Source organism: Pipistrellus hanaki (assembly GCF_964339955.1).
Source record: "Pipistrellus hanaki genome assembly, chromosome: 13".
Classification (NCBI taxonomy): domain Eukaryota; kingdom Metazoa; phylum Chordata; class Mammalia; order Chiroptera; family Vespertilionidae; genus Pipistrellus; species Pipistrellus hanaki.
The window spans coordinates 51,187,306-51,452,468 of record NC_140515.1 but is presented as its reverse complement, the minus strand read 5'-3'; the positions used below and the strand labels follow the sequence as shown (position 1 = coordinate 51,452,468).

Here is a 265,163-nt window from a genome sequence, read left to right as displayed (position 1 = left end):
TATGATTGTTTACATGACAAGCCTAGGGCTGTTTACACAGCTGATGACAACAGTTTAATGAGAAAAATCATTTGATGGGAAAACCCAACACTGGGCCGAGAAAAAAAAAACAATCTTATTTTAAGAATGAGGCTTCTTGGAAATTAGAGGGTTGATGAAATGGAGGGAGAAGGTGTCAAATTCCTTGCTCCTTACTAAGTAAGGACTTGATAATCAGATTCCTGTGTAAACAAACACTTGAATAGAGTGTTTGTGTTGTTAAGAAATAAAACAAAACAGCACTTGCCTCATAGTCCGATGTGTGGGTGGGTTCCCCCAAAGTGGAGAGGCTGTGTAGGGGAATGAATAACCACATAGACATTAAACTCAACGGGCTGGGTTCAAATCCCAGTTTTGCCATTTATTAGTTCTGAGATGGGGAAAATTACCTAGCTTCAGCATATTTCAGTTTCTTTATCTGCAAAAAGAAGACATGTCATTGTATCCATCGTAAACTTCCTGTGAGGACTAAATGAGCATTTGGTTAGTAAGTTAGTATCATGAAAAAATAAAGTTGAATTAATTTCTTGCCTAAAAATGTAAAGCACTAGAAGAAAACATGGGAGGATTTACTTTATAATCTTAGGTGCTCAAGGCCCTTCTACGTATAATACAAAGTCCAGAAACCATTACAAAGAACATAGTTCAACCCATTATCTATCTAAATGTTTTTTCAATTATGCATATCAAAAATGCTATAAATATAATGAAGTATTGTGCAATTCATTGTTTTATTGTAATTACATGACAACAGGAATAAATGTGGGAGCAAAAGATGGCAAGCAAAAGAAAGTATACTACATGATTTCATGTAGGCAAAATTAATGGAAGTGTTAGAAGTCAAGGAAAATATTGTCTTGAGGTGTAGGGAAGGCATAAAAATAGGGATGGGGATTGAGGATACCTGCCAGTAGATAGTATTGTGTTTTACTGCCAATAGTATTCTGTCTTTGTCATTGGTGGTGATTACAAAGATACATTCGGAATATTTGTTTCCCGATTGTGGTAGTAGGTATATAGATCCAAACATGTGTTAAAACTCAGAGATCTGTACCTAGGAAGTAAGATTCATTTTTACTGTATCTATACTAATAAAAGGGTAATATGGTAATTAGACTGGGAGACCTTCCAGGAGACCTTCCAGACATTCTTCTGGACCAAGCCATAGTGGCGGGGCCAAGGTAGAGGCGGTTAGGGGCCAAGAGGGAAGGGCAGTTGTGGGAGATCAGGCCAGTGGGGGAGGGCTGTTGGGGGTTATCAGGCCAGCACAGGGGGAGAGGGGCAGTAGGGGGTGAGCAGGCCAGCAGGGAGGGCCAGTTGGGGCAAGCAGGCCATAAGTGGGGGTCAGTTGGGGGCAAGCAGGGGGGGCAGTTGGGGGCCAGCAGGCCTGTAGGCAGAGTGGTTAGGGACAATCAAGCATGCAGGCAGGTGAGCGATTAGGAGCCAGCCGTCCCAGATTGCGAGAGGGATGTCCCCCAACTGCCTGTTTAGGCCTGAGCCCACAGGGATCAAACCTAAACTGGCAGTCAGACATCCCCTGAGGGGTCCCAGATTGGAGAGGGTGCAGGCAGGGCTGAGGGACCCCTCCCCCTCCCCCCCCCCTGCAAAAATTTCGTGCACTGGGCCACTGGTATAAATTGTAAAATAATAGTTTACCATGAAAACAAATAAATAGGCACAAAATACAAAAAAGGAGATAGCTCCATGCATAAAAATATAGGAAAATCTCGAGATTTTTTGTTAAGAGAGAAATCAACTGCAGTGTATGTAGCATGCTACCATTAATGTGATTAAAAATGAAAATGCTGATTTTTTTAAACTTTAAAAATGGCAATTTCACATGGTTCAATAAATGTACCTATAAAATGCTTTCAACAATAAAGATTTAAAAAAATAAAAAAATGTATGTATGTAGATTTGTAAACACACAGATATTACAGAATATATCTAGAAAAAAACACATAAGAAACCAGTGAATTGGTTGCATCAGTGAAGGACACTAGGCCACTTGAAGTATCAGCATTGAGGTTTACTTTTATGTCCCTTTTATCCTTTTAATTTGTTGAGGAGAAGCATTCCCCCCTCTCTACCCTGCTTTAGTTCTTACAGCTGGACTAATAATAAAACAATAAGACTGACACAAGACTACATTAATAGGGGAAACAAAACAATTCAATCTGTGTGCATGGGAGAATCACAATAGGTAGCTCAAATCCTAAGATGAGGCTCAATGATCGAACCGGGCATCTTTTTATACTTCTTTTGGCAAAGAAACAATAAATTTGTGAAGAATTGACTGGACAAAGCAGGATCGGGGGGAGTTAGTGCTCATTAGAAAGGACTGTGACAAGGTTTGGGTATTTGTTAATGAGGAATTTAAACAAAGTAGTAAATTAGAGAAGAGGCAACAAGTCTTGTTTATACAGACTGTTGGCTCCGAGTTGTTTACCTCTAGCAATAAGAGTTGTCCTCCAGGTGCAGGGAGGACACCTGCCACATGAAAGATTTATTTCCTGCACTCAGAGAGACAAGGGAGGGTCAAGGTGTCCTTCTCGCACCAGCTGCTTGTCAGGTAACTTGAATCCAAAGTCATCAATATGCCATTGTGGGCTATTCCAGGTGGCCTGTCGTGGGCCCCAACCAAGTCCTATTCCACGCATGTATTAACTATCCTAAAAATGTTAACATGTTGAAGAAGAAAGAGGCAATGGAGCATTACATTCAAAATGTTATAGAAAAATTGTTTTCCACCTCAAATTCTTTTTGAGCCAAAAAAAATCAATCTTGTATATGTCCATAAGTACTTGGGAAATTTTCAAAGGAGACACCCCAAACAATTAGTTGTAGATAGGTCAACCTTGAATAGTTTAAATAAACTGAGGGCGTACAAATTTCACTTTTCATTTTGTGTGTTTCTTTCTTTTTTTTTTTTTAATATATTTTATTGATTTTTTACAGAGAGGAAGGGAGAGAGATAGAGAGCTAGAAACGTCAATGAGAGAGAAACATCAACCAGCTGCCTCTTGCACACCCCCTACCGGGGATGTGCCCGCAACCAACGTACATGCCCTTGACTGGAATCGAACCTGGGACCTTTCAGTCTGCAGACCGACACTCTACTGCTGAGCCAAACCAGTTTCGGCTGTGTGTTTCTTTATGTTTTGAATATTTTAAATACTATATAATAAAAGTCTAATATGCAAATTGACAGAGTTGGACCATTCACTATGATGTGCTCTGACCACCAAGGGGCGGCATGGAACACTCAGTGCTGGCAGTGGGTAGCAGTAGAGGCACTGCTGGCCCCGATGGGCCCCAATGAGAGTGGGACTGTGGCGGGATGGTGGAGCAGGTGAGCAGGCAGCACCAGGCCAAGACCAATCAATCCGCCAATCACCCCACAGACAGCAACCAACAGCAGCAGTGTGGGGGCAGGGCTGCTGCCCGGCTCCCAGGTGCTGAGGGTGCTGGGCTAGGAAGGGGGGGCCCTCCCTGATGGATTGCCCTGCAGGCAGGACGGTGGAGGGGGTGAGGGGACAGTGCCAGGCCACTGCAGGGTGCCAGGCAGGGCAGCTAGGGTTGTGAGGCTGGGGGTGTGAGCTGAGGTTGCAAGCCTGGGGGTGCCAACTGAAGTCCAATCCCCACAGGCCACCCTGAGGGACCCTACTCATGCACAAATTCATGCACTGTGCCTCTAGTCTGTATATAACACTTCTATAACCAAGATGTGGCCGAACCCCAGAGGTAGGTGTTCCCCACACCCATCTCAGGACAGGATAGTACTTTGACTTTCCAAAGGAAAACAGACTCCCTTGTGCAGTCGAGAAATGTGGATATTTTACTCCAGAGTCTGGAATTTCTAGAGTCTAGATTTTTTAGGGGGAACAAAAGTCATGATTTACATTGTCTAGTGCGCAGTACTTTACTCCAGCTCGTCTTACTAAACCTACCTTTCCTACCAAACCACCTACTCACTGTCTTAGGGTCACCATCAGTCTCCCCATGCAGATATCAGCCTTGCCTGGCTCAGCCTTTTCCACCTGGTCCAGGGTGGTCCAGGGCCTCTGGCATCTGTGTCTCCTCCCCTGAAGCACAGCCTCCACCGCACACCTCTCCAATCTTGCTGCCTCATATCTATCTCTTCACTCCGTCCTATCGGGCAGGAAAGGCCATTGTTACGAGGAAGCTGTATTTGCACTCAGCAAACCAAGGATCCTCTGATTACTAGGCACTGCCTCCTTAGGAGGAAGGAAAGGAATTGTAAACAATAAGTCTTTTTCTAGCATCAGTCATTATTTAAAGAATCCCACTTGTAATTTTTAAAAAATTAGAGCTAAAAATTAAAGCCTTTTCCTGACCTTTTCCTAACCATAGAAATTTGTTTTTAACACATGAGCTAAGAATCTTTACAGAACAAGGGTTTCCAGGCACTAGTTCCTAAAGGAAGAGATGAAGACAATAAAAGTGGATGAGGCATACTAAAAGAATCAGGCTTCACTTTTCAACCCAGGGACAAGAGGACAAGTGTTCCACATTTGTAAGGGTCTGGGATGCTTATGGCTGCACCTTGTAGACCCTCAGAGAATGAGCGTGTGTGCCCACCTTGTGCTAGGAGCAATTACCCACCAGTTGCCCTCCTTGGTTGCCATGACAGCCAGAAGAATGTTGGGTCACTCTCTCCTCACTCCAGACAGACAAATGGGGCCTCTAGTCTCAGCCAAACGCCCCACCCACCCCGCCTCCAGCAGCTTGTGAAAGATGGAGAAGCATTCCTTTCTGGAGAGTGCCTTCACCTTGGACAACTCCCCAACACCAGTTCCACTGCTCCCCGCCTGGCACACCCCACTTCCAGATCCAGCCTCCAGAGAAACCGGAGACACCTGCCCTGCACTCAGCCTCAGGATTGTCTACAGGGGAGGCCAAGTACAATTCTCATCTCCTGATCATCGGACAGCTGAAAGGTGATGGATTTTAACAAGCACTCATGCGATTTTCTGAAAAAGTACATTTTCTTTATTTTGGATGTTAAGGCTTATATCTCATTACAGGACCAGCCCGCAAAAATCACACTTGGTAAAGCGTCCCAGAAGTGTGATTCTCGCTCCATTTGAAAGGGAATTATTCAGAGTGCACTGGCCCGCTTCGTGAACAGTCTTTGAGGGGAAAAGACAGTCTCTCTTGTCTTTTCCCATTGTGTATGAAAGGATTGCCTGTCCTCCGGGGCCAAGGGACAGATGCCAGGGCAAGCTATAGCTCAACAGTGTGGGATGACTGTGAAAATATTGACATTTGACAATAGGCCCCAACCACCCACTGTGACAATTCAGTAACTGCCCCACCCCAGACAGGTGATGGATGCAGCCAAAATAAACTCTTCCCCCAAAAAAAGGTTTTTGTTGTGAGACAACTCCTCTGACCTCCATCGTAGGCAACTGCACAATAACACTGACTTGTTGGTGACCTACTGACAACAACCAGACAGAATCACACGTTGTGGTGCAGGGAGCTGGATTGTGCTCAGTAACCTGCCCTTTTCTCTATTTATACAACTTTCCCACCCCCAGGGTGGAGGACATTAGCTTTCCAAGGAAAGTGCTGTTGGATGCCTCCTGGTCTCCATTACCTTCCCTGGTGTACCTTGACTTCAAGGTAGTCTATCAAGTTAAGTAGTGTAGGCCTAGTTCTCAAATGTTCTCTCTCCTCCAATTCCCATTTTCTGATATCTCCGTGTAACAGACAAGATCCACTCAGGAAAACATACCATGTATGGGGACCTCGTTAGATATTAGAAAAACCAAAAGCCAAACAAAGGTCAGTGAGGCAACCTAGAGCTGAGTAAGAGCAGGGAGCTGCTCCCATCCCTAGGGCAGGAGGGGGTGTTAACAGAGTCCAGGACAGGACCAGAACCACAGAGGTGGAGCCACCTCAATATAGACACTCCGGCTCCTCCCACCCTCAGTCTTCCTGGAGTTTTCCACTGGCAGCACCCAGTTGGCAAAGGAGCCTGGGAACTGGAGTTGTAGGGTCAGCCCGTTTCAATTCCAGGAGTGTAGAGAAAAGACCGGCGAACAGAAAATGACTGTCACTCTCTGAAAATGTCATTTCTACCACAGATAAAAGCTCAAAATCTTCTACAAGTGGATTCTGTAATCTTAGATTAGTGCAAAATTCATAGAGCAGCCCGGCTGGAGTGGTTCGGTGGTTGAGTATTGACTTCAAACCAGGAGGTCACAGTTCGATTCATAGTCAGGGCAGATACTAGGGTGGAAAGCTCAATCCCCTGTAGGAAGTGTTCAGGAGGCGGCAGATCAGTGATTCTCATCAGTGATGTTTCTATCTTTCCCTTTCCCTTCCTCTCTGAAATAAAAATTATATAATAATAATATGTATATGTATATGTATATGTGTATGTGTGTGTGTATATATATATATATTGTAGTTTAATTCACTGAGCAAGGGAGTCGGGCACTAAGGTGGAAACTATGACTTGCCCCATTGTTAACCAAACCAAGGAGATTCTTGGAAAACTAGTTTGGGGAAGTGTTAGCAGTTGCAAGAGGAGGGAGAAAGGGAAAGAATCTGAGAAAACTGGGAGTTTTTAGCAGAGATTAGATAAGACCTGATTTTCATTTTTACAAAAGAAACCTGGTTGTGATTTATTATAGATCGTCTTCTAAAGCTTTAAAGTGCATGCATCACCTGGGATCGCGTTAAATTGCAGGTAACAAACAGCAGGTGGAGCTGGAGCCTGAGGTTCTGCATCTCTATCAGGCTCCTAGGTGAAGTCAATACTGCTGGTCCATTGACCACACTGAAAGCAAGGATTTAGAGAGACTCCTGAGTTTGTGTAAATGCTGATTGGAAAGGTCCAGGAGGGAGAAAGTGTTGATGCATAAAGAGATAAGGATGAAAGATTCCTGAGAATGGGGGAGGGAATATGATACTGGATGAGGGGACTGGCCTTGGGTGGAAAGAAACAGATCATCTATGAAAACAGGAGGGAACAGAGATGTGTGGAAGTGCACTGACCACCAGAGGGCAGCTCCTGTGTTGAAAATCTGCCCCCTGGTGGTCAGTGTGCATCATAGAGACCGATTGTTCCACCATTAGGGTCAATTTGCATATTATCCTTTTATTATAGAGGATTACTTCATAACAATGTTGAGAAGGTAAGTTTGAAACATATCAATTTCATAGTTAAGGTCTCAGTTTAGAGATTCAAGTAGAGAAGACATAGTTCATCAATGGTATGTTCCAGGTGATCATCTGCGGAAGCAGGGCTGGCTGTGGCCCAAGAGAGCATTAATTACCTTGCTGAATTCACTAGAGCTCTCCATCTTGCAGGCTCAGAGACTGTTTTTTCAACACACTGAAAGGAGACAGCTCTCAGAAGCTAGTACACATGAGCACTATAGTATCTCAAGATAGAGACGTAGTGTATTAATCTACAATGAGGGCTATCTCTGTCACATGGGCCTTTATAACCTTATTCATTCAATCATTCATTCATTCATTTATTCAAGAGTATTTTTATTGATTTCAGAGAAAGGAAGGGAGAGGGAGAGAAAGATAGAAACATCATTGATGAGAGATAATTGTTGATCAGCTGCCTCTTGCATGCCCCCTACAACCTGGTCATGTGCCCTGGCCAAGAATTGAACCAGTGAACTCCTGGTTCATGAGGGTACACTCAATCACTGAGCCACACTGGCTAGGCAAGAGTATTTATTAATTGCCTGTTATATGCTGGGCTATGAAATGGCATAAGATCTCAGCAGCATAAATCAGTGTCCTTCATGGGAAGTGACAGACAGATCTCTTTCCAGTGACATGAGAAGCTTGAGAGGCCGTGGTCTTGGGTTGCCGGGGAATTAAAGGTGTTGTGAAGGCCTGCCTGCAGAGAGAATGAGATGAGCATGCAATGAGAAGTGAGGGCAAACTACATTGAGAACTAGATGGAGAGAGGGTGCTGTTGACAGTGAGGCCATAGTTCTGGTCCCTGAGACTCCTGATTCTTTCGTTTTCCTCCCACCTTCTAAGTTCACCCTCGAACTGATAAATTCTCTCTGGGTAGGCTGGTTTCAGTCAGGTCTCTCTAACGGACAGAATCCTGATCTGTACACAGGGAATGTAATGTGACTGGATCGGCTACGTTTGAAGTCATTTGGAGCAGCTGGTGTTCCCTCATGATTCATGAACCTGAACAGAGAATATGAAAGACACAAGCCAGGCAGGAGGGCTTTTAAGGTTAACATCTGCAAGATCTGAGGAAGGAGACCACAGAATGGCATTTTCCTCTCTGTGGCTTGACAAAGGATAGTGTTGCCTCTTTACAAACAAGAAGGGTAGAATTGAGCTAGTATTTTATTTATTTTTTAAATAATTTTTTTATTTTCAAGAAAAACTATTTAAAATATAATAATGTTGCATGCAATAAACATTAATATTTCAAGAAAACGATTTTAAATGTAAAATATTATATGCAATAAACATTAGTATTTCAATTGAGCTAGTCTTTTAAATATTTGGTCACAGAATCCATCAGTACTAGCCTGCTGCCTTAGTTATTGGTTCTCTCTTGTCCACAGCTGCAGCCCAAGTTCACTCATAGTCTGTGAAAGGAGGCATCTGACTAGCTCCACCCCGAGGCTATGTATCTCCTCAGATGGTGTTACCTCATTCTGGCTGCAATGACCCAGGTCTGATAACTGAGCTCTGGTCTCATCAACAGGATCACATCCCCAATGTTCTGATTATTCATTTGGCTTTTGCTTTAGTCCGTTCCTGAATTCTTATTCTAGTATGTCACCTAGCATCTCCTTCTCCCTCCTCCTCCTCTATGGACCATAGACTCGCTCCTTTCCTAAGGCCAGTGACCAGAATTTTGCCACCCCCTGGCCCGTCTCCCTGGATTTAGCTCACTCTGAGTTCCTATCTTCCTACCATACTCACTGTAATGATCTCAGGAGGCTCGGTTAATAACCTGCTACTCTCCTTTCGGGTTCTGAGCCAACTGGGAGATAAACACAGGAGTCAGGCAGATGGAGGACAAAGTATCAGCTTTATAACTGATGAGAGTGATCAGGAGTAAGAGGCCTCATGTAGTATGCCTCATGCCCTTGTTAATAAGCTTCACTCCGGAACTAAACGAACTCTTCAGCAGAGGAGGAGGCATGGCATTCTACTCCAGTCTCTGTGTCCCGATGATGGTGCTAGGGCTTGGGCTGGGCAGCTGCCAGTACTATGTCCATATCACCCAGTTCCCAGTGACAACTGCCCTGGTGGGCTTTACCTGGTGTCTTCATTGGGTTCCCCCAGAAGCCGGTGCTGAGACAATGACTCAATGCAAGTCATTCATTTGGGAACTAATAAAACACCAGGAGGAGGGGAAGTGAAGGGAAAGGCAGACATTATCCAGACAGTATGGGGACATTATCCAGCCTACCACGGGGATGACTGGAGCTCTGTTGTGATTCTGGGAGCCAGTGTAGACTCACACTCAGGTATCCCACCCAAGGGAGAGGAGCTTTGGTATTTATACACTAACTTCCATTCGTCATTGGTTGAAGGCTAGTGGGGAGTGGGGATGAAGCAAGGGGAGGGACAGTAATTCTTGGACACCTGCAGCCTACCACACAGGTGAGCCAAGTGGGCTTCCGTGGTCACAGAACCGCCCTCAGACAGAGGAGCTGGCAGGAGCTGGCAGCTGAAAGTTGGGCTGCTGTGCACTGAGGGAAAATGGATAAAACACCCCTTCTGTCTTTGGCCTCTGGATTCTCTCTCTGACCCCAAGGAGAAGAATCTGAATAAGAAACTCCTGTGTTGGCCTGCGGACTGAAAGGTCCCGGGTTCGATTCCGGTCAAGGGCATATACCTTGGTTGCGGGCACATCCTCAGTGGGAGGTGTGCTAGAGGCAGCTGATCAATGTCTCTCTCTCATAGATGTTTCTAACTCTCTCTTCCTCTCTCTTCCTCTCTGAAAACAATCAATAAAATATATTTAAAAGAAAAAGAAAAAGAAACTCCTCTGCTTCCTGTTCAGGCATGACTGTGACTCAGGCTCATGCCACCTCCTCCTGTACCACCAGCACTGGCAGCACCTCCCCCGGGGCAGTGAGCACCTGACTGGAGCAGGACCAGCCCCTTTGGCAGCAGCTATTGGAAGGCCAATGAGAGTGCAATCACATGGCTGATAACAGAGAACTTTCCCCCAGATGAGAAGAAACCCATAATTGAGAAGCTGAGGAGGAAGCTAGAGATGTGTCATTTCCCATACAAGCTCTGAAGCAAAAAGAAATGTTTCTAAAGTAGCAATAATTAAAACACACACACACACACACACACACACACACACACACACACTGATTTTGATCAACCATGCAAGAGGAAAGACTGAATTACTTCTATTCTCTTTATAGAAGACTAGAGGCCTGGTGCATGGATTTGTGCGACAGTGGGATCCTTCAGCCTGACCTTCGGGGATCAAGCTGAAACCAGCTCTCCAATATCCTCCAAGGAGTCCCGGATTGCAAGAAGGCAGTTCTTGAATAACGCACCCCAGAATCAGGCTCCCTCCTCTCTGGTTCCAGGTACATCACCTGACAACCACAGCTGCCAAGTCACCGCGGCTCAATAGCTCCTGTGTTGAGCGTCTGCCCCCTGATGGTCAGTGTCCATCATAGCGACTAGTAAGAGTAGTACTGTGACCTCCTGTGCTCTGCCCTGGGGAATGGCCCTTGACTGATAGGACCGGTTATTCTCACTCCCTATAGGGCAGCCAGTGATTGACCATCACTGGAATGCAAACGCATCAGGGCAGGGCATCTCTGTGTTATGATTTACACTTTACAATGCTGTCCAATATACTTTTCTGTGCTGATGGAAACGCTTATGTCTGCATGTTCAATATGGTAGCCACTGGCTCTATGTGGCTATCAAGTACTTGACATGATACTAAAAAAATGAAATCTAAATTTTTATTCATCTTAATTTTATTTTTTTTCAAATATATTTTATTGTTTTTTTTACAGAGAGGAAGGGAGAGGAGTAGAGAGTTAGAAACATTGATAAGAGAGAAACATCGATCAGCTGCCTCTTGCACACCCCCTTCTGGAGATGTACCTGCAACCAAGGTACATGCTCTTGACCGGAATTGAACCTGGGACCCTTCAGTCTGCAAACCAATGCTCTATCCACTGAGCCAAACCGGTTAGGGCTATTCATCTTAATTTTCATTTAAATAGCTACATGTGGTTCGTGGCTACCATATTAGACAATGCAGATCGGGAACTTCCCATGTGTCAGGCTAAGGACAGATTTTGCCTGAGATCACTTCCTTATTCATCTCTTCACCTTTTCCTATCCTATTTCACCGCCTTTACTGGCTTCTCATGAGAACACATCCTCAACCAATCATGTGCACTTAAATCCCTATTTCAGTATCTCCTTCTAGGGAATCCACCTGAGATGTTATGTTACATTTTTTAATAGCAAATCACAGAAAGCTAAAACCCTGAATCTAATGTGCACACATGGCTCTGGCTGGTGTGGCTCAGTTGGTTGGAGCATCGTCCCGTAAGGTTTGATACCCGATCAGTGCACACACCTTGGTTGCAGGTTTGGTCCCCAGTTGGGCTGCATACGAGAGGCAACTGATGATGTTTCTCTCCATTATCAATGTTTCTCTCTCTCTCTCTCTCTCTCTCTCTCTCTCTCTCTCTCTCTCTCTCTCTCTCCACATTGGGTGAGGATTTAAATATACATATTTTTAAGTGCACATACAAATTCAGTACCAGTCAGAATATTTTAGCAGAAAGTATAAAACAATCTCGTTTATTGGGTTAAACAACAAGGAAATGGATTATCCCACACCTGAAAGTTCAAGGGCTCAGAAGGGTGAACACCTAAATACAACACAGCATCTGCGTGTATGGGTTAGGAGCTGGACAAAATGGATGTTACAGGACCACTGTCTTCATTACCAGTTTCCTGAAGCCAGCTCCTCCTACAAAGTGTTCTGTGAACCAACTACATGAAAAGCACTTAGAGGGCTTGTTAATATGCAGATTACTGGGCCCAAAGCACTGTCTGATACAAGGCAGGCGCTTAAGAAACATTTGTTGGAAGGAAGGGAGGGAAGGAGAGAGGGGAGAGGGAGAGAGGAAGAGAGAGAGGCCGATTGCGAAAGAATCATCCTCAGGTGGCTTTTCTTTTCTTTTTTTTAAAAAATATATTTTATTGATTTTTCACAGAGAGGAAGAGAGAGGGATAGAGAGCTAGAAACATCGATGAGAGAGAATCATCGATCAGCTGCCTCCTGCACACCCCCCACTGGGGATGTGCCCGCAACCAAGGTACATGCCCTTGCCCGGAATCGAACCCGGGACCCTTCAGTCCGCAGGCCGACGCTCTATCCACTGAGCCAAACCGGTCCCGGCCCTTAGGTGGCTTTTCTGCCCACTAACCCTGGAGACACACTACCCTAAACTGAAAACGAAAGCTTCACCTCTGGTCCCTTCTTCACTACCGATCTCCCGGCAGAAGGGAGGCAGATTGCGAACCATGTTGCCACCTGGTGCCTCTTTGCTCTAACACGTTCAGTGATGTTGCGATGACAAGAGTGCCTATCAGTTGTACTGAACATGCATTATTAATACGGCTTTCAGCTTCGCTCGCTGAATCCACGATTCCTGTTACACTTCATGAAACATAAATGAGTGTGATAACGGCTTCCACTTGCCTGGGTTGGGGGCTCAATCCCCAGTGTGGGGCGTGCAGGAGGCAGCCCATCAATGATGCTCATCATTGAGGTTTCTCTCTCTGAAATCAATACAAAGATAAGTTTTTTTGTTTTTTTTTAAAAAGAGCTCATGGGTGATTTTGGTACCTGGAAAGCAGCTGCCCCACTAATAAATTATTTATCTCCTGGATGATTCTAAATCAAGCACGTCAAACTCAAAGACTAACCAGGGCCAAATAAACAAGGTTTACGTTTATGTGGGCCACAAAAAACACACAAAAGCTTCAATTTTCATAGGAACATAGGTTTATTTCTATAGAGACATGCTGAATGCAAAGGGCTAAAATAAATGACTAATCGTTAACATAAAATAATAGAACATTTTTTAAATTTATTTTTAAAATATATTTTATTGATTTTTTACAGAGAGGAAGGGAGAGGGATAGAGAGCTAGAAACATCAATCAGCTGCCTCATGCAGCTGGGTATGTGCCCGCAACCAAGGTACATGCCCTTGACTGGAATTGAACCTGGGACCCTTCAGTCTGCAGGCTGACACTCTATTCACTGAGCCAAACCAGTTAGGGCAATAATAGAACATTTTAATAAAAATTAATATTTTTCCTTGAACATTGACTTACCAGACACACATTAATAAGCGTAACACAAATAAACCTATTTTTCTTGTTCTCTGAAAGTGAAATATTTCTTGTTGTGCACACCAAACAAGTCAGTCCAAGACTAATGACACGGCATTCGGCTGCTAAAATATTCGCTGCTAGTATAAGTGGAGAGAAATGGTGCGCCTGTGCATAAGGCATGTAAGGAAATGAATGCAACACGGTCATAGCTGCATTAGCAAATGTTGCAGCTCATTATTAATAATTATGTATGACAGGATATTGTAAAAATTAAGTTACAAAATTTTTATTAAAACGTTTCTTACATACTATTATATTTGGCTGGGCCACAAAAATATTCGGTGTGGGCCATGAGTTTGACATGCTTGCTCTAACTGGAGTCCAATACAATGCTCAGTCTCCAGTTAACCATAACCCATCGCAAGGGTCAAGAAAGCCTGCTCTGCCGAAACCAGTTTGAGCTAAGGAGTCTGAGATGTAATGGTCCCCTTGAATTCTGCACATCAGAGCACATCTGAGATATGTGGGTCCCGGGCTGGGTGTAACGACCTAGCTGAGATCTTACCGGAAGGCACACAGATCCCCTTTCCTGAGCAGCCATTCTGCACACACTGACTGTTGGCTGCTGAAAACTCGCAGCTGTACCCTGCTCCTAGAAGTCCCTTGCCCAGCCCAGCCAGTGGGGCTCAGTGGTCAACCTATGAATGAGGAGGGCACATACCAAAATTTCAGGCTCTATTGATCCCCAGTATGGGGCATGCAGGAGGCAGCCAATCAATGATTCTCTCTCATCATTTATTTTCCTATCTCTCTCCCTCTCCCTTTCTCCCTTCCTCTCTGAAATCAATTTATATATATATATATATATATATATATATATATATATATATATATATATATATATATATATTAGAAGCCTCTTGCCCAAATGGGAAGTACTTTGCTCAGGGAAGTTACCCCGACCCCCGAACTCTCAGAGCCAATGGCTGAGTGACACACACTACGAAAGGCTGAGCCACTCGTCTCAAGGTGGGATTAGCTCTGGGTACCCTGCAGGCTTCAGAGCTGACCCAGGGATCAACGTGAGGCTCATCAACAGCTGAAATCACATCTTTGCTCTGCTCTGTTCCCTGCCCCATCCTGCACCCCTTATGCCCCTACAGGTGTCCGCTGAGGGCATACACACACACACACACACACACACACTTCTGGAAATCACTTGCACTAGAATCCTGATCTCAGACTCTGCTTCTAGGGACTCTGACCTGAGAGAGAAGCACAGAATGAGGGCTCTGAAAATCATCTCATGTAAAGAGAGGGAAATATTTAGTCAAGGAAAAAAATGTGGAAATATGATACTAGTAAACAGCTGCCATACATATACAGTATGTATATGTATGTATGTGTATATATGTATATATACAGCCCTAGCTTGTTTGGCTAGGGCTGTATATGTACATATGTATATATACATATGTGTATATCAACCTTCAGACTAAAGGCTCCCAGGTTCAAATCCAGCCAAGGACACATGCCTGGGTTGTGGGTTCGATTCCCAGTAGGAGGCATACAGGAGGCAGCCAATCAATGATTCTCTCTCATCATTGATGTTTCTATCTCTCTCTCTCCCTCTTCCTTCCTCTCTGAAATCAATAAAAATATATTTAAAAAATAAAAATCAGACAATAGAAAAAGGACAGGTTGGATAGAAATTAGACCAAGGCAGAATTTGGCTCAGTATCAGAAAGAACTCCCTAAGAATCAAAGCTTTACAACATAGGTATAGACTGCCTTACAGACTGGCAACTTGCATGGGAAGTAGTCACCCAGAATCCAGACGACCAATGGTTAGTTACAGGACTATAGGGCAGTATGATCCTTAATGGCCATTTGTAAGCTTTCTGTCACAGGAGGACAAAGACCAGGAAAAAAGTGCTGGACACCAGGAATCAGACCTTATAAGGAACTGAAACTGTCCTGCAGACACCTGATCGCACACCGCATTCCATCCGCATTCCAAGCCCCAGTCCCAGTGAAGATAAGCGTTTCCCGCCAGTGACTGCGTATAAGGATGAAACTTCAGCTCCTGGGTGCTCTGCAGGCCTTTCCTTTGGATATTCCATCAGCCATCCCCTTTCCTTAAATAAATTCAATTTTTCATTCTCCACCATCTGTGATGGCTATTTAGCCTATGTGCGCACCACCACGTTAACCTTTCAGGATGGTGCAGGAGGAGGAACTGTGGGATTGCCTAGTGGAGGATTTCTTTGGACAGAAGGCATCACTCTAGTTGTCATTACTCTAAGTGACCACGAGATGGCAGCAACAGAACTCGCCGAGGGGTGATTACATAGAAAACCAGTTGCACAGATTTGACTCACATCTTCTTCAGATGTTATAGGCGGTGTCGTGTATACTATCACATTTATGACACACAAACCTGCAAAGTAATAACTTTCCCCCCAAATCTTCTATTTTACTTATTGGAAAAAATGGAATCGTAAAGGCAGAAAGAGGCAAACCCTGATCATTCAAGGCTACCCTGAATCAGGGTAAATACACTTCTTTTATTCTAATAATGATGCTACTTCTGTCTTGTTACACAGGTTTCTAGGTCCAGCCATTATGTACTTTCCAAGGCGTCTTATATATATATATATATATATATATATATATATATATATATATATATATATATATATATATAATTTATTAAATAATAAATTATCTATTATATATAAATATATATAAATATTATATATTAAATATATATATTTTTGACATATTTTATTGATTTTTTTACAGAGAGGAAGAGAGAGGAATAGAGACTTAGAAACATTGATGAGAGCAATCATCAATTAGCTGCCTCTTGCACACCCCATACTGGGGATGTGCCCGCAACCAAGATACATCCCCTTTACCGGAATTGAATCCGCAGGCTGACGCTCTATCCACTGAGCCAAACCGGTTTCGGCACCAAGGAGTCTTTTGAAATATGCTCCACAATCGGGCTCCATGTTAGACCTCAACCTGTGCTGGTCTATGTGCCTCAGAAAAACATCTCTGTGTGACTCAATGTCTACAGGAGGGCGTACTGGCACAGAGGGCTGGCTAACAACTCTGTGGGGAGCCCAAATATACCTGGAATTTCATGAAGCATATCAGAGTCCTGTTTTGCAATCCTGAGGCCAATTAACCCCACCAAGCCTACAACTCTGCCATCTCTGGTCCCAATTGTGGTTGCCAGCCTCCAGAATGCACCCACCTTCCCTCGAGTGATCCTTTTCTCCTGGCTTCTATGCGCTGCCATCCACACTGAATCATAGCTGGTCTGTGTGAGTAACAGGACGCTGTGGAAGTGATGGTGTATGTCTTCTGAGACCAGGTCATAAAAGACATTGCATCTCCTGTTGTACTCTTACTGGATCATTGGAGGAAACCAGCTGGCCTATTGTTAGAGTCTTCTAGAATATTTGTGGTGAGCTCCTCATGGAGCGGGCTTTGGCCTCCTGCCAACAGCCAGCAATGACATGAGCGAGCTACCTTGCTCGATAGGTTGTATAGCCTTAGTTGATGCCACAGATGCCCAGAGCCCGGCCAACATCTTCACTGCACACCTCGTAAGAGACTCCCAATCTGGATCTGAACAACCCAGCTGGGCTGCTCCTGAATTCTTGGCCCGCAGAAGCTCGGAGATAATAATGTTGTTGTTGTTGTTTTAATGACTGTTTACTGTTGTTTTAAGCTACTAGTTTTGCAGTAATTAGTTATGTAGATAACGAATAGCACTCCCCAAATGCCAGCTTCCTCTTTATACTCTGGCTGCTGTCCTCCCCCCTCAGGCTAAGTAACAATAACCTGCTACCTTGGAAATGCAGCAGACACTTTCCCAAGCTTGCGTCACTGAAACTCTGCTTTATTTTGGCAAGGAGGATCTTCCCGAGATTTCCTACTCCCTGGTTTCCAGGACACCATAGCGTAGGACTTGGTGCTACTGGTTTTCTCTTTGGAGTCTTCTGTCCCCTTCAAAGAGGCTTCTTTCTCATGTGACATGCACCAATAAATGCTGGTGTTGCCTTAGAGTCTATCCCTTGTGCTCTTCCTTTGACCCTGAACCAACTCTGTGAGTCATCTTGCCGCTCCCTGGCACCAATGACCAGCACTCTGAAGAGGACCATCAAATCCATTTCTCCAGCCCACATCCCACCGTGAGCTTAATACCCTCCCACCCAGCGGCCTGCTGGCAGAGGTGCGCCGGAGCCATTCATACCGACTCTCAAGAGCCAACTGTACCACATCTCGTCTCAACTCCATATTTAGCAATGTCATGTTGGTAGGCTGAAATCAGCCAGGGTGGTAGGACTATTTACACCGTGGCATTCAATAAATGCTACCCATCAGGGCTCTGTCAAAGGTCAGCTAAATGCTGCAGAAGACCACAGCCTTTTATTAGCACATAGCTGTTCAACCAGATGCTTCTGCCACTGTCCTCCTTCCCTTTCCTTGCACACATTAGGAATACTTCTGCCTCAGGGCCTTTGCTCTGGCTCCTCTGTCTGCCAAGAATCCTCTTTGCCCACATAACCCATGTGTCAGTTGCTGATCTTTGAGTCTTTGCCCACATGTCACTGTCTTAGTAAGACTTCCCTGACACATCTCCATTTAAAATTGCAACTCTTGCCCAGCTGGTGTGGCTCAATGGTTGAGCTTCAACCCATGAACCAGATGTCAAGGTTCAATTTTCATTCAGGGCATATGTCCACATTGCCCGCTTTATCCCCAGTAGGGGGCATGCAGGAGGCAGCCAATTCATGATTCTCTCCCATCATGGATGTTTCTATCTCTCTCTCCCTTGACCTTCCTCTTTGAAATCAATAAAAATATATTTAAAAAGTAACTGAGAAGTCCTGGGAACATCTGGATGAGATGGGAAGGAGTGAGATTAGGGTGATTCCGACAGAGTGGTCTGTATTCACTTTTCATATGTCCCAATAAGACCCTCTGTGGACTCCAGTTCTTCTAACTCCCAGATTAGCTCTTTCTCCATCACTCCACATGCTTGACGGAGTGACCCATTTTCAGATCTGGTTCTTTGAAGGCACCAAATACTTCATGGACCATCACACTCCTGTTTAAGCAGCATGGGCTGTATCTGTGTCTAGTTTCCAAGAATCCTACCCAAACAGAAAGCAGCCCATGTTATTGTCCCAACTCTACCAGTCACCTGGGTCCCTGTCCATTCTACAGCTTGGTGTTGCAGACCACCACTTCCCTTTCAACATAAAGGGAGAAGTTTATGCCAGTTGGATCTTTCCTTTTATGACATCTCATTGGCTTTGTCTCAGGTATATAACAATTCTGTAATTTCAGGCTTGGCCCTAAGGGTATTTCTGAAGTGGTTTGTGGGTGGGTAGGTGTGCATGCAGAGATGGTCTGTGGCTTTGAATCTGAAATTTAACTGGTAATAATAAAAAAATAATTGTTAATAAACAATTTGGATTAATACCATCACATTTTATTGATAAAAATAATAACACTGAGGTATCATTATTGAGTGCTTGTCTTTTGCAAGCCACAAAATTAAATTGAGGTAAGGAGCATGCAAGGGTAAGGAAACCAATCACACAAAGTTAGTGATGGAGGCAGGATTCAAACACGGGCAGACTATTCTTTACAAACAATCTTGCATCCTCATATTCTCCCCCTTCCATAGCTCTTGCTTCTCTTCAGTAATGGTTCCCAATTCTTCGCTGCTTCCACTCACCAGCGGGATGCTACTTCCAAGCCCAGCTCCAGTTTCTCAAGTGCTGCACACTTCTCTGGTGGCTGGCTCCACGCCCATCTGCAGCTCTGGTTATGGCCCAGAAGTGTGTCCAACAACATCACTCTCAGAGAAAGGCTGTACACCTCCAGACAAGTAAAAAGGGGCTTTCCTATCTTCTATCAGTGTTTCCCAAACTTTTGACATATGTGCACCCCTTCTATAATTTTTGTAATGCTGAGTACCCCTCGTACTCATGAGAACGTATAATTAGGCTCAGCTAAGCACGGTGCAGTGCATATCCCCACCAAACTCTTCCAGTACCCCTGGGGGTATGCATACTACACTTTGGGCAACACTGTAAAATCTACCTGACTTCTCACACTTCTTTGAATTCTCCTCTTGATCAGGCCAAGCAGAGTTCTTGAGAGGATGTGCCAATAATGTTCTTCTCTGCTGTAGCTGGGTTGACTCAGTGGATAGAGCATCGGCCCTCGGACTGAAGGGTCCCGGGTTTGATTTCAGTCGGGGGCACGTGCCTGGGTTGTGGGCTTGATCCCTAGTGGGGGGTGTGCAGGAGGCAGCCGATGGATGATTCCCTCTCATCATTGATGTTTCTATCTCTCTTTCCCTTATCCCTTCCTCTCTGAAATCAATAAAAAAAAAAAATGTTTAAAATAATAATGTCCTTCTCACCTGGAACAAGCTACTCATCCTTCCCAGCTATTCGTGCAAGGCTCACTCACATCTCACATATTCCAGGGACTTTTTGCAAAGGCAGGAATCTCAGGTTGCCAGTAACAGAAGCTGACCTTTAACAGACCTCATTGGAATGATGCGGGAAAGCTCACAGAATTTAGAGAATGTGACCTGTCTGGCCCCTCCGAGAAGAGAAATAAGGGTAGTCTAGGTAGCAGGGGTGAGTAGGCAGTCCCTTCAAGGGGCCTACATAGGGATAGATTTCCTACCTTTATGTACCTGTGCTCAAGATTCAGATTTCTAGAAGAAAGAACGTGAAGGGCTTGGATTGGCTTACTCGGCCATTTCCAGCCTCTTTCTTGAAGGTGAGGGGCCTTCAACAGCTCTCGTGGCTTTTTCAGAGCTAACATTCTAGAAGAATATACGAAGAAACAATAAGGGAGGAAAAATTGTCTATATCTTGTTCAAGGCAAAGGGGTATCAATGTACCTTAAGAGGGAAAGCAGCACTGCCTGACACATGATGAGAACACCCAATACCTGGGAGGATGAATCACAGGGAAAGGGGAAGGAGAGTTAGAGAGTGATTAGGAGTGAGAATTTCCTCACTGGCTTTAGGCCCTCACCTACACCTCTTTCTCTCTCCTAGCTTGGGACTGCTCCTTCAACATAGCCCCTTCTGTAAGTCCCCTACTTTCTCAGGCATTTGGATCCAAGGAGGGTCCAGGTCTGAAAGTCCAGAACAGATATGAGGATCTGCTTCTTCCTGCTCTCCATGATGCTAAGAATAGCCCTGGCTTATTATTGACTCTAACTGGCCTCTCCCTCCCCTGGAGGGAACCTTCCTTCCCCTCTTGTCTTCCTGTTTCTTTCTCAGAGAGGAGACGAACACAACCTTCCGTGATGGGCTTAGGCCTGGTGCACACAGGAGCTTCCAGAAAGAAGCCAGGCAGGTACTGTCAGTTGTGATAGACAATAAGGAGTGCTGGGGACTGTGGGAAACTGGTAAGCTGAGCCCTTATGTGGCCAAAATTATACTTTTAAAATGTAGTGTGTGCCCTAACTGGTTTGGCTCAGTGGATAGAGCGTCGGCCTGTGGACTGGGGGGGAGTGGGGGGGGCACCCAGGTTTGATTCCAGTCGGGGGCATGTACCTTGGTTGCAGGCACATCCCCAGTGGGGGGTGTGCAGGGGCAGCTGATTGATGTTTCTCTCTCATCGATGTTTCTAACTCTCTATCTCTCTCCCTTCCTCTCTGTAAAAAATCAATAAAATATATTAAAAAAAAAAAAGTAGTGTGTGGGCTAATTGAACCTCATTGGTGGGTGTTCTACATTGGACCATCAATTATTAGGAACTTACCGGTTCCTTTGGCGACTACCCGCTATTAGGAACAAGTCAGAAAGACTTGTCAACTTTTTACTCTTCACTCGGTAGCATGTCTGCCCTGAGACTGGCTACTTGAGTGGACGGAGGGGAGAGGAGGACATGCGCACTGGAAATCAGAATGTAGGCTCCTATCTTAAAATGTTATCGGGCTGTAGCTACCTTTGGCTCCGGTTAAAACTTGTCTTGGGCTACACGACACGAAACTGGCGTCGAGGCACAATTCCTGGCTCTGACAAAAGCTGCCTTTGACTATGGAGAGGGCAGAGTCTGGGTCAGAAGGATTTATTTTCTGATGAATCAGTGAATAATTCTGAGCGGAACTCATCAGGCTTGTGTGGCGTCGCCCTTTCTTTACAGCCCACACGTCAGTGATGTGAAACCCGACCACCCTCCTGTGGCTTCCCCACCACCTCCTCCTCCTCCTTCTGCTTCTGGGCCATGTACACAAACTCCCTGCATATGTGTGCACACACATGCTCACAGAGAGAACAAGGTGTAGAAAAAGCAGATTTTAGTGATAAGAAGCCCCAGGGAGATTCTGGAGCCTTCCCTGAACGGGACTGGAAACAGAGAGAGACACCCGAGGATGATGACCAGTGGAAGGAATTCAGCTCTCCTCGCCTCCAGGGAGCCAGAAAGGTCTCGGGGAAACACAACCCTGGGTAACAAATGAGCTCCTCAGCAAGGCGAATTCCTGAAGGATTAAAGGATGGGAAGCATTTCCAGCAACACTTCGAGAGACTTATGCCAAGGAAACAGGAGAGTAATCAATTAACTATTCCCTGAGGATTCTAACTGACGTTATCCCACCGAGCATTGGGTCATATCTCCAAAGCTATGGTAGGTCAGGCCTGGATCACCCATCACGTTAGCGACGGTTATATTGATTGCAGGGAAGAAAAGGGACTTGGGCTGACCTAAACCAAAACAAGAGGATTATTGGAAAGCTCCTGGGGGCTTTTATGAAATCAAAGAAAAGCTGGCAAGGGAGGAGACAGAGCTCCGGGAATCCATGGTTCTGTTGCCATGGACATGATGCTTTCAGCATGTCTAGGCTCTCTGGCTTTTTTTTGGGGGGGAGGTGGGGGGTAAGGATCCTATGGTCCCTTTGACTTTGCATAGGTTCCATAGAAGCAGATCGAGTCTGGCACACGTGATTAAAGGGGGAGTGCTCTCAGTGACGGAAACAGGACGCAGAAATAAGCTAAGCGAGTCTAGCCTCAGCCTGATTCCACGGTGAGCTCTGGAGAGTGAAGGACATTGCAGTCGTCGCATCTTGAAGCAACGAGCCTGTCCTTTGTACCCCCGTGGCCATCAGTTATTGGTGGAGGGCTTAGTCTCTCAAACATATTGGGGCATGGCGATTAAAAAGAAGGGAGCAGCTGTGAGCCATCAGCAGCTGGGAGATGGTGCACTCCCCTTCAAGGTACACTGGACAGAGTACCAACTGTATCATTGGCACTTGACATGGGTAAGGTGTCTATCCAAGAGCATTCAGCCACTGAGGGGGAGAGGCAGAAGCCTGAAGTCTAGAGATGGTGGTAGAACAAGAGTGAAGGGAGGCTGTGCCAAAGAGTGTCCAGTGTATACACTTAGACCACTGCCACTGAAAACGCCCTTCTGGCCAACAATTACTACTACTTGCCTGGTCCCTCTCTCTTTGTGTATTTGAACTTGTGACTCCAGGTGTACACCCGTTGAAGAAAAGTTAGGTGCCTAGGTAAGACCTGGAAGTGGAATCTATAGATTGTAGAGTATGAGTGTATTCAGCTTTAGTAGACATTACCAAAGAGCTTCCCGGAATGGTTGAGTCAATTTTTAATGTCCTCACCTGACTCAGATCTAGTCATTAATTGCATATTAAACCATAACTGTTATTTTCTGTTATTGCATATGCATAAGTTCAGTCCAAATAATCCAGGCTTATTTATCCTAAGAGATAGCTAGCAACCTACTTTTAAAAAAAATTCCTGTCCCTTTGAAACCTCTATTCTAGGGATAGGCAAGCTCTTCTGAGAAGGACCAGAAAGTAAATATTTCAGGCTTTGTGGACCATATGGTTCCTCTCACAACTCCTCAATGGCCGTAGCAGCGGTAGTCGGTATAAACAAAACGGGTGTGGCTGAGTTGCGATAAATAGACACTGAAGTTTAAATTTCATATAATTTCTTGTGTCCTGGAATACTGTTCTTTTGATTTAAAACAAAACTAGTTCAAAATGTCAAAAATAATTCTTAGTTTGCAGGCCATACCAAAGTAGGTGGTGGCCAGATTTGTTCCATGGACAATAGAACAGTTTGGCAACTTGTGCTCTAGAAGTTCCCAATTGAAATAGAGGAAATATTGACTTATGAAATCGAGATTATAAGATAGTAATAGGCATTATTTATGGAATATATAGTAACTTATTTGTCTCCTCAATTGATGAGAATGTATTCAAGGATATAACTGTTAAATATTAACTGGGTAAGATTTTTTTTTTTTATTTGCAGGAATTCCTATGTAACATAGAATTCAGGAAGATCACACTATATGCTAAACTTCTCTGTATTTGCTTCTTACTATCTAATTTTATAATGTACTAATTACACATTCATTGTTAACATAGAATAACAGGAAATAAGGGGATTTTAGATATAAATCACCTAGTCCCTTAGAATAATAAGGATGCCTAACATTTGTATAGTGTGTGATAAGTCACAAAAATTATAGTTCCATATTTTCTCTCTTAAGATCCTCACAACAACCCTGGAGGCAGAAAGGCAAGGTATTTATTAACCTAATTCAGAGAAGACCAACCTGCCCAAGATTACACAAGGGACAAGGGAGTAGGAAGAATACTCTGGGGCACACCTCTGAGTCATAATCCGAGTCAGTAGTTCCCATAAACTGTAATGATACAATTGTGTAATTCAAGGACTGGGTAATAAGTGAATCCTGCTTTACCGACCGACCGAAGAACGCACAACCTCTCACCATAGGGATGTCTCTGGTTTGTCAGCACAAGCCCACAGGTCTAGATCAGTGGGAAATCTAGACCTCTTCTCTCTCTGCTCTACCTCCTTCCCCCACGTGAGGAGCCTGTGATCACAGTCAAGGCTGAATGCTCTGGAAGGTGTTACCCTACCTGCTGTGGGATCTGGGAGCTAGGTGTCATTGCTGACTCTGAAACATCCCAAAAGCTATGCCCTTGGAAAGCAAGGCCCTTGTCAACTTCCACTGCCCATGGGAGTGTCCTTATATCCACTGAAGCCTCAGCTGAGATAATTATCAGACCCAGCCTCCAGCTGACGTGTCTGGGAGAGCTCTAACCACCTTTTCTTTGACCACCTGTTAACTAGTGCACTTCCCTCAGTGGTTCCACAAAACAGAAGAGGTTTACACAGTTAGACCTACTGGTTCAGGGGTCCCAATGTTAGTTCATTTTCATTCACTCAGTTTCTGCCCCAGGGCACAAGACAGGTATAGATATAAGCTGCCCTAAAGCCTTTATGTATCTATGTCTAGATTTATTCATTGATTCAAATTTTTAACTTCCCATACTGGAATATTAAAAACACACACAGAAAGATAGATTATGGCCCGAGCTGGTTTGGCTCAATGGATAGAGTGGCAGCCTTTCGGACTGAAGGGTCCCAGGTTCGATTCTGGCCAAGGCATATGCCTGGGTTGCTGGCTCAATTCCTGGTAGGGGGCGTATAGGAGGCAATCGATCAATGATTCTCTCTCGGCATTGATGTTTCTATATCTCTCCCTCTACCTTCCTGACTAAAACCAATAAAATAAAATCGATTATGCCTATCCTATCATGTGCCTATCACTCAGCTTTAAAACTTATCAGCCCATTTCACCTAATCTTGTTTCATCTGTCCTAACACTTCCTCCATGCCCAATGAAGCATTTTGCAGGAAATTCTGGAGGTCACAGAATTTGATAGTGTATATGTCTAATAGACCAAAGACTTTTAAAAAACACAGCTACAGCCGAAACCGGTTTGGCTCAGTGGATAGAGCATCAGCCTTCGGACTGAAGAGTCTCAGGTTCAATTCCGGTCAAGGGCATGTACCTTGGTTGTGGGCACATCCCCAGTGGGGGGTGTGCAAGAGGTAGCTGATCGCTGTCTCTCTCTCATCGATGTTTCTCTCTGTCCCTCTCTCTTCTTCTCTGTAAAAAACCAATAAAATATATTTTTTAAATTTAAAAAAAAGCTACAGTATGACACAAAATGATTAACCCTTATTTAATAATAATTCCTTTCTATCATTTAATATCCAGTCTATGGTCAAATTTCCCCATTGTCTCAAAAATGGCTGCTTAAAACTGGTTAGTCAAATCAGGATCCATGTGCTATATTTGGTTGTTAGCTCTCTTATGTATATTTAAAATTTATTAAGGTAATTATATGTTAAAGAAATCCTTTTTGTCATTTGTCTTGCAGAACTTTTCATACTATGGGTTTAGTTAATTAATTACATCTTCTTGGTGTTGACATTTTCCTCTATTGTTCATTCTCCTTTCTTCTCAAAAATGGGTATTTACATTTACAGGCTTGATTGGATTCAATCTCAAAGTATTTTGGGGTGGGCAAAAATACTTCATAGGTGATTTGATATATTTTTGATTGTACTACATATGATGCATGTGATGTTCAGCTGTTCGACTTTTAGTGATGTTAAAATTGACCGGTGGGCCAAAACCAGTTTGGCTCAGTGGTAGAGCGTTGGTCTGCGGACTGAAAGGTCCTGGGTTCGATTCCGGTCAAGGGCATGTACCTTGGTTGCGGGCACATTCCCGGTAGGGGGTGTATAAGAGGCAGCTGATCGATGTTTCTCTCTCATCGACGTTTCTAGCTCTCTATCTCTCTCTCTTCCTCTCTGTAAAAAAATCAATAAAATATATTTTATTTATTTATTTTTTTAAATATATTTTATTGATTTTGTATAGAGAGGAAGGGAGAGAGATAGAGAGTTAGAAACATCGATGAAAGAGAGTCATCGACCAGCTGCCTCTTGCACACCCCCTACCGGGGATATGCCCGCAACCAAGGTACACGCCCTTGACCGGAATCGAACCCGGGACCCTTCAGTCCCCAAGCCAATGCTCTATCCATTGAGCCAAACCGGTCTCGGCAATAAAATATATTTTAAAAAAAATAAAATTGATCGGTGGGTCCAGGTATTGCCAACCCCACCCATCCATTATAAATTCTATCCATCAATCTTTCACCTAGCCATTAATGATTGTTATTTAAAAATCTATTATTTTATTAGATGTTTCCAAAATTGCGATTTTAAAATTTTATCATTCCGTTTACATTTGTTAGTTGAAAATGCATGATACAAAAGGATTTTCCTTATTAGCTCTTTGACTACTCTAAAATACAATATGTACAAAAAGGGCAGGTTAAATATCTTATTCTTCCTCGTCGTTTACCAATTACCATATAATAAAAGGCTAATGTGCAAATTGACCAAACACTGGAACGACCAGTTGCTATAATGTGTACTGACCACCAGGGGGCAGATGCTCAACACAAGGGGAGTGCTGCTCAGCTAGAAGCTGGGCTCTTGGCTGGCGAGCACAGTGGCAGTGGCCACTTCTGTGGCAGCTCTAAGAATATTCAATTGCCAGCTTAGGCCCATTCCTCATGAAGAGGCCTAAGCTGTCAGTCGGACATCCCCTGAGGGCTCCTCGACTGTGAGAGGGCGTAGGCCAGGCTGAGGGACCATATCTCCTAGTACACAAATTTTGTGCACCGGGTCTCTAGTTACCATATAATGTAGCAACTTAACCATAGCAACTTTTATAGGTAACCTGTAAATTTTTTCAGTATCACTATAAACTTGTCAATTTTAACATCATTGCTGTGATAACATATTTTGTAGGTAATGTTGAGTCACCACAGGCAGTTTCCAATATTCAAACATAGTATACCTTAAATATATCTAAAAATCAAACAATAAACTTACATGTTTTAGGAGGAATATTTTTCCTTAAGAACTGAAATGATCAAAATCTCTAAACACACCTAAAATTTTAGGTTCATCCTTTAACAGTAAATTTTTTCAGGATTATGCTTTCGTTCTCTGATTTCTTCTTCTCCTTTACATAATTCACTGGCCTCGTTTCATGAATGTCTGGTTATCTGATTGAGGCTAAAGATTTACTGCTTCTGGCACGCCTAATGGTTTCCATCTTTATATCATTCCAATTACATTGATAAGACCTACGTTTCCCATGACTAGCATTTACACTTTTGTTTTTATAAAGTAAGAGCAAATAAATACTCAAATGACTAAAAACTAGTAATTGAACACTATTATGTGAACAAGGATGGGATGTGGCTCAAACTGAAGCGTTAAAAGTGAGCACCACTGTGTGAAAGCTCAATGTTCTTGTCAGGTGATAAACCAAAGCCAGATCTGATGTGTAAAAGGAGGGTTAGGTGTTTTGATGCAGAATGCATAAAACTCTGCTATCAGCTGTGACATGCTGGATTGTTCTTACAAGTCCACTAGACAGTTTTAGGAGGGCAGGAGCCACACCTGTATTGTTCATTTACTCAGCATCCAGGACATAGTTCGGTTGTTTTTCTTTAAATGAAAGAACAAATGATGTATGCAAGGGAAGAAAAAGTCTACAATGACTTTGAGCAGTGAGAATCATAATAGATCTACTTTGTAATTATATTTTTTGTATATTTTGAGTGGGGAATTGGTATTATAAACTACTTTTCTTTAAAAATTAATTTATCTGAGTGCAGATGTAATACATTTCATCTAGGAATATTTTGAAAAGTAAACAATCAAATCAAATCACTGATCATTCCATTTCTTAGGGTTAACATTTGTTTTTTTTCTCCATTATTTGCCTATTTCTGTATAATTTTAAACAATATTGGCATCATCTAGAACATACTGTTTAGTAATATACTTTTTACTTTTAAATGCATAGTTGACACTATCTTATGCTACCTTCTCCTGCAATAGAAATTTTAATGGTTATATGCCATTATATTTACTTATTTTTGTATATTAAAATTCATTGATTGGTTTTTAGAGAGGAAAGCAGAAAGAGGTAGAGAGAAATATTGATTTGTTCAACTTATTTATGCATTCATTGGTTGATTCTTGTATGTGCCCTAATTGAGACTTGAACCCACGAGATCTTGGTGTATCAGGATAATACTCTCACCAACTGAACTACCTGGCCAGGGGTCATTATATTTAAGATAGCCAGACCCAAGTCCCAAACCCCAAATATTGGTAAATAGGACCACAGGACAGTGATTGAGATCAGAATTGTGTTTGTTAACAAAAGCCGGCTATTCCAGGGCATGCACAGCTCCCCGGGGTGAGATTAACTTTAACAACTATCCATGTAGCGTGGCTTGATTGTCTGCCAGTCTCATCACCAACCTGAAGCAGGTTCTACAATAGAGAATGTAATGTTTGGTGTCCAGGGAAGCAGTGAACTAGAGGAGCCAACATTCTCTTTTCACCAAAGTAATCCAGAAAAGAGCCAACATTCTCTTTTCACCAAAGTTATCCATTTTCTGAAGCAAAATTTGAACTAAAATGTTTAAAATGCCATACAATTCTGATCAGACATCTTGTAGGGAAAGTAACCTGTTACGATAGAAAGGAATGAAAACGATGAAACTGAAATGAAGCTTAAGAGAAAACATATTATCTGTAGATATGTTCTTTTATGATTCCACGGTGTGTAAATGTCCTTCTAGAAGATAAACTTGAGCTGATCTCACTGGTTTCTGCAGTGGTTTCCCAGGCACCTTAGCTAGCAGCCACCCTGGCCCCAGGGTATCAAGTGCAAATAAACGTTTCAGGTGACTGACAGCAGGAAAGAATTGTAGGACAAGAAACTACCTGCCATACCTGTGCTGAAATACTGACCCTTCCAGCTGGTTAAGTTCTGTACTCAAGTCATTTACTTTTTGTGACGTTCACTCATCAATGACAAGTTAATATTTTCACTTGGTGATTCAGGGGTAAGTGCAGTATTGTGTATGAAATTGGAAGAGAGTCAGAGTGAGTGCCATGACATTATGAACTTCTTTTAAGCTTACAGGAGGAACAAAGCTTAGGCCTTTGAATTACTTGGCGTAGTATGATTTTTGACCTTCAGTACCACCCATTTTCTTATTTTGGTGACAGTACTCCACTTTTTTTCTGGGCAAAAAGCCTCTCCTATAGTCTATGTTCTTCTTTGAGTGAACCAAAAAAGATCTTACAGCCCTAATCGGTTTGGCCTGTGGACTGAAGGGTCCCAGGTTTGATTCCGGTCAAGGGCATGTACCTTGGTTGCAGGCACATCCCCAGTGGGAAGCATATGATGTGCCAATCACAGCACAGAAATTTTCCAGCTCCAGTTAATTTCTTTATGGATGGGCGGGTCATCCTGTTGCTTCCATTAGTGAATCCAGGAACTACTGGGAAGGATCTCTTTAATGCTGGACTGAAATCTTGCTGGGCATGAAATCTGAGTCTACTGCCAAAATGGAGGAGAGTTGAGCCTTTTTTAAAAATAAGAGTCTTTTTTGTCTGATCTGAAATGGGCACAAGTAGCAAAAGATAAAAAATTCTAACTCTATTCTTATTTTCATAGGACAGCTAGAAGTGTTTAATTTAAAAATTTGTAAGAAAATTGATGCTTTTTAACACAAAAGAAATAAAAACAAAAAAAAAAAACAACCCTAAATCTACATTAGACTAGTTTATTATACGAGCATTATAAAATACCTTTTAGGGACATGGCATTGTAAGATTTAAAAAAAAAAATTTTAACAGAGGGATAGAATTAGAAACATCGATCAGCTGCCTCCTGCACACCCCTCACTGGGGATGTGCCTGCAACCAATGTACATGCCCTTGACCGGAATTGAACCTGGGACCCTTCTGTCTGCAGGCCAAACCGGTTAGGGCTGTAAGATCTTTTCTTAAGAAATGTGTAACCTGTTTGGGAAGACCCAACATTAACAGTCTAAATTCTTTAGAATACAAGTGAATTGCAGACGGAAATGCATATAAACATTCGGAAAGGCAATATAAAGTAACAGATAACTATCTACAAACAAAGCCAGCCTAGAACAAAAGCATGAGTAAGAAGCTTTAGGCTAAACTCTGAGTATTTCTAATTGGATATTTTCTCTGAATTACTGACTTTCATATTCAATTTCCTCTTTGATATCTCTGCTTAAGATGTCCAATGGGTATCGCAAACTCACCTTGTTTCCAAACTTGCTTCAGTGGTCAGAGGCTGTATAAAACACACACATACACAGGCTGTCTAAATTTGTAGGTTTATTAGGGCTGGATGACATGGAATAATGTAGGCAGAAAAAAAAAAGTAAAAATCTTACAAATGAATAATTTTTAAGCATGTAGACCTCCAGAATTTTTTAGTAAACTTGTAATTCCAGGTGAGCACCATAGTAAACTTATTGACAGTCATTTACTATCTAGGAAAGGGAGAAGAGCCAAATCAAGTACAATAGAAATGAATTGTGGGAACTGGTAATTTTTTGATATAATGAAATAAAAACAAACTAAAAATCTAAAGAAGATAGGCAGAAGTCAATTTCCTAATTTTAGTAATCTATTATTAGAGGTACTGGTCAAAGGACACCCAGGACCTCTCAACTATTTTTGCAACTTCTTGTGAGTCTACGGTTATTTTCAAATCAAAAGTAAAAGTATAAATAGTAAACCTAGATAAGAAGAAATTTTTAGAAAGAATATTTGTTACATCTAAAACAAATATACACAGTTGTAAGGAGTTAACCAAAATTTAAAAAATGCTTTCAACACACAGACACACACACACACACACACACACACACACACTCTCTCTCTCTCTCTCTCTCTTTACAAATAAAAATATCAGGCTCTGAAAAGTGATAATTATTTTTAATATTTGAACCAACAATGTTTTTCAGAGATGTAAATAGAGGGAAACACAGTATTATGCTTGCAAAATACAACTTAATTTTGTGAAAACCATGAAAATGAGAGTTTGCTCTTAAAAAGGAAAATTTTTTGTTTCCTGACATCATCAAAGAAAAATGTGAAGGATCTGATATGAAAGGAACAAAAACGTACAGATCCTACTACCTCATTCCTCAGAACTGTATAAACACTTCCAGAATTTTCCTTTTCCTATTAATTTTTCCCTAAAGCAGCCAGTCCATAGACTCGGGGGCATACACATGTCAGAATATTCCACCAAGATATGGAACACATATTTTTGGCAGGAAGATCACTAAATGTGCAGGGAAAGATTGCTTGTGAAATAATTCAGAGTGATGCGTTTAGTCAGAATCCCCATGCAGTGACAAAATTTTAGCATCAGAAGACCTTATAACATTGTTCAGAATGTTCAAAAGACACATGACAGTATAAGCTCTTAAAACAAGTGGAATAGTTTTTATGGTGCCAAATAGAAAGCAAGCATCCCATAAAGGGGGAAGTAAAACACAAAGAAGTCCCAAAATTGCCTCATATATTTTCATAACAGTCTAAAAGCAATGTAGAAATCTGCTTGGCTGGATACTTTGCTTAAATAAATACTAAAGTATAGCAACATGGTGTGAAGGGAATTAGGGCCAGAAGCTCTGAGTTCAAATTTTAGTTCTTCCATCTACCAGTTTTGTTAACTTAGGCAAGCCACAATCTCTCTGAATCGCAATATCTTTGTTATTTAGGGTCCCAGGTTCGATTCCAGTCAAGGGCATGTACCTTGGTTGCAGGCACATCCCCAGTAGGGGGTGTGCAGGAGGCAGCTGATTGATGTTTCTCTCTCATTTCATCAGTGTTTGTTAACTCTCTCTCCCTTCCTCTCTGTAAAAATCAATAAAATATTAAAAAACAAGCAAACAAAAAAAAACTGATCCCCAGGTTCTATTTGGCAGGATTTAAAAGAAAATAAAATAAAATGGGAATATGAATCCCCATATCTGAAGGTGAGTCCAGCACTGAAAGGGATAATATATTTAAGTGCTGTCACAATGCTGTGCAGATCACAGGTACTCAATAAGTGTGAGCTCCCTCCCAGATTTCCCAGAAGACACAACAAAATATTTCTCTGTTAGTTTGCTCTGAGCCAAAACAAGTGGTTAAAGAGTAAAATAAAAAGGGCAAGAGAGTTTCATCATAATATTATCCAAGCAATCTTTGGATTAATTGTGCAGTTATATAAACTGATATTTAATAAACATCATTGAGGCCCATCGTGGTGGCTCAGTGATTGAGCATCATCCTATGAACCAGGAGGTCATGGTTGGATTCCAGTCAGGGCACATGTCCGGGTTGCAGGCTTGGTCCCCAGTAGGGGGCGAGCAGGAAGCAGCCATTTAATGATTCTTCTCTCTCATCATTGAAGTTTCTATCTTTCCCCCTCTCTCTTCCTCTCTGAAATCAATAAAAATATATAATAATAAATTCAAAAAATATTAAAAAAGAAAAAAATCATTGAGTTTACTGATATTATTCAGGTAATGCATTATTATTTGAATAGGTACTCTTCTTGCAAATCAGCTTTTGTCTTTTAACTGATTTAGCAAAATATGTCATTCATCCTTTATTCAGAGCATAACACAGTATGCTCTTTTGGCAAGATTAATCTCCTCTTGATTCCAGGTATTAGTTATTTTGCTCATGGGTCTGAGAAAAATAGTGACATGGAAAGATAAACAGTGAAAGGTTAATGAAATTGCCAAAACCGGTTTGGCTCAGTGGATAGAGCATCAGCCTGCAGACTGAAAGGTCCCGGGTTTGATTCTGGTCAAGGGCATGTACCTTGGTTGCGGGCACATCACCAGTAGGGGGTATGCAAAAGGCAGCTGATCGATGTTTCTCTCTCATCAATGTTTCTAACTCTTTATCCCTCTCTCTTCCTCTCAGTAAAAAAATCAATGAAAAAAAAAAGAAAAAGGTTAATGAAATTGTCTTTCAAGGCTGAGGCTATCATGCAATGAAGCATGTATTGATGTCTCCCTGTCTGGAGACGAAAGGTCCCTAATTCATGCCCTGAACTACTCCTATCAATGAAATAGTCCAACCCCCTGTAAAATCTAAAGGGCGAGCAAGCCTCCTGAAATTACAGAAGCACACAAGCAACCCTTAGGCGGCTTTAGGGACAGGTTCTTAACATAGAATCCGTGGGCTTTTATCCAGGGGGTTCTAGAACCAACTGTGTATGCAAAGCTGTGTCTTCAAGTGTATTTCCTTCTTTTTCTCAGGAGGCTGCTCAACTGCCACTTCCCTCTAGTGGTCTCGCCCAGCCGTTCTGTTGTGCCAAAGGGTATACAATCTCTCTCATCACCGCTGTGTCATTTCCTGCAGGGCCTTACACAACCTGCCATTACCTTCTTTGCTTGTTTAAGTCAGTCTACCACACAGAGCGCAGGGTCCTGGTCTTCCTCCGGGGCCTCGGACCTTGTGGGTCTGCAGAGGTATTTGTGGGATGAATGACACAGGTCTGTGTCCAGCAGATATCTAATGGTCTCCATGTGCATTCCTCCTCCCCACTCCACACCATTCCTCTCGGGAAACAATTTTTATTTATTTTTAAAAAATATATTTTATTGATTTTTTTTTTTTTACAGAGAGGAAGGGAGAGGGATAGAGAGCTAGAAACATCGACCAGCTGCCTCCTGCACACCCCCTACCGAGGATGGGCCCGCAACCAAGGTACATGCCCTTGACCGGAATCGAACCTGGGACCCTTCAGAACGAAAGCCGAAGCTCTACCCACTGAGCTGTAAACCGATATCGGCATCGGGAAACAATTTTTAAAACCACTCGTTTTCCTTTTGAAAATAAGGCTTCTAGCATTTCAACCACACCCACTCACCCTCTCACCCCCGTTTCCTACGGTCGGAACTGCCACCCCGGGCCACGTACCCAGGCCCATGAGGTCGGACAGTTTAGAGGCGACCAGGGCAGGTGCGGCCTTGAACAGATACGCGCATCCGTTCCCATCCCGGGCCCTGGTGGAGGGCCCGGAGGACCCACCTCTAGGCCGCCCGGGCCTCGGCCTACGGTCCGGCGGGCGCACTGCGCCCCCTCCGTCCGGCGGGGTCCCCGCATCTCGCGAGGCGGAGGGGGGCGGGGTGGCCGGAGCCCCGCTCCCCCGGCGGCGGGCCGCTCGCCGCGGGACCACCGGCTGCACACGGGCTGGCCGCGATCGAGCCCGTCCGTCGTGCGCGCGCCGCCGCCGCCGCCGCCGCCGCCGCCGCGGCCGCAACTACTTCCGGGTGAGCGGGGTCGCCGACCCTGTGGCCCCGCCCCTCCGCCGCCTCCGCCTGCCGCTCGGGCTGCGGCTCCTCCCGGGGGCTGGTTCCCGCTGCCCGAGCCGCGGCGCCCCGGGGACACCGGCGTGACTGGCTGGCGGAGCGGCCGTCGGCTCTGGAGCTGCCTTGTCCAGCCCGGCCCGCCTGGCCGGGGACGTGGGACCGAGGTCGCCCTCCGCGCCCCTCGCCCTTTGCTCCGCGCTCTTCGCCCCGGCGGGCTCCGGCGGGCTCCCGGCGGGCGGGCGGGCGGGCCGCGCTCCGGCCCTTCCCGGGCGGCGCCGCAGCCACTGCCCGCGTCCAGCCACAGGTAAGGGCTGCTCTCCCCGCGGTCCGGGGGGCAGCGGGGACGGGCGGGGACCCCCTTTCCCGGCCTTCTTCAGCCCCGGGGTCCGCGCCGCCGCTGACCCCTGCTGGGGGCCGGGCTCCCCTGGAGCTGGCCGCGCCTCCGGGCGGGCGCCGGGGTCAGGGTCGCCCCCCGCCGCCCGCGGTCCCCGGCGTCTCGCCTGATGTCTAACGCGGACCCTGCGTCCTCGCGAGGGGAGGGTGTCCCTCCCTTGTAGCAGAGATGAGCTGGGCTGCTGTCCCTCTGCCTCGGGTGCTCCTGGCGCCTTCTCCCCCTTCCCGGACGCGGCACCCTCTTGGGTCTGTCCCAGCCTTGTCCACCCAGGGGACGGTGTCAGGCCGGTGGAGGGCGTCCATTTATTTATTTATTTTTGTAATGGCCTTTCCCACCCCCTTCCTCCTTGACCTGAACTGAAGTGCAGGCATAACTGGCGCTTGCTGGGAGTGTCCGGCTTCATGCTTGACTAATAGGGGGTGTTCTGCACACCCAGATTGTGAAGTTATGCTAGTCCAGCCCAGTCAGGCCTGCTGCTCCTGCCTCTGAAGATCCTGGAGGAAGCAGGAAGACCTAAGGAAGCCCACCTTGTTTTCCTTCTTATGGGGGAGGGGGACAAGCGGGAGTGAGCCGGGAAAGCGGAAAAGTTCAGGTGCTGGCTCTACTTGTTTCACTCTGGGAGATACAAATGTCAGGCTGCTGAGATGTGGCTAGCAGCCTGACATTTATCCTAAACCGTAACTAATTTGTAGCTCATTTTCTTTTGAGTTTCCATTTAATGACTCAGCATTTCTGCCAGAAATAGAAGGAGAAAAAAAAAACACAACCCTGTAGAGTAGGTGAGTTGACTAAAAGGTGTGTTGAGGATAACAGAGTGGCCATTCCTTTATTTAAATCACAGATGGAAGGGAATGTGGATACAGGGATGGCATCAGAGAGAGAGAGGCGCAAGGGATGGAAAGATGATTTTCTTAATGTTTAAAATAACTCCCCCCCCCAAGATAACATTTTATTTTGGGGGATAAGTCTGTTTTTGGAGGAGGTGCAGGGTTGCAGATAAGAGTGAGTTGGCTGGGATTTGAGGCCTGCTGTGGTTTGAAAGTCTTGCAGAATTAACCCTGTTTTACCAACATCACGTTCTGTTGAGCCAATACAAAGATGATGATCTGGTATTCTAGTGATGTAGAATAAGAATTTTGGAAAGGGTGATTCATATAGGAAGTTAGGTCACTACTGGGTGAATCATTGATTTGGATCTTACAATAGGAGTAGAGGGAAGCTAGAAGTTTGTTGCTGCCTGTTTTATTAGGTGCCTTCACTCATTTTGTAGTAAGTGCTGTATTACACTTTAAGTTTGTTGCTGGATATTTATTGCCATAAAGTGTAGTAAGGAAATAAAAATGGAACTTTGGCAGAAAGTTTGGATGTAGAATTGCTTGTTAGTTCCTAAGTGGATTGTTGTGAGTTTTACCCATATTTTGCCCAATGGGGAAGAGAAATGAAGGACTCTAGAAGCAACGTCAGGGAAAAGGAGAGCTACCTCCTTAAGGTAGGGACAAGTTCACTGAAAGGGTTTCACCCATTTTGCAAATCTATCCTTAAAAATGTGGAATGAGACTACACATTAGTGACTTCTTATTTAAGTTCTGGAATAGAAGAAAGTGTGTAGTGAAGTTGTCACTTATTATTGGAATGAATTCATTTAAAACTAGAAATAACTTTTTGTGCTGAAATGTAACTTGATCATTTTGGCTTTTAAAATGTTGTTAAGCAAAAAAGCTTTGAATCACAGAGTTCTTGATACTCTTAGACTGTTTTCCTTTTCTTCTTTCTGCAATTCAGCTTATTTTACCTTGATTCTCATTTCTAAAGAACTTTAGTTATCTGTGATAAAGTAATGTTTAGTTTACCCTGTCGGTCTTGCTTACCAAATTCCTTTAATGCTTTGACGAAGTTTTGGCATCTTGTTTCCTAGATTATTGATCCTCAATTCAGAATGTTCCCTAATGCTGCTTTTGATTTTTGTCTAGCCAACAGTGACATAAGAGTTTCAGTTCCCCTGATCAGAGACTCCCCTTTGGAAAATCCCTTGTGGAAACCACCCTCACGACCATCACTGATGGTCTGGACAGGTAGATATTGAAGAGAAGCCTTCCTAGGTCAGGATTTAAGCATCTCTGTAATGAAGGAAAAAGCGATAGGGAGAATATATTTGACAAAGTAGATTCTTTCTCTCTGAAAACAAAAAACAAAAACAGATCTTTACTAGAAATGAGAGGGAGGGAGCAGTTTATGGCAAAGCCCTTTGTGAATTGGTTACCCTGCTCTTACTGTAAAAAGAAACAGAATTGCCAAAACCGGTTTGGCTCAGTGGATAGAGCGTTGGCCTGCGGACTGAAAGGTCCCAGGTTCGATTCCGGTCAAGGGCATGTACGTTGGTTGCGGGCACATCCTCAGTAGTGGGTGTGCTAGAGGCAGTTGATGGATATTTCTCATCGGTGTTTCTAATTCCCTATCCCTCTCTCTTCCTCTCTGCAAAAAATCAATAAAATATATTAAAAAATAAATAAATAAAAGGAAACAGAATTGATGATGGATAGAAAAAAAAAAATCTCCCTGCAGTGTGCTGGGCATGTTGATGAGGGTCACTTAAGAGGAAATAAATTCTTCTGTCCTCACCCTAGGATCACTGCACCTACAAAAGGCCCTTTCATAACCTTTTCCTTTTCGATAGTTGCTTTCTCTCTGGAGACTCTGAATGGAGAGATGGCCCTTTAACCAGGAAAACCTACTACCTTGTCTAGTTTGCAAATAACGAATAGACTTTATGACCATCATTTCAGAACTCTTAAACTTCAGAGGAAGAAATTGAGAAAATTTACTCTGGGAATAAAATAACTGTCTGTTTCCTCCATTTTCCCCTTTAAGATGATAGATAGGACACCTATGGAACTGATTAAAATATATTTTTTTAATTTATTGATTTTAGAGAGAAAGGAGAAGGGGGACAAAAAGGGGAGGAACATTAACTTGTTGTTCCACCCATTTATGCAGTCATTAGTTGTTTCTTGTATGTGCCCTGACTAGGGATCGAACCCGAAACGTTGGCATATCCAGATGGTGCTCTAACCAGCTGAACTCCTGAGCAGGGCAAAATGATTTTCTGTGTGTGTTGCCCATTGCACTTTCAAAACTTACTGGCCTATAATAAATTGGGCCAGATTTAAAATGAATCAAACAATGGGCTAAAAATTGGGTTTATCATGTTATAGTTTTTAATTTGTTCTATTATTTCTGTATTTTGGTGGGGGGACCGAGAGAATTCTAGTCTGTTTCTTTTAAAAATTAAAAAAAACAAAAACACCCATATATTTGTATTGATTTCAGAGAGGGAAATGAAGAGAGAGAAACATCAGTGATGAAACAGAATCATTGATCAGCTACCTACTGCCCCTTATTGGGATCAAGCCCACAACCCTGGCATGTGCCCTGACTGGGAACTGTGACCTCCTGTTTCATAGGTTGATGCTCAACCACTGAGCCACACTGGCCAGGCTATTCTGTTTCTTGAAGAAACTCTGAGATTTGTTGCATATGCATGCTTTTGTTTTGGCTTGTGTAGAGACCGCAGTAGATAAGAGTAGGAATGGTTAAGAAGGGGGGAAATGGCATACATGGAAGGAGAATGCTCATCATGGATTCAGTAGATTTTTGTAGGACATTTTAAAATGGATAAAACATTTAAAAAGAAGACGTTATATAGTGAAAAGGAAAACTCCTTTCTATGCTAAACTTTTCTCACTCCCCCACCCTCTAATCCAAGCAAACAGTATTAAAGGTTTCCTGTGTACCCTTCTCCAAATTTTCTATTACATATGTAATCACATATATTTAGGAGACATGTTCTATTCCTTTCATTCTTACCCTTGATATGTCTTAGAGCTCTTTCTATATTAGTACATATGTCTATCTGACTTTTTAAAACTTTTTTATTGAATTTATTGGGGTGACATTGGCTAATAAAATTGTATAAGTTTTGGGTGTACAATTCTATAATGCAACATCTGTACATTGTATTGTGTGTTCAGTACTCTTAAGTCAAGTCTCCTTCCATCACCATTTATCCCTCCTATATCCTCTTCTACTTCCGCTGACCCACTTTCCCATCTGATTTTTAAAAAAGGCTGGATGTCCTGCCTAATGTAAATGGACCATAATTGATTAATTTTCCATAATTTATTTTGCCATTTCCTATTAAGAGGCATTTAGATTGTTTGTAGTTTTATACAAATGCCTTTATTGTGAACAACTCAATTATAAGTCTTTGTACTAGTCCATGAGTATTTTATGGAATGTTTTCTGAAAGTGTGATTGCAGTATTGTGAAATTTAAAAGTTTATTTCAATCCTGTATTTGGCTTTATTTTATAATAGAAGTTAACTTATTTCTTAACCTTACTGAGGGAGAAAGGAGCTCTTAATTACTTGTATTACTTATCCTTCTTTCCATTTAAAAAACATTGCAACTGTATTTTATAAGACAATTTAAAACATTTTAGAGTGACAGATAGTTCATTTTATTTGTCCTTGTCAGGGTAAATATACCATTACCAGTAGCTTAAGGACTGGTACTGTTCTGGACAAATCACTTCATTTATAATTGGTAATAGTTAAATGAATACTTTTTGTAGTAGGCTGATTGTTTTAGAATTTTATGACCAATATCGATTAAAAACATTGTATATAGTTTGACTTCTTGCCCTGCTGAAGTCTGCTACTATGTTGTTAGTCACGAGGGAAATAAATAACCCAAGTCTTTTTCCTTTATCTTCTTCATTCCAGTGTATTCATAATAAAACAAACCTCTGTGGAGTTTGAGATCTAAAAATCCTTTTGCAAACCAGAGTGCTATTGGTGGGTTAATTTCCCAAGGCAAGAGGTAGGCACAGATTCAGTCTTTATTCTGCAGAGTGTTGTGAGCAGGATAAAGGAGGTCTAAGATTTTAATTTCTATGTTATTTAGCTCACTCATGTCTAGAGGAGGTTCAGGAATCTTTGCCCTTTTCACACGAGAGAGACTAGGGAAACAAAAGCGCTGAGGGGCCAAGGTGTTATGATGAAGTTGGAACTTGTGAGTGGCAGTTCCCCTGGCTGGTGCCCAGGTCTATTTTGAGGCCTTGTCAGAGCTTGCCTGACAGAGCCTACCACAGAACTGTAATCTGTCCTGGTCCTTCTGTGGCTCCGGAAGGCCCGCGGTTGAGGGACAGTGGCATCCACAGAAGAGGGAGCTATAAAGGACATTGGCCTTCAGACGATGAAGGCTACATTGTGAGGTGAAGATCTGCTTAGCACACATACCCTAGGATCCAGGGGTTTGCCTTCCTTTTTAAAGGAAAGAGCATGATCAAGAAAAAGTAATGAGGAAAGTGTTTTAGAAAAATGTGCACAAGCACGAGCACAGGGCTGTATCAGTATTGATATTACATTCTGGTTCTGAGTGTTTGCCAAGAATCAGCCACATGTTTTACAACAGGGGAAAAGCATTACTATTGCTGGCATAGGGAGGCCATGCCCCTAGTTGAAATAGTCTAATTCAGAGACCTTCACACTTGTCATTGGGATCAAAAGGACACTGGGAGTGATGAGCTGTTTTGCAGGATTATTTTGAGTTCATACAGAGAGATTAGCTTCTGCCCGTATTCTCATTCTCTTCTTCCCATAGAGCTGTTAACAGTGCAACATAATGAAGTTATTTCTTTAAGCTCTTGGTTATTATCACACTAGAGGCCCGGTGCATGAAAATCCATGTACTGGAGTGGGGGTGGGGGAGGCAACCCGGTGATCAGGGAAGGCAGTGCCCCTTCACACCTCTGCTGCGGCCACTGCTGGCAGCACAAGCCTCAGCCAGCCCTGGTTACCTGAGCCTTGGGCAGCCCTAGGCAGCTGTGTAGCTGAGATTCGAGGTTGGCCTGTGCCTCAGGCTGGCCCTGGGGGACTCCAGAGGCAGGCTCGTGTAGCTGCCAGGCCTAGGGGCAGGCCTGGTCTTACTGCATGCCTGCTGCCCCGGTGGGGCTGAGGGGACTGGGCACTGCCATCTTGTGGCTGTGAGCGCCACCATCTTTGAGGGTGGGACAGTCAATTAGCGTATTCCCTCTTTATTGGCTGCAGGTGCCACCATGTTTGTAACAGTGTGAGGGTCAATTAGCATATTTCCTCTTTATTAGATAGGATGGTAGCTCCCAGCATAGCTGCCTGTACCATGTGCTTCTCATAAAAACCTTGTTGTTTTATATACTTAGAGAATGAATCGCTTGAGTGTAAAGTTCTTTAACTGATCTCACTTGTTAGACTAGAAAGCTGTAAAAGAGCTTAGTGCTCCACCCTTTCGACCAAGGTTCATTTCACCACACTTAGCTGTACCCTGTATTGCAGTAAAGGTTGTTTGAGGAGTGTGGCATACAGACTTAATTTACAGATGCAAAGCCTGCATCCTTTCTTTTGCTTTAAATTAGGTTGTGACTCCAGGAAATTAGTTTTTTCTTGCCCTTAGAAATTTGATTGGTAGTGTTTGATGAAGATGTTTTTAGTATCCAATGTGAGAAGAAAAAAATAAACTGGAGTGTTTTTTTTTTTACTCCTCTATTCCTGTCACCTGGTTTATTTCTGTTATCTTCCTTCCCTGTTTCTGCCTTTTACTCCTACCCCCCTACCACCCCCCCCCCAAAAAAAAAGTAAGAAAAAAAAAGTGAGGTTAGAGCAGAGCAGAGGTGAGACAGTGGAAAAGAGGTTTGGAAAGCCTCAGAGTACAAGCTTTACTTGTACAAAACATGCATATGAGCATGTTTTTATTCTCAGAAGTGGGATACTAAAAACTTTTTAAAAGAATCACAGTTCATCCCTTCCATTGTTTGCACTTTGAGCTCTGTATATCTTGGTTTTCCTTATTATGAATGCCAACATTTTAAGTAGTTGTGTTTGTTATTTTTCTTCACTCAAGGACATGTTCATTGACTTTTAAGAGGTGGGGAGGAAGAGAGAGAGAGAGAGATATCTCAATTGTTTGCTTCCCCTACACGCCCCAAATGGAATCAAAGCCACAAATCCTAGGTATGTGCCCTGACCAGAAATTGAATCTGAGACCTTTCGGTGTATAGGACAACTCTCCAACCAATAAAGCCACTATACAATATATATATATTTTAACTACTTTTGCTATAAAATACATATACTGCTTTAGGAAACAAATTTAATTTTTTTTAAATACGTTTTTTTTTTAAATTGATTTTCAGAGAGAGAGGAAGGGAGAGAGAGGGAGAGTGAAGGAGAGAGGAAAATCTATGAGAGAGTTGCTTTATGCACACCCCTTACTGGGGATTGAGCCCAAAACCTGGGCATGTGTCCTGACTTGAAATTAATTGGTGACCACTTGGTGCATGTGGGTGGATCCTCAACCCCTGAGCCACATAGGCTGGGCAACAAGTTTTATTTTTAAGTTACTTGTTCTGGTCACTTTGTTATTCTTTCAACATCCCCCACTTTTTTTTTTTTTTTTTTAAGTGAAATCATTTTACCAGCTAGGAGCAATATTTTGGTTTTCTTTTTTCTAAGTTAAAGAGAGTACAATATACTGTATGCAGAGGATTAGGATGTTTAAATATTTATTTTCCTGTTAAATGGTTTAAATCATTAATAATAACAAACAGTACAATTAGTAAGAATACATGTTGTTGCTTAAAAAAAAAAAAAAAAAAAAAAGTATTTCATTAAGTGACCCAAGGATTATAAGACTAAAGAAAGAAATGGGGGGGAGATCAGTTTTGAAGTAGATGTTTCTTCCCCTGTCATGGATATCTAAGTGGATGGTCAAGGAATTGGGACAGTCACTGCTCACCTCTGTTACCAAACTCACCTTTTGTTCCCCATCCCAAGTTTTCCGCCCCCCCTCTAAATTGTAAAATATACATGGCTCAATTTAACACTTAAGCCATTTTTTAAAAGTATTCTTTCTTATTGATTTCAGAGAGGAAGGGAGAGGGAGAGAGAGATAGAAACATCAGTGATGAGAGAGAATCATTGATTGGCTGCCTCCTGTACACTGAGGATCGATCCCACAACCGGTCCATGTGCTCTGACTGGAGATCTAACTGACCTCCTGGTTCATAGGTCGATGCTCAACCACTGAGCCACGCTGACCAGGCATTTCCTCTTTATTCTTATAAAAAGGAGCCAAATGTTGATATTAGGACTTTTATGAGTAGAAGTAAATGCAATTTAAGGGGAACTCATTGCATGTATATCTGGAGTGGAGTGGCACTTGGATTAGCTACTCTCACAGCTGTGCTGTTTGTTAGCTCTGCTCTTCTCTGCAATCATTCCCCATGAACATTATGCTTACATTGCATTATGTCTCCTTGTTGCCTTCTGGTATCTTGCCTACCATTCAGGATATTCGTTTGCCCTTTCTATCTATGGCAGATTTAAGCTAAACAAAGCTGACCAATAAGCATGGCTTCAAAGAGGGAAAACATTAATGTTTTCCTTTCTCATATAAAAACTAGAGGCTTGGTGTACGATATTCACAGTCTGAGACCCCTTAGGGGATGTCCGCCTGCTGGCTTAGGCCTAGGGGTATAGTGCTTAAGCTGGCAGGCAGACATCCTTCTAGCAGTCTGGGGTTCTTGCAGTCCGGGACCCCTTGCTCCTTACTGGCTTCTGGCTGAGCTGTGCTTCCGCAGCTCCTTCATTGAGTGTTGGCTCCCTGATGGTCAGTACATGTCATGGTGACCAGTCGTTCCACCATTCAGTTGATTTGCATATTAGGGTTTTATTATATAGGATTACTTTCTCATATAAAAATATCTTGGATCACTATTATTTTTTTCCAGTGCGTGAGCTACAGGAGGTGGAAAGAATCATAGAGGTCTTCAGGGAAACCTGAAAATTTCAAATAATTTTTCTCTGATAATAAAAACTTACAGACTTAAAAATTGATGTGTTTTTCCCCCCCAGAACTTTGAGGACCTCAGTGGTTGCTTTTTTGTTATAATTTGACTGTTTGATTTGAGTCAGATTTTTAATTTTAAAGTTTAATTCAATGGTGTTTATTCTGTTTAAAATTAGCAATGTGTTTTTCATTTACTTAGAATTTCATTATGTCTCTAAAAGTGATGGTTAATGTTAAATCTGGTCTTTTTTTTTTTTTTTTTTTAAGTAAAAATTGCATAGACTGGCCAGATAGTTCATTTACACCAAGTCCCGATATGCCAACATTGCAGGTTTGATCCCCAGTCAATGCACATACAAGAATCCACCAATGAATGCATAAATAAGTGGAACAACAAATTGGTATTTCTCTCTTTCTCAAATAAATAAATATTTAAAAAATTACATAGAAAGGTATGCATAGATCTTAAGTGTACCATTTAATGACCTCTGTCTTCTATTTCCTTCTCAGTCAATTATTCCAGTAACACTATTAAATAACACCCATTGTAAGGTCACAGCCCCAAAGCTTGTGTGTTCATTTAGATTTTCAAAAATAGACTGAAAACCAGAAAGTACCTTAAAAATTTTTAATTTCATTATGTAAATATACTGAGTAGTATAATGACTATACTATAGGCATTTGTATTTTTTAAAGGCATTTTTATTTTTTCCAGATTGTTCCATGCTTTTGCAAAATTTCTTACCATGGCTAATGATATCATATAATGCACGCAGTAGGAAATATCTTGAAGATACTTTTGGTTAGTTAAAAGTATGAAATTGTAAGAAAGGAAAGGATTACTCTTTTATCAACTTCATAAACTAAATATGTAAAAGAGGTAGTTATTTCAAGATACTTTAAACAATTAATGGTGCTTTATAAGTTTATTAAGTGGTTGCACTTAACACCTTTGAGCCTCACATTAACCATGTTAAATATAATACAATAGTTGGGACAGTTTCTGCTCTACAGGTGAAGAAACCAAGGCTCGGGCAGTAGGAAGGACAGGGCAGCAGTTGCTTGTGCAATCAGATGAACTCACGTCCTCTCACTGGAAATCCCGTCCAGTGGGAACGACTGCAGTCACACTGCCTTTAGTTCAGGTGCCATTCCAGATACCATGGATTGCTTATGAATAACTACCAAGTGTTGCATTGTGCAGACCAGAGTCATCTGTAATGACAACTGTGAGGCAGAGACTTACCGTGCCAATGTTTTGAGTTCTCCATGATGAAATGCTTAGATATAGGGAACTGCAACTATCAGTATCCAGACAGAACTAAGTGTGCTGTATTTAGAATGTGACATACTGATGTTACATACACATTCTGTTCTCACAAAAGGGAACAATCTCATGATTAAAGTGCCACTCAATGTGGCAGAATGCCTGCTTTTCAGAAATGTGTTCTCTGAGAAGATCATTGGGGAAGAGAAAACCTTCCTGATGTATCTGTCTGTTTTGGAAGGTTTATATTCCACAGCATTCTGAAGGTACTTCCCTTCTTTCCCTTAGATAGACCAATACGTAATGACAAAACCATCTGGAGAAAATCAGTTTGACATTGTCTGGGTAAAGGACTTGACAAAAGGCAGGCCGTTTTGTTTTTGTTGGTGAAAGGTTTAGCTCTTGGTGTGGTCGAATCCACTAAGGAAAAGCTGGGAGAGAGTAGCATGGCTCCTCGGGAAAAGTGTTCTTTGGGATAGAAACTTACTGCAAGTCCTCTTAGGATAAGAAACAGAAATAACATATTTGAGTCTTTATCCTTATATTTATAATTTTGTTGAAAAGCAGTTTTCCATTGCCTATGCCAGAAATATTTTTTTGAAGGTTTTCCCCTATCACTGATGTAGAATGTTCTGGAGTTATTAGAAGATAGATTGCATAGAAGCTGAAAACCTTTAAGGATGCCTGCCTACAGAGTTCAAATAATACAATTCTTCAAAAGCACTCGATTGTTTTATTTTTATTTTACATTTTATTGATTTCAAAGAGGAAAGGAAGGTGAGAGAGAAATAGCTATCAATGATGAGAGAGAATCATCCTGCATGCCCCACACTGGGGATCGAGCCTCCAACCTTGACCGTGCCTGGGAATCGAACCATGACCTTCTGGTTTATAGGTCAACCATGGAGCCACACCTGCTGGTAGCACTAGATTGTTTTATAATTTATTTATTTTTATTGATTTTTTACAGAGAGGAGGAGAGAGGGATAGAGAGCCAGGAACGTCGACCAGAGAGAAACAGCGACCAGCTGCCTCTTGCACACCCCCTACCGGGGATGTGCCCACAACCAATGTACATGCCCTTGACTGGAATCGAACCCAGGACCTTTCAGTCCGCAGACCGATGCTCTACCACTGAGCCAAACCGGTTTCGGCTAGATTGTTTTATTAAATAGATAATGGTTGGTCTGCCTCTTATGCAGGACCTGCCCAATCACATAAAAACCTAGATACCCTCTGTAGCTAGGACAAGGAAGACAAGCAAGAACTCGTTCCCATTTCCTATTTATCCTCTGCCGCTGTCCCTTCTTTTTGTCATCTTACTCTCCGGACTAGTTAGCCTGAAGCTTGTTGAAACAGTTTATTTTCTAAATAAATCTTTTCTCTCTCTCTCTCTCTCTCTCTCTCTCTCTCTCTCTCTCTCTCTCTCTCTCTCTAAATATGTATTCATTTATTAACTCTTGTATGTTCCCTGACGTGGGATCAAACCTGAAACCTTGGCATATCAGGACCATGCTCTGAACAACTGAGCTACCCGGCCAGGACCAAGATAATTCTTTATGTAAATCTGTGTGCTAGGAATATGCTGGCAGGTCTAAAGTCTAAGGCAGTGTTAAGAAAGAAGCAAAATGGATTCTGGGGAAAGAGGAGAAAGAAGTGTATTCAAAAGTGTACCACCAGCGTTGGCTTCAGGTAGTGTACCTTAGCTGTATAGTATATTGTGCCTAATTTGGTTGTGATCTCTTTTGAGGAAAGTTTATTCTTTGAGCCTTGAATGTTTTAGTTTTTTAAAAATGCATGTATCTTTCTCCAGTGCTATTGGAATTTTAGAGAATCAAGGAAAAAAACAGCAACAAACCCAGCCATAATCCTATCCTCCTAATGAAACCACTGTTGCACATACTTTCAGCAACATCTTTTTTCTTCTGTAATTATTTTGAGTGTCTAGAATTAGAAAATGCCTATGTTTTTGTCTCATGCTTCCGTGAAATGTCTTTCAATGTGTCCTTGGAAAGCTGGCTGAAGGACAATAATTGGATGATACCCCACAGTATGTTAGCTAAATTGTCATTCTAGTCTGAAAGGGAACTTTGTATTGCCTTCTGCTTTTTTTCTCAGTAGGTGATTAATATTTGTACACATTACTATTAAGTAAGTGATGGATGATCTTTAAAATTATGCTGAGGGTGAGGAGTATGGGAGACTAATGAGAAAGTTCTGTGTTTTTCAGACATTGTCCTGATTAGTAGCTCAGATTTATTAGCTGCTACTTTTATACATTCATTCTTTTGTTTGTTTTCATTTAAATGAGTTCTTTTCTCATTTTTTCCATTAAACTTACATAACAAATTTATTTTATTTCATTTATTTATTTTTTATTCCTGACCTGCCTTTTATTTTTATTTTCTAAATAAATCTTTATTGTTGAGATTATTACAATTGTTCCTCTTTTTACCCCCCATAGTTCCCCTCCACCTGGTTCCCACCCCACCCTTTGCGCTTACCCCCCATACTGTCCTCATCCATAGGTGTACAATTTTTTGTCCAGTCTCTTCCCGCACCCTCCATACCTCTTTCCCCCTGAGAATTGTTAGTCCACTCCCTTTCTATGTCTCTGATTCTATTATATTCACCCATTTATTCTGTTCATCAGATTTTTTATTCACTTGATTTTCAGATTCACTTGTTGATAGATATGTATTTGTTGTTCATAATTTTTATCTTTACCTTTTTCTTCTTCTTCCTCTTAAAGAATACTTTTTAGCATTTCATATAATACTGGTTTTGCGGTGATAAACTCCTTTAGCTTTTTCTTATCTGTGAAGCTCTTTATCTGCCTTCAATTCTGAATGATAGCTTTGCTGGGTAGAGTAATCTTGGTTGTAGGTTCTTGCTATTCATCACTTTGAATATTTCTTGCCACTCCCTTCTGGCCTGCATAGTTTCTATTGAGAAATCAGCCGACAATCTGTATGGGTGCTCCCTTGTAGGTAACTGTTTTTCTCTTGCTGCTTTTAATATTCTCTCTTTGTCTTTTGCTCTTGGAATTTTAATTAAGATGTGTCTTGGTGTGGTCCTCTTTGGATTCCTCTTGTTTGGGGTTCTGTGCACTTCCTGGACTTGTAAGTCTATTTCTTTCACCAGGTGGGGGAAGTTTTCTGTCATTATCTCTTCAAATAGGTTTTCAGTATCTTGCTCTCTTTTTCTGGCATCCCAATAATTCGGATGTTGGTACTCTTGAAGTTGTCCCCGAGGCTCCTTACACTATTCGCATATTTTTGGATTCTATTTGCTTTTTGCTTTTCCGGTTGGGTGTTTTTTGCTTCTTTGTATTTCAATGATTTGACTTTATTCTTGTGATCCTGTAGTTTGCTGTTGGATCTCGGTATATTATTTTTTATTTCAGTTAGTGTATGCTTAATTTCTAGTTGGTCCTTTTTCATATCCTCGAGGGTCTCACTAAATTTATCAGCCTTTTCTAGAAAGTTCTTGTAAAGCCTTATAACCGTGGTTTTGAACTCTATATCCAGTCGTTTGCTTTCCTCCATACCTTTCATTTGTGACCTGTTTCTTTGTCTCCGCATTTTGGCTGCTTCCCTGAATTGATAGAGTAGCTTTGTTTGCTAGGTGTCCTGTAGGGCCCAGTGGCTCAGCCTCCTCAGTTACCTAAGGTGGACACTCTTGGTCCACTCCTTTGTGGGCTGTGTGCACAGTCCTGTTGTAGTTAAGCCTGATTGTTGGTATTACTGGGAGGAATTGACCTCCAGGCCAATTGGCTGTGAGGATCAGCTGTGTCTATGCAGGAAGAACTTCTGTGCTGGAGACACTTTTATGAGACAAGACTTGCAAAAGCCTCTGTGCTCAGCTTAGATAGGGCAGAGTCTCAGGGTGGGGCAGACATCGGTGGCTTCCCATCAGCCCTGCCCTAAGAGGCCCCTGGGTTCCAGTGACCCACGGTAATTGCTGCAGGCACCTCAGAGAGAAAGCTGCCCTCAAGTTTCACCTGCTGCCAGACAGTCCAGTTTCTCCCTGAATGAGTCTGGGAACACAGAGTCTCACCCAGAACTGGAGTTCAGAGCAGTTGAGAGCTTTTGTCTCCCTCCCAATTGAGAAAGCCAGCTACATACTTAGTTGCCAGCCCTCTCTGTGTGCGCTCCTCTGTACCTCTACGCTTTACTTCCTCACCTCCTCTGAATTTCAGTGTGCTTTTCTCTTTCCTTTTAGTTGTAGAATTTTCACTTAGCCATCCTTCCTGTGGTTCCGGATGATGTACATTTTGTCTTTTAGTTGTAGTTTTAAAATTGTTGTGCAAGGCAGTAGTTTAGGTGTTTAACCTATGCTGCCATCTTGGTTTCTCGAGTTTTTTTTCTTATATCCAGATATATTTTCTATGGCAGAGTAATAAACTATCATCAGTCTTCATTCTGATTGACAAACATAACAAGCTATCTATGGGAAACAAGAAATGATGCCAAATTAAAATGAGAATGGCTGGAATTTTCATTGAAGAATACTTTTTTTTGGAAGAGTAGATAGATTGATACGGAGTGGTTTTGTTTTATTTTGCCTGAATCAAGTAAATTCCAGTAAATTAAAGTCACTGATAGATTTAATATATTTTATTCTTTTAGGATAAATTTACTTGAGAATTCTTTTGTGACTCACAGTGTAATCAAGTTTTACAAACTTACTGTGTTAAAAAACATTTTTAAGTTAATGGGTGTTTAGCTAAATGAGCTGTATTTCTCAAGAAGTGGAAGGTCATACAAATTGGGATGCAACTCTCATGAGAATCTTTATTTATTTTTATTTATTTATTTATTTATTTATTTTTTAAATATATTTTATTGATTTTGTACAGAGAGGAAGGGAGAGAGATAGTTAGAAACATCAATGAGAGAGAGTCATTGATCAGCTGCCTCCTGCATACCCCCCACCGGGGATATACCCTCAACCAAGGTACATGCCCTTGACCGGAATCGAACCCGGGACCTTTTAGTCCCCAAGCCGACACTCTATCCATTGAGCCAAACCGGTTTCGGCTCATGAGAATCTTTAATTTCAAATATGTACCTTGTGTTAGAAAGGTAGTTAGATGGTTTAAAAAAAAAAAAAATCATCTTTGCTATTTAATCTTGAAGGGTTAATTTTTCTTCTCTTATAAAAATAGGCCTATAATACTTACAACAATAATGGATCCATAAATTTATTCTTAATTATAGGCCTACTTTAGTTTTGTTTATCACTATATTTGGCACTTTCATACTACCTGGCATAAGCAGGGACTCAGATATTTGTTGATGGACAATGTTGGTTATTGTTAATTGCAATAAAATAAACCTTCATTTGATCTTTATGTAGTAAAGGGTTACTTGGAATTGTTTCTAAAATTACACTAAAAAGCCAAGTTACCTTTGTAACTTTAAGATCTATATTAAAATATTTTGAATGTATTCTCTCAAAGCTTTAGGCTTAATGATTTTTCTGAAATTCCTCTCCACCCTCCCTCTAGCCTCTGAAAAGGAAATAGATTCTAGAAATAGCTGTAGTAATTTTAAACAAGTAAAATGACTGTTGACTGCAGTTTTCTGAGGCTAATATCATAGGTTGCCAGGGGTAGTATAGTAAAAAGTGTTGAGAGGTTCAGTAATTAGTATAAAATTAAATATCCTAAATATTGTTAGAATAATTTGATAATGAGAAAAAGTATTTGATGATTAATTTTAATTTATATGTATATACATAAATATTTTATTTTTGTTAAAAGTGAATGTTTAAATGAGTGTTAAAACTGCACAAAGAGAAATATCCTAAATAATTCTATTTTTGTTTATTTCAGGGCTGAAAACAGACTAAATCATTTATCAGAGTTAAAAGACGGTCCTGACAAGATGGGGACTCCTGGTTCTGGAAGGAAACGGACACCTGTGAAAGACCGATTTTCTGCAGAAGATGAAGCTCTGAGTAACATTGCCAGAGAGGTGTGTGTGGAAAACCCCCTCTCAACACTGACATGTACAGATGAGAATGTTGTAAAAATGCTCGGATTAGAGAGTTATAGATGTTCATTCATTGAGCTAGTTTCAGAATGTTTGCTATAAGTAATGTTGTATTTGACCTCTGAAATACTGTATTAGAATAAAATATAGTTGCCAACTCTTTACTTGGATATTTATTCAACTCATTTAAAATTAATTTCTCATTTTCTCTTTGTGGATAAGATGAGTTCCAGGTACTAGTCCTAATATATTGAAATTTATAATTAATCTTCATATTGAAATTTACAGTAATTAGAATCTTGAAAATATGATAACTGGATTATAGATGTTCATTGGGCTATATACAGTTAATATATATATTACACAGGAGGCACTGTGTAAATGTTGATAGAAATAATTCTTATTTGGTATCTGCTCAGATTCAGTGTTAGAGCTGTTTTTTTAAATATAAATAGTGGAATTTTTATGTTTAATTTTTAGCCAGTAGCAGGGCTTCAGGAGAATTTTTGTTTCAGTTTGTTGACACTCAGAAGAAGAAAAAAAAGGAAAGGGGTGTCACCTGTTGAATCACTAGCAGCATTTCCTGTTGCATATTAGAAATTTAAGATGACTCCCAGCTCTGATTTCTTAGTGAGGTGCCTACTTTGTTTCAGACTCTAACTCTATCTGTAGCTGCAGACCTGACTATAAACTAATCTATAAACTAAACATGAATTGTTTAGAGTACTGCATTATTAAATTATATTTTCTGGGGGGTGAGAATTAATCCCTCATCACTTCCTCTTAGTTATTCTTAGTAAATAACTCATTTCGAACTAGTGCTGTTTCCTTTTGACATATTACACAGTCTTTTTTGGCCAGTGCATTGTTACGTTTTTCCTCTTTTAAGCTACTCAAATAGCTTTTGAATTAGAAGTCAAATTCTGTAGGAGAATATTTGAAGCAAAGAAAAATAAATTAAAAATTGATGACAAAATTCATATTACTTTAACAAAATTAAAAAATCAGTGAGATATTTTAAAATAAAAAGGTAAAAGGGTATTTTAAAATGAAATAAAGTAGCTATTACTTTACAACAATATTAAATATTTGCATAAAGTAAAGTATTTTGGAAGCCTTGTAGTTTTAGTTGAAAATGGAAACTACGTAAAATGTTTACTTTCAAAATTGGAGGCATATACTCAAATTTCTGAAAGGGGAGAGAATACTGGCACCTGCTAGGCTCTTTTTGTACTGTCATTAAGTATTTGAACTCTTTCTGAGGGTATGATGCTTCATTTACAAAATTGTTACAGAGTTCTAACATCCAACGTTTGAGTACTAGCTCTGTGACAAACACTATTTTAAGTATTAAAAATGCATTAATTTAATCCTCACAAAATTCTGAGATTGGATTTATTAGTTTCATTTTACAGATGAAGAAACCATTGCACAGAAAAGTTAAGTAACTTTCCTAAGGTCATCACATAGCTAGCAAATGGTAGAGCTTAGAGTCAAATAATGAACTCTGGCTCCAAAGTCTGAGCATACAACCACTCACTCTGCTATACTGTATCTGAATCTTCTCTAGCTCCTTCATTAATCGCTTGTTTTTCTAAAACTTTTCATGATTTTGAAAGTACTTCCATATCTTGATTCTCACAATAACCTTGTGAGTTAGTAAGTAGGATATGTTTTTTTATTATTAGCCTTATTTGTAGATAAGGAAACGGATAAAGCTGAGAGATAAATGTCAAAAAGGTTGTTTCCATATCTTGGCTATTATAAATAATGCTACAATGAACATGGGGTGTATATATCTTTTTGAGTTAAGTGTTTTTGTTTTCATTAGATAAATACCCAGAAATGGAATTGCTGGGCCATAAAGCAGTTCTAGTTTAAAATTTTTGAAGAACCTCTGTGTTGTTTTCTATAGTGGCTGCACCAATTTTTATTTCACCAATTGTTCACAGTAGTTCTCTTTTCTCCACATCCTTGCCAACATTTATTATTTCTTATTCTCTTGATGAGAGTCTTTCTAACAGGTGTTTGGTGATATCTCACTGTGGTTTTGGTTTGCATTTTCCTAATGATTAGTGATATTGAATACCTTTCCATGTATCTGTTGGCCATCCCTATGTCTTCTTTGGAAAAATATCTATTCAGATCCTCTACCCAGTTTTTAATTGGATTGTTGTGCTCTCTTCCACAGCTCATATACATACTAAAATTGAATTGTTTGTTCTAATTCTATGAAATATGCCATTGGTATTTTGATAGGAATTGCATTCAATCTATACATTGCTTTGGATAGTACGGACATTTTCTTTCTTTCTTTGTTGTTATTATTATTTTTTCAGAGAGGAAGGGAGAGGGAGAGAGAGATGGATTTGGTGATGAGAGAATCGTTGATTGACTGCCTCCTGCATGTGTCCTACTGGGGATCAGGCCTGCCACCTGGGCATGTGTCCTGACTGGGAATCGAGCTATTACCTTTTGGTTCATGTTCAACCGCTGAACCATGCTGGCTGGGCTCTTTTTCTTTTTAAATAACTCCTTATGTTTTATGTTTTTCATTGATTCTAAAGAGGGGAAAAGGGAAGGGGAGGGAGGGAGAGAGACATTGATGTGAGAAAGAAACATCAATCAGTTGCCTTCTGTATGCACCATAAAAGGGGATTAAATTCGCAACCTGGTGACCTGACTGGAAATCCAACCTACCAAGTTTTGATGTACTGGACAGTGTTCCAGTCAACTGAGCCAATAGGCCAGGGCAATCTTCCTGCTTCTTGAAATTTTTTGGAATAGTTTGAGAAGGACAGGTGCTATTTCTTCTTTGAACCTTTGGTAAAATTTACCTGTGAAGCCATTTGGCCAGGACTTTTGTTTGCTGGGAGCATTTTGATTATAACTTCATTTTCATTAGATAAACTGTAATCAGTTCATTCAGATTTTCTGTTTCTCCTTGAATCAGTGTTGAGAGATTGTGTGTTTATAGGAATTTATCCATTGTTTCCAGATGGTCCCATTTGTTGGCGTATAGTTGTTTATTTTCTTATAGTCTTTTCTATTTCTGTGGTGTCAGTTGTTATTTCTCCTCTTTCATTTCTGATTTTATTCATTTGGGTCCTCTCCCTCTCTCTCTCTTTTTTTTGTTTTTGTTTTTTTGAACTTGATTAAAAGTTTATTGATCTAGTTTTCTCTTTTCAAAGAACTAGCTCTTCTTGGTTCAGTGATCTTTTGTATTTTTTAAAGACTATTTTTTTTTTTTGCTCTGATTTTTATTTCTTTCCACTTACTTTAGGCTTTGTTTGTTGTTGTTTTTAAAAATATATATATTTTTATTGATTTCAGAGAAGGGAGAGAGAGAAAGAAACATTGATGAGAGAATGATGAGAGAGAAGCATTGATCGGCTGCCTCCTGCATGCCCCCTACTGGGGATCAAGCCCACAACCCGAGCATGTGTCCTGACTGGGAATTGAACTATAACCTCCTGGTTCACAGGTTGACACTCAACTACTGAGCCACATTGGCCATGTTGTTGTTCTTTTCCTAGTTCCTTTAGGTGTAAGGTTAGATTGTTCATTTGAGATTTATTTTATTTCTTGAAGTAGGCCTGCATTGCTATGAATTTCCCTCTTAGGGCTACTTTCCCTGTGTCCCTTAGATTTTGGCTTGTTGTGTTCTCCTTTTAATTTGTTTGGGTATCTTTTTATTTCTTCCTTGATCTCATTATTAACTCATTTTTTGTTTAGTAACATGTTATTTATCCTCAATGTGTTTGTGTGTTTTTTGGATTTTTTTCTTGTGATTGATATCTAGTTTCATACTGTCATGGTCAGAGAAGATGCTTGGTATTTGATTTCAATCTTCTTAAATTTATTGAGACTTGTTTTTTGTTCTAACATGTTGTATATTCTAGAAAATGTTCCATGTGCACTTGAAAAGAATATATTCTGCTGCCTTGGGGTGAAATGCTCTGAAGAAATCCATCTAATCTAGTATGTCATTTAAGGCTGCTCTTTCCTTGTTGATTTTCTGTCTGGAAGGTGTATTCATTTATGTCAGTGGGGTATTTATATAGTTGTGAGTATGTGAAACATAGATTTTATTCCTGTATTTTTTAAAAATATATTTTATTGATTTCTTACAGAGAGAAAGAGAGAGGGATACAGAGTTAGAAACATTGATAAGAGAGAATCATCGATCAGCTGCCTCTTGCACACCCCCTACTGGGGATATGCCCACAACCAAGATATATGCCCTTGACAGGAATCGAACCTGGGACCTTTCAGTCTGCAGGCCGATGCTCTATCCACTGAGCCAAACCGGTTTCAGCTTATTCTTGTATTTTTATTATTTATTTTTATATTATTATTAATTATTTTATTTTTTATATGAATAACTGTAAACCTACTTTTGCCTCCTTCTGTAAATGGGTCTTGTTCTCTTATCCATTCAGCTATCCTTTGTCTTTTCGCTGGAGCATTTAAACCATTTACATTGATAAGTACATATTTATTGGCATTTTATTCTTCATAACTGTGTTCTTCTTTTTCCCTCTTTTTTCTTCTTTTTAATGAAGATCCTTCAACATTTCTTAAAATACTGGTTTGGTGGTAATGAACTCTTTTAGCATTTTGTTACCTGGAAATATCTTTATTTCACCTTCAATTTTTAAATGATAGCCTTGCTGGTAAGATAGTCTTCATTAGGCCCTTGCTTTTCATCACTGAATATTTCATGCCAATTCCTTCTGGCCTGATATGTTTTGTTGAGAGATCAGCTGACAGTCTTATGGGAGGCTAACTGTCTTTCTCTTGCTGCTTTTAAGATTCTGTCTTTGTCTTTGATCCTTGGAATTTTAATTATGATGTATCTTGCTGTGGGCCTCTTTGTGTTCATCTTGCTTAGGACTCACTGTGCTTCCTGTATGTCCTTTTCCTTCATCAGGTTAGGAAAATTTTCAGTCATTATTTCTTCAAATAGGTTCTCAATTTCTTGATCTCATTATTCTTCTGGTATCCCCATGATGAGGATGTCATTAATCTTAATGTTGTCTATAAGGTCTCTTAAACTATTCTCATTTTTTTTAAATGACCAGTAGCACAATCTCCTTGATCACCTTAGCTGGGTGCTCCGGAAATGTCCCTGGTGTGGGTTATGGGAGTCCTCCTGTTGTAATTGAGTCTTGATTGCTAGTAGCCTGTTCATGTGTGGGGTTGACCCTCAGGTTAGCTGACTGAGGATTGACCCTGATCACAATATATAAGCTGCTGTGGGGTGTTGACCACACTAAGTGGAATTTGCCTCAGCAAGGTCTCCCTTTGGTTGTGCGTCTTGTATAGCTAATTGGATCCTTCTCTGATGTTGACTGAGGCTTGCCAATGTACTATGTGTTTGTTCTGGGCCTCTTGGGAGGGACTTTGGTGCAAGTCAGTGTCAGATGCTGCCTGTGTCTGGTCCTGGGCAACCTGTTTGGAGCTAGAAAGTGATCCATGGTTTGTGGCTGCCTCTGCTGTGCCTGGGTGTACGTGAGAAGGACCAAGCTGCACATCCAGGCTGGTTTCCACTAGCACTGAGTCCAGGGGCAGGTCAGCAAGGCACCCACCGAGCTCTGCCTAATGGCTGGTTGTTAGGCTTAGTCACTGAAAGAGACTCTGGTAGTACTTGAGTTGCAAGAGGTAGGTTCTCAGTGAATCACAAGGGGTAGGGTTGAGCAGTGTTTACTAGATTGATACAGTCTTAAACCTGGTGCCAGTGCTGGGTTTGAGGCCACTTAGCCAAGGGTACACCAAGGCTTGCTATCATCCACTGGGTTTCCTCAGACTTCTGTGGTGGGACGAGGTCTCAGGGAATTGTCGGGGTAAGGGCAGCAGAGTTTATTGGGCCCAAACAGACCAAGATTTGGCCGTGTGAAGGAGGGGCTCTAAAGAGTGTAAGAGGTCCAATATGCGAGAGAAAAATGGCCCCCCGACTAGAACCATACCAATCAGTCTGGCCTGGATTTTACCTGCTCTTCCTGGAGAGCTCAGCAGGGCAACACTGTGGGGAGTCCACAGGGTGGAGCTAGTAGATCGCTGGTGAGGGGGAGGCACTCCTCAGGCTCTCAGAAAGGTGAGGGGAATGGCCTGTGTTCCGGAACCATACCTCAGTTTGTTCTAGATTCTGCCTGGACTTCCTGGAGTGCTTTATCTCAGCAAGGTGGTCTGCCGGCAATCAGGAGATCGGGTGTTCTGCAAGTTCAGCGGGTGGGGCTGCCGGGAGTTCGATGAGTGGGGCTAGTGGATCTTTGTGAAGGGGAGCCACTGGTCAGGTTCATGGCAAGATGGTAGAAATAGTTCCCACCCTAGAGCCACGCTACTCAGTCATCGACATCCTCTGAGTCTGCCCAGACCTCTACATGCTGGGCCCAGACAGTTGACTCCCTCAGCAGGTTGAGTGCCTGCAAACAAGATTTTGTGTACTGGCCCTTTAAGAGCATGTTTGGCCCAGCCGGTATGGCTCAGCAGTTGAGCATTGACCTAGGAACCAAGAGGTCACTGGTTTGATTCCCTATCAGGGCACATGTCTGGGTTGTGTACGAGTGTGTGCAGGAAGCAGCCCATTGATGATATTTCTCTCTCATTGATGTTTTCTTCCCACAGTCCCTCCCTCCCTTCTTCCCTCTCTCCTTCCTCCTTCTCTCACCTCTCTCTCTCCCTCCTCCTCCCTTCCTCTCTCTCTAAAAATCAATTAAAAAATTTTTTTTTAACAAAGAGAGTGCTAGGTTTTAAGCAGACTCTTGTCTCCCTGGCAGACAGAATGCCAACTAATCTTCACAGCCAGATGCTGTGTGGGTGCTTCTTCCTGGCTCTGGCACTCTGGGCAGCAGAGCCTGGCATGGCATTGACACACCCTTGCTCCTATGGGGAACCTTGGCAGCTGAGGGATCTTTCCGGATCTCAGCCACCATCTGTGAGAGCTGGACCAGCCCATTTCTTATCTCTTCCTTCCTACTAGTTTCCTTGTGGCTTCCATAAATCCTTGGTTATAAGACTTCTGTTCAGCTAGTCTTCAGTTGGTTATTCAGGTTGATTGTTCTATATTTTAGTTGTAATTCCAGTTTGGTCCTAAGAAGAGATGAGTGCAAATTCCACCTACTCCGCCACCATTTTGGATCTCTCTTTCTTAGCTTTTGAATGATCTGAGAATCCTTCCTGTGATTCTCTCAAGATCCATGACCCAAAGAAAATTAATACTCACAATGCATAGTTCTTTTAATTATAAAGAATCAGTGACAGGCATAAAAATTGATCTTGTTTTATAGAAGTTAGAGTGTTTAGAGACTTTATTGTTGAGCAGAATTTACACGTGTACAAATTTGGTGCTTAAACCTACTTATAATAATAAGGATAAAAGAAAGCTTTATGGCTGTTTACCATACCATTTGTGCTGCTGGAACTTTTGGATTTCATTTTTTAATAACTTAATGAGATATAATTCACATAACATAATTCACCCATTGGAAGTGTGTAATTCAAATATACCAATGGTTTTTGGTATATTATTGGTTATTTAAAGTTGTTAAAATATATTGATATATAACAAAATTTGCCATTTTAACCATTTTTAAGTCTACAATTTAGGGCCATTAATTACATTCATTCTGTTGTGTAACCATCACCACTATCTATTTCTAAAATCTTTTCATCACCCCACACAGATATTCTGTAACCATTAAGCAATAATTTTCTACTTCTCTCTTTTCCACCCCTGGTAACTTTTTTTTTTTTTAAGCATTCATTTTCTTTTTTAAAAATATGTTTTTATTGATTTCAGAGACAGGGAGAGGGAGAGAGAAATAGAAACATCAATGCTGAGAGACAATCAATAATTGATCAGCTGCCTCCTGCATGCCCTCTACTGGTGATTGAGCCTGCAATCCTGCCCTGACTGGGAATCGAACCATGACCTCCTGGTTCATAGGTATCCAATGCTCAACCATTGAGCCAGGCAGACTTTTAGTTTACTATATGTCTCTTGCATTTGACTATTCTAGATATTTCATAAGTGGAATTATATAGTATTTGTCCTTTTGTGTATGGCTTATTTCACTTACATGTCTTTAAGATTTACCTATGTTCTAGCATATGTTATAATTCCATTCCTGCACCCCCTTTTAAGTGACTTAATTCCTTTATTTGACTGAATAATATTTCATTGTATGTATATCCTAAATATAGTTTACCTATTTATTTGTTAATGGACACTGATTAGATTTCATTTTGCTGCCTAAGGAGGTAATAGCCCTTCTAGGCATCCAGTAATGAGAACCAAAAATCTGTGGTTTAGCAACCTGAGAAAGATACAAAAGGAACATTTGTGCTTAGTTTAAAAGACATTGTTCATTGTTATTGTTGTCTGGAATGATAGTCTTAATTGTCAATAGAGCTCATGATCTTTAATTTGCTATTTCTGAGTAATTTATTCATTTTTAGGTCTTGGCAAGTTAAAGGTAAAATACTTACGACAAGGATACCAGCTTCATTATTATTGTTGTTGTTGTTAATCCTCACCCAAGGATATTTTTCCCATTGGTTTTCATAGAGAGTGGAAGGGAGGGGGGAACTAAGAGGAGAGGAGAGAGAGAGAGAGAGAGAAGAAGAGAGAGAGAGAAGCATCAAATTGAGAGAGACATATTGATTGGTTGCCTACCATACGCACCCTGACTGGGGTGGGGTTTGAATTTGCAACCCAGGTATGTGCCCTTGACTGGGAATCAAACCTATAGAAATCAGTACTCGGGCCTAGCTCTAACCACTGAGTCACACCTACCAGGGCAAGGATACTAGCTTTTAAAAATATAAAGAATTATCCTGGCTTGTGTGACTCAATTGATCTCTAAAAATCAATAAAAATATTTTTAAGGAATGCAGAGAAGTATTATAATCAGCAATAATTAAGAACATTAATTCTATGTTTTATTTGAGAATAGGGTGGTTGTTTTTACTCCTTATCCTAGGATGTTTATTGGTGGGAGGGAGGAAGGAGAGAGAGAGAGAGAGAGAGAGATTAAAATCTCACCTCCGGGCTTTTAAAAACATATTTTTAAAAAAGAAAATGAATGCTTAAAAAAAAAGAGAGAGAGAGATTGATTTTCTCCTGTGCACCCCAACCAGGGACTGAACCCACAACCTAGGTATGTGCCACGATCAGGACTCCTCAAGTGGAGCCCTAAAGAGCTAAGATTTCTCCGTAACCTGTTTGGCTCAGTGGATAGAGCATCAGCCTGCGCACTGAAGAGAAGAGTTCCAGGTTCGATTCTGGTCAAGGGCATGTACCTTGGTTGCGGGCACATACCCAGTAGGGGGTGTGCAGGAGGCAGCTGATTGAAGTCTCTCTCTCATCGATGTTTCTAACTATCTCTCTCCCTTTCTTTCATTAAAAAAACAATTAAAAATATTTTTTTTAAAAGAGCTAAGATATCAAAGTCAATTCTCGAGGCTTTCTTAATTCTGGCTTTTTTTTTTATTTTATCATTGTGTGTTTGGTTCAAATTGTTCCATGCAAATTGGATTCGTCTGAAAAAGTAACTTTACAGGAGGCAGAATTACTCTTACTTAAAAGACCTTTAAATGCTCTCAGTGATGGTACATAAAAATTTACAAGAGATTCTGAAATGTGAGTTACTTTTTCAGAGTTATAAAAAGTGTTTTTTTTCTTTCCATTTCTACCCGGTTTAAAAAAAAAAAAATCCCCCCTTTTTGTATTTATTGATTTTTATTAGTCAAATTCTTTGAAAGAGTAAATTTAAGTTGTTCTTTAGTCATTTGGGATTTCTTCTTTTGGCATTAGTGCATGAATTCAGCCAATGCCCATCAAGGGCAGATCTCTCTTCCATCCAGTGTTAACTCTCAAATTTCTCTGTTCCTTGATTTGTCCCTCTAAACAGAATGAAGGGAGAATTATTGAACCTTAAGACTTAGTTTTGTGTCAGTGTGATTGAAAAAATTTTTGGTCTAATATTCACTGTCATGATCTTCACCATTCCCATGACTTATAGGAATTTGGGGGTAAAAATTCAAATAGTATAGTATCATTAACCAAAATATGAAGACTGTACTAGCAAAACCTCCCTTCTCCCCCCAGTATATCTGCTAGAACTGATTCACATTTTCTCCTTTGGTTGGATATGTCATTGTAGATTAAAAGTTTCATTTTTCAAACTCTATAATCTTAAATTTTCTCTCTCATTCCAAAAGAATATTTTGCTTCATTCAAAAGGTCTTTGAATAAAGACAGCAGAAGAAAATGGGTTAAAAATCTCTGTATTTGATCTAATACATATTGGTATCTATGCTTAGAAAAATTTAAATATTTGATCTTCAACTATCAAAAGCTTTTAAAAAGGTGGTGAAACATAATTATATTGCAAAACCTAAGAAAAGTGCAACCTAAGATTTTCTACTAAAGGGATGTTGCTAGGAAATAGAGTGATGATTTTTATTTGTTAATTTGGAAACCATAGCAACACAATAAATATTATGTCTCTCAATTTGTCTTTCAGGGTTCTTTTGGCATGAGTGCCACGGAAGAATAAACAAAATTAAACACAGTAAACTCTGAGTCTTAGCTACCTGAATTAGTCATTTTCCATGAATGTTGTACTTTCTAGAATTTTGTGTTTCAGATTTCTTAAAATTTAAGCATAGTATGTAAAGGTCCAGATTATACCTATCTCTATAACTCATGCCAGTTGCATGGGTTTTATATTATGGATATACATGCAGGCTGACAATTGCAGACATGGTTCAATCAGTACATTATGAAAATTTAATTTGCCTCTCTTTAAAACTGTCACATGATCACAGTAGCAAAAGCTTTAAAACTAGAGGTTTCCCTTTTTTATAAAGATACTTGAGTGTGTAATTTGATGTATTATTTTTTCTAGTAAATAGTAAATGCTGAAAGGTTTTGATGATAAGTATCCATGAGTCCACCACCCAACATTAACTAATGTCAACATTTTGTGACAGTTGTTTCTGATCTTTTCTTTACAAAGATAGGCAGGAAGGAAGAAAGAAGACATTATAAACCAAGTTTAGGACCCTTTGTTTCACCCCCCAACCCTCAGGCCTATCTCCCTACCACAACTGGGGACCACTTTAATAAAATAATAATATATTCTTCCTGGCCATTTTCAAAAAGTTCTAACATAGCCCTGGCCAGTGTGATTCAGTTGGGCATTGTCCCACGCACTGAAAAGTTGCTGGTTTGATTCCCGGTCAAGGCACACGCCCAGGTTGGGGACTCAATCCCTGGTAGGGAGCTTGCATCACTCTCACACATCAATGGTTCTCTCTCTCTCTCCCTCTCCCTTCCTTTTTCTTTCTCTAAACATCAATAAAATTCTTTAAAAATAAATAAAAGTTCTCCCTTGTTTTATGGATTTTTGTGTATTGCTTCCTAAGCACTCTACAGGCACAGGGTATGAAACAACTAGAACCATGTGAGAAACTGCCAGAATAATAGTGCAGTATGGCTGGAGAGTGGTAGGGGAACGAGAAACACAGCCCCAGTGTTTAAGAGCCAGTTCGATCAAGGACTATGGAAGAAAGGCTGAGTTGGACATAAAGATTTGCAAACTACCAATATTACTCAGGGAGGAAACAGAGAGTGAAAAAGTGACATCAAGCCTGGAAGTTTTTATTATATTGAAATTTAAGGAGCTAGCAGGGGAAAGTGGACCTATATATGATCCAAGGAAGAGAAGTCGTAGAGTCAAAAGGAAAACCAGGAAAGACTAGTATTGCAGAAAGCCCGGAGGTGAGATTTTAAAGAAGGAATTGAGTGGTCGTTGATGTTGGAAGTTCAGATAGGACAAGTGAGATAAGAATAGAAAAATTTTCCTACGTTTGGTAGTTAGTGGTCATTAGTTACTTTGCATGAGCAATTTCAGTAATGTGATTTGGACAGAAGCCAGAATGCAGTCATATGATGGGAGTGAGAATTAAGGAGGGAGGTGCTAGGAAAGTTGGTTATAAAGAAGACAAGGTAGAATTTAACCAGATGGTAATTTTCATTTGTTTTTTTAAATAAGAGAGGCTTTGCCGGAACCAGTTTGGCTCAGTGGATAGAGCGTCGGCCTACGGACTGAAGAGTCCCGGGTTCGATTCTGGTCAAGGGCATGTACCTTGGTTGTGGGCACATCCAAGGCAGCTGATCAATGTTTCTAACTCTCTGTCCCTCTCTCTTCCTCTCTGTAAAAAATCAATAAAATATATTAAAAAAAAAAAAAAAAAGATGAGAGGCTTTGAACCCACTTATGATCAGAAGAACAAACCAATAGAGTGGGAAAGTGAAGACGGAGAAGAGATCAGATAGTTGGGCAAATTCCCTGGGGAAGATGGACTTTATGTTATATAACAACATAAATTTATATTAGTTTATAGTTATATAACATTTCTCTTGCCTTTGAATTTTAAGATAATGTGATCAAGCTTTAAAAAAAAAACAAACCACTGCATTGTCTCCCTTCCCCCCCAATAAGACTTCCAAATGAAATTTGACTTGTGGATTATATTCCAAGGAAACAGTAACCACTGTCCAGTAGATTGTATAGATCCTGCCTTACTTGTAGACCTGTTGGACAGATGGAAAAGTTATAATAGGATCTGCCTTAATTGTGCTTACTTGCAGTACCACTCGGAACTACAAATTTATCTGAAGCAGTAATAAAATTCACATTTAAAATTCAAAAAGCATAAAGATGCTTTTGCATATTGGGCATTATAAAATTTATTATGGCTAATCATTTTACTTTAGGATGTTTTATTTCACTTGTTTCTTAGTGTTGTAGGCAGACTAATTAAACAGTTTATAGTATGGAATATCAAGGGCAGAAGGAGAGTTGAAATGGATAAAGTGAAGTTAGAATTAGGAAACAATGCTTAGAAGAGGAAAGGTGTTGGAATGGAAATTAAAGATTGGATTCAAGGGACATTGAGCAGGAAGATTTGGTTAGGAAGTAGGAGGCCCTGAGAACTTACGTTTTGAACAAATGTAACACGGGCTTCATTTCTGTAGATGGAAAATAGGGAAGTAAACCCTATTCATTGGGGGAAGATGAGGTTTTTATTCACTCTAAGTTTATTAATAAGAGACCCACTAGGCAGAAATGTAGACTTTAATTTTGGTCAGAGCTTGAGATGTTAAGATTTGAGTCATTGGCTGATAAGTAAAAATATGGATTAAGAAGATGAAAGGCTGTGCAGGAGAGGAGGTTACCTATATTGGGGGTAAAACCATGGTCAAAGAAGTAAGAACCAGAATGGTACCATTACATAGAAAAGAATTTATGTTAGGTTGAAAAATCTTAGGATAATTCATCCAAAGTAAACTTTTATTATTTGTCTAAGGATATGCTCTTATACTTGGGGTTTAAAGATACACATGTGGCAACATGGTTAAGAGTGTTAACTAGAGACAGATTCTTAGGTTGTGAATCTCAGCTCCAATACTTGTTGGCCATGGACTGTTGGGCAACTTACTGAACCTTATAGTATCTCAAGGAGGTCCTTTTGGATTAAAGACAAATATGCATTCAGCTTAGGTAACTGCTGAAATGGTGATATTTATATTAGTGTGAGCTCCCATCTTCCACATTAATTTTGAAAGTTTGTGTTTTGATTGTGAGATTATTCTGATAACGTTATTTGTATAAATATTAAAAGCAGAGGTAAGGTTACCGCCTAACAGAATTTAATATAGTTTGAATTGGATTCTGGTATACTGCCATTAAGTTTAATTATTATTTCCCAAATGTTTTTTTTTTTTTTGGAATATAATCCTTGAACAATTATTTAGGGTTTTATTTCATGGTGTGGTCATGTAAGTCTGAAAAATGCTTTATTATTTTATCTTTGTCTTGGAAATTCAGAAAGACTGATTTTAAAAAAAAGTTTAAGCTGGCATTTTCCAAATGTATGAGATCACTAGGTAGATTCCTTTTCTCCTGTTTTATATATTGAATTTTATGTACTGAAATTTTGCATATTTTACTATTAGTTTATCTTCGGCATTGTATTTTTTATTTTTTTTTATGTACCCAGTGCCCTTTGTTTAAAAATTTAAAATTGAGATATAAGTTAAATATCATAAAATTCATTATTTTAGAGTATACAATTTCAGTGGTGTTTAGTATATTTACAAGGATGTGCAAAACTCACCACTTTCTAATTGCAGAACATGTTATCAGCACAAAAAGAAACCCCATAACCATTAACAATCACTCTCCTTGTTCCCCATGTCCCAGCCTCTGGATTTGTCTGTTCTGCACATTTTATATAAATAGAATTATGCAATATGTATCCTTTTGTGTCTGGCTTTTATCACTTAGCATGTTTTTAAGGTCATCCATGTTGTAGTCTGCCTCTATCGTTTTTCTTTTTATAGTTGAACTAGAGGTCTGATGCTTGAAAATTCATGCACTGAGGTGGGGGGGGGCGGGAGTCCCTCAGGTCGGCCTGCACCCTCTCACAGTCCAGGAGCCCTCAGGCGCATGAGGCGACCTGGCAATTGGGAAGGCAACGTCCCCATCACACCTCTGCTACTGCCACTGCCTGCAGTGCAAGCCTTGGCCAGCTCTGGTTGCCTGAGCCTTGAGCTGTCCTGGGCGACTGGGCAGCTGCCATCCCAGACTTGCCTGTGGCTCGGGCTGACCCTGGATGGCTAGAGGGCTGAGGGGACTGGGCACCACCATCTTGTGGCTGTAGGCACCACCATCTTTGAGGGTATGATAGTCAATTAGCATATTCCCTCCTTATTGGCTGTGGGCGCCACCATCTTTGTGAGAGTGTGACAGCAATTAGCATATTCCCTCTTTATTAGATAGGATAATATTCCATTGTATGGATAATACCACATTTTGTTTATCCATTCATCAGCTGATGAACATTTGGCTTGTTTTAATATTTTTAGACTATTATGAATAATGCTGCTAATGAACATTCATGTACAAGATTTTGTGTGGACATATGTTCTCATTTCTCTTAGATGCATATCTAGAAATGGTTGCTGGATATTATTGTCAGTGTTTAATGTTTTGAGGAACTGCTGAGCTGTTCTTTTTTTTTGTAAGGCCGAATAATATTCTACGTGTCTGTATAGCTATGTAAAAACACTCAAACCTATGGTATATTTTTGAGTTTGAGTCAAAACTAATAACATATGCTGGGGAGCAAGATTTCAAATGCTCCCCAGAGTAACAGTTTCGGTTTTTTCTATGCATTTAGAATTAAGGAGGGAATATAAGAAAGATTATGTGAAGGTGGAAGAAAGCAAAGTGGGATTGGATTACATGATAGTTAACCCGATTATGTGCTCTCTTCAGCGAGGTTACACGCCTTGGAGGGTATTACTTCTCGCATTTCAAAGGTATGTTCACCTGGATGCGCAAGAACAATAGATAGGATTTGCTTAAAAACCTTTGACTAAAGGAGTTACAGGGCTGGGGCATGACTACCCACCATGATATGACCTGTTCAGTAAGGAATTTATGGTTTATTACAGCACCCTTTTGCATACACATGTCTAACACATGTTTATCCACTCATCTGTTGATGGACATTTGGGTTGTTTCCACCTTTTGACTTATGAATAATGCTGCTTATGAATATCGGTTTACAAATATTTGTTTGAATCTTTGCGTTCAATTCTTTGGTCTAGGTACTCGTAAGTGGAATTATTGGATCAAATGGCAATTCCATGTTTAATTTTTTATCCAACTTTGTTTTGAACTTAGGTAAATTTTTGTGGTCTTTTATTGTGATGTCCCATTTATTTTACATTTGTGAGGTAGGTGTTAAATTTTTAGCAGCTCTTTCATGCTATTGTATTCCTAGGGGAGAATTCTAATGTTATTACCTAGAAGTATGCTTTGTGTAGCTATAATCGGTCTGTATAAAAATGTATCATTATAAACAGGAATTTTCTTTTTGTTTTGTTTTGTTGGCTTTTTTGTTTGTTTTTCTTTTTATAAGCAGCAATTTTCAACTGGTGTGCTGCAAGAATTTTTAAAACTTACAACACCTGATAATTTAGTCAGGAGCACTGACCTCTTTTTCTTAGATTGTCAAATAAAAAATGACAACAGCCAACACAACAATGAATGAATCAAAATTATACCTACTTTTTTGTCAGATTGGCAAAAAACATATTTTTTGGTGTGCTGCAGAATTTAAAAACTAGTTTATGTGTGCCTTGAGATAGAAGAGGTTGAAAACCACAGAATGTAAGTATAGAGCACGCATTTTGTCTGCTAGATTGGACTCTCCTATTCGCGCTGCCTTAGGCATCTGGTAGCATCTGTCTACAGAACCAGGCTGTTCAGGGGCCTTCTTCAGGACCATGTGCAAAGGAAGTAACATCTGAGTTTTGAGCAAGTTGGCTAAGTGACAAAGGGAGGGAAAGGGTGTTTTTGTGGCCCCGAAATCCACGTTCTTTCTGTTACACAGTAGTCAGGTTCCTCTCCCTTTCCTTGTGAAAGTGGTTTTGTTCAAGAATAGATTTCAGTGATCTATAATTATGGTTTGTTGAGGAAAGTCCCGTTTTAGTATCTATTGTGCAGAATTGGCTACAGATATTAGAAGGATGAAATCCGCCTTCTTGATAAATTTCTAAGGGAGGCTACAAGTACAAAGCTAATTAATATACATGGAACTGAAAACTACACACTGTTATGGCTTTCTTCAGTTAAAAAAAGAGGTTTGAAAATTTTTCCCAGGAAAATGATACTTTGTAATTTAAAAATGTATTTGCTAACTAACTTAGATTTGTCTTTTTCTATAAAATACAGACTCTAGTAATAAAGTGGTGCTTAGTCATAGAGGGATAGAGAAGGCAGGGCATACTTTAAAATATATAAAGGAAGGTGAGGGGATAGTCTTATTTTCATTTTTAATTGATTTTAGAGGAAGTGAGGGAAAGAGAGAAACATTGATATGAGAAAAACATTAATTGGTTACCTCCCATATTCCCCCTGACGGAGGATCGAACCTGCAACTTTTTGTTATACAGATGACACTCCAACCAACTGAGCCACACTGGCCAGGGTGGGGATATAGGTTTTTAAAAGATAGAGAGGCCAATGTAAAATTTATGTCAGTGTTTAGACCTTGAGGTTGGTAGACTTAAGTAACTTCTTAGGGTTTTTGCTACTGAAAGGCCAGTTAAGCAGACTAGGAAATTTCCAAAATTGGGTAGTTGAATAAGTGTTAACTATTAAACTGTCTCCTCCTCTTAGAAGCCTGCTATGACCTTGCCAGGCGTAACTTAATTGCTCCCTCTTGCATGCTTCTCTCCTTTTAAACATTGTGTTTCTGTCTCCCTCAGTTAGGTTGTGAATTTCTTTAGGGCAGAGATGTCATATCTTATTCTGTATTTTTAGCATCTGGCTTAATAGCTTACACACAGTGGACCCTTTTAACATTGCTGAGCCACTTCTTAGTATGAGGCTTGGACACGGATATAACCAATGAGAAGAAACAACTGCCATAGATGTCAGAAGGGGAGATTGAAATCAGAGTTAGGATGTGGCCAAAAACAGAGGAAACCACTACAAGTTAGAAACCAGAGAGAAGATTTTTGTTTCATGTGGTGCATCAAGCTATTTCCTGGTCTCATTTCCTTGAGACTTTGGCTGGTGGCTTGCAATCCTTTTGTTTACTTAGCAGACATTGAGGCACGCAAGTTGTGGGGTGGCAGAGCATGTCACTTGAATGCAGCACAGTAAAGCCACAATAGAGGCATGTGCACACAGTATAACTCAATGAAAGAGGGGATCGGGCCTTCATAGAAGGTACTATTTTAGCTGAATAGGAGAAAATACCTCCTGCCAAGCAGTCTGTGAAGAGAGACTTAATAAAGCCCAGTAGAGCCTAGGAATGGCCCCAGATGGGAGCAACTGGTACATGTGGGCAATTACTGGAATTAGTAGTGATAGTTGTGCAACCTCGTGAATATACTAAAAAACACACGACAGAACCAAATTTTTAAGTGGTGAGTTTGATAATATGTGAATTATATCTCAATTTAAAGAGAGAGACATATGAAGAGTTCCTGAAACAAGCAGAAACAGCAGAATTTTAAAAAAGCCAGGCTAGGTTTGCGAGAAACTCAGTGGTAGAGAATTGACAATACTTGGGCACTGAACATTGGCAATGTGCAAAATGAAATAGAGGTTTATGCTGATGTTTCTAGTTTGTATGATTCAATTGCTAGGGAAAGACATTCTGGAAAAGCAAGTTTGGAGAGATACATAATGAATTGTGTGAAATGTTTAGAATGAGTAGTCAAGGCAAGCAGTTAAAGGTGAAGGCCTAGATTTTAGGAGAGACTCTGCCTAGAGAGAGAAATGAGTGTGTAAGGAGTTGACTGAAGTCGGTCAAATTGCTGATAGCGGATATCTTGCCCTCCCCTATCCACACCCCAAATAAGAAAGTCATGTCTTATGTGCTCCTTTTCTCCACCCTGGGGTAGAAGTAGTGGTGGTTGCTCTTTTTAAACAAAGCTGAATCTTTATATTACTTTTCAGGCAGAGGCAAGACTAGCAGCAAAACGGGCTGCCCGGGCAGAAGCAAGAGATATACGCATGAGAGAACTGGAACGGCAGCAAAAAGAGGTAATTGGGGGGAATAACTAATTTCTTGCTAGTCTCAAAAAAAAAAAAATAAATAAAATAAAATAAATATATATATATATATATATATATATATATATATATACACTTTGTTAATTTACTTCTGAAGTAAATCTAATTTCCTTTGAAACACTGGGAAGAGTGTAACGTGTTGTATATATCTTAACAATCCATTATACATCAGCAAGTTAAATGTGATATTTGTTTTAAATAATAGTAAACACATATAACTCTTGCTATGTTATTCACTATAGTTCTAAATCTAGAATTTCAGTTAATTATATTATATCTACAACAGTAAAGCACTGAGACATTACTCAACCTTATAGTTTTTAAGCATATTTAATAACAGAAGAGAATATTCATGAAAGAAAATGAAAAACAACAAAGCAACTAACTGTAAGATTTGTAGTACTCCAGTGTTGTGTTACACAGCCTGGTACTCATATATAGGATCAAAAACTACTAGAAAGAAGTGGTTACTATCAATACTTTGTCTGTGATGGTATGATTGATTTTACTTTCTTATACTTTTCCATAGTTAATAGATTTCAGTATGCTTTTATCATCAGAAAGAAAATCAAAATCAAAATTTACAAATAGATTATATAGAGATTTGGCTTCTTAAAAATGAAGCAAATGCTCTTTTTTTTTTTTTTTTTACCCTTTCCTCTGACATTGACCTAGCTCTGAAAATTCTCATAAAAATATTTATGATGCTGTATTAATACAAAGGGGGAAAAACCTACAGGGTAATATTAAGCGCTTTATTTTGACATTGGTGGTTTATCTTCTGCTAATGGATTAAGAGAAGTGTATAGTTTCCATATTGTTACAGCTAAAAACCAAAGCAAAATTGCTAATATATTGTAATATTTTTTAACCTCATATATAGTTTTAAATATTAAATGCAGTTCTTGGCTTGAAACAAAAATGTTGCAATGCATTTTCTTTTATACTCCTAAAATTATAGTAAATTATAAGGAGATAATTATTAAATATAACTTTTATTTATGGTCCTCTAAACAACAGAGAACATATGTCTCTTATTATTGAACATATTTAGCTTAGTAATTTTCTGTATTTTGAATGTGTAACTTTGAGTCATCAATCTGCACTTCAGGGCAAATGTATAAGATTAATACTTTTCAGAGAACACAGTAATTCTTGGAAACTCTTTAGTTTATGAAACTTTTGCATTTGTAGCATTCTCATCATTCCTCTGATCGGAAGTGGGGACAGATTCACAAGTGGCTGGTAGGCCAGGATTGCCTGTCCTGCATGTTGTGATCACTTGCTGAAATAATGCAATCTTGAAGTAAAACATTGACTAATAGTTTGCAAAGTAGAAGCGAAGCGGTTGGCATATTTGAACCTAAAGGTCAGAGATTCTCTCTTCTGTCTTTAGTGATCAAAATTTGTACTTGGGAGTCCAACCCTTTCTGTTGTAGTCTACAATCTCACACTCGTCTAAGGAATCCTACTGACCAAGAAAGATTGAGTAGATGAATATTTTTTTCTTTCTATGGGTTTGTTCTTCTTTCCCTTCAATTGTTCCTCTCTCCCTCTCTCCTCCTCTCCCCCTGACTCTTGCTCCCTATTCCTTCCTTCCTTTCCTGTTCTCTTTCTCCTCCTCCTAATCCTCCTCCTCCTCTTCTTTCTTCTTCTCCTCTCTTTCTCTCTCTCTCTCTCTCTCTCTCATACACTAAGTTAGTAGGGTTTTCACTGAGAGTCATTCTTCAATCTCCTCTGAAAATTACTCTTAATTTTTCAGTAATCTCATTTTCATTTCAAGTCTTCTACCACGACTCCCGCTACAAGAGCAAATTGTGAATATTAGTTACTGTGAATCATTCCTAATATTGAATTTTTTTCAATGTTGATGAGTTCCCCAGTTGTCTCCTATTGTAGGGGTTCTTAACTTGGTTTATGAATACGCTGGGGCATAAAGCCATAAAATCTCACACAAAATTCTTTTGGGGGAAATATATATGTATTTTTTGCATCAGATACTCAAAGGACTGTGATCCCTAAAGGGTTAAGAACTACTATCTAATTATTGCTAAGTCAGCAACTTTTATAAGAAAATTCCTTCTATAGCAGCATTTTAGAGTACAACTGGAATTAAAATAATTATGATTATATTGACCTATGAATTTAAAACTTTGTCATACTTCTCCTTGTGGTATTTTAGGAAAGAGAGAAAAAAGATGTTTGATTAATTGGGAATGGAATCTGCAAAGTATCTTCTGCATGTAACTGGATTAATATTACTAATGGTGCGTTGAGAATATTTTGTGTGAATAAAAGAAATCACTTTTGCTTGCAAATTTTCTATGGAAATAGTAGTTTAATTTCTTCTTTTAATTATGTATTATAGTTCTAAAATTAAATTGCCTAAGATTTTAATATCTTAGGGCAGACCAAAACATTATAAGCAAAAAGCCTATATTAAAAGTTTAATATTTGATTTCTATATTCAGAAGCAATGAGGATAAACATAGTTTCATCTCTGTGAAATGTGTGCAGTTCAGGCAGTGAGTGTGCTAGATTTTCATGGAAGAGGGAACAATTTGGGTTAGAGGCTTAGATGCAGGTGGCAGCCAACCCAAGTTTTGAATGATAGCTCAGATTTGGGTATGCAGAGAAGATGGGATTTAGTGTCAGACAGGGTAATTATCACTTCTGACACTTGCTTTTACTCCTTTCAAACTGATATTTCATCTCATTTTTTATCTTATTTTAGTCTCTCTAGCTACTTTCTGTCAATGAACCTGTAGTAGAAGTTGGCATATGATACAGTGAAACATAAATTACTAATAAATTTGTAATAAAATAAATTATACACACACACACACACACACACACACACACAATAGGATTGTCAGTTATTAAAAGGAGAATCTTCCCATATGAAAACATTTCTAATTTTCATCCTTTTTTGTGTGTGCAGGGGTTGGATGTTGAAATGTGAAAAGGGAAAGCAAGGGCATGAGGCTCAGGAATGAAGCTTACTTTGAGTGTTCTGTATGTGAACATTGTCCTAATGTTCTTACCTATGTTTTCACTTTACATCTTTAGTGGGATGTGCTTTTTAGAGGTAGGTTTTTAAAAAGTGCTCTTGTGTAGTAGGTGGAATAAAAAGAAAGGATAGAATAAAACGAAGGCTGCACATTAAACCATGTATGTCATGCTAGTATCCCAAATAATGTTGGGAGGGGGCATGTAGAATTAATTTACCTTTGTAGCACAGGCTCTTTAAACTAACCAAGCTAACTAGTCTAGAACTAGTCACTACTTAGTAAACTGTATCTCTTCTGCTGGGCTAATGCATATGCCCCAAAAGTTTTGTGGTATCTCCTGATAGTTGAAGAAAGGGAAGAATTTTCCTTGGCTTCTTATAGATTACCTGTGTTTGTTATATAACAGAAATGTAAATCATTGATGAATTTTCCTAAAGATCAAAATATCCCATTGGATATTAACTTATTGAATCATATGCTGCTTATAAATAGACTTCTGAACAGATTTGATCAAACGTGTCAATGTACACAGCAGATGACAGACAGGAGAGTTTTGCAATTATACTCGAAGTCATGACTAAAATAAGGCATTAACTGTGGTGTTTTAGTTGAATTCCTATTTCTGTATTTGAAATGAATCATCAGACATAGCCACATCTATTTGTTATACCTGCATAATGATCATGTTGTATGGCCACAGGGTGTTTGAGATATTGATTCATCACTGTTATCAACTATGACCTCATTTGGACCAATTGTGTATATACCTTAGTCAATGCAAATCACTTTAATACTTTGGACTTTGAAAATCTGAAAGATCAGAAGTTTCGTACTGTTTCACTTGGTTAGATTCTAGGGACTAGTTATTTGATTTCACATGACTCAGGATTTAATGCTCCAGTGCTAATAACTGAATGGAAAAGTTGAGAATTGCCTTTCATTTAGTCATCTGTTAGGTTATGGCCAGTTTACTTTGCAATCTTCTTAAGGCATACCTCTTATTAACTTTATCAATTCTAAAATGTTTATCCAATTCTAATTATAAGTAGTTTTTTGTATTAACAATACATATTCAGGGGCTATTTCATTTAGCTATTCTTTTCCAGAGAAGGGAAAAAAGAAATTCTTTGCAGTGAGAAGAAAATTATGACCCAAATTTTTTAAAAGCAATACACTGTCTCCTTACTACACCTCTAACAAATAAACCTTTCTTCTTGCCTTGCATAAACTAACATTCACAATGGGGAAAAAAAAAAACAGATAAAAAGTCTACTTTTTAATGCTAAACTCAATTTCTGTTTAAGAATACTTTCTTATTTTTATCTTGGTATATTGAGCTGTTTTTGTCATATGTAGATTACATTCTACAAATGGTCAGGCATACATAAACTTATTAAAATAAAAACATTTCCGAGATGATCTCTAATTTCTTTCCAACTGAAGCATGTGGCTGCCCCAGACTCAGCTTTTGAAACCGAGTTGTTCATACCTGCTTGCTGTAAGGAATGTGCGCTGTGCTCTGAACTGACCTGCCTTCACCCAGTGGTTCTGATAGACAGTCCTCTGTTCAGTGATTAATTCTCCATGTACTTTCTCCTTTCCCAGGAAGATTCAGAAAGGGCCAGGTATTCCCACCGGTCCAGTCATCACCGTCCTTCTCTGGTTTGTAATAACCTATAAACTTGCCTCTAGTACTTTTTCCTCACTAACTTAACGCAGTCACTCACAAACTTTTGTTTTTATTTTTATCAGGGAGTTGAGGATGCATTGTCCATTCGAAGTCTTGGCAGTCACAGGGTTGGTATTTTGTTTACACAATAGCAAAGCTTATGTGTCTGAGCTTTCTGCAGCACCATTGCTAAGCAATCTGATTATGCTCATATATTCCTTTGCCTTTTTTTCCCTTTGCCTTTTTTTTTAAAGAAAATATTGGCAAAGTTCTTTCATTGGAAACTGATGCTTTCTCTCAAATTATTGCTAAAAAAATCAATGCTAAAAATCATAAATATTTTCATCTATTTTTTATAAAAGGACTTGATTTAAAAAAATTATTGCAAAATAATAAGATTGATTTTATAGAATGACATCTGCATGGTTCTTTCAAATTTTTCCTACTTTCATTTAGAAAAAATTTTTTTCTCCTTGCTTCAAAAATTCATTAATACATTGTCCTCGGATAGAGGATGTATCAGATGTTAAACTTGATAAGAACAGATGCATAGACCTAAAGGCCAAGAAGTGATTAATATATTTTTAAAATAATTTATTAAATGATAACTATTTTGAAGTTTGGGTGACTAATTATAGTTTTATTACATGGAAAAATTGAGCTACTGATTTGAAAAATTCCTGCTTGTCATGTTTATAGAAATTATCATGCTTCAACGTTTTGATTAACATTTGATAGTATGTCTCAAGTTTTTAACATGCATTGTTGTTTATTAAGATATGAGACATCGCTTGTTAAAAAGGCTTGCATATTGTGCCAAGACAGTGATCTCTCTCTTAAAAGATTTGTGCTTTAAACTTTAAAGAAATTCTTTTAATGTGCACATTGGTATTTTTAACACAAAGATGTTTCATCAGTAAAATGATCTATCATATTAATGTCTCTATTTGTTTATATCCCCCTAAGTCTAATTTTCTTCCCATCTTATATAATGTCTAAAAATATACTGTAATAAGGCTGAGTATGTTCCCGTATGTTAGTTATTGATGTGTTTGTATTCTTAAATAATTCTTTACTCTGGTTATATTACTTTTGGTGAGTATAATCTGTCTTTTTAGATAAGTTAGTAAGCCAGTTTTTGAATCAAGTATTTTGGTTAATTATGAACGTTTAGATTTATAATAATATTAACAAGCCTTTATACAAATCTAATCAGCAGTTTTAGAATGATTTTATAGGAGGAAAACTTTAAGGTAATAAGTTTGTCATCTTTCTCCCTGGAGATACGTGTGTGTGTGTGTGTGTGTGTGTGTGTGTGTGTGTGTGTATCCATATGTGTATATATATATATACATATACATATCTAAATGTGTGCACACACATACTTTGAGAAGAATCACACAGGGATTAGTCAACAAAAGATTAGAAGTTGACTGTTTTTGAGGGCTTTGAAAATAATCCCTTTTCTCCTCCTTTTTAAAAATGTCTGGCTTTTTTCCTTTGCTTTATATTATAATACTCATAGATGAAGTTTCACACAGTTATTATCAAGCTGGTTATTTATAAACTAGATACCCAATGCATGAAGATTCATGCAAGAAGGGCCTTCCTTCCCCTGGCTGCTGGCACCACCTTCGCTCTGGCCAGAGCCATCTTTCTGCCTTTGCTCCAGGCCTGGAGCTGCCTTTCCACCTTCCCACACTGCCCAGAGGCCCAGCACAGCTGGGGTGGTGTGGAACACCTGCATCCCATCCCTGGCTGCTCCGTGCCTATGTATGCAAATTACTTGCCATCTTTGTTGGGTTAATTTGCATACTCACTCCTGATTGGCTGGTGGGCATCACGAAATTACGGTCAATATGCATCTTTCTCTTTTGTTAGTGTAATTTGTATGTGTTCTTAGGGAAAATTGATTATAATAAGTTTTATATAAAAACATTTTATCAAAGGTTTATTTGCTTAAACCTTTGATAAAATCATCCAAATTTAACCTAATTTGGGAGCCTTTAAAATAAATCTGCAAACAAAAAAGAAATTTTAAAGTAAACTGATAGGGAATTATTTATACAGAGTGTCTATAGAGTAATGAGTTGATTTTCTTTTTATGGAAATTATATTATTAAATACATTTAAGTTATAACTAAAACTCTCAAGCTATTTTGTTCATTATGATAATTATGAAAAAATTGTTACTTCAGGGGAAAAGAGTAAATTTCCGATAAAAAAAAAATTCAGTGTGCAAATTTAAATATAAATAAAAATTTTAGCCCTAGCTGGTTGGCTCAGTGGATAGAGTGTCAACCCATGGACTGAAGAGTCTCAGGTTTTATTCCAGTCAAGTGCGTGTACCTAGGTTGCAGGCTCCATCCCTAGCCCAGGTCAGGGTACATGCAGGAGGCAACCAGTCGATGTGTCTTTCTCTGTCTCTCCCATCCCTTCCACTCTCTCTAAAAATCAATGGAAAAATATCTTTGGGTAAGAATTAATACAACATAATAATAAATACAAATTGAAATTTAGACTGTAGGAGATTGTAGTACCATACTGTTTGTGTGTATATTCAGCACTTTTTTCTTTTTTAATTTCAGAGAGGAAGCAAGAGGGAGAGAGCTATTGTAGAAATATCAATGATGAGAAAGAATCATTGATCAGTTGCCTTCTGCATGCACCATCCTGGGAATCCACCCCTAACCTGGGCATGTGCCCATGACTGAAATCGAACCGAGGACCCTTCAGTCCGCAAGCTGATGCTCTATCCACTTAGCCAGACCAGCCAGGGCATCAGCACATTTTAAATATTACACAATAAGTCTGAAAGCTCACAAATAACATAGTTTAAAAGATATAATTAAGATTAGTTTTTTCCTTTTAACTAGATAATATTGAAAGGTCTAAGTTTTCATCATATTATTTGCTTTTTAAATTATCTTTACCATCTACATTAAGCTGAATGAGTAGACAAATTTTATTCTCTATAAAAATAAATGTGATGGCCTAAAGTACTGACCTAAATTTTATTGGACTTTGCTTAAATTTTGGTATTTTGGTATTTCTCTGCCTGTCTTTTAAAAAATATTTTTCTCATGAGCTGTGTATTTAAATGTCTAACACCTTTGGACTTTGTATTTGATATATGAATGTTAGAAGTACCGGGCTGTGAAGCAGATGTGTTATGTTGTGTTCTTAGGACTTTGATGTTTCTTCTTGTACAATTATCTTTAAGTCACTACCTTCTTGAGAGGTGGTCTGCCAGAAGCTGTTTGGGCTGGAAATGGTGTCAGTGCTATAAGCGTTCTGTATAAAAATAAAAAGAGCAAACCTAGTTCAAAACCGTGAGTGGTAGGTTTAGGGGAGGGAGGATTAAATGAAAGCCTTGAGTTTAAAATTGAAACAGTTTGCTGCTTTAAAAAACAATCTGCCTTAAAAAGCATCTTGGTCATTGCTTTATATACTGAACTACTGTAAGGTAGACATCCAAAATTAGAAAATGAGGCAATCTTGCATCAGAGCAGTAGGGATACATTGGTATTTCTCACTGTGGAGATTTTTACTGTTGTATGTATAATATTAGTTCCTGGTTATGTGTCAATGACCTCAGTATAATTTTAATACGCTTGTAATTTGTGTTTTTTCATTTACTATTACACTGTTTAATTCCTTTGAAGAGCCCATCGAAGGACATAACTGGGACCCATTGGAGCAGAGCCAGTATACCCAAAAGGAAAGAGATCATGGTGTGTAGTCCAGAAAAATGTGCAGTGTTAGTATTATGCATTCACTGTTGTCTCTCAGAGTTCTGGAGGCTTGAGTAATAGGTACATTCTTATAGAAATTGACACTTACTGAAGAGTTGCAAAAGAAAGATATATTATTTGATTGATTGATTGATTGATTGATTGATTTCATAGAGGAAGGGAGAGGGAGAAGTAGAAATATCAATGATGAAAGAGAATCATTGATCAGCCTCCTGCACATCCCACACTGAGGTTCGAGCTTGCAACCCAGGCAAGTACACCGACCAGGAATTGAACTGTGACCTTCTGGTTCATAGGTCGGTGTTTAGCCACTGAGCCATGCTGGCCAGAATAAAGATATATTTACCAAAGTACCTGAGGAACTTAACTCATTGCTTTTTATTTTTTTTTAATTTTTTTTATGCATTGCTGTTCTGGGTAAGATTGCTTAAAAAATATAAACTAGAATGTTTAACAAATGAATGGTAGGAAACTACAAATCTAATTTTTTTGGATTTCAAATGTAGTGGTACTCACATTATCTTCTTTTCTTTTTTTAAAAAACATCCTCATCCAAGGTATGTTTTATTGATTTGACAAAGAGAGAGGAAAGGGGAAAGAGAGAAAGAAACATCGAAAGGTTGCCTCCTGTATTTGCCCTATTGGGGATAGAACCTGCAAGCTCCAGGTATGGGCCCTGACTGAGAGTTGAGCCCAAACCTTGTGGTGTATGGACGACACTCCTACCAACTGAGCCACCTTGCCAGGACATCTTATTTCCTTCAAGATTCTACATGAAATATGGCTTTCTGATCTTACAAATTTTATATATTTTTCTTTGGTTTATATTTAATGCCACAATTGTATGTATACTGTGTGTTCCATGCTGTGCACGGACCAGCTTTCTAGTTTGGTTCAGCGTTTTTAATAGGGAACGCTCTTGAGGAAGAAGTTTTTCGGGAGTGTGTCCATGAGCAGGTCCAGGGGAATTCCCCTTATTTTGAGGCTGCCATTGTTTTCTGAAAGCTTGGTTTAGTGATGTGCTTTTGCCTGTCCATGCCTTGTTTTTGCCTTGTTCATAAGATGGGAAATGATGGTAACAGTCACAATGATACAAAGTAAAACATCTTTTGACTCCAGAATGCTTAATTCCTGCATTTAAAGCCTATCTTACTGATTTGTGAATTCTATTTGAAAGAGAACATGCAACTTTACATATAATTTAGCAATAACTTATACTAGGAAAGAGTGGGGGGCTATTCTTTAATTCACATTTAATGGCCTTTATGTTTAATAATTTTGGAGTTTTAATAACTTGCAAATGTTATTTTTTCCCCCTTTTTATAATTCTGATTTTGGAAATGCAACTTTCATCTTTTTCTGAAATCCAGTATGATCCTCTCAAGGACAGATCATCCAGACTCTCATCATTAGTATGTAGTGCATGACTCTTTGTTAAATGTAGTTTTACTTTATAAACCCCTACTGATGCTAATAATGGATTGTGACTAACTTTCACAGGTTTGTTATGATGTTTGGGGGGAAACATATGACTCACAAAGCAAAACTGTTGTTTTGCAATTTTGGCATATTTAACATTTGAATAATATTTTTCTTTTATAATCTCAGGATTAGATAAAAATTATTTGCTTCCCTCTTCAATATTATGATTGGTAGTAATATATTTTCTTAAAATGATGGACTATTCAGCTGGCATGTGCTCATTATTGTATTAGACATGTTTCTAGCAGGATCTTGATAGCCGCTGAGCTGTGGCAGCACAGGCTTCACTGTGCTTAACTCTAGGTGTCTCAGCTAGCAATAGAAAAAGTCCAGCAGTGACAGGTGACTCCTGAAACATCAGTTATGTTCACTAATTTTTTTCTTGACTTGGTGTTTTTTTATGGCATGTCATTTTAGCTAAGTATAGCATGTTTTTATTTGGTTAATATTATGTCATTATATTGTCTGAATTTTCAAATGTGTAAGACAGCTTTTAAAATGTCCAAGGAATTGTATGAAAGGAAAGGTACACATATTCAAAAAAGAGAAATGAATGTATAATTACATTACCTAGCTGTGCATGGCAGTAGGTTTGCCTAGAGCAAACTGTTGGTAGGTAGGACACCTTAGCTGCACTTCCTCATTTCCGGCGAGCAGTACATACCTAGATTGGATTTCTTGTCTATACTTGACCTGTTTAGTACTCTTGCTGTCCTGTATCCCACATACATCCTTGGCTCTGTACTCCTACAGGAAGTTCTGTATCAAGACAGTGCTATCTTCAAAAGACTCAAAGAAGGTTATTATCTAATAATGCTGCTACTCGGGACAGCCATACCATCTGGCTCTGTACTCTTGGGCAGTACATGCTGTGGGACCACTCACTAGGGTTAAAAGTACTATCTGGGGCAATGCAATATCATGCCCTTTCTTATCTCAGTCTTGTTTTTGTTGGTCCAAAGAACGATTCTTGTCACCTAAACCTTCATAAAGAAGATAGAGGGACTCAAATGAGGTGTGGAATGAAGGTCTTCATAAACATCCTGCCTGGCTTGGAGTCTTAATTAAGTTTTTGTTTTTGCTTTTTCGCTAGGCACTGAGCTGGGTGGCATGGGGTATGGGAGGGGAAATGCATATGTGTAGAGGTGGTATACCTTAGCCAGTCCAGTGCAGTGGATCACTTACTAACAGATGGAATTGCATGTAGATTACTCTATATCTCATGTGGACCTTTCTGTCTGTAACTTCATTAAACTATTTCTCAAAATTCACTGATCATTAATCTTCAAATATTTAACTTAAAAAATATACTTCCAGAATCATTCTTACAGTCCCTCTTATGGAATGAAGAAGAGATCTTCTGGTTCCCATAAAGACCCACTGGTTAGTTCTGTTTTGTCTCCTGTCGCAGCATGCTGTACTGCTGTAAAATTCACTCTTACTTTTAGGGAACTTAAGAATTATGACTGCTTTGGTGTGCTCCTAAGGCATCATTGAAATTTGATAGTCTACTGAAGCATGGTTTATCAGAACCTTATTTAAAAATAAATTTGCTTTAATTTATAAGGATTAATATTAAGTTAATATATGTTAACCCCAGGGACTAGAGTTAGGAAGGTGCTCATCACAAGAAGCTCATTGACAGCATAGTTTCATTTATGTTCTGTCCTCTGGAATATACCTCAAGAATAGGGTTAGTGAGATTCTTATCCTTATTTTAGAAATTTAAATTGATTTAGTTGTGGTAGTATAGGCAGTATCAAACTCACAAATGGGTTTCATTCTGAAAGTCTGTTAGTAGGTCAGATTTTGGGAAGTTGGAATGAATTTTCTGGTAGAAACATTAAGGCATGTGATGGCAGAGTTCCCATGCTGTCTTGCAGAAAACTCTTTTAAAATATAATCAAATTGCGTAACTAATAGTGCTCTCCAATCCAGCCACATTGCTCAGCAACATTTCTTGGGGGGAGGCGGGTGTCAGGGAGGAAAGGGGGTATCCAGAATGCCCATTTGGGGGGCTAGGTACACCTCTTTCCTGTTAGGCCGCACAGTACTTGGGGAGGAAGTGTAGTTCCAAGCTCCCTCCTCTGACCATTGCTAGTGTGGAGAGAGGGTCGGGAGACCTTGGCTGGTAGAAAGGAGGGAAGGAAGAATTTAATGGAGAGGACTTAAGTGAGAAGTCCTGGAGGGTGGAGTATTGGGAGCTCTGAGGAGAGGTGAGTCATGGGGCCTCCTTGAAGGTGTGTGTGGTACAGGAAGGTAGGATCAGGAGTGGCAGGGGTGGGGAAGGCGTCAGGGATTGCCTAAATTTCCTTAACCTTGGACAAAAAAGATGGCTGGAGAAGTTAGAAAGAGAATTTTCTCCCTTTCAAGTCACCACAATACATAAAATTACTGTTTTGTATAGTGTATTGAAAATGAACACCGTAGATGGTTTAGACCAAACCATATTTAGTGTGCTCTCTCTTTCTCCCTGGTAATTTAATTTGATCAGTTTATTTTGACAAATAATAGGACTAGGAGAAGCTTGGAAAAAATTACTGTTTAATAATACCTGTGTCATTGCCAAGTGGACTTAAAAAATGGTAATTATTCAGTTGTCCTGGGTTTTTCAAGGGCATTCCTGAGTATGACGTGGGAATATATCACTTATTATTTCCATTCAGTTTGCCTGTACGTTTATAATCTTGTTTTTACAGTAAAAACGATTAAGTACTTGGTTTGCAAACAGTTAACCTTAACTCGTGGTTTTGGAGATTTAGGGGTTGGCAATATTAGATTTTCCCTTTATATGTTGTTAAATTAACAACATTTAACTTAAGAAAAATGTGTTTAATTCGGTTTTTGCAGAGCGGCCTCTACTTTGACCAGAGAAACTATAGCAGTCTTAGACATAGCAAACCCAGCTCTGCCTACTACACTCGGGTTTGTCCACAGTTTTTTGTCTTCGTGTGTTTTATCCAACTTTAACACATTTGTAATCTTCTATTTTGCATTTTGACTAGTTAAAACTAACCTGAGAATGGTTGTATATATACTAGTTTGTGGTAACTGAATTCATATAGCCTGTGTGAGTGTAAATTTAAACTGTGGAAACTATTGAATCACCATGATTGCAAATGAGTACCATTTTCTCCCAATTTTTTCTAATGAAAAATATTTAACACAAAAAGGTTCACAGAATTATGTAGTAACCACTTAGTAACTACCATTTAGATTCTCTTGTACAATTAACATATTACTCTCTTTCCTTTACCATATAATTATCTCACTGTCCTATTCATCCATCCATTAATTTAGTTTTTTGGGGGGATGAATTTCAGAATAAGTTGTAGGCATCACTACACATGGATGGATGCCCTATTAGTAAAAGCTTACATGTGAAAATTTACACTATCAATGGGATAGGAAGAATGTGATTATTTGTTCAATGTTAGAATATGTCTTTTGTTTTTCAGGGCATTTGGCACATCATACATTTAAAATACCTCAAATACATGGCACACAGTACATTTAAAATACTTCAATTGTCCAGGCCTGCACACACAACTTAGATACTCTTATTTTCCATGTCTATTTAGGCTTAGTATAAAAGAACTAAAAATTGTGTCTTCAAATGACATCAGGAAGAGAGATTTAATTCCTTTTTAAGAAATGCTGTGCCTTGATAATGTAGGAATTCATTGTGATTTTAACTGATTAAACTAAGGCACTATGTCCATGGCTTGTTTTGAAATAAAGATTTTTCTAATCTTTTCCAAACACTTGGAAAAGAGTGTTTATAGCGATAACTCAGAGCTCATTTTTCTGGTTCCCCAATAAAAAGGCTAAGGCCATTTGGATTGTGTCATGAGATTACTGAAAACATCCCGGGAGGTGCTGGTGGCTAAAATGTGCCAGTTTGCCACACGCCCTGTGCCATGGCCCTCATTTCCTGAGACTCTTCTTAGCGTGCTGTCCCATCTCCTAGCATTAATGTTCACACCAATGGGACTTAAACACATTCATAGAAAACGATTCCCAGTGTTTTTCTTTCTTATCCCTTACAATTCCTACTTAAAAAGATTACTAATGATTAACATTTTCTCATTTTATGCATTACTTAAGTACTTTAAGCACTCAGGAGTTGCTAATGAATTATGGAGTATGGCGTAAACAAAAGTTTTCTGCTCTCATGATGGTGAGAGCAATTCATTCTCTCTCTGTTTCTGAATAAGGCTATGCACTTAAACCTTAATTATTTGTTTTTGTTCCTCAGCAGTCTTCTTCCCTGTACAGTGACCCTCTGGCGACGTCTAAGAGCACCAGGGTTAGTACTCTCTGAGGAGTGTGTTGTCTTCAGAGCTCCCAGCTGTTTTTCTTTGGGTTAAGTCATGTGCTTTTTTCATAGGCCTCCCCTATTGCAAACTCTGGGCTGCTGAAAAGTACCAGTCTGGTTTGTATCGCTGCCATAGTGCTGGCTCTGGCTTGACGTCTTTCCTCCCAAATAGTGAAGGACACGTGGCTTTAATGTTACGTGGCCCGCAGAATGTGCTGCTCGTGCTTAAAATACAAAACTTGAGGGGAGTAAAAATAAGCATATTCTCTTCACAATGGTAGATACTGCTCGTTTTAGTAGGTTCTTGCTTAGGATTGGTTTTCTATTGAGAAGAGAGATTATGCACGAGCCCATTACATTTGCCTACTTTTGTGAGATGGCTGTCCATGCTTGGGATGTCATATTTCTCTTTGGGACAGCCATGGTCTTGGCCACATTAATACTAGGTCCTAATAAAGCAGCTGACTAAAAAAGCAAAACAATAAATCTTTGTAATATGCGAGCTATGGGTTGGTTGTTTTCAAGCTGTTGTTTGTTGTGTTACGGCCTGTTCTAGTGGGCTAGGAACCTGAGGCTTTATAACTTAATTTTATTGTGACGGGGCAAAATGCTTTGGACCTCACCTTTTCTGCTCTATTTCCTCTTTTGAAAGAATAAATTCATAAATGTTAGTTCTTCTAGTTTCATGTGGCCAGTTTGATTAAAGGAAATACTGTAACCAGTGTGCTTTTGAAATGAAGTGTGAGCTTGAAGTTTTAATGAGACTGGTGCAGGAATTTATGCATGTAAATGAATGTTATCACCTTCACAGTCTTCCCCTTGGTAGACTGTACACATTCTTCAAAACTTTTTTGGAACCAAGCACTGCAGAGAAGTTGGGACATTTTGAAAATAACGTTGATCTTTAGATACATGGTATTTCTTTCCTTCTTTAGGTGTCATTGTATGATGGTGGACTATATAACCCTTATGGTTCTCGAACTGTAAGTCTTAATGGGGGGAGGTGGTGAGGAGAGTGTTGTGTGGGTGGGCACAGTTTACTTACAAAGAAAAGGTAATTTAATCCGAACTGTAATTATTCTATAAGCTGTGATCTATCAGCTGGCCAGTTGTGGCTCTCACCCAAGCTGTGAGAAAGCGCCCACTGGAAATCATCTCTAAAGTGTGAGGGATATAATGGAGACCCTCTTTTCTTGTTCATCAGTTCTTCAGGAAGAGGGTGAGAGTAGTGCTTCTCAGGGCGCACCCCCTCTTTTTCCTCCTCCCGTAGGCTGGCAGATCTTGAGGGTGGGAGTGAGGTGGAATTCCAGACCAGGGAATAACCTTAATCCTGAAAGCCAGGAGCTAGTTAGGTCCAAGGCCATAATATATTCCCAGCAGAACAAGGAGCTGATCATTATTATAAAACCTTTCTTCTTGGAAACTTTATAGCCATCTGAATACAGTTATTACTCATCAAGAACAAGTTCAGCCCGAAGCAGTCCTGTGGTGAGCACTTGGCCTCTGCATGCTTTGTAGAAACCTTTGGTTAATCTGTACTCACAGTTTAGAAGATTGAGGATGTGGTGTGTTTCACTCCGATGCATGGATTGTCGTTTTCGTTCGGCACACAAACACAAGTACTAATTTGTCCTAATTATTGGTTTCTGTATGAATGTGACTTAGCATGTAATTTCTTAAATGAGTCTGGAATCAGTGTCATTAGAATTTTTTCTAAATTTATATTTATTTGTCATTTGTGTGGAACTTCTTGTGTCTTCGGTGGTCATAGTTCAGCATCTGAGTCGGCTGCCCTGTGTTTCTCTTTGCACCTCTGTTTCCTGCTTTGAGCCATTTCACTTGCTTGCCAGCACTTGAATCGGTGGGGTGGGAGAAGAAATAAAAGCTGTTGTTTCATAAAAGCCAAAACTGCAACAATTATAATCATCTAATTGTTCCTCAATATTAAAGGCTTTTTTCTTAATTTGTAAAAGTAATATTAGCTCAATTAAAGTCCTGGGTAAAAGTCTCCTCACCTTTCCCCTCTATTTCCATCCCTTAAACACAACCTGTGTAGTTGTATGTCCTTTCAAAGATATTTTATGCATATGTAAGCATTCTTTATTTGAACAGTATGTACATGGACTCACATATACTTGCTTCTCATTTGTTTTATTTTAAGTATGTTTGTATTAATATATAGAATAATTTCATTCTTTTTTAACATTTAAAAGATTTTTTAAAAAGTAAACCACATTCCTTTTTCCACTGAATGCCTCTTAGAGTTATAATAGTTTTATGTCAGGACATTCTTTTCTTTTTAAAAAAAAATTGATTTCAGAGTATAAGGGAGAGGAGAGAAAGATAGAAACATCAGTGATGAGAGAGAATCATTGATTGGCTGCCTCCTACACACCCCCTACTGAGAATTGAACCTACAATCTGGACATGTGCCCTTGACCGGAATCAAATCTGGACTCTTCAGTCCACAGACCAACGCTCAATCCACTGAGCAAATCCAGCTGGGGCCAGCACATTCTTTTTAATGGTGGTATATTATTCCATTAATACGTGGGCAATACATTTAGAAATTATTTCTCCTAATGTTTGAAATTCAGGCTGTGAGATTTTTGCTACTACAAACACTTGTACAGTGAACATTCTTATATATTTTTGTGTACTTCTATGAGTAGATCTTCAAGGTAAATTGCTAATCATAAAATGGGGAGATCAAAGAGTATATACATTTCACCATATTGCCCACCAAAAAGACTGTACTAACTTAGAGTTCCAACAGCAGATTATGACTTTAGGAACTACCTTGTTTTTCTTGGCAGTGTCGAAATTGAAGAAATTATTAAAGCAGTTTCTTAATGGTCAACACATGTTACTTGGTTGAGTGGAATATTTGAGCTATATGGGCTTTCTTATACTTTCTTGGCCCTGTCCTCCTGGCATTTCCAAATGGCACTTCTCAAGAATTCTCCTAAACACACACAAAATTACTCAGAGATGTTTAAGGAGATTAAAAAAAAAAAAAAAGCTTTTTCGCATGAGGAAGTGTACTTTTAATCCACCCTCTAATAAAATTCTACTTGGCAGTTCTTGGGCCTGGTAGCATTTTTAATGTCTCAAGTATGATGGCCTCTTGCAAACAAAGTTATTATAGTATGTTTTCATCAAGTATAGAATCTTGTCCTTGTGTGCTGGCAAGATACTGTTTCATTTGCAAGTTGGGTTCAGAGTTATTATCTTAGTGATACCAGAATGGTTTCTTAGTGATGTCAGAATGGAGATAACCTACACATGCTGAGGATGAGCCTTTGTACTGCTGATGAAACAGGAAGAAAAGTGTAGGGTGACGATAGAAATGTCTCCACTAGGTGCTTAGGAATGAATAAAGAAAATAAGAACATCATTTCAGTGTAATACTGGTAGGAAATCTGTCTTTGACTTATATTAGTTCACTTGAAAATATTTTTTAAAGTTCTCAAATTAAAACCTTAAATATATCTATTGATCCTATGGGATCCCAAAGAGCCTAAAGCTTTTAAAAGCATGAAAGCTGGATTTGGCTGGTTTACACATGCCTCCCCACTCCCTTTTTCTTTAACTTAAATAAAAGACAAAGTACTATTTTATTCTTTGCTCATATTAGAAGTGTTTTTTTATTTTTTAATGATTATTTATTATATCTTCCAACAGCTTTTTTATTTAATGATGCACAGTAGGTGGTGCCAATTATAATGCTCATAGAGAGTGTGTGAATGCTTCCCAAACCTTACCTAATGTCCTTACAATCATGTAGGACCTGTAGTGAAATTGCATCTTTTTCATTATCTGCATTTAATATCTATAGTTTATCGACGATACTGCAAGCATTGCGTCTTCTGGTTGTTCCAGTCGCGGGCGAAGGGAGAATGCGGTGAGCATGGTCTGCATGCAAACATACACAAATTTTAACATCGCACCATTATGGATCATATATGACATCTGAGGGAAAAGTGAAATTTGTATCTGACAAAATTAGCATTTTCTTCTGATTTAACTTAAATGAATAAGTTGCCTTCAAAAATGTGTTTCTGACAGTACATATTCTCTGGCTTCATAACCTTTCATTACTAACTTGCTTCTTCACACCTCTTCTGTGTTAGTCATGGTACATTTGAAAGATTTTTTTCTTTTTATTCTTTGTTGTTGTTTTATGCATATTTATGTGCACATTGCGCCAAAAACAAAACTTTCTCAAGCAAAGTTAATGCTTCCACACTGTATAAAACTCATAACTATGGAATATAAAGCATGTGGCCATCAGTCTCTTTCTTTGTTGTGTATTTAACCATTGTTTATACATCTTTTAAAACCTATGAACTTTTTAAGAGCTTCTGATGGCAAAATTTTTAAATTCTGGCCTTAGAATTCAATTAGAGTAATAATTGTAAAGACAACAAATAGCTGTGTTAAAATACAAATTATATAATTTCAGGTTACTCTTTTAGTAAAGCTGCAAGTTTTATGGAACTGATGACATTTTTGCTTTATTTAAGAATTAATATGAAAAATACATTGGTGAGGATGATGTGTCAGCTTAGAGCTAGAAAAAAAAAAGACCCCAATAAGTAAGAGGCTAGAATTCCTTAAAGAAAAATAGAAGGCCATTTAATGAGTTGTGTTTTGTGAAAGATTGTAAACTTGAAGTTTCATAGAGAAGGGAACACCAAGTATTTGTGAGATTTGTTGTAAAAAAAAACCCCACAAAACACACACACAAAAAAAACCAGCAGTCTAGCCCTAGCCAGTTTGGCTCAGTGGATAGAGTGTTGGCCTTTATACTGAAGGGTCCCGGGTTTGATTCTAATCAAGGGCATGTACCCAGGTTGCAGGTTCCTCCCCAGCCCAGGCCTGGTTGGATGCATGCAGGAGACAACCAATTGGTGTGTCTCTCTCACATCAATGTTGCTCTCTCTGTTTCAACCCCTCCCACACTCTAAAAATCAATGGAAAAATATCCTCTAAAGAAAACAACAAACCCAGCTGTCTAATTAAAGGCAGTCATGGTCCATTAGCAAGCCAGTTTAAATGTCCACACTCAAAGCTGAAGGAGAAAGAAAAATCCAAGACATCTATCTGAAAGCACCTTAAAAAGTGATGGGGTAGAAAGGCAGGGACTTTATTATTTTTTATAACAAAAAATTATAAATTTTCAATTACAGTTGACTCAGGTGTACAACATAGTGATTAGACATTTATTTACTTTATGAATTGATCACCCAAAAAGGTTTAGTACCCATCTGACACTATACATAGGTATTATAATATTATTAACAATATTCCCTATGCTGTACTTTACATCCCTATGATTATTTTTATAATTGTGTGGTTTTTTTAAAAAAATAATATGTTTTGATTTTTAAAGAGAGATGAAACGACAAGGATAGAGAAATAGAAACATCTATGAGAAGCATCATCCATTGGCTGCCTCCTGCATGCCCCCTACTGGGGATCGAGCCTGCAACCTGGGCAATGTGCCCTGATTTGTACTTCTTATAGAAAGAGAGGGACTTTAAAATAATGGTGCCTGGGCATGAACCGTTTTTACAACTTATTAGTGTGTTAATGTAAATTTCTTCTCTTTTTAAAAAAAATGTATTTTTATTTATTTCAGAGAAGAAGGGAGAGAGAGATATATAGAAACATTAATGATAAGAGAGAATCATTGATTGACTGCCTCTGCATGCCCCACACTGGGGATCGAGCCTACAACCCGGGCATGTGCCCTGACTGGGAATCCAACATTTACTTCCTGATGCATAGGTTGGCATTCAACCACTGAGGCACACCAGCTGGGGTAATGTCAGTTTTTTTATTTTTACAATGGATGTTAATATCTTCGTAGGTAAGCTTAATATGTGGATTAAATAAATTACTACATAGGAAATAACTATCAAAATTCTGAGACCGTAGGTACAAATAAAATGTTAGGTATTTTTAAATCAAGTATTACTGTTACTATGAATAAAATTGTTACTGCTTGATCATATTAACCCTTGGCAAACCTTTATAGCTATAAGCCTTCTTTGTCTCTGTGGATGGGCTTCCATATTCCCTTCTTGGAAGGGAAGAGGTGTTTTGTTTTGTTTTCCTCTGTAAGTCCATTTATCTTTCTTTGCATTATATGTAATATATATTTACAGTGGGCCCGGCTGTTGGCGGCCCAACAAGGGCCGCAGAGGACTCAGGGCACTGGGTCCCAAGGGAATGGGCGTTTTTAAGCAAGGTGATCAAAGCTGAGGCAAGGAATAGCTGATGAATGAGGGGAAAAATGTCATTTATTAATTCAACAAATGTTTATGAAGTACCTGTTATATGCAAGGCACTGTGTTAAGTGCTGGGACTAAGGATAAGCCAGCCCAGATTTCTGATTTCATGGAGTTTATATTCTAGTAAAGAAATGGAAAATAAACTAGTAAAGAAAGGAACGAAGGAAGCAACCCTGGGAGTGTGGAGAGAACAAGCAGGTGATAAGACAGGCAGCCCTGAGGGTGTGGTGTGTGTGTCTGTCCCTCTGGATAGAGAAGGGTTCTCTGGAGAAGTGACCTTTGAGCTGAGACGTGAAATGTGAGGCACCAGCTGCGTGAAGAGCTGGGAGAAGAGCTTTCGCGGTCAGTGCCAGAGTCTAAGGGGGGAAATGACGGGGTGTTTGGGGAACCTAAGGAGCCAGAGGATTTCATTAGGTTGTTCTACAGTTCCAGGTCTCTAGAGGGAACTGTGGCAATTGGATAATGCAAAGACAATTTTGCGTTCAAGCATGTATGTGCTTAAAGGAGCTGATAGTTATAATGGATAATAAATTTGTGAAATGTAGTAGAGGCTTTAGGTAGATATTATACTAGAATCATCCTGGTGATACATGTCTTAACATGGGACTGTGTGCTGGCCCTCAGGCAGCACATGATCTGTCTAGAACTCCAGTTGGGATGAATAAAGCTTATTTGAGGGAGCTGGGTTTTATTTAGGAAGCCCTTTACATTTCTTCTTTACTTTTTAGAGTAGGCTAATTGCAGTAGTTTTCCTCATTTCATTTCATGATACTATATCCCCCTATATGCCAATGTTCTTACTCTCTTCTCTCTTTTCTTAACCTCTAAAGCATCTCATTTTTTCCTGACTGAAAGGTTTCTGCTGCTGACTATTTCAGCCGCTCCAATCGCAGGGGGAGCTTTGTCTCTGAGGTGGATGATGCCAGTGTCCTGGATTTGAGCAGCGTGAGTGGACTGCATGGGGTGCTTATGTTGTCTCAGGCATGTAACTAAAGTCTAACATGTTAGCTGTTTTAAAACTAGGAACTCAACTTACTGCCCAAGAGATGTTTATTTCAACACACTAGCATGAAATACAGTTACTTGTTTTGTTTTGGAATGTATATATGGATAAGTTCTGATTTTTAAAAAACTTTTCTGTTGAAAATTTCCCCCATAAAAAGAAAACCCATCAGCAGCTGCAGCAATGCAGTATTTTTCCAATTGTGTTTCATCTTTTTCTCCCCTTGCCCTCCTTTCCCTCCTGAATTATATTAAAGCAAATCCCACTCATCATGTCATTTCCCAATAAATAGTTCAGTATGTCTCTCTACTGAACTTTTGAGAATTTTTTCATATTCACTATACCATTATTTTACCTAATGAAATTTAAAACAATTCTTTAAAACCGTCTAATACCTAGCCCATATTTAGATATTTCTGATCTATCTTAAAATTTTTCTTTCCTTTTTGTTTTCATGAATCTATAAAGTTCTGGGTAAACTTTGGAGGTTGAACAATAAAATGTACTACTTAGTAAAGTGTCACTAATTTATGGTAACTGGGAAGAATCTGAATAGATCTTAAATGTTTGGAGTATAGCATTGCTGTGAAGAAATGCCTATCCATTGTTTTCACATTCATCATGGACTAAGTTAGGGAAGACTGTCCAGTAGATGTGTTGGGGTATTTGTCTTAATGAAGGAACCCCGCCCGCAACTCTGCCTGGTTTACCTAACAGCCTTTCTACCCCTGACACCTCCTCTCCGTGGCTGGCATTACTTCAGTGTTGTTTTGCCCTGGGACCAGCACACTCCTGATTGTCAAGCACTTTGAAGCAGATGTGAGGCAGTGTTTCTACACAGGAAAGTTAGACAGTTTCTTAATGGAGAGATAATTATTTATGTTTAGCATGTCACGGATGTATTTAAATAGCTATTTCTGAATGACTTTAACCACAGAAAGTAATTTTGAGTGTGGTCTGTAAGTATTCTGCATTGGTGGCTCTCAAACATGGCTGTGTAACAGTCCCAGCTCATCCTGCGTCAGGTCAAGGAATCTCCTCACACAGAAGACGGTAATAATGCCTTTTTCGGATTCCCCTGAAATAAAGCCTTTTTCTGATTCACTTAGTACCTTCCCTGTTTTTATCAAGATGTAAACAAATTTAATTTATTGTGTTTACGTTTTCTCTTAAAAACTTTTACTTCTAGCCTCTAATTTGTGATGTCTGAATTAGTGGTCATACAGTTATTACATGTATTTCTTGATAATTTATTTTAGTGACTACACAGAAGTGAAAGGTTGACAATTTTTATTTTTATTTATTTTTTAAAATATATTTTACTGATTTTTTACAGAGGAAGAGAGAGGGATAGAGAGTTAGAAACATTGATGAGAGAGAAACATCTATCAGCTGCCTCTTGCACACCCCCTACTGGGGATGTGCCCGCAACAAGGTACATGCCCCTGACTGGAATTGAACCTGGGACCTTTCAGTCTGCAGGCTGATGCTCTATCCACTGCGCCAAACTGGTTCGGCGAGGTTAACAATTAAAAAAAAAAAAAATTCCCATACACTTACTAATTAAATATAACTTTTCTTTCCCCAGGTAGTTATTTTGATTTATTTACAAGTTTTAAAATAAAAATTGTACATATTTAATTAATGTTTATAATACGATGACTTGACATAACACACACAATATACATAGCTTGTATGTATAGCAAATCATGCTGTACACCTTATCATATAAGTGAAAGATTCTCTAGAGCAGGTTGCATATCAGGTCAGCTCCTTGTAAATTTTATAGCTTGTGAGTCAATGGTATATATGTGTGTATATATACATTTTTTTTTCCATTACTATAGCTACAATGCTCTGTTTTCATTCAAAAAGTTTCAGTGTGTTGTGGTTTTTATATTTTTAAGTGGTTATCTAAGAACCTACACATATAATATCCTTAATTTTGCCTCTTGGCAAAGCCTAAAATATTTGCTGGTCATCTTTCTATTGTCATCTAAAACATTGTCTCTAATATTTCCTTTAAAGGGTATCCTATAGTTTAGGTTATTGTAGACAAATAAAAAGTGGACTTGATGGTATTTTCTGGCTTCTCCACTGTGGATCAAATATATGTGTGTAGTCAGCTAGTTTATGACCGCTAGCTAGGAGACTCTTAAAAAGAGTGCCAGGCCCTGATTTTATACAGTATTATGTTGTTCCAGCCTCTTGTCTTTTCTTCTACATTGTGTTCTTTTCTATCCTGTACGTCAGGCTGGATTAAAGGAAAATAATGTAAATGTACTCATTTCAGTTTTACTGATTGTTAATAATTAAACCATTTCTGAATGGAATTCTTGGCCTGTTTTCTTTCAGGAGAGTATTAAATTAATTGTTCCCTTCACTCTTACACTTGGAGAATCTGATCTTTTTTTTTCTTTTTCCCCCAAACAGAATTTCTGAATAGCATTATCAAGTCAGTATATGTAAATTAGAAGTTAACAAAGATATATAATGATTATATTAAACAAACTATAGTATATTTTAAATTATCTGTTAACTAACTAGCCATTGGTTAAAGTAAAGTTTAAAGGTCCTCTTAATCTTTGAAGAAGAAGCAGAGTTTCAAAGATTTAACAACATATACAGTAGGTCCTCGGGTTACCTCAAAGATCCATTCCTATGGCGAGACGTAAAGTGATTTTCGCCATAAGTCAGAACCCACCTACATAAGCACCTACTTCACTCACATGGAGCAGTAATGAAGTGAAACGGTAAAAAAAAATTAAAAGAAAGATAATTCCTGACAGGGACTAATTGCAATATAAAGTTTGCCATCATGTACACTCTTTTTTTTGTACATTAATACTTACATGAAATATTACAAGCCTGTTAGCTGACTCTCTATTTACAACCACTAAGGAGAAAAATTACTTTTTCTTGATGGGAAAATTACCCATTTAATTATTTAAGAGCACAGTGGCATAATATTTACTTGAAATTTTTTGAGAATAATTGGCTATAGTTAGTATTAATGAACAAGTCCTCAACGCCTTACTCTAGCGCAAAATAAAAGCTTTGCTTAGTTTTTTTTTTTAATCTACCTTTTTATTAGGCACTTGATTTTTTTTCTTAGCAGTTTGATTATTTTCATTAATTTTCACTATTGCAGTTTAATTTGCTTGTTTTACCAAATTGTGATCATATAGTACATACAACCTTTGTTTTCTGATTTCTCACTAATCTTTAGTCATTTTTCATATTAGTGCATATCTTTTTTCCATATTACTTATATACAATTTTTAAAATCAGCTCTAGTTGCCATGTTTTACATTAGATCTTCAGCGCTTATTCATCTCTTAGCTGAAGGTTTGTGCCCTTTTTCAAATCCTTCCCTATTTTATACTTTAATATATTGTAGTAAACACAATTACATTTTATTCATTTAAAAAGCCTTTCAGGATCTGGCATACTCTTTGGGCAGTGCAGCTATTCTATGTAGACCTCCTGGCTGTCAGAGCACTGGGCTTTAGAATACCAGGTCAGCTAGCATGCTGTTGAAATGAAGCGCAGCACATAATACAGCACAAAGGCTGAGCAGTGAGAAACTGAAGAGTCTCTGGCCAAGTCACTGCAGCTAAAATAACTGGACTGCGGCATGGCTGCTCTAGCATTTTTTGCTGGCTTTACAATCCCTGAGGTCTGGCACATCACCAGTTTATGTTGCGACAATTGGGATCCGTCAGAAGACAGTGAAAGCAGTAGAATCAACATTGCGATGGACTAGGTCAGTGATGCAACCTCTGAAATGTAAGTTTATTCCAAGTTGACTATTAAAGAATGGGAGGGTTGGGGTCATTTTTGTGGGAGGGGAGATATGAGACAGAATTTCAAATTGACCTAGAAAAATGTCTGAATGCTGTTTTTCTTCTTAATTCATTAGTAGAAGAGAGTTGGGAGAGTCTCTGAGGAAAATAAGGCAGTTTAGGTATAGTATTTCTTTCACACTAAAGAATAACACATTAAATATTAGGCTATGTAATGGAAGGTTATTCCTTTTTTATGGCAAAGATTGCCAATATAAAAACTACCGTCATTGCCTGATTGTTATAAAACATTTCATATATAGTTTTAAAAAATCAGAGTTAACTGAAATCAATTCCTTTTTGGAGTATTACAGCAAGAAGTAGCAAAAAGAGTTCAAAGTCTAAGGTAGAACTAATATTATTGATATAGTACTCATAATAAAAGGTATTTACTGAGCAATTGAATGCAATAATGTAATGAAAAAGAACAGAAAAACTTTAAAATATGAGGAAGTTAGAGTGAAGTGGTCTGAAAAGAGCCAGAAATAATGACGTTTTGTGTTTAAATAATTAACCAAGAAAAGTTTTTAAATCTTTTTTCTAGATTGGGCTGGGACGGTTGGTTCGGTAGCTGGAATCTGGGTATATTTATATTTACTTAAATCTCTGTGAATTTTTTCGCATCAATTGTAACTGGGACAGTATATAGAAGTAAATAATACGAATGCTTAGGGCCTTAGGCTAAAATTCACAAAACTGAGATCTGCATTCAGTTCTGGCATTTTGTAGTTGTTCAACCTTTCACCTCTGAATTTCTCTTTCCTCAGCTGTAAAGTCAGGGTTTTTTACTAAACCTTTAAGGTATCTCACTTCTTTTTTTAAAAAAAATTTTTTTAAATTGATTTCAGAGAGGAAGGGAGAGGGAGACATAGATCAATGATGAGAGAGAATCATTGATGGGTTGTCTCCTGCACGCCCCCTACTGGGGATCGAGCCTGCAACCTAAGTATGTGCCCTTGACCAGAATCAAACCCCGGACCCTTCAGTCCGCAGGCTGATGCTCTAAAGACAGTGCCAAACCCGCTAGGGCAAGGTACCTCACTTCTTGAAACACTGTCTCTAAAACAGCCTGAAAACCTATCAGCATATTAGTGCATATGCAACTGTTAAAATAGAGGTCAGTTTACAAGTAAAGATGGGGTAAAAGTCGTTTTTCATTCATCCAACAAATTTTGAGTTCTATATGCCGGGTGCTATTTTTGGTGTTAGGATTACAGAAAAGAACACAGACATAGAGCTTACGTCAAAGAAAGAGGCATAAATAAATTATTAAATATCAGCCAGGAAGCAATAAATGCTATGAAGGAAAATGAAGTACTTTCTCTAATCTTTGAAACTTGATAAGGGAAAAAAGGAGATATAGAATGTATTTGGGACATTATTGTTAGACTTTTTTAAAGACTTGGAAGATGGTTGCCCTTGGATTGAGAATTGGAGGTCAGGTTATGATGTAGTGGGAAAAAAGGCTTATTTTGAAAACTCTTTTGTTGTGCTCTTTGATTAAGAAAAATGTTTGTTTGTATGTATGACAAAAAAACAAAACAAAAACACCACAAAACAAAAATAAAACAAAAAGACAAACAACTGAATCCTTAATGCTATGGGGAAATTCTTTTTGATGATATATTTAACATGCTTTAGTCCAATCTGAACTTTTTTGGCTAAATTTACTAGTCTTATTTATGTGTCCTGTGTCCTAATAATGTTTAGGAAATAAAGTTTTTAACTTTTGGTTGTATCAGACTTTTCCTGTGGAAGTGTACAAGTTTTTTTGTATTAACATTTGCAATACTAAAATTGAAGTTTATGTATAATTTTCATTAATGTGTTCAAATTCCATGAAAAGAAAATCTATTTAAAAGTTGTAAACTTTTGCTAAAGAAGAGCTTGCTTGCTTGCTTGCTTCATGTCTCCCTTAGGGTAAGAATTTAAGTTCTTGACCTTTTGTCTTATATATTTCAGCTTTTATTTCAGTTTTAGCATGTTTACTTTTAGGTTCCAAACATCACTTGAACTTGGAGAACTCAAATGAGGTCACTTCTTTTTCCCCCCTAAAAAAATCAACATGCCTGAGCATCTTTTCTGATTTTTATCTCTGTTCTTTTCTAGTTGGATGAGAAATCTGACAAACAGTATGCTGAAAATTACACAAGAGTGAGTATATAAAGTCCTAAGGGAATGAAACTCTCAAGGTCAATTACACTTACTTTCATTCTTGATTTTACTACAGTTGAGCTGATGGTTTTCCTCTTCCTCTCTTCATGTATTTCCTGTCCTTGACCCCCAAATTCCTCTGAGTTTGAATCATGTGAAGCACTGGGAAGAGTAAAGACACTGCATTTTATTTCCCTGAATGTCACCTCCTAAGCTTTTGGCTGTTGTTTTGATTTTCATTCCTCTAGAATTTGATCCCAAGAAGAAGACACTGCAGATGAAGTGTCTTAAGGAATGGTAGTGACACCCGCTAAGATCTTTTCCCCCTTTAAGATAAATTATTTCTTTGAAGTAAAATAACTTCTTTTCTGGGAGTTGCTTTGTGTCAAAGTCTCTTTCTTCCAGAAGTATTTTCTGATAGTCTTCTTAAGGAAATTATTAGGATTACTTTTATGCTGTATCCAAAAGAGATTTACCAGTTCTGTCCAGTTGAAATATAGTGCAAGCCACCAATGTAAGCCACATGTATGTAAGTTTAAATTTTCTAGTAGCTACATTAAAATAGTAAAAGAAACAGGTAAAATTAATTTAAATAATATATTTTATTTAGCCCAAATATCCAAAATATTTTCAATGTAATCAACATGAAAATTTATTGAGATATTTTATATTGTTTTTTTCTGCGTTAAGCCTTTGAAATCTGGTATGTATTTTGCACTTAAAAAAATTCTCAATTTGGACTAATCACATTTCAGGTGCTCAGTAGCTACACAGGGCTTGTGGCTACTGTTTTGGACAACATAGATCTATGCCATTTTTTAATCCAACAGCATAATTGCCCATTTAAACTAATTGTGGGAAGCGCAGTCTAAATCATAGTGATGCATAATACTGTTGCTCTCAGCTGCAGATAGCATCTCCGACTCTAACAAAATATTAGAAAAAGAAAAGATTCTAAAGAAGCAGCTTCAGGAAATAAATTAGAGGACTGCTAATTCGCATACCAATTACAAAATTCTAAATCTAAAAATTAACCTGATGTGTTCACCCCAGTATGTTCACAGTGTAGCAAAGATAAACTTAGAAAACAAACCTTCTTAGTCATTGTGAGTTCTAGGTTCCATGAAGATGTTTTGAGTGACGGGAGTTATGCTTGGAGTGCTGAGCCCTTCTCTGGGGCCCCTCCCCAAAGCCAACCTGAACTGCCTGGGGTTGCACTTGGGTAACTTCTCATCCACACTATTAGATCTCCTTCACCACTCTGCCTTTTTTAGTTTCTACAGCAAACATTTTTAAAGGAACAAGACTTAAGAGTGTCATATTTCTTTCCTCTAGCCTTCATCTCGAAACTCTGCCTCAGCAACAACCCCTCTGAGCGGAAACTCATCCAGACGAGGAAGCGGGGACACCAGCAGCTTAATAGACCCAGACACCTCATTAAGTGAACTGCGGGTAAACCACAATTTTTGGTGGCTTTTTAGAAACAATTTTTTTGGCTTCTTTGCAGTATACGAGTATACTGAAACTATTTAACATTTAATGTGATGCAGTAGAAAGAAAAGGAGTATGAGTTTTTTTCAGAGAAAATTATTAATACAGTTTAAGAATGTGACTTTTGTCTGAAATGAAGGAGAATGGTTAATTTTTCTGTTCTCTTTCAAGCCTCAGACTTTTCTTGTGCTTGCTCTGTACTTGTATTTCTTCGAGAGAATGACTTCCTTGAAAGAAATGAGATTTTTGTAACTGGCTCCCATCAAAATCTCTATAAATGTCTGTTGAATGAATCAATGAATAAAAGACAGACAAACCCACTGAGGAAAAACTTGAATGGGGCAGAGGAAGTACAATACAGAAACTGTGTGTATCGGCCTTGGATAATTGCTCCTGCCTGTATTGCAGAATTGTATTTAGGGCACTGTGGCAGTTATTTCCCACCGAAATCAAGCATCCACACAGGGCCATGACTAAGAGAAACAGTATTTTCCATTTAAAATGCAACCTGCTTCACTTTCCTCCTAAGGATTCTGGTAACATTTGGAGCAAATGCTTGGTTTCCTTAGGATACTCTCACTTGACATTGTGTTGAAAGTTGTTTTGTTTTGTTTTTTTAAATCTCATTTTATTATCTGATATCTTTTTTTTTAAAATATATTTTATTGATTTTTGTACAGAGAGGAAGGGAGAGAGATAGAGAGTTAGAAACATCAATGAGAGAGTCATCGATCAGCTGCCTCTTGCACACCCCCCACTGGGGATATGCCCGCAACCAATGTACATGCCCTTGACCGGAATCGAACCCGGGACCCTTCAGTCCCTAAGCCGACGCTCTATCCATTGAGCCAAACCGGTCTTGGCTGTGTTGAAAGTTTTATATTTAACTTCCCTCCATTTACTTTCTTTCTCCCAAATTAATTGTGATCGGTAACTAAGTTATTAAAAAAAAAACCTGTTCATATCCATTTATTACATTTTAAAAGGCTTCTGCACAAGCCAGTAAAATTTGCTGCTTAGAATGAATGTACTACATATTTTACTTGTTCTAGCTAAAGATTATGCTAAATATTTAAGTGATTTATAAAATTCTAAAATTTATGTTAAAATGTTATAATTTATGTAGTTTCTTTTTTCTATATACAGCCCACCCCCATTTGCTAATGCTGTTTCAACATGGGTTAATGCCAAGAAAATGTTTAACTTCTTAGATACATTCTCCAGCCCCCCTGTCACCTGACCTGCTTGCCCTTTGTAGTGGTTGGGAGTGGCAGTTACATTTGTGTACTCTAATTTTTTTGGCTTTTATTGTGGAATATTCAACTGCAATTCACATTTTCATCTGAATTCTTTGAGACTTAAGATATGTTTGTGGATGGTTTTATGCAACGGTTCATTCCTATGTCCTGCAGGATATCTATGACCTTAAGGACCAGATACAGGATGTAGAAGGGAGATACATGCAGGGGCTTAAAGAACTAAAGGTATCAGGGCCCCCTCTGCAGCCGAAGCATGCTGTCTGTACGCAGAAGTGTTGGTAATGGTGGCTTCCCGAGTTCTGTTAACCCCCCTGCACATAGCTTCACTAACAGTGTTCGTCTTTCAAGCATGTGCTTAGCCTGCAATGCATAGGAAAGGCGAACTTCCAATCTCTGCTTATGTTTAAATGTTTAGTGTATGATTTTTGGACTATTCAGTAATATTATACCTTACAGTTTTTAAACCTTGTAAAATAGTGTCTTAGCCATACAGAATTGAATTGGGCAAACACCTAAAAAGTATTCTAAGAATTGGTTTTTTTTTTTAACTGATAATTGACCTTAAAATTTTTCCAAAGTAAATAGTGAGAGAGTATTGCCTGTGTCTGTCACCGAATTCTGTTAAAGGCAGGGGAGGAAGGATCTAAGAACACTGTTATAAATATTCTCTCTGGAGGAAGGACTCTGAAGCATGAGGCCTGTGCTTGCTTGCTTTCTTGTTTTTAACCTGTAGATCAAAAAGGATTACACAGATTCAGTGCCTTAAAGAATTTGAAGATCAATGTCAATGGGCCTTATCTTGTCCAAGCAAGAATGGCTGCCAGTTTTCAATATAAGTGTTCATATGAGGCAGATACTTTGGTTGTAAATGGCGCTTGGTTATCTTCCCTCTGTTTTATTACAAAGTTCAAGCCTAATATGAGGAGATTAAGTTTCTCTGAACATATACATATCCCGGTTTATAAAACAGAAAGCACAACAGGCCTCTAAAAAAGCATAAGCAAGGCATTCAGAAAGCTGACTCTGGATAATGGGCAAGGGTTTCATCTGCCTCCCTGGTGTGACTGGAAGTAGCCCGGCTACCAGCCAAAATCTCCCTGCAGGTGATTATTGTCCATAAGGAACTTAGAGGTGAGACTCCTAACCAGAAAGCGTGGGCAGTCCTATGGAGACTGCCCGTGAGGAGCTGCTGGTGTGGCAAAGGGAGGCTGTCAGTAAGCATGAGGAGAATTAGGGTTAGAACGCTACTGTGCTCAGTTAGTCTTACTGCTGTAATTTTCAGGATTTAATCTGGCCCTGCTTTCAAGGTTTTAGACATGACTTTTGGAAATATCTTGGATCAAGACAGAGCTAGAAACATCGATGAAGCAGCTGATTGATGACTCTCTCTCATCGATGTTTCTAGCTCTCTGTCTCTCTCCCTTCCTCTCTGTACAAAATCAATAGAATATATTAAAAAAAAAAAAAAAAAAAAAAAAGGATGTCATGACTTTGTTTTTTAAGTATGTCTGTCTTTGGGTGCTTTCCCCCACTTTACCCCATCCAGAATTATCTGAGTCTTGTTAAAACACAGGTTGCTGGACTCTACTCCCAGCTTTTCTTATTTAATGTGTCTGGGATGGGAATTAAAATTTGCATTTTTATTCAATTCCCAGATAATGCTATTGCTGCTCCTACAGAACCTACACTTTGAAAATCACTGACTTATGTGTATTTAAGTAAAACTAATTCTTAACGAGTCTCACTGTGTTAGCTAGATCACTAACACTACCTTGATATTTAAATTAAAAACAGTTGTTTGTGATCTTGTTTAAAGGAAGAGTACATTACGTAAGTTTTATGTCAGATTTCTTGTGCTATACATTGCATCTTGCATTTCTGCTTGAACTTGCTTCGATTCCAGTGTTCATGCAGTTATGCTTCATTTTAAATGGATTAAGTGGTGAGGAGGACTTTGGATGCTATTAGCCTTTAAGATGGATCAGAATCATCCTAAATTCTGCATTATATTAAGATATTACTATATTTAAATTACTATACAATTGACTTTGCTTGTATTTTTTATTGGGATTGTATTTATTCCCAATTCTAGAATAAATGTTGCCTGTTAATAGAATCCTAGTTTATTAAACATCATTAAGAGTATATGTGTGTGTATCTTTACTGAGATATAATTCACATACCATAAAATTTACTCATTTACAATGGTTTTGAGCAGAGCCACAGAGTAGTATAACTATCACTACAGTCCAATTTTAGAACATTTTTATTTTCCCAAAAAGAAACCTCTATCAGTCATTTCCCGCTTCTTATCTCCCACTCACACACTCAGCCCTGGGTAGCCACTAATCTACTTTCTGTCTCCGTGAACTTGCCTATTCTGACATTTATATAAATGGAATCATACCATATGCTGTCTTTTGTGATTGACTTCTCATTTAACTTAATATTTTCAAGATTCATCCATGTTGTAACATGTATCTGTGGTATCTGTGTGTATTTTTGTATTTTTTTCATGTGTGTGGGTAATATTCCATTGTTGGGTTTACCACATTTTGTTTATCTCTTTGTCAGTTGATGTGCATTTGGGTTGTTTCCAATTTGTGGCTATTTTTGAATAATGCTGCTATGAATATTTTTGTGTACAAGTTTTTATTTTTTTATTTTTTTGGATATTCATTTATTAAATAATTAAAATAATTGATATAAAAAGCGTTATGTCATAAAAATTTACAATTAATTTTTTTAATTAATTAATTTATTTATTTATTTAAATATATTTTATTGATTTTTTTTTTGCCCCCCTTCCTCCCTCCCACACATCCCCTCCCTCCCCAGAGTTTTGTGTCCATTGGTTGTACTTATATGCATGTATAAAAGTCCTTCGGTTGATCTATTATCTCCCCCAGATCTTCCTCCCCTCCCCGCTGTAATTTGACAGTCTACTTGTTGATATACTGTCTCTATATCTATCTTTTGGTTCATCAGTTTATAATGTTCTTTATTATCCACAAATGAGTGAGGTCATGTGGTGGTGTTTCTCTTTCATTGATTGGCTTATTTCACTCATCATGATGTTCTCCAATTCCATCCAGGTTGCTGCAAATGATGAGAATTCCTTCTTTTTTATGGCAGCATAGTATTCCATTGTGTAGATGTACCATAGTTTTCTGATCCAATCATATGCTGACGGGCACCTAGGCTGTTTCCAAATTCTGGCTATTGTAGATTGTGCTGCTATGAACATAGGGGTGCAAATATCCTTTCTGATTGGTGTTTCTAGCTTCTTGGGATATATTCCTAGAAGTGGGATTACTGGGTCAAATGGGAGTTCCATTTTCAGTTTTTTGAGGAAACTCCACACTGTTCTCCACAGTGGTTGCACCAGTCTGCATTTCCACCAGCAGTGCACGAGGGTTCCTTTTTCTCCGCAACCTTGCCAACACTTGTCGTTTGTTGATTTGTTGATGTTGGCCATTCTGACAGGTGTGAGATGGTACCACATTGTTGTTTTGATTTGCATCTCTCGGATAATTAGTGACTTTGAGCATGTTTTCATGTGCCTTTTGGCCTTCCTTCTATCTTCTTTTGAAAATGTTCTATTTAGGTCCATTGCCCATTTTTTAATTGGATTATTCATCTTCCTTTTATTTAGTTGTATAAGCTGTTTGTAGATGTTGGAGATTAAACCTTTATCAGTGGTATCATTTGCAAATATGTTCTCCCACACAGTGGGCTTTCTTGTACAAGTTTTTATATACACATATCTTCTCATTTCTCCTGGGTAGAATCATAGGAATAGAATTGCTGGGTCATATGAAAATTCTATATTTACCATTTGGAGACTCTGCCAAACTATTTTCCAAAATAGTGGCACATTCTCACCAGCAATGTAAGAGGATTCTAGTTTTTCCATATCCTCATCGATACTTGTTTTTGGTTTTGTTTTGCTTTTGTTTTTGTTTTCATTGTAGGTTATAGCCATCCCAGTAGGTCTGGAGTGGTTTTGATGTGCATCTCTCTAATTACTAATGATGTTGAGCATGTTTTTATGTTCTTATTGTACATTGAGAGAAATATTTATTCAAATCCTTGCCCATTTTTAAATTGAATTATGTGTCTTTTTTTATTATTGACCTGTAAGGATTCTTTATATAGTCTGGATACAAGTCCTTTATCAGACAAAAGATTTATAAATACTTCCTCCCATTCTACGGGTTGTCTTTTCACTTTTTTAATGGTATTGTTTGCCATTAAAAATTTTTATGTTCTATTTTTTCTTTTATTGATAGTGCTTTTATTGTCATGTCTAAGAAGCCATTGCCTACTCTAGGTTTATGAATATTTATAGCTATGTTTTCTTTGAGAGTTTTATAGTTTTAGCTCTTAATTTAGGTCTTTCATTCATTTTGAGTTCATTTTTGTGTGTGATATGAGATAGTAGTCCAGCTTCATTCTTTTGCATATGGATATTCAATTGTCCCAGCACTGTTTGTTGAAAAAATTATTTTTTTTCCATTGACTTGTTTGAATACTCTTGTCAAAAATCAGTTGATCATAAATATAAATGTTCTGGACTCTCATTTCCATAGCATTGATCAACATTTGCACTAGTTATTTATTTCCAACAGTGATGACTTTTTCTATGTGAAATATTTTTTCTTTTTAGCTTTAAAAAAGCTACTAGGCGGTAGTAATCTACCAAATTAGACATAGTCATTGAAGAACAGACTTATAAGCTATTTTAGGCAGAAAACTTAGAATATAAAATTTCAAGCATTTTGTGGTAGTTCTTTTTTAAAATTTTTAAATTGATTTTAGAGAGAAGAAGGAGGAAGGGAGGGAGGGAGAGAGAGAGAAACATTGATACATTCATCGATTGTCCTCCGCACATGCCCCAATCAGGGATCAAACTCAAAACCTGGGTAAGTGCCCTGACTAGGAATTGAACATAATCACCTTGGATGATGCTCCAACCAACTGAGCCACTGTCCAGGGCATCGTAACTCTTTTATTAGAAATCATTTTTTTAATTGTTTACTTACTTATGACTAAAAGTTGAATAATTGCTAGAAATAAATGTTTATACATTTACATTAGCACCATTATGCAGTCCAGGAAAATACTGAAAACAAATGTCTAGGAAGTAGCAAAATTCAAATGAGTATGAAGTTTACTTGTATAAAGTGCGGCTGTATTCTGTTGTACCATTGCATTCTGAATACCAAACAGCTTGTTGTTAAAACTATAAGAGTAACATTTCTGAAAACCTTAGTGAGTCTTCATTTTGTTTCTTTGACAAATACACGTTGTCTACACATCTTTTCATCTCTCAGAGGCAACATTGCTCTTGATTTTCTCGCCTTGGATAGCAGAGGGCATATAAAGCCCTTCATTGGCCTTGTGACTTATCATCCCCCTGTTGTGTGTGCATGTTACTAAACAAGGAGTTCCCCAAACTGCTTGTATTTTGCAAAAGTGCATCTTCATGTGTTTGTGCCAGTGCTGTCTTTTCCTGTTATATATTGTATATAGTATATGTATGTGAACGTGATATTTTAGGTAGCAGGCTCATGACTTGGACTTTCTTTTAGGAGTCTCTGTCTGAAGTGGAAGAAAAATACAAGAAAGCCATGGTTTCTAATGCACAGTTAGACAACGAGAAGAACAATTTGATCTACCAGGTAGATACCCTCAAGGATGTTATTGAAGAACAAGAGGAACAGATGGCAGAATTTTATAGAGAAAATGAAGAAAAATCAAAGGTAACTGCTCATCTTGTATTGCACTTTTCTTTTGGATCAGAAAATTAAAATCTGCCATTTAAAAAGTGCTGGGCTTAATGGAAAACATGCAGCATACCTGGGAGTGATGTTTCAGTCAAACCAGTTGGTCCAAGGAAATTGACAGAACATAGCAGGTCCTAAATATTTTTCTTTTTAAGTTTTTATAAGATTTACTTTACTAAAGAGAAGCTTATGGCCTTCTTTAGTTTCTGAAAATATAACTCAAATTTTATCTTTATTTTCTATCTCTTAATTGGGACAGTTACAGTTAATTACTTATTTCTTCCTGTTTTGACTGGCTAGAACTTCACAAAGCTTCAAAGACTTGCAGGGTGATGGTTCAGTTTTTTCTTTTTCAAGAAAAACTGTTTTCTGAATGATTGGAGAAAATTTTTAATCAGTAATTTAGAAACAGCATTATGGAGACATGGGTCAGAAATATATGTATGTTTTCTTTAGAGCTCTATAAACTATGTTATTAAAATTACAGAGGGAAAATTAAAGTGTAACTCCATCTTTAAAGCAAATGTCCCCTCATCTCTTACTACTCAGGTCAGACAGTTAAAATAGGAAGGGCAAGATTGCTGAAACCGGTTTGGCTCAGTGGATAGAGCATCGGCCTGCGGACTGAAAGGTCCCGGGTTCGATTCCGATCAAGGGCATGTATCTTGGTTGCGGGCACATCCCCAGTAGGGGGTGTGCAGGAGGCAGCTGATCGATGTCTCTCTTTCATTGATGTTTCTAACTCTATCCCCCTCCCTTCCTCTCTGTAAAAAATCAATAAAATATATTTAATAAATAGGAAGGGCAAGATAAAGAGTTTTCAAAATAAAGAATTGGTTGTTTAGCATTCTTTCATAGTCATCCATTATTGGTTTCTTTTTAAAAAATATTATGAAGTCAAGTATTCAAACATTTGATGATTTTAATCAATTACAGATTTTACTAGAGGCTCAGTGCACAAAATTTGTGTATGGGTAGGGTCCCTAGTGGCTGCTGGCCAGGGCCTTCCTTCCTCAGCTGTGGGCAGCCGACCGGGGTCCTCCTTTGTTCCATGCCACTCCCTGGTGGTCAGTGCACATCATAGTGAGCGATTGAAGTCCCGGTTGGTAGAACTCCCAAAGAGACACTTTACATATTAGGCTTTGATAGATAGATAGATAGATAGATAGATAGATAGATAGATAGATTGATTCTAACTAATTTTCAAGTTGTCCTACCTTTAACTAATGTGAACCTCTTCAGGTTGATTCCCAAGTTTTGACAAGAATCTATTTTTTTTTAAATTCTTTATTGTTGAAAATATTACATATGTCCCCTTTTCCCACCCATCAACCCCCTTCAGCCCGCCCCCTCCTCCCTTTCTCTCCCCCCACTTCCCTTCCCCCTCCACTTCAGGCCCTCACTGCCGGGCATGTTCCCTTGACCAGAATTGAACCTGGACCCTTCAGTCCACAGGCTGATGCTTTATCCAGTGAGCCAAATCAGCTAGGGCTCAAGAGTCTATTTTTGATTGCTTCTTTGCTGTCTAACACAAGAAGGTGTTCCAGGCTCATCTGGTACATTTCCTGCACAGATCTGAGTCAGCTGTTTGTCCAAGGAACCCTACTTCTCTTTTAGTGAAACTAAATTTCCCCTCTGCACATTTTAACAATATAGCTTACTATGGTTGCCAGGGTTGCACTTGCCACCAAGTTCATTGCTGATTATAAGCTTTTTTAGCATCAGGTGAACATGTATGTGGGATATTTTAAAAAGTAATTTAAAAACAAAAGTTTTTAAAGTCAAAATATGAGTGTGTGCTCATGGTTCTAGTTCATGTTCAGGACTCTAGGGTTTTTACTTAGAGTCTTCCTTATACTAGTATATGTACATCCCTTTTTTCCCCACACTACCACTTTCAGTTCTTAAAGTCACTGAGGATGATAGTAATTATGTTATATTCTATGCTCATTGCTTTATCCCACAGTACCCAGAATAACAACATTACCACCAACAATATAATTACTTAAAATAGTTATGTCTTTTGTTTTGTTCTGTTGGTTGTTATTTGACTGCTAGGCTACGTATAGTCCAACCCTTGTTTTTAAAAGTTACTTGAAATAGTTTCTGTCCCTGTGCTTATGTTGCTAACTGGTTATATAGTTCCCTGCATTTATTTCAATATTTAGAAATGGCTTTTTTACTTTTTATTTTTAAATTATTTTTACTTTTAATTGTGGTAAAAAAATATATATATAAAACAAAATTTACCATCTTAATCATTTTAGAGTGTATAGTTCTGGACTGGTAACATTGTTGTAAAACATATGTCCAAAACTTTTTCATTTTGTAACACTAAAACCTTGTACTTTCTAAATATCTCCCCATTTTCTCCTCCTCCCAGTTCCTGGCAACCACCATTCTCCTTTCTGTCTCTATGAGTTTTATTACTCTAGATAGCTCATATAAGTGGACTCATATATTTGTCTTTTCATAACTGACTTATTTCTCTAGCATAATGCTCTCAAGCAAGGTTCGTTCATTTTGTAGCTTATAATGGGATTTCCTTCCTGAATAAGACTTCTCTATCTATTTATCTATCTATGCTACATTAATCCATGTATATATCAGAGGATATTTGGGTTGCTTCCCCAAGGAATTGCTTTTTATTTTTGTTTTACAGTTATTTAAAATGTTTATATATATCTGAAGTCAAATCAACAAAAAACACATTCAAAGAAGTCAACCTTCTAGCTCTTTTCTCTTCACCCTTCCTTAAAAATTTCCTTCCTTAAAATTTTAAATTTCTAGTTTATTCTTCCATTTTTAAATCTAAGAAGATATATATTTTTGTCATTCAAAAAATATTTGCAAATATATTTGTTCCTCCTTTCTTAAAAAATGGTAGCATACTGTAAATACCATTCTGCACCTTGATTTAACCACCTTATGATTGTGTTATATAGAGATCTTCCTCATTTTTTAAAATCACTGTATAGATTTTTCATTGTGTGGATGTACTATAGTTTATTCTAGCAGTTCCCTATTAATGGGCATTCAAGTTGTTCATAGTCTCCTACTGTTAAAAATAGTCCTGCAAAAATGATGTACTCATAGGTCTTTTTAATTTTGGGGCATTATCAAAGTGGGTTTACCTGGCTCAAAAGGTATGGTAAGGCTGCTAGATTCTGCCGAATTATTCCCTCCATAAGAGTTATAACATTTTGTATTCCCACCAAAATGTGTGAGAGGGCCTGTTTTCTATCTCATAGTAATTTTCTGAATTATTTTGTCAAGTTTTTGGACTCTTACTAGTGTTATAATGAGAAATACAATTTTTATCTCTATTTCTCTTAATATGATCTTTTCATGTTCAAAACAATTTTTTTTCCTGTGAATTCTCCACCTTTTAATCCATATTTCTATATAGTAGTGTGTTTTTTTCTTTCTAGTTTTAGAGACTATAATAGAGAGTAACTTTCTGTCTCATATAAGTTGTAACTATTTTTTGCAATCATTTTACTCTATTTTTAGTCTTTGCTATTTATTTTTTAAAATTTATTTTAAATTTATTTTTATTTAATTTATTATCTCTTTCACCTTCTTGCTTACAAAATTTTAGCCACTTTTAGTAATGTTTTCCTCATTCATTGGTTATAAAAATTCACTCATCTTTTCTTTAGTACTATAACTGTTCACCCTCTCCCTTGCTCTCTCCATTTCCCTTCCTTCTTTCTGAACATTTCTGATCCATTTGGAATTGGTCCTGATGTATGGTGCAAGGTTTGGTCTCACTTTTCTTTTTCCATGCAGATATCTAGTAATCCTAACACTAATTTAAAGTATTTTTTTTCTTACTGATTTGAGATGCTTTTTTAGTTTTGTTGTTGTTCAATGTATTTGTCTATTGGTTCTACTTAATATATTGTAATTGGGTCTATTTTTGGTTGTTCTATTTTGCTTCATTGATTTGTCTTCATGAGGCATCACAACAACGTTTTCATTATGTGGGCCTTATAATATGTTCTGATATCTAATAAGGCTGGCTTTCTTCTTTTTCAGGATGCTTTCTGTCCATTTTTTCTTCCAGATGTACTTTATAATCAACTTTTCTTGCTCTAATTAAATGTATGGATTAATTTGAGAGAGAACTGACATTTTTATGATAGTTGAGTCTTTTTTTTCCAAAAAGATGAAATGCCTTTCCATTGGCTCTCTGTCATTCACAAATGTTTTATATAATTTTCCTCAGATAGATTTTATATATTCTTGCAAGTTTACATGAATGTATTTCTTAAATTTATTTGTTTTAATTTCATGTGGTAATTTTTTAACCTGTTACTTTACTAAGTCATCTCATTGTTTCAAGTAATTTTGCCATTGATTAGTTTGGGTTATTCCTATAAGATGAAAAATGAAAAATTTCTGTACCTTTCCATAGACCACAGAGTTTTCCTAAGTTACTCTGAATGGGCAGTTCAGGGGTGTTTCTGGAGGACATACTTAGCCTCTGTGTTATTATGTTGTACATGTTTCATTTTGCTGTGTGCCATTATCTGGGTAAACTGTATCTTTTGTTTAATAACAGGAGTTAGAAAGGCAGAAACATATGTGTAGTGTGCTGCAGCATAAAATGGATGAACTTAAAGAAGGCCTTCGGCAAAGAGATGAGCTTATTGAGGTATGTACATGAACTGAGGAAATACTGAATTTTGAAAAAATACATTGAATGGGAGGGGGTATGCATTGGGAGGGAAAGGAGTTAAAATACTGCAAAGAGTTTACCACTTGTCTCTTCATATTTAGCTGTACCTTACAATTTCACAAACGTGAACCATAAAGGCTTAAACAATTAATACTATGAACCCTATAAACAGTCCCCTTTTTAATAATAGAAGCTTTTGTAATTGCTTTTATTCCTAAGCACATTCTTTTCTACAGACATCTTAGGATATGGGTAAAGGAAGGATTACAGAGTACATCGTTCTTTGGAATGTAGTGAATGCTGTCTTTGGGGACATGGTTCTGGGGGAATAAGAAGCTTGATCCTCACTGAGGTAGATGCAAATAAGAAGTTGTGGAGGCACCTTATATACAAAAAGGCAAAGGCTGGCCAGTGCTGACTTCAACTTTCTCCTGGTGGAGGGACTCTGAGCATCAGTGTTGGCAACCTTTTAGGAATGGGAAGCAGTGTGGTCCACCAAGAGATCTTTGAAAGCATTTACCATCCTCCTGTGTCTACTACCTCACATGCCATTTCTGTGTATGCATAACTGAAAATTCTTGAGTATGACAAAACAATGCTTTTTGGTCTGCAGAATCACATGGTAAAATAAATAAGAAATGTGTGACTAAGGAAAGTAGGAGATCATAATTTACCAATAATGCATAAAACAAAGCCTGTTAAACATAAAAGGATAATTGAGCATCATTGTCTAAACAGAAGAGTTGTTTAAGAATGACTATATACTAATTTCTAGTTTTTCTAAACATTGGTGTATTTATAATGCATGATTTTCTTCCTAGCATAGATTCTAACAAAAATTCAAAATGACAAAGCTAAGATATGTCTCTCTTTTTTTTGTTTGTTTTTGTGTGTGTGTGTGTGTGTGTGTGTGTGTGTGTTTAGTTTTGCTTAGAAAATAAAGTTTAAAACTACTGGTTGTCCTTTATGATAAGGATCATAAGCAAATCTGAATTTTCCTCTTTAGAAATGTAAGTTTGTCCATGTTTGGAAAAGGCAGTTCTCAGGAAGAGTCCACATGTGGGGCTGGATGCACACAGAAACCCTAGCTGGCTTGCTGCCACATAGCTGTGGTTGGAACTTATTCCAGTCCCTTCCCTGCTCTATAGCGGTGAGCCACTGCGAGTCCTGTCTCCCAGCCGCTGGATGTCTGCCTTCCTTTCAGCAAGCAACTCCTGCTTTTCCTGTTCATCACAGCCGGTCCCCTTTTACTGTTTTTTAAAATCATCTTTCTTTTATTTCTCTTTTTCCTCTCTCACCCCCTTCCTTGTTTCTTTCTGCTCTTTCATTACCTCTCTTCCCCTCTTCCTCTGCAGGAGAATCAGCGTATGCAGCAGAAAGTAGACACCATGACAAAAGAGCTGTTTGAGCTCCAGGAGACACTTCTTTGGAAAGATAAAATCATTAGGGTATGAAGTGAAATTGGGCTTTATCCCAAGCTCATCGACAAGGAATAGACCAATATAATTTAACTTAGAGATTCCAAAAATCTGTCCTTTTGACTCTTCTTAAGCATTTAAACAGCATGAAACATAATAAGTAGAAGACAAACTTTTAGGGGAAAACCTGATACTATGCCTGGAAAGAACTCCACTCTCTAGCTGCCTTTGGGCTCGTGAAACTTACCAGTAGAAACTGTCTAAGGAAGTTGTTCTTTATTTCCTCACGATTCTTATCCAGAAGCAGCCACAGACATTTAATCCAGACTCTGTGGGCAGCTTTATATCCTTACATTGCAACAATTTGGATAAGGAGCAAGAGGATAAGGAGTGGGGCTGAGGGAAAGGTTATTAGCATTCCATAAATCCTTGGTAAGTAAAATAGGAAGAGATTAAGATCAGTTTAATTACGGAAGTGAATAGGAATGTCAGATTTGCTAGAACTGCCAAATTATGAGGTCATCTCTAATTATAATCTCATAACTCCCCAAAGCAGGGGCCCAGATAAGGGAAAAGTCTTCAGTGCTTTTTTGCTAAGCCCTTTAAGTAGATCCCAAGTGCACAGTAGGCTGAAAAGATTTCCACCAGCTCACCCCATGTGCCCTTTGACTGGCAGCCCCATCTCATGGCACAAGCTATCTGTTCCGCATTTGGGGCCCAATAGCCATAATTGCCAGGGGCTTACCTTCTCAGGGATGGGCTGTGGCGGGGAAACGGGTTAGGTGGGTTAAGGAAAGGTAGCAAAGATCCCCAAGAGCACCTGTGATAGACATAACCCTCTGGATCACACCCTCCATTGTTAGGGGAGTCTGTTTAATATCTAGTTCTTTTCACACCTCCAGTGACCCCATCCTGTCATTAATGAGAATGAGCACCTGGGAAACAAGATGCCTTCTGAGGAGTTTGGTAGACCAAAAGCTTTAAAGAAATAAAGCTACCTTTCAGAGTTTCTAATACTTAATACCAAGTTTCTAAAATTCTACCCAAAACTAGAAGAGCATTCTGCAGTATAAATTAACAACTCTGTTAACAGTTTTAAAATTGTGAGCTACTGATCTTATTTAAATTTTTACTTGGGAAATTTAAAATGAGATGTGAAAAATGTGTAGCACAGCCGAAACTGGTTTGGCTCAGTGGTAGAGCATCGGTCTGCGGACTGAAAGGTCCCAAGTTCGATTCCGGTCAAGGGCATGTACATTGGTTGCGGGCACATCCCCAGTGGGGGGTGTGCAGGAGGCAGCTGGTCGATGTTTCTCTCTCATTGACGTTTCTAGCTCTCTATTTCTCTCTCATTCTCTCTGTAAAAAATCAATGAAATATATTTTAAAAAAAGAAAGAAAAATAGTATCCATGTTTGTCACGAACCAACTTAAAATGAGTTTAAATTTAAAAAAAGGAAAAAAAATGTGTAGCACAAAGTACATAATTTAAAAGTTTAAAATCTGGTCACTGTCTAGAATGGGTTTCTTTTAGGATCTTAAATAATTTTCTTTAGCACCTATCAGCAAGCCTGTGATTCCTATTTTGCATAATCATCTCAGTATTTTAAACTGGTTATTTTGGTCTGGCCAGAGAAAAATTCTAAATCTCTCAGCCCAATAAAATAGCTCTTTAAAAGTTTTTTTTTTTTTTTTCCTTATAAAAAGGCTGAGCTGATGGTCAAGATATAAATTTGAGTTTTTACGTTTCTTGGCATTATTTTATTTTTTTAAAATATATTTTATTGATTTTGTATAGAGAGGAAGGGAGAGAGATAGAGAGTTAGAAACATCAATGGGAGAGAATCATCGATCAGCTGCCTCTTGCACACCCCCCACTGGGGATATGCCCGCAACCAAGGTATATGCCCTTGACTGGAATCGAACCTGGGACCTTTCAGTCCCCAAGCCGACACTCTATCCATTGAGCCAAACTGGTTTTGGCTCTTGGCATTATTAAATAAAGGGATTCTTGCTTCTATGTGTTATATAATAATGTGTTCCTTTGGATTTTTTTTTTAAATTAAACTTTTAAAATATTTTTTAGATAATTGTAGATTCACATGTAATTGTGAAAAATATACAAAGAGATATTCCCCAATTGCAACATCTTGCAAAACTATAGTACAATACCACATCCAGGATATTGACCTTGAAATAGTCAAGATACAAAACATTTTCATCACTGTTATAAGGATTCCTCCTGTTGCCCTTTTATAGCCATATCTACTCTCTCCCCTACTCTGTCTAAAGCTCTGGCAACCACTAATCTGTTCTCCTTTTCGATAATTTTGCCATTTAAGAATGTTATATAAGTAGAATTATATAGTATATAACTTTTTTAATTACTTTCTTTCACTCAGCATAATTCCCTTGAGATTCATCCAAGTTGTTGCATGTATTAATAGTTTGTCATTTAAAAATAAAAATTAAAAAGTTAAAAACTGTGACAAAGTACAAATAACATAAAATTTACTACTTTAAGGTGTAGAGTTAGTTGTGATATTAAGTACATTCACATTGCCGTGCTTTCAGCGCCACCATCTATCCACAGAACCCTTTTCATCTAATAGGACTAAAACTCTGTACCCATTAAATTACAACTCCCCATTTCCTCTTCCCAACCCCTCCCAACTACCATCTACTTTCTGTCTCTATGACTTTGACTCAAGGCAGCTCCTATGAGTGGAATCATTAGTATTTGTCTTTTTGTGACTGGCTTATTTCACTTAGCATATATCCTAAAGGTTATCATACTGTAGCATATGTCAGATGTCCCTTTTTAAGATAATAATATTCCATTGTGTGTACCCACCACATTTTGTTTATCCTATCATCTGTTGATAGGCACTAGGTTTGCTTTCACCTTTTGGCTGTTTCAAATAATGCTGCTGTGAACATGGGTTTGTAAATATCTTTTTGTGACCCTTCTTTTATTTCTTTTGGGTATGTACCCATAAGTGGAATTGCTGCATAAATGGCAATTCTAGGTTTAATTTTTTGAGGAACCACCATATTTTCCATGGCAGCTGCACTAACATTGCCATCAATTCTGCACAAGTGTCCCAGTTTCTCTACATCCTTACCAACATGTTTTCTGTTTTGTTTATAGCAGCCTAATATATGTGATGTGGTCCTCTCTTCACTTACAACATTTTCAACATGGCCAATGACTACCTAATTTATCACTCATCTCTAGCTTCATTTTCAAGATTTAAATTTAGTAACTTAATAGAAGAGCATGACCTTTATTCTCCTGTTAAAGTTGTTTTCTTTAGTTCTTCACTGATCCTAGTGCTCATGTCTTTATCCCCAAGGCTATTCCAAGCACCAGGTGGCCATATGTAATATATATACAAAGTACCTATATGTCCACATATTCCAGTATAAGACTCACTCCCATTCTGACTACCCTGTGCAATTATATGGAGAGTTAACCTGTTGCCCAAAGTTCAACCTGTTATACATATCTTTAAGCCTTCTTGACACTGGAATTTGAGGTTAGGTCAGGGATAAAGAATTATTTAGACTGTCACAAGCATGTACTTTTTGGCCTAAAAAAAATTTCACTGTAGGAACTATTATTGAATGCAGACACAAGGGTAGTGGTTAGATGGTCAGGTAATACAGAAGATTTCAGATTCAGCGTGAATACATGTGGTCTAATTATACAGTATTTCAGTCCTCTTGAAACTTTGTGGTGAAATGAGAGCACTTACAGGATGTATTTTATTTTCCCATCCATAATTATGGGAAGACAAAATTAAAAAGTCCAAAAGTAAGATAAAATTCACTGCTGTAAGATGTGGAAGAGGAGCAAATGGCATATTCGAGCATTTGCTAGAATTCCTGGTTTCAAATTGGTCTGTTCCTAAGAGATCATTTCTGTTTGGTGGTGGTGTTAATACAGAGCATGTTGTGATAGTGATCGCTAACTCAGTACGTGTGCTGATGCACGGCCTACCTGCGCACGCAGACACACCCGTAACCACAACTGTCTAACCCAGCAGACAGAACAGCAACTGTCAACAAGGGTGTTGTTTGTGCTTTGCTGTCTTAGTGTTACGTTTGTTATTAATGCAGTGGAGTGTTAATATTAATGCCTTATGATATTAGAAAATCATTATTAATTCACAGGCAGACTCCAGACATGTCATACAGTGTGATTTGTTGAAGGGAAGTTAGATTTTGATGTTGCAGTTTGAGTGAGGAGTAGGACTTGACCTGTGGACCACTTTTCCAGCAGCATCTGGGAACAGAATTGTGGCCTTCATGGTGCTGCCATATAGAAAAAATATGCAAGAGCTTCTGATTCATTTTCTAGCTTTGCCACTTACTGTGACATTGAGCAAAAATATATAACTTCTCTGAGCTTCAATTTTCTGATTCGTGAAATGGGCATAAGACAAAATACAGATTATATAAGGGAGAAATTATGTAGATATAGATATACTTATTTATGTGTATATAACACTGTCTATATAGTAGTTGGAGCTACGCAAATTGTAGTTTGAGCTGTGTAAATCGTAGTTGCTCTTATCCCTTACTTCCAGTTTGGTTGCAGAATAGGATTATAATGGCTTTAAAAATTGTCCAGTTATTGAGCAACCAGTCACTAAGCAATTGACCACTTCTAAACCCAATAAACTGAGAAGAAAGTAACCTGTTGTGGTTTACTCAGATTAATGGGAGTGCTGGCAGAAAACATTAACTATATGAACAAATGGATGGAGAAAGGCTTTTTCAAATAGTCCAGCGGTCAGGCCCCTGAATAGACTGCCCAACGAGGGTATTATTTTGAGGCCCAAGGATCAAAGTGCATTTCTGCTTCTGCACTGTCCTCAGTTCTGACAGCCGTGAGATTCAGGCAGTGGCAGGAAAATGCAAATGGGAACAGCAGCTGGCTTCCCTGAGCCCTCCCTGTCTCGTGCATGGCTGGTGGGGCTTTCCACTGAGGGCCTCTTGAAGCCTGAGCCCACGCTGTGGGAGCTGAGGTTAGCCCTGCCCCTTTTCAGATGAGGAAACTGAGGCAAAGACAAGTTAGTATGTGCCAGGACTCAAAAGCCAGATTCCAAAACCCATATTTGCTACACTCCGTAGGTGGGCTGTATTTATGTTGTCAGTGTGTTATTTTTGCTTTTCACATTTTGAAGGTACATCAGAAAACCAAGTTACTCTTAATTGTATTTAATTACATTAACAAAGTGGGTTCTCAAGAATCCCTTTGGAGATTAGCCATTTTTAATTAAGCGGTATTTGAGGAATATTTTGCCATGCTACTTGAAGAAAAATCACTGCAGCCTACATTTAATTAAAATACCTTGTGCATACTGATCTTTTTTCTTCCAGAACTTTTTCTAAAATCAAGTATATTCTTGAATAAACTATTTTAGGTGAAATCTGGGGGTTTTATTTGATTGATTCACCAAATGAAAAGGTACTAGGAGATCAGTAAGGTCAACTTTATTTCACCATTACTGCTGCCTTCGTTTTCCGTTTCCTGTTTGTTCATGGACTGGAAAAGAAAGATTCGTTTTCTTGCCTGATGTGATAAGCATGTTTTGTCGAATTTCTGCACGATTAACCAGTTGCTATTAAAACTCCCTTCTGGAGATATATATCCATCTAACTTCCTATTTCCTCCCAGCTCCTAACGTTGCCTTGTCTTTTATGCCTTTATCTTTATTTGATTCGGGTACTTCTCTGCTCCCTTTCACTTGCTTTTTTTCTGTGCCATTCTGTCCCTTGCTACCCTGTCTAAAACCAGGCCCTAGAGAAGCAGAAGGAATACATTGCCTGCCTTAGGAATGAGCGAGATATGCTCAGAGAGGAGCTGGCTGACCTGAAGGATTCGGTGAAGACAGGAGAGGTATGTTAGCATCAGCCTGCAACTCATGTCCCTCAGCGCTTTCTTCCTTCCTTCCTTTCATCCTGTCATCTTCCCTGGCATGAGTACAAACCACAGTGATCGTTCTTCAATCCAAGTTTGGTAGGCTTAAGTCATTTCTTCTACAGAGCTGTGTTCCATGTAACTAGCTCTGCCCGGTTTCACCTGTGGCAAACCTGTTGTCAGAGTCACCTCACAGAGCATGCCCCCTCCGTGTGGGCCGTCTTTTTGATGGTGGGTTTTTTCTTCCCCACAGAAACATGGCTTAGTTATAATCCCCGACGGCACTCCCAACGGTGATGTCAATCATGAACCAGTGGTTGGAGCCATCACTGTGGTGTCTCAGGAAGCTGCTCAGGTCTTGGAGTCCGCAGGAGAGGGTCCTCTAGGTAAGACACTGGTTACTACCTTAACTTGGGTTAAGGTGACGCTATTAGACTTCCAGCTTGTTCATTTACCATCTTGAAAAACAAAAACTACACAAAGACTATCTGAGTCTTTTTTCTTTTTTTTAAAATATATTTTATTGATTTTTTTTTTTTACAGAGAGGAAGGGAGAGAGATAGAGAGCTAGAAACACCGATGAGAGAGAAACATCGACCAGCTGCCTCTTGCACACCCCCTACCGGGGATGTGCCCGCAACCACCGTACATGCCCTTGACCGGAATCGAACCTGGGACCTTTCAGTCCGCAGACCGACGCTCTACCACTGAGCCAAACCGATTTCGGCTGAGTCTTATCTAGATCCTTAATGAGAAGAAATGGGGGCACATTATCTTCAGACATCCTTGACTGTGGTAGACCAGCATTTGGGTCATTGTGAGTCCCCTGGCTGGAAGCTGTCGGTATACACACGTTGCTTTTTCACTTAGAGATCGCACTTTGCTTTTTCAATTAAATAGAAACCTTCTGGTCCCAGGGAACCAGTGGGCTGGTAGGCGACTTTCCAAGTGTATTTTCTTCCTGGAGCATCTGGTTCTGTGTTCTGCTTATCCCAGGGTTCTCACAGCTCTTTGCCACCTTGTTTCTTAAGGCAAGAAACAGATGACCAAGAGGGTAGATATCGGTGTTATTTCTAGAGCAGGGCTTCTGAGACTCTTGTCTAAGCCTCTTCAATTTAACCCTTTGAGATTCTATTATAGTGATACTTCTCTCAGGAAACTACACAGATTCTAGAGACACCTCTCTCAGGAAACCACATAGATGTCTACCAATTATAATATCTCCACTAAGAATCTTGCTCTACAGGAAAAAAAAAATGATCTAGATACAATAGATACTGTATTATCAGCCTACTTTTACTTATTTAAAAAATATTTTTTTCATGTTTTTGTAGATGTGTAGGTTTCCTAGAAGAGTGGGCTATAAGAGTGGGGCTTGGGGGGGAATCTTCTGAAGTTAGTGAACACAGTCTCGAATGTACAGACTTACAGAAATGTGATTGTAGAGCACTTTGATGAAGCAACAGAGGCTAGAAGGCGAGAGAGAGCTGCTCTAGAGAATGGGTATGATCCTGAGCGTTTCCTCTGCTTGGAAGGTGCTGAAGAAACCCGAACTTACACTTAGCTGGGACCCTGATTGGTTGTAAGAGGTGCTGGCTAGGTGTCAGATGCTGCTTTTACTCGTCTGTGGGTATCCCCTCAGCCCAAGGGCCTGTTTTAATATATGTGCTTCTCCCTCCAGGCTAGGAGCAGGCCCAGTGACCCTGCTATAAAGCCTGATTAGCCCTTGATGGCCTGCATTTTAGAGCTGGGCCCATCCTCCCCCCACTAGCTGTGGTGGGCCATTGCTTCTTCCAGCGTTGTGTTCCTCTGGTTTTTTTGTTCCAGCTTCTCTAAGTCCCACTCTTGACCCCTGTCTTCTATCCCATATTTTGTTTTCTCCTGCTAAGGGCTTAATTAAGCTTGTGGGAGCACCCTTGGCATTTGAGTTGTCTCTCTACTAGTGAGAGCTTGCAAAGTTTTGAAACAAGGAAATGATCTTTGTACTTTAGTTTGTCTTTAAGTGGAAAATCACTGCTCTAGGGAGCACGTGTATTTAGTGCCCTGATAAATATCCATTGTGTGGAAATACGTGTTGAATAATGAAGTACTTTTCCTTATACCATCAAGCCTTCATGTCTTGATAGTCAGAGCTGTAAATTGTGTATCAGATATTTGCTCTTTTTCAATTTGTAGAATTATTTTTAATTGTTCATATACTATATTATGACAGATTTAGTTTACAACCTTTTTTGTTTGTTTTAGATGTAAGGCTACGAAAACTTGCTGGAGAGAAGGAAGAGCTACTATCACAGGTAATGTTAATTGTAACTAAGTCACATGGTAAAATGTTAGCAAACTATTGTACACTAGAAAGAGATGTGCTTATTTTAAATATCAACACTCAAGTCAGATATGAAAGATAAAAAGATAATTCATATTTTACCTCTTATTGTTTTTAAAAAATAATGTATAGGACACATAGCTTGAGGGTCGAACAGTCCTACAAAGCTTGCTATGAAGCCGGAAGTGCTCTTTCCTGCCCCCCAGCCTTACCCCAGATCATTCCTGCTTGGTGCTTTTACCTGATTCTTTGGTGTGTACCATTGTTTCTTTGCATATAAATAACATGCTTACATTGCTTCTCAATTGTTCTGGTTTTGGCCTTCTCTGTTGTCATCCACCTGTGGAAGGTGAGCATTTAGCTTTCTTTCATCCCCTGTTCCTTCCACACACATATACCTCCTATCCCCACATCTGCCTGGTAAGGGAACAGTGTCCTTCCAGTCCTTTCATGTTAATAGACTTTGTCAACACTCCTCACAGTGGAGCCTTGTAGCACTAGGACTGCCTCTCATCTCTTCCACAGCTCTTCATTTTCCCCAAAGCAAATGTTGTTCTGTTCCTTTCACTTGCTTTTCTATATGTGTATTACTAATTTAGCTGTAGACTTTCCAATGGTAGGTTAAGTCCACTATTTAGTAGGCACTATTCTAGGCATTTGAGATATTTCAATGAACAAAATAGTTTAAAAAAATTCCTGCCCTAGTGGATCGAACATTCTAGTGGTAGAAGACCTAGCAGTATACAACAAATATAATTAACTAGAGGCCTGGTGCATGAATTCATGCACCAGTGGGGCCCGTTGTTCTGGCCTGTGGGGATCAGGCCAAAACCAGCTCTCTCGTACCCCCGAGGGGTCCCGGATTGCGGGAGGGCGGTTCTCAGGTGGCGCACCCCAGAATTGGGCTACCACCTCTCTGGTTCTGGGTGCGTCACCTGAGAACTGCCACTGCCAAGTGACAACAGCTCGGCAGCTCCTGTGTTGAACTTCGCCCTCTGGTTGTTGGTGCACGTCATAGCTACTGGCCCGTTGGCTGGTTGGCTGGTTGGCCAGTCACTTAGGCTTAGATATAGATATATAGATATATAGATATATAGATATATAGTAAATTATGTGTTATGTTAGAGATTTGTGTGAATGCATTTATTGTGTTTATCCAGCCACATTAAACTTTATTGGTGCAGATGTGGAGTAGGCAGTTAGCTTTTATCAGACAAGTTTAATAGGGCAGAGGATGCAAGGGTGTGTGCAACAGAGTGGTGATGGACCTAGAAATTAAACTGGGTAAGAAGGTTTGAGAGGACATCCAGGAAGATCAAGGCCCACTGGAAAGAAATGGGAGCAGTGGATTACAGTGCTAGTGGCATCCAATGATTTTTGGAGTTGGGGTCCAGAGAGAATGAGCTGGGAAGATCTGGAGTAGCGGTTAGAGAGAAGATATGTGGTTTAGATGCATGTAGAGATTGCAGTTATCTAAACCAGCAGTCGCCAACCTTTTGGACCGCATGGACCACCAGTGGTCTGCGGACCCCTGGTTGGTGACCGCTGATCTAAATGATGAGCTATAGTACTTGATTGTGGGAGTGAGTGGCTGAGGGCAAGAAGGAACAGATGCCAAGATCTTTAGAGAGTATGTGTTCCGGAAACTAAGGTATCAATTGTAGAAGAAATCCACTACTTAGGTGTATTTTGAAATTGCCAAGAATTAAGACAGGAATAGTTTTGAGGGAGTGCAAGACGGGAGCTAGAACAGTGAAGAAAGAGTGGGATGATGGCAATGATGAGGGGTAGTGAGTATAATTGGAAGAGATAAGATTAGGAGTTTTAGGGAGGTTAGAGGGAGAATAGCTTGGCAACCGCAAATAAAAAAACCAAGGGGACACCCATTCCATTCTTGGGCCCAGCTGTGGGAGAAATGTAGGGCTGTGGGAGTACGTAGAGGGCTGCAGAGGAAGCAGGATCCTATTAGAGCACTGGGGTAAAGGGAGTGCTTAGAGCAGAGATGGAGGACCGGGGGGCATTGCTGATGATAGAATGGTAATCCAGAGGGCACAGTGGAAGAGTTTCAGGCTTTGGGAAAGATTAGGAGGTGAAGACAAAGAGCTGTACAGAGCCTTTTGGGGAAGAGTGTAGGAGAGAGAACTGTGACCCTTTTTGAGATGGACATAAACAGAGTGTTGGGGATATTGAGATTAGTCTTGGTTCACTCAAGGCAGATAGTGGTGACCCTGTGTGTGCTGCAAGGACAGAGGTGTCTCGGAAGCATGGCTTTAGTCCCAGGGCAGCGCTTGCTGGGACTTTCCCCGGTTGGGGAGTGGCGAACTTACTCCCGGTGCTCAGGCTGCCCCTTGGCTCCTGCGGATGGAGTCGAGGACACAGTTGGCGAGGCCATCTCGAACTCTGTGCATGCAGATTCACCTTGACCCTTGAAGGACAAAGAGGCATGGGAGGCTTTATCCCTTTGTCCCAGAGGCACCTCCCCTGGTGTGTGGGGGTGAAGACTGCTCTGAATTGTGTTTGTGTGATGGAAAGAGTTGTAGGCATTTGGAGAAACATGACTGGTTTCCGAAGGAGGGAGACAGATTCGGGCACTGACGTTCTGACTTCTTGTTTCTCTCCTGTTTTTCCACCTCTCTTTATGTCTCTTGCTTTACTTTTTAAAAGTTTCTCAGCTTTACCTTCTAATACTTTTGTTGGGTTTCTGTTTCTGCAGTCATTTCAAGGATGCAGGTATTTTCACTAATCTCGGAGGATATCGACGGGCTGGTTGGTTTGTTTTCTGCTGTCTGCAGTTTGTTTCCTTCCAGATGCTCTTTTATGCATATTTATTTGGTCTTCAGTGTAAGAGTGGGGAACTAGAAAGCTGATGGGCAGCTCTGAGGTAATGGGTGAGGCTTGTCCAAGCTTTTGTGAAGATTGATGTGGCTGGGGGTTTAGTTGGGAGCCTTCAGTGTGGAAAGGTCGGTCTTTTATTTTAGGCTAGTCAGAGCTCCAAAGAGAGCTTCAGTCCTCTGCCTCAGGGTACAGCCCAGCTGTCTGCATTGTGGGACCTGAGTGTGGTCTGAAAGCCTCAGAATCCAGTACATTTCTGTTCCCTTGATCTCCTTGTTTTCCACACGTGGCCCTCCTTTCTCCACTGAGCCTTGCTTTTTTTCTCCAACCCAGAGCCCCTTTCATTTTATTTTTTAGTTTCTTTATTTTGCACATTTTAAAACTTCAGCTTTATTAGGGTACTAGAGGTCCAGTGCCTGAAAACTCATGCATTGGAGGGGGGCGGTCCCCTAGCCCACCCTGCCCCCTCTCACAGTATGGGAGCCCTCAGGGGCAGGAGGCGACCTGGTGATCAGGGGAAGGTGAACCCCATCACACCTCTGCTGCTGCCACAGTTGGCAGCACAAGCCTTAGCAAGCCCTGGTTACCTGAGCCTTGGGGGGCCTGGGAAACCAGCCACCATCTGAGTCTTGCCTGCGCCTCAGGCCAATGTTGGGTGACTGAGGGGACTGGGCGCCAACATCTTGTGGCTGTGGGCACCATCATCTTTGAGTGCATGACAGTCAATTATCATATTATTGGCTGTGGGCACCACCATCTTTGAGGGTGGGCAGTCAATTAGCATATTCCCTCCTTATTGGCTGTGGGTGCTGCCATCTTTTACGATGGTGTGAGGGTCAATTAGTATATTCCCTCTTTATTAGATAGGATAATTGGTGTAGAATAGGCTGCACATAAAGTATACAAATGTGCATAACTTTATTATTTTCCTAGGGCTGTCATAACAAATTACCACAAACTGGGTGGTTGGAACAATAGAAATGTATTGTCTCACAGTTCTGGAGACAAAAGGCCCAAGATCATGGTGTTAGCCCTGTATTGGTTCCTCCTGAGGCCTGGAAAGGCCATCTGTCCCCTCTTCTCTTCTGCCTCCTGGTGGTGTGCTGGTCATCTTTGGCGTTCCTTGGCTTATAGATACACATCATCTCCTCTCTGCGTATCTCTTCAACTGGAATTCTTTTTATAAGGACACTAGCCATTTTGGCTTAGGGGTCCTCTCTTGTTGCAATATGAACTCAGCTTAGCTTAACTCTGTGCATCTGCAATGGCTCTATTTCCACATGAGATCATATTCTGAGGATTTCAACTGATGAACCTGGGGAGTGACAGTATTCATAACGTGTCAAAGTTCTGCACCCTTGGTAAACATTTCTTCCTGCACCCTCTTCCCTCCCCCTTCCCAAGCAACCGCTGACCTGCTTTCTGTCCCTCTGGATAAGTTTGCACTTTCTGGAGTTTTATATAATTGGAGTACATTTTTCACATACTTATTTTGAGATTCAGCCATGTTGTTGCTTGTCAATTGTACTTTCCCCTTTTTTGCTGAGTATAGATGTACCACAATTTGTTTATCCTCCTGTTGATGGACATCTGGATTATTTTTAGTTTTGGCTATTATGAATAAGCTACTCTGAACATACTTTATTAATGTATTTCTGAATATTGAAAATTTTCTAAATAAGAATATTTAGCCTAACTCTAAAACAAAAGAAAAGTATCTAACTGCCCATAGAATTTCCATTTTGAATAAAAGTAACAAATAATACTGAAAAGTGATGTTCCAAAACCATACACGAATAATAAAACAGAGCTGTTTTTATGGGTGCTGGTCCTCGTGCTCGCCCCTTTCGCTGTTTGCTCACAGCTTCTCCTAGCACCGTTAGTAGTGTGTCCCCTTGGTGGGCACTCAAGGAACTTGCTCATGAATGATGTGTGTAGCTGACGAGGATCTGCCTCCCTTGACAAACTGGATCTTGCTGACGAGCCTTTGACTCCCCTGCAGGTTAGAAAACTGAAGCTGCAGTTAGAGGAGGAGCGGCAGAAGTGCTCCCGGGGCGATGGCACAGCGGCTGGTGACCTGGCCGGGCTGCAGAACGGCTCGGACCTGCAGTTCATTGAAATGCAGAGTGAGTGCAGGGGGATGGGACAGGCCAGTCAGTCTGTCTGGGCTGTGTCCTAGAAGCAGGATTGTAAACTGGCTGCCAGTGTCATGTAATTCACATTTCTCAAGAGGATTGGCTTGTCCTCAGGTTGTCCAGAAGAGCAATGAGAGCAGTAATGGAGCCGAACAGAAGCTTCTGCTCACCTGCGAGCTTCAGGGATGATGAGAACCACTAGCAGGGTCGCCTAAGACCATCAGAAAACACAGATATTTATATTATGATTCATTAACAGTAGCAAAATTACAGTTATGAAGTAGCAACGAAAATAACTTTATGGTTGGGGGTCACCACAACATGAGGAACTGTATTAAAGGGTCTCAGCATTAGAAAGGTTGAGAACCACTGCTTTATTGGATATCAGTTACAACCCTCATGATACTTCCTGGGGAATATTTGTTCCTAAAATGTCATTTTGGCATGGAGGGTCGATGAGGACTGGGATGTGACAAGAGGTAGGCTGATTGGTTAGGAGGCTGTGATGGTGAGCTGAACCACTATAATGGCTGTCAAGTTTTAGAGAGGGGACTGGAATAGATTTGGAAGAGATTGGCCTAAAGCAGCAAAATCAAGAGGAATCATCCTGAGGGAGATGGGCTAGACTTATGTGTGAATGAGTCCCAGTGTGGGTTGGCGGTCACAGGTATTTACAGAAAGGTGGGGAGAAGTGCCACCTGCAGCTGTACATGGAGGTGAGCTGACAGGATGGGCAGGCTGGGCCTGGCTGGAGAAAACAAGAGCAGGCAGCACTCTTGCACCAGAAAACCAGGAAAGGGACCCTGTGACTCTTGGGTCTGGACAGTGCCTTGGCTGTAAAGCATGGTGTTGTGGAATGGAATTTCAAAACAGATGAAATGGCTGAGACGACAGAGTTAGGCTTTTGAAAACAGGAAGGAATGGGTGGTTTGGAGAGTGAGAAGGACACAGCACATTTTGATAACAAATTGCTGGGTGAAGGATTAGAAAACTAGATCGTGAAGCTTCTGTTTTAGAGTCCAGGAATAGGGATCGTTCTCTCTGACTCCCAGGGGTGGCTTTTTGGGAGAGGGTATTATGACCCCATTATTTTTAAAGTGACAGTAACTGTCCACTCAGAACAGCTATTTGCATTGAGGAGATATAGGAAGTTATAACTTTAACTATGTGGAACAGCACAAAAGTTCTTGAGTTAGGTAGATTATATTTGGTTTTCTCCTATAAGCCTTTTAATTCTTATCCTATAATTTTTTCAGAGGGAGATTTTTATTAAATCTGGCTTGTTGAAGGGGTTTCCCCTCCCCCCATCACTTATAAACTTTTTATTAAATGATTTACTTATTAGGTCAAATGTATAGCTACTGATTTATATAGCTCTACCCATACCACATTATCATATGTTATGGAAAAGCATTTGTTTCAGCAAATATTAAGCATACATGGTGTGCAAAGCATTTGGCTAAATACAGAGGTGAATTCAAGGACAGACAGGCCTCTAACCTTACAAATAAATGTTAAGAAAACATGATAACTATTATAAAAGAACTCAGGGAGAATGCAACAAGAGCAAGAGAAGTTATGGTTAATTTAGGAGAGTCATACAGGAGGTGAAAATTGAGCATAACCTTGGAGGTTGGTTAAGACTTAAATCGCGGTGGGGAACAAGGGGCACTTGAGGTATGGGGGAGCAGGATGGCGGTGGGAATGTTCAGGGCTGGGGTCCGGGAAAGTGGAGGGCCTAGGCCTGTGAGCACCGAGGCTCCCTGGGCCATAGGGCTGCAGAGAAGCTGGCTAACAGGGCTCCTTGCTCAGCGCTCTACCTACTCACATCAGTGGGCGAAGAGTGAATTTCCTCTAACTCCGATCCCAGGGATACTGTGTGACACAAGTGCTAGAGCTTCTGTAGTGTCCACACTTCCAGGGCTGGGCTGCCGGAGGAGCCATGGTCGCCCTGTGTGCATTTGTCTTCTTAGACCGCATGGTCCTCTCCTGTGCTACAGAGGGCATCATTGCCTGGGGGGTCACACCTTCACCTCTCAGAGGCGACTGATTATTCTCTTCTGTTCTAGGAGATGCTAATAGACAAATTAGTGAATACAAGTTTAAGCTTTCAAAAGCAGAACAGGATATAACCACCTTGGAGCAAAGTGTAAGTACGTCTAATGGTGCCAAATGATTTAAATTCCCTTAAAACACACCTGCCTCCTGCGTCTGAAGGGCTAACCCATGGATGCCTCTGGGCTGCCTTTACACTCGGATCTCTGGAAAAGCTCTCTATTAAAATGGGAAAGCCAGCAGAGAGCATCTGGCAGGGCACATCCGCCTTCTGTTTCCTGTAAAAATACCGAAAACTGTAGCTGTGATTCTAGTTGTAGATATTTCATGAGAATCCAGAGAGATCATAGTTTATAACAAAATGCTTTATTGCACATTTCAAAGGTCCAAAAACTTTTCCATTCAGTGAGTCTCCTTCTGTGATGTTACTTTGGCGCTTAAACACTATGGTCATCATAAAACTTAACATGGGAAATTGGCCTACAATGACTCTACAGCTGTAATCCTTTGGGGACATTTCTTTATTTATAAATAGCATGTGGGTTCTGAGAGGACCTATGACTCACCCTTAGGGGACTTGTTAGTGTTAGATTACTTAGAGTTCTAATAACATTGCATTTCTATCCTGGCTGCAAAAAAGTGATGGCTCCTAGTGCTCAGTCCCAGAGGCTGTGTTCTCATATTCACAGATTAGCCGGCTGGAGGGACAGGTGCTGAGATATAAGACTGCTGCTGAGAACGCTGAGAAAGTGGAAGACGAACTGAAAGCAGAAAAAAGGAAGCTACAACGAGAGGTACTTGTTTTTTAATATGCTTTCTGGAAAACATTCCCAAAAGGAAAATATCCTTGGGAAGTAAATTCTTTGTTTGTTGTGTAAGGAATTTAATCCTGGGTCCGATCTGAAGGAAATGGCAGTGGAGTCTCATACTCTGTGTTGGTGGTTGGCCCACACAGTGACTGCCATTTTATGTTTTGTTCAGTTACATAAGAAAAGGAATACTTTATTTTTTAGGTCAGGTCTATTTCTTCAACGTCTGTAGGTCCTGCCTGTGACTAATACTCAACATCACTGTTTAAGAGTGGCTGATTGAAAACAAAAGTAGACTGTGGGATCTTATGCAAGCCCATCAGCCAGCAGTGCGTCCACATCCCGCAAAGTTGAAAATAAGGTGGCACTTGGTTTTGTTTCTGACCCCGTAAGTGACCAAGCTCTCCTGTCTCTAGTTACGAACAGCATTGGACAAGATCGAGGAAGTGGAGATGACCAACAGCCACCTGGCCAAGCGGCTGGAGAAGATGAAGGCCAACAGGACAGCACTTCTGGCCCAGCAATAGGGCTGCCACCACCGACCTGGGCGTTCTGGGCCCCACCCAGCGGGACGGACTTCTGCCCACTGACAAACCCCTCTCAGTACTGTTTGAGTTTTGTCGTTAATATAGCCACCCTTGTATTTTATAATTTATGAGAGAATGAAATAGGTTTGAATCTTCATGAATGAACACTTTGGATTTTGTTTGTAGTTTAATTCTAGACTAAGAACTGGTCCATGCTCTTTTTATTTTGGTTTTTTTACATCCGTAATTTTAGCTTCAAGTTTACCAACCATTTGCCCCCAGCTGCCTCAGTGACTGGGCACTCGGTGGCCTCGGCCCGGGCTGGGAGGACAGCGATTCTGAGTGCTCACCGAGCTACTTGCCGGAGACCTCAGAGGAAACACAAGTGCCTTCTCCACAGTGCAATCCAGACTTCAGTGATCTCCAGTGGTCAAAGACATGGAGCCTCATGTCCCATAGCATTTATATTTTAGTGAAAAAACAAGTTCACAGGTGGGGAATATATGTTTCACTAAAATTTATATGTTTGGAGAAAAAAAGCCTTTTTTGTAAAATATTTAAATTTATATAAGAAAATGTTAGAAAAAGATATGGGGAGTGTATATAAAACTTGCTTTATTGCATGGGGCAGGGAAATCCAAGGTCTAATACTCTTAAAGTAAGAGTAGGATCCTTAGTCTTCAACATCAACTGTGCTGTATCTTTTAAGGTATTTCATCTGCTGCTGCTTTGTGGAATGAAACCTCAGACAAACCCAATGGGGTGGGAGGGGGGGAGATAGGCAGGTGGGACATCTGCCTGGAGTCTATTAAACACACCCTTTGGCTGACTACAATTGGCTACTGACACATTCATTTTGTTAGAGGAGCCTTTAAAACAAACCATGGCAACCGTGCCTTACCTTGCCCCTCTTCTTTCCCCTCCTCCCTAAGGAAAGCTCTGAAATGAAGAACTTTGTCTTTTTAAAAGAACTGCCGTTTCATTTTTAAAGGTATTATCATCGAGTGTAGCCATTTTATAGGATTTGTGATACTCTTGCTCTCAGAACCAAGGTGGTTTTATGGAAATGATTACTGCATCTTCAGTGTGTTTACACAAAAAAGTATCAGGGAAAGTCTAATGAAGCCTGGATCACATGAGAATCAAGTCAGACCTGAAACTAGGTAATAAAGGGTACTCAGACGTGAATACATTATTGTTTAATTAGCCCTTTATTTTTAAAATATGGAAACCGGTCTCCTGAACTGAGAGGATTTCTTAGTTGGGGAGGTATGCTCTCAAAAGCAGATTTATCCGAGAATCCCACAGCTGGAACGGACAGGCAGGGCCCGGCTCTGGCAGTCGTGGAAACAGACTGCGGTCCAGCTCCTCCTCTGCACCACGGCCACTCCGCCTGTGCGCCTCCCAGGCTCACGGACTCTCAGAAGTGAGAGGAGTTCCAAGCGTTAAACTTGATCTGTCTGTCGTCCATCTTTTCCACATGGAATGGCTCCACTTCTTCATAAGATCGTTTTCTGTTCTTTCTAACAGAACTTTCTTCGTTGAGTCTTGGAATATGGGTTTTACCTAAGAAATACAGGCATTCTTCCTCCCTGTGGGGACTGCACATTTCTATTAATGCAGGTTAATATTAAAGTAGCTTATTTTAATACACTTATAGTTTGTAATTTTACATCATCCTTCAAACAACAATACCTAGAACTTTAATCATCTTAAGCTGGTAGTAGTCCTAGTCATTAACAAAGTGGGCTTCCTTAAGAATTCATACCAGTTACAGTATGAATAGTACTCCTGGATAAGGAGTATTTTCTCAAATTTATTTAAAATTAAGAATCAATTAATTCTTTGGTTATTGAAGGTACTAATAGATTATCAATTCATCTTTCTCAATAGACTGTGTCATCAGAGCCTTTTATATATTTAGGACCTTTTTTAATGGTACCTGAACTATTGGGTCGGCAGCTAAGTAATTGCGGATTTTTTAAAGAAAATCAAAGACAATTTTTTCATGGAACTAAATAACTTTATTCTGTAATGTATTGCCCATTTTGATCAATGACCTTTTGCCATCTTTCAGGCAGCATCATAATCCCACGTTCAAAAAACTTCTGGTTTTTATTAGCAAAAAACTGAATCAGGTACGATTTGACATCATCATCATTATTGAAATTTTTACCATTCAAGTTTTGTAAAGATGGAAACAAAAAGTAATCAGATGGTGCAAGGTCAGGACTATATGGTGGATGTGGCAAAACATCCCAACCAAGCTCCATTAATTTTTGCCGAGTGACCAAAGATGTGTGTGGCCTTGCATTGTCATGATGGAATACAACACCTTTTCGATTTGTCAATTCGGGCCGCTTTTCTTCAACTGCATTGTTTAATTTCGTTAGTTGTTCAATGTAGACATCAGAATTGATCGTTCGGTTGGGTGGTAAGAGTTCAAAGTAGACAATTCCTTTGTAATCCCACCAAACTGATAACAAAACCTTCTTTTGATGAATATCAGCTTTTGATGTTGTTTGAGTTGGTTCACCTGGCCTGCTCCACGATCTTTTCCGCTTGATATTGTTGTAAACAACCCATTTTTCATTGCCAGTTATCAGTCGTTTTAAAAATGGATCATTTTCATTACGTTTCTTTAGCAAATTGCAGCTGCTAATGCGTTGCGTTAACTGTGATTCTTTCAGTTCGTGAGGAACCCATGTATCGAGTTTTTGAACATAGCTAAGTTGTTTTAAGTGATTTTCAATGCATGTATGTGATACATGAAGCTTCTCTGCAATCTCACGTGTTGTACTGTGACAGTCTGAATTGATTATTGCTTTGATTAGGGCGTCATCAACTTCAACTGGACGACCAGAGCGTTTTTCATCTTTGAGTGAAAAATCACCAGAACGAAATTTGGCAAACCAATTTTGACACTGCCGTTCTTTTAAGGCTTTGTCACCATAAACAGCACATAACTTTTTATGAGCTTGCGATGCATTTTCCCTTTGCGGAAATAAAAAAGCAAAATATGACGAAAATGTTCCTTTTGATTTTCCATTTTTCAACGAACGCCAAACGAAAACTACAAAACAGATCAAAAAACTTTTTTTACTGATTAACAGCTGAATAGCCAACTATCAAATAACAAAATGTGTTTTACATTTGTACTACGTCTGCAAACTAAAAATTCAACTGAAGCCATATATGTGTGAAACCCGCAATTACTTAGCTGCCGACCCAATAACATAGTATCTATCACCTGACATTATAAAAAATCAAATCAAAGCATGATCTATGAAATCTTCAAGGCTTCTTTAGAATTCTTAGCAGATGTCCAGGGGGCTTTCAAATTGCTTTTGAGATTCTTTAACACTACCAGGTATATACTAGGTGAAAATCAATATAGAGAAACTTTAAAGTAAAATGAAATTAAATAAGAACTCTTAGGACACATCTGACATTTATTTATAGTGGATTCACCAAGCAGCAGGAGTGCTACTATTCAGAAGGCAAATGTGAGTCTTCAGCCTTAGGACCTGCTGCACCAGGCCTCAGAGGAAGAACAGCACACCCAGTGTCCGTAAGTGACCATGTTTAACATCTCTCAAAGACCTTGTACAGATCGGGCAGGTTAGCAAGCTGCAGGACGTTCCCGTCTTCTGTGAAGTGCTTGGGAGGCAGGAGGTGTGAGCGGAAGGCCTTATAGACAACGTGTTCCACAGTCCACTTCCAGGGGTTTGGAGCGGAGCCCGGCGCTTCCATCTGGAAAAGACGTTAGGTGTCAGGTCTCCCCGTTTGCATCCCGGTACATCCTGGCTTCCTAGCGGACCTGCCCCGGACCAGCAAAGTCTTGTTTCTTTATAACAGGCTGTTACCTGGTGCTCGTGAAGCATGTATGCTAGCCTCTCAGATCTTATAGGTCTGAACCTGAGAGAGGAGATGAGGAGTGAAGCCAGACCCTCTTGAGGCTTTTCTCCCCAGGAGCCTCTGTTTCCATCCAGGGGGAATGTGTTACTGTGGCAGGATCTAACATAACGTCTGATCCTGACTATGCTGTTTGGGCAGCAATAGTAGAAAGTAAATCTCTAATTCACCACTAAATTTGGGGGTCTCAATGTAGCCCTGTTTTCCTAGAAGCTCCACAGAGAATGAAATTAAATATAATGGGGATTATTTTGCTCCATCGTCCCTCTCCTACTGAGCCATAATTCATGTAAGAGGAAATGTTTTCTCATCCATTCTTCATTGAAATACGTTTCTCCTATCCAATGAGATACTCAGCACAGTTTGGTAAGTGTGCTATCTTACCGCCTTCACTGCCATGAGATATTTATTCCCATGGGGCTTTGGCAACAGACTGAATCGCTACTCAATACCTATAGGCTTGGAACCCTCGAGCATGCCAACTGTCCCCTAGTTTCCTCCCTATGAAACTGGAGTGTGTGGCTTCCCCTGAGGATGACTAAGTAATCACTGAGGATGGTCATGAACCAGGTAAAGCTGCTGCCCTACCCTTGATTCTCAGACCATTTCAACCCCACTGCCCCCACCCACCCAACCTCTCCGAAATAGTTGCTGACTGGGAAGCATTCTCACTGGACTGGAAAAAGTGACACAGAAACATGAGGTACCTCGGACATTTTTCTATTAAGCTGACCTTCCGTAAGAAGAGCTGCGGACCTGACCTCAGTACAGCCTTGCCTGGTCAGATGCAGAGTAAGGCAAAAGCTAAAAGAGGCGGGGGAGGGTCCAGACTCTGCTAACAATGGGGGATATGGACCCACTTGTCCTGGACAATCTAACTCAACCTCCCATCTCTCCCTGTGTTGGCTGGTTTTATATTTCACAGTAAGATCACTCTGGAGGTACCTTCTAGGCCAGCAGAAGAGAATAAAATTCATGAATAAAAACTGACCATTGTGCCCTTATGTGCAATGAAAGCCTAAGAATTTAGAGATGAGCAACTTTCCTAAAGGTGGTACGAGGGCCCATCCCAGTCCTGGGCTGCCAGCAGCATCACCACAGTACCTGTTGGCCTGAGAGGGTCGACTCCTCAGATATATACTGCTTCCGGATGGAGTAAAACATAGCACATTCTCTACTGAGGCTTTCGAAACATTCCTTTTCTTCGTCCCAGTTCACCTGGTCCAAAAAGAATTTAATACAATATCAATATGTTCTTTAAACACACTTCATTGTTAAGTGGAGATCACCAACGACGTTAAGATGAATGCGACCTTTTAGACATTAAAAGCGGTAAATGGGAACTGCTGAATCCTGCTGGGATAGGTGAGGAGGAGAAGGGCCTTTAGCTGTTTCACCCTTTTCACCTTTAGCATTCCGAATGCGGGTGGGCCCTGTGCCCTCTCCCCCAGCACACTCACGTGCCCACCTACTTCAGAACTGGCTCAATCACTTGCCTCAGTGGCGAGTCGAAGAATGAAAATCGGCAGACCCTCCAACGGGGGCACATAGTTGTCGATCAGAAGGGGTAATCCAACCAGGTTCCCTTCCTGCTTGTGGTAAAAAAGACCAGGTCAGGGGAAAAAGAAATACTGCTATTATTGTGTGATTTAAACCAATCCCATTTCCCCAGAGCTTCCTCCAGCTGTTGTCCTCACATCTGTGATTCTGGTGACCATGAGCTTGACTGGGCTGGGCACAAGGGCCAGGAGATCTAAATACTCAGAGCTTTCTGTCCTGACATGTAGCAGAACAACCTTTTCTTTGGATCAACCAAAGAGCATATCAAGAAGCAGAGTCCCAAAGATCAAGGAGAAAGGAAGAAACGGAGAGCAGGTGGCTGGTTCCCTGGCCTGCAGGGACTGGGACACAGCCTCTCATGTCAGGGCCCTTCACCCTGGGGACAGGAATGGCCATGAATGAATGAAAAACTTGTCTAACCCAGGAATGCAGATGCCGAGTCTCAGCCTGATTTTGGGCCAAATACAAAACTTGGCTCATCTGAAGAACACTACAGAGACGTAAATATAGCCACCACACACCTCGTCAATTTCCAAAGAGAAGTAGTCTGCAAGCATCTCAGTCTTCCTTTTCAGGAACTCCACAATGTATTCGGCAAGTCCTTCTTTGGGACCATCTTCCTCTGTCCAGCCACTCTCGGGGCTGTCCAAAGCGAGCATGGCGAGGTCAAAGAGCGGGGCTGGCTCCTAGGAAGGAGCAAGAGGAGGAAGGAGCAAGTGTGAGCACATCCAAATGAAGCGCGAATTCCCACAAAACCATGATCACAACAGGAGGTGAGAACCCACAAATCTCACACTCATTCCCAGGAAAACAACATTCACAATAAAACCTCCTTCTCCTCCTCCTCCTCCTCCTCTTCTTCCTCCTCCTCCTCTCTGGCCATTTCAACAGAGATGTGCCACACAGAGAGCCTCCTGAACAGATGGGCAGGGTGGGGCGGTGAAGAGGCACTTTGCTTCTGTGTAGCTTTAAGGACACCACTTCCGTATTTCTAGCAAATCACTAAGTAAATTTTGTCTTTCTACTGCCTTACCCATAACTGAAGCTATGGGGAGGGTGAATTAGTTAAATGACATTTCAGGTCAATCACCTGATTAGAAAGACTGAAATCTACCGTTAAAAATAAAATGCCTCAATTTCCCTCCATTTCTCCCTTTCTGTGGTCATACATTTTGCTCTTACATGTTATAAACCCACAGTACACTGCTCTTATTTTTATATAACAATAGAGGAGTCAATCAAAAGGACCTAACAATCCTAAATGTTTATACATTCAATAACAACTTTAAAATATAAAGGATAAAACTAACAGAACTACAAAGAGAAACAGACAAATTCACAATTACAGTTAGAGGTTTCAATACTCCTTCCTCAATAAATGGCAGAACCAGTAGAAAAAGCCACCATCCAAAAGATTTGAGCATCACTATCAACTTGATGTACATGCCCTTTATAAGGAACATTCTACTCAATAATACAAATTCTTTTCAAATGTACATGGAACATTTACTAACATAGGCCATATATTGGGCCATAAAAGATCTCATTAAATAAAGATCAGAACAAATGTCAATGAAATAAAAATCAGAGACATAGAGAAAAGTTAATGAAGCCAAAAGTAAGTATTTGAGATCAATAAAATTGAAAAAGAATAAAAAATATGAACAATTTCACGCCAATAAATTAAAAAACTTAAATGGACAAGTTCCTTTGCTATATATAGCAAAAAAACAATTGGGATTTCTTAAAAATGCCATTTACAATGGCATCAAAAGATGTGAAATATTAAGGGACAAACCTAACAAAAGATTTCCACCCCAATAAAAATTTCTAGAAGGCTTTTTTTTTTTTTAGAGTATGTCACATGTAAAAAGAAGATATGTAGTACGATTTTAAGTCTAAACTTAGGCAATGAAAATATCCTGGAAGAAATGATTAAAATTGTCATTTGGGGTTGTGTTTAGGTCATAGGCTTTAGAAAACGTTTATTTCTATTTTTATCTCCAACTTTTCTTAAGTAGCTATATTAATTTCTATAATAATAAACATTTGTTTAAGTTGGCTACCAAATTACTATTCTTTGTATAAATCTGTATTATAATTGAGGATAACTCCATATACAAATGGTACAATACAAAACCTCTTCTAAGCATATTTAGAAAAATTTACCACATCACAAATAAGATATTAGGGTGAAGGTATTTTCAGAAATGACCAGTTGTTGAAATTTCAGGAATGAGAGCAGGAAAAAAACTCACCGATAACCTCAGGACACCAAAATTGGCAAAGTCATATATGAGTATCTGGTAGAACAGTTCTTCACTGAAAATAAAAATGAAGTGACTTTAAGGAAAAGCTGAATCCATGCTTGAGAGCCAAGGGGTAGGAACAAAGGAGAATTAGCCCTGGAAACCTGGTGGGGACACAGGCGGTTCTGCCTTGCTGGGGAACCTTGTTAACCATCTACCAAGGTCTCCTTTCCCTCCAGAGCTGGGATCCCAGGCGCTGCGGCCAGGGCTTTGGCCGGCGGGGCGGGCCTCCACACACAGACGCTAAGACCAAGCCTGGCTTCTATCGCCCATGCCGTCCCCACCCGCCTTTGACACCCTGGATCTGTATCGGAAAGAACCTGAACACAGGTGTGATCTGGAGCCTGGGGAATCGTGCACTTAGACATGCTGGGAAAGGACAAACAAAGGGAGTAAAATTCCCAACAAATTAATAAGAGCCAGGCCTCTGGACGAGCCCCACAAGCAGCTCCCAGCAAAGACGAGCTGAAGAGCGCGAAGGAGTGAGTTCCCATATCGAGGAGGAATGTGGCCCACCGTGAGCTCTGGCCTGGGGCGGTTTCTAGGTTACGGGCATCAACCCTCATGTGGCAACTCCAAGCAACATAGAGTGGCCGCCCCACCCACAGGCCTAGCAGCACTGTGAGACCACAGCAGGCGTGGTGGGAAGGGCCCCACACTGGACAAGTAATGCCGGGTAGCAGAAGGTGGCAGCACCCTCCCCTCTGTACCACCGATATGACAACGTATTTATTTAAACAATTCTAGACTCAACAGGAGCTCATCCATCAAGGTCCCTGGGAACAATCCGTATAGATGTTGCTGGCTCTGCACTGAGCAAATGGCTCTGCTGGGATCATCCTCTCTGTGCTCAACCCCCTGGCTTGTTGGGTGGTGACTGTAGCCTTCGCTACGTTACCAGCGCCGGGAGAATGGAGCCATCAGGCCTGCTTTCCTTTACATCCGCCATCACAGCAGATGCCAGACTTCCTTTCCAGCACTGCCTTCAACACCTGGGTCTCAGCAGCCAACATCCAGAGCTAGCTACCAAACATCAGGCTTCTCACGTCATTTCTTATACACAAACCCCTGCAAGTTCATCCCAATTTACAGATGAGAAGTCTGTGGCGAAGTTTTGGAAAGAAACTCGCCCACCGTCACATCAGTGGTAAATGGCCAAGTCTGGATTTGAAGCCACGTCTGTCTGACTTCAAAGCCTAGGCCTTTCCAACTCTGCCAAGCCGCTGCTCTCCCTGGCGTTCTGTGCCTGCGGCCCCAGGACCTTTCTCCTAGGAGCTCTGCTCCCTTCGCCGCTCACTGCCGTACCTCAGCTTGGTGGTGTTGAGAAGGTATAGCTTGGTCTGGTGCTGTGCCAAGGCCCACTGCGGGTTCACACAGCCCACAAAGGAGTGGTTGTGCAGCATCTCCTGCAGGGCTGGAAAACAAAGCACAGGTAAGAGGTGCCATCCCACCAACTCCACCAAAGGCCAAAGCACCAAGCCCGAACTGGAGACAGAACACAAATGAGGAATAAAACTAATAACTACGGTAATCTTTCAGAATGCAATGCGGAATTGCCAACGGATGAGATAATCAAAGATCACAATCTGAGACAGCAGGAAGCAGAGAAGTGACAAGAGTCTCGAGCCCGCTTCATCCAAAGGCACCGGAGGGTCCCCGTGAGTGGAGCTCTCGTTTCCGCAGGCCCTGAGGTGTGGAGAAAGGAGGACAGAAGCCTAACAGGAGTTCACTTCCCCAATGCATGAGGCTGAGACCCCAAAGGCTGCACCCGCGTGTGAAGGAAAAGAAGTACCGGCACGTCCACTCCCCGCCCTCTCAAAGGGCAGTAAGCAAAGTGCCCATTGCCTCAAGCCTTGCTGTTGGGAGTAAAGAAAAGATTACATCCCTGAGAATTTATAACCATAAGCTGGTCACCACAAAGCAGGTATGGGAAAACCTTGTGTGCAGGTTTTAGTTTAAAGAGATTCCAGGGCTGACTGTTCTTCCAGGTCCCTGGTAGAATCAAATGCAAATTTCTCCGGGGAAATCCATCTCCAATCCAGGCTTCAAATAGTTCCTCACAGATAAAGTACCAGGAACTAACACTCAGGAGTTACAAAACTCAAAGATTTAGAATCCAGAAGAAATCACAGAATCTTGCCTGCAAAGGTTTCAGAGACTGGAAATATCAGCAAAGAAGATAAAATAAGTATGTTCAGTAAAGAGGTATCAGAACAGAAGAAGCAGGAGTATCAAAATGATCAATGAGATTTCCAAAAGAACTAAATAAAATGTCTACAAATAAAAAATAATTGAAATTAAAAATCAAGACAGACTTAAGAACAGATTAGACAAAGTTGGCAAGGTAATTAACTAGAAAGCCAATTTAAAGAAATTATCTAGAATGAGCACAGAGAGACAAAGAGGTAGAAAACAGAAGGGATGCAAGACACCAAGTCTCAGCTCCACAAGGCCCGACAAAATCCACACCTGGCACACGGAGATGCTGAGAAAGGTGTACTAAGAGCACTCAGAGACAAAAGAGGAATGACCCAGAGTAATAAAATATAAGACTGATGGCTGAATTTTCAACAGCAACACCAATAACCAAAAAATGGTAGAATAACACCTTCAATGCACTAAAAAAAAATAATAATAATTTATAATCTTGAATTTTAAACCAAGCAAAACACAGACAACCTTTTCAAAAGAAGAATGAGTTAGACAAAGCAAAACTCCGTTACCAAAGGCCCCACTGAAGGATGTGCTTAGGGCAGATTATAAAAGGTCAGAGAGAAAGAATTATGAGCAAATGGTATTTGCTAAATCCAAACACATTGACAATAACATGAATCTAATGCCATACACCAAAGGTGAATTCCAGATGGAATGAGATTTAGGTATAAGCATTTTAGGAGAGTATGTATTTATCTCAGAATTAGGAATCATTTCCTTCATAAGATAAAAGAGCCAATCTGTAAAGCACAATTCATAAAATCTATGAATTTCTGTTCATAAAAGAAGTGTTCATAAGAAAAAAATACCAGATGCGCCCTGAATGTGGGGGAGGAAGATAATTCCAGGTATCTGGTTACTACCTAGAATATATAAAGGACTCCTAAAATCAGAAAAGACCAAAAACCCAACAGAAAAATGGGTCAGAGACCAAACAGGCCTAACAGAAGAGGAAATATACTTCCTTAACTTCCTCAGTAACTAAGGAAACGTAAATAAAACCATCAGAGACCAGGTCAGACACTGGAGGAGAGTGGAGTAAATGCAACTTCTTCCCATTGTTGGGGGGCTGGACACTCGCCCGACCCCTTTGGAAAACCACCGTCTCTTATGGCCCGGCCCGGCAGGAACTCTCCTAAGTAGATGCCCCACGGCAGAGCTTCCCAACCCGTGTGCCTAGTTCTGGGCCCTCTCAGGAGTGGAAAAGGGATGGGGTGTGAGAGGCAAAGGTGAGGCCATGTGAGTCCTCTAACAAATGAGGAAGCATGCAGCATAGTCAGGAAGCGGAATCCATTACAGCCAAAGTAAACCGGAGCATACATAACAAGAGGGATGAATTTTAGGAACATATGTACATAGATATATTTCTATCATTAAAATATAGCGTGTTTATATAAAGCTTACAACTTATGAAAGTAGCCGAAACCGGTATGGATCAGTGGATGGAGCGTCGGCCTGCAGACAGAAGGGTCCCGGGTTCGATTCCGGTCAAGGGCACGTACCTTGTTTGTGGACACATCCCCAGTGGGGGGCTGAGGGGGGTGCAGGAGGCAGCTGGTCGATGTTTCTCTCTCATCAACGTTTCTAACTCTCTATCCCTCTCAATTCCTCTCTGTGTAAAATCAATAAAATATATTTTAAAAATTAATAAATAAATAAATAACAATCAAAGAACTTTATTAAAAAAAAAAAAAAACCTTATAAAAGTAGGGGGTTTTTAGGGCTACAAATATGGGTGAGAAAACTAGAATAAAAAGAAAGAAAATAATAATAAAATTTAGGGTCATGGTTACTCCAAGGGAGGAGGACAAGGGATGGGACAGGGAAGAAAGATATAAGAGCAAAGGGCTAGGGTGTGGAAACAGGAAACAGCAGTAAGCCTGTACATCACGTCTTTACTATGCTTTTTTAAAAAGCTTGGGCACCACAGCTGTTGTTATATAAGTTTTGCAACACTCGCTGCTCCCCCATTAAAAAAAAAAAAAAAAAAAGCTTGTTTTCTTCATTTTTAGAATAAGTGTTCCCCTCTGTTCCCACTGGCAACTCAGCGTCTCTGCAGGATGTTCTGCGTGGGCAGAAAATGATTATTTTAAAAGCTGGAGAACATCAAACGGTCCTGACTGATGAGGCTCTGAGGAGAGAACGTGCGGGGCAGGAGGCAGCGGTTCCCACACACTAATGCAGGCCCTGCCAGCACCAGGCCGCTTCCCGGCAGGCACCCATCCACCAGGAAGACAGGCCGGCTCTTCTCACCGGGTGCCATGAGGCTCCTTGGACCCCTCACAGCCTCTTCGCAGGACCTGAAGGGCCTCTGTTTATTCTTCCCCCAAACTCCCCAGAGCGAGAAGCCTGTGGGCATGTCCCTGCCGTTCCGCCAGCAGCCAAACGGGACAAAATCCCTCTACGCTTCCCAGCCAAACCACACATCTGAGTTCACAATGGAGGCCTTGGTCTCAGCATGCTTCCCGGAGCAGCAAGGGAAGCCAGGCCAGGGAAGGGGGCCGGTGCTCAGCTCCCGAGGGCCGTGCAGGGCGGGAGCAGCCCCCGACGTCAGGCGAATTCTGAGCCCGCCCCGCGGCCCTCTGCCTGGGCGGGCGCTGTGCCAGGGTCTGTCCCTCTTCCTCAGCTGCCCCCGTTCTCTGGGAGCGGTCCCACGGCACCCGTGGCAGGGCCCGTGGTTCACTCAGCTCCCTCCCTGCCTCAGGCCTTGGCCTGGCACATTCTGTACCGAGAAGACACTTGACAGATGTCTGCTGGCTGATTTCATTACCAGAGAAACTCATCCGGGGACAGACAACATGAGCATGTACATTTAGACCCAGGACTTTCACCAAAGACCAAGAAAATAAAAGAAAATTGTGGATAAGATGTTAAGCACGCTTTCACATTCAAATGATAGCAAACAACGTAGGACACTCCTGTCCTTATTAACTTACAGACTGGAATGATGGAACCAGCAGTACATAAGTGCAGGCATTACTAACCGGAAATGGGCCCAAACCGGTGGAACATGTCACTGGATGCGGGGCCAAAAACTGACCTCATATGACGAATGTGCCACCAGAAATGGGTAAACCCACCAGACACCAGGGAGTTGTCTGATGGGCGTTCAACGTGGACATCCTTTCAGAATAGAAACTCAGGCTTCACTCCCAGGCAGCTCTGCTCATTGATTCACTCCTCTGGCAAACGCCTACTGAGTCCCCGTGCCCAGCTCTCTGCCGGCACCAAGGATGAGGCAGTGAGCTCGACAGACGTGACCCCTGCACAGCCCCTGCCCTGCTGAGACAGCCTCCCACACAGTGCGACGGGAAGGTGGTCACGGGGAGAGGGATCTGCGTCTCTCCTGGGCAGGCACGGCTCCATGAAGGTGAGGGGCCTCGCTCACCAAATCCGAGCTTCCCAGAAACCTCTGTACAGCATCGCCTCAAAGTCAACCTGCTTCCCCTAATCAGACTACTCCAGACTTACAGGAGATGGTGTGTAGGTATCCACAATCTCAAAGTATTCAGATTCATCATCTCAGCCTCAGCAATGCACTCCGAACCGCATCAAACCTGACGCACGCTGTTTTTACACCGCGCTGAAGACAGTCTGCACCCATTCAGAAATGTACTGAAACTGAACTTTAAATAGCCTGCTTCGCACCAGAGATACAAACCCGTAAAGAAAGCTGCAAATTCCAGATCAGAGAGAGCCCATTAAAATCACCCGCAGGAAAACTGCTAAGAACATCAGTAACAGCCACCGTTCTGACATTATTGAAAGTGGTTTTACGGGCTCCCAGCGGGGACGCCAGTAACAGGGAAAGAGCAGCCAGAGCACATCTTCATGGAAACAAACAGCAGAAGCCAAGGGGCAGCTACTTCCACAACTGGCAAGACCTTCGTCACCGGAAGCTCTTACCCTCTGGCAACGGAGACGGCCTAGATTTTCCCTACATGCAGGCAAAAGCCCACGGGCTGGGAAAGGAGGGAGCAAATGAGAAAGGCAAACGGAGGCCACCCTGGCTTCTCTCAAACCTGAAAATGTCAGAACAGCTGTGGCCGTCTAACCTGAATACGTTCCGTATTTCCAAACACCAGACGTGAGCGGCCCCGGCCCTCTGAGACGCCGGCAGACGCGGCACTTACGTACTCTCATGGCCCCGCTCGTTAATCTCTTCCCGGAGACTCAGAACACTGGTGAGGTTGATGATCCTTCTCCGGGGGGTGCAGGCTGCCGTCATTTCCTTCCGGGACTCATCTTCCACCATCTCCACATCCGAGCCTTCCCTATGTCTCTTTCTGCAACGAGATAAGGAACTGGCAGATCACTACTCTTCTTTCTAAATTAAAAAAATACTAATAGATCAGCCCAATTGATGTCCTGCATCTTGGAGAAGGGGCAGCTTCTCTGTGCTGGCTCTGCACATCTGGGAGGGATCCCGGCGGCAGGCCAGCAAGGCCAGTCTGTTCCCTGGCACGCTGCTTCTCTGCCAACCCTCAGGGCCCAGCCCGGGCCTCCGTGCAGCAGGCATCTGGAGTCTAGTGTGGCCCTGCAGAGCCACAGGTGGGCTGACCTTCCCAAGTCTCATTCATTCAGCGCTCCGTTTTTCTCCCATCAGACAATGTTATTAACCGACTGCACCCAGCCATGAACATGACCGACAAGGGGTCTGCCATCACGATCCTTGCTTTCTAGTGGCAGTCAAATGGCAATGGAAAAGAAATCGTTTTAAGTAGCAACAAATGCTATGAAGACAATAAAACAAGGGAACATCGTTGAATGATGGGGAAGTGAGAGAGAGAGAACTTTAAACTTTAGGTTAAATGGACAAGGAAGGCCTCTGATGAGAGGCGACATGTGAGTGGAGATCTGACTGACGGGAAGCCAGTGTTCCTCGGCCGAGGGAACAGTGAGAGCGCAGGGGGGCGAAGCTCTGTGAGCGCAGGTCGCACCCGAGCTGTGTGGCCAGACGCCAGGCGGGAGAGGGAAGTGGTGGGCCGGAGGGAGGGCAGGGGTTTGATCCAAAGGGCAACAGGAAGCCACTGCTTTTCAGCAGGGGACAATCCAATCTGACTTCCGGTTTTAAAAGATTTCCTTTGCTGTGTGGTTAAACAGCTTGTGGTATTAGCTTCCCAAGTAATAAACAGAAATGGAATACTTCCGGGGCAGGGCTATAAAAGCATGAAATGAGATAATATATGTAAAGTGGGTGCTCAATAAAAGTTAGCATCCTTCATTATTCTCGGGGGGGGAAACCCTTAGACACAGTCTCACTAGACTGACTCAGAAATGAGCAAACAGGAGTTAAAGAATTTATCCAAGTTCCAATGGCCGGTTGGTACCAGAGCTCGGGGGGTTGGCCCCCCAGTGGATGTGGGCCTTGGGCAGATGACCCTGAGCTCCGGGGGTTCAGTGCCTGAACACAAACAATGACTATCCACCTCACAGACTTCAGCGTGGTGTCTTTCAGGAAGCTGCAGATTGAACTGGAAATGCTCAAAATGCAATGGCAGTCATTAGTCCCGGTCCTGCCTGCCTTCTCTACCCTCGCTCACTGCCCGCACGTGCTTCAGGGAGGTTCCTAACCTGAACTGAGAGTGTTTCTTCTGACAGGAGTGAGAGCGGGTTTGAGTGGGACGCAAGAGAATCCTCCAGGTATGTTAGGCTTCTTTCTAGCCACCGCTGCTGCGGAGGCCTTATCAAAAGTCATTACTAACATTACGGGGGAAATCAGATTTTTCCCCTGATATTTTTAACTAATGCTTGGGATCATGGAGATTTAAGACAATTCCAAGGCCACTATGATGGGTGCCTCTCAAGACATGGTCAAAGGCAGACAGTGGACAAAGCCCCAGCACTGTCCCATCGGAGGCCGAGGGGGAGAGGAGATACAAGTGGTTCATGCACAGCCCACGTTAGAGGCAGTTTTATTACAGAACCAAGGAGGCAAGTTGCACTTTCCCTAAAGGGGCATACCTTGGGTTGTCCGGGCCGGAGGGGGACCCTCTCTTCTCTGACGTTTCCGGAGTCCCCTTTGTTGCGATCCCCTCCGAGCTCTGACTCTTGGCAGCCAGGTCGGCAGGGGCTGGGAGCTCGGGCATTTCCTCGTCTTGCGGCCTGGCCTCGGCGGGGCCCGGGCTGTCCTCTGGGACAGCGGCCTGGGGCTGGCTGCCTCTGCTCGCAGGCTGCAGAAAGGCATCGAGCTTCTGCTCCCGGGAGTCAGTGCGGACCATCTGGTAGGCATACACTTTGTCGCCACTTCCAGAAGCAGACGAAGGTGCCACGCCTGTTGTGGATTTCACCACCTCCCCAGAGGGGCCAGCAAGACTGGGCAGTAACGTCTGTGACAAAAGAGAAGACAGAGGGAAGATTCAGAATCCGAAGTCCAGGAGTCCAGGGCCCAGAGCGGAGCAGTGCTGGGGAAAAGCTCAAACCAGGTGTGGTTATCATGACAGAATTACTATTACAGGAGCAAATCGGACTGAAGTTTAAAGTATAAAAATAAAGATATACAAATATAAAAGTCAAAAATTCATCAAATCCTCATAGTGTTAAAATTGGCTTAAAATGGAAATATCAGTGAAAAGTTCTAATAATTTTAGGTTTTTCCTGCTGCCATAAGAGGATTTTTTTTTATTGTGGTAAAATATACGTAACACAAAATTTACCACTTAACTGTTGTTAAGTATATAGTTCTGTGGCATTAACCATTCATTCACACTGTTGTATGACCATCACCACCATTCATCTTCAGACTTTTTTTTTAATTGATTTCTTACAGAGAAGAAGGGAGGATAGAGAGTTAGAAACATCCATGAGAGACAAACATTGATCAGTTGCCTCCTGCGCGCCCTCTACTGGGGATGTCTGCAACCAAGGTACATGCCCTTGACCCGAATCAAACCTGGGACCCTTTGTTCCGAAGGCCGATGCTCTATCCACTGAGCCAAACCGGTTAGGGCCATCTTCAGACTTTTTATCCTTCCAAACTGACCCCTGTGCCCTTTACATTCAAAATTCTCCCTGCTCCCCAGCTTCTGGCGACCACCATTCTGTTTACTTTTAAATATACATATTTCCTAGCTCTGTCCATGGAAAGGCCCAAAGCAATGACCACCCAGGAGTAATGAGGACCCTCAATCCAGATCACAGTCTCTAAGTACCATTCCCTTCTAAAATGAAATCAGAGCTCCTTGGAGAAATGGACTGGGAAAGCACAAAGAGAACCTAGAATATCTTGTCATTCCAGGAACAAATAAGCTATCAAAGACGAATGGAATTGGGTCAGAAGGATACGAACATCAGCTTGAAGGGGCTTCCCTTGGTCTCAGATGAAATAATTGGAACATCAAGGAGAGAAATGAGCCCTGGCCTGCATGGCTCAGTGATTAGAGCATCAGCCCACGCACTGAAGAGTTGCTGGTTTGATTCAAGGGCATGTATCTGTGCTGCAGGCTTGATCCCCAGCCTCAGATGAGGCATGTGTAGGAGGCAACCAATTGATGTGTCTCTCTCACATCAATATCTCTCTCTCCTCTCCCCCCTCCCTTTCACTCTCTCTAAAAAAATCAATGGGAAAAATATCCTTGGCTGAGTTTTAACGAGAGGAAGAGAGAGAGAGAGAGAGAGAGAGAGAGAGAGGAATAACCATAATTAATAGGAAGAGACAAAAAGGGAGAAAAAAGTCATTAAATGTCATATTGGAGATTACTAGAACACCAACTCACTCCTTTGCAAAATGATAATTAAAGGGACAGAATTCAGATTTATCCTTACTTTCTAGTATGAACTGTATTTCAGGAAAACCAAATAGCTGTAACAAATGAGGGAAAGTTCTTCCACACAGAATAATTCTAATGAATTAACAGGGGGGAAAAAATGATAAAATCAGGAAATCATAATCTGCAATCCAAATGAAATAACTGGTTCAGGTTACGGCCACGCATGATGGTGAAACCATTAGGGAGGTGCTTTACAACGAAGGAATCAGACTCTGACCAGCCGAGCGGGTCACCAAAATGACAGAACAGGTCAGTGTGCACCTCCTGCTGGGCTGCGATAGGAAGTGCATGGCCTCTTCCACCAAGAATTCCTGCAAAAACAAGTTTTTTACTCTGAATATAATCATGCCTCTAGAGTTTCCGTTTCATAGGCAACATGGAGGATTAGGACTTAGACGTTAAACGACGAAGAAGCAGCCAATCCAGCACGCGCACTATTCCTCAGGAAAGCAGAGAAAGGGGTGGCAGCAGCTCGCCTGCGTGAAGTAGGTCCGGGAGGAGTTGGAGCCCAGGAGCTTGCTCTCCACGTGCTGCTGCACCCGCTCCAGGATGCTGTCCTCGTGCAGGAAGTGGACCTCGTGCTTCGTGGGGTGCACGTTGACATCCACATTCTGCGGGCTGATTTCTAGACTGGCAGAAAGAGAGTCAGTTACCTCATATGGCGGAGGACTGGGGGTAGGGGTTTTCATACGTCGTATATGTGGTGGCAAGATGTCTTGAGGCCAGATGACAAAATGGTCAAAACTTCAGGGTCAAGTCTGAGTGACCTGGGTTCAAGGCTGACTCCACTACGAGAAGCTGTGTGGCTTCGGGCAGGTTACATGGTCTTTCTTTACCTCAGCTTCCTCATTTGTCTAGTGGAGATTAATCTCATATAAAGCATTTCAAATGTAACTGGCACATTTACTACATGTCAGCTGTTATTATCATTCCAGAACTAGTGGAAGTTTTTATTATGTGACCTGGGGCAAGTCACTTAACTTCTCTGGGTGAGTTTTCTCATCTGTAAACATGAACCTGTCTCCTATTTTTGGTTGGTATTACATGAAGATCAAAACAGGAATATATGTGAGAAAACTTTCTGTCACTAAAATGTAATACAAAAGTCAGTTTAGCCCTGGTCAGTGCACTGAAGGGTTATCTGTTTGATTCCCCGACAGGGCAATTCCCAGGTTGTGGGTTCAATCCCCATTTGGGGTGCATACAGAAGGCAACCGATCAATGTTTCTCTCTCACATCAATGTCTCTCTCTCTCTCTCTCTCTCTCCCTCTCCCTCTCTCTCTCCCTTACTCTCTAAAAGAGAAAAAAAAATCAGCTGAGATTTGCAAGCTATCAACTTATGCCTCAGCTTCAAATCCATCTTTCATCACTTGCTCTTTGATAATGAAGCTTTGCAATATGAACCTTTGTCAGTAGGGGGCACTGGAGAGCCCCAGGAGGCGGAAGGGGTTTCCCTGCCAGGTTGGGGGCCGCTTCTGCCTGGCTCTGGAGCCAAGCTCACATTAGTTTTACAGGCACAGCGCCTGGCACACGGGCGGCTCTCGGTGAGATCGTGCTACGGGAGTGAGCAAAGGAAAGAAAACAGCGCCCTGCACTGTGAGAAGGGACGGAAGACCCTTTGCTGGTGGGGCTTGGGGTTCACGCCCAGCAGCTGTTGGCAAGCCATCTCTTTGAGAGGACAGCGTGATGGAATTCTGTTTCTCCTGCCTCATGGGCAGGCAGTTTGGTACTACATTACCTGAGGTACAGGAACGGGTGTGTGTTTTTGGGTAAATATGCTGCATACACCGTTTCAATGGCTTTTTTTAAGGAGGTTGATTCCACCAGACGATCTAAAAAATAAAAGAGAAGGAAGCAACTCACAACCATCCTGAAGGGTGAGATGACAGGTGAACGGTCACATCACCACCTCTGGGGTGACTCCCACATCAGACCCCCAGAAGGAAGAGCCCCCTTTCCCTGCGGCTCCTTCCAGCATCTCACAATGGGCCCGGCGTCTCTCCTCTCACAGAGTGGCAGTGAATCCAGCCTGCCCACTTCCCTCCCCCCAGTCAGCCCTCAGACTTCTCATCCTGCCAATACCCACTGGCTACCAGTCACGTGTGACTTGTGCTGAGAGACAGTGAGCAGGTAAACCTCTCCCTCTCTTTACTCTCCCCCCACCCAGCACTACTAGAGCACTGTATGTGTAAGTGGTCAATTTAATCCCAATCAAAAGAGTGGCCTGATTTTATCAGGGGAGAAATTATACTCTGGGTGCTCAAGACATCCCCCTCAATAACCTCACTGTGCCGTATCTCACGTGTCCTGCCCACACAGGCTGGAGCAGGTGCGGGCGCTGACGGAGGGACAGCTGGAGGCCCTCTGCGGAGCCTTCTGAATTTGAGACATGCCATAGGGCTGTTCTGTGTCCCGCCAACTGAGCGAGCCTAGCGTGTGAGGCAACCGAGTAAGAGCCTGACCCCTCTCTGCTTTCGGGAGCTTGGCCGCAAGACCAGATTCGCTCATGTTACGCAGGGCCTGTGTGGTAAACGGCCCACCGGAAGCATGGACGTGACATACTCAGACGGCACTCACAGAGACCTTTGCTTGTCTGTTCGGTGGCTAACACATATGTTACAGAGCAGTTACTCTTCATGGTCAGGAAACAACAAATGAAAACATTTTCTGAGTCTTGGTGGAAGCAAGCTTGCTAGAAGTCCTTCTAGCTTAACCCCCTCCCAACGAAGCTGGAAAGACCCTGCCAATACCAACCAGCTTAACAGAATGTGGCTATAAAATACTGGCTCTCTCCTGTTTCTATATTGTTTTGAACAGCTGCTGTCATATAAGTATTACTGGGGACATTCATCACTGGTTATCACTATACATGGAAGGAGGTGTTATACCACTTCCAGTAGCAAGCACACAAAACAAAAATTATAACATAATTATGAATCGCTTCAAATGCTAAAGATAAAGGACCTATGGGATAAAAATGGAAAGAACTGAACAAATGGAAAGATTTGTCTTGTTTCTGGATAGAAAAAGATAAACGGAATGATATCGTGTTTGGAATTACTTGCTATTGCCCCGTCTCTCAAAACCATGTAACAAACATGCAATTAAGTGATAAGAGGCAGAATGCACAGTGATATTGGCGGCTTCATCAGCAGCAATCGTGTAAACACTACGTCAGCAGAGAGATGAAGAGGGAAAGGAATCTGAGAAACTCCAAATTCCCCGAGTTAATTTTCTCTCACATTTTCAGTTCTGTGCTTTACGTTATAAAGAATTCTCACTCTTGAACAAGAAAGATCTCCGGGGGCTTAGCACTCAATTTCTTTACTAACACTGCCTACCCCTCTGCCCTGCTGAGCAGTTTCAAGCAGCGGCCCTCCATCTACGGAGAGAACACCGAGCTGCCTAGGGCAGGTGTCGGCAACCTGCGGCTCCGGAGCCGCATGCGGCTCTTTTTGTTAAGTGAAAAAATCCTTTTTCTGCACGATCCGGTATATAGCATTAAGGTAAGAAACAATATATGCAGTGTTATATTTGTGTTAAATGTCACAATGGTTTTGCGGCTCCCAGGTTTTTTTTTTCCTTCGAAAACAGGTCCAAGTGGCTCTTTATGTCTTAAAGGTTGCCGACCCCTGGCCTAGGGCCTGCTCAGAAAGGCTCCAATGCCAGCAGGTGACGAAGGTGAGCTGGCCTGCCACGCCCTCTCCTGGGCACTTCTCAGAGGGATGAGCACACTTAGACCAGAAATTAGTGATTATCCACACTTCCTAATCAAACCCCCTACCAGCACGAGGTGCGCCTGTGTGTAAGCAGACCCGGGATCGGGAGTTTCCCCAGGGTCCCTAAAACTCCCGTGGACTGACCTCCCTCCTTGCTCTTCTGCACTTACGGTTGATGAAGAGTAGGAAGATGCACTTCTTCACCGAGTAGTTGGCATTGGAGATGTAGCCTTTCATTTTGAAGGCAAGTGTTTTATCCTCACACCCAACTTCTATCAACTCTCTGTGGGAAAAGAGAAATTGTGAGGCTTCGGATCACATCAGAAAGTTCCAACTTTATAAAGAATGTGAGTTGGAAAAATCAGGGCTCCTTCCCATAAACAAACTACCAAATGAGGACCCGGGCTTGGCCAAGAAACTCTAGAAAGTTTCACTAGCAAGTACACTCTCGCTTAAAAGTACACTATTTGTGTTTTTAGTTCTGGGAGCACAATTTTAAAACAATTAATTCATCGACACATAACTAATGAGAAAAAGGTAATTAAAAGTAAACTGTTTGTTCCCTAGTTAGAAACTTGGTTTTGCTCAAAGAATGAATAATTCGTCCTTCAAAGTAGAAAACGGGGTTCCGTGACTACTGCTGCTGCTTTTAAGACTGTTTGAAAAAGGAAGTCAGAGGCTGTCTCTATCTGTGTCTCCCTACCACCTGAGGCACACTTGGCTCAGAGAGAGGAGGGTGCTGGGACTTTTCCGCTCGGATTATGACACGGCATCTTGGGCTTTGTACAGTCCTGGGACGTTGGCTGGGAATGTGTGAAGGACATGGTGGTTTGGTGCTGGTGGAACCGGTGGCCAAGGGGACGGCTACGAGGACTCTGTAATGCAGGCAGTTTCCCTCCGAGGCTTTCCTTGACAGTGAAGACGTGGTGACACTGACAGACACGCTTGCCACCGGAGAGGGAGTGGTCAAGGGCAGAGAATATTTTACTTGTCTTTCCACCCTCAACTTCTGGCACAAAGCCTGGGAGATGGAGGCAATGGATCAGTGTTGAGCGATCATTAATCCTAAAGGGATGATAATGGGAATACAAGGAAAAGACGGAGCATTGGAGGATAAGAGAATCCTACTACACTCTATTTTGAAGACAGAGACTTAGGAAGAACACACTATTTGACAGCCAGGCCATCGAAGAGACATCTCCCAGGAGTGTTGATCACGTGAAATAACGACTCTGTTAACAAATGTGAAGCCTGAACATTTGATTCAATGAATTTGATGAAAGCAAACTCTTAAGGCTGGTGCTATCTGATCCACAATAACGGGATGAAATGCCGAGGATGTTTTTACAATGTAAGTTCTCAACATACCGGCTGACAGCATTGCCAAAGACGGAGCGGATGTTGTCCACGGTGGTGGCACTGGGCAGCGTCCTCACGTCGGCCACGGTCTCCCCTTGCTGGGAAACAGATGATGCAGCGACTTACTGTCTCCCCGATGTGATGGCAACAGTGTAACCCACCCCCACAGGCAAACTACAGAAAGCCATCTTCCCTTTCTAATACGTAACCATCCCCTATGAAACAAGAACTTACTTTTTTCACTGAGAAACTGATGCCCGAGTTGTGTATTGCATACCTGGCAAGGAGGAAAACAAAACAAAACTGTATGCAGCGTGGCCAAACGCACCCTGCGGGCCAGAGCCCACTCTCAGGTACGTGCATGGTGGTCAGTGATGTAAACAAAGACAGACACAAACAGAAGCATCCTCATGTGTCCTGTTTTAGCCACAGGAAAAGAAGCCAGCAGACACTTCACCGGCTAGCAGCGCTAAACGTGACTGATCCAGCAGGAGACAGGGTTCCACTCTGCATCGCGAGGCTGCTGACCAGATCCAGGGCTATCTCAGCACAATTTCCCCCTGCCTGGTTTTAGCCTCACAAGCTCCAAAGGTCTGGGTTGCCTCAAGGATTGCCTGAGAACTCGCTCAGAGCCCCCCATGACACCGCTCCTCACCCCCATCTTCCCCAACCCAAAGTCCTACGCCAGCCTCTCCTCCCTCACATGCCCCACGAAGGGCTGGGCCTCATAAAATGCACTCATTCAATAACAATGAGTAATTAACTCTACCGAACCTCAGATCTTAATCGCCCACTAGAGCTCCTTTACTTCCAGGAGATAGTGAATAGTCTGACACTGGCTTATACAATTCCAGGGAATAGAAAAGAAACTTGATGTCTGGGTCCATTCCACTTTATTAGGGGCAAATGTTTTATTCATTTTTGATTTTTCAGAAAAACTGCAAAGCAGTTAACGTGTCCGTTATAATCGCAGGAAGTACAGGCTCAGAGAGCCCATGCTGGAGCCACTGTGCCGGCAGATTAAGTCTATTGAAAAGAAAAAAGAAGAAAAAAAAAAGAAAGAAATCTTCTCCCCGCCCTGACTGGTTTGGCTCAGTGGATAGAGCCTCGGCCTGCAGACTCAAGAGTCATAGGTTTGATGCCAGTCAAGGGCATGTATCATATTATACCTTGGTTGCGGGCACATCCCCAGTAGGGGGTATGCAAAAGGCAGCTGATGGATGTTTCTCTCTCATCCATGTTTCTCCCTTCCTCTCTGTAAAAAATCAATAAAAAAAATATTAAAAAAAAGAAAGAAAAAGAAAGAAATCTTCTCCCCAGGGACATGGGGCATGATGGGGGACCCAGGCTACGCCAACAACATGCCCTCCCCAGGAAAGAGACTTCTGAGCAGAATCAAGAACAGAATGAAAGCAACTGTAATGGTCACGACACGAAATCACACCCTGGTCCTTATCCTCCCCAAGCAGCAGCTGGCCACGCTTCTCCCCGTCGTGAGCCACTCCCAGCCTTCCCACAAATTTATTCTGGGCTCGTTAGCTAGTCAGTCTGTTTCGCTTGTCACCAAAGAACCCTCCCTGATACAGACACCAACTGCTCTCTCCTGGGGACATGAGAGAAAAGCCAGAATTAGTGACTAAACCCTGGCCTGCAATGTGCTGCAGCCAGGCGGCTGTTCTCCAGCCCAGCAGCTGTCTTCAGCTCAAGCACGGGAGCCTGCCGCTGGGGAGAGAGATCTCAGAGACCCACGCCCGGATTGTGAACTGTACCTGCCAACAACTTCCAAAATCTTCCCGTACTCTTCACTCGGATTTTTTAAAGCTTTCCTCCTCGTGGCAATGTTGTAAAAAAGGTCCTCCACCTGAACAGAAAATTGAGCTTTCTTGTAAATTCGTAGATGTGGAAATAAAAAACAAGCTGGGCCTTAAGGCAGAGAATCCAACTACCATATTTTTCGGACCATAAGACGCACCGGACCATAAGACGCACCAGTTTTTAGAGAAGGGAAATGAAGAAAAAAAGATTCTGAAACAAATAGTGTCCTAAAATATTTTATGTGCATTAAAACCCAACATCACAGTCATAAACACATGTAATCAACCCTGTAAAGTAAACAGCAGCATTTAGAACCATTTTAGAGCCGGGCAAGCACACAGAGACCACACAGAGCCGGGCAAGTAAAAAAACTTTTTTTTTACAGTATATGTGTAGGCTATATTTGGACCATAAGACGCAGGGACTTTTCCCCCCCACTTCTGGGGGGGAAAAAGTGCGTCTTATGGTCCGAAAAATACGGTATTTACCGACAGCCTGGGGCAGCCCTAACAAAGAAAATCAGGCATTACTTTTCCTGCCTCCCACTTTCACTCGCCGATTTCTCAAATAGGTACTGGGGCTTGGCTCTAAGTCAGGCTCTTTGCTCTGTACTGGGAATATGAAGACAAATAATGCCCAGTGCTGCCCAGGACAGCACAAGATGTAGTGGGGCAGACAGACATTTACAGATAATTATAATATCACATGGCATTCAAATATTTTCGAACTAAGAATAATGACATCATTTCTGAGCTCACGGGGGTTCTTAGAAATCTCAGCGTGGTCACCTGGGAGTGAATCCCTGTGAACACGAACTCGGAAGCCCACGTTCACTGTGCCTCCCGCCTCACCAAGGCCGGGACTTGGCGTCTCCAGGGAGCCGTGCTCTAGCGGGGGCTGGGGCGGAGAGGTGGGATGCATGACAGTGGATGCTTTATAGAACCACAGAATGGGAAGAGACCACATGGGGCATCACAGAAACAGGGCAGCATCACGGACTTTCTCCTGATGACACACTCAATCACTCCCACTCCCTCTGAGTGGGCCGGTGTTCTTTACGCCACTGGCTGGGTGAGAAAAGTGAGGGAAAGGGACAGTAAAGGACTTGACTGTGGACACATAACCACTGAAGGCAAGGCTGGGACTCTGACCTTTCCTGGAGCCGAGCTCAAGGTTCTTCCAATGCCAACTGCCCTGCCATCCCAAGAAAAGAATCTCCCAGCTTAAAAAAGACCAGGGGGCCGAAACCGGTTTGGCTCAGTGGTAGAGCGTTGGTCCACGGACTAAAAGGTCCCAGGTTCGATTCCGGGTACATTGGTTGGGCATGTACATTGGTTGCGGGCACATCCCCGGTAGGGGGTGTGCAAGAGGCAGCTGTCGATGTTTCTCTCTCATCGACATTTCTAGCTCTCTATCCCTCTCTCCTCCTCTCTGTAAAATATCAATAAAATATATTAAAAAAAAAAAAAAAAAGACGAGGGGGTGGACAAAGGCCAAAAAGCGTTTATCTTGCGTCGAGGGTGAGATCCTGGGGTCTCTATTAACTGGCAGAGATTCATTTTACTGTTATTTAGAAAGTTCAGAGACAATTTTATTTCAATATTTAAATGAAGTTCTTTCCCAGCAATTCCCCCTCCCGGCCCCGTTCTCACCGTGATCTGGGTGCCCTGATTGCCTGCACATGGCTTAGGAGGAGCTTTCAGCTTCCCATCGGAGTAACTTGCTCTAATCAGAAAACAGAACGGATTATAAACACCCAATAGAAACAGAAGAGATACTTATCCAACGGATAAAGAAGACCATTATGCCAGTGACACATTAAAAGATAGCCACATTATGTGTTTTCTTAATAACCACTTCTTTATTTTTCCGCTACTTCCATAACCATTCCAATTGGATACCAAAAAAGTGTATACTATATCCCTTTTCTTCTAGCAAATGTTGCTTCTTAGTTTTTGAGTTTTGAGCTCCAAGAATAGCTTTGCCAGTGCCTAAGAGGACAGTCCATTTTCTTCAGTAATTCCGCAAGCATTTATGGAGGGGCGACCATGTACCAGGTCTGCAGAGATGCCAGCAACGAAGACAGGTCTTAGAAAGCTCTTGCTCTAGTGAGGGCACAGACTGTTACCAAAGCGGAGCACAATGGGCTAAGTCAGTGTTTCCCAAACTTCTCTCATGATGAGAATCAGAGTTGTTAAAATACAGATTCCTGAATCCCAACTAAGAAGTGCTAAGCTAGAATTTTTGGGAACATATACCGTATTTTCTGGCGTATAAGACGACTTTTGAAACGAAAAAAAGTCAACCGAAAATCGGGGGCAAAAGATCAAAACTGCACAAAAATTACCTGCAGATCTCGGCGGCAAAGTAAGTCTTTTCTTTGAAGTGGGGGGTAGTCTTATATAGCGAATATAGGCCTAAACCTATGTTTTAACTGTAAAATTAGGGGGTCGTCTTATACACTGGAAAATACGTAGGTAAAACTGTATACTTAACTTAGTGCTCTAAGACACTCTAAGACAGTTAAGTATACAGTTTTACCTATATGTTCCCCAAAATTCTAGTTTAGCACTTCTTAGTTGGGATTCAGGAATCTGTATTTTAACAACTCCACCAGGTGATTCTCACCATGAGAGAAGTTTGGGAAACACTGGGCTAAGTGATCTAGGGAGGGAAACAGCCAGCCTGGGGTGAGAGTGGGGGCAGGTGGAAGTGTCAGAGAAGAGGTGACAACTCATCCGGGCTCTGGGAGGAATACGTTTCAGGAGGAGAGGTCAGGGAAGATAACCCAGGAAGAGAAAAACAGAATCAGAAGCACAGAGGCTTTAGAAAACACCGCAGCGGGGGATGTGTGGAGAGAGGGCTGGAAGGTGGGCTGAGCACGGTAGGAGGGTGCTGGCTGCCCCGATGATGACTGGATTTCACCCCGCCCCGGAAGGGGAACCACTGGAGGTCCTGAGCAGAGGCAAACACGGCCCCAGAGGTGAAGGAACCGAAGTTGTGCCCCAGGGTCCCCATTTTGTGAGAAGGGATTCTAATGGTATCGCCCTCCCCCACCTAGGTCCTAGGGCAGTTATATTCAGAGTCAAATTCCTCTAGCATCAGTGCTGGATATGCTGAAATCCTCCACCTCCCTCTACTTCCCATATGTCTGTACAAGGTACTGAGAAACAGGCAGAACTGCCCACCAGTGAATGGGCAGGACCTAAAAAAAAAAAGAGATGTGATTCTGATTCTTTAAATCCTGGTTTTGTTCTGTTCTAAGGCCGTTCATCAGTTTCTGAAAACTGTGCCAGCACAACAGACGGTCAGTGGTACCCACAGGAAGGCACACCAGCCCAGGCATGCACGTGTGGCAGGAAGTGGTGGCTCCCGAGCCAGCCGGGCAACCGGGAGCCTCCAGCACCCCAGCCGCAGCCCTGTAGTCAGCTCAAAGCCATACCCCACCACTTAGAATATGCCTGTGTAATAGAAAGCTTGTAATATGTCACATCTATCTTCAAATAAGATTATCACCTAATAACCTTCCCTAATCCAAAGGGAGGCAAGAAAATTTACCCAAGAGCTCAGCCAGAAAAGGTAACACTGCTGCTTAGATGGGATTACTTTGAGATGCAGACATAAAGCACACCTCTGGGTGAACACGATGAATAAAAGAAGATGGCGCTGTACCTGTATGCGCACTTCCCATCAGCTGTTTTGGTTGTGATAGTAACGTGAGCCACGTGGCTTATGCTGGCCAAAGCCTAGGAAAAAAAGGAAATGGAATGAAAAAAATTCACTGCTGAGTCAACCCGTCACATCATTAAGGAAAAGGTTATCTCCACTGCCGCCTCCACTCTGTATTAACATGCAACAGTGCACACTCTGCTCACTCATTTTGATAACACGTTTTAAAAACAAAAAGAAAGGCATCAAATTGAATATGTAGCATAATTACTACCACAAGGGAAAATATTGGGTCGGCAACTAAGTAATTGCGGATTTTTTAAAGAAAATCAAAGACAATTTTTTCATGGAACTAAATAACTTTATTCTGTAATGTATTGCCCATTTTGATCAATGACCTTTTGCCATCTTTCAGGCAGCATCATAATCCCACGTTCAAAAAACTTCTGGTTTTTATTAGCAAAAAACTGAATCAGGTACGATTTGACATCATCATCATTATTGAAATTTTTACCATTCAAGGAGTTTTGTAAAGATCGAAACAAAAAGTAATCAGATGGTGCAAGGTCAGGACTATATGGTGGATGTGGCAAAACATCCCAACCAAGCTCCATTAATTTTTGCCGAGTGACCAAAGATGTGTGTGGCCTTGCATTGTCATGATGGAATACAACACCTTTTCGATTTGTCAATTCGGGCCGCTTTTCTTCAACTGCATTGTTTAATTTCATTAGTTGTTCAATGTAGACATCAGAATTGATCGTTCGGTTGGGTGGTAAGAGTTCAAAGTAGACAATTCCTTTGTAATCCCACCAAACTGATAACAAAACCTTCTTTTGATGAATATCAGCTTTTGATGTTGTTTGAGTTGGTTCACCTGGCCTGCTCCACGATCTTTTCCACTTGATATTGTTGTAAACAACCCATTTTTCATCGCCAGTTATCAGTCGTTTTAAAAATGGATCATTTTCATTACGTTTCTTTAGCAAATCGCAGCTGCTAATGCGTTGCGTTAACTGTGATTCTTTCAGTTCGTGAGGAACCCATGTATCGAGTTTTTGAACATAGCCAAGTTGTTTTAAGTGATTTTCAATGCATGTATGTGATACATGAAGCTTCTCTGCAATCTCACGTGTTGTACTGTGACAGTCTGAATTGATTATTGCTTTGATTAGGGCGTCATCAACTTCAACTGGACGACCAGAGCGTTTTTCATCTTTGAGTGAAAAATCACCAGAACGAAATTTGGCAAACCAATTTTGACACTGCCGTTCTTTTAAGGCTTCGTCACCATAAACAGCACATAACTTTTTATGAGCTTGCGATGCGTTTTCCCTTTGCGGAAATAAAAAAGCAAAATATGACGAAAATGTTCCTTTTGATTTTCCATTTTTCAACGAACGCCAAACGAAAACCACAAAACAGATCAAAAAACTTTTTTTACTGATTAACAGCTGAATAGCCAACTATCAAATAACAAAATGTGTTTTACATTTGTACTACATCTGCAAACCTAAAAATTCAACTGAAGCCATATATGTGTGAAACCCGCAATTACTTAGCTGCCGACCCAATATATTAAAAGTCCAAAAGGAACGCCAAATAATTAATGTATAAATAGCAATTCTGTTTAGATGTAGAACACGTTAAACATTCTCAAGAGATGTGTCTAACAATTACCTGTCTAAAAATAACCTGTACTTCAGAAATGGGTATTAGAGTCACTCCAAATAGATCATATTGTACACATTTTTCAAAACATGTAAGCAATTACATGTTTAGAAATATAAATTTTAAATTATGTATAATTAAGACAAAACAAATTAAAAATGACCATTTTTTCCCCCTTTATAATCAAGATTGGTTTCCTAGCCTTTTGAAATATGTATCTTCTTTCTTTTTCTTTTTTCGTTAATCCTCACCTGAAGGTATTTTTCCATTAATTTTGAGAGAGAGGCAGAGAAATGTCGATGTGAAAGAGACAAATCAATTTGTTGTGGGCCCCAACCAGGGCCAGGGAGTGAGCCAATGAGACATATAATTTCATCCACATAGATTTCAGTATATATCTTAAAGAATAAAAACTCAAAATAACCATGATGCTATTTTAAAATCAATAAAATTAACAATGTCTTAATACTATCAAATAACCAATCTGTGTTCAAATATCTGTGTCTCAAAAAAAGTTTACACTTTGCTCAAATCAGAATCCAAGGGAGAGCTGTACTTTGGAGATGGTTCACAGGCTCTTAAATCTCTTGTCATCTACAGGTTCCTGTCTCTTCTCTACTTTTCTTTTCTTTGCACTTTATTTGTTGAAGGAAACCAGCCTTTTATCATGCAGTTTCCCTATCTCAGTATCATGTACTGTGCTCCCTTGCCCCTGTATTTTCTATGTATTGGTACTTAAATTTAACTACTGATCAGAGTCCCATTTTATTTTTGGACAGGCAGCCTTTGTAGATGATATTTCATTCTTCCATCAAGAAATATGTAATGTCATAGGGCTCTCTATAGATTAAGTTTATGGTATATTAAGTATTTATAAACAAGTCTCAGTTCTGGCAAATGGAATTTATGTTTGTTTAGACTTACTTCTCTCTAACAAATAAAAAGTATCACATCTTGTTTATCTACTGAGAAACATAATGTGATGACATTTCTACCATTGATGACAAATGGTAGAAATGTCATCACAGGTGGATACTTACACATTTATTGAACCCTTAGCTTACCTCACCGCGAAAGCCATAGGTAGAAATATTAGCTAAATCCTCAAAGGACTGAAGTTTACTTGTAGTGAACCTCTCACATACAATATCTAGGTCTTCTTTCTAGAAGACACCAAAAAATAAATTATTATATTACTCATTTTCCCCCCCAAATCCTTTTGAACCTCCCTCTTCTTGAGTGAATTCAAGAAGATAATCCTCCGAGGAGGAGAGTTTCTAAATTAGCAGGAACTTGCTCATGTGGCACCCAGAGCACTGGCCTGGTGCTCCTTCCTTCTGGCTGCTCTCATTTCTCTCACTGGCTGGTTCTGTCACTCCCTGACAGTGGAGTAACCCCAGATACCACCCTTGGCCCTCTTCTCTACCAACACACATCTTGACAATCTTATCCTGTCTCATGGGTTTTATCAAGATTACCAGTTTTTATAAAACTTCTTTGTCCCCGGGGAGAGGGGGGGGGGCTGTTTCTCTGTTTTCCGAGATGCACATGGAAAACGACAGGTTCCTGAGTGGAGGAGCTGGGGATTAAGAAATTAAAGGAAAAGCCGAAACCGGTTTGGCTCAGTGGTAGAGCATCGGTCTGCGGACTGAAAGGTCCCAGGTTTGATTCCGGTCAGGGGCATGTACTTTGGTTGCAGGCACATCCCCGGTAGGGGGTGTGCAAGAGGCAGCTGGTTGGTGTTTCTCTCTCATCGACGTTTCTAGCTCTCTATCCCTCTCCCTTCCTCTCTGTAAAAAATCAATAAAAAAAAAAAATTAAATTAAAAAAAAAAAAAGAGAGAGAGAGACCAAGACACAGAAATAGATTTAAGCTGGGACCCAGGTGGGGGGCTGCCACTCTGATGGAGAGACAGTTAACACCCACCACAGACAACACCACACATTTATTGATTTCCAAAGGGGGGCTTAAGGTCAAAGAAGTTTTGGGTGTGCCCAGGTCCTATTCACTCCCTCATTCCTGGGATTTAGCATATCGAGACCTGGGTAAGTCAAGTCTCCCACATTTTGGGGAAACACGTTCCCAGGGCATGGCTCTGCCTACGCCTTGAGTTCAGCTGATGATAATTAAAGGTCATCCATGTGCATTCCCAAGGGGCCCTTTACACTTCTTCAGTAAAAATCTGGACATATTTTACAGATACATTTAATTGTAGTAAAAAATTATTGACAAAGGGTTCTTACAAAACTCACTTTGCTCAAAACCCTCTACTAGCATCCCACCTTAGTCAGAGTAAAAGCTAAAGATTTCACAATGGCCCTCAAGGCTGGACGTGATCAGTCTGCTTATCTTTCAGATCTCATCTCCTATTCCGGTCACACTGGGCTCCTTGCTGATCCTTAAACATGTCAGGCATGCTTCCACTTCCTGGTTTTTGCAAGTATTGTTCTCCTTGCCCAGAATACTCATCCTTTCATGGCCTCATCACTCACTCCTTTGACCTCCTCATTCCCCTGCACAGGGCCCAGTATGGAATAGGAACCCAATAAACAATTATTGTTGCTGTTGAGTTTTTTCTGTCAAACAATCCCATCCCCAAAAGCCCAGTCTCTAGAACAGGGAAAGGTTCTGCCACTTTCTGCAGGTACCGCACGGAGCACACAAGCACCTGCTCCTCTGAGGTTCTCCTTACCCTGATGCCGGTGCCATTGTCTTGGATCTGAATCAACTTCAGGCCTCCCTCTTTCACAACCACTTGAATACTTGTGCATTTGGCATCTAAACTGGCAAATCCATCAGAAAAAGAAATATCAGTCTGTAACTACCTTAATGCACACATTTCCATATAAGCCAAGGGGTAAAAACAAATCCCAAATAAATATAAGATTGTCTGATTAATGTTTTCCCTTTGTTTTACAGGCTCTGTGAATACACTGTTATGTTTAGAGCAAGGGGAGGGGCAGAAGGGGCTAACCATCATCTCCAATAGGATGGTCACCACCATTTCTGTTCTTCTAGGAAAGTGCCGTTAGAAATAGGTCCTTTCAGCTCCTGCATTTTTCTTACTTCTTCTCTATTAATTCAACCATCTGTTACTCGAACTTGATTGAGACTCAGGTTCCTATTAAATGACTCTATTAAAATGTCGTTAAGCATTCTATCACTAAGCCAAACCGGTTTCGGCTCGTTAAGCATTCTAAATGTTTTCCTCCACTCTTCCCTTTTCTTTCAGAAAATATACATTGCCATAAAAAGAAAATATGGCAATGCAGAAAGTTCTTAAAGAAGCTTATAAATATTCTGTACCTTCAGAGAACAGCCTACGAGCACAGAGCACCTGCTAAAGAAAACAGATTCAGGCTGGTGCTGCGAGAGAAAGATAAGTTATGGACTCCTCACACAGAAAATTCCTTATTTTAGAAATAAGACAATAAGTTACTTAAAGACCTTTCTCAGGAGCCCCTGAGTTCAAGTTGTTTAGCCATCTTGATTTACATATTAAAAGGAGCATAACTGTATGCTCATAGCAGCACAATTTACCATAGCTAAGATTTGGAAACAGCCTAAGTGCCCATCAGCAGATGAGTGGATTAAAAAACTGTGGTACATCTACACAATGAAATATGACACCGGTATAAAAACAAAGGAACTTTTACCATTTACAACAGCATGGATGAAACTGGAGAGCATTATGCAAAGCAAAATAGCCAGTCAGAGAAAAATAAGTATCACATGATCTCACTCATATGAGGGATATAATGATGAACATAATTTGATGAACAAGAATAGATCCTGAGACAAATGGCAAGGGAGGGGGTGATTAGAGAGCAACCAAAAGACTTGTATGCATGCATATTAGCATAACCAATGGACACAGACACCGTTGAGGGGTTGTAGGGGGGCCTTGCCTGGGATGGGAATGGCTGGACTGGAGGAGACATATGTAAAAATTCAGACTATAAAAAAAGGGAGCATAACTAGATCCATAAAAAGCCTCTGCTTATGGAATTAATGATAAGCTACTGAGCTGTTTAGCTTTGTCGTACAGGATTCTGTCTGGGACAGTACAATAGGCCCAGCATGTTCAGTGTTCATTCTAACACTGTAGACACAAGCAAGCCTTTATAAATTAGATCGAGTCAAAAGGAGAAGCCCTTCCTGGGTTCCCTGTTCCTTCTAATTCTCCGCATGCCCTGGCCAGTCCTTTCTGAGCCACTGTCCTTTCAGTCCCGCTATCCCGGGCAATTTATGTTTTCACAACAAATCCCTTTACAAAAGTGGCCTTCTTCGTTGGGGCATTTTTTAAAATTTTCTTTTAAGATATGGATTTTATTAATAATAATTGACTTGAACACAAAGGATCTTACACAATGTTAGGAACGTGTCTTTTTTGAGGTTTACCGTTTACACCATCTTTCTTACCATGTTTTTAACCTTTTCCCTCCACTCTGGTTGGCATTTTTCCAAACTTCAGAATCCACGGTATATCCCATAAAAGGACAGGAGAGCACAAAGTGGGATCATTAATTTGGCAATAGGAAAATCACAAGTTAAACCCAGAGGAGGAAGATCATCAGCCTGTCCTAAAATCTTGACTATTTTATAATAAAACTCAAAATTTGTACTCTTGAACGTGCATGATTTTTTTGGACTAAGCATGTAACTGATAAGAAAGATGAAGGGAGATGTTTTTCCTCCACCGAAGATTTATCTGCATCTTTGCGTATATGATTTTACAGGCAATTCCTTTAGTTAATGGCCACCATTAAAATGATACGTGGCGTACGGCCCCTGTAAACCTAGAAAAGTCTCGCGACAGCGCGAGGGGCGCGAGAAGGCAGGACCCCCCAAAGCCTCCGCCACTCCGGGCATGCGCCGTACACGCCTCCGCGCAGGGCAGGGAGGCGTGTCCGCGCCATTCCTGCGCGGCCCGTTATGTTGTAGCTTCTAAGGAAGCCCGGCTCCGACTCCCTCCGTACCAGTTCTCGATCATCTCCTTGATGGCATTAGCCGGCCGCTGGATAACTTCCCCGGCCGCGATGCGGTTCACCACCGTCTCGTCCAGCCGCCGAATAACGCCCGCTGCGAGCGACATTTTGGCGCCACAGGAGCCCAGGACACGTCGAGATGCTCGCTGGACGTGCCGTCAGCCAATCACTACAGTTCTCGGTGCTGACGCTGTTCCCTTCCCTCTGTGTACGCGGCCCAGCCCTCTCCCCCCCCACACACACACACACCCCTTTCCTGCGGCTGCGCTGTTTCCGAGTGAGGGAGCTGTTGATTGGGCAGCTTGCATGTCAGTCAAGTGTCTTAGGTCCCGAGCCTCTTGGTCCCTCCCTAAGGCAGCTTCCGCCGCGTAGCTAGAAGGATTTGCGCGTGCGCGGCCGAAATCACGGTCCTCTCTTTCGGCCAATCGGAGCGCAGATGCCCTAGCGGGAGCTCGGCGTCGCGCGGCTCGGGTGATCTTGCGCAGAGCGTAGGTGGCGTTTGGCGCTAGCTCCTACTCCGCCTGTCTCTCTTGCAGCCTCCAGGAGATCCGCTCTTCTAAAGCCTCCGCAATCATGTGGATGACACCTAAGAGAAGCAAGATGGAAGTCGAGGAGGCTCAGGGGTTCCGGCCCGAGTGGACCCGGCGTTATCTGGTGGTGGAGCCCCCGGAGGGCGAAGGGGCCCGCTGCCTGCTCTGCGCCCACCTCGTCGAATCCGCTTGCGAACGCGACGTCAGGCGCCACTACGAGGCCGAGCACAGGTACTACCAGCGGTATGTGGAGGAGGGCGAGCGCGAGGCCCTGGTGGAGCGCCTGCGGCAGGGCGACATCCCCGAGGTCGTCCCGCCCACTCCCGAGGAGCGAGCGGCGCGTGCGGGCCTCGGCATCGCCCGCCTCCTGGCCTTGAGGGGTCGCGGCGAGGGCGAGGGGGACTTTGTGTACCAGTGCCTGGAGGTGGTGCTGAATGACGTGCTGCCGGATCACGTAGGCGTTTTGGGTGGCATCGATCTCTCTCCAGAGACCATCCGGCAGAGGGTCCTGAACATGAACGAAAACCTACGCGGTCAGCTTTTTAACCGAGCCAAGGACTTTAGGGCCTATTCCCTTGCCTTGGATGACCAGGCTTTCGTGGCCTATGAGAACTACCTCCTGGTTTTCGTCCGCGGCGTGGACGTGGACTTGGAGGTGCAAGAAGAGCTCCTGACCATCATCAACCTGACCAATCACTTCAGTGTGGGCGCGCTCATGGCGGCGATCCTGGAGGCCCTGCAGACGGCGGGGCTTAGCTTGCAGCGGATGGTGGGCCTAACCACCACCCACACCCTGAGGATGATTGGTGAGAACTCTGGACTGGTGTCGTACATGAGAGAGAAGGCCGTGAGCCCCAACTGTTGGAATGTCATCCATTACTCGGGATTCCTTCACTTGGAACTGTTGAGTTCCTACGATGTAGATGTTAATCAGGTCATAAGTACCGTATCGGACTGGATACTTCTGATTAAGACAAGAGGCATCAGGCGGCCCGAGTTTCAGGCTCTGCTGACTTCATCTGAATCAGAGCATGGCGAAAGGGTTAACGGACGGTGTCTGAACAACTGGCTAAGAAGAGGGAAGACTTTAAAACTCATCTTTTCATTAAGGAAAGAGATAGAGGCATTCTTGGCTTCGGTAGGGGCAACGACAGTCCATTTCACAGACCCAGAGTGGCTTTGTGATTTTGGCTTCTTGGTGGACGTGATGAACCACCTCCGAGATCTCAGTGAGCTGCTGCGATTCAACAGAGTCTTCGCTGCCACTGCATTTGACCACATTTGTAGCTTTGACGCTAAGCTGAATTTACTGCACAGACATCTTGAGGAAAAAAACCTAACCCACTTTGCTGCCTTGAGAGAAGTCGTTGACGAGCTTAAACAGCATATCAAAGAAGAAGAAAAAATACTTGATCCGGGTAGGTATAAAGTGGTGATCAGTCGCCTGCAGAAAGAATTTGATAGACATTTCAAGGACCTCAAGTTCATTAAAAAGGACTTGGAACTGTTTGCAAATCCGTTTAGCTTTAAAGCCGAGCATGCACCTATTGCAGTAAGGATGGAGCTGACAAAACTTCAAGCAAATTCTGACCTTTGGGAGGAATACAGAAACAAAGACCTGGGGCAGTTCTATGCTGGATTGTGTGCTGAAACCTACCCGATTATCAAAGGGGTTGCCTATAAGGTGGCATCCCTGTTTGATAGCAGTGAAATCTGTGAAAAGGCCTTTTCATATCTGGTTAGAAACCAGCACACTCTGAGCCAGCCGTTAACAGACGAGCATCTCCACGCCCTGTTTCGGATCGCCACAACCGAAATGGAGCCACATTGGGATGCTCTTGTGAGAGTAAGAAATCCACCTAATCCATAAAGCTTTTGTGGGACAATATTGAAATACTCCACGAGAATCCAGTCCTAACAGCAAAAATTTGATTTTTCAAGTTGACTCTTTTAGAGTGTGAGAAAGCACCAAGTTTATTCATTTAAGTTGTTAACAATTGAGATTCTTCTGACTTTTTTTTTTTCTCATCTCAAGAGGCAACATGGGACTAGAACATGCAAACACCTCTTTTCAAACTTAATGTCAAAGTCATCGTTGTCTTTTGCTTTTATGACATAATTGTTTTTAAAGCAGTTTAGTACTGATGATGTGAGTTGACTTAGGAGTCTGTTTTGAAGGTGTTTTGAAGAAATGTTAGGTCATATTTTAACGAAATGTTAAAATTCTGATGCATATAGTCCAAAATTATCATCTCCTTCATTGTATGTTTGAGCCTATTTGCAGAAATTCACATAGCAAGTTCAGAAGTTTCTGAAAAGGAAGAACATATATTTAGTGGAGATAACTTGTCTATCAAAATGTTTGAAACTTTTAAAAAACATTGTGAGTCAGGGGTAAATATTAGCAGATTTTCTCCTTCTCACCTCTCACCTCTTCCCTAAACACTACAGTAATAATGGTTGATATTCCTAATAGAGGAAATAATCAAATAAAATTTTAGGAGCAAGAATTTTTTTTAAATTGCTGATTAGAAGGCTTTCTGAAATTTGGAGGTCAGACTAACCAATTATTGGAGGTTTCCCCTGAATCTCTCACAATTAGGTGCTGTTTTACTAGCTCACCTATTAAAGGACTATGGTAAGTATAGAATCTTAATGATTACCTATTAGTAATGCTTTTTTTCTATTGTAGACAAATGTTTGGCCCTGTCAAGAAGGATGAAGCAAAAATATTTTTGCACTCCAGGATCAGGAGGTGTGAGATTCTTTAGCTTCTTTGTCCTCTCTGCATGGGTGTTACTGCTTTATAAAGAAATCCTGCTTAAAGGAAACTTTTTACTTTATAGTGATATACCAGATTTTGTTAGCTGATAGAAGTGCATTTATTAGAGATTTTGAAGCTGCCCCACATTCAGTATTTAAGAAAGTGCACAAGTAGAAATATTTAACTCAAGAAGCAGCTTTATTCAGATTTTAGGAATTTCATATTTCTAGTGAGCCATCTGCTTTGTGCTAAAACAGTGATTTTCAAACTTATGTTAACTGTGAAAAGGAAATCGTACAGTAAAGCCAAATATGTAAAATGACTTCAAAACAGGACCCAGTGTATAGATCCATATTTGAAAACATGTGCTAGAGTCCTGTCTTAACTATTGTTACACATTATTCTATGGTCCTTAGTCAGCAAATTCAAGGAACCAGGATGCAACTAAAAATTGAAAAGTAAGTGGTGCCTCAGCAATCAAAATAGTGCCAAAAGAACCAACTTGTGTCAGTGGTTCTCAATCAGAGGCAGTAAACCCTCTTTCCAGAGGATGTTGGGACGTACAGGGGATTTTTTTGGTTGTCCTATTCGGTGGGGGGTTCTGCTGGCATTTCAACCTGGCACAGGAATTATTCCTCTCAAAGTGCCAGTAGGACCCCCCCCAATTAGATTATTTTATTTTGAGGGTCAGGGAAAATTACCAATAGGAGCAAAATTAGAAGAACAAGTTGAACAAACTTGATAGCGGAGACTAATTCCAACATTCTGAGTTCGGCTGGTAAGATAAAAGCCTCAACATGTTCCAGTAGCTCACAATAGCATTGATAAATATGTAATCAATACTGATCCAGATTAAAGGACTCTATTCTGTTACATATAATTCATTGAGGGCAGAAAAGCAAGTGTTATAACAAGATGCTTGTCAAGAATGGTCAAGTTGAGATTTTGGTAAACAGGGAGTAGGCTTAAAACAACACAGTGAAAATCCAAACAAACAAACAAAATCTACCAGTAATTTCCCAATAATTTGGAGTATTTCATGGCAAGTGCTTTATTGAAAGAATGATTAGAGTACCTGAAAGCTGCTTCTGCTTTCTAACCCTGGTTCCTCAAATATTGAAGTCTTGTACACATTTTGTGAAGTTCTAGTATATATTTTGCTTACAGTGATAATCAAATTAGTTTGCATCGTATAGTCATTGAGTGGGTGGGGAGGGGAAATATAAGTAAAGGATTTTAAATTGGCCACGAGTAATAGAGCATTTGCTATAAACTAGTCTTGTTTGTAGAAGAAAAATGTGTATTTTACTGTTTTCTGTGTTAAGTAATTCTGTAACTGCATGACAGGTTTTTTTTAAAATATTTTTTTATAAAGTAGTAGTTACTGGTCTGTTGTGTCAGTGAATACAGTTAAAATAGGTACTATTTTTTAAAGAAACTTAACGTCTCTATATTTCCCATTCCTACTAGTTCTCTTAAACGATTTGTCTGTATTCCTGTTGTCCCACATTGCCACTCAAACTGCTCAATCAAGCTCACAAAGTTTTTGTGAATATTCTTACCCTCTGATACCACCATCGACCACTCTCCTTGAAGTAGATGTTTACTTGACTTCGGGAGATACCAGGTAGGCTTGCTCAGTCGTCTTTGCAGGTACTTCTTTCCCTTAAATATCTGTGTTCTTGGGATAGTTAAGTTTTCTTGTTCTACATCATCTTAACTGATCCCATTTCCTTTCATGGTTTCAAGTACCATCTATATGCACATGACTCTCAAGTTTATATCTCCTTTCTAAACCTTTCCTAACTCATATATCTAATTGCCAGCTTACGTCCATTTTGCTGTCTCAGGGGCAGCACAGTAAGTATGTCATTGATCTTGCCCCTAAACCTGCTTCTATCATGTTTCCCCTTTTGGTAAATGGTACCACCACTACCACCCATTCAGTTGGCTTGCCTAAGCCAAAACTTGAGTTATCCAGAGTTTTCCATAACTTTCCCTCTTCATACATCATAACATTCACAAAAACCTTTCTGTTAAGTCCACCATCTAAATTTTTCTTAATTCTCGAGTGCTACTCTTCTAATTCAGGCCATCAACCTACCTAAATGATAGCAACAACCTCCTCATTAGTCTCCCTTTCTCAGGTTTTGATCCCTTTCCACCCTGCGGCCAGATTGTTCCAAAAGGCATATCTGGTCATATCCCTCCACTGCTTTCACCATTGCTCTTAAAGATAAGGTAAATTTCTGTTCGTCTTTCAGGTCTCACTTTATATGCGACTTCCTCTAGGAAGCCTTCATTGATGCCCACTAGACTATGTACCTCTTCTACGCCCTCCCTAAAGACCCTTTTTTCCCCCCCAGCCATACACTTAACACACTTAATTGTTACTTGTTATTAATCACTGCTATATTGTAAGCTTTATAAGGGCAGGGATTTCATGCCTTGCTCAGTGTTATATCTGTAGTGATTAGCACAATGCCTGGTGTTTCAATAAATGTTTGAATGAGTAAATCTTTGTGTAGTGTTTTACAATCTTGGAAACCCTTTCACAGTCTCATTTGACCTTCACTGCGGTCCTCTCTTAGACTACTCACTGGATAATTGTTATCCACAAATTACAAAGTAAGGAATGAAACCAAATTCTTTGTGACTAAAATTCTCATTGTATTCCCAGAATGTAGCTCAGTGCTTGGCATGTGAATATTTATTATATGAATATTGGGGAAACATTTAGATTGCCCTAGTAAACGTAAGTAGTAAAGCCAGGATTCAAATCGAGGTATACTTAACCTAAGTCTACTATGTAATATTAAGTCATTACCTTCTTGATACAGAAATCTTAATACATATTTTTTTAATTTCTAAAGGAACCTGTATGAAAAATACTGGACAGCTATGTAGTGGACTAAAACAATAATTAAGTAATTAAAAAGTTGCATTTAGTACCATAAGAAGATAATGCTGCTTAAGAGTTAATACTATTGATTAACAGCATAGCTATATCTCTCCATTTATTTAATTCCTTTCAAAATATATTTTTTTATATTCTCACCCAAGAATATGTTTAGAGAGAGGAAGGGAGAAAGAGGGGGGAAAAAACACGAACGTAAGAAACACCTATCAGTTGCTTTCTGTATGCACCCGCCTGGGGATCAAACCCAGAACCTAGGTATGTGCCCTGACTAGAAATCGAACCCGCAGCCTTTTGGTGTATGGGATAATGCTCCAATCAGCTGAAACATTTTTTTTTATATGTGTAAGGATCCTGTATATGTTTTTTCTGTGAACTGTTCACTCAAATCTTTTGCCCATTTTTCTATTGGGCTGTTGACCTTTTAAAATTTTTAGTAACTCCTTATATATTAGGGATATTAGTCATTTGCCTGTGATATAAATATGTGTAATTTTTTTCTGATTTTATTTATATGGGTTTCCCCCCCTCAATGAGAAAGTCGGTTTTTCTTACACACCCCTAGCTGGATTGACTAAGAAAAAAGAGAAGAGACAAATGACTATAATCAAAGTCCTTAAAGGAGGTGATTCAAAGTATATACCCTGGATTAATTGGTTTGCATATGAAAGGCACACTCCAAGGGGAGTAGGAATTAAGTAGTAATATCAGGAATTAGCCAGTCCTGGGCCTATCAATCTTTCTTGGCTCAACAAGGTCCCAGATGCCAAAGCATCAAGAATACAGAAAATATGCTTAATACAAGGAGTACCCTCTATTCCTGGCAGGGAAAAGGGCACCAGCTTAAGGATACCTGACTTATGCTTTGCAGTTGTTTAGAGGATTCATTTCAGGAGTTTCCTATTCGAAGGAACATTGCTCTTTCTTCTAGCATGGGCATGTCGTCAAGGGTTTGATGGAGAATTCAGTTCTGGCATTTGTGTTTGGCTTTTTCCCTCAAGTTTTCAGGTAAGTAGGAAAGCCCACCAGCCCACTAATACGTTCAGTAAATTCTACCTACAGCATCTGGGATCAGAAGAGTCACCAAGGCAAGTCAGGAAAGTTATGTTGTCAGTGGGAATAGGAAAGTACAGTTGGAAAGATAAATAATGGTGCGGATTCCTTTATGGCCCATTTTTTGTGGCCTTTGCTGCTCCTTTACCAGGTAAGCTTGACTGTTATCCTTTGTCTTAAACACAGGCAGAAAGAGCACCAGTCCTTCCCCAAAGCGCCCATAGGTTACCTCTAAAGATGGTTGGCTATTCACTAGACCCAAAAAAACCCACAAAATCATGCAAATCAAGAGGCTTTAATCTCCAAGGTCATTTCCAAGAACCCGCATGAAACTGCAGACGCTCTGGTCATCGAGCACATTCAGGTGAACAGACCCCCCAAGATGTGGCCTAGACCCTACAGAGTCATCGGCAGGTTAACCCATACAGGAGCTCTCCCTGCCACAGATGATCCTCACCGAAAAGGAGCAGATTGTTCCTAAACCAGGAGAGGAGGTGGCACAGAAGAAAAAGATATCTCAGAAGAAACAAAAGCTGGCGGCCCAGGAGTAAATTCAGCATAAAATAAATCTAATAAAAGTAAAAGCAGAAAGAAAAAGAAAAAAACACCAGTTATCCACCCTCAGTTGGTAGTTCCAAATGTATCTTTGCTCCTGCTCTCGTAGCCATATAGAAGTATGTCCTCTATGTGCTATCCAATGTCAATTTTTAAAACTTGAGGTGTGTACATGGAGACATTTCTTGTCTTTGTGTGTTTAAAAATTCCATAACCAAAATGAATCAAGTTTACACTCATTGGGATGGATACTAAGAAAACAAAAACCGCCCTAGTTGGTTTAGCTTAGTGGATGGAGTGTTAGCCTGGGGACTGAAGGGTCCCGGGTATGAGTCCAGTCAAGGGCACATGCCCAATGGTGAGCTCAGTCCCCAGTGGAGGGCGTGTGGGAAGCAGCCAATCATTCTTTCTCATCATTGATGTTTCTGTCCTTCCCACTCCCTCTCTGAAATCAGTAAGAATATATTAAAACACACACTCACAAAACAGAATAAGTGTCAGCGTGGATGTGGAGATACCGGAGCCCTTGTGTGTTTTTGGTGGGAGTGTAAAATGGTGCAATCACTGTAGAAAACAGAATGGCAGTTCCTCAAAAAATTAAAAATAGAATTCTATGATCCAGCATTTCCACTTCTGAGAAGAGAGATTCAAAGAGGTATTTTTTTTTTCTCAGTGCATAGCAGCATTCACAATAGCCAAAAGATGGGAGCAATGGATGCATAGATAGACAGAATGTGGTATATACAAACCACAGAATATTACTCAGCTTTACAAAGGAAATGGATGAACCTTGAAGACATTATGCTAAGTGAAATAAACCAGTCACAAAAAGACAAGTACTGTTTGATCCCACTACATTGTCAAGCTTGACACAGTGTAAAATTCATAGACAGCCCAGCTGGTGTGGCTCAGTGATTTAGCATTTAGCATTGGCCTGTGAACCAGGAGGTCACAGTTTGATTTCTGGTTAGGGCACATTTCCAGATTCTATCCCTAATAGGGGATGTGCAAGGGGCAGCTTGGTCGATGATTCTCATCAATATTTCTGTCTCCTTTCTGAAATCAATAAAAATAATATTTTTTAGAAGCTCCTAGACAGAAAGTTGATTGTTGCCAGAGGCTGGGGGTTGTTATTTAATGGGTACAGTTTCAGTTTTGCAACATGAAAGCAATTCTAAAAATGGAAAGGGGTGAATTTTGCTCATCAACTGTACCCTTAAAAAAATGATTAAGATGGTAAATTTTGTGTTATGTGTATTTTACTACAATTTTTAAAGAGAATCAAGTTTCACTACCCTATAAAGTTAAACATATGCCTACCCTATGACTGAGCAATTTCACTTTTAGGTATTTACTCAAGATATGGAAACGTGACAAAAAACTTCACTGTTAAAGAATGTTCATAGCAACTTTATTCAAAATAACAAAAAACTGGCAGCAAATTGAATGTCCATCAATAGGAAGTGGATAAAATGTGTCCTATTCATACAATGAAATACTAATCTAGAACAAACTACTGATACACATAACAAAATGGATGAATGTCAAAAACAACCTGAGCAAAAGAAACCACATACAAAACAAATACTGTTTACATGAAGGTCAAGAACAGAAAAATCCTAACTACAGTGATACTGGGGTGGTAGAAATCAGAGTAGTGGTTGGGGATAGACAGGGTGAGTGGGATGCAGGGAGATAGGAGTAGGGTGTGTGTGTATGTGTGTGCACGTGTGAGTGCATGTGTGTTACCGTGTTTCCCCGAAAATAAGACATCCTCCGAAAATAAGACCTACTTACAGGTTTCCTTCTGAGTGAAATATAAGGCATCCCCCCGAAAATAAGGCCCCCCTAGGCAAAACATGAGAGATTTGGTCCACTGATTCTGAAAGAAATGGAGTCACAAGAAATTCACCAGGAAATTCAGGAAATGGATTGTTATGATGATGTTCCAGAAGATGATGACATGATTGTCATTGAATAAATGAGTACATTCTTGATACTGTAGGATTCACAGTTTATCTGGTTTGTGTTGACAACTACTGTACTACCGTACCGTATACAGGTAATAAATTTCCTTTATTTTCATTTAACAATCAATGTGTACCGTATTCTTCTTCATGGAAAAATAAGACATCCCCTGAAAATAAGACCTAGCGCATCTTTGGGAGCAAAAATTAATATAAGACACCGTCTTATTTTCAGGGAAACAGGATATTGACTAAAAAGGTCCAAGAAGGAACTCTCTGGGTTGATGGAAGTACCATGTACCATGACTGTGCTTTTGGTTCTTCAGGTGTATAGATTTGTCAAAACTCATAAAACTGTAAACTATAAACATGCTTAAGATCTGTGCATCAATATACATTATTTGTATGTCAACATACAAATAATGTATATTGTATACAGCCCTCTCTCTGGTTTGGCTCAGTGGATAGAACATTGGCCTGTGGACAGGGGTCCCGGGTTCCATTCTGGTCAGGGGCATGTGCCTTGGTTGCGGGCATATCCCCAGTGGGGGTTATGCAGGAGGCAGCTGATGTTTCTCTCACAGATGTTTCTGACCCTATCCCCCTCCCTTCCTCTCTGTAAAAAAATCAATAAAATGTATTAAAAAAAAAAAAAAAAAAAAAAAAAGCCCTCTCTCTGCTCTCCCTCTCCTCCCTGGGATCAATGAAGCAAGTATGGAAACAGTGATGTGGTTTTATACTCTTCTCTGCGCTTTGATGTATATCATTGAAAACACACACACAGCACAAATGACTGCTGCTCATTTCTCATGAGCCGGTTTGCTTGTGACAAAACAAGGGCAGCAGGTCCTGCTCACTGACCAGCGTCACAGGGAACAACGAGGGGAGTTGGGGGAGGCAGCAGGCGCAAGCTTCCTGCAGCTGGACAGCATCACACCAGGACGAGAGATGGTTCCGGAAGGTGATGTGTCTCAGGAGAGAGGTTGCTTGGTGAACAGCAGGCCTCTCAGCATTATCTTTGGTATCAGCGAAAAGCTGGTTTCCCTGGCAACGGGGGCCTACTTAATGAATGGCGCCGGGCAGCAGGCATGAACGTGTCCACAGCAAGTGCACACAGAAAAAGAACGCCTCCTCACCAAATACTCCCCTTGAGTCCGCTTATTCAGATCTATTGATGGTTTATAGAAAAATAAATTTTAAAATGCCAAAAGAAGAATAAACTGGTGAATATAATAGAATCAGGGGCATAGAAAGGGAGTGGACTGACACTCCTTGGGGGGAAAGGAGTGGGAAGGCAGGAAGAGACTGGACAAAAATCATACATCTATGGATGAGGACAATGAGGGGGGTAAGGACATGGGGTGGAAACGGGTAGAGGGGAGCTATGGGGGTGGGGAGGAACAACTACAATAATAATCTGAACAATAAATATTTTTTAAAATATATTTTATTGATTTTTTACAGAGAGAAAGAGAGAGGGACAGATAGAAACATCGATGAGATAGAAACATCAATCAGCTGCCTCTTACACACCCCCTACTGGGGATGGGAATTGAACCCAGGACCCCTTGATGGGAATTGAACCCAGGACCCCTCAGTCTGCAGGCCGATGCTCTATCCACTGAGCCAAACCAGTTTCGGCAAGATTTATTTTTAAGAAATGCCAAAAGACATAATATAGAGCTTTGGTGCCTTCGCTCCTCCCTTTGCTATGCTCTAGTAATAAACACTTGGAACCTTTTCCTGTAGTAGGTCTTTGGTTTCATATATTTCTATACTAATATATTGTTAATTTATCAGCTCTAAACATTCTCTCTGAGGCCAACTGTGATAAGTAAAAACTTAGCAAATTCATATCACCCCATTTCTCCTATTCTTCTTGCTTCACTTTTTCAGAGTTGTATTGTTTTTTGTTCCATTGGTTAGTTTTGCAAATTTAGATTCTATTCTTTAATATATTTTATTGATTTTTTTTACAGAGAGGAAGGAAGAGGGATAGAGAGCCAGAAACATTGATGAAAGAGGAACACCAACCAGCCGCCTCCTTCACACCCCCCACTGGGTATGTGCCTGCAACCAAGGCACCTGCCCCTGACTGGAATCGAACCCGGGACCCTTCAGTCCACAGACCGATGCCCTATCCACTGAGCCAAACCAGTTAAGGCCAGAGAGAGGGCTCTTTAAAAAAATACTAATTATCTTGACATACAAATAATGTATATTGATGCATATATCTTAAGCATGTATACAGTTTTATGAGTTTTGACAAATTTATACACCTGAAGAACCAAAAGCCCAGTCAAGATATATATTAAAATATATATATATATATACACACACACATTGCAGTGGCATAAAGTGCACGCACAGTCACCACAATCTCCCTCCAGAACTTTTTCCTCATTCCATTAAATACCCCTCTGGTTCCCCCTTGGACCCTGATAACCACTATCCTGCTAACTGTGAATTAGCATATGGTGACTCCGTAAGTGGAATCATACATTTGTCTTTTTGTGTTTTTTATCTTTAAACAGCTCATTTCACTTGTTTTTGGTAAGATATCATCATCATATAAATACAGTAGGCAGGTATTTAAAACAAAGAAACATTTGCAGTGTGCAAGGGCCTGTGGGGGAAGCAAAGATGAATAAACCTCTGTCCTAAAGGGGTTACAGATGAGTTAGGAGGAAAACAGGAGACAAAGAATAAGGATCAGGGAGGGGCCTGGGGTTTGCAAAAGGAATGGCGTATGGTTTTCATTTTGCTTGACCTCAGCTGATGTAAAGGAACTTTGTGAATGCTATTTAAATGCTCTTCAATTGAATGGATAAAAGCACTGGGCTTGAATAGGGTTTCCTCTTGGAGGTGAAATTTGAGCCTGTCACCTAGTGGTGTAACTGCACACCCCAGCCTCAAGGTGGCAGCATACCGAAAGTAGCAAGCCCCTCCAGGACTACAGTTGGGGAAAACAACCAGCAAGATCGGCTCACCATAGGAAACAAAACCCTTTACAAGTGCGGCACTTCTATTCTTTTTATTTTTTATTTTTATTGATTTTTTTTTTACAGAGAGGAAGGGAGAGGAAGAGAGAGTTAGAAACATCGATGAGAGAGAAACATCAATCAGCTACCTCCTGCACACCTCCTAGTGGGGATGTGCCCGCAACTGAGGTACATGCCCTTGATTGGAATTGAACCCGGGACCTTTCAGTCCATAGGCAGACGCTCTATCACTGAGCCAAACCGGTTAGGGCAGCACTCCTATTCTTATCATCATCCCTTGAGGTTTCCCTACACAACTCTCTCCCCCTAGTTCCCCTTTACCAGTCTCCATTACCATCCTTGTCTTGCTTCCCCTACCATCCTCACCACTGGAGCCCACCACAGGCCTTTGGTCCTCGAAGGCTTTAGTTTCATTTCTGGATTTTTCTTCTTTTACTCCTCCCCCTCCCTCAGGAGAATCATTTTTCCCAGTTCCAATGCAAATTCCTAGGTCATCCTGTGATTTTGCCCCACTCCTCATCTCATATAAACACCGCCCATACACCTATTGTCAGGAGTACCAAGTTAGCTGTGACGTTGGTGTCATTACCGATAGGCATTGTTTATTCATTCATTCCACAAGTTTTGTGTCAGCTACATGCCAAGGAGCTGGAAACACAGAATGAAGAAAGAACCCTAGATGCTGAGGTGCTCGCTGTCTAGTGGTAGATGACAAGGAAACAATGATAAAACAATGTGAAATGGATTGGAACAGAAACATCAACAAGGAAGAGCGAGCAGGGAGTGGTGAAAATGGGGCAGCTTGGGGCTGGGCGGATGGGTCAGTCCTGGTTTACCCTAGGGAGGTGATGATGGAGGTGAGTCATAGAGGGAATTGTAGCGTTTAGCAGCTAGAAGAGGGTGGAAAGGCCATATCAGGCTGCAAAAATAGCAACACGTGAAAACACCGTCATTACTTCCTCAAACTGTCTGGAATTCCATGAGCTCAGGGCAAACCCCATGTGGGGAACCTCCCAGCTGGCCTCAGCTTGCCAGCCCAATCTAGTGTAGTGTTTATTTTTATTAGTGGCAATAAACTTGGCTGACCTAGCTGGCTGTCAGTGCCTGGCTTTTATTTGGTGTGCACTGTATTAAAATGTTGATTAGTCAAGTGGAACTTCACGAAATAAAATCAAGATTTCTGGTTTCTATTAAAAAAATATTTTTGATCAAAAAAAAAAGAAAAGATTTTTTTTTACATCAAGCTCCCCTTCCCTGTGTCAATAGTCATCTGGGGCCACTTTATTATTATTATTTTAAATGTATTTTTATTGATTTCAGAAGGGAGAGGAAGAGAGAGGTAGGAACGTCATTGATGAGAGAGAATCATTGATCACCCTACACTGGGGATTGAGCCCACAACCTGGGCATGTGGTTTGCTGCAAACCTTACCTCTCGCTGGTACTTATACCTGGCCAGATACAATCAGTTGTGCTACTTGCCTAGTCCCTGAAATCAACTGAGTTTGTAACCTCTGTTTTGATATCCTACCCCAGCTACAGGAGGAGTGGGGTAGGATTCTCAAGAAGCCTGGTGCAGATCCTGTTTCTGGAGGCAGTGAGGTGAAGATAGATGGAGATTGGTTGTATAGAGTGCCACCTAGAGGTTCCACCCTCTGGAGAAAGATGGGTCCAGCAGTGGTCGGCGAACTCATTAGTCAACAGAGCCAAATATCAACAGTACAATTGAAATTTTTTTTTAATATTTTTTTTATTGATTTTTTACAGAGAGGAAGAGAGAGGGATAGAGAGTTAGAAACATTGATGAGAGAGAAACATCGATCAGCTAGCTGCCTCTTGCACACCCCCTACTGGGAATGTGCCCACAACCAAGGTACATGCCCTTGACGGGAATCGAACCTGGGACCCTTCAGTCCACAGGCCGACGCTCTATCCACTGAGCCAAACCGGTGTCAGCACGATTGAAATTTCTTTTGAGAGCCAAATTTTTTAAACTTAAACTTCTTCTAATGCTACTTCTTCAACATAGACTCACCCAGAGTATGGTATTTTGTGGAAGAGCCACACTCAAGAGGCCAAAGAGTCACATGTGGCTCGCAAGCCACATTTTGCTGACCACGGGGTCAGAGTAAAGGAGGAGAAATGAAACAACTTCTGTGGCTGGGAATAAAAAGAATGTTGAGGAACTGCCCAGGACCCATCCCTTGGACTTTAATCCTGGTCTGTGAGAGTGAGATGAATCTACCTCGATCATCTCTGGGGTCCGGGCAGAAGTACAAATAGAGGTCTGGGGCCCACAGCCAGGTCTTTCTCTTCCTAGTCCCATCTCTGTCCTACAGCATGACACACATATGTGCGTGCACACCCCAGCCCACAAGTTAAGTTCTGTCACAGCTCCACATGCTCCTGGCAACAGCTGCCCTAGAAGCTTGGTCTACTCTCAGGAAGACAAATTCAAGAACCAGGCCTGGCCAGACTCTGAAAGCAGGCTCAGGGCCATTTGGGCAGGGAATTATGGCCCAAATCATGGTCTAGAACAGTGGTCGGCAAACTGCGGCTCGAGAGCAACATGTGGCTCTTTGGCCCCTTGAGTGTTCTAACACAACTTCTTCAAAATAGACTCTCCCAGACTGAAAACGGACTTCTGCACATGGGCCATGAAGTTTCAATCGCATTTGTACGTGTGTGCCCGCACGTGGTCTTTGGTGGAAGAGCCACACTCAAGGGGCCAAAGAGCCGCATGTGGCTCTCAAGCCGCAGTTTGCTGACCACTGGTTTAGAAGAAAGGTGTGGGTTGTGGAGGGCACATCTCTTTGGGCCAGTGGACTCCTTACCCCCTAGAGAGGGGCATGGTCAGAGGAGAGTCAGAGTTCTAGAATCTTCCCATGCTCTTGGCCAGGGCCAAAGAGTTAAGAACATAGATGCACTTAGGTGACCTTAGGTCATGAGGCTATATTCCTTTGCTAGGTCTGCTGTAACGAAATACTACAAACTGAATGGCTTAAAAAAGCAGGACCATATTCTCTCAGAGTTCTGGGGGCTAGATGTCCAACACAATCCATGAGTCCACAGGGTTCTTCTGAGGGTTCTGAGGGAGGATCTGTTCCATGCTTCTCTCCTAGCTTCTGATGACAGCTGTTAACCCTTGGCATTCCTTGGCTTTAAACATATCATTCTCATCCCTGTCTGCATCTTCACAATGCTTTCTCCTCATGCTGCTGTACCTTCATTTGGCCATCTTATTATAAGGACACCAGTCATATTGGATTATATGCCCTCCTTATTCCAGTGTGACCTCATCCCAAACAATGTCACATTCTGAGGTACAGGGGCTGGGAACTTCATATTTTTGGGGGGGAGAGGGGCGGGTACACAATTAGCCCACAACAGGTTCTATCATGAACTCATAGGCCAGTGGTCAGCAAACTGTGGCTCGCGAACCACATGCAACTCTTTGGCCCCTTGAGTGTGGCTCTTCCACAAAATACCACAGTCTGGGCGAGTCTATTTTGAAGAAGTGGCGTTTGAAGAAGTTTAAGTTTAAAAAGTGTGGCTCTCCAAAGAAATGTCAATCGTTGTACTGTTGGTATTTGTCTCCGTGGACTAATGAGTTTGCCGACCACCGTCATAGGCAGTAACAAGAGGCAAGCCTCTCAGGTTTGCAGAAACCACCTTTCAGCTGGGCCTCCTGCAGTTGGGAAACAAGGTGGATGTTTCTTTAAGATAACCTGGTTCCCACTGACTCTTGCTGACAAGCATTTACTCACCATTTAATATCAAGATGTCCCAGTCTATCTGCATCTGTGTCCATCTCTCCCACTTTCCCAACCAACTGCTTTCACTCTGTGTATCTCTTTCTCTACCTGCCACCTTTGGCTGATGCTAGCCTTTATGGCCTGCATGGCTGCTCTCTCTTAACATTTTTCATATCTTGCTTCTATCAGTTGCCCTGGCTCTCCAGTTAACCTCCAGTGCAAACTGTTGAGAAATGGTCCTGTCCAGAAAATCCCCATGGCCCCTGTTCTCACCAGTTTGCCTGAGTGGGAACTGGTTAGTCTTCATTGACTGCCCTTAGGATAGATGCCTGCATACCCTGGTCCAAGTAGCTGTGTCCAAGATTGAGGTCTTGTGGTATAAACCATGGCTAGTTAACAAGGAGGAAGCAGCCCCCAGTGGTTTACTAGCAAGTTGCAAAGGGCAGGACAATTGCCCACCCCTTCTTCCAAGGCAAGGTTTCTGAACTTTGCCACTATTGTCATTTAAAAAAAAAAAAATTATATATATATATATATATATATATATATATATATATATTATTGATTTTTTACAGAGAGGAAGGAAGAGGGTAGAAAGCTAGAAACATGGATGAGAGAGAAACATCGATCAGCTGCCTCCTGCATACCCCCCACCAGGGATGTGCCCGCAACCAAGGTACATGCCCTAGACCGGAATCGAACCTGGGACCTTTCAGTCCGCAGACCGAGGCTCTATCCACTGAGCCAAACCGGTTCGGGCCGCTATTGTCATTTTAGGCTGGATAATTCTCTGCTCTGGGAGACTGATCTTGGATGTTTAGCAGCATCCCTGACCTCCACCTAGTAGATGCAAGCAGCATCCCCTCCCTTCTCCCCTCTCCCAATGAGTTAGGATCATCAAAATGTCTTCAGAGCCCTGGTTGAGAACCACTGTTCTAAGGGTATGGGAGGCTCCAGGATTAGCCCTTCCAGGTGGGTGCAGTCAATAGTCAGGAATGTGGTCATAAAGGCTACTGATGATAATATATCTGACTGTCAGGGCTGACTCAGAGGCGGAAAGGGGCAGCTCTTGCTATGGGGAGGGGTTGGATGGGGAGTTGGTGGGTTCAGAAGTGAACAGCTATGCTCAATGACAGTGAAGAAACCAAGGAAGAAGCCAAAACCGGTTTGGCTCAGTGGATAGAGCATCAGCCTATGGACTGAAGGGTCCCAGGTTTGATTCTGGTCAAGGGCATATACCTTGGTTGCAGGCACATTCCCAGTAAAGGGTGTGCAGGAGGCAGCTGATCGATGTTTCTAACTCTCTATCCCTCTCTCGTCTTCTCTGTAAAAAAATCTATAAAATATATTAAAAAAAGAAAAAAATGGTTTTTTGTGTGTTTTTTTTAATAAAAAAGAAACCAAGGAAGAGTATCATGTGAGTGTTTTCGTAGCTGCATGAATTTGAATGAGCATGTTCATTGGTTTACTTTTTGTGTATACATGTATGAAATGCACAACTCTTTGTGTGGGTGTACCTTCGGGTGTATCTGTTTGAGGGCGTATATATCTGTATGTCTCAAGTTTGGACTGTACATAGTTCATTCTGCCCTTCCTCTTATGTTATCAGGCTAGATCAGTATCATATATGACACAATTAGTATTCTCAGTGCTACACAGGGTAAGAATCAGATCTACTGAAGTGGAAATGGAAAACAGAATTTGCTTCAGCATGGTTTTTCCTATTGTGTAAACATGTCTGCCTCTAGGCATACGTAATATGTTATGAATAGATAATGCTCTCAATGACATCATTCTTTAACACCAAAACCCAGGATGGACCGAGCTCAGGGTCCAAGCAGCACACAGCCAAACCCATTCTGAGCTCATCAGTGTTTTCTAGTTTCAGCCCTTTGACCAACTGATTGTACAACAAAATGCTTAACGTTTCAGAGAGGAAGAGAGAGGGAGAGAGAGATAGAAACACCAATGATGAGAGAGAATCACTGACTGGCTGTCTCCTGCATGCCCTCCACTGGGGATCGAGCCTGCAACTCGCTCATGAGCCCCTGACTGGAATCGAACCTGGGACCCTTTAGTCTGCAGGCTGACACGCTATCCACTTTCAAGAGAGAAGAGCCTGGTATTCTTTCAACCAACCAACCACATGTGAGAAGCAAGGCTCTGGCCCTCAAAACATCATAGTAAGGGACAAGCCAAGAAGAGAGACTTCTGGACACTTGCCAAGTGATTTTTCTGCTCTTTCAAATTAATATTCTTTCAAATAAATATTCTTCTTAAAAAAAGATGTTTTTATTTGTGTTAGAGAGAGAAGAAGGGAGAGGGAGAGAGAGCTAGAAACATGAATGAGAGAGAAACATCCACATCAATCGGATGCTTCCTGCATGCCCCTTGCTGGAGACCAAGCCTGCAACCCAGGAATGTGCCCAGATCAGGAATCAAACTGGTGACCTTTGGGTGCATGGGTTGATGCTTAACCACTTATCTACATTGGCCGGGCTCAAACTAATATTATTTAAAGAAGCTTAGCTACCCTGTTTTCCCCTCTACTCTGTTCTTCCTTATAAGTAATCATTTGTCTTAGTTTTTGGTTTTCCATACATTGTTTCTGTCAGAAAATATAAGCAAATGTATAAAAATAGTCACCTCTCCTTCTTACTCTAAAGCAGCGGTTCTCAACCTGTGGGTCGCAACCCCTTTGGGGGTCGCCTAACAAATCCTGCATATCAGATATTCACATTACAATTCATAACAGTAACAAAATTATAGTTATAAAGTAGCAACGGAAATAATTTCATGGTTGCGGGTCACCACAACATGAGAAACTATATTAAAGGGTCGCGGCATTAGGAAGGTTGAGAACCACTGCTCTAAAGGCAGCATACAATAAACACCATTCTTACCTAGCTTTTTCCCACTTAATATTTCCTGACCTTAAGCCGCATAGGGTTATATAGAGATCCTCCTCATTTCTTAGTACAGCTGCATAGTGACCATGAAAAAGAGAATGGAGTGCTCTAACAAAGGGATGCTCACAGAATAAGAAAGAGCACTGGGGAAAATCAAAGAATTTGATATAAAAACCTTTTATTAACGAAGAATCAGAAGATAAAGTTGAGGAAATCTTGACTGTATGAGAGAAGTGATCTGATAATCAGGGAGTGTATTACAGGGACCAATCCTGGAAGTTCAATATTGGACTAATAGGATTTCCAAAAAAGACAAAAGAGGGAAAATGGAGAAGAAATAACCAACAAAAAATTTCAAGACCATTTCCCATAACTAAAGAGCTTGAGTTTTAAGACCGAAAGAACCCATCCATTCCAGTGGAATGGATGAGTGGGTCCACATCAAAGCACATAATTGTGTAATTTTGAAACATTTGGGGAGAAAAAGAAGATATTTCAGGCTTCCAGGGAAAAACTCCACAACAAACAACAACAAAACTCAGAGAGGGTCACATAAAATGGGTAATTCGATATTTTCAGAATTTTCAATAGCAGTACTGGAAGCTAGTGGTCACTAGAGTAATAGCTTCAAAATCCCGAAGGAAAATTATTTCCAACCTAGAATTTTATACTCAGCCAAACTATATATGGAGGTTGAAGGTTTTCAGATCAGCACAAGCTAAACAATTTTTACCTGATGATTCATAAAACTGGCGCGGGGGGGGGGGGGGGGGGGGAGGGGAGGAAGACAACAAAACATTTAGTAGCAGTGTTGCCCTGGCTTGGGTAGGTATTAGTTGGAGCCTCATCCCCACAAGCCAGGGTTGTGGGTCCAATCCCCAGTTAGGGCACATACAGGAATCAAGGAATGAGAGCATGGATAAGTGGAGGAACAGGTTAATATTTTTATCTCTCTCTCTCTCTTCCTTGGAGTGTTTCCCCCATTTCACTTCATATTCTAATCCCCTGGGGAACTTAAAGATCCCCGCGTTACACCCCATGCCCACTCATACCCCGTACCAATTAAATCAGACTATCCGGAAGTAAAAGACACTACGCCGATTCCAACGTGCAGCCAAGTTTGGGAACCACTGGAATCGTATTTGAGATGGGGTAACATTGTCACAAGATGAGACGAGCCTCACATCCGGCCCCGGGGAGGAGGCAGTGGGTGCCGATGAAGGCTTCTGAACCGGAAGTGATGCACAGCGATATTGGGGGGAAGATGGACGCTCTCGGAAGAAATGGGAGGAAGGGAGACCCTAGAAAGCAAAGAGATCACTAATTAGACTGAGAGGCTAGTTGGTTCTTGACTCAGAATGGCGTTCACTGTCCTCCATTCTATGGAAACTTGTGCTTCTGTGTCACTCTCTGCGGCATCCCCCTGGGGGGCCACAGGGCACTTGCCAGTTGTGTGCACGGCCTTTTGCCTCCGGAGAGGGCGGAGGGGGGAGTGGGAAAGGGATCCCAAGACATTGAGGACCCGATAGGGGCTGTGTGTGTATGCGTGTGTGCGTGTGTGCGTGTGTGCGTGTGTGTGTGTGTGTGTGGTGTGTGCGAGTGAGAGAGAGAGAGAGAGAGAGAGAGAGAGAGAGAGAGAGAGAGAGAAGGAGAGAGAGAAGGAGAGAAGGAGCGCCCCACGGACACCGGAAGTGGCTGCCTGGAGGGTCCCACTGCCCTTCCAGGTGGTTCCGGCCACTTCCGGCCTGAGGCCAGAGGCGCCCTCCCTCCCTCGACGGCAGGCGCCATGGACGCCGCTGTGAGCGTCCAGAGGCCCGAGGCCTCGCTGGCCTCTCCCCACCTGGACCCCCCGGGTCCCAAGGACGGAGAATCGGGCTCCGAGTGAGTGAGGGCACTGGGGGGCCCCTGGGATCCACAGGAAGGGGCTTTGTGGGGAGGGGAGGGCGCGGAGGGAAGGAAAGGCGGGCCAGGCCCTCGGGGTGAGCATGGCCTCGCTCTCCGCGGCCACCCATCGCGGAGGGCATTGATGGAGACGTGGGTCGGAGGGGGTGCGTGTGCCCAGCCCCCGGGGGTGCCTAAGGCGGCCGCGGGGCCCCTCCACACGCCGCCCGAGGGCCGTCGAGACGCCGCTCGGAACCCGGGGACAGACACCCCTCCCCCCGGCGGCGGCGCGCACGTGACAGGCCTCGGCCTCGCAACTACGTGGAAACTTGGCCTCGGTGCGCGCGGTGCACAGCCGCCCGCCGGTCCCCGCGCCGCCGCCGCGCTCGTCACGGCCCCGGGCGCCGCGCCCCCCCCCGCCCCCCGGAGCCGGCCCCGCGCCGCCGCCTGCACGCGCCGCCCCCGCGGGCCGCGGTCCCGGCTTCCGCAGCGCCCGCCGCGCCCTGCCCGCTGCCAGCGGCTCCCGAGGCGGCCACGGCGGGCCCCGCGCGGGCGCTCAGGCCGCGGCCATGTGGGACCCGCGGGCCATTAGGTGCGTACGCGGCGCGGGGAGCGCGGGGCGGGGGGGGGGCGGGGGGAGCCGCCGGCCTTGCGGGCTCCGCGCCTCCTCCGGGCGGGCAGCGGCCGCGCGCGCACGCGGGGGGCCGGCGACCCCCCGGGATGGAGGCCGAGCCGGCCCTGCCCGGGGCCCCCCGCGCGCATCCCAGGTGCAGACCCGGGCCTGCCGCGCGGGGCCGGGCGGGGGCGGCTCCGGAGGGCCCCGGGGGCGAGGGCGCGCGCTGCGACAGGACTGCGGTGGCGCGCGGCCTCCTGCCTGGTCCCCACCCGGGCTCCCGGGCCCACCGCCCGCCTCCTGGGGGGAAGGAGGGGACCCCCACCCCCACCCCCGGATCGCTGGCACGTTCTATTGAGAAGACCCGCGGACGCGCCCCCGGGCCCGCACCCGGGCTCGGGGCGGACATTTGCGGGGAACTTGGAGAGTGGCCGCTGCCAGGCACGGGGAGCCCCGCGATTGCAGCCCCGGGCAGGCCTCCAGCTCTGCCCTCCCGATCGCGATCGCGAGTGGGGCTTGAGCGAAAGGGGCTGCCCCGCCCAGCGTTCTGGGCTAACGGGCTGGGTAACGGGGTCTAGGGCCGGGGAACTGCAAGTCCGGGAAGGGGAAATCCCCAGAAGCCCACAGGCTGCGGCTGGCGATGGTTTTCAAAAGGGGAGCCCGGGAGGCGCACTCCGCACCCCCTCAGCGCACACCCCCGGGGAGGCCCGAGCGTTGGCCACGCCGCTGGAATAGCGCTGCTTTGCGGGTGAAGCGGGCCAGCCCCCCTCCTTGCTGGGGGTATTTCTGGGAAGGTTGCAAGCGATGGTGCTTCCTGGGGAGGATTGTTGGAGGGATGTGCAATTTGGAAAATAATGTTCAAAAGAGGAGAGAGAAGGGGGGGTGTGTGCTCTGGGTTCTGTAGTCCCCAGCCCCGTTGCTATTGGCCCCATCAGTCCTTAGCTGGAGGAGATAGCAGGGAGCAAAAGGGCCTTGCATGCTGGGCATCCAGATTCTGCCCCGCTGCTGAGCCACCTGGGTGCCAGGCCCCTTTCTCAGGCAAGGCTGCCACATAGATAGCTTGGTCTTTCCTTGACCATCCTTATAGGAAGGACCACCTTGAAGGAGAGTCAGAAGTTTGTTCCCACGGTTTCCCAGTTAGCTGCATTTTGTGGAATAGCAGGGTGGGTGCTGGAGTTCTCAGTACCCTCCGCTGGCCCATCCATCCTCCACAGGGGATGGAAGTGACTGGGTGTGTGTGTGTGTGTGTGTGTGTGTGTGTGGCATTCATCCCTAGAATCAGATCCCACTTAGGCATGTGTTTCTCAGTCTGCTTTTGACTAAGACCAGCCATAGAGACCACATCCACCCACAGACACGTACTGTAAAAGTATAAAACTGCCACAAGAGCTCCGCAGCCTATTTCTTCTCTCTACAGGGTGAGGCACAATGATATTTTCTCAGTGTGCGCGCGCGCGTGCGTGTGTGTGTGTGTGTGTGTGTGTGTTTAAGCTAGTCATAACCCATTAACTTGATTTTATGGCTGACTAATCCGTGTAGGTGGCACCTGCAGGCTGTCTCTGGGACATCTCCCGGGAGGTGGGGAGAACAGAACATCAGCCTTTTCCTGGAAGTAACTTTGGAAGGGAGGACTTGGTGTTGGAGAGATGGAGACTGGTCTTCATAGTTAATAAGGAAATTCCTACGTGAATAATGAGAGTACCACTGGAGGTGGTGGTGTGGTTCACACCATTAGTGGCTGCAAAGTAAGGCTAGAGGATGGATGCTCCTGGTGGCTCTGGTTCTGTCTGTCCACACCAACCTAGCTGCTTGCCATGAACCAGTGAGTGCTGCAGGGCGGGGGATGGGAGGGTTAGGGATAGGTTGCCTTTCATTTTTTTTTTTTTTTTTTTAAAGAAGAGTACTGCCGAAACTGGTTTGGCTCAGTGGATAGAGCGTTGGCCGACGGGCTGAAGGGTCTTGGGTTCGATTCTGGTCAAGGGCATGTACCTTGGTTGCCGGCACATCCCCAGTGGGGGGTGTGCAAGAGGCAGCTGATCGATGTTTCTCTCTCATCGATGTTTCTAACTCTCTATCCCTCTCTCTTCCTCTTGAAAAAAATCAATAAAATATATTTTAAGAAATAGATAAAGAAGAGTACTGCAAGGCTGCCACAAACTCTGTATTCATACATTCCAAAGGGGGTTCTTTAAGTCTCTGCTCAGAATTTCACACCTGCAGGGTCAGGAGCTGGGCCATGAACATATTATATACGAAGAAACAGGCCCATCGACTGCCAATCACCAGTGGGATCTGGGATTAGATTCTGGTTCTCTTGGCTTCCCAGCCCATGGCTCTCAGGGGCCAAATAGAGACCTTGCTTTTGTGGGATTCTTAGAATTCTCTTTGCTGATTAGTTCTGTTTTTTTGGTTGGCTGCTACCAAAGGCCCATTGCTGTGGTCTATGTCCTCTTATTATTTTATCTTTGCTTCTTGGGATGAAGATTCTTTCAGAAGCCAGAGTAGAGCCTGCAGACCCCATGTTTGGGTGGGGAGGATAAAGTGACCCCTGGATGTTGTTAAGAACTGAAGTGAAGGTTGGGGTGTGGGCCTCCGGCCATTGTCAAGAGCATGGCGGTGTTTTAATTGACCTTTTCAGATGGGGAAGCGGAGCTGACAGGCCAGGGCCTTGCCTGCAGTTCTCCGGCCAGTGGCACAGCTGACAGTGGCCTCATGGATTTTGTAACAAGTTTCCTTAGAGTGCAGCCTGAGGTCTTTAAGGCCAATAAATCCTGGTTATTAGAAATGAAAGAGAAATTCAAGGGGAAATAGTCTCCTTAGCAAAGATGACACTTTCTTTATAATTAAAAATATATATATTTTATTGATTTTTTACAGAGAGGAAGAAAGAGGGATAGAGAACTAGAAACATCGATGAGAGGGAAACATCGATCAGCTGCCTCCTGCACACCCCTCACCGGGGATGTGCCAGCAACCAAGGCACATGCCCCTGCCCAGAATCGAACCCGGGACCCTTCAGTCCGCAGGCCGACGCTCTATCCACTGAGCCAAACCAGTTTTGGCAAAGATGGCACTTTATAGCAGAGAGTGGGGACAGCGGCAGTGGCAGTGGCAGGCGAGCATGCAGGTTTAAAATGTTTTTAAAAAATACTAAACCGGCTAAACCGGCATGCTGGAACCTCCAGGCATCTCAGGACACTGACCAAGAGCAATGTTTTTCGTTTGGTCCGTGAGCCTGTCCATTCTGCCTGCTCAGACATTTTTCTTGGGCTAAGTTTCTTTACGACGCATTGCCTATCTCCTGTTTTTGTGGAAAGTCTGGAAACGTGACTGAACCTTTCCTCTGATAACCCTGGCCCAGTTTCCCTGAATGGACTCCCTCTGTTGCCTGGGTGTCATTGAACTTCAGTATCGCCGCTCACCTGTACTCACTATGGCGCGTTATTCTGAGCTCCTGGGAGCCTGGTGAGCTGGTGTGTCTGTCAGAGCCAAACCAAGTCTAGGTCTAGCTATGTCTGTATTTGAAGTTCTAAAGTCACTTAGATTGAGATGTTTTTATTTTTATTATTTATTTTTAATATATATTTTTTATTGATTTTTTTTACAGAGAGGAAGAGAGAGAGATAGTCAGAAACATCGAAGAGAGAGAAACATAGATCAGCTGCCTCCCTCACAACCCTACTGGGGATGCGCCCGCAGCCAAGGCACATGCCCCTGACTGGAATGGAACCCGGCACCCCCCAGTCCGCAGGCCGACCGACGCTCCATCCATTGATCCAAACTGGTTTTGGCTATTTTTTTAAGCAACGTGTCCTGTCAATGGCAGCGTTTGGAAGGGTGTGTGTGTGTGTGTGTGTGTGTGGTGGTGGGGGAAGGGGGCAGGATTGTTATCCTTAGAAAATGGTGATGACATTTTGGAGGTAAAGGGGTGGAAACATTTTTCTCTTCTTCCCTGCTAGTTTCTTTGGCTGTTCTGAGTTAAATTGATGGAAGACAGGTTAGCAAGAGAAAAACATTTAATTTTATACCTAGGGGAGGCACATAGAAATAGGAGACTCAAAGAAGTGGCTGAAGCAAGAAGCTTTGATACCTTTTAGACAAACAATCCATTTGTGAAAAATAGATAAGACAAAGGGATCTGGGTTTGGGGTAATAAATTGGTGAAGTAACAGGGTTTGCTTATGTGGCCTTCTCTGCCCTAACCTCCCTGTCTTGGATGATAAGAGTGCCTTCCTCCCTCCTGGTTCCCGGAGATTACCTTTCACGTGGGAATCACAAAGGAGGGTCAGAGCGTCCTTCTTGCACTGGCTCTGTCAATACCTTTCATTCAAAATAATCAGTATGCCACCGTGACATATTTTGGGGAAACCAGCCATTTTGGAGGAAATTGCACAACAGAAAGAATAGGCAATTTGATTCACTGTGACAAGAACACTCGGATCATAGCCTTGAACTGAGATGAGCTTCATGTCCAGCTGTGGCCTCCAGGGCACCCTTCTTTGGCCACTCGTGGGCCAGCTCATCCTCTGCCCATCAGGCCCCACTGTACCTGCAGGCTCAAAATTTGGTGACTTCCAGGGCTCACTCAAGTCTGGACTCATCTGCCAGGTACTAAGGTTGCCCTTAATCTGGCCCTCAGACTTTCTGCCTAACATGCCTCTTCTCCTCTCCGTGTCTTACCTCTTCTCACCTCTTGTTGCTTCTTGTTTTTCAAGGCAGTGTCACTCTTCACAGAACTTAGACCCTGTCTCACGGAGGATGTAAACATGTAAGACAGTGTTTTTCAACCTTTTTTGGGCAAAGGCACACTTGTTTCATGAAAAAAATCACGAGGCACACCACCATTAGAAAATGTTAAAAAATTTAACTCTGTGCCTATATTGACTATATATAAAGTAATTCTCTTGAATAGGAATCAAATAAACACAAAGAAAGTATTTTATAATTACTTTATTATGAAATATTAAGTAAACAAAATAGTGAAAAATTATAAAATTCTTGTCTTGTCTGCACCTACGGCACACCAGGCAACATCTTACTAGTGTGCCGCGGAACAGCGGTTGAAAAACGCTGATGTAAGACATAGCACTGCTAGCGGTGGTAGACCAGAGTTACTGCCAGGCAGACCCATGAGAAAGGATTAGCGGAGATGCACACAAGCACTTGCAGAGTTCCCAGCCCTAAATCCTTCCAGCAGCCAGCAGGGAGATTGAGGGGTGTTGGGAGGAAGAAACAGATATTCCAGGTCAAAGGAGCTTATATTTTAAACATCAATGTAGTAATAATGTGTAATAATAATGTATTCCTGACGCCAGTCCCAGCCTTATTACATCGCTGTGCAAAGGCATGTGAGAGGGAGGGAACAAGATGAATTTGGGGTCGCGTGCTACAACATTGTGGGCACAAAGTGTTGGAAAATGCTGGAAAGATAAGTTGAGGGTGTGCGTATGTAGGACTTAGAATGGAATCTGAGCTATTTGGATTTTATTCTAAATGGAGTTAGGAGCCGTGGAAAGTATGGTGTGTGTGTGTGTGTGTGTGTGTGTGTGTGTGTGTGAGTGAGAGAGAGAGGGGGGGGGGAGGGAGAGGGAGAAGGAGAAGGAGAATGTGTGTGTTTTAACAGCTCTGAGTTTTATTTAGAAGGCTGGGAGTATGGATGAATAGACCTTTCAGTTTGGCCACTTTTTTCAAGGCCAAGTTCAAGGCCCCATGTTTCAGAAAACTGTGAGGTGGTGGTAGAACTGGGGCTAGAACTCAGGTTTTCCCAGCACTGCTGAGGGACTGCCCTTCAGGAATTCCTGTCTGGGGGAGACTGCTTTGTTTGGGGGGGGGGTTTCCTGGGCACCCCTGGGTCCTCCCCACGTTACAGTGGATGGCGTTTTAGCCTCTTAGCTGGGTTGTCTTGCCTTTCATTCAGATTGAGGGAGAAGTAGATCACTCTAGTCTTAAGGATGGGAAGTGAAATGGAGGCCATTAACCAGCATTTAAAGCATCGCAGAGGGGTGTGGGGAGAGATCTGGAGGGGAGGATGGCTGGGCTGCTATTATCCAACTCAAGTTCTCCTGTGAATGAGAAGGCACCTTTGTTCAGGGGCTGCCACAGTCATTTAGAGCTCTCAGATGCTCTGGGGAGAGTGGGAATATGAAAGGAATATGGCACTTGTTGGGCAGCCTGGATTTAGCACAGATACTGAGTCAGGATTGATGAGCAACCTGTGCTGGCTGATGCTTAGCTTCCTGTTTGTCTTGAGGCAGAGTGTGGGATGCTGACTTTTTGGGCTTTCTTTGGGGATTTGGTTTTAATGTTAAAGCCCATCCTTCCTGTTTCCCCCAGTTTCCCTCACCCTGTGCTCACCTTGTCCGAGGAATCGTGAACACTGATTTTGGCACGGACTTGGATTTGTGCCTTGCTTGGAGAAGTCTCTCCACCTTGATTAAACCTGTTTCTGACCTGGGAAATTGGGATAATAATTATACATCTCTCACTGGCATTGTTAGGGACATTCAATGAGCAAATGCCCAAGAAGAGCTTCGTATATGGAACATAGTATGTGCTCAATAAATCTTGTTATCATGCAGTTGCCTGGGACTACGCTCATTCAAATAGCAAAATGGGAAAATGCCACAGTGTGGCACACACTGAGGAGAAATTGTGCCCATCACTAGCCACCAACTGGGAGGGAGGCCTTTCTCTTCGGAGGTCCTGAGACTCCACTGCAGAACCAGGAGTTGAAATTGATCCATCTTTGCCCTTCAGTGATATTTCTTGAGCATCTTCCAGGGGCCTGGTATGGTTTTAGGGACTTGGAACATCTGCCTTGGAAGGTCCGAACCATCTGCACACTGTCCAAGACTAACATGTGCCATAAGCTTGTTAGCTCGTCCTTCCTTGAGAATGGTTTTCTTTAGTCTGAGTTTACATTTTTCTCCTTTTTTTGGGGGGTGGTGGTGGTGGTGGTGGTGGTTAAAATATTCCTTTTTTTTTGCGAAATTATGGGGAGAGAAGGTGGTACACCTTAAAAAAAAAATGTTCTTATTTGGCAAAATAAATAGCTGGCAACCCTTATTAGGTTTCTTTCGATTTCTTTTCTTTGTCTACATATGTTACCGTTCGCCAGCTCCAAACTAATCTACGGGATTATGCTTTGCTTTGAGCATTTTTGAATATCTGGGACTATAATTTCACATGGGAATATGTGGAATTTTGCTGACCATTGAATTCCCAATAGGTACTTATAAACATGTAAACATCTTTCTCCATTGTTTTTCCCCAAGTAGCTGGCAGCTTTGGCAATTTTATTTTGGTTGGATTTATCTGGTGGTTTCTGGTTTGTACTCTGCGTGGTTGGCTTTTATTAAATGTGTGTCCTCCAAGGGAATGGATGACAGTCAAGCATTTCTTGGCTTTCCAGGAGATGGTCAGAAATCCAAAACCACCAGTGAAATTACCGCCCCCCTCTCCTCCTCCCTGCAAACTATTCTTCCTTTCCCATCCTCCAGCTTAATCATCTGTCCCTGCTAAAAAGCCAGAAAATCATTTATTCATGCAACACCGCTGAGCCCTCTGGCTGCAGAAATAATAAGACTTAGTAAGATGCAATTCCTGCCTTAAGAACTCAATCTGCTGGGGAAAGCAGGAAAACAAAGGGCCAGCCAGCATGGAGCTATGGAGACTGGGCACAGGGTAAGGGACGGGGCACCCCTAATAAACACCTTAGTTAATGTGAAATTGTAGGGAGGGGTGAAGTAGGCGATCCACTCTCCTTTTGTTTCTAGTGAATGAAAGAAAAAACAAAACAAAACCACTTAGGCAAAAAGAGGAACGTTTCTGGAAGGCTGCTGCTGACTTTGGTAATTAGGGGAGGGGCAGGGGAGCTGCTGGGCCTCAGAGGCAGTGACATCCCTCTCTCTGCACTCGCCCCACAGTGGCTTTTCACAGGGTAGGGGCAAGGCTACTCTCCTCTGGAGCCTCGTGCCTCAGTGCCACCACCAATCTTCTCCTAGAGTTCAAACACTCCTGCCCCCAGGTCGGAGGCACAGATCCCAGATCCCACATCACACCCGAGGGCCTGCCTCTGGGCCCCTCGCTCTCCTCTGAGGGCGCCTCTGTGGTGAGCTGAGCAGCCACCCCGGAGGCTGCTTCCCAGGGTGACAGCCTCCCTCTGAAAAGGGTTTATTAGGGCTGGGACCAGGAGTGGGCCCCTTCCCCAAAGAACACCCCAAAGAAAGAGTGGGGCCCTTTTCAGCACTGACCCCTCCCTCCCTTCATTCGAGGCCTGAGTCTCCCAAATTCTCTTAGCTGCTTAACTGACTGGTCATTTCAGGAAAGCCCTGAGAAAACAGGCAAATATTGGGGCTTTGTTTTTAACAAATATTTTCTCTGCTGAGTCAACAAAGCAAAGGTTCTGTAAATGTTGCAGGGGTTTACACTCAAATTACATGCAGGGGCCGCCGCCGCCGATACCGTTACCCTGAACCATCACCCACTCAAAATAGAGAACATTCCACCCCCCAGAAAGTGCTTTCCGGCCTCTTTCCATTCAAAAGCCTTCCCTCTCTTTGATTCTTAAGTTCTAGAACCTTCTCTCAGTGGAATCACAGTATATACTCTTTTGAGCTTGGTTTCTTTTGCTCAACATAATGTTTTTGATCTTCTTTATGTTGCTGTGTGTCAGCAGCTTGTTTCTTTTACTGTGGGTTTTAATTTTTTTTTTTTTACTTTTTAATTACACTTGACATTCAGTATTATTTTCATATTAGCGTCAGGTGTATAACATAGTATTTAGACAATTTATGCTGTGGTGTTTTTTTTTTTGTTTTTTTTTTAATATCTCTTTATTGATTTCAGAGAGGAAGGGAGAGGGAGAGATAGAAACATCAGCGATGGGAGAGAATCATTGATTGGCTGCCTCCCTCATGCCCCCCACTGGGGATCAGGCCCCGGGCATGTGCCCTTGGCCAGAATAGAACCCGGGACCCTCCCAGTCTGCAGGCCGACGCTCTATCCATTGAGCCAAACGGGCTAGGGCATTGTAGTGTTTTCTTAAAAATTTTCTATCATTCTATTTTTTAAAAAATCTTTATTGTTGAACATATTACATATGTCTAATCTTCCCCCCACATTGATTCCTTCTAGCCCATTCCCACCCCCACCCCCTCACCCTAGGCCTTCACCACCTTATCTCCATGGGTTATGCATATATGCATACAAGTTCTTTGGTTGATCACTGTGGTGGTTTTTTTTTTTTTACATGAACATTTTTTCATTCATTTAGAACGAGTTTTGGTATAGGATGTGTATTTGTTTCCTATTGTTGTCATAACAAAAATCACCAATTTAATGGCTTATATCAACATGAATTATGTAATTATCTCACAGTCTGTAGGTCAGAAGTCTGGGTTGGCTTGGCAGATTTCACAAGGCTGAAATCAAGGTACTGGCTGGCTGAGCTCCTAGAGAGAATAGAATGCGAGGAATCCTCTTCCAGGCTCATTCGTGTTGCTGGCCGGTCCAGTTCCCTGTGGCTATAGGGCTGAGGTTCTGAGAGTCTCTTCTCAGTTTCTAAGGCCACCGCCATCCTCAGGGCATCACTGATGGGTCCTCTTTCTCATGCACATCTGCTCCTGCTGCTCTTCTCCCTTCTGCCCCCCCCCCCCCCCCCCCCCCCCCCCCGCAGCTCTCTTCCCAGCCAGAGGATGTTCTCTGCTTTCAAGGTTCTTGTGGCTAGAATGGGCTGCCTGGTCTTCCAGGGTAATACCCTATTTTAAGGTCTGTAACCCTAATTACACCTACAAAGTCCTTTTGCCATGTAATGTAAAGTTTTCACAGGTTCTGGGCAGAGGGTGTTGACATTTTGGGGCAGGGGGAGGGGAGACGGATGAGAGATCTCCATGATTGGTCTACAACGTGGTGTGAAGGAGGAATTTAACTTCTATTCCAAATCTCTAGCCAGTTGTACAAACTGATTCATTCCTTCTCTATCAATTAAAAAGCTACCTTTATCATAGATAAAATTCTTTTATAGTATATATTATTTTCTTATATTCTGTTTGTTCCATTGATCTCCTTACTCTTATGTTAGCATTACAATTTAAAATTAGATATGTGCCAAAACCGATTTGGCTCAATGGATAGAGCATTGGCCTGTGGACTGAAAGGTCCCGGGTTCGATTCTGGTCAAGGGCATGTACCTTGGTTGTGGGCACATCCCCAATAGGGCGTGTGCAAGAGGTAGCTGATGATTCTCTCTCATTGATGTTTCTAACTCTCTATCCCTCTCTCTTCCTCTCTGTAAAAAATCAATAAAAAAAAATATATATATATATATATATATTTTTTTTTAATATATTTTATTGATTCTGTACAGAGAGGAAGGGAGAGAGATAGTTAGAAATGTCGATGAGAGAGATTCATCGATTGGCCGCCTCCTGCACACCCCCTACTGGGGATATGCGCGCAACCAAGGTACATGCCCTTGACCGGAATGGAACCCGGGACCTTTCAGTCCCCAAGCCGACGCTCTATCCATTGAGCCAAACCGGTTTCGGCTCAATAAAAAATATTAAAAAAATAAATAAAATTAGATATGTTTGAGATGCATTTTATAATGGTAGAGAAAACGTTTCTCTTAATACTGTACTTCTCTTTTTATTAAAAATATCTTGGTTATTCTGGTTTGTTTATTCTTTTCGATGAAGTTGAGAATTCTTTCACTAATCTTAAACATTCTGTTTTCTAAATAGAAATTATTTGAAAATATTAATTCATTAATATGGAGAAGATATGACATTTTATAATAGTGAATTTGCTCAAACAGAAACATGTTGAGTATTTTTAAGTCAAGATTTTTTTTTGAGTAAAGTTTTTTTTTTAATTGACGTAAGTCTTTCAATTTTATGAGTGTTATTGGATATTCTGTTAGGAGCTTTTAAGAAAAGTTATGAGAATTTTATAAATTTTATATATATTTAAAAATATGCTTACCTATCTTTTCATTAAAATTTGTATTACCTGTTTTTCCCTTGAAAATCTGTGTCTGTCCCCTCAGGTTGAACAGATACAGGTTATTTTATTCCTGTGTTAGTTTAAGCCTATAAACATTACATTGTAAAGCTGTGTGAATATAATTAACCTTCCCAGGAGTCCTCTTCCTGCCTTTCTCCACATAGTGAAGTGTTCCACTTATGATCTGGAATTGAACAAAAAACATGTTTTGTTTTGTTTTTTTGAAATACTGGTTGGTTTGAGAGACAAGAGTGAGTCATTCTGAGGTGAGTCAGGTCTTAATGTGAATATCCAGGGAAACAAGGCTTTAGAGTTGGCTGTATCGAAAATTCTAAACAGTTACTCAGCAGAGATAAAGCTGCCGCAGCAGAAGACAGCTATTTTATCCCCCTCTCAAATAAAGAAAAACACAAGTTATTTATGAAATCATGTCAGGCAGTTTTCTTCATGCTTGCTTTGCAAGGTCAGTAGCCGTTTTCTTAGGTTGGCTTTGCAGGGCTTTGCTCTGTTTGTTAATGGAATAAGTAGGATAGAAATGGAAGGTTCTGTGTTTATGGGGAGGCAATGACCTAGTTTCTAGTTGTCCTACTGTGAGCACTAAGAGATGCTTCGGGGAGATGTGGGTGGGTGCACTCAGCATGACCTGTGACCCCACATTCTATTCAAAATAGGCTGCAGAAGTAATTTCAAGAGAACTTATAACCTTGATTGCAGATATTCTTCAGCTCTATGTGTTAGATATTGTGTGGGTTGGAAAGACAGCACGATGCTCAGTGGTGGGAATAGAGGAGTGCAAGAAAGGTGGGGATATCCAGTCCCTGGGCAGAGACTCCACATACCAAGATTTGGGGCAACAGCCCTCAAATCTACCACTCTCACACACAATAAAGGCTATATCTGTTACCTAGTAGAAGATGATATTTCAGATGTTGCACCTAGGTTACTATTCTGTCTGGAACTTTATTCTCCCAACTAGAGGCCCAGTGTACAAAATTCATGCACGGGTGGGGTTGGGGGTGGTCCCTCAGCCCAGCCTGCACCCTCTCCAATCCCGGACACCTTGGACATCCCTTTCACAATCCGGGACCACTGGCTCCTAACTTCTCACCTGCCTGCTTGCCTGATTGCTCCTAACTGCCCCCCCATGCTGGCCTGGTTGCCCCCAACTGCCCCATTCTGCCAGCCTAGTCACCCTCAACTGCCCCCTATGCTGGCCTGGTTGCCCCATGCAGCCTGCTGTTTGGTTGTTTGGTTGCCCCTCATTGCCGCCCCTGCGCTTCCCACCCCCTTCCCCGCCAGCCTGGTTGCCCCACCCAGCCTGCTGTTCAGTCGTTTGGTCGTCCCTCACTAACCCCCCTCCTGGCCTTGTTGCCCATGCAACCTGCTGTTCAATCATTACTGTGAGTGTATCCTGACTAATTTGCATATTACCATTTTATTAGTATAGATAGAATTTTCTCAGGGCTGGTGATATTCTATATCTGTCAAGTAATGCAGCCACATGTGACTACTGAGCACTTGAAATGTGGTGGGAGTGACTGAGGACCTGAAGCTTTCCACTGAGTTTAGTTTTAGTTTTTTTATTTATTTATTTTAAAATATGTTTTTATTAATTTTTTTTGAGAGAGGAAGGGAGAGGGACAGAGAGATAGAAACATCAATGATGAAAGATAAACGTTGATTGGCTGCTTCCCGCATGCTCCCCAATGGGAATTGAACCCACAACTCAGGCATATCCCCTAAAAAGGAATCGAACTGGTGACCTCGTGGTTCATGGGTCAACACTCACCCACTGAGCCACATCGGCTGGGCAGTTTTAAATAGCCATATGCATAAGGCAGGCCTCAGGCTTCTCTCAAACCAGTGGCTTCCACTTCTTGTCCTGTGATTCCTTGGGCTCTGGCCTCTTCCATTTGGTGCTGGTTTCATCCTCAGGCTGAAGTTCTGGGCTGCACATCTGCACGTGTGGTGTTGAGATTCGCAGCCATACTTCTGCACTGTCCCGTGCCTCAAATGGCAGACAGATTTACTTCTGGAAGCTTATTCAGAAGAGTGAGAAAAATGTTCCCAGAAGCCTCTAATAAACATCTCTGTAAGTTTCAAGGGCCAAAACTGAGTCCCACACCCAGTCCTGAACCAGTCCCTGGCAGGGAGTTAGGATTTGCTCACCAGACCCTCAGGAAGTAGGTCTGCGATGGGCTCCCCATAAGGACAATAGCTCTGGGGGGGAAGGGGGTGGTAACAGAAACACAACTGGGGTTCCGTTAGGCTACTTTGAAGGCCCCAGGATGGGTCACTGTAGCCAAATGGGTAGTGTCAAACTTTCTGAATTATAAACACCACTGATAGATACTCAGGGCAAACTTTCAAGTTTTTGCCGTAAAAGTTTAACCCGTTTTTAGTTTTCACAGTGGCACCATGCTATCATACTAGAATCCAGTGAATTATCATTAGCCACTTACTTTAGAAAGTGTATTTCCTGAGTTTGTTATCATTTGTGTGCTGTTCAGTTGAGTAATGGTTGTTGGGTGTCTAGGCCAGAGTCCACTCCTCTCTCTCCTGCCAAGTAGTGATATTATTGATTAAATAATGAACTAAAGTGGTTCTGGCACGTGGTCATCTATGGTTACTTATTAAAAACAAAACAAATAACCCTTTACTTTTATGATTGGGTCTTTTTGGCACTCCATAAGAGAGGACATTTATGTGCTAATGTCTTCATGTAAAAGCACACATCATTAGTCATCAGGAAAATGCTAATTAAAACCACAATGAGATACCACATTGGTTAAAATTAAAAAGACTGATAATACCTACTATTGACCAATGTTAGCAGTTTATACTCCCAACACACTGCTATTGAGACTAAAACTGGAATTATCTACAAAAACTGTATAGTACCCTGTGACCCAGCGATTCCATCCCTGGGTTATGTACTCAAAAGAAATGCAGACGTATATTCATTGGAAGACATATGCAAAAATGTTTGTAACAACTTTATTCATAATTACCTCAAAGTGGAAACAACCCAACACCCATCAGTAGAATGGATAAATTCTAGTATAAATAATGCAATGAAACACTGCACAGCAACAAGATAAATCAACTACTGATATACACAGTAACATTAGTGAGTCTTACACATACAATGTTTAAGGAAAGAAACCAGATTCAAGAATTCCCAGTGTGACTGAGAGGCTCAGGAACAGATCTAATCTATAGTTTAAAGATCAAAATAGTGGTGAAGGTATGCTTATAGGAGACAGGGGCAAGAGATCAAAATAGCGGTGAAGGTATGTTTATAGGAAACTGAGGCAATATATAACAATGTGCTATATATTGACTTGGATGGAGATTACATGGGTTAACATTCACTGATCTGAGCACCCAAGATTAGTGTAATGAACATTACTGTATTTTAACTTCAATGACAATGTTAAAAGAAATAAATTTGGCCTTTCCAAGGAAATGGGTTAGGACACCCCTATTACATATATCTTTTCATTATATGTAACTAGTGATCTGGTGCATGGATTCATGCACATTGAAAGGAAATTAATTAGAAGGTGGGACTGTGCTAGATGGGATGGACATGCCCTGGATCCAACCTCCCGTGGTCCCTTCCGGCATCTGTGAAGTGAGCGGGGGGGGGGGGGGGGGGGGGCGGGTGTGTGTGTGTGTGTCCCTCCAGCAGGTGGGGTCCCTCCACCTGGCCTGCAGGGATGGGCTGAAACCGGCTCTGACATCCCCCGAGGAGTCCCAGAGTGTGAGAGAGCACTCTGCAAAGTTGCTGTTTTACAGGGTGTGGAACGCAAATGCAAGTGTGCAGTAAGCCAGTTTTGGGCTGACAGTGCCCCACCAACAACATAACCCACGGCTGAAGGTGGAATTGCGTTGCCAGGCAAGGAATCAGGCTCCCTCCTCTCTGGTTTCAGGTTGCGTCACCTGAGTACTGCTGCTGCCTAATCACTGCAGCTTGGCAGCTCCTGTGTTGAGTGTCTGCCCCCTGGTGGCCAGTGCGCATCATAGCTACTAGTTGGATGGTAGAAGGGACACTTAGCATATTAGCCTTTTATATATGTAGATTGTAAAGTTAAGAATTTAGTTCTTTAGTCGCCGTAGCTGTATTTCAGATGTTTAATAGCCACAGTGGCTAGTGACTTCCATATTGGGTAGTACAGAATAGATCAGGGGTCCTCAAACTTTTTAAAGTGGGGGCCAGATCACGGTCCCTCAGAGAGCTGGAGGGCCGGACTATATGAACTACTAATTCCTACCGTAACACCTCGGCTGCGCTCACTGCCCAAAAAACCTGGTGGGCCGGATCAGACTCCTCTGCGGGCCGCATGTGGCCCGCGGGCCGTAGTTTGAAGACCCCTGGAATAGATCGTTCCCATCATCATAGAACGTTGTAAGGGACAGGGTTGCTTTCCCAGTTGCATTTAAGATGAATTCCAAGACCTTCTGATGGCCCTCAAGATCTCAGCTCATCTATCTAATGGAGCCCTTACTACTCTTCCAGCCTCACTTCTGTTCCCCACCCACCTGGCAGTTCTTGAACTGTGGAGCTTGGAGCCTTTGCATATACTGTTCTCCTCGCCTGGACACCTACCCATACTCTTCATTGGACTAATTACCGGTTTTCTGGATTTTAGCTTTACTATCACTTTTAAGAAAAACCTGCCTTCCTCCTGCAGTTTAGGTTATGTTCTCTTTTACATGCTTCCTTATACCCTCTACTTTTTATGAAGGAAAATCTGTTAACTATAATATTATAATAACAGACAGTAAGCTTTTCAAATATGGGGATAGTGATTGTCCTTTTTCAGTCAACCCTTTGTCCCCCCAGTGCCTAGCACAGGATAGATGCTATATATAAATATTAAATTGGAGTATTCTGAGGTACCTGTGTGTTGAGTGAGTGCAAAAATTTCATCCAAAGAGGCATTGATTTAAAACCAGTCAAAAGTTCCTGCCTAGTAGACCGTTATTTATGATAATTACCTTTTGCTGGGAATATGAGTTTCAGGATTTACAAGGGCTACAGAGCCTGACTTGTCAACTGGTTTTAGCATCACCAACTTGACTTGGGTGTTCTGTGTGGTTGGGGGCTAATGAGACTATAAGTTGGGACAGAATATTTTTAAAGTTGATGGATGAAGGAGAGTGGGTGGCCTGGGACAGCCCTAGGTTTATGGCAGGCTGGTGCATCAGCTGAGGCGGGTGGCAGGGTGATCTGTTTTTTCTTGTCTTATTTTGATACCTAAGTAGAAAAATCTTGGGCCTAATGCTTCAGACTTCTCCTGAGGCCTTTGGAAGGATTTTGAGTAAGTTTCTTAAGAAAACCCCTACTCTTCTCCTCCTGCATTTTTCCCTTTCCCCCCAGGGGGGTGGGGTGGGGGGGAGAAAGAAAAACAATGAAAACAAATTGGAGTCCCCAGAATGAGTCTGACTTTGGATTCATATCCTGGCTGACTTCCTGTGGGGAGTAGGAAGGAGTCAGCTTTGAGAATTGTTTTCTCTGGTCTCGGTTTGGAACTGTCTCCCCCTAGCATTCCAGAGTTGATCTTGGATCACTGACTGCATTTAGGGTCTTTGGAAAGGATTTTATTAAAAAAAAAATAAAAAATAAAACCACCAGAAATCAAAAAAGGAAACTAATTTGCTTTCAAGATTTCAAGTAGTACCCAGATAAGGTATGAAGGTAAAGCCCTCCGCTGCCCATGTCAGCTGCCCCGAGCCCACTCCTGTTGGTAGTTTTCTCTCTATTCCTATAAGTTAGTTACACCATTTCCTGTGCATACACACAATGACTAATAAAAACCACAATGACCTGGGTCTGCTTTCCATCAAAAGTGTTTGTTTCAAAGTCTACTTGGTGCATTTGTATATATATATATTTTGCCTTTGCTTCCTTGGGTGTAGCTAGGCAGCCCAAGGCACCTCCCAACAGCTGGACCTTGAATTCTCTTAGGTACGTAGTGAAACTGCTGAAAGCCAATGCGACAGCTGTGAAACCTGTAGCTGCGAAACTGTCTCTATTTATCTTTTTGTTTTTGCATCATTATCAAAACTGAAAGGGCAGGGGAGTGAGTGCTCAGTGCTGGGCAGATATCACATACTGTAGTGATGTCACTGGGTGCTGGCCTTTGGCCTCTAGAATGTAGTTGAGCCAGTCAGACCATCTGGGTTTGATTCCAGCTCTACCGTTTTCTGTGTGACCGTGGTTAGTAGCTTAACCCCTCTTTGCCTCATTTTCCCTATACGTCTAATGGGGATGCAGTCATACCTATTTCATGGGGCTTCTTGTAAGAATAAAATGATTCGGTGATGTAAAGTCTGTAGTTGGTGCTTAAGCATATTGTCATTATGTTAAATTATTATCACTTGCATTTAATAATTCCATCTTATAAATAGACCACCCAGTTGTTAAAAAAAAAAAAATGGCCTCAACAATGGAGCCTTCTGTGTTCTAAGGCAGAGGTAAAGGGCATTCTTCCCTATAATGAGAATGTAACTGGAAAATCTTATTTAGAAATGAAAAGCCTGGGTTGGCAATTCACTTTCCCCTCTGACGTGATGATACCAAGAAAAGGCAGAAATATAAGCACATGAAAACATGTGATGTTTGCCCACATAACAGTAAGAGCTCACTCTTGGTTTCTAGAGGAGTATAACTCCCCCCACCCAAATTCTGACATGAATAATTTTTATTATAGTTATAAGCACAGAGAAAATATTTTGTGTTTGTGTTTGAGTTCTTCAGTTAAGCCCTTAAAGAGTCTTATTTTGATAACATTGATTAAATGTTATTTAAAATAGTAAATAAAATGGTATGATATTGGTATAAAAACAGTATATATTGTAGATCAATGGCACAGAATAGAAAGCCCAGAAATAAACGCATGCCTATAGGATCAATTAATGTATGACAGAGGAGCCTAGATATTTACTGGGGGGAAGGACAGTCCCTTCACTAAATGATGCTGTGAAAACTGGACAGCCACATGCAAAAGCATGAAACTCCACCACTCTCTTATACCATACACAAAAATTAACTCACAATGGGTTAAAGGCTTCAATGTAAGAGCTAATATTTAGAAGACACAAGATCCTGTAGCTTGTATCTGGAAATCTTTCCTGGAAAAATTAGGACCATATCAGGACCTGAATGTATGGAAATGTGGAGGGTCATTTGTTAGAGCTAAACCCTGAATGGAGACAGTGAGTCTGAGTTTCCCCACAAGAAAGGCCCCCATCCAGTGAGGCTGCCTTTGAGGGAGGCTGCTGAGAAGGAGGCATTTGGTGAGGACCAGGATGCCTTCCCACTGGCCAAAACGGTGATCACCATGACAAGGTCAAGGAGGGAGAGAATGAGAGTAGCTGAGAATCCTGCATTGAGGAGAGCCCAGAAGGATATGTAAATGCCCGAGGCTTTGTCAACAAGAGACATTATTGCAGAAATAACGAAGGGGGAAATTTGGGGCAGAGATGTTAATAGGGTTTAAGAATATACAAGCTGATGACAATGGTTTCCACCCCCTTAACTTCCCTCCCCCACTTTGAGATGCCTGCAAGCAGCTTGTGAGGTATAAAGAGGGACCAACTCAGAGATGTTGGGCGCCTATACCAGCTTAATTGAATTAATAAGTGAATGAACAAAGAGTAGCATGAGAACCAACAAGAATAAAGGGTGGGGCTTATTCTGCATAATGTAGACATAACTGTAAAAAAATCATTTACGGTCTGATTATTAAGGCGGTACTGTGTAGAGCAATTGGAAGTTGGAAAAATTAAAACCCTGCCTAATTTCAGTGGTGTCACATTTTGGCATATTTTCAATATATTATATGGTTTTCAAATTTACTTTCGGATTATACATCCTTTTCTGTTGATTGTTTTTTTATTTACTAACTTAGCCTATCACTAAATGTTCTTTTGCAACATGATTTTAAAAATAACTCCATGATATTATACCAGACGGATATCCTACAACTGACTCTAATCCATTACACGTTATGGAACATTGAGGGTTATTTCCAGTTTTCACTGTGGCAAACACCCACGGGCTTAAATCTATCCATGATATAGTATATTTCCCTGTAAGAGAAAATGACAGCTCCCAACACTCGGGGATCATTCTTTTAATTATTTTCCAGTGATACTTTGTTTTAATTTTTCATTTCTTGCTCACTAGTGAGGGTGATCCTGATTATCCTCTCTCCATATATTTAGCCATTCCTTATATTCCTTGTGAATTGTCTGTTTAGGACCTCACAAATTTTGGTCAGGGTGTTGGTGAAAAGGTATTTACAAAAGAGGGCTGTTGTTAGTTAATAGCGATTTCCTTTTTCTAGTTGTCCAACATGGCGAGTTTAAAAATATGTATGGGATTTATGACTGACAATATTTTGAAAAAGAAACATGTTTTTATTCTCTAGTCAATCAACTCTAACTATTTTCACGTTTAAAGTCATCTGTGTGTCGATGTGCGAGCCATAGGGTCGAGAGATTATTTAACGAAAAATGTAGGTGGAATTTCGCCTTCTGACTGTTTACGAATCATGTGCCTCGTTCTGCTACAGCTCTGCCTGAGGAATTCATCTCAGTTAAAAAAAAAACAACATTTCTGATAAGCTCAGGCGGACTTAAAATAAGCCATTATTTACATCTGCATGTGTCTGCTTTTCCTGACCCGAAATTCCTCACCAAGATTTGAAACTAGCCTTGCCAACGTGGCTCATTTGGTTGAAATGTCCCTGACAAGGCACATAACCAAGGTTGTAGGCTCTGTTGGGGCCTGCATGGGAGCCAGCCAATCAATTATTTCTCTATCTCTCTCTCTCTCCCTCTCCCTCTAGAATCAGTGAAAGCATATCCTCAGGTGAGGATAAAAAAAAAAAGAAAAAGAAAAAAAAAGAAAAAGATTTGAAACAAAAATAAGAGTTATTATCCATCTAAGAATTGTGTTGGTCAGTAAGACCTCCAATGGATTGTACATCCCCACAGGTACATGGCATTTGCAAACACCTGAATCAGCCTCTTAAGATCTCCCCCACTGCCTTCTCTTTCCCACTGGTATTTTGAGAGGAGGAAATCCTAAAGGCTCTCTGCTGTCTCCCTCTCCCCCTTCGCCTACCTCCTTGAAGCTCTCCAAGCTCCTCTCCTGAGGCCCATCATGTGGACAGGGCTACAAGCACTTCTCCGACTACCCAGGCCTCGGAAGTGAGAGATGACCTCTGGGTCTGGCATTCAAATCTATTACACACAAATATTAAAGTGCCCATCATATGCTAGGTCATAGAGGCACAAAATGAATAAAATAGAAAGTCACGACCTGAGAGAACCATGTGCTTCTTGTGAGGCACAGAAGAGTGAGCAGGCAAAGGCAAAATCAGGCACAAATCTCAGACATGGGTGCTCTGCTTCTTGTTTTATAGTGTTTTAGGCAGGAAGGAGGACGGGAGAGGCAGTGATCTGGTGGCCCTGTTGAAGCATCTATCTTCTATAAAAACTGCTGTTGGAAATTTTAACCCTGCTATTTGGCTTCTGTAAATGCTTGCTTGCTTAAATAATAAGGGAAATAAGACTATCCCACTTCAGAGAGGCCAATAAACCTTCTCCGGACAAAATTATCAGTGCTGGCACCAGGCCAGGCCTTTGGTTAAGGTCTCAAGGCCCCAGCACATAGGGCTCTTTAAGAACTTGCAAAAGGGGCTGGAAACACCCCATATTTGGGAGACAAAGAAGGTAAAAACATATAAATAGGGAAAATTCCTCCATATTGGGGCCCAGAATTTGAGACATTATTCTCTGGACCCGCGTGTAATAAAGTGTGATTCCAAACTCTCTGGCATTGTTTGATTATTCTGGTTCTCTGTAACGCTGTGACTTAGTCCCTTGTGTATTGTGGCTTTCTGAACTGCACCTCCTCCCCTGCAAGTACCCTACTTGGGCTGCCAGTTGCAAATGTCTCCCCTTCCTCCATGTCCCGTGGTTCAGGGTTCGGGTTCTGGAGGAGGCCACACACAAATGAAAGAGACTAGAAAATATTAATTTGGAAATATTGGGGGCTAGGTGGGAGCCCAACTCAAGGGGAAGGACTTTACCCGTTCTGGCCTTGCTATCCCTTTTATTAAAACTATGGAATACACCCATAGCCTTTAGGCAGGCAATTCCAATAGTAGTCAATCAGCAAGAATTTACATAAAACTAAAAATTTAGCTACCACTGTCTCAACTAAACAGTGGTTGGTGGGCTCTGACCTTTCAGGGCTTCAAGGTTGACCAGCCTTCCTGGTTCCTTGTTCACACCTCTCTGCTAATGAAGACAATTGGGGGTTTCCAGCACTCCTCTTTCTGAGTAGGACCCTCAGCTGAGTTTTGCTTGTACCGTTAGGTGATGTGGCATAGTAGTCAAGAGCAGAAGCTTGAATTTGGGGTCTGAACTGGGAAATGCCATTAGCAGATCTTAAGGCAAGTGGCATGAACCTTTTTGAGAATTGTTTTCCTCAACTGAACAGTGGGGACAGTGCCTCCTTATGGGCATAGTGCTGGGTAAATGAGAGCATAATAATCATGCCAGTTATAGGAACCACTGCCACTTCTTGAACCAAAGTACCTACCAGTTTTATGATGTCTTGCACCTGGCAGCAGTCTCCTTGCTCAGTGCAGAGCTGATCATTAACACAGGCTAAATGGAATAGTTCTGGCCTCTGCTCCTGAGGTCAGAAAAGAACTGAGGAAGAAGTGACCTGGACAGACTATCTGGTCCCATGATGGCAAGAAGTATTGTTAGGGTGTGCCCTGCACAAGTGGGTGGAGCCATAACTAACAAAGTGCCTCTCCAGGCTCTCAGCAGTGCAGATGGGAAGGGGACCGAGGCCCATGCAGGCCCGGCAGCCAGCCCTTTGCTATGTTTCCTCACAGGATGGACCCGGCAACTTATGCTGAGCTGTTGAAAGAATCCGGCAACCAAGTTTTTAAGAATGGGAACTTCTCTTTGGCCATCAGAAAGTACGATGAAGCTATCCAGGTTCTCCTGCAGTTATACCAGTGGGGGTAAGTGTTTGTATTTCCTTCCCACCTTTTTTAAGTAAAAGGGAACTCAGTTGCTTAAGTTTTCTTGTCATTTCTCACACAGCCTAGTTTCTGTTTCCTTCTCGCTCACTTCCTGTTGATCATCTCTAGTATCAGCTCAGAAATTGAACAGAATACACTAGAGTAATAAGGGAAATGGAAAGTGAAACTTAAGGGACTGTTGATAAACATTACAAAGCTCTCCAGTCTGTCTGATTACTGTCTGATTACGGGATCTGAGTTCCTGGGATGACTGAAGTCTCCAAACTTCTCAGTTGTCATTCATTTCATCTTCTTGAGTACCTATACCCCCTGGCCACAGTGCTCACCACTCAGGAATGCAGCTCACCTCTTTGACTGCCCCTTCACTTCTAGTAGACCTGTTCCCAAACATTTTCCTATTATGATAATGCTTAAAGTCATGGAGGACCCAAAGAGCTTTTGTTTATGTAGGTTTTTAGCTGTCAATATGTAGGTTTTTAGTCTGTATCAGAACTTAAAACTAAGAGAAATTTACAGTATATGTTTATTCATCTAAAAAAATATCAATAAGAAATCCATTACATGTTAACATAAGTAACATTTTAAAGAAAAATAGATTTTCCAAAGAAAAAAATTTAATGAGAAGACTGGCTCATTTTACACTTTTACAAGTCTGTCTCAGTAGAAGATTCCTGGCTTCTCACATCAGCTTCTACATTCAATCTGTATTGATAGCACACGTCATGTAGTCTCTGAACATCCCTTGAACACATGAGAGAATGAGTGTGTAGAGGTACAAAGTGTCTTAGTATTATTATTGTATAAGTTTCTTTCCTGTTGCTGCTGTAACAAGTTACTATAAACTTAGTGGCTTCACACAATACAAATTTATTATCTTACAGTTCTGGAGGTCAGAAGTCCTAAATGAGTCTTAACAAGGCTAGCATCAGGGTGTCAGAGGAGAATCCATTTCCTTGCCTTTTTGAACTTTGAGTGACTACCCATTTTTCTTGGCTTGTGGCCCCTTTCTCCATCTTCAAAGCGTATTATTTCAATCTGCATCTGTCCTCACATCACCTTCTCCTCTGCCTGGTTTCATTCTCTCTCTCATCCTTACATTTGTAATCGTAATAATCTGGGATAATCTCTTCTCAAGATTCATAAATTAAACACATCTGCAAAGTCCCTTTTGCCGTAAAAGGTAACATTATTGGGGGACAATGCAGTCTACTACAATTTTGACCTTGTGGATTACCTAAAATGGTCTTGGGGAACCCCTATCCCCTTTAGGTTCCTAGATCATATTCTAGGACCAGCCATAGCAGAAGAGCTTGGCTATCTGTGGGTACATACAGCCTAAACTTGTACTTAGAAATGACACTGAATTAAATGACTGAAACATGGTTCCCAACACTACCTCTCTATCACCATAATATCTGCACTCTAGCTGGTCTTGAGTGTAATTGGCTTTGGCCTGTATTTCTGTCATTCTGGCCCTTTATGAGTCAGATCAGAACTGTCAGAGCTGAGCCTAGAGCTCCTCATTCAGGGCAAAACATCCAGCTTTCTTAAAGAGGAAGCGTTGGAAAGTGGTTATGATCACAGACTGACCCCATTGTGAGTGCTCAAATCTTAGCTCCACCATTTATTACTGTGTGACTGCTAATGGGACTTCTGCCTGGACCCTCACATGTTGCCTTTCATGGACCTTCCTGACATTGTGTCTTTTGCCCGTCGCTTGCTGCCTGTCTTCCTGCTGATAGAGGGATTTATGTGCATGTGGTTTGCAGAGCAAGTGCTCTCTGGAGACGGGGACTGAGGGAAGCAGGATGGGGCAGGTGAAGGCTCCAGGCAGGGATATTGTCTCACCTGGAGTCCCCTTTAGTCTGATCTCCAGCGAACTTGGGAGGATGAGTTGTTCTGTGGAGCTGGTCCCACTTTGGGATAAGGGGCTGACCCTTTGATTCCCATATTAGTCCATCATTGGCTGTAGGCTGATCAGCCCCTGGGAGTTGTCCTAGGGAGGGGAGCTGTATTAATCAGCGTGCACTGTCATAACAAAATACCATAGACTGGCAGTTTAACCAACAGGAATTTATTTCTCACAGTTCTGGAGCCTGGGATCCTGCTGGCCAGTACGGTGCCTGGTAAGAACTCTTTTCCTGGTTTGTAGACGGCCACCTTCTCACTGTGTCCTCATATGGTAGAGAGAGAGAGAGCAAGGAAGCTCTCTGGTGATTCTTGTTATAAGGGAATTAACCCTCACCACCTCATCTAAACCTAATCATCTTCCCTAAGCCCCATCTCCAAACACCATCACATTGGCTAGGGCTTCAACATATGAATTGGGGGTTGGGGCACACAATTTAGTCCCTAGCAGGAGCGTAACTTCTTTGGAGAGGGTGCTCCCATTAGGCTGAGGGTAAATCTCTGGAGCTCCTAGCTGCAGCCAACACTCACTGCATGCAGGTGGGGATGGCTGCACTGGCCAGGGTATCGGCCCGACACCAGTGGAATCTACTATACTCCTATAGGACTTTCTGTGACCATGAAGACGATCTGTAATATAGAAGGTGACTACTGAGTACTGAAACGTGGCAAATATAACTAAGGGACTGAATTTTACATTTTGTTTAATTAATTTAAATTTATTTTTAAATTGATTTATTGATTATTAATTCATTTAAATTTAAACAGCTACATGTGGCCAGTGGCTTCTCTATTGGGCGGTGCAGATTGGCCTTGTTTGTACTCTGGGTCCTGCCAGTATGCTAGAATAGTGCTTGGCCTGGGTCTCTCCCAGTGGGTCCGTGGGGATGCTGTGGTCACATGTTCTGAACTGTCCTTCCTGTGATAAGCTCTGCCTCCATTCAGGAGGAGCATGCAAGTGGAGTGGTTCACACCATGTCTGCCCTCTGCTCACACTCAGTGGGAAACTCCCATCCCTTCCATCCTTAGGAACAGTCTCTAAAAAATGAAGAAATCTGTGGGGATCAGTAGGAAGTGGCACCAAGGTGTTGAGAACATTTGCATTGACAGCTGGGAGCAGAGGATTTGGGAGCGAGGAAGGACAGATTGTACCTTGTAAGTGCCCCAGGATTTCTAGGGGCCTACAAAGGTCATACCTGGCACATTTCCTGCTGAAACCCCATGGGCATGACAGCAGTCAGGATCAGAGTGATGGTCTTTAAGGATTGTTTTCTGTATTTGCAGGAAGATAGTTTTACGGATCTCCAGCTTGTTCTTTCTCACAGGGTTCCCCCCAGGGACTTGGCTGTGCTTCTGTGCAACAAGTCCAATGCCTTTTACAACCTTGGGAAATGGAACGAGGCATTTGTGGCTGCCAAGGAGTGTCTCCAGTGGGATCCAACTTACGTGAAGGTATGGTGCAAGGGACCGCTGGGGGCAGCTGCTGCCTCCTTCCTTTTAGCCTGCCCCCTCCCCTCCCTTCTAAAATGGGAGTGCTTCTCATTCAACTCCCTTTGCACTTAACACAGGTTATCATGGGGCATGTGAGTGGTACCCAGAGAAGGGCAGAACCAGTGATGGCGAAGTGTTGAAATGCCCTTGTAGGGGAGAGCAGAGCTGGGCTCTTGGTGGATGAAGTGCGGTGGAGATCCTTTGAGCTCATTTTATTCCGAAGTAGTGACACCAAATTCGTAGTCTATTCATGTTCTTTGCTGTTTTCAGGTTTCATGATAGCAAGGCTTTACTTTAGCTGCAATTCTTTTATATATATACTAGAGGTCCGGTGCACAAAAATCGTTGCACTTGCATGGGTAGGTCCCTCAGCCTGGCCTGTGCCCTCTTGCATTCTGGGAGCCCTCAGTCTGGGAGCCCTTGGGGGATGTCCAACTGACAGCTTAGGGGCACCCCCCAAAGGGAGTGGACCTAAGTTGACAGTTCGATATCCTTAGTGATTGGCTGTGCTCGCCAGTCATGAGCCTGGCTTCTGGTTGAGTGGCGCTCCCCCTGTAGGATGAGAGAGAAACATCAATCAGCTGCCTCTTGCACACCCCCCACTGGGGATGTGCCTGCAACCAAGGTACATGCCCTTGACTGGAATCGAACCTGGGACCTTTCCGTCTGCAGTTTGATGTTCTATCCATTGAGCCAAACCAGTTTTCGCTTGATTTATATTATTTTTATTGATTTCAGAGAAGAAGGGAGAGAGAGAAACATCAGCGATAAGAGAGAATCACTGATTGGCTGCCTCCTGCACACCCCCTACTAGAGATCAAGCCTGAAACCCAGACATGTGCCCTGACAAGGAATCGAACCATGACTTCCTGGTTCATAGGTTGACGCTCAACCGCTGAGTCATGCCGGCCCGGCCAGATCTTATTTGATGTTACTTTCTATGTGACATGGGGGCCTCCTGAGAAAGGAAGTGAAGACTCCAAAGACGTGTGTGGGCCGGAGAGTTTACATATCTTTTTTAACGAAGAGTGACACATTGTGGAGACATAACTAGACAAAGGACAGGGTTTTAAAGACCTTAAGGTCTGTGAACTGTGGAGACATAAACATATGGAAGAATTAATGGCAGATAAGGGTTATCAACAAGGTTTGTTTGTGCAGGCTCATCTCAGTGCCAACTCTCTGTCTCCTTCAGGGCCCTAAAGACTCCCCGGGAGAGGGGATTAAAGCAGTCCACAAGTCCCATGTTTTGGGGTGACATATTCTGATCCCCCCTAATCTCTTGTGTCCAAAATAAAAAGATGAGACTTAAACCTGAGGAAGTCAGAGAAATGGGAAATTCTCTACCAGCTTGCCTGGTTGGAAAATAAAACACTTTTTCTTCTGATTGTTCTCTGAGGTTTAGACTTTCAAATGAAAGTTAAGACAAATCAAAAAAATAATCAGAGATTTGGTGTTAAGTGGAATTGTACCGTAAATGCCAATGCAGTTGGATGGTCAAAGTGGGGAGAGAGAGTGAGATATGGGTGAGAGAGAAATATTGATCTATCAGTTGGTTGATCGGCTGCTTCCCACATGCACCCCGACCTGGGATCAAACGCGAAACCTATGTATGTGCCCTGACCAGGAATCAAACCCTCCACCTTTTGGTGTACGGGATGACAAGCAAGCCACCCGGCCAGGGCATGTCCGGGAGGCTGTTTGCATCATGAATCCTTGCAATTTTCCTCTCTCTACAGAAATAAAAAAAAAAAATTATTATTTTTGCCTATAATGTGGAGCTTCGTAATCCTCAATGCTTGTGATTACAATTTTCCTCTATACATCCCCAGGGCAGATTGTGTTTACTTTGATTGAAGGGAGCAGGAAACAATTTCTGTGTTACATGACAAGCTCATTCTTTCCTGGAACACTGTAGTCGCGGGATTTTTTTCATTCCTCTCTTCTTGCACAGCTGTGATTTGAGTCATGGATAAATAAATGACACATGTAATTGGAAGCAGGCCAGCTTCCTTCTCTCTGTGTGCTACGTCATAGATTTGAAAGTGATTATTTTCTTAGCAGTTAGGAAATGACAGGAAAAATGTCGCACAGAACATCATGTGGCAGTCATGTGACTGTTAGAGATCTGTGTTAACATGGAAGTGAGATTCTAGGGTCCCCCCTCCCCCTGACCCCCAATCTTGCTCATCCTCTCAGCAGCACTTGAGAGATGGTAAGGTTTTCCTTTATTCATTCCAGGGATACTACCGCGCTGGGTATTCCTTGCTAAAGTTGCTCCAGAATTATGAAGCTGCTCGCATGTTCTTTGAGGGTCTTCAGCTTCTGCAGGGCAGCAGTGATCAGAGCCAGTTTGCTGATTTCCTTGTGGGAGTCTTCACCACTATGGGCAGTAAGTCTGACTCAGGGAAGTGTTCCCTCCCTCTTCCCTCCCTCTTTTCCCCCTCCCTCCTTTCCTTCCTCCCTTCCTCCCATCCTTCCTCCTTGCATCCCTTTCCTCCCTCCCTCCCTTTCTTCTTCCCTACATCTCTCCCCTCCCTCCCTGTATCCTTTCCTCCTTCCCTGTCTCCCTCCCTCATATCCTTCCTCCCTCCCCTCTTCCCTTCCTTTCTTCCTTCCAGTCCTAGTTATTTTATTTGAATTCCTCCTGTAGGACTCGGGCTCCTGGGGAGATGATTACAGGGTGTTTTTTTCGTGGCTGATTTATGTAGTTTGAATAAAACTGGCTTTCACATTAGAAAGTATTTTGAAAGCTTTGGTGGCTCATGCCTTTGTCAAAATGACTAATTCCTATTGCTATTCATAGTTTTTCCTATTTATACTACTACTTGCTTTATGTGATTTTTGTGCTTCCTTATGATTTTTGCATATTTCTCCAATGTGTTCAGAAAATATTCTGGTTTGCTGTGAAAATAACCCGAGAGGGCTGACGGGGTCCTGTGAAAGCTGAGAGCGGCGTTCAGCGTCGCGGCTGCGATGCTTACTTCAGCGGGACCCACTTGCTCATCTGGGAATGCCGCCTGGGAGGCCTGAGCATCACCACTAGAATCTTACTCCAACCACCTGGCCCCTGGGGCGGCTTTGTCAGTGGCCAGGACAGAAACCCACAAAGCTCAGTAGTACACTCCTTGCCAGTGACAAAGGGCTCCTTCTGAAGTCCCTCCAGTAACCAGGCCATTGTTTTCAAATATTATGCTTGATCCCATGTAAGTTCTCATTGATTTAAGGTGAGCCACTAGTTTATGTTCTGCCATTGAGACACAGCATCGATTGTAACACATATTCCAGAGACGTTAGAATGTGAATAGTGGCCCATGCTAGACTTGGTGAAGTGTGATTTTTGGCTTTCAGAAGTGGGGAAATCACTGCTGGCCACAGATTCAATGCTAGGCATCCAGCTGTTCCACTGCGATTGTGGGAGAGTGAGTCTGTGGTCTGTCCTGAGGGTGGAGTCCTACAGGCTTTGGCACAGAGAGGGAGAGATAAGAGCGTGTCAGGCAGCAAGTGATGGGGTTAGAAGTGGGCACAGCGGTGTCCCCTAGACAGAGCAGTAGGAGATCTACCGGTTTCCAGCTGGTCACTTGCTGCCAGGGCCTGTGGCCTGCTTCCCCTTTCCGAACCACATACATGGCTTGTCCCTTGCCTACACTTCCCCATTGTCTCTGCATGTCCTTTGAAAGTCCTGTCAGAGCCCGCTGGCTGCACAGCCGCTCTTGGTGACTGTCCCTGGAGAAATCGGGGTGGTTTCCCTCTGCCCCCATCCTTAGAGGGAGCAGTTAGCGGGACTTCTTGGGATGATGCAGCCCCAACTTTTCTACCAAGGAGAGTATGTCCATGCCCAATTTTTAAGTTTTGGAAAATATACTTGTGGAAAATTGGTAGCCTTTCATATAATACATGGTTATTTTTATATTTACTTATTTTTGGAAATGAATAACTCTGGAAGAGGCGCTATGTTATTCTGTCTGTCCAGCCCCTTGGATGTTCTTATCGTGAGTTTGAGAACTGTGGTTTGCAAGGTTGTTGGGCCACCAGGTTAGAAGAATGTGTTGACTAAAAGAGTTGTTAGATGTGGATTCCAGTCTTTTTTTTTTTTTGGTCATGAACTAGCAGCATGACATGCCACGAAGCCTGACCTCATTTGTGATAGTGCCTCATCTGTTGGGTGAGAGTACTATTTGCCACATTTTCTTCAAGGAAGTGAATTGGATAACTTCCTTAAGCTTCCATTTCCTTCTTTGTAAATGGAGATGATAGCCACTACCCTCTTGGTATGTTTGAAGGGTTAAATATGAACACATATTGCTGCATTTGGTGAATAGAAGGGCTAAGTGAAAGGTGGCTCACGTTATGCTGTCTGACTCTTAGGGGATTGATTGTCACCCGAATTGAAAATGATTGCAACTCCATACATCTTTAATTTTTCGTTTGTCTATGTGTGGTCTTAATTAGAGGACCTTTGCCCAAATGTTCTAGACTTTTCCCAAGTTAAAATTTCTAAACGATGGCACTTTTTTTTTTTTTTTTTCAGGTGACCCCATTGTTTTGCAAAGTTTCTTGCCCTACTTTGATCACATTTTCACCATTGGCTTCGCCACAGAAGTGTGGCAATCAGTAATAGAGAAGTTGGCAAAGAAAGGATTATGGCATGTAAGTAGAAGGAGATGGTGGCTCTCTTGTGGAGAAAGCACCTTGCACATTAACTGGTTTCTTTCTGCTGGCTCCGGGGCATTGCAACTCAGCGTTTGTTTATCTTGATGCCAAAATAACTTCTTAACTAGAACATCCCTACAGATGGAAAGTCACTGAGAAATATTAATTAGCTAGCTTCTATTTTAAAATGTTTAAAATTTTATTTTTTGTGAATCCTCACCTGAGGATATTTTTCCATTGATTTTTAGGGAGAGTGGAAGAGAAAGGGAAAGACAGAGAGAAACATCGATATGAGAGAAACACATTAATTGGTTGCCTCCTGCACGTGCCCTGACCAGAGCTTGGGTGGGGGAGGAGCCTGCAACCAGGGCACATGCCCTGGACCAGAGTCTTTGATTATCGTGGCTCAGGCTGAAAGGTTGGCAGCTGGCCTACAAAAGGAGACAGGTTCAGAGGGTATTTTGTGTTGTTGTTGGTTTGTTTTAAAGCTTCAGGATACTTGGGCTCTTCTCACCTACGTGGAGAACATCCTTATTCTAATCTTTTATTGTTCTGCCTTCACCAGTCATTTCTCCTTCTGTCGGCGAAAAAAGATCGACTACCAAGAAATATCCATGTCCCAGAGTTATCACTGAAAAGTCTCTTTGAGGTAAGGTGGCTTTTCGAAGGGGATGGTTTTACTTCCGCCTTGGATTTGGGATCTTTTTTTTTCAGCTGCCCAACTGCAAATTTGTTATTTATGATAATCTTTTTTTTTTTTATACATTTTATTGATTTTTTATGGAGAGGAAGGGAGAAGGATAGAAAGCTAGAAACATCGATGAGAGAGAAACATCGATCAGCTGCCTCCTGCACATCCCCCACTGGGGATGCACCCACAACCAAGGCACATGCCGGACCGGAATCGAACCTGGGACCCCTCAGTCTTAGGGCTGATGCTCTATCCACTGAGCCAAATCGGCTTCGGCTATTTATGATAATATTATGCTTGGGCCACAACAAGTCCAGGTTTTACTGATTCTGAGCTTTAAGGGCAAAGGAGATTAAAATTTCATGTTGATACAGTGACTTCCATGGTTTGTTCTTGTGTGTTTTCCCCCCAGAAATATGTCTTCATTGGACTTTATGAGAAAATGGAACAGGTGCCCAAGTTAGTCCAGTGGCTTATCTCCATTGGTGCGAGCATCGAGACAATAGGACCGTACCCTCTTCATGCCCTCATGCGGCTCTGTATCCAAGCAAGTGAGTGTTCTCTGGGCTCTGAGCTCTGGCTCTCCTCTCAGCTCGAGTGAAAGCAGAATTTAAGCCACTTGAATGGAGACTGTTCAGATGTTTTAAACATTCAACGATTGATTATTCAAATGCACGAAGGCAGCAGGGCAACAGCATCCTTTTTATTTCTCCCGGGCCCTCGTGGCTGCAGGAGGCCAGGTTGAAAGGATCTGTGTTCCTCGATCGATCGGTCCTGACAGTAGGGGTGGAGCCCGGGACCCACAACCTCGCCGGGCAGAGCTCCCAGGAGAGCTGTGGAGTCTCCTCCCACCTGCAAAGGCAGATGTGGTCTTTCCCCAGGTTCAGGTTCATTTTCTGTAGCCTGGAGAGCCGACTGTGGTGGGGGTAGGATGGGAAGCACTGGCTGTTGCCAACACAGATGGTTCTTTTATTAAACTTTAAAGGACTCTAAAATTTAAAGGACTTCTATTTCCATAAACATCTTTAAAATGTTGTTGTTAAATCTCTCTCTCTTTACACTTTCGGCGGGAGCTTGTTCTTCTTTTCCAAGCAGTGGTGTCTCTGAAGGACATTTACCGTATAATTTTAGAGCCAGAAGGGCCAAGAGAGCTTGTCTAGGCAGTCTTCCTCTTCTAGGCCATATCATCTCCCGAATGAGAGAGTGGTGGTGGCCAGAGGCTTGAAGACCTGGGCCCCATCTTTGCTTTAGCCAGATTTGCCCTGCCATCACTCACTTTATGTATTGAGGAATATGTGAGATTTTATTCTGACACAGGGATTATTAGATAAAGCACCAAGTAAACGTTTAATTAAGACCAATGTGGTCCATGTTCCCAGCTTCAAACTAGGAATCTGGAACCCAGAGAAGTGTGCCTCTGGTTATGAACAGATCCTCTTTATTTTCATTTTGTTAAAAAATATTTTTATTGATTTCAGAGAGAAAGGGAGAGGGAGAGAGATAGAAACATCAATGATGAGAGAGAATCATTGATTAGCTGCCCCTGGCATGCCCCAAACTGGGAATCAAGCCCACATCCCAGGCATGTGCCCTGACTGGAAATTGAACCATGACTTCCTGATTCATAGGCTGATGTTTAATCACTGAGCCATGCTGGCCAGGCCCAGATCCTCTTTAGACCATGCTTACCCCCACTTGCTGGAGGCTTGGACAGAGAACTGCTCTCTGCCCACAGGCACCACATCCCAGGGAGGTTCTCCCTCAGCCTCATCTTCCTCCCAGCAGCAGGTCTCAGCTGACTGACGTGGGGGTACAGAGGTCAACCTCTATTTCTGAAGCAGCTGGGACCACATCTCTGCTTGCTTCCTCTCCCTGTCCTTCCTGCTCCTCTTCCTTGGTCTTGAGCTCCCTCTCTCAGTAAGTCACATGGCCAAGAATCTATGACTTAGGTGTTGCTTCTAGGGAAGCTGACTTCAGTGCATCGTGAGTAACTTGCTAAAACCTTCAGTTCACAAGCTCCTGTGTCTCCCACGCCTGTGTGTGGCAGGGGCAGCATGTGTTGGATTCCCCGCTCGGTTACCTCAGTGTGGTACACATTGACTTGCTTTGCTGGCGTTCTGTCAGGAGAAGAGAACATCAGTAACTCCTCTTAATGCCCTTCAGAGGAAAACCATCTGTTCAGGTGGCTGATGGAGCACCAGCCCGAGTGGAAAGGCCGCGTCAACCAGAAGGACCAGGATGGCTGCACCGTCCTGCACGTGGTCGCCGCCCACTCCCCGGGATACCTCATCAAGCGTAAGTGGCCAAACCGGGTGTGGGGAGTGCTATAGGCTGGAGGACCTCAGGCATTGGCAAACTCACTTACCAGGCCATTATGTTTTCCCTGTGCATCCTGTGACGGGCTCAGGGGTAAACTTTGCCTTGAATTAAACATGATTGGGAGGTTAAGCTGTGTGCAGAGAGGAGGTGGGGTGAGAGAAACAAGAATTGGGCTTTTGGCTTTGAATGGCTTCTGTGGGGTCGAATGACTCAAGGACATGGGTTTCCATCTGCATTGGTCCCGCCCCCATCACGTGGTTACCAAGGGCTTTATTTTATGCCAAATCTGTGCTCCACTGGAGGTCAATTGTGAACCAGACAACAGACATAATCCTGCCTTCCTGGCACTTAGGAGCTAACACAGGAATTGCATCCTTCCCCGCCCTCCAGGGGGAGACAGGCTTCCTGAAAGTGGGGCTGACACGGGGGAGGAAAAGCTGGCTCTCGGACACAGAGGTACCTTGTTAGCCCGTGAAACAGGAAGGCCTTGAGCACGCCCACACAGCTCTGGGGAAGGGGCCGCTGTGATGATAGATGGTGATGGACTCTCAGCCCCAGCGGAAGGGAGGTGACGGAGCAGTGGGAGCCGGTGTCTGGGCTGGCTGCAGCGGTGCAGATCATGGGAACCAGGCCTTGCTGCCGTCTTCTGATAGCATGAGACGTTGGAAGGCTGGATTAAAAAAAAAAAAATATGAAAACTCAAGATTATAACATGTCGGCTTGGAATTGAATGTGCCTGTGGACTGGACACAGCCCAAGTGTAAGTCCTGCTGTTGGTCTGGCGACCCTCCTAGGAAATTGCAGTGTTCTCTCTCAGTGGGTCCCAGGAGCAGCTGTGAGGTTTGTTTCTCTACTATTATCCCCCACTGACCGGGGCCCCAGGAATCCATGTGAGGGGATGGGGGGGGGGGCGCTATGGATTTTTATTGTGAGATTTATTTATTTACTTATTTAAGTCAGGACATTGATGAAATTGTTTACCTTTTTAAAAAATAGGTTTTTAAAATTGATAGGGACGATAGGGAGAGAGAGAACCATCGATTGGCTGCCTCCTGCATGCCCTCTACTGGAGATCTTCATCACCTCATTTGGGACAATACGCAAGGGTAACTATGTTGGTTTTCTATGCTATGTAACAAGCCACCATAAAGGAAGTGGTTAAAACAACACCCATTCATTAGCTCACAGTTCTATAGGTCCAGAGTGATGTGTCTGAGTTATTTTTTTTCTTTTTGGTGAGAAGTCAACAGCAGAGAGAATTGCTTTAATATACATATGGATGTTTCAAGCATAATTGGTATCTGAGTAAACAAGTCATTTCATGATATATTTTTTTTTACATTTTTAAATATCTTTATTGTTAAAAGTATTACATATGTCCCCTTTTTATCCCCGTTGACTCCTTCTAGCCCTCCTCCCACCCCCGCCCCAGGCCTTTACCACACTGTAACTACGTATGTCCATGGGGTATGCATATATGCATACAACTTTTTTGGTTGATCTCTTCCCACCCACTCACCCACCCACCCCGCCTCTCCTCTGAGATTTGACAGTCTGTTCCATGATTCTATGTCTCTGGATCTATTTTGTTCATCAGCTTATTTTGTTCATTAGATTCCACCTATGTGGAATCTAATGAGTGATATCATGTGATACTTGTCTTTCTTTGACTGGCTTATTTCACTTAGCATAATACTCTCCAGGTCCCTCCTTGCTGTCTCAAAGGGTAAGAGATCCTTTTTTGCTGCTGCATAGTATTCCATGGTATAGATCAGTGGTCGGCAAACTCATTAGTCAACAGAGCCACAGTTTGCTGACCACTGGTGTATATGTACCACAGTTTTTTTTATCCACTCGTCTATTGATGGGCACTTGGGCTATTTCCAGATTTTAGCTATTGTAAATCGTGCTGCTATGATCAGTGTGGAGTTTCCTCAAAAAATTCAAAATGGAACTGCCACTTCTAGGAATATATCCTAAAAAGCCTGAAACACCAATCAGAAAGAACATGTGCACCTCTATGTTCATGATATTTTTCACTCTGCAATATGTACCCCTTTTCAATAAAAGAACAAAAATGGAGATAGGTGTGATGTCACCTAGTGGCCAGGTTCAGGATTGCAGCTCTGAGAATCTCAGACCAGGGGTTTAGCAAGGGGGAAGGGGAGAATTTCTTGAGCATCAGATCTCTCTTGTACTTGGAATCTCTGACCTCTACACCTTTGACCTTTAAGGTTCAAATGGTTAGGTCAGGCCTATCTGGAAAATCTCCCGATTATCTTAAGGTCAACAGCTCTGGGACCTTAATTACATTCTCAGAGTCTCATCACAGCAGTCCTTGGATTAGTATTTGATTGAAGAATTGAGAGAAGGTGCGTGTATGCCAGATGCTAGGAATCTAAGGGATTCTGCTTACCACTGTATTTGATGGGAAGAGAAAAGTATGACTTTAATTTTTTTGTTAATTCTCACCCGAGAATATTTTTCCATTGATTTTTAGAAGGGAGGGGGAGAGACACACAGAGAGAAGCATCCATGTGTGTGAGAGAGAGAGACATGGATTGATTGCTCTCGACCAAGCTGGGGATTGAGCCTGCCACCAAGGTAGATGCCCTTCACAGGAATTGAATCCAGGACTCTTCAGTCTGTGTGCTGATGCTCTATCCTCTGAGCCAAGCAGGCTAGGGCAGGCCTTTTAAAGTTTATCTTATTTTTGTGAAGTGGAAGAAGGGCAGTTGTTATTGGGGAGATGGGGAAGGAGTACACCATGAGTAAAACAATACCTTGAGTACAGGTGCGTGGTTGAGGCAGTGCATTTTAGGAAAGCATGGGTACGCAAGTTGGGGGTCGAATATTGATTCATTTAACTCTCCATGCCCACGTAAGTCTTTGTACCCCAGAGGTACACCTGTTCCATTGCGAAGACTGCTGCATCTGTGATCACAGAGACACCTTGATGCCTGGCAAATAGATTTGTCAAAGCAGCAGACGGAGCTGGCAGCCAGAGGGTAGGGGCTGGGAGGATGGAAACAGTGACAACAAAAAGACCCGGATTGGAGAGCAATTGCCACTTTTTTCTCCTTCCCCTGACAGGCTTTTTTCTGGAAGAATATTTTGTTTCCTCTCTAGGGAATAAAGAAATCTGAAGTCACAGCTTGCTGTTATCCTTACAGCTGTAACAGTTGCCTAGTAACCAGATTCCCCATCTCCTTGCTTGTTGCCAAGGAGAGGGGAGAAAGGTATAGAGGAGCGCACTTCTAAACCTCTTAAAAGCTATTGTCCTTCCCACTCCACAAAGTCTGGGTTGCTTGGGGACTTTGGTGGATTGCCCGAGGCCAGCAGTTCAGGTTCTGCAAGCAGAGGGGCCTTGGTCCCCTTGCCCCAGGCGGCTCAGGCAGGAAACTGGGAGGAGAGCTCTCATGGGGACATCTCCTTACGGAAGGAACCAGGACAATGCCCCCTTTTCCTTTTGGCCTGCCCTAGGACAAACAGAGGATGTGCAGATGCTCCTGCGTTTCGGGGCAGACCCCACCCTGGTAGACCGACACTCCCGGACCCCCGTGGATGTCCTGAAGAGGAATAAGAACTTTAAAGCCATCGAGAAAATCAATAGTCACTTGGAAAAACTGGCTGCGTGTTCTAAGGACCTATCAGGTACAGCTTCCAGTGAATCAACTTCTTTTTTTTGGGGGGGGGGGGGAGGGGGCAGGGAAGCGGTTAAAAACTGGTTCTGTGATATTATACATAAACTGATTCATCTTTTCTTGGTATATGAAGATGGAAATGAGACTCCCAATCTTTGGAAAACTTGTTTGCTTTTTTATGGAAGATAGAACGAAACAACTCTTAGTTAGAGAGCATCTGCAGCATTCTGGGAATTTCGCCAAGCTGTCCTTTAGATGCTATGGGGGATTTATTTTCTAATGCATGCACACAGTAAAAAAGAAAAAAACAAACCCAGAAGGAATAGGAGATAACAAAAATCATTCCTACCCTTCAGAAACAGCCAGAGCCAACAATGTAAAATAACATTCATGTTGCACTAAATTATACAATGCACTTACATGTTAACTTCTATTCCCATTTCTTTATCAGTTTGGGACAGCATCCATGACTGACTGCTGTATAAGATGAAGTGCAACAAGTCAGCCCCAATTGTTGAGTAATGTCTAATAATGTTATTTGTGTCATTTACATTCTGTTCCTCAGTTCTAAGTTTTCTGTGCTGCACCTATAGATCGATTCTAAAACTTGAAAACCAGTCAATGGCATAGGCATGGCAGGATGATTGGGTAAATGTTATGCTTTCTACAACAAGTAGTGTACCTGGACCCATGGGAAAGAATTACCAAGTGTCCTGAAAACTTTGCTCTTTAAATATTGTAATGACTATGTATGTTGGGTAGGTACTAGATATATTGGGGGATCACTTTGTAAGTTAAATGTCTATCCACTATGCTGTACACCTGAAACTAATAGACTATTGAATGTCAATTGCAATTGAAAAATGTAAAAGAGTTTTTAAGAGATGTGACACTCTAGGCATCCCGGTTTGATGAAACATACATACACATTATTGCATATGTGTGTGTGTGCATGTACACACAGTATATGCTTTTTAGACTTAGGCTCTAGTCCCCATGTATGTACATTATGCTGCATTTAGTTTTGTTACTCATATATGATTCTTCTGGACCATGTTGTCTGTTTAGATTTCTCTCTTGTTCAGCTAGAGCACCAACTTGTATGCTTTTCGTGGAGGGAGGAGACATGGGTAGTAGACTTTGGAACTTGGGAAGAGTCTTCATTTTATTCCTATTGGTTGATAATATGTCTGAATATAGGCATTGTATTTCATTGATTCCAAGTTACCCTTTCCCCCCACATTTTAACATCTTCAAAATTGGAATGTGTTTCATCATCACTGACATGCCTCTGTTTAATGGTATATTAAATTAAGAAATCGAAACTGTCTTTGCCAATGAATTTCCAAGTTTTAAAATAACAACAAAAAATGACCACCAGTTAATGGTAGAAAATGGCTGCTCTGTTTGCCAATTTATTGTTTATTAATTCTAATGTTAATTCTTATAATACTGTATATGTATTTATGTTGTTTTATTTAGTGTTACAGACTTTAGCATATCATTCAATTTTATTTATTTAAAAAATATTTTCAGTTTCCTTGTACAACAGAGTTTTTGAATATCTACTGATTGTAAAAACATCTCATCTTCTGAGACAGGGTCTCACTCTCCCTTCCTCTCTCTTCTCCTTCACCAACTACAATAATTCTGGTCCAGTTTTGAACCAAGAGGAGAGACTCAGAATTGCAGCTGGTCCTTTTGTACTTACTAGGACTCAACTGCACTTGCTTGGCTGAAAAGCCCATTAGGAGGGCTGTGCCATCCTAGGCCAGCCTTTGGGCTGACTGGGTAGTTTGTGATGGTAGTGAAGGCAGTCAAGCCTAAAGTCCCCAGTGGTCATTGGTAAACGTATTGGAGGTTTGATTACCTTAACGTTTTCTAGACCATCAACCAGGAAGGTTTCCTTGCTGCGCTAGAGGAATATTGAGCTACCATAGGAGAACACTGAGTGAAAAGAAAGCAAAAGGAAATGATACAGCTCAGAAAAGAGCAGGATGACAATTATCAGGAAGAGCTAGCTAGCGATGGTGTCTGTGGATAGGGTGGCTTTTGCATCTGGGTGAGACATCTCACTGAAGATTTCTGCTGTTCTCTAAACCAGAGCTTCCCGACGTGAATGGGCACACAAATCGCTGGGAGCCTGTTAAAATGCAGATTTTCATTCAGCAGGTTCAGGGCAGGACCCAGGATTCTCACCAGCAGCCAGGGGAAGCCAGAGTCCACTTTGAGGAGCCCCAGGGTTCACGCCTGAGGAGTCAAGATTATGTAACTGTCTTACCTGCCTTTCACCACCAGATGGCAGCATGTCCACCTTCTCTGGAAGCTCAGCTTTCCTTAGGACCTATAACAAGATGGATTGATCTTCTCTCACTAATGCTGGGCCTTTCAAGTGAGAACAGATCCAGCCTTTGAAGCTTTTCTCTCTGGTCCCATAGGGCAGTGGTTGGCAAACTCATTAGTCAACAGAGCCAAATATCAACAGTACAACGATTGAAATTTGAGAGCCAAAACAGACTTCTGTGCATGGGCCACAAAGTTTCACTTGCACTGTATGTGCACACCTGCAGGTGGTATTTTGTGGAAGAGCCACACTAAGGGGCCAAAGAGCTGCATGTGGCTCGCTAGCCGCAGTTTGCTGACCACTGCCCTAGGGGGAGCCAGCTGCTTTCTCCCCTTGCTGGTGGAGGCATCTCTAGCATAGTACTTGGAGGATACTGGAACCTTCTCTTATGTTGGTTTCCCTCAGCCAGAGCCTGTGACTCAGAGGTTTCCCATCTTTGCATTCCTCAGCACCAAGATGGGCCCTGTATTCAGTAAATGCAGGGATGCAGTTCTTACTTAAATGTGTCCATGATATGTTCTTTCTTATTATAAAAGCAATATATTCTTCTTTTTTAAAGGAAAATTACAAAATAGGAAAGGAAAACAAGAAAATACTAATTCTCTATAAACCAACCTCCATCTGCAAATTCATATATTTGTGACTGGGCTAATTAGTCTTATTTCATGCATTTATAGTTATATGTTTTTATATTTTTATGAAATGAGATAGTTGCACACATTTAAACTGATTAAAATGTGTGTACTAAAACGCACCAGTTTGTATGATAAATCTTACCAGTTTGTCTTTTTTAGCTTGAAAGAAAGATTTCAGGCAAAAGGGAAAACTCTTTTTGAAATGATTTATTTCTGTTTTCTAACACTACTGAGCACTGTTGCAATTTCAGACCTTTTTTAGTTTTAATTTTTTAAAATATATTTTTATTGATTTCAGAGAGGAAGAGAGAGGGAGAGCTAGATAGAAACATCAATGATGAGAGAGAATCACTGATCGACTGCCTTTTGCACCTCCCCTACTGGGGATCGAGCCTGCAACCAGACATGTGCCCTTGCCCAGAATCCAATGAGACCCTTCAGTCCTCAGGCTGGTGCTCTATCCACTGAGCAAAATCAGCTAGGGCTAGTTTTAATTTCAAATATGCTAATATATATTCACTAAATATGATCATTGAAGGCAGTTTGTAAAAATATGGTTTTATATAAAAACAAAAGTTTATTATAATCACAGTTTAGCATATTTTCACCCAATCTTTCTGTTGTCATTTAGTATAATACTTACATAGTCACTTTTTTTTTTTTTTTTTTTAATCCAAAGGTATTTTTCCCTTTAGAGAGAAAGGTATTCATCTTTAGAGAGAGAAAAACAGGAGACACATCCACTGGTTGCTTCCAGAAGGCATCCCCACCAGGGCCAGGGATCAAACTTGCAACTGTGGCACATGCCCTTGACTGGAAATTGAACCCACAACCCTTCAGTCCTCGGGCCTACCTTATAACCACTGAGCCAAACCGGCTAGGGTCCCAAGAGAGCGAATGGAACTAAATAAAGCCTCTTGAGGTCTAGGCTCAGATCCTGCACAAAGACCACACCCACTGCATTCTGCTGGTCATAACTGGTCATGAAGCCAGGCCAGAATCAGGGGTGGGTAGGGGAATAGGCTCCACCTTTTGGTGGGAGGAGCTGCCAAGGCAATGGCAAAGCATGTGGGTACTGGGAGGGATGCAGAATTGCAACTTTTCCATCTGCAGCTGTGAGCTCTCTTCGGAAGCATCACCTGGTGCTGTTTTGCAGGACTGAGCCATGGCGAAGGACCCAGTAGCGAGAGCAACATTTTCCGGGAGGCCTCTGCGCAGCTGGTGAAGTACCTGAACTCCGGAAACCGGTTACTGCACAAAAACTTCCTGAAGCAAGATGTAGTCCAGAAGTTCTTGCGCCTCCTTTCTTCCCTGCAAGGTAATTTTTCTCACAAATTCAGTTGTGTGAAAGGTGATTTATGCTCATTCAAACTTTTTGAATATCTTATAGAAATGGATTTAAAAATGTCATGATCTGCCTAGCCAGTTTGGCTCAGTGGATAGAGCGTCGGTCTGTGGACTGAAGAGTCCTGGGTTTGATTCTGGTCAAGGGCATGTACCTAGGTTACAGACCCTGCTCAGAGTGTGTCTGGGAGGCATCCAATTGATGTGTCTCTCTCACATCGATCTTTCTGTCTTCCCCTCCCACTCTCTCTAAAAATCAATGAAATAATATCGTTGGGTGAGGGTTAACAATAACAACAACCAAAAAAGGTAATGACCTACATGTAAAACAGCCCACACAGAACATCAGTTATCTGTCAGTGAAAAGTCTATCATCCATCTGTGAACTTCAGTCCCTAAGTCCCATCCCTGAGGCTACCTCCATTATCAGTTTTCATGCATGCTCCTAGAATTACTCTTTGCTTAGACCAGTGGTCGGCAAACTCATTTGTGAACAGAGCTAAATATCAACAGTACAATGATTGAAATTTCTTCTGAGAGCCAAACTTTTTAAACTTAAACTATATAGGTAGGTATATTGTTATTAACTTAATTAGGGCACTCCTTCAATTGCACTGTATGTGTGCGCCTGCATGTGGTATTTTGTCCCAAGGAGCTTTGCAACAAAGGCACAAAGAGCATGCCAAGGCCACACAGCAAAGGCATGAGTAGAGGTGGGAGGTGGCTATACTTCATAACTCATTATTTGCTCATAGTTTCTCCAGTGCTTCAAACTACTGATCAGTATCACGTGTTAATTAGCATACACGTGCTAAGTTGTGGTTGGGGCCAGAAACCGTAGGAACCTTTTTTTTGGAGTGTGGTGTGTGCTTATTTTTTTTTTTTTTTTTTTTTTTTGTGTGTGTTCTTATTTTTGAAAGAGATTCCTCCTGACCTGGTCTGTGACATTAATCGCGACTGCGCCAACACCTTCGTCAAGTTTTTACTGGAGAAACAGAAATGGCCCGAAGTGCTTCTGCTGCTGACCCGGAAAGTGAGCGGGGAGCCCCCGCTGGGAGACTGCCTTCTCAAGAACTGCGACTTCTCGGGCCTCGACCTCTGTGCCCTCATCCCCCCGCTCAGCACCTGGGACCAGCGCCGGGTGCAGCTGCTGGGCCGCTTGGTGGACAGTGGAGGTGAGCATGCTGAGGTGGGAGCTCAGGCCATTGCTGGCCTGGTGTTTTCCACTTGCTTTTGAAGGCTCCTTTAAATCCTGCTCTTTCTCTTCACATCTCCTCATTTGGAAACAGCGAGGCCTGTCAGTGGGTGGTGCCCTGTGGGAAGTCTGCATTTCTGTGAATTACAGTTATGAGAAACCTCAGGTATGTGGAGGGAGTCCTTTGGCCCACAGCGGTCACTTCCTCCTGACCTCCGGCTGGCCCCTGCACGGCATATGCTGCATAGGTCCTCGTCAGCTCTGCAGCCTTCTTTTGTAATCCACATTGGGATTCAAGGTGCTTGTTTTTTAAAGAAACAGTGAGATAACTGGTTGGTGGAAGCACCTGCTGCTTAAACAGCACAATCTCACCTGGCTGGGTGACGTCTGGAGTGTGTAGCCTCTTGCTGAATTGGGTTTTATTTTAAAATGAATTTGGAAATACCAACCTGCTCTGTCAGCACCTCCCACCCCTCCTCATGCCATTGCTAGCTGTGTGGCGTTGGCATGCTCTTGGTGCCTTTGTCTGCTCACTTATAAAAGGGGAGTGTTAATAGTCCCTCTTCCTTAGGGATGTTTCGAATGTGAAGTGAGCTCACTCGGAAGAGCACCCTGGCTGTGGGTTTGCCGCTTGCTTTGCCGTTTAAGGGGAGTGGTGACACATTGGTCCTCGCTCTCAAAGTGCCATTCACAGCCCCCAGGCATCGGCTGTACCCACAGGTTTTAGGAGGTGGATGGATGCCTCCTATAGTTTATTTCTTCAAACCTCTTCCCTACATGGAGTGTTACTCCCTTAGCCCAGAAACTGGCTGCAGTGGGATTCCAGTTTTATTCCTGAGTCCCGAGCACTTAGGGAGCACCTCCGTGGAATCCTGTGCTTGGGCGCAAGGGCAGAGAGTGAGGGTGTGGCTGTTAGAGGCCTGGGCAGTGCCGAGGGGAGGGGAGGACTGAGCTAAAGAAAGGGAGGTGGGGCTGAGAGGTGGCAGGGAAGATGGCAGATGACAGTAGATGAGCATCCTCTGGAAGAAGCTTCATAGAAACAAAGGATGCTGGTAGTGGAGCCCACGTCCTGATCATTACTGTGTGGCAGGTAAGGTGTCAGGCCAGCACCGGTTTAGTTGTTGGCAGACCCTGTCTCTCCTCCCCCAGCAGGGCCCATGCTGGGGTCCATATCCTGTTCTGGGATGGCAGGGGGAGCCAGAGAGCTGGTGGAGAAAAGGCCCACAGACAGGGCACTGAAAGGAACGGGCTTTCATTCTGAGGGTCTGGGAAGCCTTTGCCTGTAGGGGGTGGTAGCGGGCCTCACCAGTCAGGTGAGCATCAGCTCTTCCCTGGGAATAATGGCAGAGGTGGTCCTGCCTCCAGGTGCCCAGGCTGTGTCTTGTCACGTTTATGCAGCTCGCTCACGAGTCCCTTCTCTGCCTCCTCCAGCCTTGCCCGAGGGCCTCCAGGACAGCCAGGTGAGGCCGCTAGCCATGTGCCTACACCACCAGGACTTCGAGTTGGCTTTTCTGCTCCTTACCAAGGGTGCGGACCCCCACAGCATTTCTCTCGCGGAGGGCGACACTCCTCTGCATGCAGCTCTCCACATCTTTTTGGATGTCAATGGTAGGCCTCCGTTTTCAAACCGATCTTCTTTGCCTTGGGGAGGAGGCTGGATATTAGAACTGATGTTCTGTTTTTTTGTTTTTTTTTCTTCTTCTGTTGGGAAATTTCCCCAGTTGGGAACCATCGGGTTGTCAAATACTTGGGAAGTTAGGTGTTCTAAGACACCCCTGGCCAGCATCTTTCTTAAATCTAGGGGTCCCTGTTCCTGGGGAAGAGGGGCTCAGCACTCACAGAATGTTGTTTGTATCTTTCAGCTGACGTCGGTTTTAACTTCCTCAACCACCTGTTGGATCTCTTCTGGTCCAACCCCGCCAAATTTGACTACCTCAACCCCAACACCCAGGACAGCAGCGGGAACACGCTGATGCACCTGCTCTTCCAGAGGGGCATGCTGAAGCGCATGAAGAAGCTGCTAGACCTGCTGGCCAAGTTTGACATCAACTTCAACCTGAAGAACAAAGAGGGCAAAGACGCCCGCCACCGGATTAAGAAGAACGCCCCTCTGCTCTTGGCCTGGAACAAAGCTGTGGCGGAGAGCCGGCGGAGGAGCCGGCAGGAGCTCGCTGCCCAGCTGGGGAAGCTCTCAAAGTCTGCTGGTCAGGCTCAGCTCAAGTCCCAGCTTTCATCCGATTCGCTGTGTGATTCTGGCATAACCCTGCCCGAAGGAGCCATGGTTCCTGACAGCTGGGAGGCTCTCTCGGATGCCCAGATGGCGAGGCAGGAGCATGCCAGGCCCTGTTCTCAGAGGGACCGCCTTGTGCAGCACATCATGGATCTGATCGAGAAGGTTGAACTGGACATGTCCCTCCCGGAGGACTGTCCTCAGGACTCCAAGCCCCTGGAGACAGGAGCTGGCACAGAAACGAAGAGGGAGGAGCGCCAGCGAACCCTGGGAGTGGGGGGCTCTGACTATGGTGGGAACAGCCCTGCTGTCCCTGAGGCAGGGGGTGAACACGCTCAGGCAGGCCTCGGGGCTTCACAGCTCATGCCCGCTGGTCACAGAGGCGGGGAGGACAACGGCGATCAGGACAGCTGTCAGGAGGTGGAGGCCTGCCTCCAGGACTTCGAGAACATGACCTGGGAGATCGAGTGTACCTCCGAGATGCTGAAGAAGCTGTCCAGTAAGGTGGTGACCAAGGTCATGAAGAAGAAAATCATCCTAACCATCCATCAGCTGGGGAACGGCGAGTGGACGCCGGGCCTGCAGAAGCGGCTGAAGCACCTAAAAGGAAACATCCAGCTCTTCGAGGCCAAGCTGGACAAAGGGGCCCGGATGCTGTGGGAGCTCGCCATCGACTTCTCCCCTCGATGCAGCGAGAATCCCGAGAAGATAACCACCCCGGAGAAGAGCTCACACCCCATAGAGAAGTCAGGGCAGGTCTACACAGAAATCATCCGGATCTGGGACATCGTCCTAGATCACGGCAAGCTAACGGATGCCATCCGGGCCATCTGCAGCGCCTACAATCGCGGCTTATCCTGCATCCTGCGGAAGAAGCTGAGGGGCATTAACAAAGGCCAGGTGTCGGCCAACATGAGAATCCGAAAGCGGATACCCCGCTGCTACGTGGAGGACACGGAGGTGGAGAAGGGCAAGGTGCCCGTGGAGCCCCACTACTTCCCCCCGGCCAGCGCGGTGCAGACAGAGTACAACGTCATGAAGTTCCACAGCTTCAGCACCAACATGGCCTTCAACATCCTCAACGACATGACGGCGACGGTGGAGTACCCCTTCCGGGTGGGCGAGCTGGAATACGCCGTGATCCACCTCAACCCCCGGCCGCTGGAGCCCATCATCCTGATTGGGCGGAGCGGCACCGGGAAGACCACGTGCTGCCTGTACCGGCTCTGGAAGAAATTCCACATCTACTGGGAGAAAGCCGAGCAGGCGGGGAGCCCGCTGCTGGCCAAGCAGGTCTGGCTGAAGAAGAAGTCGGAAGTGGAACCCAAAAAAGAGGGTCCTGGTAGGGAGGAGGATGAGGAGAGGGAAGAGGACGAGGAAGAGGAAGGTTCCATCGAAGTGGAGACAATGGACAGTGTAGATGAGGAGCAGGAGAGCGAAGCCTGTGCAGGGACAGCCGGTGGGGACCCTGGGGGGCTCAGCCAGGTGGCAGAAGTATGTGCCCCCGAAGGCCCCCAGCAGCTGGAGCATTTACACCAGATCTTTGTGACCAAGAACCATGTGCTGTGCCAGGAGGTGCAGAGGAATTTCATTGAGCTTTCCAAGTCCGCCAAGGCCACTAGCCACTACAGACCCTTGGAACCCAATGTCCACAAGCTCCAGGACCTGAGGGACGAGAACTTCCCTCTGTTCGTCACTTCCAAGCAGCTGCTCCTCCTGCTGGATGCTTCTCTGCCCAATCCATTTTTCCTCAGAAATGAAGATGGCAGCTTGAAGAGAACCATCGTGGGGTGGTCCACGCAGGAGGAGTTGACCATCCCTAACTGGCAGGAGGAGGAGGAGGAGGCTGACGGGGATGGGGACAACATCGAGGAGGACAAGGTTGCGGAAACACGTTCGTGTGACATTGACCCCCGGGTGTACGTGACATTTGAGGTGTTCACCAATGAAATATGGCCCAAAATGCACAAAGGGAAAACCTCCTACAACCCTGCACTGATTTGGAAAGAAATAAAATCTTTTTTGAAGGGGTCTTTTGAGGCCCTCAACAGCCCCGAGGGGAGACTCACGGAAGAAGAGTATAAGAAATTGGGGAGGAAGCGGTCCCCCAATTTCAAGGAAGACCGGAGCGAGATCTACAACCTCTTCTGCCTGTATCAGCAGATCAGGTCCCAGAAGGGCTATTTTGATGAAGAGGATGTTCTGTTCAACCTGTCCCGGAGGCTGTCGAAGCTCAGGGTGCTTCCATGGTCCATCCATGAGCTCTATGGCGACGAGATTCAGGACTTTACGCAGGCTGAGCTCGCGCTGCTGATGAAATGCATCAATGACCCCAATGCCATGTTCCTCACCGGGGACACGGCCCAGAGCATCATGAAGGGCGTGGCCTTCCGCTTCAGCGATCTGCGCTCTCTGTTCCACTACGCCAGCAGAAGCTCCGGAGACAAGCAGTGTGCTGTCCGGAAGCCCAAGAAGATCCACCAGTTGTACCAGAACTACAGGTCTCATTCGGGTATGTCCAGAGCTTGGTCTCACCTACGAGAGAGGCGCTTGGGAACTGGCCTTGGGCTGCTTTGGGAGCTGTGGCCTCGCTTTTTTTTTTTTTGTATTTTTATTGATTTCAGAGAGGGAGAAGGAGATGGAGATAGAAACATCAATGATAAGAGAGAATTATTGATAGGCTGCCTCCTGGAGCCCGCTATCTGGGAATCGAACCATGACCTCCTGGTTAATAGGTTGATGCTCAACCACTGAGCTATGCCAGCTGGTCTTCTCATGATTTCTTTATATTGCATACTTTTATTTATTTATTCTTTTAAGATATATTTTATTGATTTTTTTTTTTAATAGAGAGGAAGGGAGAGGGATAGAGAGTTAGAAACATCGATGAGAGAGAAACCATTGATCAGCTGCCTCCTGCACACTCCCCACTGGGGATGTGCCTGCAACCAAGGTACATGCCCTTGACCAGAATTGAACCTAGGACCCTTCAGTCCACAGGCCAATGCTCTATCCACTGAGCTAAACCAATTAGAGCTATATTGTATACTTTTAATAAGTATTAGTAAAACTTCCCTTTACTACTTGTTAGCAGCAATGGATATATAAGCCCATTTCGTGGTCATCTACCAAGAACTTAGTGTTCTGTGTGTGTTAGGCAAAGGGCATATGCGACTAAGACTAGTGGAGAGACCCAGGGTGATCTGCATGCAGTCAGCTTCATGTCCTCACAGGTGTTGACTGACATCTCGGACCTCGGAGTCCCTGTTTGTCACAGTGGGATTATCTGGCCTGTCTCACTGGGCAGTCATGAGGATAAAATGGGGTGATTTCTGTGAATGTGTCTGTTGTGGTAGCATTCAGTCAGCATCACTGTCACTGTTACTGTAAGCTTAGACAAAAAACGGGACCCAGGGAGAAAGCTCTTTAGAAAACATTTTCTCCAGCTCTGACAGTGTTTCTTGGTATAGCCCTCTCTCAGCTGGCTATAAACCTGGTGGAAAAGGGCGATGGAGGCCTTGGTTGCAGCCTCAGCTGACCTCCAGTGCTGCTGTTACCATGGCAACGTTGTCTCTAGTGCTCTAAGCACCAATGAGAGGGGACGGGATAAGTCTTGTTTCCTTACCATCTATGCTAGCCCCAGATATTCACATTCTAACAACTCTCATTGTTCAGATTGCATTTCTGCCTTGATTTTTCTTTAAGAGGTAATTTTCTCTAATGAATGTAGGTCAGAAATGAGATCCAGCAAAATCTTTGCCTTCATCCATTGTGCCTGGAGTAATAATGGCTCAGGGCCAAAGTGATCATCTAATGAGAACTGGAGAATGGCTTGCAATTATATGTATTATCAGGACTGGTACTGCTTCTCAGGAAAAAGCTCTTACACAAAACCCCCAAAACCAGCCATTTTGTCATGTTGTTCAATACTGGACATGTATTTTCTGTTTTATTCCAGGAATCCTCAATCTGGCCTCAGGAATAGTGGATTTACTTCAGTTCTATTTCCCAGAATCTTTTGATCGCCTTCCAAGGGATTCTGGCCTCTTTGATGGTCCCAAACCAACAGTCCTGGAGTCTTGTAGTGTAAGCGACTTAGCAATTTTGCTCCGAGGGAACAAGAGGAAAACCCAGCCCATAGAATTTGGGGCCCACCAGGTGAGCTTCTTGGGGTTGTTTTGAAATAAAAGGCAGTTTGAAAATGAAACAGAGGTTTGAGAGGCCAAATTATTCTACAAGGTAGAATTCAATAGCCCTTCTCCCAGAATGGGTAAATTTCAGAAATGGGGGAGTGACTAATTGTTACTAATATTTCCACTAGCCTGGCCGACCAAGTCCATGCTGGCTACTTCTTAATCACATTACCTGCCTCCTGTAGAAAAGGACTGAGGTTAAGCTGAGTTTTCTTCGTAGCATTTGATGTTTTTTTTCCTTCTATGTTCCTTTTCTTTTTCTAGGTGATCCTTGTAGCCAATGAAATGGCAAAGGAGAAAATTCCAGAAGAACTGGGGTTAGCGCTTGTGCTAACAGTTTATGAAGCAAAAGGCTTAGAATTTGATGATGTCCTCCTTTACAACTTCTTTACTGATTCCGAGGTATGTCATACTGACTTCTTTTCACACGACACTTGTATATGTGTGAGTTACCCTGCCACTCAGGGAAAGAGAATTTGGAGCTGAGTCGAGAGTTTGCCAAAGGTGCCTGCTTCTGTTTTGGAGTATCATCCATTTAGTGTGGGGCTTGGAGTGTTTGATGTGGGTTTTGACAACGGCTATGAGTTGTTTCACAGTATGCGGGCTGGTTCTCCCCTTGCCCTGCCCTCTCTTATTTTCTTGTATTGACCTTCTTCTAAATGCCTGGTACTCAAATGCCAGCTTCCAGTTTTCACTAGCTACTGTTATCCTTGACTCCCAAGGATGCTCAAGTTGGAGTGAGCTCTAAGGAGAGCCTTACAAGTGAAAGCAAGGGTAGCAGTGTCCACCAATGAGGACAGAACTGGGCAAGGTCAGTCCATAGAGAGAGACAACTTCTGGAAGACAAATGAGGCTTGGTTCCTGCCCATTGGATCAGGTAATGCGGGGACAAGAACAGCCGCCTGCCTGGGGGCTCCCTTCTGGCATGGCTTCGCCACCACTGCTTGCCACCCATGCAGACAATGGCAGCAAGAGTGTCCCCAGATTGACCCCCAGTGACCTCTGTGCAGCTCATTGCTTTGACTTGATGGTCTTCCTCAGTGCATTATGGGTAAAGCCACTAACTCAAGACCACTATCCTTGGTTTCCTAGCCACTGATTTCTCTTCACCACTGTCTTCGGTGGGGACTCAGGTTGGCTGCTGACTGTGCTGTGGGTCTCCTTTGGGGACTTAGCTGGCTGTGCCCTGGTCCCTGTTGCAGACTTCCACTGCACATGGCGCATGCTTGGAAGGGCTGTTTCCATAGCCAGTTCAGGAGCACTGTTAGCTTTTACACTTTAAAATCTGCCCCAGAATTGATCCCTTTACATGGAATCCTTACTCTTTTTATGATCTTTGAAAAAAAAATGTCATGTTTGACTTGATAATACCTATAACTATGGATGCTTTACAGTTTGTGAAATACCCTTTGAATGCATTGCCTCACTTTATCTCCCACCAGCCCTCTGAGGTTGTATTTTTATTACCCTCATCCTGCAGATAAGGCTGAGTATCATGGAAATAAGTCAATTGCCTATAGTGATAATATAAGTGGCAGAGCCTAGACATGAACTCAGATGCTTTGAGTCCTCAGTTTCACTGTACTCCCTTCCTTTTAAAGCTCTGCATGCAAATCAGCTTCCAGAACCTTCCACAATGAGTGTATCTTTGCCATACCTTAAGTGCATTCCTTTTCTGTTGACTTTTGCTAATGAAATCAGATGCACTCGCGTTAACTCTGGAACCATTTTTAATCTCTGAGGACTAACTTTTTTTTCTCATAATACATTCATTGGTCATGGTTGGACCGAGGCTCTCCTAAAGAGGAAGGGGTAAGAGTTTGTTGTTCCTGTCCTTTATTAAGTGCCAGTTGTGTGCTTGTGCCAGTAAGAAACTCAAGGAGCTCTGGACTTACAGATCTGTAGCCTGTTTGTGAAAGAAAAACCCAGCGATTGTCTCACTTTGATCCTGGAAATGACAAAGGCCTAACGATACCTTGACCCTATGCTCCCACCAGTGGCTCAGTGAGTTGCACGAAATTAAAACAATCACAAGTAGAATCTTTTGGTAACATCCACTTCCTCCTCTGTGCACAGCAAGACTTCTAGAAAGACCTGTGATGTGTTTCCCAAGGTAGCAGGCGATGTAATTCTGCATTCCCAGTATAGAGCACACCCTTTGTCACTGACAACCTCAAGACCCCAAAATGCATCGGCACATGAGAGGAAATGCTTTAATCAAAGCAGAGGAAAGACAGGGATCACATAAATCCCCAGTCACCTGCTCAATTGGGGTTTCTTTCGGGGTGACTGGCAGAAGGCTGTTGAATACTAATTTCTCTTTGAGATGGGGGACTGTGGAGGATTCCTCTCCATCCCTGGCCTCTTCTTCCACCCATCCTGGCTTATGTTTCTGGCAAGCACTCCCTTTGCAGAATCTGCCACTTGGGTGAGCATGCATGTGCGCACATGTGTGCGTGTGTGTGCGTGCATGTATGAGGGGGTTCTTACTGCCCTGGTTTGTGAGTCTTCTCTCTAGAGGATTTACTGTTGCCTGTTCAATCACAGGTCATCAGGGCCATCTCCAGAGACGGGGAAGGAACCAGGGAATGTTATACCAAGTCCTTCTTCTGTAGGATTTTGCCTCAGTTTGAGGAGGAGCAGTCATTCTCCCAGTCACCCTGAAATTCTCCTCCTGTGGGGACTTAAAAGGATGCCTGCCATTTATATTCTGCCCCAGTGCGGAGTCCTTTCCTTCCCACTCATGTGCAAATAGGACAGGAAGACTTTAATAACCACAAGCTTTGTGGGTTGCAGATCCCACAATGGAATGGTAGGCTTGCAGTAGAAAGAGCACAGTTCCTTCGCAATGATGAATCCTAGTAGAAGCTGGGAAATTTAAAGGCTTCTTGCTTTATTGCCAGAAGTGCTGCAGGCCTGTGGTCCTGTGTCTTTGTGCACAAATGCATAGACTCACTCCTAAAAGGCTTTATCTTGAAAGTCGGATGTGTTTTATTCATGGAAACAGTTGTCAGGTGCAATGTGAGCGGATTTTCTTCCCATTCAGCGGTTCTAAAATACACTGAGCTTCACCAGCCCTCCCAAGGCCAGCCAGTCTTCACCTCATGCTGTCTGCTGGGAGGGCCTCCCAAATGTCAATCATATACTATGTCTTTTGCCTGATTTCCTTGGCAGACAATTCGGTTGTGTAAACAGCTTTACAGAGAGGACAGTCATAATATGCCCCGAGATGTTTTTGTAACTTCCAGCTACTTAAATGATTACATGACTCAGATCTTTTTTCAGAACATGGTGATTAATTCCATAATTGGTTACTAGCATAACCATTCTTATTTAAGAGACAGTGTTTAAAGCACTTAACCTGAAGTTTGTATAGTTTAAGTCATGAAGTAACTGACAAGAGGCAATGAGCGGCATCCACTCCATTTTACCTTGAAGAGATATGCAGGTGGCAAGAAGCACCACTTTAGGAATAGAAAAGCAAAGTCTAGGAGAGTACACAAGCTACTCTCACAAGTCACAGTATGAAATATGAAATTCTATAGGAATTCTGGCATCTAAATACTGCATGTGCTGTGTTCTTTAGCCACACAGTGTCTGCAAACCATGACCCTAGGGCCCAAATACAGCCCACTGACATTTTCGAATGGCCTATGGGCTAGAATGGTTTACAAATTTAAAATGGTAAGAAAAACAAAGAAAAGTAACATTATGTGGCACATGAAAATTATATTAAATTCAATTTTAGTTTAAAAAATATATTTTATTGGAAAACACCATGCCCATTAATTTACATATTGACCGTGGCTGCTTTGGTACTGTAGTAGCAGAGTTGAATAGTAGCAAGAGAGACCATAGGGCTCAGAAAGCTAAAAATATTTATTATCTGACCTTTTAGAGAGAAAAAAATTGCCCACTAATAGTCTACACAGAGTCAGAAAGGTTTGAGTTTACATAATGGGGAAAACTGGCTAAAATATTGAACTCTTTATCAGCCATATATTAGATACTCAACATTAATGATCTGTTCTCCCCCACCTCCCCAACAAACTTAGGTAGTTCTAGCATTCTCATTTTATAGAGCAGGAGAATGAGATCCAGAAGAGACAAACAGTTTGTCCAAGATCATGTAGCTAGTAAGTGAAAGGACTGAGATATGAATTTGTTCTGTCTGAGCTCAGAGTTTACCTTGAACCATGTACCCCACAGCTCTGGAATATTCTTCCATCTTCAGTGATTAACTTAGAAAATGCTGCCTCGTGTATTTTAGCAGTTGACCTAAGTAGCATCTTTTAAACATGTAGTGAAAAGAGGCGAGGTCACTGGGCTCCTTTCTCCATGCTGCCTGTCGAAATTCTTCCAGCAAGAACTTCTTGGGCCCTTGGCATTTCTCTGGAAGTGGGCACAAGTGCCTGGCTTCCCAGCTGTCCTGTCCACATCTCGGGGAGATTTCCTGGAAGCTTCCCTGCCCCCCGCCTGCTCAACCTGAAACCCATCCCATCATTTGGAGGCCATAGGATGGCCCCCTCCTCCCAGCTGGGGCCGATGGTCTGGCCTCCAGGCCAGGAAAAGGGGCGCTCAATTCTCCAGGAGGCTCGGGGAGGCTGTGTGTAGAGTTGGAAAGCATATTCCATTGGTCTTTAATCTGTCCTTGTTGTTCAGGCCTACAGGGAATGGAAGATCATTTCCTCGTTTACACCTTCGTCACCTGACTCCAGGGAGGCAAGTGGGCCGCTGATTGACGTGCCCCTGGACAAACCCAGCTCCTCTCAGGGTCGCTCTCTCATGGTGAATCCAGAGATGTACAAGGTGATTTTCTGCCATTTGTCCACATGGGTATTTGACAGGGAGCCAGAGACCAAGGCTGGGACAAGAAGATGAGATTGAAGATGGACGCTTGCTTTTGGCTCTTCCCGGATATCAGTCCCGGGGAGTGGAGGCAGGCGAGAGAGTTGCAGGGATACCGTGTCCGAAAACTTGCTGGTCCCAGCAGATCTGGGCCTGATGGGCACTGTGAAAAGGTGGAGGGGTGGTTGTACCTTCTTTTTTTTTTTTTAATATATTTTATTGATTTTGTATAGAGAGGAAGGGAGAGAGAGAGAGCCAGAAACATCGATGAGAGTCATCGAACAGCCGCCTCTTGCACACCCCCCACTGGGGATGCGCCTGCAACCAAGGCACATGCCCTTGACCGGAATCGAACCCGGGTCCCTTCAGTCCCCAAGCCGACGCTCTGTCCATTGAGCCAAACCGGTCTCGGCTGGTTGTACCTTCTGTTCTCGACAGGAACTGGTCAGAAATTTTGATGTTGCTGATGGGAACTCAGAAGTGAATTCCAGAATCCTAGTTAGTGGAGGCTGTTGTTCAGCAGCCTTGACTGTTAAGGGGCCCGGCTTTCCTTGCCCTTCACATCTCAGCTACATCATTGAGGCAAAGCCGAAAAGTCCCATGGAATTCTCCACTGAGGGGTAATGGGGAACTTAACAAAGTGAGGGCGACAACACTGAAAATTGAACCAGCAAAACCAAATACTACTTTCTCCTAAAGTACAATCTTAGTTTTATGTCTCTAAGTATAAAGCAAACAAAACAGCAGTTATCAGGTTATTTCTGTAAATGCCTTGAAGACTCTGTAGAAATAGAAGTTAAATCCCCTAAGCTTTGCAAACTTCTAGGTAGCCAATAATCTGTTGTTGTCTTGAAAGATGCACTATTTAATCAAGTAGGCCATTCCTGGTCCAAGTCATAATCGCCTTACAGTTACAGTGCTTAGTCACGGGGTTGGTCATGGGTAATTGAGTACTTGCGATGGTTATAATAGAAGTGTAGGACTGGTTTAATTTAAAAAAATAAGTTACAGTCATTGTGTAAGATATAACCATTGGGGTAAACAGAATGGGAGGTACTGGTATATGGGACCTCTCTGTACTATCTTTTTCTTAAGACAATTTTACTGATTTCAGAGAGGAAGGAAGAGGGAGTGAGAGAGAGAGAGAGAGAGAGAAACATCAATGATGAGAATCATTGATGGGCTGCCTCTTGCATGCCCCCTACCGAGGATTGAGCCTGCAATCTGGGCATGTGCCCTGGCTGGGAAGTGAAGCATGACCTCCTGGTTCATAGGTTGACGCTCAACCACTGAACCACACCGGTAGGGCTCTCTGTACTATCTTTGTAACTTCCTATGAATCTATAATTTATTTTGAGAGATGAAACTACTGCATATTCAAGGGAGGTGCTGAACTCATGGAGCAGTGCTGATCAGTGCTGAGGCCACAGTGAGCTCCTCATTCTTCATGGCCTTGCTGGACTTCTCTATAATTTACTTCCTGTATTTCTCTAGAATCAGAGTAAGCCAACTGAAGTGTGTCACCTTGTAGCTCTAGACACAAGGTCATGGTCTCTGTCCTCATCCCACCTTTAGCTCCTCAATGGAGAGCTGAAGCAGCTGTACACAGCCATCACCCGGGCTCGCGCCAACCTCTGGATCTTCGATGAAAACCCGGAGAAGCGGGCTCCTGCTTTCAAATATTTCATTCGAAGAAATTTTGTCCAAGTGGTGAAGACAGATGAAAATAAAGGTAAGATCTCATTAACATATTCTGTCTGTGGGATAGGAAGTGTTTTACTCCCACTTATTCTTACCGTCAGGTGTAAAGGGCATAGATTTTGAGATTTCTCTATTCATTTACTGGTAAGGTGTGCTGGACAGTGTGTTGTAATGGGATTGGGAGGGTTAACTCTTTTAGGGAAGATATTTTATTTGTCCTTCATTAGTGAGGACCATGGTTAAGGGTTAGAGGAGATAGGCTCTGTTGGGAGAATACAAATTGCTATGGGCTTTTGGATAGCTGATTGGCAATATCTATAAAAATAAAGATTAGCATAGCTTCTGACCCAGTAATCCCACTCTAGGAATCTATCCTATAATATTCTTGTATAAAATGTCCAAGATACATGAACAAGAGTGCTCATCATAGCCATGTTTGTAATCAGAAGCTAAAAACGACCGATGTATCCTCCAGTGTGAAACCATTCACAGTGGCTCCTATGGTTCCATGAGGACTGGTGGGTATGGGGATGTGGGCACCTCTTCTCAACTTTATGTCCTTCCACGCTGCTTGCAGTGGTGGTGTGTTTTTTTTATTTTATTATTTTTTTAATTTTTATTTTTTAACATTTTCATAACCTACAAAGACTAGTTAATTAAAAAATGGATTGAAGGTCTCCTAATAGGGTAACTCGGGGGAAATAATCAGCCCTGCATAAAGGAGAAAATAATGGTCTTTCTTGTGGGTTAGCGGTTGAGTTGGCTCGTCCAGGTCTTAGTTAATTTCTCCAAGGACAGGGCCAAGTGCTGGACAGAGGTGTTCGCTGGCTTCCTGAGCATGTTTCAACCAGTTGTATGGAGGCTATTTCTGGTTACAGCCAATGGCTCAGCTGGGAACCAGGATTAGACGTTCTATTCGTGGGCCCTGACTGTTGGGGTGTAGTGGGAAGAGTCAAAGGCTTGGGTTAACCTAGCATCTCATTAGTGTTCTCCACCTGTGTAGCCCCATGACAACTTTTTCTCCCTCAACTGATAGGAAAATGAATGGGTTGGCCAACTGTGGGTGTCCTTAATCTTTTTCTTTTTTTTTTTTTTTTTAATATATTTTAATTGATTTTTTTACAGAGAGGAAGGGAGAGAGAGAGAGAGCTAGAAACGTCGATGAGAGAGAAACACCGACCAGCTGCCTCCTGCACACCCCCCACCGGGGATGTGCCCGCAACCAACGTACATGCCCCTGACCGGAATCGAACCCGGGACCCTTCAGTTCGCAGACCGATGCTCTACCACTGAGCCAAACCAGTTTCAGCAGGTGTCCTTAATCTTTCCTGCACGCTGTTTATTGTCAAAATCTGTTCAGGCATCCCATTATAAGAGATCATCAAGATAGGCATTTTACAAATTTAAAAATTCAAAATGAAAAAGGATTACAATTTATTATATCTTGGTAGCATTAAGAATAATGAAAAACAGAAAGAATCAATGGAAAAAAAATCAATGGAAATAAAGGATTAATCAAAAGAAAGAAAGAAAGAAAAAAAGAAAGAAAGAATACAAGAAAAGTACAGTCCTAAATTATGTTATAAATAGCACATGGTCAAGTCTTCAATAACATCTGTTCCCACTGTGCCAGGGAGCTGAGGATGAGTGTAGTGGCTGTGATTTGGGTTTCTTCTACATGGTGCAGAGGCGATAACTGGCCTTCTGCAGAGAAATTGCAGCGCTTGGCTGTGAGGTTAAATGTCACCAGGGCTGGTGGTGCACACTGAGTCAGAACAAGATGCTGCGAAGCCATCTTTGCACACAGTGCTGTAGGGACAGCAGAAAACCTGCAGGGAAGGGGTCAGGCTGCAAGGCTTACAGCATGGTTTTGCAACTTCTAAACAAAGCTGGCATGACTGCCTGCGTCCCCAGTTGACATCCGTTGCCCTGGGTGTCTCTGACCCCTTCAGCTCAGATTCGGCTGTCTGTGTTGTCCTGGTAGTCACTGTCATCATGTGCTTGATGAAGCTGTGGCTCAGACCTGCAGAAGGCTGCCCACAACTAGTGTCGCTCAGGGGGTGGAGGGTGAGGGTGCGATACTGTCACCAGCAGGCTAGTGAGGCTAACAGGTGGGTCTGACAGCGGGTGGTTGTAACAGTCTATGCTCACCAAGGGAGTGTCATATTGCTCACTACGAGTGCGAAGTCTGCACATTTGGAAACACTGAAATCCCATCACCTTGTTCCTTGCTAAAGTCTCAATATGTGAATTTGCTAAGAGGTACATGGCTTTAGATTTTCAAGGAGAAATTAGAATTGCTACCTGTCTTCTAATCCATAGTCATAGAAAAGGAAGGTAGAGCCAACCAAGTTCAAAAACCAAAAAATACCTTTTCTCACCACCATACCCTCCTTAAGAAACCCATAACAACTTGGCCTGGTAAGCTATGATATATCTTTAAATGAATGCTAGAAAGACACACAGATGTATTCTTTTACTAGCGATGCCATAATAAAATATCACAGACTAGGTGGTTTATACAACAGAAACTCATTTTCTCACAGTTCCCGAGGGTAGAAGTCCCAATTCAAGCTTTCAGCAGATTTGGCTTCTCCTGAGGCCTCTTTCTGGCTTCAAGTGGCCTTTCCTCTGTGCGAGCCCCTAGCGTCCGTCTCCTTTTCTTACAAAGACACCAGTCGGATTGGTTCCAGGCCCACCAGAACAGCCTCATGGAGGCCCAATTTCCAGATATAGTCACATTCTGAAGTACTAGGTTAGGACTTCAACATTTAAATTTTCAGGGGTCTGTAACGGGGAGGACAAAATCCATCCCCTAAAAACAGGTTTAAGTGAACAAATGCCCGAAGAAGCAAATTTACTTTTCTTTTTCATTTTAGACTTTGATGATAGCATGTTTGTGAAGACCTCAACCGCTAAAGAGTGGATCGCACAAGGGGATTACTATGCCAAACACCAGTGCTGGAAGGTAAGGGGCTGGGCCAGGAGGCTGGGGAAGTCTTGGTGACTGGTGGCCTCATCTAGCCTCACTGGAAGGTCTCTCACCGTCATGTTTCCCACCAGGACGGGGTGAGGGCAATGGTGCTTGTGCCACTTCCTGCGACATCAAGTCACCCCTGGATGAGGGAAGTTCCCTGTCATGGTCCTTCCCTAGTGGATCTGTGACAGTCCTTCATTTTGGCCAAGGGCTAGCATGTGCTGATACAAAAATGGAAGGTTTTTGCACCACCAAGGAACACTGCTAGTTACTTTCTTTCTCATTTTTTTAAATTAAGTTATTATATGTGTACATACCTTACCAATCCCCACCCCCTAGTTATTTTCTTTCCCTCCTATGTTCTACACTTTAAAGCTTTCCTGCAAATATGTGACAACTTTTTATCCTCACCTGAGAAGATGTGTGTTGATTTTAGAGAAAGAAGGAAGAGAGAGCGAGCTTGAGAGAAACATTGGTGTGAGAGACAAACATTGATTGAACTGGAACCTTTTGGTGGATAGGACCAACTGAGCTCCAAACAACTCAACCACCCAGCCAGGGCAATCAAAAGACATTTTAACAGTAATGGATTAGTCCTCTTTTTTTTTTTTTTCCAAGTTGATCAGACATAGACTTTACTGCCCATTTGAGTCTGATGGGCATAGATTAAGCTTCTTCACTAGACTGAGCTGACTAATTTCTAGCCACAGGACATCTTAGTGAACCTGAGCAGTGTTCTTCCAAGAAATGTTATCACTGGCAATCCTCTCGAAATACTGAACCAGCTTAAAGAGCCCATCCTTTTTCCACAGTCATTATCCCTCCAGATCACGTGGTCTCGGGTGGGGCACCATTGAATGCGTGTTTGCTGTGATGCAGTGTCAATGACATTTTCACCTGCAGGTCACAGACACCTCAGCTCAAACAAGTTCACACGGGCCCAGTCTCATTCCATCTCCTCCTGTGTCACCTTCGGCTGGTCTGAGATGTCCCCCTCATGGTCACATGATGGCTGTGGCAGTGCCAGCCATCTCAGCAGCATCCCAAGCAGGAAGGCAGGGCAGGCACTTTTTTCTCCTGGGTCTCTTTTTTTTATCACAAAGTCCCCAGTGGACTTTTCCTTACATCTCATTGGTTACTACTCAGTCACGTGCCCATGCCTGGCTCTGTGGGAGTCTCAGGGGGCTACCCCATCTAGCCTTTCATGGGAGGCAGGTTCTGTCATCAGGCAAGAAAGGTAGGAGTGGGTGTGGATAACTGACAACAGGGTCGGCCACCACAGGCATGGTCACACGGAAAGACACATTTCCCGAAGATCTGGCTCCCGCAGGCACCTGGAGTGCCCTGTGCTTGCAGGTGCAGGCAGTGCTTCCTGAGAGAAACCTGAGCAGAGCCTGGGTCAGAGCATGACTTTTCCTTCTCACGCCTCCACGCTCACACTAGGCTTTGGTCTGGCTCCTCACACGTTCCCGGAAAAGTGCCTGCAGTTTCTCTCGCTAATCCCGAAGAAATGCTCCAAGACGGTGATTTCTCTCAAGAGCTTGTCCTGCCGCTTTAATGATCTTTCTTTTCATTGGAATTTCTTAGCATTGGACCCGAGTGGAGGTACTGGGAACTGATGAGTGCAATGAAAATACAAGTCAGAACTTACTGGGAGTCACTGTTGGAGGTGTCTTCCATCTGACATGCCTGGAGAAGGAATTCCAAGAGTTTTCTTTCCCCAAATTCTTAGGAGAATTTTGTCTCCTATGGCAGAGAAAGTGGTTTTAAGTCTACAGCAAGTAAGTCATATGTAGGATTCACCTTTTTCTGCATCACAAACACCCCAAAATTTAAGTGGCTTAAAACAAGTCACGTAGGCAGCCCCCAGCTCTGTGGGTTTGCAAAGCTGAGTCTAGCTGAGTAGTTCTGGTGTCAGCTGGGGGCCTCACGTGTCTGGACTCCGCTGCCAGGTGGCAAGCAGGTTGCTTCTGGCTCTTGGCTCGGGTGATGGGGTGATGGGTTCCTGAATCACATGCCCTTCAGCCTCCAGCAGGCCAGCCTGGACTGGTTCACGTGATGCCTGAGCAGGGTTCAAAGAAGGCAGCAGACACACTCAGTCCTCCTGAGGCCTGGCCTGGATTGCTCCAGTGTTGCTTCCCTGTGTCCTGCTGGCCAAGCAAGTCACAGCTGAGATCAGAAGGGCGGGGACGTGGGCAGCCTTTTTAATGGGAGAAGGTGCAGGGTTATTTGGTAGAAGGGCAGGGACAGATACAGGGAGGAATGAAGGACTGTGGTCACCTTTGAATCCCAAGGGGTGAGAAAACAGAATTTGCACTGTTGGGCGTATTTTCGTAAATACGTAGTCTTTAGCTGCAGAAGTCTTTTTAGGGGAGCCAGCACAGATGAAAATGTTATAAAAAGCCTTCTCCAACTTTATTTAGACTTAGAGGACTTCAGGACTCAGGTGGTTTATTGAATTTCTGGCTGCCTGTCAGTGAATGTTCCAAAACCACCCTGTATAAATGATAACTACTGCTTGAGATTCACTAAGTCAATAGATTCCTTTTAAGCTGGGGGCCAACATTGACTTTAGGTTGTGGGGATATGATGATGAGTGAGGCAGGCAAGCAGAGAGTGCATTGTCCCAGCTGTTGCAGATGTTAGAGATGAGAGACCAGCTGCCCAGAACGACCTGTCCTGGACAGGGAAAGCTGCTTCGAGTAAGGGAGTGTTGAGCTGAGACCTATGGGATGAATGAAGTTAACCAGGCAGAGAGGGGATGGAAGGACATCTCAATCAGGGGAACAGTATGTGCAAAGGCCCTGTGGTGGGAAGGGGCATGGCACAGGTCACAGGAATCAAAGAAGCCCATGGGGCTGGGGGAACTGCAGCAAATAGCTTGAGCAGAAGAGATGCCATCCTGTCCATTTTGTCAGCAAGTGCCACTTAACCCTTCCCTTGCCCACTGAGACCCAATCTCGACCTGTTTGGCAGAATGTGAACTTTCTACCCCTCTAGCGTGGGCTTGCAGACATGGCGTCAGCATTCCTGTTGGAGAACAGCAGCTTTCCGCTGGCAGGGATTGGGGTGCAGACTGACTCCTCTATGACACTTGTCTGCCCACCTTCGGTTTGGTTTACACAGATCTGCATGTCCCAAGGGTCTGGTCCGTTATCTTCTGGGATATGTTGTGTATTGGCTCTATCCCCATTACTATCCCCAGTAGGTGCACTGAGGCTATTCTGCCAACACCACCAGTTAGCTGTTTGAGTTACCAACTGGGGAGGATCTGTGTTGAGCCCAGAAAAGCCACTCTGTGCCTTTGGACCAATTACTCTGTGTCTCTTACCTGAGGTTGCTACTCTGTACAAGAGAAGGACGATTAACACAAGGTGTTATTATGGTGGCCTGTAAAAATATGCACTGTGTACCCTTTCCATGGCTGCGGGTACTTCGAGAAGGAACCTTTGAATGTGAAATTAGCCAGTAACACTATTGGACTTGATCCTTGAAGGCCGTTTTCTTTAGCTCACCGGCACCTTCCTCTCCCTCTCAGTTTGGGCTGGGTGAGACTCACGTTTTGTCAGCTCAGACACTCGGGTTCTGCTGGTCACCTCCATTCCCTTGTGGGGAATCAAAACCTCTCGCCTCTTCCAGGTTGCAGCCAAGTGTTACCAAAAAGGAGGCGCGTTTGAGAAGGAGAAACTGGCCCTGGCCCACCACACCGCCCTGAACATGAAATCCAAGAAAGTCAGCCCCAAGTAAGAGTCTCGTCCTTTCAGGCTTGCTCTGGTGAGCTCAGCGGTAAATCCATTGGTGTTAGGTCAGTGTCCCACGGAAACTCTGTTTTGTTTCTCCCTCACAGGGAAAAGCAGATGGAGTACTTGGAACTGGCTAAGACCTATTTGGAATGCAAAGAGCCAAAGCTGTCCCTTAAGTGTCTGAGCTACGCCAAGGAGTTCCAGCTCTCCGCTCTGCTGTGCGAGAAGCTGGGGAAGGTACAGTCTGGCCCACGGCTGCTCCTGGGAAAACTGGGCTCCCTGTGAGCAGATGGGAATGGAGGAAGTGTCTGCCTCTCTTGGGTCAGGAAGAGGCTCCAGTCTTCTGAAGAGGGAGAAGTTGGCCCTGTCCACTCTAGAGAAGGCTTTCTTTCTCCATTTGCACAAATGTTCAGAGGCCTTCAAGGATGCGCTCGCGCGCGCGCGCATGTGTATGTGTGTTCATGTCTGTGGGAATGTTTGAGACCTGATATTAACCACAGGGAGGCCATATGTTCAAATCAAAGAGAAGACGGGCTTTGGAATATTCCTTTTCTCTTTCTCTGTGTTCACAGTCTGGCGTCTGCCTGGGTGAATGGCTTGGCATTTGCATGGCTGTTGTTCTGTGTTCCCTGTAATTGCTCTAGATCTGCACAGACCATTCTGGCAGCCACTAGCCTCATGTGGCTATTTAATTTAAAGTTTAAGTTAATTAGAGTGTGATAAAATTAACCAATTCCTTAGCCTCACTAGCCACATTTCAAGTGCTCGCTGTTACAGAACATTTCCATTATTGCAGAGAGTTCTGCTAGGCAGACTGCTAGCCTAGGGCATGGTGACTCACAGTGGGCAGCAGGCTGCCCAAGGCCACAAACTATGGCTTTTCTGCAACAAGATTGGCACAGAAGATGAAAGTAAGCAATCAGACATTTTTTAGAGCAATTTAGCATTGCTGTGCACCCAACTGGTGATAATTTTCTTAGCAAACATTTTTTTTTATTGAGTTAGAATAGAATATGACATTGTATTAGTTTTAGGTATACAGCATAGTGATTTGATATACACTGAGTGGCCAGATTATTATCTCTGAACACATAATAATCTGGCCACTCAGTGTATATCCTATATAATAAAAGGCTAATATGCAAATTGTCCCCTCAACCAGAAGTTTGACCAGCAGGCAGGCCAGCCAACCGCCCATGTTCCATCCCCCTGAACAGGCTGGCTGGACCCCACCCATGCACGAATTCATGCACTGGGATATATATATATTTGTGGCCAGATTATTATGTGTTCAGAGATCATAATAATCTGGCCACTCAGTGTATGTGTATGTTGTGAGATAACTACCACCATAAGTTTGATATCATCACCACACAACATAATGACTTTTTTTCTTGTGATGAGAACTTTTAGGATTTACTCTCTTAGCACCTTTCAAATATGCATGACAACATTATTGACTGTAAATCACCCTGATGGAAATTATGCAATTTGTTTTAATAAATCAGCATTGGTGGATTGGATGTGTAAAACCATCGAGTCCTTCACCACTGGTTATCCGAAAAGCAGTGCTCTACAGCGTCCAGCTGTGGCTGTCACATTTGCCTTGGTGGGTTACCATGTTGCTCTAGGAGGGAGGTGGGTTTCCATGTCTGTATGTGAAACATGGTAACTCCTGGATCCTCAGAGTACCCGAGCATTGGGTGGGGTGGAGGTGGGACCTGCTGGGAAGTTTGAAGTGTGGCTCCCATGCTGCCTTCCCTGCCCTGTGTTTATTATGGTTTGTGACTTAGAATGTGGGAGATGGGGATGGAATAGGAATTTCAGTGTGGCTGGATGTTCTGGTTGCTAAGATTTCAGGAACTAGAATAGTTTCCAAACTCTTCCTGTCCTTTAGTCTCTAATGCCATCACCCTCCAACCTCTAATGCCACCACTTGGACTCCACGCGGTGACAACTACAGGCCTACACCTACTGCTTCCCCTTTTTGCCTACCAGTGCCAGATATAACTGAGCCAGAGACCACTTCCTATCTGTCACCTCACCTTCCCAGCCTGCCAAGCTCTGCCTCTGAAAGTGGTGGGGAGGGGGCCCAGGTGATCATAGCACAGCCCACAATCTCCCCTCCAGGACATCAGTTCCCCCAGAGTGTGGAGACCGCCTGCTCCCAGAGGCATAGCCTCCCCCTCCTTTCCACTGCTGCAGGCTTGACCAGAACATTCTAGTAGCTTCAAGCCCCACCCAGAGGAGAGTCTGGTTCCTTTTTCGTTTTGCTCAGGCCCCTTCCTGGAAGAGGATCGGACCCTCAGCCAGCTTCTGGTCTCTTGGGGGCATCCCACCAAACTACCAGCTTTGCTCACATTGACCAGGTTGGCAGCAGCCTTTGTCAGAATCTTCCAGCCACATCGCCTCCCTGCTCCCCCACCAGAAGAAATGCTTGGGAGGGCCCGTGGGAGTGAGAAATTTCCTTTCAGGGATTCCTTTGCCTTGCCTGCCTCCAGCCTCTCTCCAGAGAGCAACATTGGTTTCCCTGGAAACCTCTCAAAGCCCTTGTTCTGGATGGCAGTGGGGACCCCCTCATGGAGCAGAGCCGGCCTAGGAGGGAGCTGCCTCTTAGAGTCATCCCCTCCTTTCTTTAGCTGGGGGCACATTGGTACTTATTGGGGCCTTCACTCATACTCAGGGAAATGTTTTCTGAGTAAGCAGCATTGTCTAGGCAAGGCAAGGAGACAGCATGGTTAGATGTACTGTTATGGAGAGGCGAGGAGTCAGGGCAGTTAGATGTACTGGTTATGAGGTTTTATTGATGTGGAAGATGAGCCTAAGAGCTCTTGGGTCTGTGAGGTCTCTGGACACAGAGGAGGCTCACACTCAAATCATATGTATATTTTGGCCCTTCATGGAGCTTGTCTCACTAAGAGCCAGCTGAGGTTATCAGAGGGCCTGGCATATGTAATTGGTTTTTGTTTTCTCTTTGGACCTCAGGTACAGCGAGTAGAGCTAAGAAGTTAAATGTTCAACAAATCCAAGGACCTCTGCTGTGTGCCAGGCACTGTGGGTGCTCAGCAAGCAGCAGGCGACAAAGCTGGGCCTCTGTCTGCAGAGCTTCCCTCTCTGGTGTGAGGGAGAGATGACAGATAAGCCAGTGGAATATAAGATGTCAGCGATGGTGAGAGGAGGCAGGGTGGTAGGTATTTTAAACGGGGCGCCAGGAGCTGACTCTTGAGCGGAGACTCCGAGAACAACTGCTGGAGGGCATGGCAGGCTAAGGATCCCTGCAGGCGGAAAGCCGCAGGTGGCAGCATGTGGGCGAGGTTGAAGAATAGCAAGGAAGCCTTTTGGCTGGAGCAGAGTGAGCCAGGGAGAAATGGTCAAATGAGTAAGAGACAGGCAGAAACAAATCATGTAGAGCCTCAGAGTCCATGGTAGGGGACTGGATTTGTCCAGGGGTCGCGGGGAGCCAGTAGAAGGTTTGGATTGGAGAACTGACATGAAGTTAATTATTTGGATGCTCTGTCAAGAGATCTGTAGGCAGCAAGAATAGAAGCAGAAATGTCAAGAGAGTCTGGTAGTGGCTGAGGCTGAGATAGGTGGCCTGGATTGCCACGACGGTGATGGAGGTGATGGGAAGGGGTTATATCTGGGAAATGTTGGGAGAGCCAAGAGGACAAGGTTAAGTGAGGGGTTGGATGGGGGAGTGTGAGAGGGAGAGGAATGGAATGCTCTTCTGTTCAGGGCAAGCCCACCAATGAACGTGGTACAAGGCCCCGCTTGTTGCATTTCATTTTGTTCATCCCCTTTCTCTTCATAGCCAGTCTCCATTCCCGTTCTCTTCTTATTGGCAGCCATTCCAATGCATTTATCACATGTCCTTGTGTGCATGCACAACGGAAGAATAAGTAGTAGTATTTTCTGTGCATATATATTTTAAGCTTATCTAAATAGCATCTAATCTGTTTTTCTCTTTTTTTTTCACCTCCTGTTATAGTGTTATGTCTGGTCAGGTTGCTGATCACTGTTAGTATTCCACAGTGGGCATCTTTGATATTAATTACACATTTCCCTAGTGGTGGACACCCAAGTGACCACCAACTCCTGGCTGCCACACGTGGTACTGTAGTGCACATGTTTCCTCCAGTTCTGTGTGAGATCGGGAGATGTGGTGTTAAAAATGAGATTGCTGGCCCCAGGCTATGCATATACTTAGTATCAGCAAGTAAAGGTGAGAGCTTTCCAGAACAGTCATGCCACTTGGTGCCCATGGGTTCCACATTCTTGACCACATTCAGTGGTTACCGATATTCTGAGTTTTGCAAACCAGTGGTTAGATCTCATAGGGTTTTAATTTGCATTTCTCTGATTATTAGTGAGGCTGATCACCTTCATTAAGTTTCCCCCAAAGTGAACTGCCAGTTTATATCCTTGGCTTAGTTTTCTTCGGAAAGCCTTTTTTTGTTCTGACCTGCCTAGTGTAGTACAGTAGCCACTAGCCACATGTGGCAATTAAAATTAATTCAAATTAAATGAAATAAAAAAATCAGCTCCTTGATTGCACTGCCACATTTCATTGCTCACTATTCATACCTGGTGGGTGTGTGGCTGCTATATTGGATAGCATAGATATGGGACATTTTCATTTTCACAGAAAGGTCGGTTGGACAGTGCTGATCAAGATGTCAGTGTTGCTGAAACCGGTTTGGCTCAGTGGATAGAGCGTCGCCCTGCGGACTGAAGGGTCCCAGATTCGATTCCGGTCAAGGGCATGTACCTTGGTTGCGGGCACATCCCCAGTGGGGGTTGTGCAGGAGGCAGCTGATTGATGATTCTCTCTCATCAATGTTTCTGACTCTATCCCTCTCTCCTCCTCTCTGTGAAAAATCAATAAAATATAAAAAAAGAAAAAGAAAGAAAAGATGTCAGTGTTTTTCTTCTCTCTGTTAACTGTGTTTCACGTGTTCATTCTTGAACAGTTTTGATGTAACCAAATCCATCAGTTCCTCTTCTGAACGTGTATTTCAGGTTTTGCTGAAGACCTTCTTTACCTCTCAAGTCACAAGAGATAGTTTTATACATCCCCCCAATAGCTTTCACACTTAGAGCTTTAACCCATCCGGAGCTTCGCTTTGTGTATTGTGTATGGTGTGAGGTTGGGATTTACATTTATTTTTCTCCCTATAAAGAATTAGTTTTCTCCACATTACCTGTGTTTCAGTGTCTCTCTCTCTCCCCCTTCCCCACCCCCGACTGGATTCTAACAAATAGCAAGAAATATGACTATTTATTTATCATCCGAGGTGTGTGGTTTATTTTTAAGATAAAAAGTTATGTTCTGAATTCTCAGAGAAGAAAATTGTATTCCATCTTAGATAAAAGATGCCGCCTATTTCTATAAGCGAAGCCAGTGCTACCAAGATGCTTTCAGATGCTTTGAGCAGATTCAGGAATTTGATCTAGCCCTTAAAATGTACTGTCAAGAGGAGCTCTATGAAGAAGCTGCTGTTGCAGTGGAAAAGTAGGTGGTTTTTTCTCTCCCTCTCCTCGCTCTGCTTCCTGCTCTGGATGATGTCACCCTGTTCTTCCACAGTAGCTTGACCATGTCACCCTTCTTCTTCCACTTGAGTGGTGGTCTCAGTGCTGGGTCAAGAGCTTCTTGAGAACAGGACTCTGTGTTCTCCATGCTCTTGATAAGCTTTGACACAGGGTCATGAAGAGAAGGGGCTGAGGAAGAGGTTACCAGTGTGTATATAAAATGCACAGCCATTTTGTGCTTAGTGACAGTTCTGTCCTCTCACCTTTACCTGCTGAGATGACAGTTTCCCTGGTGTGTGGCGAGATAAAGGTAAGAGCACTAGTGGGCAGTTAGGTTTTTGCTTCATTGTGATCTGGTAGATGCTCAGCCATGTATTTATAAACATGTATATGATATATATGCGCACATACCCTCAGTTTTAAGTTTCACACATGATCCAGTGGAGGCCTCCTGATCCTTTAGCGTAGTTGATATTCCACAGTGGAAGAGGAGATGGATGGGGTTAAATCTTGACAAGGCATCTAGAAACAGCATGTGGTTGAGGCCCCCCGAGAGACCTCCCTGGTGGTAGTAGAATCTGTTATTCTGCATTTCTGCCCAGCAGGGCTTTAAATTCCCTCTCGGTTCCTGGGAAAGTAGGCTATATACTACATGTGGCAGTTTTACTTAAGTTGCCCTGTGCTGTATTTTGGAGGAAGTTTTCTGTTGGTTGCATGATAATGAGTTATGATTTGGGTCATCTTTCCCTGTAGGTATGAAGCAATGCTAAGGACCAAGACCCTCCCCGTATCCAAGCTCTCCTATTCAGCCAGCCAGTTTTACTTGGAAGCAGCAGCAAAATACCTGAGTGTAAATAAGATCAAGGAGATGATGGCCGTCCTCTCGAAGCTGGACGTAGACGACCAGCTGGTGTTCCTGAAGTCCCGGAAACGGCTCGCAGAGGCCGCAGACCTGCTGCACAGGGAAGGCCGGAGAGAAGAGGCTGCCATGCTGATGAAGCAGCATGGTTTCCTCTTGGAGGCCGCCAGGCTCACCGCCGACAAGGACTTCCAGGCCTCGTGCCTGCTGGAGGCTGCCCGCCTCAATGTGGCCAGGGACTCGGATGTAGAACACACCAAGGCCATTCTGAGAGAAGCCCTGGATCTCTGCTATCAAACCAATCAGCTGTTCGGCATTGCTGAGGCCCAGTTCCTGCTGGGGGTGATCCTGAAAGACTTTCAGAATCTCAAGGATGCCTTCTTCAGGTTCGACACTCTCAACCACTCGGCGGGCGTGGTGGAAGCGCTCTACGAAGCCACCAGCCACTGTGAGGTTGACCCTCAGAAGGTTCTGGCCTTGGCTCCGGGGGGCTTGGAAGTCCTCCTCAGTCTGGTCAGGGCCCTCAAAAGAGTGACCAACAATGCAGAGAAGGACATGGTCAAGTTCTGCTTTGAGTTTTTTGGTATTTCTCAAGTGGATGCCAAGTATTGCCAGATCGCTCAGAATGACCCTGGACCCATATTAAAGATAATTTTTGACTTGGATTTAAACTTGAAAGAGAAGAAAACAAAAGACCATTTCTTGATCATGACTGACCAAGTGAAACTGGCCCTGAACAAACACCTCTTTAGCAGGCTGTGCCAGATCACACAGAGCCTGCTTGGGAAGACGTACCCGGGCATCTGCCTGCGGTTCATTGTTGGTTTAAAATGTGACGACGGAAACTGTGAAGATTACCACAGGCCTCTGCGGCGTTGTGAGGCCAAGTGTTTGGTTCAGTCCAAAATGCACCAGGTGGCAATCAACGGGCTGCTTCTGGAAGCCAAAAAAGTATTCCCTAAAAGCTTTGCTGAAGAACTTGAACAGATCGATTATATTCTGTCTGCAGATAAGTATGGCCATTGCAAATCCTTCCTGAGTGTAGTCTTCCCTAAACATTTCCATCAGCGAGTGTTGTCCGAAAACCCCATGGCATGCAAAGAGATCCTCAAACCCAATTACAAGTCCTTCCGATCCTACAGGTTTGCCCTGAAGGAGTACATCTACTTCCTGTTTCAAAACGAAAGGGCGAGAAGCCGCCGGGAGTCTACCGACCTGTGGCTGAGCGCCATGCATGCTTTCCTGCTCTCTTCTAGCTACCCCGAGGAGTTTGGGAAGCTGCTCCACCAGGAGGAAGACAACTACCACAGGGAACTGAAGGCTCTAATGTCAGAGAAAGAGGACCGGGGCCGGGGCAGAGGCAGCAGGGTGAAAGGGATAGAGGGGAAGTACGGCATGCTGGCACCCAACAAGGACGAAGAGAGTACCGAGAAGACCCACCTGTGCTTCATCCGGCTGCTGGAGAATTGCCTCGACCAGCTGTACGTGTACAGGAACCCAGACAACTACAAGAGGCTCTTTTTCCGCTTCATGAACGTCCTTGTCAAGAGGTGCAAAGAGCCGCTCATCCCCAGCATTGGGAACACCGTGGCCCTGCTGGAGTTCCAGTTCGTCCACTGCGGGGTGGTCCTGGCCCGCCTCCGGAAGAGCGCCATCCTGTGCCTCCCCAAGAGCTACATCGCGCTCTTGCACTACTGGGAGTTTCTGTTAAGCAAGAGGGACAGGGAGCTGGGGGACGTGTTCTCCATCATTCAAGACTACAAACCGAAGGACGTGACGAGAGCCATTCAGGATTTCCGGTTCCACCTCTCCTACCTCGTCAAGGTGCTCTGCGGCTACGAGAATGTGAACTTCAACGTCCTGCTCGATGCCTTCAGCGACATTGACTGTGTGGTCTCCGGGGAGGCAGAGCGGACCCTGGTGCTGTGCTTGGTGATGCTGGTGAATGCCGAGGTGGTCCTGCAGCCATCCTGCAAGTCGCTCCTGCACCGCCACTTCCAGGACATTGAGAAGAGGCTGCAGCTGATGAGCGCCGACTGCCCGGACCAGGTGCCCGAGAGGCTCCGGAAGGTGGTGAAGCGGGTGCTGATGGCGGCCGACGTGAAGTCGGTGGCCGAGGCGCTGCAGGACCTGCTCTTTGAGCGCGATGAAGAGTACCTGATGGACTGCCACTGGCGCTGGGACAGTGGGCACACCAAAGGGGTCCGTGGCCTCTATCACGAGGAGGTCAAACTAAACCGCCTGCTCTGCCTGGACCCCGTGGCCTACTTTCCTGAACCAGAGTGTGACTTTGGTCAAGATGAGACGGATGAGCTGGCCTTCGAAGACCGAGACCACCTCCTGGCCACCATCCTGTCCCAGAAGCAGTGGAGGGCTTCTATCCAGCGCAAGCTGAGGAGAGCGTGCCTGGTGGTGGCGCTGTGCATCAGCTGGAAGAGGAGGGTGACTGCCCCGATGGGGTGCTCCAGGGAGGAGACCAGGGAGCCTGGGACCGGGATCTTCAAAAAAGCTGACGTGGACAGGACCCAGTGTGACCTGTGCGGGGTGAAGTTCAGCCGGAGTCCTGAGAACTACTTCAGCCCCAGTAAAGCCTTTGAGGGAGAGACTTCAGAGGCGACAGCCCTCTCCGGGGCTGAGCTGAATGACAAGGAAGGTCGGGAGAGGAATAGCCTGTCTTTTGAGCATCACATCCACCTAGAAGGCCACCAGCGGCAGCAAATGGCCTACCAGAAATACTCTGAGTTTTTTCATGAGAAGGTGGACCCGGCCATCGACGAAGGCAAGCTGGTGGTGCAGGACATCGAGCAGAGCGTGTGGATTCGCAGTCACCTGGGCTCCAGGGAGCACAGCCTCATGCTGCAGAGGAAGGTCCAGGAGAACATCAGGAAGGTTTCGGACGCCGTGGAGGACCTCTACAGGCAGAAGGCCTGGGCTGGTGGTAAGGGGCCCTCGGGAATGGGGGCCCAGGCGGTGGTAGAACCTGGGCTTTGAGAACACAGGTCAGAATCAAGCCCTTTGTGTTAAGGTCTGACCCGGGGTCGTGAAACTTGGCCGTTTGCAGAAATACAAGTAAGGACTTTGGGTTCTTTTTATTTTTAATTTTTTTTATTTATTGATGTTTTACAAAGAGGAAGGGAGAGGGACAGAGAGCCAGAAACATCGATGAGAGAGAAACATTGACCCCCCACTGGGGATGTGCCCGCAACCAATGCACATGCCCTTAACCGGAATTGGACCTGGGACCCGCTAGTTCTATCCATCGAGCCAAACTGGCCTCGGCAGGATTTTGTGTTCTTAAATTAGAACAAAGCACCATGGTTTGGACCAGCCTTTCCCCAATGAAAATTTCCTGATTATCTTGGGCTGGGCTGGTTCCGCTGGCCTTACAGACAAGAAGAGGGCTTTCAGCCTAGTTCTACAGAGATAATATAGGGAAAGTATTTAAAGTCTTGAGGAAACTCTTTAAGCTTCTGATTCATTCATTTTCTTGAGCTCCTACTCTGTGCTAAGATCTGTAGGTGTGTAGCTGGTCTCTTCCCTTTAGGCGGGTCCTTAAGCCATATCCAGTGTGAGCCCTTAATGATAAGAATGCTAATGGGCCGCCGAAACCGGTTTGGCTCAGTGGAAAGAGCATCAGCCTGCGGACTGAAGGGTCCCAAATTCGATTCTGGTCAAGGGCATGTACCTTGGTTGTGGGCACATCCCTTGTGGGGGTTGTGTAGGAGGTGGGTGATTGATGTTTCTCTCTCATGGATGTTTTTGGCTCTCTATCCTCCCTTCCTCTCTGTAAAAAGTCAATAAAATATTGATTAAAAAAATAATGCTAATGGGCCTTTGAATCGATTGCCTCTAACTTCCTCATTAGCTACTTCTTGGCAACACGGAGTGGAAGTTATGTTCCATACTAAGTGAGTGAAACTGCATATTTTAGAATCATTCCATAATCCAGGCGCTGCAGTTTAAGGTTTAACAGACACACAGGAATGGTGCCAGGCTGGCATTTAATTGCAGTTTATGCTGCTGGTGGCAGAAGGGGGCTGTGGGGCCTTGCCTGCCGTTTTCCTCGGGGGGGGGGTAGGGGGGGGAGCAAGCACAGAGACAAGCTCTGGGGAGGCGGGGGCTTTGGCTCTAGTTCTGGGAGTTCGCGGCCCTAGAGTGGCCCCTTCACTCAGAGGCCTTGTTCTTTGGCTCCCACAGCGAAGGAGGTGATGACTCGGCTGGTCAACTTTCTGATCCTGTCAGTCAAGGATGCGAGGGAGTGGCTCAGGAGAACAGAGCTGCACCTGAAGGAGGAAGGTAAGGTGCCCTTTGTCCTGGGACCGTGCTCTGGGTCCCGTGGTTCTTGGTTCTGCTGACCTTCAGGTCAGGCTGACATGGGGCCGCCTAGGACATCAGTACTGACCACTTTCTGTCTAGGGCCCTTGCCCTGCTGAGTGAGATTATTAGCCACACAGTATATGAGCTGCTTCACCAGACCGTGAGGGTTATTCTGGGTTCATGTTAGTTGCTTTTTTGTAAAAACCTCTTTTGCCACTTGAGCTGTTATCACTGCTGGTCGGTCACTACTCATACTCAGAACAGTGACTCCCAAGGATGCTCAAAGCATTGCAAAGCCATTCCTTGGTAAACATGTTTGCATAGAAGTTAATTTTTATTATTGTGTGTCTAGTGTGTGGCAGTGCTGTCCTGGGCTTGGGATGGAAAACAAACAGAATCATGGGGCAGCTTGCAGTCATCTCCCCACAGAACATTGAAGGCTGTGTCGGATGAGTCAGGCTTCTCCCCCGACAGTCGGAATTATCTTGCCAAGTTCTGTTTGATCTGGAAAGTCTTCTCTCTTGCCCATTCCAACTGCTGCCCCCTCCCCACCCGCCCACAGTTTTCTTGCTCTGAATATTTTGCCCGGCCCAGGCTGCCCTTCTTTGAGTCCTTTTAATCCAGACGCTACTGGAAATTGCCGACTCCAGAGCTGGGGGAAACTGGAGGGCCCTTGGCACAAATGTCTAGGCCAACAACAAAAGTCTGGGACTATTATTTTTTGCTATTATTTCAAAATGGAGGTAACTGATGTATTAACTCTGGTCTGTGGTTGAGTTTGGGTCTTGTTTGATTTCATTTAAAGGGCCTCTAAAAGAAGGCCAAAGGAGCCAGCCTGTAAGAGAACTTAGTTCCAGAGACGAGGGCTTCCCTGGCTTAGGCTCATCCTGAGAAGCAGCATCTGTGCTCAGAGATAATCCTCACTTTCTGTCACCCTGGCGGGAGGCCTTTTCCCCTTTAATTTAAAAACAGTTACAGAGATATGAGGTTTTACTAGGGTGTTCTGTTTTGCAGTGGAGTGGGCGGATGGGGGTGGGAGGGGGAGAATCACCATTCTGCACATTGCTTCTTTTTTGTTTTGTTTGCTTTTTAAATAGGAATTGTTCAGGAAGATGAATATGAAAATGAAATTGAGGACTTCGGTGAGCTCCGTCCTAGAAGGCGTTCACGGAAATTTGGAAAGCCGAGGAAATACTAGGATCCACACAGCTGCTGCTGCCTAAACCTTCAGAACATTCCGTCCTGACTTAGAATTCTGAGTGCTGGGGCAGAAGAGAAAATGTCAATTGGCATAAAAGAGTAGGGGAGTCTAGCAACCTCTTTGCTTTGTGATAGTGTTCCTTCTTCCATGGTGGCTTAGGGTCTGACTGCTCCCTCCGAGTGGGACCTCTAGTGCTTTCCCAGTTCAGGCCTAGCAGTATTAGCTCCCCTAAAACTCGTCAGATGGGAGGAGCCATCACTGAAGGGAACCTTAGGACTCCTCCCCCAAGTCCCCGACTTCTCTGACTCAAAACCATCATGGCATGAGTCAGTAGGAGGGACACCCCTCACCTCAGAGTTGCCATTTCCCTGGGCCAGGAAATCCCTCTAGGGATTCCCTCATCTCCTTCCACACGCTGCAACCAGGATTATGCGTGCCCGGGTCTGTGTGGGCCCTGCCACTGGCCTCTCCTGACCCCAAACGAGTCCGGTCATCTCTGAGCCTACTTGTAGCATAGTTTGTGTCATCACATAGGTAAGCCTTTTCTCTGTGGCAACTTTTCTGCCCCCTCCGCTCCCCACCTCCCTGCCATGCCCAGCTACCTGTGCCAGTCACGGTTAGACTACCTCAGAATGTAGTCAAGAATCCCCCGGAGTCCTTTGGGCGGCCAGGATGGGGATGATGCTGGGGCCTCCAGCCCGCGCCAAGGTGGGTCTCACTCTGCCTCGCTGTGGGAAGACATCTCTAAAAGTGTTCTGTGTGTAGCCTTGTATGCCGTTTCCTTGGCTCTCCCTGCAGGTCATCATCCTAGTTCAAGTTGACATTCTGGTGAGTTTTCTCCCACTGAGCTCACTGCATGGGCCAGGGGCCTGCAGTGATGCAGGTTAGGGAGGTGGACAGAGGAGGAGGCCAGTCGTACAGTGCCAATCCGTAGGGACTCGGCTGTGAATCACTGCCCGCTGCTGGGAGGCCCGCAAGAGGAGGGGTGGGCAGGTGTCTGTGTGCAGGAGGCATTGCTCCCCCCCGCCCCGCTGGGCCAGCGGCCGCCAATAAGGTCCCGTTCTGGAGGCCTTTGTGCCTCTCTCAGATCACTGCCCTCCGCTTCCCCAGCCCCTCAGCTGGGCCTGGAGTGGAAGGTCAGGCTCCCCTCAGCCCCTTCCTTGTTTTGTCATCACAATGGAACCGACCTTCCACCCACGTTGTCGCTGCTGCTTTTGCTGCTCATTGTTGTCGCCGTCTTTCTAAATGACTATTTCCTCAAAGTGTTTATGTTTCTAACTTTTATTAGTTATGTTTCTAATTTTTATTCCAGGTGTTTTTTTTATAAACTTCACTTGCCAGATAAACAACCCCAATCAAATCTTGCTGTATTATCACATTTTTATAAAGTTAAATCATTTCTCTTACATGCTGCCGTCCAGTTGTTTATTTCCGGTCTCTGCGCAGAGAGTAAAGGGGGCAGTCTTGGGCTGGTTCTTTGTGGTAGCTGGTGGATGTGGGCAGAGCTTCTGTGCTTCCTGAAACTAAGGGAGGGACAGACAGGAAGCACAGCCCGGCATTCACAGCTGGTCGCAGTGTCCCTCGAGGGCCTGTCTGTGCAAATTCTTTCCCTTTGGATGCTCTGAGCATGCAGGGCGTGGGCAGTTTTGTCAGTGCCATCTATTGGGACTGCCCCCTAACATTGTCCAGTCCTAATGAGCCAATAACCTGGGGTGAGTCAGATCTGTGAACACCACCCTGGGGTGGGGGAGAGATGGAAATGGAGAAGCAGCTCGATGGACATGTGGGTCGCCTGGTGGCATAGCCTACTGGCCCGTTCCCCCCTTTGGAAAATGAACGGTCGAAGGCTCCTTCCTGCCATGGCGCAGAGGTCTGGAGTCAGTGGCCATGAGCTTGAACACCTCAGGTCTTGGTTGTGTGATCCGGTGTTTGCTTGCGTTGGGTGAGCAACAGCTGGGTCTAAGGAAGCAAAGTGTCCTCTGGTCCTATGCTTCAGGGTCCCAGAAGTTCAGGGACTGTGCGCGACGGTGCTGCTCCTTCTGTGGCAGCACTGTCTAAAAAAGCTGCCTGGAGCCCTAACCGATTTGGCTCAGTGGATAGAGCGTGGGCCTGTGGACTGAAGGGTCCCAAGTTCGATTCCGGTCAAGGGCATGTCCCCAGTGGGAGATGTGCAGGAAGCAGCTGATTGGTGTTTTCTTCTCATCAGTATTTCTGGCTCTCTCTCCCTCTCCCTTCCTCTCTGTAAAAAAACCCAATAAAATATATTAAACAAAAAAAGCCGCCTGGAGAGAACCATGTCTTCAGCTCTGCCGGCCCTTAGAGTGTGGGCGTGGGACTGTGGGCGGAGAATCAGTCATTCCCATCCATGACCCAGGCCTGAGGCCCAGTCCAGCAGCAGGCACTTTGGTGCCGGGCCTTGCCTGGAAGTCCAGGATGGGGGTGTATGTCAAGGGTACCCAAGACCCTGTCAGTCTCTACCGTGAGGCATCCTAGAACCCACACATGGAAACATCCATTTGTCATCTCAGCCATGTCCCCTGGGGACCCTGACATCTTGCTGGCCGGGAAGGGCTTTGCCAGCAGTGGAGACTTGGTTGCCAGGGCAACTGGCAGGAGGCGTTATTCTGACTAATGTTACAGGGTTCTCTCCACTCAGCTCCTGGGTCTGGTTCCTCTGGGACACTGGCAGCCAACACTGCCGGCTGTCACATAAGGACAGTCTGCCCCTCACATTTGTGGGGCATGGGGTGTGACAACAAGAGGCCTCTGCCCCATCCCTTCTCCCCCGCCCCCCTTTGCTTCATCCTGCACCCTGAAGGACTTCCCTGTGTGAATGTGGACACCCCAGCCTCACCTGCAAGTATGTATCCGCACCCCTTCCCCAAACAGCCACCCTTGGCCACCCCTGCACCCAGCACATCAGCAGGGAAGAGGCTCAGGGGTATTTGGGGGGGACGGGTCCTGGGTACTGGATTGTGACCTGCAGGGGACTGTGGATATGTCCTGTGTTTGCACATTTGGGGCACAGTGTTTAGCTATCGACACGGCATTGTGCCACTTTTCCTCCTGTGTCTGTCTCCTTCAGAATCCTTGCAGGACAGGGTTCCAACGTTCATAGATTCTCTAGCCATGATAATCATCTTAATCTTCTCAACGCCTAACTTAGCATGCATTCTCTCCCCCTGGCCTTCCCCTGCAGGCCGATTCGGGGTGTAGGATGCCTTCAATGTGCTCCTGGATCAATGTCATGTAATTGTCAGAAACCTGTGTCCCTGGAGTCATCCTTAAGCGTATGACCCAGAGGATGGGAGCCATCTCCCTACCCAGCAAGCGTCCTAATGGCACAGAGGTTCAAGTTCATTCTTTCTCGCAGCCGAGACACAGACCTGCCCACAGCTGCAGACGGTTGCTCCTCACTCCCCACCTGCTTCCTGAGGGGGAGGGAGAAGCCGTCAGCAAGGCAGCAGGCCTTGCTTAGGTGGGTTGTTTAGAAACCTGTCTCCAGATGCTGCTGAATTCTAACCCTGCTCAGAATTCTATGTTCTCTGCTTCAGGCACCTGAGGTTACCCTCCTCAGTGGCGATGCGACCTGACATCTAACAGGACCTCTTTGTAGGTAGGATGGGTTGCCTGGGGAAACGGTACTTTCATCACAGTATCTTTGAAGTGAGCCAGAAGGTTGAAATTTAGCTTCTTACACTGGGAATTCAGATATATTTTTTTCATGTCTCTGAAAAACAATATAAATGAGCAAACAAGACAGAAACAAGCCCATAGATGCAGAGAAGATTTTGATGGGTGCCAGATAGGGGGTCAAGTTAGGGGAATGGATGAGAAAGGGATGGACAAATTGCCATGAAAACAGTCACCAATGTAAAGTACAGCATTGGGAATATAGTCAATAATATTTTAATAGCTTTGTCTGGTGGCAGAAGGGGGTCACTTCATAAATTATATAAATGTCTAACCACTGCTGTACACCTGAAAGTAATATAATATTGTATGTCAACTGTTATATTGAAAAATTTTTTTATAAATCTTCATTGTTGAAAGTATTACACATGTCCCCTTTTTCTCTCATTGACCTCTTCTATGCCACCCCCACCCTCTGCCCCAGGCCCTTACCACCCTATTGTCTGTGTCCATGCGATATGCATATATGTACACATACAAGTTCTTTGGTTGATCTCTTCTCTCCCCTCCCCACCCCTCCCTTTCCCTCTAAGATTCCACAGTCTGTTCCATGCTTCTATCGATATGTCTCTGGATCTATTTTGTTCATCAGTTATGAGTGAGATAATGTGATACTTGTCTGAGATTTTTTTTAAAATTAAAAATACAAAACACAGTACTGCAATCTTGACTTAGTGTTAGGAGTGAACAACAGGGAAAACGTCCCTGAGCCCGTTTGGGGATTTATAGTGGAAATAGAGACACACATTTATAATTTGGCTGTGATATCCTCACTCTCCCTCCCTTCCTGTCTTCCAGAGACGGACCACCAATGGGACAGGATCTCAGGCAGGGCTCTGCCTCCAGGGCAGGCAGAGGTGGTCATGAGCAGTGGCCAGCCCTGGGGACAAAGCTGGGTCAGCTTTTGGTACCCGTGATGGAGGCGGGGACATTCCCAAGAGGGCTTTGTTCCCAGGGACCCAGCCTTCTTTCAGAGACGGAGACTATTTTTAACCCGAGTTTTAGTGATTCTGCAGGACAGCTGTTTCAGGGAAATATGTAGGCCAGTCTGTGATATTTGGAGTCATCGTTTTAAGGTTAAGGAGTGGGATGGGAAAAGAGAATGAGAATAATTGTGGGTTTCCGGAGGCGGTGTCACGGAGTTCTACAACTGCAACCCCAAGTTACTTCGAGGCCACCTTTAGGGTCTGGAGGGGCTGAGCAGATGAACATCTTTTTGTTTCCCTGAAAGTTGAGTGTCAATTTCTGCGCTCTCTCAGTCCCCATTTGCCATTTCCACATTGTGATGCCGACAAGATTGACAGTGCCAGGGTCGGAGCGCCGGGAGAAGGGAGCAGACTCGCTACAGCCTTCCCAAGGGCCCTTCCAGTCTCCACTCAGATTAAAAAAGGGACTCACCTTTGGATTTAGCACTCCCACCTTTTTGTTTATTATTATTTTTAATTGTGGTAAAATACACATACAATTTAGTTTCTTAACTATTTAAAAATATTTTATTTCAGAGAGGAAGGAAAGGAGGAGAGAGAAACATCAATGATGAGAGAGAATCACTGACTGGCTGCCTTCTGCATGCCTCCTACTGGGGATTGAGCCTGAAACCTGGCCATGTGCTCTTGACTGGAATCAAACCCAGGACCCTTCAGTCCCCAGGCTGACATGCTATCTACTGAACCAAACCGGCTAGGGCAACTTAGCTATTTTTTGCACATACAGCTGAGTGGAGTTGAGTACATTCATATTGTTTGTTGTGCAACTGACCTCCAGAACTATTTTTTACCTTCAAAATGGAAACTCTGTCCACACTGGGCATCTCCCATCTGTCCTGTCCTCAGCCCCTGGCCACCACCATTCTACTTCCCATCTCTGTGAATTTGACTACTCTGGGTGCCTTATATAAGTGGCTTCATATGATATTTGTATGTTTGCAACTAGCTTATTTCATAAAGAATAATGTCCTCAAGGTTCACCCATGTTGTGGCATGTGGCAGAATTTCCTTCCATCTTAAGGCTGAATAATGTTCCATTGTATATTACCAGCGCTCCTACTTTGAG

At 42.7% G+C, this 265,163-nt stretch overlaps 4 protein-coding genes and 1 long non-coding RNA gene across 33 annotated transcripts; 3 read left to right on the top strand and 2 right to left on the bottom strand.

The window, feature by feature from the left end:
• Positions 1-31,172: 31,172 nt before the first annotated feature.
• Positions 31,173-34,452, bottom strand: LOC311631984. The gene is made up of 2 exons (XR_014796682.1): positions 34,186-34,452; positions 31,173-32,681 (listed from the first exon to the last, which is right to left on the bottom strand). It is a non-coding gene; the product is annotated as an uncharacterized lncRNA (long non-coding RNA).
• A 141-nt stretch (positions 34,453-34,593) lies between these two features.
• Positions 34,594-128,734, top strand: LRRFIP2 (LRR binding FLII interacting protein 2). Of its 27 annotated transcripts, none has more exons than XM_084902797.1 (29): positions 34,594-34,881; positions 50,961-51,102; positions 69,675-69,761; positions 70,986-71,036; positions 74,408-74,464; positions 74,555-74,599; positions 78,137-78,205; positions 79,597-79,638; positions 81,026-81,091; positions 82,559-82,633; positions 83,970-84,017; positions 84,099-84,143; positions 84,962-85,009; positions 85,458-85,514; positions 87,865-87,930; positions 91,181-91,270; positions 97,283-97,327; positions 98,663-98,779; positions 100,231-100,302; positions 105,672-105,842; positions 110,434-110,526; positions 111,906-111,998; positions 117,774-117,875; positions 118,150-118,282; positions 120,141-120,190; positions 125,054-125,177; positions 127,256-127,335; positions 127,931-128,035; positions 128,467-128,734. In XM_084902797.1, the coding sequence occupies exons 2-29, from the start codon at positions 51,013-51,015 to the stop codon at positions 128,575-128,577; spliced, it is 2,232 nt and encodes a 743-aa protein (XP_084758923.1). In that variant the 5' UTR covers positions 34,594-34,881; positions 50,961-51,012; the 3' UTR covers positions 128,578-128,734. The 27 variants fall into 27 exon arrangements, with proteins under 27 accessions (XP_084758923.1, XP_084758912.1, XP_084758934.1 ...); XM_084902786.1 differs by having other exon boundaries at positions 83,967-84,017; XM_084902812.1 differs by lacking the exon at positions 34,594-34,881 and adding an exon at positions 46,721-46,813 and having other exon boundaries at positions 83,967-84,017.
• Positions 128,735-128,795: 61 nt separating this feature from the next.
• Positions 128,796-163,900, bottom strand: MLH1 (mutL homolog 1). Of its 2 annotated transcripts, none has more exons than XM_084902817.1 (20): positions 163,558-163,900; positions 161,271-161,361; positions 159,643-159,741; positions 156,911-156,984; positions 154,891-154,963; positions 153,193-153,284; positions 151,658-151,700; positions 151,433-151,521; positions 150,235-150,347; positions 148,084-148,177; positions 146,821-146,974; positions 144,540-144,904; positions 142,713-142,861; positions 137,667-137,775; positions 136,311-136,374; positions 134,574-134,738; positions 133,989-134,081; positions 133,597-133,710; positions 131,806-132,330; positions 128,796-130,524 (listed from the first exon to the last, which is right to left on the bottom strand). In XM_084902817.1, the coding sequence occupies exons 1-19, from the start codon at positions 163,671-163,673 to the stop codon at positions 132,163-132,165; spliced, it is 2,265 nt and encodes a 754-aa protein (XP_084758943.1). In that variant the 5' UTR covers positions 163,674-163,900; the 3' UTR covers positions 128,796-130,524; positions 131,806-132,162. The 2 variants fall into 2 exon arrangements, with proteins under 2 accessions (XP_084758943.1, XP_084758944.1); XM_084902818.1 differs by having other exon boundaries at positions 161,271-161,356; positions 163,558-163,704.
• A 239-nt stretch (positions 163,901-164,139) lies between these two features.
• EPM2AIP1 (EPM2A interacting protein 1) lies at positions 164,140-165,966 on the top strand (the record flags this gene model as incomplete). The annotated part of the gene is made up of 1 exon (XM_084901582.1): positions 164,140-165,966. One exon carries the CDS (start codon positions 164,140-164,142, stop codon positions 165,964-165,966), a length of 1,827 nt encoding a protein of 608 aa, XP_084757708.1.
• Positions 165,967-185,354: 19,388 nt separating this feature from the next.
• Positions 185,355-260,824, top strand: TRANK1 (tetratricopeptide repeat and ankyrin repeat containing 1). 2 transcript variants are annotated; one of them, XM_084902235.1, is made up of 25 exons: positions 185,355-185,490; positions 207,444-207,575; positions 209,684-209,722; positions 210,830-210,956; positions 213,237-213,387; positions 215,527-215,645; positions 216,214-216,297; positions 216,752-216,890; positions 218,503-218,634; positions 222,142-222,312; positions 226,438-226,599; positions 227,546-227,800; positions 229,252-229,428; positions 229,683-232,562; positions 234,009-234,208; positions 234,508-234,645; positions 238,906-239,052; positions 240,667-240,823; positions 243,672-243,760; positions 247,409-247,512; positions 247,617-247,749; positions 252,879-253,024; positions 253,795-256,838; positions 258,098-258,196; positions 259,315-260,824. In XM_084902235.1, the coding sequence occupies exons 1-25, from the start codon at positions 185,468-185,470 to the stop codon at positions 259,413-259,415; spliced, it is 8,949 nt and encodes a 2,982-aa protein (XP_084758361.1). In that variant the 5' UTR covers positions 185,355-185,467; the 3' UTR covers positions 259,416-260,824. The 2 variants fall into 2 exon arrangements, with proteins under 2 accessions (XP_084758361.1, XP_084758362.1); XM_084902236.1 differs by lacking the exons at positions 185,355-185,490; positions 207,444-207,575; positions 209,684-209,722; ... (5 more) ...; positions 218,503-218,634; positions 222,142-222,312 and adding an exon at positions 224,550-224,694.
• The last annotated feature ends 4,339 nt before the right edge of the window (positions 260,825-265,163 follow it).

Coding starts and splice junctions, on each gene's coding strand:
- LRRFIP2 (XM_084902786.1), top strand. CDS start 51,013: ATGGGGACTCCTGGTTCTGGAAGGAAACGGACACCTGTGAAAGACCGA. Junction 105,843..110,433: donor AAAATGAAGAAAAATCAAAG/GTAACTGCTCAT, acceptor GTTTAATAACAG/GAGTTAGAAAGGCAGAAACA. Junction 118,283..120,140: donor CGCAGGAGAGGGTCCTCTAG/GTAAGACACTGG, acceptor TGTTTGTTTTAG/ATGTAAGGCTACGAAAACTT.
- MLH1 (XM_084902817.1), bottom strand. CDS start 163,673: ATGTCGCTCGCAGCGGGCGTTATTCGGCGGCTGGACGAGACGGTGGTG. Junction 136,375..137,666: donor CTCAACACCACCAAGCTGAG/GTACGGCAGTGA, acceptor TTTTATTTTCAG/TGAAGAACTGTTCTACCAGA. Junction 133,711..133,988: donor TTCTTCGACTCGCCACTGAG/GCAAGTGATTGA, acceptor TTTTTGGACCAG/GTGAACTGGGACGAAGAAAA.
- TRANK1 (XM_084902235.1), top strand. CDS start 185,468: ATGTGGGACCCGCGGGCCATTAG. Junction 213,388..215,526: donor AGTCTTCACCACTATGGGCA/GTAAGTCTGACT, acceptor TTTTTTTTTCAG/GTGACCCCATTGTTTTGCAA. Junction 216,298..216,751: donor CACTGAAAAGTCTCTTTGAG/GTAAGGTGGCTT, acceptor TTTTCCCCCCAG/AAATATGTCTTCATTGGACT.